At 40.7% G+C, this 288358-nt stretch overlaps 1 protein-coding gene and 1 non-coding gene across 2 annotated transcripts; one reads left to right on the top strand and one right to left on the bottom strand.

Moving 5' to 3' along the window:
* Positions 1-48595: 48595 nt before the first annotated feature.
* Positions 48596-222208, bottom strand: LOC126419162 (LIM domain kinase 1). The gene is made up of 14 exons (XM_050086287.1): positions 222163-222208; positions 207565-207682; positions 185584-185698; positions 150970-151100; positions 147660-147866; positions 142130-142222; positions 116520-116652; positions 93758-93972; positions 86865-87099; positions 85372-85629; positions 76149-76394; positions 68812-68966; positions 58466-58572; positions 48596-49043 (listed from the first exon to the last, which is right to left on the bottom strand). The coding sequence occupies exons 1-14, from the start codon at positions 222182-222184 to the stop codon at positions 48889-48891; spliced, it is 2190 nt and encodes a 729-aa protein (XP_049942244.1). The 5' UTR covers positions 222185-222208; the 3' UTR covers positions 48596-48888.
* A 3744-nt stretch (positions 222209-225952) lies between these two features.
* Positions 225953-226027, top strand: Trnap-cgg (transfer RNA proline (anticodon CGG)). The gene has a single exon. It is a non-coding gene; the product is annotated as a tRNA-Pro (tRNA).
* The last annotated feature ends 62331 nt before the right edge of the window (positions 226028-288358 follow it).

Raw genomic sequence — 288358 nt, 5'->3', positions numbered from 1 at the left:
TGATTCATAAGACCATCAAAGTTTGTAATCTAATTTACAAAAAATTGTTTTGATTGTGTCTTTTATAGCATATATCTCTTATTAGATTTTTTCATTCGTATTATACATTGTACATCATTCAGTAGCAATTTGTCTGAAATTTAAGCAGATTATAATTTGCACTTAGAGGCCAAATACATTATTTAGTTACTGATTAGAGATGGATGCAAAAGGGAGCAGCATACCTTCCTGCTCAATTGGGCAAGGAGATAGTGGAACAAAGTGCCATGTCACTTTCTTCGCCAAAGAAGCTGCTTTAAAATGGATTGAAGATTTTAGTGATGAGGAAAAAGAGTTGTAGGTCCGATGTTCTGAAGCAAAGCTGGACAATACCTCAAGTTTGCCTACATCATGAAGCCCTGGTATTGACACAATATGAGAGGTTAGAAAAAAAATGCTTCAATCCTTTTGGGAAGGTGAATCATAATGTTAAGGCAGGAATTCGCACTCTTGATACTGAAACAGCTAATAAGGCTTCTGATATGTTGAAGAAGCAGCTTGTTAATAACATAAAGCCAGGTCAGAAAATGTGTCCGGCTTGCAGGACTACCTTAAATAAACACTTGGACGAAGCTTTATCAGCCTCATAATCACATTCTGATGAGGACTTGACACCAAAAGAAGAATTAAATATAGGTTATTGTCTATCGGTATTTCACCCCTGAAGAGAACAGTAAGCTACAGAGATAAGCCCCAATATGTGAAGAAGAAAATTCAAAAGGCTCAAAATGTGATTAAAAACAGAATTGTAAATGCAATGGGAGTAAACCGACAAATTGAAGATGCTAGTGAAATTAAGGCTTGTGGAAACTGTGCCGACTATGCACATTTGCCGACTGAACTGAAAGCCAAGATGCAGAATGCAATTCATAAAGAACAGATGCAAATTTTAACCTTGGCACCTGTAAGTTGGGCAGTCAGACAAACAGCAGCTCAGTTCGGCGTATCCGAAAGAATGGGGAAGAATGCTCGGAAGCTTAAGGCAGAGAAGGGCATTCTGGCACTTCCCAAAAATAGGCAAAGCAGGAAATTACCAGCAGAAGTTGCTAGTCGAGTGCGAAATTTTTTTGAAGATGATGAGTATAGTAGGGTGTGCACTAGAAAGAAAGATAGTATTTCAGTTAGACTTTTAGATAGAAAGAGATAACATGCAGAAAAGATTGTTACTTTGCAATTTACGGGAAATGTATGTTATCTATAAGAACATAAATGGTCCAGAAATAGGGTTCTTAAAGTTTTGTGAACTTAGACCCAAATGGTGTTTAACAGTAGGATCAGATGGAATGCATGCAGTTTGCGTCTGTGCAATTCACCAAAATGTTAAAGCTTATGCTTAGCGGAGCTGGTATACGTGAAAATTATGAGGAGATTCACAGCAAGGCAGTTTGCAGTTTGAACTGTAAACAGTGCATGCTACATCACTGTGAAAGGTGTCCTGGGCCCAAAGCTATAGCATCTGAAATTGCCAGCTGATCATGAGCCACAGGAAGTTATTGTGTTTAAGCAATGAATACATACCGATCGGGCCACACTGGACACGAAGCAAATGGTAGTGGATGAATTTATTGAAGATGTAAAAAATAAAATATTGAGTCTGTCATACCATCATTACATTGCCACGCATCAAAGCTTGCGTCTTAAAGGCCTTAAATGTCATCTGAAAGACGAAGAGCTTGTTGTCCTAATGGATTTTGCAGAAAATTATTCTTTTATCATTCAGGGTGCTGTGCAAGGCTTCCACTGGGACAATAGTCAAGCAACAATTCATCCATTTGTTATCTACTTTCGTCAAAATGAGAAAGTAGAATCTTTAAGTTTTTGCATTATCAGTGATTGTTTGCGGCATGACACTATTACAGCTCACGTTTTTATCAAGGAGTTCATCAAATATATAAAAGCACAGTTTGCACAGATATCCCACATTCATTATTTCAGTGATGGCTCCAGTGCTCAATATAAAAATTTCAACAATTTCCTAAATTTGTGCTATTATAAGAGTGATTTTGGAATGACAGCCGAATGGAATTTTTTTGCTACTAGTCACGGGAAATCACCTTGTGATGGGATTGGAGGTACAACAAAGCGGTTAGCAGCAAGAGCAAGCTTGCAACGGCCACTTAATGGACAAATTCTTACTCCCCTAGATCTGTTTCACTTCTGTTCTGAAAACATTAATGGAATTAAATTTGTTTTCATCAGTAAAGATGAAACTGAAAAAAATATTGTGTCACAAGAAGAGAGGTTTAAACTTGGACAAACTGTAGCAGGCACTAGAGAAAATCATCACTTTTTACCTATTGATGAAACAACAATTCAGGTCAGCAGAGTTTCAAATGATTGTTCACCTTTTCTAGCTAAAATGGGTCACATTAATGAAGTAGGCACATTAATGTCTGCTCTCCAACCAGGACAATATGTTGCATGCATCTATGAAAACCTGTGGTGGATTGGGAATATCAGTGAGACCTCCACAGAGCAAAGGGATGCATTAATAAACTTTATACACCCACATGGTCCAGCAAATTCATTTTATTGGCCACCAAGAAGTGACAAGTGCTGTGTTCCGGAACATCACATTATTGCAGTTATTCCAGCTCCATCAGTAAATTCGTCTGGCCGGCAATACACCATTCCTCTTGATATTCATCAGAAAATTAATGTAGCATATCAAAAATTGAAATAGGTTAGAGGAAACAATCTAAGGAACCCAAGAGTGCCTTCTAATTTTACACAGGGCACTTAAATAATTTTACTATTAGGCTTGGGATCTTGTGGTAAAGAAACCCACCCGTGGCTGTTGTTGCTAAGCTATCGGGTGTGGCCCTATGGCAATGGGAATGCTGGTTTTCTCAGATGAAATGAAACTAGCAGTGGTTAAGCCACCATGGACCACAGCAACTCATTTATACACTTCTTTTCCATCAGTAAGCTGGTGTTGTTCATTAAACAGGCAACTAATAATTAGATGATTATGCAAATAAATTTTACGATTTACACTCATTCTTAATAATAATTGTGCGTGTGTGTGTGTGTGTGTGTGTGTGTGTGTGTGTGTGTGTGTGTGTGTGTGTGTGTGTGAGTGAGTGAGTGAGAGAGAGAGAGAGAGAGAGAAAGAGAGAGAGAGAGAGAGAGAGAGAGAGAGAGAGTGGGGGGGGGGGGTGACAATTAAGAAATAACATTGTTTCTATTTTTATTCTTTTGCTATTCGGACTTAAGCTAGGTCCTATTCATCAGGACTTCTTATTTTACTTATCCCAGACATTAATAAACATGTATAAGGCAAAATAAAAGATTTCAGGTATAATTTGAGTGCCAGAAAAATGTGTTCAAACTTCCAGTGCGCCTCTTCGATGATGCTACTTTTTAGGGCCTTATATGCTTGCATTGCAAAACCAAATCCACTTTTCTAGATAGTTTAGAATATGCTCTTTCCAATGACCATAGTTTAGAAGAGTTTGGATAAAACACTTTTTTGAAAAATTTGACTAAAAATACCCATTTTCAGCACTTTTTGAAAATTCGTCAACTTTATCCTAGATTTGTGAAATAATGGAAAGCAATAGGAGAATGAAACTTTATATTCTAAGACCTTGTGTTGGTGAGTTATGGTGTGCAAAGTTTCATGTACATCCCACAATTGCTTTTGGAGATATAAAAAACTAAAGCTCGCATTTTTTTTAAACAGCTATTTTTTCGCCCAACTTTGCTTCAAATTATCTATATGAAAATTGCTCAGAAATCCTTTTCTTAGTATTTTCTTTAAAGAGCTCTAAAAGTTGTATAAGATGGCCAAGTTTTGTTTCTTTCATGCAAATACTTACAGAGATATATCATCTCAAAGTTGCTGAAAATTCAAGGACGCACTATAGAAAGCTGTGCTATGGTCTTAAACAAGTGACTGTGTCTCAGAAAGTATTGAATTTCTGAAACTGAAACTTTACCAGTGTTTATTGAGAACATGTGTGAATGTTCATACAAAATTTCATCAGAATCCATAAGGGTCATGTGGGAGCCTCTAGACCACTTGGCATGGAATGACCCACCTTCTTTTCGATAAAAATATCTTTACCCTTTATCCATTCACCGTAGTGTTCCGACAATGCCTCCGCATGTGCTTTCACGGCGTTCTTAACCTGTTCTTCAATATTGATTGATTCTATCTACCTCGACAGATCCTCTACTACACTTTCAATGTCAGTTACCGCATTTCTAACTGAGTTTATTTCTTTGGTGTTTAATGTTCCACATACTTCAGCTATTTCACCTCTCACCAGTTTCTGCATTTTCTGCATTTGATCGTTGATCTTAGTTTGCGCCTCACCCACCCGGGTATTTAATTCAGCTGTAATTTCTTTTTGCAGATCTGTTTTGGTTGTGCCTAGCTGTGTTTTTACTGATTCGCTTACAGCATCTAATCGGGTGTTAACAGTCTCAATTTGTGTTTTTATAGTCTTATTTACTGCGTCAAACTGTTGTTTCAGCATTTCCATTAACTCACCGAAGTCATTTGTAGCTGCAGCGGGAAGAGTTTGGACTTTAGGGTCACTTTCCCCTTACAGACATAGTTCAGTTTCCACACGGGAACCTACCGCTCGCTATCGTAAAGGGTATGGATTACTGTTAACGTCTTCACTCCCTCTCCCGTTGTCACCTGTCTCTGTTTACTATCCGCCATTTTCGACAGTAAGTCACGTGCTACTGATCCACTACGGAAGGCTTTCGTCGTTTGTCAAAGACGTGGTGCACTGCTTGCTGGGAGCCCACTAAGAGCACTGCTCTCGCGTGAGCAAGAAATGAAATTCTGTCTGGCGAGAAGACAAGATGGAACCTAAACGTTTCAAACAAATGAATGAAGGTGCTCTTCACCGCATATTGCACACAATATCCACCATGTTGAAAATGTAATACAGATATTCCAACAATGGAGAAAAAATTTCTATTATCAGACTACGAAGAATTTTACTTTGAAAGATAAAATAAAGCAGGTTTTCTATAGCGGGAAGGAGATAGAAAGGATATGAATCGACTTGGAAAAGCAACGTCGCTACTGAAGCACTACGCTGCGTATGCAAAATTCTGACTTACCTTTTGAGGCTTGATTACCGCTATGTTGTCTCAGCAAATTCGCGTCACTTTTTCTTTTCCTTCCTCTCGGTAATTAAACTACGTTATCGACCAGCATATTTTCCGTCTTTCTCTCAGAGGGATGATGTGTACATGAAACGACAGAACATTTATTAACACAAGCATATAGAAAATTTCCCAAGTATTTGAACTAATTTTTGGTCAATTCCCTGTTCAGGCGCCAAGTGCGATGTAATAAAATTAAAGTGATGTTGTTATTCAATAGAAAAGTTGGAATCTGAGATTTCGTTTACTGTTTTATCAATCACAATTGATGCAAGAATCATGGATTGACCATTGTCATAAGATATTGCATTATGAAATGTGAGTACTCTTTACTTGCACTTTCGCGTGGCTTGAAGCAGTCACAGCTAGCGTGCTATTGATTAAGAAATTGCATTATCGTCTTTCAAACTACTTCATGATCGTAGATACGATCATACCCGGTTGTGCAGTTATTGTTATGACAAAACGATTTCGTAAGGGACCAGAAAGTTCTTAAGGACGCAAAAACAACTGTAACATCACACGAAAAGGGAATTCAATATTAAAGCTGATGCAAGAAGACAATAAAGGTTTTTTTTTTCAATGTAACACGCGCATTTGACTGCTGATCTTGGTGTCTGTAATGTTAGCAAAATGCATAATCAAAATGAAAATAATACTGAGAAGATGATAGGAATGAGCACTGCTAAATGATTCAGTATTTATTATAACTAAAACATATATCGTACCTTATGGTTAGTACAACAATGACGGTAGATTTTTATGTCCGTTTCAAGTCCATTGAGCGCTCTTTTATACACGATACGTTAAAACAGTTCTTTTTACGCTTCACTCAAACTTAGACGGAACACGTTTTTATACATTTAGTAACAATTAGATGAGACCGCCACAAATCTGCGTCCGTCTTACTTAAGAATTACAATACAAGGGTTTAGCGCTCAAGGCTTCATTTGTTCTCCAGCGAACAAAATAGTGAAGAATCGCATACCGATCCGTATTCTTCTCAGTTTATATTGCCGCTCAAAGACGATGAATTACATTATTTAGGAAATTCCAGCGTCGCTATGCCACGCCGTGTTATAAATTAATCATTCTGTGGATGTTGGAGAAAACAATTCCTTTATTCCCACATACATTTAACAATAACTGAACACTACACACATGAATGAATTGTGTAGACATGAACAGCACGGAATAACTAACAAAAGCTAAGTCAAAGAATAACTACATCACTGCTCATAAATTAACACTTCACGGAATGTTTATGAAGCACTGTACACTTGTAGGGATCGATTGTCAGAAATAGGTCACTACAATTCTTTATAAACAAATATTCGCCTTCTGGCTGAAAGTGTTAACTATTTGCTGTTTTAATGAAGCCAAAAATAGTGAATATTACAAGACTTATCAGGGGTTTCATATCACCCCAACTGCAGACGTCCTACACTATTACAGAGCCTCCATAAGCTTCAACAGTCCACTGATAACATGCAGGGTTCACGGATTCATGAAGTTGTCTCCATAGCCGTACACATACAACTGCTCGAAACAACTTGAAAAGAGACTCATCTGACCGGGCAACATATTTGCAGTCATCAACAGTCCACTGTTAGTGTCGACGGGTCCAGGCTTTGTGTCGTGCAGTCATCAAGGGTACACGATTGGGACTTGGGCTCCAAAAGCCCATATCGATGATGTTTCGTTGAATGGTTCGCACGCTGACACTTGTCGATCGCCGAGCACTGAAATCTGCAGCAATTTGCGGAAGGGTTGCACTTCTGTCACGTTGAACGATTCTCTTCAGTCATCGTTGGTCCCGTTCTTGCAGGATTTTTTTCCGGCTGTAGCGATGTCGGAGATTTGATATTTTACCGGATTCCTGATATTCACAGTACACTCGCGAAATGGTTGTATGGGAAAATCCCCACTTCATCAGTACCTCAGAGATGCTGTGTCCCATCGCCCTCGCGCCGACCACAACACCACATTCAAACTCACTTAAATCTCGATAACGTGCCATTGCATCAGCAGCAACCAATCCAGTAACTGTGCCAGACACTTGTCTTATATAGGCGTTGCCTACTGCAGCGCCGTATTCTACCTGTTTATATATCTGTGTATTTGAATAAGCATGCCTATAGCAGTTTCTTTGGCGCTTCAGTGTAGTTCAAGTAGTTGGATTCTGTTATTCAACATCTCGCCTTTTTCAGCCATAGCTATGACTTTCCAGTTCCAGTAATTGCCTTGATTTTCTTATCAGTATAGAGACATGTGTTCGACATTTTCACACCCTCAGGATGAGTGTATGACATATATACAAATTTGCCCATAGTCAACACTGTATTGAACAGTTACATGTTGGTACATTGCCTTTTAAGAAGAAACTCTAAGCTTTGTCTGTTTTGACCATCATTCAATTACCTCCTTTTATCTACAACCAGAAAACCATACTGAATCTGATTCCAGCAATTCCTGCATATGTTAACAAATTCATGTAGTGCCATTCAGTCCCTACATGCCCTTGGCAAATATGTTTCAAATTCTTATTGTCCTGTTTGAAAATGGTAATGAGGTTCCCATTATCACTCACCAACTGCTTTGGAATCTTGGAAAGTATGGCTCAAATAAAATGCATTGGCTTTCACGTGATAGCCAAAACAAAGATACTTGCATATCTGATCCTGATATTTCACAACATCGTCAAATATGAATAAACTGTTCAACATCTCAGGTAGCGAAATGTAGCTTGCTTTGCTGAATGTTTGTACATTACTTCATCAGTGCCATGAAAAAATCTCTTGCATTAACTGGCATTTGTGCTGAAATAGAGTTTTTGAAAACATATATACATGCTCGAAGCGGGTCGGCTCAGTGACACAACAAGATTAGTCTTTCTGCAATCTGATGGTCCAATTATCAAAACACGTATATTATCACAAAGTAGCAAACCATTCTTCTTCTTCAGGTTTCTGTTATCATTGCATGACCAACCGGTTACTATAAGATTAGTCAGTCACAGTGACAGCTGTGCATTTACATTAGCATACAGAGGCTTTATAGAAAAAAATGGAAAATGTGCATTACTCTTCTTTGTTTTATTTATTTATAAAATCCCACATTTAGCAGGGTACGTGCAGATACTTGAGTAAGACCATAGTTCTGTGCCTACATCTGGTTCATATGTTTCTATTTGTATTGTTGCACAGCATGAATTGTAAAATTGAGCAATGGTTTTTTCTGACACGTGAAGAGTATTGCGAACCATCTCCTACAGATTGCTCCACATTCTCTCATAGAATTAATAGAAATATGGTTGCCAGCTTTTTCAACAATCTACAGTGTGCCGGATTGCATAACTGAAATATATTAGATTTTTAAAAGTGTATTCCTTTAGATCTCTCGTTAAATAGTTTAACTGTTTGCAGAAAGTCCCCTATTGTGATCATATGATCGTCAAGAGTGAGTGTTTCCATGGAATAACGCAGAAATCTGCAGTGCAATGATACATCGACTCATCCAGAGATTATATTACTACAGTCTCACTAATCTGAGACTTTTTGAATACTGGCACAGGTTAGAACTCAAGATCCGATTCAATTGGATGCTGACGCATTTACAGGCAGTGTTGTTTAAACTGTATCTGACGCTGAATAGCATTATTTGCAAGTCAGGCAGCCGCTGCTGCCACCGCACTGAGTTCACCACATCTCTAAGAAAATAGAAGAAAATAATTATCACTTAAGTTTATGTTTTTTCCAACTACATTCCTATTTATGATCAGCAGCGCTAATACTTACATGGCAGGTGTCTTGTAGAGAGGTGCTTAGCTGTACAGGGTGTTTTCATAAGAGCATGCAAAAATTTAATATAGAGGATGCTCCACTGAACAATTTGAGGGAGGGAACCTGGGGTCGGAGAAGCCAGATTAAGGAGATCATAGGAATAAAATCACATCACTGTATACTTTTTTATTTACATTAGTTACAGTTAACTGCAAATACCAGTGGATGTACCATTTGTACTGCATCTTACAGAATGTGCTGAAATTGACAGCCATCAACCTCAGTGCAAGCATGACATTGGCGAACAAGATTCTGATGTACCCTGATACATATCCCTGGTGTGTTTCGAATCACACCACGGGACCATTCTATGAACTAATTCCATCTCCGTGTCTACTGGGGTCTCATACATAAGTGACTTTAGGTATCCCTGTAGAAAATAATCAAGGGGATTCAGGTCAGATGACCTCGCAGGCCATTGGAATAGGACCTCCCCTTCCAATCCAGTGTCCAGGAAACACCGTATGGTATTGCTCCATCGTATTGTACTGTACATCTCTGAATAGCACTGTGTAATGAATGAATGGGTCTGTCATTGATTCACGGCACGTTGTGTCATTGAGCAATGTAAATACAACACAACAGATCCACTTTATGGACAAGTAAAGTAAACAAAACCTGCATCATGACTTTATGGTAATCAGGCTCATCCATCTTGTTTCCTCGCAGGGAATAAAGAAGTTACATGTAAATAAACAGCACAGTACATGTATAAACTTGTACGCATAAATAAGTTGGAAAACAGTAGTGCTAGGTGAATTGGTAGACAACTTTACTTCCATATCTCCTTAAGCTGGCTTCTCTGAACCTAGGTTCCCCATCTCAAATTGTTCAATGGAACATTCTCTGCCTTCTGTTACATTTTTACACACTCTTACAAAAACACCCTGTGATTTCCGTTTGAGAGCTCCCACATGACTATGTGAATTATTTACCAAGAGCCATGAATAAAAACAATTTTTGGTAGCTGTGTATGCAACTTTTAAAAAACTAATTTATATCATTGTGGGTTTTTTGTATAAGAGAATAACTGCTCTGAGCTCTATAGTCAGTTCATCACTGCTACTCATAAAAAATGAACAAGATTATAATCCTTGACATGAAACTCAAAAAATGCAGTGTGACTTCTTGTTTACGAGCTTGGGTGAGGGTAGTAAAGTTGTGCCTACTGATGCATCTGTTCGTTCTTTGAATAGAGCCATTAACTCACTCTTAATAGAAAATAGTGACTGCACAACTTTATGTATTCAAAGAAACCTGTGTAGCCCAGACATTCTAGATATTCTGGAACTAATATCACTTCAGCTGGACAATAGTTCGATGAAAAGGAACATATTACTGCTTATTACATGTCTTGCTGAAATCAAAAAATGTGTGTTAAGTGCTTTTAGACATTTATAGGAAATTTACAGAAAGTTTACACCACTACTGGCTATCATACTTTTCCCTGTGCAACTTATATCTTTGTAATATTTTGCGCAGATTTAACAGGCTACCTTAGGAGTTTAAAAGTGGCGCATTTCTTTCTAAGCATGAGCACTGCTATAAATGTTATGATATGAATCCACAATGCCAGACTCAAGGTCCTCTCGTTGTTAACCTGGACTGAGCGGTTGCAAAAAAGGAGAATAAATAAATAAATGACTTATTCACAGCGCATTATTTCTTTCTTAGATATAATAATACGTGTGGCCATCGCAGCTTAGTATGTTCATTGCTGTTTAGGAACCAAACACATAACTCAGTAAGTCATGGCTGCATCATTTTCTTTACTCTATATTCGCACTTGAATACTGAAGATGCCGAGGGGGTGGAGAAATAAGAACAGTTTTGTAGAAAATATTTTGTTTTTTTACATGCTCGGTTGGTTCATAGTGTTCCTCCACAGTTTTAATAAACACAATACACACACATAACAGAGACTTTAGTCATTAATAATATATTCTCTTTCACTATTTACTACAGTCTGCCAATGCTGAGGCCAACTTTTCTATTCTGTGACTGTAGAAATCAAATCATGTTCAGATTGCATTTTCATCCAGAGAGTAAGTTCCTTGAAGGCTGTTTGATAGGGAACAGAAAAGGTGAACGTCTAAGGGCGCAAAATCACATGAATAAGCCCAACTTCTGTATAGAGTTTTTTGTCAGTATAGCAGAATGTGGGCAGGCATTATCATGGAGTAGCATCACTTCACTCAGCCTTGCTGGTCGTTGTTTATGGACTGTGTCTGCAAGACCTCTCAGTTGTTGACAATAAATGTCAGCAGTGCTGGTTACACCTCATAGAAGCATTTCATAGCACACCACATCGTCGCTGTTCCAGCAGACATACAACATTATCTCTTTTTTATGTGTGCAGGTCTGTATACGTGGAGTTGCTGCTTTTTGTTTGGACTTCACCATTCCTTTTTTTCCTTATGCCGGCATCAACACACCATTTCTCACCAACAGTAATAATACAGGATAGGAACAGCCAGCGAGCCAACTGATGATGAGCAAGTAGAAATGCACATATGGACTTACTGACTTGACTTAGTTCCTGTTGTTCCCTCTGAAACACAGTGCCATGACGAAATTCCTCCACCTGGTACAATTTCTAGCGAGTCTCTTCACTTCACTCCAGGTTTTTCCATCCTCTGCTGCTGCTTCTCTCTCAATCGTCCTTTTCCAGGTCTGTTTAGGACGACCACGTTTTCTGACTCCTTGAGGGTTCCAGTCCAACGCGATCCTTTCAACAGCTCCATCTTGTTTCCTTTATGTATGCCCAATCCAGTTCCATTTTCTTTCCTTGATTTGTATATTGATTAGTTGCTGATTCGTCTCCCTCCATAGATCTTCATTTGTCATTATATCTGGACATCTCACATTTAAAATACGCCGGAGACAATGGCTGATAAAAACTTGGAGCTGGTTTTTGATGTGGTTAGTCACCTTCCAAGTTTCAAAACCATACAACAGAACAGCCTTCAGACTGCTATTGAAAAGCTGGAGTTTGGTCTTCTTTGAGATGTTCTCATTTCTCGAAACAGGGTACCGTTGTACAAACGCACCATTTGCTTTGTGGATGCAACTACGGACATCCTGCTCAGCACCTCCTGTAGTCGTGACTATACTACCGAGATAGAGGAAATTTGGACCTGTTCTACGTCCTCTCCATTAATGGCCGACCTATTCGTGATGGTCGAATTTATCCGCACTTCTTTGGTTTTGAGAACATTTATCTTGAGGCCTGCAACTTTTGCCTCTCTCTGTAACCTGGCCAGTTTCTCTTCGATGTCTCGATATCGTTGTGCCATTAAGCAGATGTCGTCTCCGAAATGTAGTTCCTTGAACCTATCCCGCATCCCCCATTGCACCACCTCTCTTCTGTCCCCCCACCACTCTCATCATCACGTGGTTGGAGAAAAATACACCCATGTCATACTCCCAAGTTAACTTGGTAATGCCCTATTAGTTCTCCATTATGTAATACTTGGCATTCGTCGTCTTCATACATTTCCTTGATGATGTTGATAATCTTTGTTGGAATGCCATGTTTTTGCAAGTGTATCCCACATGACTCTTTGACTGACAGAGTCGAAAGCCTTTTCAAAGTCCATGAAGGTAAGGTAGATGGTGTGTTGCCACTCCACACATTGTTCCAGAAGAATTCTGAGAGTATTGATAAGATTCACGCAGCTTTGATGTTTTCTAAAGCCCGCCTGCTCTCTTCCCCCACCAGTTGTTGCAGTTCATAACATCTCACTATAACACCTCGTTTCCAATCTGTTGGCAGTTTTTCCTCTCTCCATATCTTCTCTAAGAGGATGCACAATAACTCGACAGTGGTGTCCAAGTCTGTTTCCAGCATTTAAGATGTTATATTATCTGGTCCTGGTGCCTACCCATTCTTGATCTGTTTAAGCACTATCCGAATTTCTGCTTTCGTGGGTGCATTTACACCAATGCTGGGACTACGATCATTGTATTCCATTTGTTCTTTTCTTCCACCTTACCACCAAGGTCTCTATTTAGAACTTTGTTAAAGTGTTCCTTACCTATGTGATTGTTCTTCATGTGTAGTTAGTATCTCCCCTTTCTTATTCCTTACTGTTTGGTTCCTCTGGAAGCTTTTCTTTGAGAGTATCTTAGTGATATCATATAGTACTTTCACTTCCCCCCTCCACACTGCCTGTTCTGCTCTATCAGCCTATTCATCTATCCATCTCCTGTGGCCTCTTCTCACACTACTTTTCACTTCCTTATCTGCTGCTCTATAATCAGCTTGTGGCTGCACTTTTTGTTGCCTGGTCCTGCTCTGGTTTACTCTCCCCTTGGCCTCCTTTCTATGGGTGATCTTCCTCCAGGTATGTTCAGGCATTCAGTCGCTCAGCAGGCGATTTTTAAATCCAGATTGTCTCTCATTCACTTGCACAAAAGTATTCTTAACTCCTGTCCACATTTCCTCCATTTCCTTATCCTCAGTTATCTCCAGTTCCAGCACTTGGAAGCTATTCCGGAGTTCTAGCTGGAACCCCTCAGCTATCTGTGGATCTTTCAGTTTACCTATGTCGAATCTTCTATTCCTTGGCTCAAATTTCTTTCTGGAAGCCACAATCTTCATTCGGTTGGTTGGTTGGTTGGTTTTTGGGGGAAGAGACCACACAGCGAGGTCATCGGTCTCATCGGATTAGGGAAGGAAGTTGGCCGTGCCCTTTCAGAGGAACCATCCCGGCATTTGCCTGGAGCGATTTAGGGAAATCACGGTAAACCTAAATCAGGATGGCCGGACGCGGGATTGAACCGTCGTCCTCCCAAATGCGAGTCCAGTGTGCTAATCTTCATTCGGAAACTGGCAGTGAAAAGATGGTGTCACTACTTTTGTCTGCTCCTTTTCTATTCCACACATCTTCCAGGCACCTCCTAAACTTCCTAGATACTGCGATGTGGTCAATTTGATTTTCTGTAATATGATCTGGGGATACCAATTTCATCTTATGGCATCTCCAATGAGGAACAAGGTCCCTCCTATTGCAAGGTCATGGCTTGCACAGAAGTCACTAAATCTTCCCCATTATCATTCATGTACCCCCATCATCTGTTCCAACCCATCATTGTTATCTCCCACCTTGGCATGTATGTCTTCCATAACAATGAGGATATCTTTCTTGCTCACTTCCTTTAGTCACTCGTAACAGGTAATAGCACTTCTGCTTCTTTCCAATCTCTGTTGTCTCTGTGGGGGCATAGCATTGGATGAGCATCACATTTTGGACCTTTGTCTTAAACCTGGCAGTCATAATCCTACTGGACACAGGTCTCCATTCTATAAAACTCTTCTTTGCTGGCTTGGTCAACAATAGCCCAACTCCATCCTAATGTTCCTCTTCCTCTTCACATCCTGAGTGTAAAAATGTAATTCCATCCGATGTCTGCATTTCACCAAACTCTCACCACCTCACTTCATTCAATCCCAGGATATCAAGCTTATAGTTATTCATTTCCCTAGTCACTTGTTTCAGCTTGCTATTCTCCCTCAATGTTCTTATATTCCAAAAGCCAATTTTCGTTTTCCTTTTCATGCCAAAGGTCGTCACCAGTTCATCCATCTGGTTTTGTATTCTCATCTCGGTTTCAGTAATCAGGTTATTTAAGAAGGGTGGGTGATTGGCCCACCGCTTCCGATTGCCTTGGTGGGGCTCTCACCCTGTTGCCCAGGCACTGACAATTTACCAGATGTTCGGCATATGGGCTTGGTATTTCCTCCGCACCCCTATGTGTGGTTTAACTGCCAGCATCGGTTAAGTGGGGGAAATAGAAAGGAAAAAGGATGGGATAGGAAAAGGATGGTAAACAGATTTTCAATAGACCATTATGGGACACACTTGGTCTGGCTTCTCCCCTTCGGCCTGTCTGGCATGGGTGACCCTGACGGTAGCTATGCTACCGCCGGTATAGCCCTTTGGATCCAGAGCACGCAAATCTCCTCTCCCGCACGGACAGTGCTACATTAAGGCAGTATCTCCTGAGGAGGGAACATATGGTCACGCACATATTTTTCTGATTTTGGCTTAGAGCATGCAGTGCCCATACACCCGATTTTTGAACCTTCTGCTGCTGGTTGTAATTAGTCTAAGCCTGTCTTCATGATCCCTATGGGAGCAATACATAGGAAACTACAGATTCCTCACCTGGAGATTGTTCTTGAATATTTGTAAGCAAGCTTTCATGGGATAATTTGTGTTTGCTCGTTTAGTTTTTTCAGAACCTCCGTGAAGCTCCCCCATGTCTACGGCAAACCTGACCATTTGTGCTGCTCTGCTTTATATGCATCCAATATCCCCTGAGCCCTATTTAGTATGGGTCTCGAACATTAGAGCAGTGTACTAGGATGGGCCACGCAAGTACTTCCTTTTGGCGTTTTCCAGATGTAAACCCAGCCCAGTGTTGGAAATAACAAAAACGTTGACTCATCGGATGATATGGCGTGTTTTCACTGATCAGCCGTCTAGGGTCTATGCTCCTGACACCACGTTTTACACTTGTGTTGGTTGTCGTCACTATTGGTTTCGGTATGACAGCTCGTCCATGAATATTCGCTTTATGGAGTTCTCGGTGGGCGGTGTTAATAGATACGGTATCTCGAAGATGGCTGTGCTCTGCTGTCACTTTAGCCGGCGTAGTTTTGTGTTGTTTTGACACAGTCAGCGTTAGCGTACGACGACCTCTTGTCATTTATCATTCCATGTAGGCTTTCACGGCCGGCGTCTTTATCAGTAAACTCTTCCGGGCTAAGTTGCCGTGGTCGATCTGTAGAACTTCTTCTCCCTGACGTTTCGTTCTCAACTGCGGAGAACATCTTCCGAGGTGAGTCGACGACTCATTCATTTAGTTTTGATTTGCGCCGATTATTAAGTTTACACGATATCTTACCATGTTCTGTGCAGCCTATCATGACTGTTGAAACAGTTGCCCTTGAAACTTTCAATAAGTTGGCTGTCTTGGTTACTGATGCTCCAGCTAGTCGGTCCCCCACAATCTGCCCTCTTTGAAACTGTCAGGTCTTTCATTTCACATTGACCTCGACTTCTGAATACAAATACGTGTGTGCACTGACGCCTAATCCGTACGGGACGTGCACAGTCCAATGTGACACGTGCATTACCTGAGTTGTTGACCGTCAGACACAACCATCCATTACAACGATTGTTCACATTATTTTGCCTACCCCCTGTATGTCTCATTGCGTGCTGTCATTTGCAAAAAAACCTGGTTTCGATATCTTGAAATGTTTATGAGATATGACGATTTTTATGACCACGATCCATGAATCCCAAGCACGTGAATTGCCACGTCGTGCGGGACAGTCCTTCAGATATGAAACCAAATAACTCGCGAACGAAATGAGGTATCGTTCTGCTCTACATTTTAAATACAGTTTCGATATCTTACCGACATTTTATTCCCTGCAATGTAAGAGGTGAAATTAACCATGAGCAAAGTTTACGAAATGCGTTTTTACCTCTGCAGACTCTCTAACGTTTCATTCAATGCTTAACTTGATGCAGCACAGTAAATATGACGGATAGCGAAAAGAAATTCAGTTTTTTATCGAGTGAAGATATCAGATTGTACGATGTGCAAATATCACATTTTTGTACCAAATATTTTTTCAAAAAATCGGATGATAATTATTTCCTTTAGGCAGGAATGCCGTCTCTCAGCATAGGTACCAGCATTTCGCGAGCGGTACAGCCACAACAAAAGTCGCGTCCGCACGGTATGCAGACAGCCCCTCTGTAGCAGCGAAAGGGTTAATATACAACACGAACATCAAGAATCCCAGCACAATTGCCTGGGGCACACATGCACAACTACATTCGTCGATGTAGTGTCCTCGCTACCAAGTAGAACTTCTATCTGGTCACAAATTTCACTTTATTCCCCATGCGATCCTACTTGCCATAATAACTGTGGTTATGGTAATGAGCAGGGGTGTAACTGGTCTAGAGCAACTGGGGAAATGCCATTGGGGCCCCTGAAGATAAGGTTCCCTGGCTCTCAAAAGAAATGGAAAAATTAAAGTGGAAAACAAGCAGAAACAAGTGAAAAATTAGTAAAATCGATCAGTCGCGTGAAGCCTTCCACGTCAAAATAATCGAAGTTGGTTTTTGAAAATCCTCCAGAGGTACTGACATGAAAATCATTTACTTCAGGTCAAAGATCAGTTTGCAATAGAACTCGAACATAAATTAATTATATCTGTAGAATGAATGGGGCTATACGCATTTGTCAGTCATATTTATGCGTGTAATACTTTGCAAAATATAGACCTTTGAAAACGAATTAATCATTTATATTAACTGTGCACTGTTTTTCTGTTTCAGCCTAGGCTATTATGGAATTTAAGACTTCAAGATGTATTTGTGATATGCATGCTGGGAAGATCTACACGACACATAGAACAATATCTACACTGAAACTTCCTAGCAGATTAAAACTGTGTGCCCGACCGAGACTCGAACTCGGGACCTTTGCCTTTCGCGGGCAAGTGCTCTACCAACTGAGCTACCGAAGCACGACTCACGCCCGGTACTCACAGCTTTACTTCTGCCAGTATCTCGTCTCCTACCTTCCAAACTTTACAGAAGCTCTTCTGCGAACCTTGCAGAACTAGCACTCCTGAAGAGCACTTGCCCGCGAAAGGCAAAGGTCCCGAGTTCGAGTCTCAGTCGGGCACACAGTTTTAATCTGCCAGGAAGTTTCATATCAGTGCACACTCCGCTGCAGAGTGAAAATCTCATTCTGGAAACATCCCCCAGGCTGTGGCTAAGCCATGTCTCCGCAGTATCCTTTCTTTCAGGAGTGCTAGTTCTGCAAGGTTCGCAGAAGAGCTTTGTAAAGTTTGGAAGGTAGGAGACGAGATACTGGCAGAAGTAAAGCTGTGATTACCGGGCGTGAGTCGTGCTTCGGTAGCTCAGTTGGTAGAGCACTTGCCCGCGAGAGGCAAAGGTCCCGAGTTCGAGTATCGGTCAGGCACACAGTTTTAATCTGCCAGGAAGTTTCATATCAGCGCACACTCCGCTGCAGAGTGAAAATCTCATTCTGGAATGTCTATACTTATCACCAAATTAACACTTCGAGTGCCAGTCGCTTATGTAAATCCGTTTACTATATTTCCTCCAGTGCCAACATGCTCGTCTCATCTCCTTTATCCACTGCTGAGGATTTTCTCTATAATTTGGCTGTCTAGGGCAAACCCAAAAAACAATGTGAAACTATTTTTCTTACTTTCAAGTAAAGCTTATTAATTGCTACTTAAATAAATGTTAATTCTTCAGCGCTACTGTAAATGTTTCACTCATTTTCATGGCTCTATAGTTTTCAAAGCATTACATGAACAAATGCGACTGATGCATGAACAGAACCGTAAAATCACCGAGTTTGCATTTTGCACACTACAAATGTTCTATGAGTGCCCCTCTTGTCACACGACATATTTCCAAGTTGTAGTCAAATTCGTTCCATATCATATGTAGCAGTATCCCGTCACTGATCATTATAGGAGCATTCAAGCGTTCTCCGAGATGTTCCAGTGTTCTTGGCAGTGGGGTACATAAACATGGCCCTTAATGTACCCCCCAAAGGAAAAAGTCACAAGGCGTTACGCCAGGCGGCATGGGAGGACAAGGGAACAGAGCCACGTCACGTTCACCGTCTTGCAGGAAGATGAAATTCTCGGGATCAAAGTCAGTTGTAGAAACAACATATCAAGGTAATATCACCGTCTTCTCACTGAAGAAAACCGGCTCAAACAGCTTCGTCTGCGAAACTGCACAGAAAACGTTAACATTCTGCGAATCTCATTCATGTGCCACAATTTCATGAGGATTTTCAGTACTTCACACTCTCGTGTTGCCGTGATTAACCTTTCTACATAAACAGAACGAGACTAAATGCTCATCCACAAGTGCTTCCCGCGTTGTGAAATTTGAACTGTAACCGCCGCCACAAAAAGTCCTGCACAGTTCGCTGCAGCATTCCAATTTTGTGGCTTGCTTTGACCGATGATTATTATGATGATAATAATGATAGTAATAAATAATAATAATATGTACTGCATACAAAACTTTCCCTCACCTTGTCTGCGGTTGCATTTGGCACACTTGTTCGACAGGTACTGTTCTGTTAACAGGACAGCCAGTGTCTCTAAAATGGGCTTAAATTGTCGACACCAATGCACAACGCTCTATTTACTTGGCAATTATTTTCCATAATCCCTTATGAATGCATGGTGCACTGTTGTAATACATAAACATCTCATATATTGCAACATTATTTGAGCAAAACCCGGGCCTATGGTATGCCTACCATAAACACTTTAACTGCTTTGTCGCCACTTTGTCAAGGCACTGCAATAACGCCAAGTGGCGGTTTACGGTTCTTTAAATGTGTCAATCATATTTGTACGTGTAATGCTTCCCAAGCTATAGAACTTCGAAAACAAATTTATCACTTATAGTAGCCGCGTTCTGTTAGACCTTTAATGATCACAGGGTGTGAAAGGCACTGCATTTTTCAGGTGAAAAAAAAGTTAACTACCACTTCTTTCGCAGCTTATGAGTAAGGAGTATGAGACTAAGTTTCTACGCACAACGAAAAAGAATAATATATTACGAGAATGATGTAAAATTTCAAATAGTTCCTTTGTGTGTGGTTGAACTGGGAACTGCAAAACCACTGCAATACATTTTTGAATATCGTCAAGGATAACTGTTTTTTTACCTGAATCAGATAAATCATTTGTAGGAGCTTCATCCGTGTCATCACCATCGAAATGATTGTTATTACCATATTCAGACTTTTCAAGAATATGAAGAAACTCTGCATCACTGAGTGGTTGGTTGCCAGCATTGGCGCACTGTGGAGGGGAGGGGCAGAGAAGGCAGCCCACGTAGGCGTCTGGTCCTTGGTGAGCTTACAGTCTCGAGTAACTCAAGATTTGGAGGCCCTCACACCAGACTATTTTTAATCAAATCCCAAATAAAGCCAAAGTATGTTCAGTAATTAAAGTTTGTAAACTGTTCTGATGCCATCATCGTTAAAGTATACCATGCATGGCAAAATGACACTATCCAAAACTGGTGCTGAGGCAATGTGGTGCACCACAGGCCATAGATGACAGGGCTGAATGACTGCTGCAGAGGTATGTAAGGGCTAATAGACGTGCAACTGCTGAACAACTGACCGCCCAGATGAACTAAGAGGGCTACCAACAGTGTCTTCTAAACGACTGCTCAGCAAACACTACCGGCTCTGAGCAGTATGGGACTTAACATCTAACGTCATCAGTCCCCTAGACTTAGAACTGCTTAAACCCAACTAACCTATGGACATCACACACATCCATGTCCGAGGCAGGATTAGAACCTGCGACCATAGCAGCAGCTCGGGTTCCGGACTGAACCGCCTAGAACTGCAAGCCACAACGGCCAGTAGCGAACACTAGTGCATATGGGCCTTCGCAGCAGATGCCTGGTTCATGCAACCATGCTGACTACTGTTCATCAGCAACAAAGTCTGGAATTTGCACACCAACACAAGTGGACTTCTACTGAGTGGCAACATCTGGCCTTTTCAGATGAATCACGTTTTATGTTCCATCAGACAGAGGGCCATTGGTGCATATGGCGCTGCAGCAATCATGGAAATGTTAAAGGATGGAGGAGGGAGCGTTATGGCCTGGGGAATGTCTTTATGGCATCCCCTTGGTGATCCCCCTATTTAGGAAAGCACAATGGTTCAACTGAAGTATGGATCTATCCTTGAGGATCGTGTCCATCCCCTGCACACTGTTTTTTCTTCATCATGGACAGCACTTACCAGTGGGACAATGCAACAAGTCACACAGCTGCAGTGTATGTGCATATTTCAAAGACAACCAGAATGAGTTTACCATATTCTACTGGCCACCAATCTCCCTGGATTTAAACCCAATCGAGACTCTGTGGGATCACCTCGAATACGCTGTTTGTACTGTGGATCCTCAACTGAGAAACCTAGTGTGGCTGACCACAGCACAAGTCAGCTGGTTCTGCATCCTTGTCCATACCTCCCAGGATCTCACTGACACACTTCCAGCACGTCTGCACTGCAGAAGGTGGTTGTTTACACTTTTGACACATGGTCACATTAATGTGACTGGGCCACGTATGAGCACAGTTACTCCATTATAGAAAACAACATTGTATAAGCTCGAAAATCCTTACACAATTTTATTTTGAAAATACTGCAGAGCAATTGTGGAAAGGTATTCAACAGCTGCTGGAGAAAGATGGCCTCGATAGTGCATTATGTAGGCCTCAATGCCATGTCAATATCAGATTTACATGGAGCAGTGCAACAAAAAACTTGAAAACTCAATCCACAAACTCTGTTCAGTAGATTTGCTGCTTATTTCTTAAATATTTGTGGAGCTCATGTATTCTCGTGTGTTCTTTCTAACATCACCTGATCTGGAACTGTGGAGAAGTTATATTCATTCTTCTCATCTTCTACATGTAGATGGGAAATACTTGTAGAGGGAGGGGGGAACTCCATATTGATTGTCTTATACACTCTGAAGAGCACTATTGAAGTCATGAAAGAAAGCATCAAAATAATAAGCGCTTTGGAAGACATGTAAGATCCATATAAGGCAAACCTCGATACTACGAGGGCATGCAGAAAAGTAATGTCTTTAGATCTATGTAAAAGCTCTTAAGCTTTTTTAAATAAACAGTTAGTATTAGCATTATACATCTTTATTCTTCAAGTTTACATATTTATTTCTCTACACATCACCCTTGCGATGAATGCATTTCTCCCAGTGAAAGACCAGTTTGTCGATACTATCATATCGAGTTTGTTGCTGGACCCTCTTCTTGCATCACCTCACTACTATCAAAGTGAAATACTCTTAAGTGTTTTTTTTTTTTTTTAAAGTTCTGGAAATAGTTGAAAATTGGATGGAGCCAAGTCGGAACTGCATGGAGGATGATTGATGACAGCATACCTGAGGTGTCGATTTATTGCAGATGTTGCAGCACTCACTCATGTGATCTGGTGCTGTCAAGCTGAAGGAGTGTGCTCGGACGAACTCTTTGAATTCGTAAGCACGAATTCAACTACAGCACACTGTTTCTCATGCAGCGACAATTATATTACACACCACCACGTTACATGCTACAATTCGCAGCCCTCTAGTGGCAGAGAACTAGAGATATAAATATGTAGACATATAGCATAAAGATGTAAATATGAATAACGTTTGTTTCACTTAAAAAACTTTAAGAGCTTTCATATAAAAATTTTGGAGGCATTACTTCTCAGCACGTCCTAGATGATCCGCAGTAAGCTTGCTCAATCCAGTTCCCATAAGCGAGTTTACCTTCCTGACCTACACCAGCTCTTAGCGCACAGTACTTGCAGAAGTAAATTTAGTCCAACAGTATCTATAGTCTCCAAAAATGATTTAGGATTAAAGACTTGTCAAATTAAAAATCCTGAATGAGTTTTTAGTGGTGGAATTAACTATAACTATAAGCAAGGCTGTTACTTTTGGCATTAAAAAAGTAATGATACGGACATTAACACTTAACGAGGAAGGATGAGGGTAAATAAGCAATGCAGGTGAACCAGCTAATGATGCTGGATGATGTTGTTGTTAGACGGACAACCAAAGGAATCCTTCAGTTTATAATTAAATGGGACTTCCATTAATCATTACTCTGTACATCACTCATAATCCAACACTTCTTGACCATTAGTGTCTCAGTCACATCAGGCAAGAGAAGTTTTTATAAACTGGAACTAATAAAAAAAATTGTTTCACTCTATGATGAATCAAGAAAGAGTAGCCACTTTACCCATTTTATCATCTGAAAGAAATAAGTAGATTTGAACGTTATTGAGAATTTCAGTAAAATCAAGGCAAGAAAACATGTACTGTAATAATATTACTAATAACCAATTTCTTGTACTAAGATTACAACACTAACTCATTGTACAAGCTTTGTTTCCCGGCATACACAATCTTATCCTGTTCATTATTTCTTTGCACTCTACCCAATGGTTACTGTGCCAAATGCTGATTTACATTCTAAGTTTCCCACCTACATCTTCAAGTATGAGGGTATGCTAAAAAGTAATGCCTCCAGATTTATGTGAAAACTCTTAAAGCTTTTTAAACAAAACAAATTCATTAATTTTCTACATCTTTATTCTTCACGTCTACATATCTGCAGTTCTCCAACACGAGAGGGCTCCAAATTATAGCAGGTAACATGGAGGTGTGTAATGTAACTGTGTCGGTGTATAAGAAACAGCATGCTGTAACCAAAAAAGCACGAATTCTAAGAGTTCATCCACACATGGAGCATCATTATCTCCTTCTGCATGTTAATGCCAGACTACGCAAGAGCATGTGACATCTGCAACAATCCAGTGTCTCAGGTTCACTGTCATCGGTTATCCTCCACACAGTCCCCACTTTGACCCACCTGATTTTCATGTATTTCAAAAATTTAAGTAGCATGTTCGAGAACTTCACTTTGATAGTGATGAAGTGGGGCAAGAAGAGGCTCCATCAACAAAGTCGAACATTCTGCACTGATGGCACCAAAAAATGGTCCCTCATTAGGAGAGATTTGTTCATTGGAGGTTGAGAAATTAATACATAAACGTGAAGAATAAAGATGTAGGATGTTAAAAGGTTTTTTTTATTATTTAAAAAGGTTTAAGAGTTTTCACACAAATTTGGAGGCATTACTTGTCAGCATGTTGTCATATGGATATTACAATTACTAGAGTGTAGAACACACACTTAATATATATTTGACTTTTTTGTCAGTCAGCAGCTCTTTCTAATTCTTTTTTAATGTACACTAAAAATACATCAGTTTCGAAGCAGACCGGGGCCCTCATTTAGTTTCACCACCCCAGTCTTCCTATTGCCTTAGTCTGTCACAATGGAGAAGTATTGCTTGCAGACTAATTTTGGTCAAATCTATGACAGAGCAACATTCATTTACAGTGAAATCATGGCCAAGAGTCTCCATAATGAATTCAATTTCATTACAATAACTGTATCACGTCCTTTGGAGATATATCCAGAAAAACAAGTATGGCAGTCATGATAAACACTCACTATTGTATTGCAAAGAAGATTTCACCCATTTAATCATGAAGCTAAAAGCTCACTCTGTTGCTATGACAAATTTAAATCACAAATAAGGTCACTTCCGAGTTTAGGTCATTGTATTCATGTTCACTCACTGTCACTTTCTCGTGGTGCACTTGTATTGGCAACTCTTCACTGCAACATACAGGTCTTATTTCAGATGTTATTATAGGATATTTTACAGCTTTCCTTGTTTTCACCATGATTCAATCTAATTCTATCAGACAAAAGTAAGTCTCTTGCGGGACTCGTTGATTCTGTCTAAATCATGGGAACAGCAAAGGACATGTGAAGTAATCCTTTTAACTTGCATTTCTTTACAAGAGGATTAAGCTTCCCCCTTTTTAATTTCAGAGTTAACTGCCGACATATAAATGAAAATGTTTGGTCCTATTTACACAAGTGTGTGGCATTTCTTCTTCTGGATTAACACAAAACAAAAGCGACAAATTTTCACAAACTTTGAAAAGCAAGCAATCATTTGCAACAAGTGTTACAACTCTAAATGCCAAGATGTAAGAGGCAAAAAAGACAATGTGATTCCATGTATTGAAAGATGACTCAGTGACAGTGCTGCCAAATCAACATTTCCTGGAATTAGATTTCTAAACTGAGGGACATCTGTCACAGTTCATTGTCAAGTATTTCAATAATTTTTGAACAATTAATCATGAAGAATATTTTATTAAAATCACAGAAGAATAACTGTTGTCCAGCATTTTCAAGTATTTTGATACATAAAGGGTGTGTCACCAAAAAACTTAGGCCAATAGTCATAAACTGGTTTTGTTTTTGAATTCAGCACCCATTCAAATTCTATGTAATACGCATGTTGTTCATCAGTGTTACCTACCTTCAAACTCTGAACTACTGATGCTACTATTGTGTCTACTGTCTGAAGACTGGTCAGATCCAGCTCTCCATAGTACTCTATACTGTGCAAGCCTTTTCCACCTCCAAACAACCACTTCAACGTACACCCTTCTGAATCTACTTACTGTATTCATCTCTTGGTCTCCCCCTACGATATTTACCACCCTCCACACTTCCCTCCAATACTAAATAGGTGATCCCTTGATGTCACGGAATGCACCCTATCAACTGATCCTTTCTTTTAGCCAAGTTGTGGCACAAATTTCTTTTTTCCCAAATTCTATTCAGTGCCTCTTCATTAGTTACGCAATCTACCCATCTAATCCTAAACATTATTCTGTAGCATTATATTTCAAAAGCCCCAATTCTCTTCTTGTCTAAACTATCATCCAAGTTTCACTTCCATGCAAGGCTACACTCCATACAAAAACTGTCGAAAGAGACTTGCTAATACTTAAGACTACATTCAATGTTTAGTCTACATTTTATTTCCACACTACTTCGGCCATAAATTATTTTGTGCCTGAATAGCAAGACTCCATCTGCTACTTTTACTGTTTTGTTTCCTATACTAATTCCCTCAGCATCATCTGATTTAATTCAGTTACATTCCATTATCTTTAATTTTTCTTTTGATGATGATCATATTACATCCTCCTTTCAAGACACTGTACATTCCAAATTCTTTACTGCCTCTTACAGAACTACAATGTTATCAGCAAACCTCAAAGTTTTTATTTCTACTCCTCAAACTTTAAATTCCCACTCAAAATTTGTCTTTGCTTTCCTTTACTGCTTCCTCAATTTACAGATTGAATAACACTGGAGATAGGTTACAATCCTCTCTCACTCCCTTCACAATCACTGACTCCCTTTCATGCCCCTCGACTCTTATAGCTGCTGTCTGGTTTCTGTACAAGTTGTACATAGCCTTCCAATCCCTGTGTTTTACCCTTCCTACCTTCAGTATTTCAAAGAGAGTATTCTAGTCAACACTGCCAAAAGCTTTCTCCCAAGTCTACAAATGCTACAAACGCAGGTTTGTCTTTCTTTAACATCTTCTAAGATAAGTTGTGCACTCAATACTGCCTCATGTATTCCTACATTTATTCAGAATCCATACTGATCTCCCCTGAGGTCAGCTTCTATCAGTTTTTCCGTTCTTCTGTAGAGAGTGTGTGTATTTTGCAGGTATGGTTTACTGAAATGATAGTTCAGTAATATTCACTGCTGTCAGCACCTGCTTTTTTTAAAACTGCAATTAGTACATTCTTCCTTCAGTCTGAGGATATTTTACCTGCCCTGTACATCTTTCACATCAGATATAATGGTTTTGTCACAGCTGGCTCTCCTAAGGGTATCAGTAGTTCTGACATCGCCTACTCCAGAAGTCTTGTTTTGACAGTATATCTCCCACCTTATCTTCACCTAAATGGTTTTTCCTTTCTACAATATGCCTTCAAGTTCATCTTCCTTGCATAGATCCCCCGTATCATCCTTCCACCTGTTAACTTTCCCTTCTATTTTTAGTCTGAGTTTTTCAAATTCATTTGCTCCTCCTTTCCCCAAAGGCCTTTTAATATTCCCGTAGATTAGATTAGATTTACTTTCATTCCAATTGATCCGTAGTGAGGTGGTCCTCCAGGATGTAGAACATGTCAGAAAAACAACAATACATGACAAAGATTTACAACTCAAACAAATAAGCTAATGTGCCATTCCACAGGTCCCAAGTGGCATGGACGTCATTTTTTAATGAACGCTATATGAAAGAATCATTTTACAATTTATTAGGTAATAAATGTGTAATACAACTACTAAATACTTATTTACAATGAACACATTACTGCACTGAACTGGTGCAGAAGTTAGATTGTACTTACACACACACACACACACACACACACACACACACACATCCATCCGCGCATAGATAGACACAAGCAGACACGTGTAAAGGTAAAGAGTTTGGGCAGAGATGTCAGTCAAGGTGGAAGTACAGAGGCAAAGATGTCGTTGAGTGACAAGTGATGTACGACGGGCGGCAACTTGTAAATAGGGGAGGTTGAGGCCAGATGGGTAACGGGAAGAGAGGATATATTGAAGGGCAAGTTCCCATCTCCGGAGTTCTGATAGGTTGGTGTCAGTGGGTGTAACACTGTACCAAGATGTGCTGGCCGTGCACCAAGGCATGTTTAGCCACAGGGTGATCCTCATTACCAACAAACACTGTCTGCCTGTGTCCGTTCATGCGAATGGACAGTTTTGTTGCTGGTCATTCCCACATAGAAGGCTTCACAGTGTATGCAGGTCAGTTGGTAAATCATGTGGGTGCTTTCACACGTGGCTCTGCTTTGATTGTGTACACCTTCTGGGTTACAGGACTGGAGTAGGTGGTGGTGGGACGGTGCCTGGGACGGGTCTTACACCAGGGGCGGTTACATGGGTAGGAGCCAGAGGGTAGGGAAGGTGGTTTGGGATATTTCATAGGGATGAACCAAGAGGTTACGAAGGTTAGGTGGACAGCGGAAAGACACTCTTGGTGGAGTGGGGAGGATTTCATGAAGGATGGATCTCATTTCAGGGCAGGATTTGAGGAAGTCGTATCCCTGCTGTAGTGCCACATTCAGAGTCTGATCCAGTCCCAGAAAGTCCCTGAGGGACTGCGTCAGCTTTCAGACAACACTACATACAAAGTTTGCCAAGGTAATCCCATTCCTGATGTCCAGGCGGAGCTTCAAGGAATCCTCAGAACCTTAGGCCCCCTACAAAACCTTTCACCTGACTCCATCAACCTCCTGACCCCACCGACACCCCGCAGCCCTACCTTCTACCTACTTCCTAAAATTCACAAACCCAAACATCCCAGCCGCTCCATTGTAGCTGGTTACGAAGCCCCCACAGAACGTATCTCTGCCTACACAGATTAACACCTTCAACCCATTACATGCAGTCTCCCATCCTTCATCAAAGACACCAACCACTTTCTCGAATGCCTGGAATCCTTACCCAATCTGTTACCCCCGGAAATCATCCTTGTAACCATTCATGCCACTTCCTTATGCACAATATCCCGCATGTCCAGGGCCTCACTGCAATGGAGCACTTCCTTTCACGCCAATCACCTGCTACCCTACCTAAAACCTCTTTCCTCATTACCTTAGCCAGCTTCATCCTAACCCACAACTTCTTCACTTTTGAAGGCCAGACATACCAACAATTAAAGGGAACAGCCATGGGTACCAGGATGGCCCCCTCGTATGCCAACCTATTTATGGGTCGCTTAGAGGAAGCCTTCTTGGTTACCCAGGCCTGCCAACCCAAAGTTTGGTACAGATTTATTGATGACATCTTCATGATCTGTACTCACAGTGAAGTAGAACTCCAGAATTTCCTCTCCAACCTCAACTCCTTTGGTTCCATCAGATTCACCTGGTCCTACTCCAAATCCCATGCCACTTTCCTCGACGTTGACCTCCATCTGTCCATGGCCAGCTTCACACATCTGTCCACATCAAACCCACTAACAAGCAACAGAACCTCCATTTTGACAGCTGCCACCCATTCCATATCAAACGCTCGGTTCCCCACAGCTTACGTCTTTGTGGTAAACGAATCTGCTCCAGTCCTGAATCCCTGAACCATTACACCAATAACCTGAAAACAGCTTTCGCATCCTACAACTACCTTCCTGACTTGGTACAGAAGCAAATAGCTAGAGCCCCTTCCTCATCCCCTCAAACCCAGAACCTCCCACAGAAGAACACCAAAAGTGCCCCACTTGTGACAGGATACTTTCCGGGACTGGATCGGACTCTGAATGTGGCTCTCCAGCAGGGATACGACTTCCTCAAATCCTGCCCTGAAATGAGATCCATCCTTCATGAAATCCTCCCCACTCCACCAAGAGTGCCTTTCCGCCGTCCACCTAACCTTTGTAACCGCTTGGGTCATCCCTATGAAATCCCCAAACCACCTTCCCTACCCTCTGGCTCCTACCCTTGTAACCGCCCCCAGTGTAAGACCTGTCCCAGGCACCGTCCCACCACCACCTACTCCAGTCCTGTAACCCGGAAGGTGTACACGATCAAAGGCAGAGCCACATGTGAAACCACCCACATGATACCAACTGACATGCCTACACTGTGAAGCCTTCTATGTGGGAATGACCAGCAACAAACTGTCCACTCTCATGAACGGACACAGGCAGACAGTGTTTGTTGGTAATTAGGATCACCCTGTGGCTAAACATGCCTTGGTGCACGGCCAGCACATCTTGGCACAGTGTTACACTGTCCGGGTTATCTGGATACTTCCCACTGACACCAACCTATCAGAACTCCGGAGATGGGAACTTGCCCTTCAATATATTCTCTCTTCCCGTTACCCACCAGGCCTCAACCTCCGCTAATTTCATGTTGCCGCTGCTCGTACCTCGCTTGTCATTCAACAACATCTTTGCCTCTGTGCTTACGCCTTGACTGACATCTCTGCCCAACCTCTTTGCATTTACACATGTCTGTCTGTGTCTGTATATGTGCGGATGTATGTATGTATGTGTGTGTGTGTGTGTGTGTGTGTGTGTGTGTTTTTTCGTCTTTCCGTCTCCTTCCCTCTTTCCTCATGAAGCAACCTTGGGTTGCAAAAGCTTGAAATTTGTGTGTGTGTTTTTATTGTCACTATCAACATACCAACGCTTTCGTTTGGTAAGTTACAGCATTTTTGTTTATTTACACACACACACACACACACACACACACACACACACACACACACACACACACACAAAAAAATCAGTTGGTTCTACTGAGAAATTCATCAATGGAGTAGGAGGAGATGGCCACCAATAAATCCTTTAGGCTTCTCGTAAACTGCATTTCATTGGTTGTTAAGCTTTTTATAACTGCTGGCGAGTTCTTGAAAATGTGTGTTCCTGAATAATGCACAGCTTTTTGTACAAAACTAAGTGACTTTTGTTTGAAAAAGTGATATATTTTTAATGACAAACTTCATTAAGGAATATATATATATATATATATATATATATATATATTGGGAAGCAGTAGTTAGTATCCCTAGTTCCCTGAACAGGCTTTTGCAGGATGTTCTTGAGTTCACACCACGTATAACTCTTACTGCACGTTTTTGTGCCTGGAAAACTTAAGCTTGGCTTGATGAATTGCCCCAAAAAATAATGCAGTATGACATTATGGAATGAAAGTAAGCACAGTGTGCCAGCTTTTTCATTTTTATATCCCCTACGTCTGACACAATTCGCATTGCAAATAGAGATTTGTTAAGACGCTTCAGCAGTTCTGAGGTGTGCTCCTCCCAGTTGAATTTATTATTAAGCTGTAATCCCAAGAATTTAACACTGTCCACTTCTTCTATCTGCTTGTCATCGTATGTTAGGCATATACTCGTTGGACACCCCTTACAAGTTCTGAACTGCATGTAGTGTGTTTTTTCAAAGTTTAGTGACAAATAATTGGCTAGGAACCAGTGATTAATGTCCACAACTATTTTATTAGCTGACCTTTCTAAGACTACACTTGATTTGCTATTTATTGCACTGTTTGTATCATCGGCAAACAAAATGAACTTGGCTTCTGGTAATGTTACTGATGAAAAATCACTGATATACACAAGACAACACCTATCTTTCCCATGGTCATACATGCTTCTAAAACTGTACATTTGCACTCTAGCCATTCCTGGTTGACCATTTTGCACCTTTCAATCTAATTCTTTTGCACTTCGTTTCAATCTAACTTTTTAGATGTTTGTATTCTTTTGCCTGTTCCATTTGCTACATGGTTATATTTTCTCCCTTCATCAATTAAATTCAGTATCTCCTGTGATATCCAAGGATTTCTAGTAGGTCTTCCCTTTTCACCTATTTGATCCTATGCTGCCTTTATTTCTCAAAGCTATTTATTTGCCTTCTACTGTGTTCCTTTTCTCTGTTCTAGTGAATTGTTGCCTATGCTCCCTCTGAAATTCTGAAGAAGCTCTCATTCTTTCAACTTATCCAGGTCCAGTTTCCTTCATTTCCTGCCTTTTTACCATTTCTTCAGACTTACTCTACAGTTCATAACCAACGAATTGCAGTCCAAATCTGCCACTGGAACTGCCTTACATTTTAAAATCTGTCAATCTGAAACCTTTTGGTGTCTCCAGGTCTCTTCCACAAATGCAGTCTTCTTACAGGATTCTTAAACCAAATGTTAGCAATGATTAATTTATGCTCTGCACAAAATTCTACCAGGCCACATCCTCTTTCATTCATTTCCCCAGTCCATGTTCACCTATTTTTCCTTCTCTTCATTTTCCTACTATCTAATTCCAGTCTACTATCATAAATTTTGTCTCCATTAACTATCTGAATAAATTGTTTTACCTCCGCATATATTTCTTCAATCTCTTCATCATATGGGAGCTAGTTGGCATACAAACTTGTACAGGGTAGCTAAAGAAGAATGCGTGGATTTCAAACTAGTACGATTGGCTCTATTTTGATCACATACAGAATGTACTCGCATCAATACATTTGGTAATGTATCCAATCTATGAAATGTCATGTTTTTCTCGTTTTCAAGAAAACGTCAGGTAAATAGAGGCCTTCTTCATGAATACACTTTAAAACTCTTTCTTCAAAGTTCGCCATCAGTTTCATCAACATTTAATGAAAAATAGCAGCAATTTCTTGACACATTGCAACTTTCAGATCATTGAGTTTGCGAGGTTTGTTGCAGTACCCTTTAATTTTTAGGCAAGCCCAAAAGAAGTCGCAAAGACAAATCTGGTGAGTGAGCTGCACAGTGGACATCACCGAAACCTAAGATCACATGCTGGGGAAACATTTCTCAAGCAACTGCCACTGAAGCATTAGCCATGTGAGCTGTGGCTCCATCTTGTTGGAAGCACATCTCTACGATGTTTATCCCTACAATGTTCAGTTGTGGCTGCACAAAATTGCGGAGCACTGCAACATAACGTGCAGCATTCACTCCTACACTAATACCGCCTCCTTAAAAAAATGTTAATGATTCCATACCACACTCGCTTTTGCACTGTGCAGTGGTTTTTTATGAACTTCTTGTGGGTTGCCTGCTGCCCAATAACGACAGTTTTGTTTGTTTATATAATCATGTGAGTGAACGTGTGCTTCATCGCCCATCATCAACACATCAGCAGCAGCAGCAGCAGCAACATGAACATCAAACATTCTCTCACAAAACTGTCTCCGTTTACCATAATCTGGATTGTGAATCTTCTGTGTGATCATAATTTTGTAAGAATGAAAATTCAATTCACCCTTCAGGAAGCGCTGCAGTGAGCGATGAGACAAGCCCAGAGTTGGATCACGCAACCTAGTGGAGAGGTGAGGACTTTAAAGAACAAATGCTCTTATTGTATCAACATTTTCCTGCATTCACACCATGCGAGAACGACCAGGCAATGTCTGCCTCATGACTGATCTAGTTGTACGAAGAGAGACAACCCAATGCAATACTGTGTTGCAGTCAGGCATCAAACCATTTCACGGAACTTTGAAGAGTGTACAGAAAAGCCATTGGACTGTGATCACAGGGTCATTATGTTTGAAGAAATTTCCAACAGCAAAACTGCAATGATGATGGTCCACTGTGCCACTGCGAGAAACTGGCATCCTACTCCCGCCACTGATATTATGCAAGTCAAATCCATGTGTTCTGTACTACTATTGTAGATGTGGGCTACAATAATGTGTTCACTATGCTGTTGATAGTAGCTTACCCACATACCTATTTTCTTATTCATTATTAAACCTGTTCCTACCTTACCCCTATTTGATTTTGTATTTATAACCCTATATTCACCTGACCACAAGTCCTTTTCCTCCTGCCACCAAACTTCACTAATTCCCACTAGATGTACCTTTAACCTACCACTTCCCTTTTTAAATTTTCTAACCTACCTGCCTGATTAGGTGACTAACCATTCCACACCCAATCTGTAGCATGCCAATTTTGTTTCTCCTGATGACATCATCCTCCCAAACAGTACCTGCATGGAGATCTGAATGGGGGCTATTTTACCTATGGAATATTTTACCCAAGAGCTGCATGTCCTTAGAAAAAATTTTGGCTGTAGTTTCCTCTTGCTTTCAGCCATTCACAGTACCAGCACAACTAGGTCGTTTTGGCTGATGTTACAAGGCCCGGTCAGTCAGTCAACTTGACTGTTACTCCTACACAACTACTGAAAAGATATCCACAAAATATCTTTGTATCACCGATACATGGCTGCAGGACAAGATCAATAGTGCAGGTACATACAGGCATCTAGTTATGTGGGTATCCAGAGAAATTTAGAATATGATATGATACAGATTTCTGCATTTATCACAGTCCTCAAATGCAGTCCTCCACAGATTCAACAGTTATTTGTATGCCAGGAAAAGAGCACACTCAACTTAATGTCACAAAATGTATTACCCTGATTGATATGAGGGAGGAGCTGAACAAATCCTCCATATTAATAGAAGATGATCAGAAAAGTTTAACATCTAACTCACAATCCTCCACACTCATCCCAAAATGGTATTCTGCCACTCACCCAGTCTATGGAACATTTTGTTCCATCCTAAGGTCACACCTACGCTTAACCCCATGCTATATGGATCTTATCACTATGAAAGGTCTGTCATCTACACCCTCAGAGCACACCATATTCCAGTCTCGTCACAGGCACAGGCATATCCTACTGCGTCCCATCAAAACCAGATCCACCTGTGAAAGCAGTCATATCATGCAGCAGCCCTACTGCAATTTTTCCACAGCCTTTTATGTGGGCATGACTAACAACCAGGTTTTCCACCAGAATAAATGATCAATCCAAATTATGAACAAAAGCCAGTGACAGCAAACAATGTCAAGTACAACACATTCAACTTCAATGCCTGCTTCACAACCTGTGTCGTATGGATGCTCCTCACTCGACACAAGCTTCTCGGAACTGTGTGGATGACAACTGTCTTTACAACACATCCTCTGATCCCACATTCCTCCTGTCCCACATCCACCTCAACCCCCCCCCCCCCCCTCTCTCTCTCTCTCTCTCTCTCTCTCTCTCTCTCTCTCTCTCTCTCTCTCTCTCTCACCCCCCCCCCACCTCCTTCCAAATACCACCCCCTCCGCTGCCTATTACAGAGAGCTCACTGACACCAGATTCCAATCCTGTTCACTTGCTGCCTATCCTTTAATAAGTCTCCGATTCATAAGAGAAATTGTGCAGTATAATTACTAGAAGAAGGGATCGGTTGGTAGGACATGTTTTGAGGCATCAAGGGATCTTAAATTTAGCATTGGAGGGCAGCGTGGAGGGTAAAAATCGTAGAGGGAGACCAAGAGATGAATACACTAAGCAGATTCAGAAGGATGTAGGTTGCAGTAGGTACTGGGAGATGAAGAAGCTTGCACAGGATAGAGTAGCATGGAGAGCTGCATCAAACCAGTCTCAGGACTGAAGACCACAACAACAACAACAATTACTTTATTGTCCCCTTTGCACTGATGTACTGGACTGCCACTTTTCCAGGTAAACACCTAATTCACTTACTTTAGAATACTAAATTGGCCATTTGACTATTTCATTCCCAAGTTAGCTACAGATTTTGCACTTAGCCTTGCACTACTAACAGGGTGAAAAGATATCTTTCAATAGCCTCAGAACTGATGAACTGTCTCACGACAAAAGGACTGATGGCCACAAAGTTGAGTACTAAGAAACTAATCGCCACCACACATCATATACGCATGGGGAATTCTAACTAGAGCATTATGAGTACCACTTTTAGACACTAGTCACATGACTCTGCAGGATCTCCAGACACTTGAGTTATCCCTTCATACTTGATAAGGATATCAACCACAATCACATCTGAAACGCCACAATGTGAAATAAGCAAGCCACTGTAAAAACGTATTGGTATATGGGTCATTCCACGTCAAATCAACAAATGAAACCATCGTTTTCAACCTTACCCTCTTGGATTTAAATGAAATTAAGTATGCCTATAGTACTCATAAATAGTACCACAAATTAATTTTTTCACATTTTTCTGATAAAAAGTTACCGAATAATGGACTTTCAAAAACTGAAAAAAAAAAATGACAATTTTTTGACTCGCGGAACAGTGTTGTTTTCTTTATAACTCGTGTTCTAATTAAGCTAGAACAATAAAATTTACCTCATTGGAAAGCTCTTTTAAAGAGCTTTTATATAATACCAAACATCATTAGTTTAATATATATATATATATATATATATATATATATATATATATATATATATATATATATACAGACACACACACACACACACACACACACACACACACACACACACACACACACACATTGTTTATAAAAACAACATTGTTGATTTTATCGAATTTTGAAAAATTGCATTTTTAAAATTCTAAGAAAAATATATGTGTGAAAGATACACTTTACATCTACATATTCTGAAAGTTTCAACTTGGGATGAGCATGAATCACTACCAAAAGTAATTTTATGTTTACCACAGTCAGATGGGTGAATTTCTATTATTTTGCTACATATGGAAATATTACAGTGTTAGATTTTGTTACATGGTCTACAAATTGTACTTTTGAAACGAATAACTGCTTATTAAACTTTAGTGCTAACTGTTTATATATACCGGAAAAAAAAGAAAAAAAAGGAAGCTATCTCTCATTTTAAAGATTATATATAAAATGATTCTTTGGTGTTACTACCTGCAATCTATTCAGTATTTTATCTCTAGTTAATATTGTCAGCAATTTTCACCCATTGTTGAAAGTGACTGACACATTCTTTTGTTGTGAGGCAGCTGTAATGAAATTATGTGATTAACTCTGAAATGTGTTTCAAATCTAGCTTAAGGTACTTTTGTACAAACCTCACAAGAGCCTGCAAGTTTGTATGCCTACAACCAGTTAATGTTTGCATACTATTAACATAATGAAATATTTTTTTTACAGGAAGTGAAAGAATAGAGAAGTAATATTGTGTAGCATTGAATAAAGAAATCTGGGAAATTCAACTTAAAAAAACTTTTTTAAATTAGTTTGTTCACTTGAGAAATATAAAATGCCTCAAATTTCAGCTTTGTGCTGTAATCCATTTAATGAAAAGGGCCACAATAACCACAAGAAAAACTTGCAGCCTGTTTCACAATGGATGATAGCAAGAAAACCTTTCTTAACTTTAAATCAAAAAGTGTGTGACAACTGCCGTAGCAAAACGTCTAGCACAGACAATGATGATGATCTACTGCATTCTGTGGTGAAACAAGAAAGTGAAAATGTTTTATGTGATAGTGACGTACAAGACATTGCAGCAAGTGAGGCCTTAGAAAGATTGAATGCTTCTTTGCAGTCCGTTGGTGAATTGCCAATTAAGAAGAAACAACTGTGTGAAGTAAAATATCCTAAGGAAAAACTAATTAAATTAACTTCAACAATTCAAACAAAGGTATTATTGCTTCCTTCCAAAAAAGAAGAAGAGGCACATGATCATGCAGCATCTGAGATGATCAGTCAGCTAAAAGATAAATTTCTTACATGTACATCTCAAAGATGGAAATTCTTAGCATTTTACCTAAAAGCTGGAGTGTTAAGAAACTTCAAGACGAATTTAACGTAACAAATTACATGGCTCGATGAGTAAAAGATTTGGTGAAGGTCAAGGGAATTTTGTCTTCACCAAACCCAAAACCTGGCAAGACTCTTGATCAAATAACTGCTGATTTTGTTAGAAACTTTTATTGTTCTGATGAGATAAGCAGGGAAATGCCTGGGAAAAAAGATTTTGTGCTTGTGAGAGATAACTGCAAGTACAAAAACAGCTTGTTTTAAGTAATTTGAAAGTAATTTACGCGAACTTTAAAGACAACCATCCAGAGCTCCACATTTGATTTTTGAAGTTTGCAGACCTACATCCAAAAAATTGTGTTTTAGCTGAAAGTAGTGGTACGCATAGAGTGAGTGTGTGTGTGTGTGTGTGTGTGTGTGTGTACTACCCATCAAAACTTCAAACTCATGCTGACTGGATGTAACATTCCTCAGCTGACAAAGGATGAAGATAATCCAATAACAACTTACAAAGACTGCATGGCAAGAGTTGTATGTAATCCGTCATTACCTGCTTGTCATTTTGGTGAACGTAAATTCTGCCCTGGCTCAGAAACATTTAAGACATATTTATTGAATACTAATGATTTTGATAATATAACTTATCAGCAATGGGTTTCTGTTGATCACACATCTCTAGAAACAATCATAAAATCATCTGAGAACTTTATTGTTTTTTGTTTGATAAATTAAAATTGCTTACACAGCATTCATTTGTTGCTAGTCAACAATCAATCTTCCAAAAAGAGACTGAGAAATGAACTTAAAGAAGGCGAGGTCTTAGCGATCTGTGACTTCTGAGAATTACTCCTTTGTCATCCAGGACGAAATTCAAGGCTATCACTGGACAAACACGCAAGCAACAATTCATCCCACTGTTGCTTGTTACAAGGATGGGAACAAACTCGAGCACACAAGTCTTGTAATCATATCAGAATGCCTAACACACGACACTGCTGCTGTGCATTCGTTCCAATCGTACTTGATGGACTTCCTAACTGTTAAATTCGGTAGAAAAACAATAAAAATATATTATTTCTCTGATGGAGCAGCAGCTCATTATAAAAATAGGAAGAACTTTATCAACCTGTGCCATCATGAAGCTGATTTCCAACCTGAAGCTGAATGGCATTTTTCAGCCATCTCGCATGGGAAGAGAGCAAGTCTGCAATGGCAATACAGTGATCAAATAAAGAAACCAAAACAACTTTATATGTTTGTCAAGGATAACATAGAAGGAATGAACTTAAAGTATGCTACTAAAGAAGATCACAAAAATGAAGAAATGAAACTTATGGAGAGATTTGAGAAATACTGGAAAATTGAAGGACACAAAAACTTCACACTTTTATTCCTTTTAGCAAGGACAAAATAATAGCAAAAGTGTATTCAAACTCTGATGACAGTAAAATTGAACTGGTGACAGTTTCTGACAGTGATACAATACCCTTCAAAGACATAAAAGGATAAGTTGCTTGTGATTATAATGGACACTGGTGGTTAACCTGTGTACTTGAAAAAAAAAATCAGGAGAAGGATGAAATCACAGTAAGTTTCTTACATCCACATGGACCGTCACCATCTTTTACATTTCCGAGTCATCCAGACATTCTTTCCATAAGCAGTAGGGAAGTAGTGGCAATCGTGAACCCTCAAACTGCTACAAGGCGAACATATAAGTTATTCAGTGCAGAAATGTTGATGTGCAACAGACTGATTAGTTCGAAGTATGAAGAAGTGCACTAATAGGACGCTTATTTGTAAATAATAGTAATTACTAACTGAATTTAGGTCTGATCTGAGGTATTCATCTTTCTGTGTTTATTTATTTATTTTAAGTTTTCATTTTGTATTTATTAATTACAAAAGCATAAAACATATTCTTTTGTCAATAAGTTATTTTTAATTTCCACATTTTACAACAACATACAGCTGCTAAGAAGTAGGCCTAATATCTAAAGTAAAGTAGTTTTTACAAACTTTTAAAGCACCACCCTTAACGTAAAATTGCTTTTGATAGTGATCCCACGCTCATCCCAAGTTGAAACTTTCAGAATATGTAGATGTAAAGTGACTATTTCACATATATTTTTTTGATAATTTTAAAAATAGTGTTTTTCAAAATTCGATAAATTCAACAATGTTTTTTTTTTTTAACAATTTGTGTATATATATTAAACTAATGATGTTTGGTATCATATAAAAGCTCTTTAAAAGAGCTTTCCAGTGAAGTAAATTTTATTGTTCTAGTTTAATTAGAACACGAGTTGCAAAGAAAACCAAATTGTTCCGCGAGTCAAAAATTTGTCATCTTATCAATTTTTGAAGGTCCATTACTCGGTAACTTTTTGTCAGAAAAATGTGAAAAAATTAATTTGTGTCATGATTTATGAGTAATATATGCATACTTAATTTCAAAAAAATCTGAGAGGGTCAGGTTGTAGTGCTTGTTGGTTTGACATGGAATTGCCCATATATTCAATTCACCAGCCTATGATACATCTTAATGAGGAAAGCTAACAATACCGATATACAATCCCCGACTAAACACACACATATAACAGACTTTAATATTATAATATAACCAATACCTCTGGTGACTACTTAACATGTTTCAGGGATGACAATCTCACTGCTTCAGACCTGCAGAAATTGTACAAGGTTTAAAACAACAATAACTGACTGGACACTCTACCACTTTTTTGTAACTTTTTCCCTTACGCTTTTTCAGTCACTTTATCTACTGTTTCCATGGGGGAACACTGAGTTGTCAACATTGCAGACCCATCTTCTGTGGTTCCAAGAATAGCTTACTAACTCTGTGCATTATTGGTTTAACACTACACCTGTGGACTGGTCACAATGCAGGTGTAGGAAACAAGATTTTTCACTCTAAAAAAAGAGAGACAATACCTTCAGTTCATGCCATAAATTCTATATATCTGACAGATATTAACTGTCAACAACACAACAGGCTACTGACACTTGTCAGCTAAAGTAATATCTTTTTCCTTCTCTCTAATCTTTACATTCACTGTACTATTGCAGTATCTACCAAGAAGTGAATGGAAAACAAATTCGAATACCAGCATAGTAAGGTGTGGAAAAGGGAAAGCATATTGGGCTCTGTTCGTACTGAGCACACACTGGGATATGTTAACATTAGAAATGAATGGTAATTCACTGAACAGTCATCAGCAAAAAAATTAATAATAATAATATCTGTACACATCTCACATTTACTTTGATTTCCCATGCAATTAAAGTGGCAAGTTCACACTGACTCCCCTCACTACATGAGAATTAATGAGAATTAATTTAAAAGCAGAGAAAATTATATGAAACCAAAATTTATTTCATATTATTATTCACAATTTTTAAACAAAGGTACTTAGATAGTATATATATATATGATGGTCAAATATTATGGAATGTATTTCAAATTCCTCCTTCAACTGACAAAAGCATATGATTGTAGTACTGTCTTCCAGCAAAGGAATATACAGAAAAATTAATTATAAAATATTAAATTGCACATTGTAAATTGCACTAAAACCTTGGCACAGCTGAATATATTAACATGTAGAACTATAGACTACATTGCCAATAAGCTGTTGTTGATGCCTATTTCACAACAGACAAGACTATAAATTCAATACATCATTTTATCTTAAAAATAACCTGTTTATTACCTGATTTAGAACATACTTCAGTAACTCCTCAAAATGATGAGAATTATAAAATATCTTTACCTTTGGTAATTTTTAATTAATATGAAAGAAAGAAATTAAAAAAAAATATTAACAAACTTTCTTCACAGCTTTCAGTTTGAGCATTTATAACACTCAGATTGTCAAAATATAATATAGTTTCTAGCCTGAATTTTTCTAAGTTTAAAGCAAGAGCTATGCTTTTTAAGGATTATGTGATACGCTAATGACGCCAAGAATCACTTTTACTTTTCAGTACATGTTCTCTTTTAAACAATATAAAATAAAGTACTGAAGCATGTACAAACATCAAAACTTACACATCATCCTTCCATTTAATGAGACTGAACTGAGATTCTACATGTGCACAGAATGAAAACAAAAATAATAATCAGATCAATATATGACAGTACTGAACACTACAGCAACATGCATATGACATGGCAGCTCAAAGACATGGCCTTTGTAATATAGAACAGACAATATATCATCAATCTCACTTATTTTAACAAAATAGTAGTACTCATTTTCAAGCACAATGCTTCTTACATTAAGGAACTGTAGTGAGTCACATTTCGTGATATTATCTAGGTCTTGGTTTATCAGTTTTACAGTTATACCATAACACGATTTTGGCTCTTGACTTTATGGTAATACTCATACTTTACAGACAGAAAGGATTATTTTGCACAAAATTTGCTTTGAATGGCTGTTTATTTACAACAACATCCAAGGAAGCAACATATTGCCTTCTATTTCTTTGATAACTGCATACTCCAAAACTGCAAGCAGGATATAACGGAGGGGACAGAGGGATGGTTGAATTTTCATCTACTCATTTATAAGTAAAATCTGAATTTTATAGTTTTTTAGGCAGTCAAAGACCTTTGTATAAAAGAAATGATTCCCTCTCCACCTTTAACATACATTTTGCATATCTCGTTTTCACGTATGACAAAACTAACATTTTCAGTGACGCAAATATATTTGGGATTGCTACTGCTATAATTATTATCTTCTTCAGAAAATGTGTGCATAATTTCAGTATCAGAACTACAATGCTTATTTATGTGTAAGGAACTCTTCAAATAATGTCACTCTGATTACTGTACTACTTAAAATGTCAGCTACCTTTCAGACACGAAAGTTTTTATTCAAATTTGCAGGCATGACAATTAATGAGCATCATCACTGCATGTACACACTACAATAACACAATAGCTTATTTTCTCTCTTACAATACAGAGCACTGTGGGTTATGGTACTGGCAAGAAAGGCATACATACACCGCACCACATATTACACTTTTCTAAAAATTCACAGCTATTACTTTTGCCTCTTTGTTAAGTACAGTATTTCAATCTTATCTCACTAGCACGAAAAAGAAATTAATTCATTTTGTTTGCAAATATTTTACATTTATAAGCAGGTGAAAATGTTAAAATTACAAGACAAAAGTCAGCAACATCCCAAAGACTATAGAGTAATGAAGTTGTCACCTTACAAGATAAGCAAATTTGGAACACTGCTAAGTCACAATGATCAATGACTGGGCCAATGGTGATGGAATCATTTCTTAACAAGTTAAAGGTATCTCACAATATAACCGTTATTAAGTGTTTCATTTTCTAGAATTTTGCAAACACGTGTACCATGCTTGCTGAAATATATTTACAATCTCACTAGACATAACAAAACACTATTTTCAAACAACATAATTTTCTCCTTTAGGAAAATTTGTTTTGTCTAGTATTACAGATAATATTGATGAGAGTATGTTAAAATTGTCATCACCAAACAACAAAATGCATCATAACTGCAATACCTTACATAGCACAAGTAAAACACACACACACACACACACACACACACACACACACACACACACACACACACGTCACATTATCTACAAATATATACAGTGAATATTCACAAAAAAAAAAACATCACAATATGTTCCACCTATCATTTTCTGAAAATAATAATGGCAAATTACCTGCTGGTACTAGAAAACACTGAGTATTCACAAAATTCTAGACCTGTAACTGGTTATAGGTCTTCACAGTCCCTAAATGAAAATTATGAAACAGGTCATGGCTACTGTCCACTGTAATGAATTGAAACTCACTGTAATGAATTGAAACTGTTACCGAAGTAAGCATATTATATAGAACACAAACATAGGAACTTATGTTACTTTCAAGGAAGTTGCACCAACTGTTATTAACAACACAGCATCAGAGTTTGATGTTCACACATTGAGATTCCTTACAGATGCAAAAGAGAGACATTTTCATTCCTCTGGAAAAAAAATACTGTGCTTGGCAGTGTATGTGATACAATTTATCATTACAGCCTACTTCCCTATTTCAAGTTTGTTGAATTTTTTTACCACCTATTCGCTGCTAAATGACCCAACAATTACGTTATAACAATATTTGGCTGTATTCATATATACCATCTAAAATATGAAAGTCACAATAGTTTTAAGCCTCATAAAATAGTTTTAGGCAACAGCAGACGAAGGAGAAAAGATAAACGTTATTCTAGACTTTCTGTTTGTAGATAGTATTCAACAGAGCTCATTACAAGTTTTCTGTTTCTATCAAAGACGCGCCAGCTGTTAAACACGTTTAATGGCAGAGCGGCAAAAGGTTAATGTTCTCTCACTACTAACTCTCAATAAAAGAAGCATTTCCAATAGCTTTACCAAGGCAGATATCCATACGGGAGTTCTGTCACAGAGAAACAGAACATATAGCATTCTAACAATTTCCACACACTGGTACTTTTCATGTTTATTGATTCCTACCATCAATTTCTTTTATTTAGTTTATACAAGATTCTAAACATATACCAAATAATATACCACACTAATATTTAAATGAAATTAATTTACGTAAGTTTTTGTAAATTTATTATGTATTATTCCAATTTTATATTCTTGACTTATCTTACCCTCAGTGAACAGAATGCCATCAGTGAGGAACTCAAAACATTTTACTGGCTGGCATGGAGTAGGTCACTAAGAGTGGGAGGAGGATTGTGTGTTCTAGGAGCACAAGAAGTTTTAAATAAGTTGAGTCAGTTATCTGAAGTCATTGTCAGAACAGACATGGTAGCTACTGTAGCGAAACGAGATATACACAGTGTCATCATATTTTGCACTTCTCAGAAGTGGAAATTTCCAGAGAACAAGTCAGAGATCCAGGTAAATAGTTACCTACAGCTAAGCCCATAATTCTCAATCAATGTAGCACAGTGCGTGCAATTATTGTCATGTGTAGCCAAGAGACAAATATCACTTGCTATCTAACGTATGATTCAAATATCCAATATACGTTAATGTTAGATTTTATGTTACTTTCCAAACTAAAATTAAAACAAGTGATAGAAGTAGCATTCAAAATACAGGACTTAGTGAATACTCTGATCTGATCAAAATTTATGGCATTAGTTATGGTGCCCCATAAACTGCCTCATGACATTTCCAGCACCACAAATCATTAAATTATCAAACGAGCCTAGTTTCAAATGACCAATGAAACTTATTGCCACCTCGTCCCATGTCACGTCATTTATTGATATCTGAATCTGATAACAGTGAGACCTAAGTGGAATGCAAATAACTTAAATCGTAAAAGTAATCACTAGCTTTATAGCTGAGGTGTTGAATGGTGTGGTATTACATATCACGCGGGAAAAGTAAAGTGCAATCCTACATCTACCTTGCTGACAAAAGTTTCTGATCCTATGTATATCTCTCAAAAAAACAATGAAGATAAAATGAGGGAGATTTGAGCTTACAAGGAGGCAATTGTTCTCATGAACCACACACAACTGAAACAGGAAAATGGAAAGCGACAGTGGTACAAAAAATACCGTCTGCCACACACCGGAACCATGGCTTGCTGAGTATAGACGTAGATACAGACATATACAACACAACAATTTTGGGGAAGGGATTGATTGCTATTCACCATAAAGATGACATGTTAAGTTGCAGACAGGCACAACAAAAAGCTCTCGGCAGTAAGTCGTTTTGTTCTGTCTGTTTACAACTCAAAGTTCCATCTTTACAGTGAGTAGCAATCTCTCCTTTTCCTAATATTGTTGACATTCCAAAATGAAACTTCCACTGGTGGATATAATAATTTGATATTTACGAGAGCACAACGTTTGTGCAGTTTCATTATGTATTTAGTACGCAGCGAGTATACCGAGGGACGCTGCAAGTCTTCAAGGTGGGGCAGCAATGCTGGAGATGAAGACCTGTGTGGGTGTTTATGCACACTCCATGCATCATTGTACCAGTTTTGAGTAGCGCACCAAATTTGGAGTACACGTTCCCAGAGTAACAACAATGGGAATGGTTTGTGGAGAAATGGCACAAGATCAAATTTGATTCAAGCTGGCCTCTTGTCAGATCTGGAGAAAATATGATAAGTGACATTCCTGTCTTAAGAAACACTCATACAGAAAAATTTACTATATTTTTATAAAACAGTCTATGGAGATCACTTGGAAATCTAAAGTATGAAAGTAGACACACTCAACAAAAGAATATTGAAATGCTCAACAAGAGTGAAAATTTTCCTAAACTTTTGGACACTCTTCTCCTCCTGAGCTAACTAATACTGATAAATAACACACACACACACACACACACACACACACGTTACATTACATTATTCTGGCCAACCGCATTTTACCAACACAGCCTGGTCGAGTCACAGCTCGGGTACAATCAAGTCGGCTGGGTAATAGCCAAAGTGAATGAATGATTGAATGAATGAATGAATGAATGAATGAAGTGTGAGTGTCGGTTCTGTATTTATTAGCTCTGAGAAAGGTTGCTGTCAAACAGTTTAGCAACATTTGTGATTTTTGTATGTATCTAATGACTACTCAACACTTCAACTGTAAGGCGAACTTCAATATTTTAAAATCTAGTTCTCTTGTGATGCTACATATTCACTTTCTGGTTCAAATATGTAATTTTAAAAAATAGAATTGCCTACAGAACACGTTAAAGGAAATTTTTTTGTTAATTTCATGGATGATCTCAGAAGTAGGAAATAAAATTCAGATTATGGACAACAGAAAGATACAACAGTTCTACATGAAATCGTACATGTGTACAAGGTACAACTTACATACAATTACATCACATTTTGAAATAAGTAATTTTCTGGTGTTTTAAGAAATAATGAGAGTCTTCAATACTCCCTTCGATTCTTCACTCACAGATTGGCTATCAGAAGCTTTGTTGGGATAGCATTTAACAGACACATCTTGTGCCACAGTGGCATGTAAATACTTATATAGCAATAGAAACAGGAAGAGGAAAACAATACACAGTTCCTATCAGAAATCAGTCTGAATACAGGAAACAGACTAATGAATGCCATTTTTTGATCATATAGCACAGATGAAAAAAAGCAATCTAGAACACAGGTGCACTTTCAGGATGTTGGAAATAAACAGGACGGGCACAGAAAGTTCGAAATGCTTTTGCAAACAGAATATTATGTAACTGGAAAATGGACGCTATTGTACCACAATACATTTACGTCTATTATATTACAAAGGTTGTAATTAATTTGACACTGAGGAGAATTTGAATGAAAATTGAGGAACATACTGGGTAAGACCAGTTCGGGTTAATAAAGGGCAAAGGAACAAGAGATGCCACATTTTGTCTGAGGATAATTGGAGAAAGAATGAGAGGGACATATTTGTTTTATCGACCAGGAGAAGGCGTCTGACGGAGTGAATTGTAGCATACTCCTGAGAACTTTAAAAGATGTTGGTGCAGACTGAAAAGATAGGTTAATAAAGGAGATGTGCTCAATGCAAGAAGTGAGAGTAAGGAGGGAGGAGACAGAATATTGATCACTGGGGGAGAGGGAGGAAAAGGGGGGAGAGGGGGAGGGGGATGGAGAGTGCTGACAGGTAAGGCCATATAGGACTGTGCTCCATAAGCATCTTAACACAACGTGTAAAGTAATAATTTGCAATGCATCAGTTTCCTACAACTACAGAAAGCTACTGCTCTATTGGAGACAATACACTACTCACATGCACAATACTCAAGCTAGTAAACCAGCTGTAGCCCTGAATGAAGCTTGCAATTTGTTTCAAGATATTTGAGAACCCTTTTCACATACTGCTGTTTACTGTAAGATAGGTACAAAGAAAGGGGAAAAAGGAGGGGAAGAAAACCTATTGTTACTCAGACAGCACAAATTTTTAAAATTCCATTACTGTTTTTATTAGCTCATAACAAAAAACCTCTAGAAATTGTAACCTTCTGTAAATAATGTCATGAAAATTGTCTTCCTGTCAATGAACACAGATGGTTTGAATGAACTCCCTGTGATTGTATGAGGTCTCATTTTCATATGATATTGTTTCTGAATAAAGAGGACCCAAAAGTCACCCAAAAAACGCATGGTTTGGAGAACTGTCAAAGAATCTGCTGCTATCTGGCAGACCCAATATGTGATTCGATTCTGGACAGTTGCTATTTAAATTTTATATACTACTTAGATTTATATACTACTTAATTTTTTAATCACTACAGACCATCAATAATACTCTCGTGTAAATGTAAATGAAGTATAAATGCCGTAAGATCTTCAAGGAGTTTCCTTAGAAATTTACGTGTCTAATTATATAGAAGCATTTAGTATAATAGTACTTCAAGTATAAATGATAATTAAATCTTGAGGTTGGATCATTACCTATTTCTTTTCAAAATGATCTGTTCTACCACACTTTCTTTTTTGTAATCACATACATATCCTTTTTTTATCCAGGATTAATTTATCTACACATCAGTTTCCTTTAATATACAAGTGTTATTGTACAAAGAAATAACCATCATCCCCTCCTCTGAACTATAGTTTCCAATTGAAGTATATAGCTGCTAGAGAAATACTGAAGTGTATGTAGGCATTTACTAAACTAGCAAAACCAAAATGACATTTCAAAGCAACAGTCTTCATCTGATAGTTGAAATCACCATCTTGCACCTTATACAGAAATTCAGAAGGACCACAATGGTTGCCTAACACAGGAGATTGAGCTATTATACAATGAAAGACAACATGAAATTATTTTTTGGACAAGAGCAGCAGACAGCTGGCTTCATGAAGTAGTGTAAAGTGATGTGTAAGTAGGAGACAAAATTCAAAATAATCCCCATACACATAATGATTAACCTGTCATTTTTAAAAAAACACCCACACACATCTGCAGGACACAAACATTTAGACACCATATAAGTTCTGAAAATAAAACTAATGTTGGCTAAGAATGAAGTGCAAAGAACTCAATGAAAATAAGTTAACTTGGGGCATGTCACATGACCTCCTTATAGAGCACAAAATAAAATTTGCATTGGTGCCTCAATGGCACAAGAAATTAAAGGATCAGTAAAAAGCTTTAAACAGCACAAGGAGTTATGTAATCTAATGCAGAAGACTAGTAAGAACAACAAACATATCAGAACAGTATAAACTACAAAAATATCTGCTGTACAATTACATTATAAAGAAAGAATTCTTCAGACTGACAAAAATGATCCAACTTTGGCTAACAGTTCATATCAGAGGCTGTTGTTGCATGTATTAATTCATCCATTATTTTATTAACTTTATCACAGAACCGAAACGATGAAATGTTTTAAAATGTACTCTAGCACAGACAAACATGCTAGCTATTATAGTTATAATCAGCTCACTTAAACATTCAAATGTTCCAGAAACAGGGATCATTTTTTAAACATCCTAAAAGTAGCCATGACCTGTTATGGATCAACACACAACATGTTATGTTGGAAGAAGGATATTACCCATGCTGGTAATAGTAGTAATAACAGTAGTAGAAAAGCCATAAAATTTTGTCTTCTAAAAAAAAAATTTTGGAATGATATATATAAAAATGCCATTCTACAATGAATTATGCCTACATAGAAAATTATTCCTCTCAACATTTTATATTGTTGTCAAAACCAGCTACAAAAAGACATAGCAAATGTCATTCTAAAACTGCTTGCAGGTAAAAATAGCAAATCAGTCTTATTGCTTTTCAGAATATTTCAAAAGGCAAGGAAATTATGGAAGTACCATCCAAAAAGAGGAATCTCTTACTTGTAAGGATAATACAAGTATGATTTAACAAGTACAGCCAAATGCCAGGCTGCAATTCTGAAACAGTTAACTAACAGTTTATAGATTCTCTATGAGATGCAACAAGAATCTACGTCATAAGAATTTAATATTATACTTTAAAGCTTTCATGACTTTGCTGAGAAACAGCAGCCACTTTACGGCAGGGAAAAAATGCACCACTTACACAAACACAGAGTGAGAATACTGTATCGGATTCAGGCAATAGAGAACTGCCCCTCACAATGCTGTACTCTCAACAGGTGAAGGTGAGCGCACTGGTGTTGGAAGCGGTATCTGGCAACGGCCCTCCTCTATAGGTTGAAGTGGAGGCTGATTTGCTGATGGGGTCAGTGCTTCCGGTGTTGTTGACTCAGATGAGCTAGGACTCCGACCTAATAAAAATTTAATTGGCAAAACTGTAGTGCTTACAGGTATGCTTGTTGTCATAAAATATAATTTACAAATTACATTAAAGGTATAATGGCACAGTACAAATACACAAGGCAACTCATCTTTGCAAATCACAGAATCAGGGTTGATTTTTCAGTGGAGTTGGAAATGAAATGAGCGCATGGAATTGTTGGCCAGGAGGCGTATCCAAGGAAGTTCGACCGCCAAGTGCAAGTCTTATTTCAGTCAATGCCACATTGGGCAATTTGCATGTTGGTGGTGATGAAATTATGATGAGGACAACACAACACCCAGTCCAAGAGCAGAGAAAATCTCAAACCCAGCTGGGAATCAAACCCGGGCCCGCTTGCACGTGAAGCAAGCACCCGCTTACGTACACAGATGTTCAGTGGGATTTAACACGAATATAAAGTAAGATGAATTATTGTGCTGGGAGATCACCTTTGAAACTCGAGTTGTTATAATAACAAGAAACTTAAGAATCACACAGTCCAATGCAATTTTTGTGAAAAGTCACCTCTGGCATCTTGCACTAGATATATGTAGTTTTTACGAGATAAAATGGCGTATTGGGTACCTTCGTGATCAACTTTTCCATCACAACTACAACTTTTCTGGCACATACATATTCATGAAAATACTGTATACAAACTTTAAAGACATGTGAAAAAGCAGTCAATACAACGTGTACCGAATGGTGCCAACTTTTACTGATCGGTACTTGGGTGCTGGCATCAAGCTTATAGTATATTATTATAGCTACCACCTCTATTGGTGCCTCACAACATGCTAATTTACATAGGTTACCAATTAATAATAATATTGGTATGGATGCAGCTCCACAGTGTCAGTATTGGCTCTCGAGGAAAAAAATTTGGCAACCACTTGTCCAGATATTCAAAGCCTGTGCTTCAGCTTCTTTCAAAGCTTATCACTGCCTCCTTCAAACTTGCAGGACTTTGTTTACATTTTCATAGTGGCATAATTCTGTATTAATGATTATGAATTTTCTGGGGAAACTAACTATTCACAATTAACAACAGAAGACTTTAAAATGTTATGTCCAAATCCTTTTGACATGCAATTATGTTTTCATCTTTTACCACCCATTGATTCTGTCGTGCTGTGGAACAAATGCTGAATCTCATGTACCCTTATGTCACTGACATGATCAGTTATCTTGCATGCTGCCAACTTTATTGTACAAAAACTTTGTCAAAACACTTTAGTGACACTGCATAGTGAAGCAGAGTCTACATCAACACAAAGAGAGCAAGATACTTCAAACTCCTTAATTTCTTCTCCTCAGAATAGAAGTAGTACACTAACTGAGACAATCTGAGAATTATAATGAAGAGTAATGGCTTCAGAAGTCTTTAAATGGCATGGGGACATAAGGAGTTCAATACACCATACTAAGTCCAGCCATTCCGTATCAATCTCATGGTCCTGCCACTATGGTTATTCACCATTTCTCACGTCCCACAGACCTCTCTCCATGGAAGCCATGTAATGCAACTAATTTAACATAAAACTAACTTATTCGGCTCATCCTCCGGGATTGTCTTAGATGCAAAATTTACCTAGGCACACTACCAACAACAACATAATTTAATCCATATTGAAAAAGTTAAACACTGAAAGGACAAGTCTCCTCCAACACCACTCCCACTGGACAAGTCTCCTACAACAGCACCTCCCCCCCCCCCCCCCCCCACCACCACCACCACTTCTATCACAAACAAATATTTTATATCATACTAAGTCTCCTACACTGAAATGACAACAACAAAACTTATTTTTGCTACTTCCTCTCAACATTAGTCTTCAGAATATTTTAGTTAGGAACTACTTATACATTATTCAAATTTTCTTGTGACATTTTTGATCCTAATCCATCTTAATCTCTTACTGCTTCCTGTCCTATGCACCTGTAACTTTATTTTTTTTCCCCCAGTTTTATTTCCCCTATGGTCTATTCTACTTGTGGAGAATACTTAGATGCAGAGATGATATGCACACTCTGCTGAAGTAGAAATTTAGACAAGGAGGATATCCTGTACAAAGGGGAAATGTTGAGAATTGGTTTAATAAATGTCAAAAGACTTTGACAGATGAACAATAACCGGCAAAAAGGGAAATATACTGAGCATATTACATACGTAGTTAAAGGTAGATGTCCAATAATTCTTACGTCAATGCAAATACTTAAAAATTCAATATGAATGTGAAGAGGAAAACGTGTGAGGTAATAGCCGATATCAAGTATGTTCAATTGCTGATTCTGTCATGAGGCTTTTATAAGTACTTTAGGTGTGGTTATGTCATTAGAATGAATACTGAACATGCTACAGTCAAGGAACCATCTCAGGATTTGCCTTAACCAATTAAGGTGAAGTATAGGAAGCTGGTATTCTGGGGGTCATACAGGAATACGAAGAAAGGTAGGAAATATAGTTTGGTTCCACATGGGGACAAGAAACAAACTGCATAGTGTCCGAGTAGTCAACATCAAATATTCGGCACAAATTGATAAATTTCCAAAGCATTGTATACCGTATTACACTTTAGACCAGTATGTGTTGGGCAAAGTTGTGAGGGTTGGAAAAGACCCACTGCAGCGCAATAGTCATGGTAGACAGTTGCTGTGAAAACAAAGAAAGCTGTATCATAGATTTAAAGAAAGTCAAAGTCTAGCTGACCAGCAACAGCTGCCTAAAGCCAAAATGGACATTAGATGAACTATGTGAGAGGCGTTCAATGAATTTTAAAGTAAAATTTTATCAATCAATCAGACAAAACACCCTAAGCAGTTTTGGTTCTATGTCGCAAGTAAGTGGCTCAAAATAATCTCTTTAGTCATTCAGTAACCATATTGGAACTCACTCAGAAAAAAGGGGGAGAGCAGCAAAATGTTGATTTTGATCTTTCAAAATTGTTTTATCACAGAAGATCACAATATGTATCTTCCTTTCAATTATCACATTATGTCAAACAGGAAGACATTGAGATAAGTGATTACTGAACAGAAACACAGTTAAAAATCACTTAAATGTGGATGGCATCTGAACTGGATGAGATACTTTTAAGAGTCTACATTGATTATCTGAAATAACTTGCTAATCTACTAGCAGCAGTTTACTGTAATTCATGGGAACAACAAAGAGTACCAAACAATCACGAATTAGTTCTGGCAATTCCGATTTTCAAGGAGGATTATGAAACAGAACCACAATTATAGAACTACACTGCAGTGACAAAAGTCGTCGGATACCTCCTAACAACATGTCAGACCACTTTTTGCCTGGTGCAGTGCAGCAACTCGACATGGCATGGACTCAACAAGTCGTCAGAAGTCCACTACAGCAATACTAAACCATGCTGCCTCTATTGCAAAAGTGTTGCTGGTGCAGGACTTTATGCACAAACCGACCACTTGATTATGTCCTGGGAATGTTCGACGAGATTCATGTCAGACGATCTGATTAGCCAAGTCATTCACTCAAATTGTCCAGAATGTTCTTCAAACCAATCACGAACAATTGTGGCCCTGTAACACTGTACACTGTCATCCATAATAATTCTGTCATTGTTTGGGAACAACAAATAGTCTCCGAGAAGCCAAACATAAGCATTTCCAGTCAATGATCGATGCAGTAGGACCAGAGGACCCAGTCCATTCCCTGTAAACATGGCCCACACCATTACGCAGCCACCACCAGCTTGTGCAGTGTCTTGTTGACAACTTGGGTCCATGGCTTCGTGGGGTCTGTGGCATACACTAATCCTACCATCAGCTCTCTCTCTCTCTCTCTCTCTCTCTCTCTCTCTCTCTCTCTCTCCCCCCCCCCCCCCCCCCTTTTTTGTGTTATCGGTCTTCTGGCTGGCTGGTTTACGGCGGCTCGCCACGAATTCCTCTCCTGTGTCTATCTCTTCAATGTAGAACTTGCAACCTACGTCCTCAATTATTTGGTGGATGTGTTTCAATCTCTGTCTTCCTCTACAATTTGTGTCCTCTACAGCTCCCTCTAGTACCATGGATGTCATTTCCTGATGTCTTAACAGATGCCTTATCATCCAGTCCCTTCTCCTGGTCAATGTTTTCCACATATTCCTTTCAGATTCTGCGCAGAACGTCCTCATTCCTTACCTTATCAGTCCACCTAATTTTCAACATTCATCTGTAGCACCACATCTAATGCTTTGATTCTCTTCTGTTCTGGTTTTCCCCCAGTCCATGTTTCTCCACCATAAAGTGCTGTGTTCCAGACATACAGTCTCAGAAATTTCTTGCTCAAATTAAGGCCTATGTCTGATACATGCAGACTTCTCTTGGCCAGGAATGTCCTTTTTCCCAGTGCTAGTCTTGCTTTTGATGTCCTCCTTGCTCCGCCCCTCATTGGTTATTTTGCTGCCTAGGTAGTAGAATTCCTTAACTTCATCTACTTTGTGACCATCAATCCTGATGTTAATTTTCTAACTGTTCTCATTTCTCATTCAGCAGATCATTTAAATCTTCTTCATTTTCACTCAGGATAGCAATGTCATCAGAAAATCTTATCATTGATATTCTTTAACCTTGCATTTTAATTCCACTCTTGAACCTTTCTTTTATTTCCATCATTGCTTCTTCGATGTACAGATTGAACAGTATGAGGCATCAGCTCTTACCAACTGAAATCAGGACTCCACTGACCTGGCCATCGTTTTCCAGTCGTCTATGGTCCAACCAATATGGTCAAAAGCCCAGGAGAGGCACTGCAGATGGTGTCATGCTGTTAACGAAGGCGCTCGGTCAGTCATCTGCTGCCATTGCTCGTAAGCACCAAATTTCATTGCAGTGTAGTAACGGATCTGTTCATCATACATCCCTCATTAATTTCTGCCGTTATTTCACAGTGTCACTTGTCTGTCAGCACTGACAACTCTATGCAAACACTGCTGCTCTCAGCTGTTAACTGCCTAACGATTTTCAAAATAAAATGTCCCATTCATCTAGCTCCAGCTATCATTCTGCATACAAAGTCTGTGAATTCCCATTGTTAGGGCATAATCACATCGGAAACCTGTTCACATGAGTACAAATGAAAGCTCTGCCGATTCACTGCCCTTTTATACCTTGCGTACACAAGACCAAATCATCTGTATATACGCATATCGCTGTCCCACGACTTGTCACCTCACTGCATGTCATGTGCGTCAATCTATTGTAGAAATATGGAACTTACTTTATTCTTTCTCACGTTTGGAGACTAAGGATCTCCTCTACAAATATCAACAGTGTTTGTGAAACTCTGAGCATTGTAGTCAAAGTGTCCAGGTTGGTGTCATGCTCCTTGATTTACGAAAGGCATTCAGTACAGTTCTGCACCACTGTATTGTGAACAAAATGTGACCTTATGAAGTATACAATAATATTTGTGACTGGATTCAGGTCGTCTTTGCAGACCGAACTGACTGACTGTAACAGGATGAAACCAACACAAGTAAAAGCAAATTTTGGGAGCAGCTCAAGAGTGTTTATTTTTATTCTGTTATTTTACATGTCTAGTTCTGTATGACCAAATTGAGGAGCAAATCTAAATGGCCATGGAATGTGTCAGTACGTGAAATTGCAACAAGAAAGTAATAACAGATAAAATAAAATGTTTCTGAATCCTAAAAAGACAATCTATAATGTTATATAAACACAAACAACAATGTGACATAGGAAGCAGCTTAATCAAGGAACTCCGATAGAATAGAAGGAGTGACTCATGATGAAACTCTTCATTTTACATTTGAAAGTGCATGGATTACCGGTAAGATTTTTGAATTCTTGTGCTAGCTTATTGAAAATGGATGCAGCAGAATATTGTATGTCTTTCTGTATGAGAGCCAGGGAGGTACAACCCTAATAAAGACTGGATTTCTACCTCTTATTAACTGAGTGAAAGCTGCTAATTTAGGTGTGTGTACATGTATGGGCCAATGTCAAAAGACCCAGATTAATGAACAGGAGTCAACAAGAGGCCCGAATTCACAGCACTTATTGCCCAAACCACCCGTTTCTGAGCCAAAAATATATTTTGGGAATGGGAATTTACCCCAAAATATAGTATCATACATCATAAGCAAACGAAAATAAGCAAAGTACAATTCTTTCCTTGTCAAACTACCACTTACTTCAGATAGCATTCTAATAGCAAAAATGGCAGCATAAAGTCTTTGAACAAGGTCCTGAATGTAGGCTTTCCATGATAGTTTACTATCTATCTGAACAAACAGAAATTTTAACTGTTCAGTTTCACTAATCATATGCCCATTCAGCAACACCAAAATGTCAGGTTTTGTTGAATTGTATGTTAGAAACTGTAAAAAATGAGATTTACTGTGATTTAGTGTGAGTTTATTTTCAACAAGACATGAACTTTTATCTTGAACTGAACTATTTTAAACAGTGCCAACATCGCACACAACACCCTTTACTACCAAGCTAGCGTCATCAGCAAACAGAAACATTTTAGAATAACCTGTAATACTATGAGGCTCATCATTTATATAAATAAAGAACAGGAGTGGCCCCTGCAACGACCCCTGAAGCACCCCCATTTAACCATGCACCACTCGGACCCCCACCCCATAGCCACTCTCAACACTGTGGAGAATGACCTTTTGCTGTCTGTCCTTAAAGTAAGAGGTGAACCAATTGTGAGCTACTCCCCATATTCCATAATGGTCCAACTTCTGAGCAATATTCTGTGTTTAACAAAATGAAACATCCTAATTACATAAAAAAAGGATGCCTAGTGTTTGAAATATTTTGTTTAATCCACCGAATGCCTCACTGAGAAAACAGAATATACGCAGCCATTTCTGAAAGGTTGTTCAGAGACGATGCTGCAGTCTATATAGAGGCTGCAATGCCTGAAGACTTTTGCAAAACGTAAGATGATTGGGGCAAGGACTGACAGTTGACCCTGAACATAAATACTGCACCAAAAAAGATGAAGATATTCAATACTGTTCAATTACTCAAGTTGTGATAACTCACAGGAAACAGCAACAACTATAAAATACCTTGAAGTAACCATCCAGATCAATCTAACTTTTTCTTTAGAAGAATTTTAGGGAAATTTAATTCATTCATGAAAGAAGTGGCTTACATAACACTTTTAAGACCAATAATTCAGCATTGTTCCTAAGGATGGGACATTTACCAGGTCGGATTAACACAGAGTTATCCGTAAGTAGCGCTGGGGTTACAGAAGATGGTGTGGAAACTACAAGACATACAGAAAATGAACACTACCAGTGGACAGAGATTCGTTCCAAGTTTTAGCGCTTTATGGGCACCATTTGTGACATGGTAAATGTCAATATGTGCAGGCAATTCACTGAAGTCACTGCTGCTGTGGCAGGAAGGTCCAACACCAGCAGTGCACTTTGAAAATTTGTTCACAGATGGTCCATCTACAGGCACTAACTAATCTGATGTAACAATACAGAGCGGATAATTTTTCAAAACGTTCCAATACGCCTGCCCCCTAGTGGCGCACTCTGCAACAAAGCCACGACATGTATTACGAATCAATACGTTATGATATGTTCTATCCATGGATCTGCTTCCATTTTTCTGTAAGTTATAGTTTTTGCACAGTCATCTTCTGAAGCCTGGGAGATACTTATGAATAGCCCCATAAAGAAGAGAAGATCAGGGCCACATTTTGTCATGGGATTGTTTAGCAAATGCAAGAGCATTACAGAGATTCTCTTTTACAGAGATTCTCAACAAACTTCAGCAAGAAACACTCTTGAGAGAGGTGATTTAAATCGCCACAATAAGAAGAGTCAAGCAACGTATTACTTCCTGCTTAATGTGCAATGCAAAATGGCCACAATGAGAAAATCAGTAATTAGAGGTCATATAGAGATTTATTATGTGTTGTTCTTCCATGCCCCATTCTAGAATGGAATTTCTGATTTATTCACTAGACCAGCAGCGGAGTGTGCTGATTTTTTGAAGGTATCATGTAAGTACGCCCACTAACCTATGATCACACGAGAAGAAACAAAAAATTGAGTTTGACAGGACAGAGAACTAACTGCAATACTTTACTGACATACAAATTATGATGTAGACTGTTTCAAATCGGTACGTAAAAACATAACTGTATTTCATATTACATCCACAGAAGTTGCCTTTAAAATTTGAAACATGTATGAAAACTAAATATTACAAATATTACAGTGCAGCAAGAAAAAGACAGTTTGAAATTAACAAAGAAATGAATGTTGGTGAGAGACAGTCTGAAAAAGTTTGTAAGACTGTTGCTGGATAGGTTGCACTGAAAAATAATTGTTAAGAAAAGAATTTTATACTCTGTGCCATTTCAGAGATAATTGGCATTGAAGATAGCCAATGAGGACATTGTGTGTGCAAATTCAAGTGTTCTTTGTCTGGCTTTCTAAAACAAAACAAGAGAGAGATACAAAATTTGGACAGATAAAGGTTGAGCAGTCTCGTGTGCAATCATCTACACCAAGATAACAACTGACTCAAACTGTACCTGGTGGGTCTCTTGAATTGGTGCACATAATTGTCCGATAGCTTAACTTTAATGCTAATTAACTCAGAAATGGCACAACATACTGAACTTTTTTCTGAACAATTATTTCTCAACACAACCTATCCTGCAACACCCTTACAAGTTTTCAGGTTGTTTATAGCTACTTTGCATAAATAATAATAATAGACTACTACTATACACAAACACATGTGCACTATAACCTCTTCCAATACAATATGTAATTAAAATAATATTTGTGTTTACCACCATGGTACTCCATATCAGTAGTATTTTTCTCTGTATTAAGATGCACATTCAATTAAGAATCAACTCATTATGTTATATGCACAATACTTAGGCTTTCATAAATTTACCTGATTAGTCAGCTACCTTTAATGAATGAACTATTAATAGTTATTTCAGCATCCACAGTTATTAGCTCTTGCCAGAAATAATAATTCATTTGTAACTTGGGAAAATTAATCACTATTCTCTGACGAGAAGAAGAGGCATTGAGGCCAGACAGGCACGTAGGAAGACCAAATGTTGGCTTAACTAAGTTTATGGACAATGCTGCAAAAATTTTGGTGAACTCAGATTAGTTAGTTAGTTTTTTGCCTGTTCTGCAATCACAACTGCAACCTCTCACTATGGTGTGGAATGAGTCAGTTCATATCGTCTCACACTCACATTCCAATAACATTCAGCAAAAGCTATTTCAAGGATGCCGATCACTGTTTACAACAAGAAATACTTTGTTTACTTCAGTCTAGCAGAGGAAAATAATGTTAAATGTTACTGTAATTGGCAAAACATTACAATACAACTTAGCACATAAATCATGAAACACTTACCCGTATAATTAAATATATCGAACTCAAGATCCTTTGGCAGTGGTTTATCTACTGAAAGGTGCATTGCTAGTCCTTCCAACCAAACCTCCATAACCTCAAATGGAGGCCTGTATAAAAAAAAGAAAAGTCAGTCTCATAATACATTCAAAACTCCAACTAATACTATCAGAGTATGAAGACATTAAGAAGCAATATTTCCATAGATGTTTCTACAACTATTTCCATCAAAGGAAGTTTGTTCCTTCAAGAAACATTACTGTGGGTAAATTTAGATACATGACTGCCACTTCACTTACAAGTCAGACAGGTAGAGTAGTGTTTTATTACAAAATATGTGCTGAATATACTTTGGATTTGCCAAAATTAAATATATCAAACACCTTGTTCAATATGAGATGAATTCTTAATTTCAGTCATGTTTTACAAAAACAGCAATGGGGAACGTATTTTTCCTTTTCATTAACAAGTTGTCTGATCATATTGGAAAAGTTTTCATCAAGTATGGGATTTAAATAATTTTGGAGCTACCAAGAAAATATGTGAATTCCTTGCAGCTGCAAAACATTTGCATGCAATATGGAGATCACTAAAGAAAATTTTGTGGAACTAATGTTTTAGCCTAGAGAATCATGAAAACATGTCTACAGCACCAATAGAAATTTATAACCACAATAATTGTAACAGGAAAGAAGGGGGAATTTAATAAAATAAAATATGGATTCCAACTTTGTAGCAATACAGTAATTCTGACGATTCGCTACTTGTAATTGAGAACTATGTTATTTGTCAGATATAATCAAATGCTTTTGTCATCACATGACAAATTGTGGTGCTCTGTAGCTCATACTACGACTATTAATTTGAGGGCCCCTCAGCTTTCAACACAGTTGCCAGTTAAAACAAACTAAAACTGGAAATACTGCCCACAGAAGAGAATAAAACGTAAGTAGATAGTGTCATATGTTACCATCGCAATGAAGTTTCTTGCAAAACAACAAAATCCTTATGATGAAGCTGTGACTTTAAAATTTAAATTGGGACTGTAAAAATACTGTATAGGTAGTAGGCCAAATTTACTATTACATGTTCCATATATTTCATTGTCTTGGTTTGGGAAGAATAGCCACAATAGCTAACACTAAATACACACATCAAAAAAAGTTTTGTATCACCTCATTTCTGAGAGTTCCAGAACCTGTACAGAAAACTGGAATAGAGATCAACATTAACATCATTTCTGCCCTTTTTACTGCTCATGAACACCATACATTGCGTGCTGTACCACCATACAGCGAGACCTTCAAAGGTGGTGGTCCAGTTTGCTGCACACATTGGTACCTCTGATGTCTAGTAGCACGTCCTCTTGCATTGATGCATGCCTGTATTCGCTGTGGCAGTGCATCCACAAGTTCATCAAGGCACTGTTGTTCCAGATTGTTCCACTTCTCAATGGTGATTCGGCATACATCCCTCAGAGAGACTGGTGGGTCATATCATCCATAAACAGCCCTTTTCAATCTATCACAGGCACATTCTATGGAGTTCATGTCTGGAGAACATGCTGGCCACTCTAGTCGAGCGATGGCGTTATCTTGGGAAGTCCTTCACAAGATGTGCATGATGGGGACACGAATTATTGCCCACGCAGACAAATTTCTTGCCAATATGCTGCTGATATGGTTGCACCATCAGTCGGAGTATGGCATTCACATATCGTACAGCCATTACGGCCCCTCCCATAACCACCAGCGGCATACATCGGCCCCACGTAATGCCACCCCAAAAAAGCAGGAAACCTCCATCTTGCTGCACTTGCTGGACAGTGTGTCTAAGGAGGTCAGCCTGACTGTGTTGCCTCCAAACACATCTCTGACGATTGTCTGGTTGAAGGCATGTGCGACACTCATCAGTGAAGAGAATGTGATGTCAATCCTCAGCAGTCCATCTGGCACGTTGTTGGATCTATCTGTACCACGTTGCATGGTCTCATGGTGCAAAGATGGACCTCGCCATGGCCGTTGGGAGTGAAGCTGCGCATCATGCAGCCTATTGCGCACAGCTTAAGTCTTAACATCCTGTGGCTGCACGAAAAGCATTATTCAACATAATGGCACTGCTGTCAGGATTCCTTCGAGCCATAATATGTCGGTAGTGGTCATCCACTGCAATAGCAGCCGTTGGGCGGCCTGAGCAAGGCATGTCATCGACAGTTCCTGTCCCTCTGTATCTCCTCCATGTCCGAACAACATCGCTTTGGTTCACTCCGAGATGCCTGGATGCTTCCCTTGTTGAGAGCCCTTCCTGGTGCCCAGTAACAATGCTGACAAGATCGAACCGCGGTACTGACCGTCTAAGCATGGTTGAACAACAGATAACACAAGTCGTGTACTTCCTTCCTGATGGAATGACTGGAACTGATCGACTGTCGGACCTCCTCTGTCTAAGACACTGCTCATGCATGGTTGTTTATATCTTTGGGCAGGTTTAGTGACATCTCTGAACAGTCAAAGGGACTGTGACTGTGATACAATATCGATAGTCAACTTCTATCTTAAGGAGTTCTGGGAATCGGGGCGATGTGAAACTTTTTTTGAATTGTGTAGTTTTATACACTGACCACAGCCTCTCAGCCTAGCTGTTTTAACAAAGGAATTGCATCTTGCATCCAGTACAGTAAATGTAGATACTGCAGAATCAGCACTAACACAAAAAGCATTTTTGTCAATATTAACTGTTAGTGGGCACTGAGCCCTACCACAGTCTCAACGACAATTTTTTTGACGTTCCATTTCATGACACCAATGTAGTCTCATGGCCTTGGGAGAAAGATCACTTCTAAACCTCGGATGAAATTGCTCAAGACACTAATTCTCATTCACTGATAGAATTCAAGTACCTCAAGCAGAGGATGATTTCAAAGAGCCTCTGATCACTTCCAACTGTTGCTATAATAAGTGTCTCTTGGGACTGTGATAACCATCAGAATACAATCATTCTCACGACTTTCACAATGAAACCTTTAGAGGCTGTTAAAGCTAATTCTTAACACATCTACAATTCCCACACACAGACTGCTACTCACTGTAAAGATGACATGCTGAGTTGTAGACAAGCAGAACAAAAAGACCACTACGCAATCACATTTCGGCCAAAACAACCCAAACTGCTGTCCACCAGGATGAACAGCCACCACCAAACAGGACCACCTGCTAGCACAACATGAAGCTGAACATAACAGGCTTTATTTCAGTGGCTGCATCAGACTTCCTCCTACTTCACATGCCCACATCCCCTCACTGTCATTGTGTGTTGCCCTCTGCCAATACACCTGCCCATAATTTCCCCTTTCCTGCTACTCACTCTCCCCCCCACCCCACCCCACCCCCACCCCCACCCCCACCCCCACCCCAACTGCACCTGGAAGCCTTCTCTGGCTGCCACTTAGTCCCAGAATGCTCTACTAGACAGCGCTATTCTATCCATCCTCACCCATACCCAGCTGTGTCTCCCCACCCCTCCCCGTCCCCTTTCACTGGCCTCCACTCCAGACTGCTGCTTTCTTTCAGTGCAACACTTACAATCCAGCATCAGATAGTGGTCATGTATGCGTGAGGTGTGCTTGCTTGCTTGCTCGTTCGTGTGTGTGTGTGTGTGTGTGTGTGTGTGTGTGTGTGTGTGTGTGTGTGTGTGTTTTTTTTTTTTCTTTTCTGAAGATAACTTTGGCTTGAAGCTAAATGTGCTACTGTCTTTGCATCATGCCCGCCCGCAACTCAACATGTCACCTTTACAGTGTATTTATCCTTTTCATAATACTGTGGATATTCCAACATCTAAAACTTCTTTATTCATAGATAAAATGCTAAAATCTGTCCTTTTAAGCGTCTTTTCAAACAATTTTTTAAATGTGTTTCACATACAAATTAAGTATTCAGCAGAAACACATCATAATTTAACCCAAACCTCACTGAGCATAGTTTGCTCCTAATTTAATGGACATGCTTTGCATGATCAGAGTGCTACTTTGGATTAATTTTGCCTTTTACTTCATACCAAAGATGATTATGTACATACTGTATACTTAATTATGATGATATATAACAATGTTTCATGTCATGAACAAGCCTCATTAAAATTCTCCCTTTGCTTCTGATTATGCATGTTCTTAGTAAGCTGAATGAAGATTTGTATATGAACATTAGGTGTTTTATGTCTCCAGTGGTTTTAGTGTTTGACAACGTATGAGTCAATGTTTAATTGCATAATGGGTAGCTTAAATGCTGTATACTGATTTGGCTTCACATCATACGTAATATGCTTTTTCTTTCCGGTTTCATATTCTTTATCATTCTTTATAATCATTACCATCCTAGGTTTGTTTGCAGGACCAGAGAAGTGTAGGAAGACAATCCAATCAACTGGACAAGTTTGGCCACAGAACAGGAGAAAAAAACATTTAAGGAAACCGACAGGAGAGTAACTACAGTGAAGGAAACATTAACAGGAACATAACTACAAGAATCTTTCATATACTTTTAACACCACTGATGTGTGTCAAACTGCCATGACACTTATTAATGACACCTAAGCCCTGCAAACTACTTTTAGTGTCTCCCATTCCAGACTGTGAATGGAAAATCTGTTATTAAGTTCTCTGTTATGTCTCTCTCTACACTATAATGCCTAAGTGTTTACCACCCAACCACATTCCTGATTACAGATGAAATGGTTCTTTTTTAATGTTCCTGTCTTGTCTCATAACTGCTCACTGCCCAAGCCCTAACTTGCTTACCACTTCTCCAGTGCCTTCATTCCCTGTCTGAGTCCATCTCTCCTCTTATGAGGCTCTTCAACAGTCCTTAAGCCATCATCTACTTCCTACACACTACTGTAAAACCACCCAACTGGCTGTCTTGGAATTTTTCATAATAACCTTCTCAGATTGGTCCACACATTCCCATCCTCTCTGCAAAACTTTAAGTTTACCATTCCTACGCCACACCCCCACCCCCCATAAACCCTGTTGTTGATGGGGAGGTTTGCGTGCTTCAGTGATACAGATAGCTGTACCGTAGGTGCAGCCACAACAGAGGGATATCTGTTGAGAGGCCAGACAAACATGTGGTTCCTGAAGAGGAGCAAGCAGCCTTTTCAGTAGATGCAGAGCAACAGTCTGTATGATCGACTGATCTGGCATTGTAACATTAACCAAAACGACCTTGCCGTGCTGGTACTGTGAACGGGTGAAAGCAAGGGGAAACTATAGCCATAATTCTTCCCAAGGGCGTGCAACTCTACTGTATGGTTAAATGATGATAGCACCATCTTGGGTGAAGGTAAAATAGTCCCCCACTCGGATCTCTGGGTGGGGTCTACTCAGAACGACGACGTTTTCAGGGGAAACAAAACTGGTGCTCTATAGATCTGTGCATGGAATGTCAGATCCCTTAATCGGGCAGACAGATTTTAGAAAATTTAAGAAAGGAAATGGATGGGTTGAAGTTAGAAATAGTGGGAATTAGTGAAGTTTGGTGGCAGGAGGAACAGGACTTCTAGCCAGATGAATGCAGGGTTTTAAACACAGGATCAAACAGGGGTAACGCAGGAGTGAGTTGAATAACGAGGGAAAAAAATAGGAATGCAGATAAACTACTATGAACAGCATAGTAAACACATTATTGTAGCCGAGATAGACAGAAAGTCCACAGCAGTACAAGTTTATATGCCAATAGCTCCGCAGATGAGGAGAAGACTGAAGAAATGTATGATGAGATAAAAGGACATAGATGAAGACGAAATGGGAGATACGATACTGCATGAAGAATTTGTCAGAGCACTGAAAGACCTAAGTTGAAACAAGGCTCCGGGAGTAGACTAAATTCCATTAGAACTACTGATAGCCTTGGGAGAGGCAGCCACGACAAAACTCTTACCATCTGATGAGCAAGATGTATGAGACACGCGAAATACTCGCGGACTTCAAGGAGAACATAATAATTCAAATTCCAAAGTAAGCACATGTTGACAGGTGTGAAAATTACTGAACTATCAGTTTAATAAGTCATGGTAGCAAAATACTAACACGAATTCTTTACAGACAAATGGAAATTTAGACTGGCTATGGCAAGGAAAGCGTTTCTGGAGAAGAGAAATTTGATAACATCGAGTATAGATGTAAGTGTTAGGAAGTCTTTTCTCAAAGTATTTGTACGGAGTGTAGCCATGTACGAAACTGAAACATCGAACGATAAATAGTTTAGACAGAAAGAGAATAGAAGCTTTCAAACTGTGGTGCTACAGAAGAATGCTGAAGATTAGATGGATAGATCACATAACTAATGAGGAGGTACTGAACAGAATTGGGCAGAAGAGGAATTTGTGACACAACTTGACTAGAAGGAGGGGTCAGTTGGCAAGACATTCTGAGTCATCAAGGTGTCATCAATTTAGTATTCAACGGAAGTGTGGCAGGTAACAATCATAGATGGAGACCACGAGAAGGATACACTAAGCAGATTCATAAGGATGTAGGTTGCAATAGTTTTTTGGAGATGAAGCTTGCAGAGGGCAGAGTACCATGGAGAGCTGCGTCAAAGCAGACTCTGGACTGAAAACAACAACAACACGCCATGCCATGCCGTATCTCCCCCCCCCCCCCCCCCCCTTTCTTTGCAGTGGTTGTAAAATTCACAACCTCCAGTATGTGTGTTATCCCAGCTACCTGTCATCATGTGAGAGCTCTTAGAACTTGCTAAGCTGCTACAAATAGCGAACTGCAACATCTGCACATCATCTTACTCAGCTTCAGAAATGGGAGTGCTACTTAATTTTTCTGTTGCTGTTCACTACCAGACATAAATTTTCCTAAGAACTTATGTTCATTTAAAAGGAATTATTGTTTCTTGAATCTCATTGTATGCAGCCGAAAACTTTAAGTTAATTGTTGCAATCCACATCAAAATCAGACCAACAGTTTGGGCCCTTATCAATTTTCAAACTAGTGAAGCAGTAACAATCAGAGACTCACATGGGAGCCATGTTTCCCATGCTTCAAAAGGGATGCAAGGAGGAACACACTGGTGAGCAAAGATGATGGCAGACTGAGTGGCATAAGTCACTGATTTGATCCTTAGAGGTTCCATGTGGAAATGCCACTGTGGCTCCTTGAATTTTCCAGAAGGCTGGCATACGTCCATACAGTTTAAAGAGAAGTAAAACACCATTAAGTGAAGGGTTGGGAGAAGTGGATTCATCAGTTTACTGAAGTGGGAAGGATATTAAACTGTACATCAAAAACTGCAATACAAGCTAGATAAGCAGACACAATAAAATTTTTGTAATTACTTATTAAAGTGGTAATAAGCATTTGTTACATTTTGTAATTTGAAGACTATTCAGATTGAACCTAAGAAAACTAATGAAAATGAAGTCACAGACAGTAGAAATTTTATTTGCAGCTGTAACAGTCTCTTGTTGTAGGTAAACTGTGACAGTGTTCGACAGACTAGGTGGTGTCAAGTAACTTGCGATACAGTTTGACTGCCTTTGTTAAGCAAAATGTCAAATTACGAACGCAGTGACCTGGTACTGTGAACACTTGTTTGACCTTTACAATGGCATAACTTCAGGCTTGAAACAGGATTAGACAATTATTAATACAGTTTAGAGTCAAGTCCCTGAGTCTTTTCTCATTTCCGTGATGATAATCTGGGCTATGCTCAATAGCCTGCCATGTGATTTTCTCAATGCTGTAAAGATATTCAGTGACAGCTGTCTGGTAGCAATTCATGTGTAAAAGGTGGGTGCTAAAGTACAACTATTTTAACAGCCACCTGTAGAAGCAAGTACCTAACTTTCACTTGTCCATTTAATTTTCCATGGGTTATGTGAATTCTTAGCGAAAACATTGGGAAGAAGATTACTTTTCATTAAATGAATTTGGGAAAGTTTCTGGGATCGTGGTGTGGGGCACAAGTTATCTCAAGCAATACATCAAAATTTTTGTATACTACTTTAATTGGAGGGACACAGCCTCAATATGTAGTCTGATTTTTCTAGTCTAGTAAGGTACTTATTTATGGGCTAACCAGCTTCTTCCATTGTGTATAATTTATGCTGAAAATAAACAGATGTGCTACCAGGAGCAGCACTGTGTCCGATGAACTTGGCACTGTGACTGGCACATGAGAATTATAGGTTGCTTTGTCACTGAGCTCTTAGACACTTCTAGCTAGCCAGGTGAGTGCAAGCCATATTCTTGGGCATGCCTGAAGCTATGATAGCCACCCCTACAGCAAGACCCCGTTTTGGAGAGAGACTGAAATTTTAATTTCCCACAGCTTGTAGAAACTGAAAGGTAATATTACAAGCTGCTACAACATCTACAAACACTTGCTACTGGCAGACGTGGTTATAAGCTTATCTGTGAACCCCTGTGAATAGACACAACTGTGACCACCTGCGGAAAAATGCATTTCGTTTTCTTGTCAACTCTGTGATGGCCTTGGTTGCAGATTTCTAGACCTGCATTATTATGTGGGGATTTGTAGGACTCCTCTTGATAGGTCAGTGGTGCACTACACAAAGGAAGCATCTACTCGGGTAGTAGAGTACTTGTAGGGTGCACATGAAGCTTTTTTAGGGCAGACGGTAGTTTGAGGTGCTCTGATGAACACTCGTCAACTGAATCCTCCACCGGAAAACACATCTGGTGTGTCATGTATTAGGAATCTCTTACCGACGCACCTAACTTGTACACCTGGTAAGAGAGTGAGCTATGCCTCTGCCCAGTTTAGATATTTGTATGAATGTGAACACAATTACTCCCACGGAAATGATGAAAACGTAATAGTTTGTCAGCTAAGATGCAACAAATGAACGCAACAGTTTCACCATCGCACACTTTCTCTGTGCTCTGTCAAAACATACATTTTTAACACCTGAAGTTGCATTCTGTTTTTGAGTCTTGAATTCCTTTGTTGTAATGGAGTTCACAACCGTTTGTTGTTTCCATTTCTGTGAGATGTCTATGTAGTATCTTATCTGCTCTCACTATTCATGCTTGCTTGTGACAGTAACGTATTCTTACCACGTGACTGATATTCCATAATCATTGTGTAGCATGCCAAGACTACAGAACGTGAATAAATATTTCAATAATCGGACAAACAGTTCATAATACTGTGAAGAAAAAAAAAAAATAAATAAATAAATAAATAAATAAATTTTATATATATATATATATATATATATATATATATATATATATATATATATATATATATATATATATATATATAAAAAAATGGCAAAAGGGAGTTTTGCTTTATAGTCCAACACTGTGACCACGTAACGATGACACCGCTGTGCTTTGATGTACCTCTGTGTTGCACTTCTCGTCCTTGGACCATTCACTGTTGCTATTTTGCTTTTTTTTCCACAGTTCAGTACACCTTCTTCCCGTTTTCATGCTTGATCTGTGTTCAGCTGTTGAGAAGCTATCCACTGGGCCATCTTAACATTAAGTCTGGTAACACCCTTACAAACTTTTCAGGCAGTTCCTGACCATATAAATGATTTTTTCTGTTAAGGAGCAACACCTTTTACACATCTTGGCATTATTTTTCTTTTCCCAACAGATTTGATGATTACAAAATCTAAAGATTACTGATTTAGGCTTCCTGTGGGCATTCACAGCTGTGCCATCCGTACCTGGAAATAACTTTTTGCAAGTTAGGAGAAGACTTTCTGGTTGCTGGAAATAAGGTAACAGATTTTGCTTTCCAGTCATGCTATAGTGCAGAGTGGGACATATAAAATGCCAGTCAACTACAAGTATAAACAAACTAGAACTGATGTTCACTAATTTGAGACATAAATTAAAATATGTATATTATCTCAAACTATATCTAATGAAATAGTTCATCTGAGTACAATTCAGAAATGGTTCAAATGGTTCTGAGCACTATGCGACTTAACTTCTGAGGTCATCAGTCGCCTAGAACTTAGAACTAATTAAACCTAACTAACCTAAGGACATCACACACATCCATGCCCGAGGCAGGATTCGAACCTGCGACCGTAGCGATCACGCGGTTCCAGACTGAAGCGCCTTTAACCGCACGGCCACACCGGCCGGCTGAGTACAATTCACTGTGAAATAGTATTTATTACAAAATTTCGCGTTTCTGCATTCTGAAGCAGAATTTTAATCTACATTTGCATTTATTGCAGTGACTTCATCCCCCCCCCCCCCTCTTCTCTCTCTCTCTCTCTCTCTCTCTAATATTTTATATTTATAACAAGCACATTGCCACTCTAACACCCAACATCATAAGAATGACAGGTACCTTTTATCTGGGTTGAGATCACAGCAAAGGAAGGCTACCCGATAGAAAGGCTCAGGGCAACTGCAGCAGAACTTCTCACGGAACACCTTTTGATTCAGGCCAAAGTCTGATGAGCGTGGCAAGTAGTCTGGATCAGCATGAACTCTACCAATTATCTGGAATAAAAACAAACAGGCTACTGAGTTCATAGAATGACACTCATTTAACACCTGAACAGAGCTTACACACTGAATGTGATTCTTACAATTTAACACTGAAGTCTACACAGGAAAATAGTTACATAGAGTACAACGCATTGAACATAATTCCTTGGTGACACACTAGACTGGTCCTATTTGAGATGGAATGTCCTTGCCTTCCACCGACCGAAGAAGTTTTTGACCCAGCCAATCCTCTCTTCAGATTAACATGGACTACAGATCACAGTATGACTTCATCTTCCCACATTCTTAAAGGCAAAAGTAACAGCCAGGAGAGTGGGGGGGGGGGGGGGGGGGGGGGGGGGGGGGGGGGGAAGAGAGATCAATTCTAGACTAACATTTGAAAGATGAACTAATGCCGACACAAACATTACAGAAATACCTAATCCTAACGTAAACATTACTAAACAAAGGCACTCTGAATTTACTCCAAAAAATGCCTGATGTCTCACAAGTTATTAGCAAGGAAACATTTTTACATCTTAAAATCTCAATAACAATGCAATTTATCTTCATATGTATGTTTTATTATTTGAGGAACCTAAGCATATATAAAGCAATGTATTAAGAAAAGGAATTTGCCTTGGCCAGATGAAAATAATACCATTTACTTTTCACGGAGCATGACATGAACATAAAAGAAAGCTTCTTCACTAAAACGTAGTCATGAGGACAGCCATGACCAGCATGTGCTAATAGGAGAGATGATCACAAATTTTCATGCTACCATTTCATATTTTAGTAATCAATGAAGGAAGAAAAAGTAAGTGAAAATGAAGTTACCATTCTGAAACATGTTAAACCATCCAAGTATGGTATAGCAACATGAGCATAATTTTCCAATCACAATTAGATATTTCCTTAAGGCACTCATTTCTTGTTGCCTCTCCACAAATGTGCTTGGCACTTTCATTTATGACAACATGACAATACTAAAAGCTCTTTTATGAATTTTAAAAGTTGGTGCAGCATGTGAAAAAGACGTGAAAAAATTACAATGCCTTTATAGTTAAAACTCAGTAGGATTAAAAAATGATCCTGTAATACTATACCAAGACAGTTATAAAAGCAAAACTTACAGCTTGTCACCACTGAGATGTACAGAAGGGCTGTCCACTTTCAATTCTCTGGACGATGCTTTAATTAAAGTGAAACAAAAGTCTTAAAATTAATGGCAAAAAATACACTGCCCATAATGTCTGCAGACAATATAGTAACCTGCACAGATTACTTCATAAATAAGAACAGGATGCTCTAGATCATCTCTTGAATCCTGTTGTGCACAAATGATGAATATGAATGTATGATAGGCTCTGAAGATGACAAGGTGTCAAGACAGACTTCAGGACTTATTTGAAAAGATCTTTCTTGGTAGTGTCATTTCAAAAGACCAAGCAACAGAGAAATTCCCTAGCAAGGAATGCTAGGTGAAGAGAAAAACCTATTTAGAAATAACCACATGAACGTCGACAAAAATCTTGTTGCTGGAACATTTATCTGGGGGCACACTATTATATGACAGTGAATGATGGACAGCAGTTTAAGTTAGGAAAATACAAACCAGTGGCAATGGCAGCATAGCGGTGGAGAAAAGTTACAACAACAATGTGGGCTACATAAACGGCGTGAAGCTGTAATGAATTAGTAAAGACTCATCTCTACCTAGAAAAAAGGACAAAAGAAATTTTCAAATTCTTTCACTTCCTTAACATAACAACATTCAGAAAAACCCAATGGAGGGGAATAGTGTTATGGTGGGAGGGATGAAGGAAGGAAGGAAAATTAGGGTTTAATAACCCATCACTATGGAGATCACCTGAGACAGGGCACAGACTCAGACTGATTCAAGTATGAGGAAGGAAACCTGCTGTGCCCTTTCAAAGGAACTATCCTATGGCTAGTGTGATTTAGTGAAATTATGGAAGACCTACATCTGGATGATTGGATGCGGATTTGAACCATCATCTTCCCAAATCCCAGTCCAGTGAGCTAATCACTGTATCACCTCACTTGGTGGTTAGACTGAGGGAATTAGATTAGGACTCGAGACACAGAAAGTAGTAGATGAGTTTTGCTACTTGGGCAGTAAAATAACTGAAGCTGGATAAAGCAGAGAGGATATAAAATGTAGACTGGCAACACCAAGGAAAGCATTTCTGAAAAAGAGGAATTTGTTGACATACAATGCAAATTTTAATGTTAGGAAGTATTTTTTGAAGCAGGGCTTCACAGCAAAGGCGCTCCAGGAGCAGACAGCAAGTGCAGGTCTGTGAGAGGCGAGTACTGTAGCCCCCTCTATCACCACAAAAAATAGGACAGGGAGCCACACTGACACAAATGTAAACGATAAAGTTGATCATGAATGAAATGCTTAGAAAAATCTAGATGCTTTTACATTCCTTGTCAATTTACACATTAATTACTTCAAGCAGCTGATCAGCACAAATTGAGTATGGAAAGCTTTTTTTTATTTTCCAATTCAGTTAACTGCAAATCCTAATTTCTTTCTCCTACATGACTGACGCCCATCTCTAGACATGGAAACTAATAAATTCCATGACAAACCTATATTTTCTACACTTCCTTCAAAGCTGTCAAGAATGCTACATCCAGACATGTGCTTGCAGCTTCTACAATTTCATAGTGTGTTACAGAACAGGCAACACACACTTTACGAGGATTATCCAAACTGGCTCTGAACATCGTCTATCATAACCGGTGGGGAATGCACAATTGTCATGTTTGATAACATCACAACGTGGAACTATTCTACCTGAAGTGGACAAATACCACATATTCTAGCGTACCTACGAAGCATATTTTTATTAAATCACCACCTGTGAAAGGGCAAACAGATTATGCTAAAAGCTGTGCAGTTTTGCAACTCATCAAAACAACACACTTAACTTGATTTTCCTTCCGGTTCTTCTACTTCTTCTTCTTCTTTTATTTTTCTTCCTCATCATCATCATTTTGTGTTTCTGTATACTCCAACACGGTAACACATGTACAGCCCTTGTAAATTGAACATCCTGAAAGTATTTGATGCAGGAGACATGGTCTTTACCAAGGGTTTTTGAGGACGGTGGTATCATTCTAAAAAAGATGTCAGCAAAGTTGACATCACATTCTGTAGAACCATGTCGAGCCGCAACGTGCCGACACCCATCACACTCTTGGTCATGAATGAATAGACAAGATGTGACCATCATTTGCAGATTAAGGCCACTAGTTCTACTTAAGTAATATATCTACTCCGTTGTAAACCCTATCACAGAGGTTTGAATGTATGTCACATCATGATCTCATTTGTATTTTTCTTTGGGCAGAGGGCGTGGCTGGGGGCCTCCTGATATGCCATGCTGGCAGGGGGCTCGCTCTCTTAATGTTCAGCTGTGTGGCAATGAAGTTTGCCAAGAAGCAGAGCTGGGAGTGGGGCCGCAATTTTGCTCAGTGTTGACTTAATGGTCTCATATGCTAAAATTTTTGCAAAGCAATCTTTTTGCGTAAAATGTTAAGATTTCTCACACTGCTGAGTGAAGTGTGAAGACACTGTCAGTGTTACAGAATACTGCTATTATCTGGCACCACTGTTGAAACTGACTATCCCCTATTTCACAGCTAGCACTTCTCCCGTGTTGTCAAGACCACATAATGCTTGCGCATTTCCTTCACTTTCCACTACGCTGCAGCTGCTCTGCTTGCTCACGAGTAGGTGCAAATGCTCATTCTCAACTTCAATGAGTTGTTATATTCTGTTCTGAAGGTATTTTTAAGGAGTGTAGCCTTGTACTGAAGTGAAACAGAGGTGATAACCAGTTCAGATAAGAAGGGAATAGAAGCTTTTCAAACATGATGTTATAGAAGAATGCTGAAGGTTAGAAGGGTAAATTGAGTAACTAAGGAGGAGATATTGAATCGAAATGGTGAGAAAAGAAATTTATCGTACAGTTTAACAAAAAGAAGGGATTAATGGACTGGACACATTTTGAGGCATCAAGGAAGAGTAAAATTGATAATGCAGAGAAGTATGAGGGTAAAAACTGTAGACCTAGACACAGATATAGTAAGCAGGTCAAATGAATGTAGGCTGTAGCAGTTATGCGGGGATAAAGAACCTTGTACCAGATCGACCAGTATGCAGAGCTGCATTAAACCAGTCTCGAGACTAAATGGTGACAGACACCAGTGGTTTGTAAAATGTTCTGTTTTCACGATGCACCAATTCAGTAAAAATTCTCTATTTGTCTCCACCTTAGCAGTCTCGAATAAAAGGTAATGACTGCTGGGATTGGTGTTTTCAAGCTTATATAGACACAGTAACAGCACTTGGAATCTTTCAGAAAGGAGGGAAAGTGACAAGTGAAACACTGTCTGCTCCAACGGCCAGTACTTTTTACTCATGTTAATGATTATGGGAAAGAGAGCTCTCAAAATCTCCAGGTTTTGTACAAAATAACATGACTTGACAACCAAGCATATTGTATTCACAAATGTCACTAAAAGAAGACTCCAAGGATTTTAATAGTTTGTGTCATACCAGCAGTGATGAATAACTCAACTTGCACAAATCTGGTCGTGCAGTTATTTGAAAAACTATGATATGCAACCTATTGTTATCAGAACCATTCTTAGAAAAATTTGCTAGTTTCTGACAAGGAATAAACCCGACCTTTTACTGTCTTGTAATCCATTCAATCAGTTTGTGCCAGCCCATGAAAATCAGCAATTATCAAAATGTAAGTTTGACAAAACTCATTGGAAAGGGGAAGTCCTCAGTAATTCAAGAAGATTACAAGTAGTTAGAAGCTTCTCTTTCAGTTCTTCAAATGTTCTTTCACAACTTTATATTTTGTTTTGTTGATTTCTATCCAGTTTCTAATACTGGAGTCTTGTTCTAGACTGTAGTATATCAGTTGAAATGTCTGGATCAACACTGAAGTACCACACATTTAAGCTATTCTCACTAGCTATATGTAGAAGATGCACACACTAGTAGTGGAGTGTTATTTGGTGTAGCATAAGAAAGGAACTTAAGTAAAACTGTTTAAAGAACTATGGCCTCATGCAGTACTTCTGGTCATTTGTAGCATGTACGAAGTGTGTGAGAAACGTAATGAGACTGACAACACTGAACAATCTGCCAACACTGTGTTGTTATAGTTGTGTAGACCAGGGTGTTCATCCCTTCAAGATGCTCAGTACAAGTTTCAGTTCCATACAGTCACACATGATTTGAGAGACCGCAATCAGTGAAGTTGTGTTTTTTGTTGTGTGTTACAAAAATAGAACAGTGCAATTTAGAGCAATGTTATGCCATCAAGTTTTGAGTTAAACTTTGAGAATCTGTGAGTGTGACCTTTGAAAAGTTGAAACAGGCCAATGAGAAACGTTCCTTATCAAGAGAACAAGTTCTTTTCTTGTGCAAATTACTTTTGGAAGGCCGAGAACAGGTTGAATATGAACCTCACTCAGGGAGATCAATTTCAAGAACCAACAAAAGTTTCGAATGTGTGCATGCTCTTGAGAGTTCAAACCAATGTTTAACAATACAGATGATGGAGAACCTGTTAAACATGTCTGACCGAAGATCTGCACATACGAAAAGTTTGTGCCAAAGATGGTGCTGAAAAACCTCACAACTGAGCAGGACAATTGAAGGAATGTGTGCTCTGATCATCTTGAGAGTATTTCCAAATTACCACAAATGGTTGAGTCATGTGATCACTGGTGACGAATCCTGTATTTCTGAGTATGATCCTGAGAGAGCAGCAAATTGAGGACTGGCCACTTTGACATCTCCTCAACCGAAAAAAGCTCGAACGAGCAAATCAAAGATCAAAACAATGCTGATTTGATTTTTTGACAGTAGGGGTATGGTGCACAAAGAATCTGTTCTTCCAGAACAAACAGCCAACCAAGTGTTATATGAAGATGTCTTTAAAAGGGTCAGGAAATGTGTGGATTAAGTGAGACCAAACACTGTAGACTAGTTGGTGCAACATCATTACAATGCCCCACGTCATATCGCCACTTTCATCATGGAATTTTGTTCCACAGCCCCCCCCCCCCTTTCACCTGATCTGTGTTCCTGTGACCTTTTCTTTTACCTAAATTGAAAAATGTGATAAAAGAATGTCATTTTGGGACTCTGGAGAACATGCAAAAGAACATGACTGACACGCTGAAGGCCCTACCATCTGAAGCCTTTCAGCACACTGGGAACAACGTCCCAGCCTTAGGGAACTACTCTGAAGGGAACAATATTGTTGTTTGAAAAAATAAAAACTTTGGTAGATAAAAAAAAAAAAAAAAAAAATCAGTCTCATTACTTTTCTCACACACCTTGTAGTCTCAGGTGAAAGCAGTTGGAATGCTTGTGGAATAAAATACCATTGCTGACTTAATTTCAACCAACAATATGGAAGCACACAGGGAATACATGGGTCATGGGACCTTGTTTATGTACAAGTCTCGCTCCAATAAGGTTAAGGTAACAGATTCACATGTCTATGAATCTATCAGAGCTTGTGTGAAACTGAGGCATTTATGATGCCAGTCTACATTTTCTCAATAAAATACTGCAATACTGAATTACTGCCCTACAGTGGTGACAAGTCAGCACAGGAAAATTCATATTGTGGTCCAACAGAGTTTGCTCTTGAGAAGGTGAGATTTACTGGAAATGAAATAGCTAGATGCGAAAAGCAGCAAGAAATGCAATAGGTACAGTATGATGGTGACTGGACAACTACTGTACTAGTTCCATGGTTCTGAGTGCTTCAATCATTCTACAGTGCACCAAAATTTTTACATCAACATTATAAACGTGATTACACTGTCAACACTAATCCTAACTTGTTTTTTACAAAGTGTACTTTATTTTTGACTACATGCAGCCATACATATGTAAATTCAAACAATTAGAATACTGATGGGGTCCCTATATTAAGCTATCCTATCTAAGGGGTACATCAACAAAGTCACAATACAGAATAAGTTATGTGTAAAGAGACGTAATAACTGCAGTCATTGATTTGTTAGCAAGTAACAACTTATATTCTGGATAATTTTAAAACAGTGGCTTTGCTGTAGTCTGGGATATGTATGCTAGATTATGGTAAACTGTTTCATTACCTCACATAGCACAATCCCAAAGGAAAATATATCAACTTTTTCATCATATTTGTTGCCCTTCATCATTTCTGGTGCCATCCAGTAAGGGTTTCCTACAACTGTGTAACGTTTTTTCCTTTCACAGCGTCTGCTTCCTGGACCAGTTCCTCGTTTTCCATAACGCCTTCGATCTGCAGCACTCACACCCACAGGATTCTGGGAGATTATACGTGCTAGCCCAAAATCAGCCACAACAACCGTCTTGTCCTAAAACAAAATGCAACAACTACCATTTCACAATTTCAAAAATTCCCACTGAGTTACAATCTACAAAATTACATGCAGAACTGCAAATGTGCTAGTACACAAAAAATTTACACTTTCCTGGGGTAATTCCACTTTTCCACCTATTATTTAAAAATTTAGAAATAATCATCATTCCTTTCTCACACATTTTCAAACTTCAATGTTCTTATACAATAAAATGTGAAAATTGCATGTTATGTACAATTACAGCAGTTCCATGGAACAAATTTTGAACTTCTACACACTGTCGAAGTATTTATACTTAAACACTGCTTTATACAGGGCTAAAATTTTATTATGTGCTCTATTACATTTACCACTGATCTTGAGTCTCTGAAATGGCTGCAGTATAAAACATTCTAGGGAATATGCTACTCTATCAAGAAAGTCATGGAGGGCAATGTTAAAAAGTTAAAAAAGAACAATTGCTTATTTATCAGTATGCAGGTAGATAGTTTCTTGTTCCATGGATCTTTTGTATGATTTATTGCAATGATGTGGAATGAGTCATTTTACATTCACATTACCCATTCGTATGTAAATATGGCTACATGCTAATCTACAATTTTTAAGTACTATTTCGATTCTTAAAATCACCTTTGACACATTACAAAATTAAAAATTTTGCTGTGGAATAGAAGTTGTCAAGGAGAAACTTTTTCAGTTTATTCTCAAATTTTACTTTTCTGTGCTCCAGGGATTTTACATCATGGGGTAAGTGATCAAATGTATTGGTTGTAGCATTGTGGAACCTTTTTTGTGATAAATACAACAACATTAATGTGGAGTAACTTATGTCATTTTGTGTCCTCTTGTACTGTAGTAATGTACATCATTGTTCCTTTTGAACTGCAGTAAATTAATTACAATGATCTTCGTGAGGGAATAAACCATAACAGATGTCTACACCATTAATGTAGGTGAGCACCATATATTATTTCTACAGCACATTTTTAAGCATTGAACATTAATTTTCTGAAAACTGCACTACCCTAGAACATTATTGCAGTATTGAATAAAAATACGCAAAATATGTTAGCTTACTCATTTGTCTCTCCCAAGATTTACAAGGATTTGCAGTGAAAAATTGAGTTAAGTGAAATGCTTTAGGAGTTTCATAATGTATTTTTCGAGTTTAAATTTTATCAATATTGACACCTACAAATTTTCCATTTTCTACTCTAGTTATTATTTCCTCACCATGTGTTACATTTATTATTGGTGCAATACCTCTAGATGTGCGGAAATAAACCTCTTGAAACAGAGACCATTCACAGAAAACCATAAAGTAATACTTTTAAGAACATTATTAACCATTTCTTCTGTTGTTGTATGTCTGTTTGGACTGATTACATACTAGTGTCATCAGCAAAAAGAACTATTTCTCTTGTCAAATGTGCATTCTCGATAGGGTGCAGCCATCAACAAGTACACAAGATGTATCCCATTCCACTGATATCCCCTAGCCATCTGTCTGGTGCATTGCACATGACAAGGGACTGCATGTGTTTCATTACCAATGCATCCTGGCATTGCAACCTGCAGACAACAACAAGCACATGGGACCTGCACAATGCTTTCAGCAGGAATCCATTGCAGACCAAAGCTTCACAGTGTTCTCTTCGCCAATAAAGCTGCGTTCTCCCTCGAGGGTGTGATGAATGTTCAAAACCTGCATACATGAGCACATGTGAAACCACATGCTACATATACGCTTGCCTCAGAAAACAAATTTACCCTTAACATGTGGGCTGGTATCACTGGAGATCCCTTCAAGACATGCTGAAGGATGTTCCCATGGCTATTCGTCACCACATTCAATGTCAGCATTATGGAGCTTCCGCATGTTTCAGCAGACAAATGATTTCCCAGCCACTGGACTGGTCGCAGTCAGCCAGTCACATGGCCACCACAATCACCCAATCTGTCTCCAATTGATTGTTTCCTGTTAGGGTTATCTGAAGGGCCTTGTGTATGAAACATCTCTTACATCGTCAGAGGGCCTAGCGTGTATCATTGTTGCACTAGCAGGATGCCTTCGAGAAACCCAGGTATGTTTGACAAGGCACTTTGTTCAACGCAGAACATGATGTCAGGCTTCTCTCGATGCATCTAGACAAAAACTCTCCCACTTGTAGTGGGTGCCCATTTATAGAATGCGACTAAATAACTGCAATGCCAGTTAGTAGCACCAGAAGCCATTTGCGACCCCCAGTTCCTATGGGATTAATGATTCTTCTCGAACGCCCAACATGCCATGGCAGTTTGTAACCTCTTTTTGAATCACTCTGTATTATCCATTGGTTTGCCATACGATCAGTTCCATAAATCCTCAGTTTATCCAAGAGAATATGTGATTAACAGTCAAATGCCTCAGATAGGTCACAGAAAATATCACCTAGAACTACACTGAAGTGCCAAAGAAACTGGTATAGGCACACACATTCAAATACAGAGATATGTAAACGAGCAGAAAATGGCACTGAGGTCGGCATGCCTATATACAAGACAACAAGCGTCTGGCACAGTTATTAGATCGTTTAATCCTTCTACAACGGCAGGTTATCAAGATTTAAGTGTGTTTGAATCTAGTGTTACAGTGGGTGCACAAGCGATGGGACACATCATCTCTGAGGTAGCGATGAAGTGGGGATTTTCCCGTACGACCATTTCACGAGTGTACTGTGAATATCAGGAATCCGGTAAAACATCAAATATCAGATATCGCTGCAGCCGGAAAAAGATCCTGCAAGAACGGGACCAATGGTGGCCGAAGAGAACACTCAACATGCAACCATTCTGCAAATTCCTGCAGATTTCAATGCTGGGCCATCAGCAAATGTCAGCATGCAAACCATTCAATGAAACATAATTGATATGGGCTTTTGGAGCCAAAGGCCCTCTCGTGTACCCTTGATGACTGCACGACACAAAGCTTTACGCCTTGCCTGTGCCAATCTACACAGACAATGGACTGTTGATGACTGCAAACATGTTGCCTGGTCGAATGAGTCTTGTTTCAAATTGTATCGAGCGGATGTATGTGTATGGGTGTGGAGTCAACCTCATGAATCCATGGATCCTGCATGTCAGCAGGGGACTGTTCAAGCTGGTGGAAGCTCTGTAATGGTGTGGGGCGTGTGCAGTTGGAATGATATGGGACCCCTGAAAGGTGTAGATATAACTCGGACAGGTGACACATACATTAAGCATCCTGTCTGATTACCTATATTCATTCATGTACATTGTGCATTTCGACAGTCTTGGGCGATTTCAGCAGGCAATGCAACACCCCACATGTCCAGAACTGCTACAGAGTGGCTCCAGGAACACTCTTCTAAGTTTAAACACTTCCTCCCACAACTGCATCCACTTCTTGTGGAGTGCAGAAATGACAGACTGCAAGGGAATAGGACACTGTGCCACATCCTGCCCTTAGCAGCCCAATCGGCCCGTTCATTGCCCCACATTCAGACATGACCTAGCACCCACCAGAATGGCAGCTGCTTACCCCGTCATTGGAGCTAGTACAGTTGGTCATATATCAGCTGGATCAATTCCTCAGCTGGGTACAGATCCTGATTCTGCAGCATTTGTAAGGCACTAAGGGAATCGGAGCAGATGAGAAACTGAGTGCTCCGAATATGATTCATCTTCTCCAGTGCTTTCAGGATTGCATGGAGCTCCGCTGTGAAAATGGTATATTCATCAGGCAGGTGAATCCTGATGACATGATCAGGGAAAACTGCGGAACAGCCAAGGAAATTCCCTTGTTTGGAACCATCAGTGTAAACGACGGTAAAACTGTGATGCACATCTAAAATGTTAAAAAAAAGAGATTGGAATGTAAAATCTGGCATATTATCTTTCTTAAAATCAGTCAAATCTAAAATAAGTCTGGGTCTCTGGAGGAGCCAAGGTGGAAATCTGCTCCAACCTCAACGTAAAACATTAAGACCAGCCATATCAATCTCAGAAAGGTAATCCTGTGTGCGAATCCCATAGCGCCTCGTTGCTCATTGCCAGTTATGAAAAAGCCATGCCAGAGGAAGCTGAGCAACGGTACGGTATGCAGGTGTGGACATAGTTTTATATGCCTGGCATATGAAGTGGCAGTTCACCAGCCTCTGCACGGAGGCTCTGTATGGGGCTAGTTCTGAATGTCCCAGCAGCCAACCTAATCCCTTAATGGTGCACAACATCCAACATCTTTAAATAAGGTGGTCTTGCAGACAAATACAACATGCACCCATAATCGAGCCGAGATAGCACAAATGCCCTGTAAAATAGGAGCAGACAAGTCCTGTCTGCTCCCCACGTACTGTGGCTAAGACATTTTAAAATACTTAAAGCCTTAAGTGACCATTGTTTCAGGTCTTTAAGATGAGTTAACAACGAAAGCTTCGAGTAAAAAATGAGCCCCAGAAATCTCACCGCATTTTTAAAAGTAAGGACAGTGTCCCCCATCCTCTATTCAGGAAAGGTTAAAAATCGAACGAGAATAGTGAAAAAGAACATACACGGACGTCTTGGTGGAAAACAAAGTCACTGTTCTGCGCCCATTCATCCAAACGTCTAAGAGCAAGTTGCAACTGACGCGTTGTTGTTGCGAGACTTTTAGAAGAGCAAAACAGAGAAATCATTCACAAACATGGAACACTGGACAGGACTTTTCACTATGGACGTAATGTTATTAATAGCTATGGCAAAGACAGTCACACTTAAAACGCTACCTTGAGGGACACCATTCTCCTGCTCAAAGTGATCAGACAGGACGTCACCACCTTGGTATCTAAAATATCGTGGCGCAAGGAAAGACAGAATAAAAATGGGAAGACAACCACGAAAAACCCATTCATGAAGTTGCTTCAGGTAGAGACGCCTCTAAGTACTATCGTAGGCCTTCTCGCTGTCAAAAAATACACCTAGAAGATGGCGACGGCCTAGGAAAGCTTGTTGTATAGCCACCTCCAGAAGGGCAAGGTTATCAAAGGAGGAACAAAACCACCTGAACCCACACAGAAAACGACTAAGATGTTGCCAGGATTCTACGATCCAGACAAGGTGGCAGCTGACCATCCACTCCAAGGTCTTTCCCATGCAATTAGTGAGGGCAAATTACAGTAACTACTTGGTCATGTGCGGTCTTTCCCAGGTTTTTAAAGAGTAATTAAAACTGCCTCCCGCCACGAGTCAGGAAAGCGACCTGATGCCCAAATATCATTGAAAAGTGTGAGGAGGGAATCTTTGTTGCGCCTTGTGAGGTGCCATAGCATACTGTAAAGGATCCTGTCATGACCAGGGGATGTGTCACAAGCCGCAGACAATGCAGAATCCAGATCCCATATGGAGAATGGGCATTTTTAAACTGCATTAGAGGTGGACTGTAAGTCAAAACTATACCTCTCAGCAACCGCTCTATGGCACTGGAAACCCGGATCCTGACTGGCTGTTGCAGTAACTGTGGCAAAATACACCGCCATAGTCTGGGCAATGTCTCACAGATCTGTGTGGAGAGTGCAGTTATTCATTACAGCAGTCATGGGGCACCTCCCTCCTCTCCCAGAAATTCTCCTGATTGTCTCCCACGCAATGAAACTTTTGGTGGAAAGATTAATGGTATTCAAGAACTGTTGCCACAACCTCTTCTTGCTCTCTCGAATAATTCGGTGACGTTTACCCTCACCACCCGAAAGTCTGCAACATTCTCAGCAGTTGGCTGACAGAACCTACACAGAGCCGCATGACTGGTCCTGATTGCAGAGTGGCATTTGGCACTCCACCAAGGGAGAGGATGCCTCTTTTGGTGGCTTGTGGACTGTGGAATGGATGCTGCAGTTGCAAGGAGGGTAATATGATCCACCCATGCCTTGACATTTGCACAGTGTTCGAACTGGGCCAACTGGTTCTAGAGTCTCCATTCGGCTCTACTGAGCACCCATCACGGCAGTTTTCTTTCGGGGCCCACGCCATCTGGCAGGAGAATCCGGATCGGGAAGTGATCACTTCTGTGGAAGTCATCGACCACTTCCCTTTGAGCACTGTGGGCAAGAGCTGGAGAGCAAAGCGAGAGATCAATGGCAGAGAATGACCCAGTCGCTGTGGAGAAGCCTCTCAATTGCTCTACCCCTGGGACAAGTAATTGCAGAGCCCCAAAGCACATTGTGGGCATTAAAATCACCACAGATGATGAACGGCTGAGGGCACTGTGTAACAAAGTCGGTGAGGCCTCTTCATCAAGTGCATCATGTGTGGACAAGTAAAGGGAACATATAGTGAATGGATGATGCACGTGCACGGACACAGCATGGTTTCTGAAGTTGTCTTAAGTGAGAGGGGTGAGGAATGGTAGTCTGTCCTGACGAAAATGCTTACGCTTCCTCTAGCTCTCTCTCCACCCAGGTCGTCTGTTTTGTGGAGTGTATAGCCTCATAGCCCAGGGGAGTGTGACGGGTGGAAGTAAGTCTCCTGGACAGACAGACACAGCAGTCTACCCTGAGAGAGTAGACGAAGTTCCTCCACATGCATTCTGCTGCCCTGCAAGTTCCATTGAAATCTGGGAGCCATCTATGGCGGGGGTAGCACCTTCATCCTGTCTTTCCGACAGGGTGGAGGGACTGCAGCAAGTGGAGGGGCAGTTGTGGGACGAGATCATTCCCCCACACATATGTCATACTCCATCAGCTCTGGGGATGAGTCACATGAAGCATCATGTAAAATGAAATCAACACAGTCAGACGGTTTACCACATGATTTGAGCTGCTGTTGCTGCTTTATAGGAGCTTTTTGCGGTTTGGTGGGCTTTGGTGGAGCCGACGTGGGAGTGGTAATGGCTGTACTGGGCTTCTGAACAGCATCAGCTGTTGGAGGCGCCAGGGGCTGGTCCAAGTCGGCCACTGTACCTTTCTTCTGTCATTGGAGTAGAGGCTACATGCTCTGAAACACTTGCTGCCTTGCAAGTGCACTGACATCTGCAGGTGTTAGGGCCAACACTTGCCACCTCCGTCAGCATCTGCTTTTGGAGTAGGCTTCTGAACCATTGACGCAAAAGATGTAGCAAATGTGGGAGGTTGAACCGACTTGTAGATCTTTTTTGCCTCACCATAGGGGATACATTTGGTTGTTTTTATTTCCTGGATTTTGCCTTCCTCTAAAAAGATTCAGCAGTCCCTACTCCAAACAGGTTGGTTTCCAGAGTAATTGATACAATTGATTTGGTTGGAGACGAGCAACCAGCTCCTTCATGAACGGCCTTGTCGCAGTTGCCTCAAGTCGCTTCACCTGTACACCCTAATGTGGTATGCCCAAAACGCTGGCATTTGAAACAGCACATTGGAGTCGGGAAATAAGGCCTCACACTAAGGTGAAGGAAGCCAGCCTTAACGTGCTCAGGAAGTTTCATGCTACTGAAGGTCAGAATAAAGTAGTCGGATTTGGTAAGATTGCCATCAACCCCCTTCATGATATGTTGCACGTTGACTATACCTTCCGGAGCCCACTCACGTTGCAGTTCCTCCTTGGGAATTTCGACTAGATCCTGGCATGTCACAACACCTTTACAAAAATTCAAGGTGCTGTGCAGTTGAGTGTCTATGGCATTTTCCCAAGGGCATTTAGCAGTTTGGAGGTTAGCTGCCTGTTGGGAATTGGAAGTTTCCACCATTGCACAAGCACTTCACCGATTTTAAGGAGCCACAGATTCCCTCCAAATCCTTTTGTATGTAGAAGGATGAAACCCTTTCAAAACTACCCTTCTTCCATTTCACTATGAGAAACACATTCTGAGGACCAGAATGCAAGACTGGACTTGTCATAGAGGTGCCAGAGTCAGGGGGACTGACTACACGAGCCCTCTTGATAGACTGGGTGTTACAACCTTCCAGTGGTCCACCCTCTCTGCTGGAAGGAGGAAAAGAGGATTTCGGAGGATCCATTTCGGTCCCACGAGCAGCTAGGGAAGTAAGGGTCCACTCAGACAGAGCCCCGCATGCCTGAGTAAGCTATATACAACTGAGGTACGGCAAGTTCCCCAGAGGTTGCCAGCTAATAACTGTTCTACCTCAACAGCCATGCATCTCATCAGCGAACAACACACCTTGAGATTGAGGTTTTTTTTGTACAGGTTTATTCCATCCTCGCGATCCGGGCAGTTAAGCCAAGATCCCTATTTCCTGAGACACACAATGTTCCACCCCGACGCCGCTCGGTGGCGCTAAAGCATGCCCAGTGCTTATGGTGACGGGGGACTGGCAGCGCTTACCAGTTCCCAGCTCAGGAACCCTGGGGTCGCCAAGCCCATACCCAGGAAATGAATGCCGAGCCCCTGGAGGCTCTAGTGATCCAGTTTTTACAAGACTGTTCAATGTCCTTTCTGAATAATGGTATGAATTTATCAAAGAACAGATTGAATTTTATGTCAGTATTGGGTTCGTTACAGATTTAATCCCAGGGCTTCTCTTGCAAGTATTCTTAGAAATGTTTATCCTGGAATCATTAATTAATTGGTTTCCACTGAGGAGTATCTGTACCATAAGGCACTATCTGATTTACCTAACTAGGCAGCATTATCAGTGTTACTGGGTATACAGTTGATTTTCTTGTTCTGATCATCAAAGAAAACATTATCAATTAGGGTCCTACTGCCTTTATCCACTTCTATTGGAAAGTTAATTGAAAACTAACTGTATGATCCAAATAAGGTTTCCAGATCATTTTTCCTATAATTTATACTATAACTTATATTGCAGTAATGTGTGTAGAATAACAAAAACTCTCTCTCTCTCTCTCTCTCTCTCTCTCTCTCTCTCTCTCTCTTTCTCTCACACACACACACACACACACACACACACACACACACACACAGTTCCCAGGCATGGTTATATGAAATAACAGCATTGTAATTTATTTCCTCACTAAATGTATGATGTATGTAACTAACCTCTCTAACAAGGCAGTTGTGAGAGTTTAAATCACGGTGGATGATGTTCATGGAATGCAAGTACGCCATGCCAGCAGCAATGTCCTTTGCAAATGATGCTCTCTGTTCCCATGGTAATGGTTCAGATATGTCATGCAATAGCTCTCGTAGCGTGCCCCCCGAGATGAATTCAGTGACCAGGTGCAAACGCTTGTCTTTGTACAACACTCCAATGAAGCGCAGCACATTATGATGATGCAGACTACGAAGTACCGCCACCTGAAGCAAAAATATAACAATATCAATGCTAACCCATAGATGTGTTTCTTACCCTTACATAAAAATGAAAGATGTAATATGAAAGCCTCTCACGGAAGAGTGTAACATTAAGAAACGGGAGGGGGAAATGCCATGGTAATTTCCTTCCGTCCATGTCATAAGACTGAAGGCTCTTTGGGTACACACATATGGAGTACTGAGATGAAGCTGCAGCCATCTTAAAATGCCACTAAAGGAAAGAGAAGCAACAATAAAGTTAAATATATCCTTCAGAATTATGTATTTGACAGCAGGTATAAACTACAATTTGTAAATTTTAGTTGTAAGAAAGATTAGTGACATAATGAAGCAGTTGTTGATCTCTTCACAATCTGCAACATAAAATAAAGTTAAATTGCTTCAATTTATTAAGCTATGGCAGGTTGACAAAATTATAACTGCCAGATAACTTGTAGTAGCACCAATTTCTTTGGTTAGAACAGAGGAAAGTGTTGAAAAAACAGAAGTAGTCAAATATCGTAACGGTCTGTGTTTAAGAAGAGGTAACATGAAATAAACGTAATCATATATTTCAAAATAATGTCACTCAGATGTGCACACAAGCACAAGAAAATTTTTATCAACTTTTGCATACAAGGCTAATTCTGCCAATTAACTTATTACTGAAACTGCTGATATGGACCACGAATCAACTACCTTTTCAAAACTGGATTTTAAAACAGCATTTGCTAGTACATTTAAATCTGAAACTGAACAATTATGGTGAACATTTCATATGGAATTGTTATCTTCAAATACTATCACCATCAATATTGTTTATAGTAAAATTGTGTACATTTGTAATTCAGAATGAGTCAATAATTGTCTCTGCTCCATTTGTTTTGCAAACTCTAACAATATAAAACCCACGATTGATTCGCAACAATATGAAAAGGATGATTACTTACTATTCACCACATTGAGGTGCCGAGTGGCACACAAGTGCAGTAAGAAGAAGACTGCAACATATTATTAGCTATCAGACTAGCCTGAATGCCACTCACTGACTCCTTGAGGTGATGAGTAGTAATCTATCCTTTTCATATTGTTATTATACCATTGGTTACTCTTTTGTTTTGAAATTATCAGGGGCATTTTGCAAGAAAAATACTAAACTAGTATCCCTCTGTACACATTATTGCCATGCAGAGCTAAACTTATCCAAAGTATTTCTTACAAATGAATATTCAGTTTACCTCTTTGAGAAAATTCTTCTGTGCATCTTCATCCACTCTGTATAATTCTTTCAGTACCATAACTTCATTTGTTGCGCGGTGGGTAACTTTGTACACTTGGCCAAAGAATCCTTTCCCCAATAATTCACCCTTCACTAAGTCAGAGGCACGGAAAATGCGCTGACTTTTGGGTTCCACACGAAATGATCGAGTTCGTGACAGATCACAGCTTTCACGGCCAGATGGTGGTGAACTGCTGAAAATGTAAAAACAGTATACAATGAAAAATATGTAAGCCATTTTGAGATACAGAGCTTAAATCATAAGACTTATTCTATTTTAGGAACTGGAAACCTGATTAGAGAATGTAAAGCTACTGTATGATTTATAAAAAGAAATGACAATACTGTCCACTCAGTAGTCCATGTTGTTTTTCTGATCAATCACAAGGTTGAACTGATTCAGTTCACTCTTGCAGCTTGCCATTTACCACCTTTCCTACCTATAGCATCCAACACAATCTACAAGGGTAATCCAAAAAGTAAGGTCACCTATTTTTTATATGTACATAGACCTGTTTATTTCTACAATGGTTTACATCAGTTTACAGCTTGAACATTCAGCTATTTTTCGACATAATCACCATTTCTGTCAATGTATTTTTGTAAACGCTGTGGCAGTTTTTGCATGCCCATGCCATACCAGGTCGCCGCCAAGCTGTTCAGAAAGTTATGAACCTCTCCTTTCACCTCGTCGTCAGAGTTGAATCGCTGGGATCACAATTAACGCTGACAGATACTGTGAGACACTCAAAAAACTCAAACGGCAATTCAGAACCGGAGAAGAGGAATATTGAGCAAGGTCGTACACATTCTCCATGACAACGCTCGCCCACACATCGCTCGGCAAACCGTTGCTCTCCTGCAACAGTTTCAGTGGAAGTCAGAGAGAAGTCCCTGAAGACAGTGCAGGAACAGAACCTGAGACTATTCTTGGGGTTCTCGCAGGTTGCCGTCAGGGTAATCAAAGACACCAGAAGCGACAATGGTGGCAAGATGGAGACTGAATATGTTGCAGATAAATATGCAACACAGTAAAAGGGCCACTGCTGCCCTGAGTCGTCTTCTGGGAAGACGAGAAGTGGATGTGGCCGATTCAAGAACCCTATTTATATAAAGCGAGTGTATCGGGCCTTGGCGACACTGGAGGTAAGCTGGCTTATGCTAGAAATATAAGAAACTCCACAATGTGCATTTATGAAAAAAATGGAATCCCCTTCATGTCGATGGCGGACTTTTGTTCTAGGGACTTAATGACCATCAGGATGCAACAACGTGACGAAGGTATCATGAGGGAGTTTGTAATGGCTTCAGCATACCTTCCTTATGAAGACAGTGCTCCTCCTCAGGAGGTGAGGAGACTGATGGAAAACTGTGCACAGCAGTGTGACGAACTGTTGGTTGGATGTGATGCTAATGCCCACAACTTGATGTGGGGCAGTGACAACACTGACAGTAGAAGTGAGAAACTCCTAGAATTTCTTCTAGCTAATAACTTAGAGATCCTCAACAGGGGCAAGGAACCTACTTTTAGAAATGTAAGAGGGGGAAGAGGTAATTGACATAACCTATGGTTCCACTTTGATGGTTAGTTATGTCAAACAATGGCATGAGGCTTCAGAGCCATCCTCATTAGGCCACATGTATATTAAGTTCGAGGTTGAAATGGGCCTTAGATAGACCATATCCTATAGGAATCCCAGGAAAACTGACTGGGAGGCATATAGGGGGACCTCCACTCAAGCCTATCGGAAGTCAGTACTTCGATAAGGAAACCAGTAGAGTTTGAGGAGGTAGCAGAGGTACTGCCATGGTGATCTCATACCATGACAACTGCTCTATCACCAAGAAGTGCTCGAATAGAAATTTATCTTGGTGGAACAACAACCTGGAATCACAGAGGAAACAGATACAAAGACTGTTTAACCTTGCAAGAAGGAAAGGACAATGGGCAGAATATCGGGAGGCCCTTGTCGAATACAATCTTATAATTAAGCAAGAAAAGCAGGCGCTCTGGAAGGTATTCTGTGAAAAGGTAGAGGGTACCGCTGTTCAGGCCAGACTTCACAAAATCCTCACTAGGGTACCAACTAATTCTGGAGGAACTTTAAGGAAAGAGGATGGGAATATACAAGGACAGCACATGAAACACTGGAACTACTCCTTAAGACATTTTCCTCAATGTACTCAGAGACAACATAGGCCAGGATGAGATCCCTGTGCGATATCTGTTTTCAGGTATTTGAAGGGAGAACTGGAAATCTGCCAGAGAATGTGTTGGCCACAATAAAATCCAATGGGCGGGAACATTCCAACTGTTCAAGTCACCTGGTCCAGACGGAACTTTCCCAGTGCTCCTGCAACCAGCAGGAGCAAACTTAATAAGATTCCTATGCAGGTTACTTAGGGTTAACCTAGCAGCAGGGATCATTCTTAATGTCTGGAGGGCAGTGAAGGTTGTCTTCATTCCAAAGCCAGGGAGAATTGATCATACCAAGACCACAGATGTGAGACCAGCCAGTCTGTCCTCCTTTGTTCTTAAAACATTAGAAAAACTGATCAATGTGCATGTTAGGGAGAGGAGGTTAACTAGGGTCCCTCTACACATAAACCAAAATGCATACCAACCAGGAAAATCATGTGAAACTGCATTCCACCAACTTGTTGGGAAGGTGGAGAAAGCACACTTTCAGGAAATAGCCCTCTGCATCTTCTTGGACCTTCAAATCCATGGTTAAGGCAGCAAAGGTGCATGGCTTTGAGACCACCATTTGCAGGTGGATTAGAGCCATAGAGCCATGGGTTAGTGGTAGAAATGTAAGAGCCACCATGATGCAAGAAAAAACAGTAATCAACACCTCCAGAGGCTGTCCACAAGAATGGGTCCTGTCCCCTCTACTCTGGAACCTTGTGGTGAATGAACTCACTGTTGAATAAAACTCTAGACAGTAGACAGTCCACGGATATGCAGATGATCTTATCATAGTAATACTTGACAAATTTTCAACAAAAGTCAGAGCTATAGCACAAGGAGAATTGAACATTATGCAAAATTTGTGCAGGAAACAGGATCTAAGGGTCAGTTCTAAGAAGACTGTTGCAGTAACAGTTACAAGGAAGCAGATCCAACACACATATTGCAATCCCAAGCTTCTCGGTGAAACTCTATCCGTGAAGGGGATAGTGAAATATCTAGGGGTAACCCTGGATGAGAAACTATCATGGACCTCTCAGATAAGGAGCACCTGTTCCATGGAGAAAGGAGAACTGTTTTTATTGGTTAAAAGGAAAGATTGAAGCTTTGGCAAAGATTTCACTTTCTTGCATTGAAAGGGGCTTAAAGAGGATTGCAGGTACATTAAAATCCGTTAAGTAGTTGCAAAATGGGACACTGTTGGTGGAACTCTCAAGTTCCCAACAAGTGACAAACTGCAGAAAGCCAAAAGCCATGGGGAATGAGCTATTGAGACTGCTCCGTACCACATTAAACAACAATAAGGGTGTTGTGACATTCAGGAACCTGGTGGACAGAACTGAAAGTTGAGTGGGCCCAAGAAGGCATTGTAGATGTGCAAAATGTTATGCAATGGGTGGAAGGCAGTTTGATTAAATCTGACATGCTCAACTTCACTTTTAATACCACAGAACTCCCAGAACATATAAAGGCAAGTTTTCTTCGCTTTATCATGTGGTATCAAGCAAGGTGGTGCAATGGTTAGCACACTGGACTCTCATACAGGACGACGATGGTTTAAACCCACATCAGGCCATCCTGATTTAAGATTTCCGTGATTTTCCTAAATCGCTTCAGGCAAATGCCAGGATGGTTCCTTTGAAAGGGCATGGCCGACTTCCTCGACTTCCTTCCCTGTCCTTCCCTAATCCAATGGGAGTGATGACCTCGCTGTTCCGTCCCTTCCCCCAAATCAACAAACCTTACCATGTGGACCTATGTCCCCAACCCAATGTGCTGTTTTAAATGCCAGTGCTTTGGCCACACCACTCTTGCATGTAAGGGAGAAGCCACCTGTGGCAATTGTGGTAAGGCTGCCCATGAAGGAGTCATATGTTCATCTCCTACAAAATGTGTGAATTGCTCTAAGGCTCACCCTCTCTAGAGAATGGACTGCTGTGTCTTCCTTGAATGGTTGATAATCCCCAAGAGTATGTACTGGATCTACACCACGGTAGTAAGACCTATGATCACTTATTAGACTATAATATGCTGGAAAAATGAAAAACAGCGGGTAGCTGCTAAGGAGCTTGCTAAGGTGCGAAGATTGGCCTGCTTAGCCATTACAGGCGGAATTAGCAGCACACCCACTGCTGGGATAAATAAATGTCGTGTGACAAGGGCCTCCAGTCGGGTAGACCGTTCGCCGGGTGCAAGTCTTTCGATTTGATGCCACTTGGGCGACTTGCGTGTCGATGGGGATGAAATGATGATGATTAGGACAACACAACAACCAGTCCCTGAGGGGAGAAAATCTCCAACCCGGCAGGGAATCGAACCCGGGCCCTTAGGATTGAAATTCTGTCACGCTGACCACTCAGCTACCGAGGGCGGACACTGCTGGGATGGGAACCATGCTGGACATGTCCCCATTACACCTGTGGGTGAAGATGGTGGCAGCAGCTGAAGCAGACAGGTTAAAGATTGGCAAAACCTGGAACTCACTGGGGTATTCCTGATCTCACACTAAAATACTGAGTTAGGCATAGGTATGGTTGGGGAAATGCCAGCCGACTATATAACAACTTCCAGCAGCTACAACAAGTCTTTCAATGTAGTAATTACAAGTAGAGAGTTCTGGGAGAACAAATTTTGACATCGTACTGGGGACGCAGTTTGGGTCACTGATGGTTGGAAAACAGACCAAGGTGCTGGGGTCGGGGTATACAGAGTGCAGCCAAGACTGGAGAGTGAAATCTCTGTAGAGGAGATGGCCATTGTGTTTCAAGCAGAAATATCTGCTACCAGGGTGTGCGTGGAGGAGAATTTGCGGAAGTCTTACAGAGGTCGCAGAATTTTCATTTATTCAGACAACCAAGCAGACCTGAAAGCACTGGTGGCCTCTGCAACAAGATCAAAGATCATAACAGAATGCCACAAAGTCCTTGAGGAGCTAGGGGAAAGCAATAGGGTAAACCTATTGTGGGTCCCCGGTCACACAGGGATTAGTGGTAATGAGCAAGCTGATACGTTGGCCAGGATAGGGGCGATGACCCCATTTATTGGACCGTAACCTGACCTGACAATCACCAAGGCGATAATCAAAATAAAACTATGAGACTGGAAAAGGAGACAGCATGTAGAATATTGTGCTAAGGTCCAAAAGCAAAAACATGGCAAGGTATTGACGCCAAAGCCATGTTTTAAGAGAAGTCTCTCAATCCTGGGCTTGAACAGGAGAGAAATGAAACTCATGGTTGGACTATTGACAGGCCATGGGAATTTCAAAGAACACCTACATACAATGGGGATAATAGGAGAAGACCCCATGTAGGATGTGATGTGTGGTGTTGCCGAGCTGCATTTTTATACTTAACCTAGATTACAATGTGACAGTGCAACAATATCAAATAGTCAGTATATGTCATCACTATATAATAAGGGGATCTCAGCTATTAGGAACCAGTTTGCAGGTATGCGTCTTCAATTAGAGACACGGCCATGCCTGTGTCCACCTGAGAATCCACTGTTGCTCTTCTACTATCTAGTTGTAACATGAGACACTGTATCACATCTGCTTCTGCTGCCAAGGTCACTGGCAAGTTAGTTTGCAGTGAGCTAGCAGCCAATGCTGCTGCCACATGCCAGCCTTGACAGGCACTCGCTAGATGCCCCAGTTTGCAGCGTGCAAAGCAGACGATGTCACAAAAAGGGCAGTGACACTGTTGATGCCACAAGCTGCAATCTACTTTTGTGCTGTTTTGTACGGTTTATTACGAGAAGACAGTAAGAGTTCGCACTGACGTTTTGGGTTTGTTACTTGACTTGCCTTGCCATGTTGCAATGGGGAACAAAACAATGTAAACAGACCTCCCAACTTTCATTTGACTCATCAAAGCAAGTAAATAACAGAGGGCGAGATGAGGATAGTGCAGCTGCCGAATGTTGCTAATTTTTGCAGCAGTTTTTAACAACAATTACTCTTATAGCTCCTGGGTTCCCAATGCTGTTCATGCTGCTGCAGTTCCCCCCCTCCAAGCTGTTGCTGCAGCTCCTGTTGATATTGCTGTTGCAACTGCTGCTGCCACAACTTTAGAAACTCTGGATCCATGTTGCACTGGAACAGTGAGAAACTTTGAATCCCCACTTTTCTATCCTACTCTGCACAGGTAGAATACAGTTTATCATCACTCGCACTGGAGTAACAAGGAGAACAATGGAACAAAAGGGGGTCCCGAGGTTGACGACAATGGAGTTCACAAAGTGGATGGCTAACCAAATGCCACTCCAGAGTGCAGCAAAGTCATCATAAGCAAATACCAACAGCCGAGGGAGCAATCTTAATCAACAAAATACAGTCGAGGTCGATAGTCTACTGATCAATAGTGCATATTTAATGCTGAAGCAACAAGACTACTGACCAGTGCCAGTCCATAGCATTTACAGGTCGTATCACACCAGGGGGTGGCTCCAAGTGACAGGCTTGCAGCTGTGCACAATGTTTCAATAATGTAACAAAGTAGTGCATTTTATAAACATCCTGCATATTTTATGCTTTTTGTGCTTTAAGTGTTATTTTTCAGATTCAGGTACTCCTCCTTCCTCATGAAAAATGACGGCCTGAACATTTATCCTCTATCTAAAATGCAAATTCAAAGTGTAAAAGTACTTCTTTTGCTTACCCTTCAAGCAGTCTTGACATTGATGAGGATCGTTCCTTGCTACTGCTACTACCACTCCCCCGGCTACGCCGCAGTGCACGAGATCTGGATCCACTCATGTAACCCTCATCTTTACGTCTGTAAAGGCGTCCATCTGGAGGCCGCGAAGAAGGTGGTGAGGCAGCTACACTTGGACGGCGTCGGCAAGAAGCATCTGGGTCATGTTCTATTGTCAGCTGTATGGACAGTAATGTTAACTTTCAATTAAATGCCTAGTTTTCAAGTAAATAACACACCTCAAAATATAATGCAATTATTGCTTCATCGAATGCTGCTTGATTTTTCCTGTGTAAGTTATATCTCTACCAAAGCCAAAAGCTCCTTTACCATCTGAGTACCAGATCAGTTCTATTAACTGTGCTGCAGAAACAGGAAAATCCTAGCAATATGCAGGTAAATGCTGCTGTGTCGTTTGTTGACATATTTTGACAAATTAGCCACTATTTTACAACTTCTTTCTGCTACTTTTTATTCTGTTGAAATCTTAATAAAATTCAGTAAATATGAAGTTGGTTCAAATATACACAAGATTGTGCTTTGAGCACGTGTTGTTGAAAAGAGTAGGCATGTGTTGTTGAAAGAGTAGGCAGCGACAGATGAGGATGTCAACAGTGTGGATGGCGGGCAGAAGTATTTATAGTCCCTTACAGTATTATTCATGAATGGCAGCTTCATTTATGATACAGCAACACTTCATCAAATTTCTTACTCATGAAGATATGAATATGGCACAAATTTTGCAGAGTGTGAAAGCACAGTTTAACACTTTCAAGACATTGTATGTACGCTTCGAAGAAAGCCATAAATCGGTTGAAAATTAGAGGCAAGAAGCCTATGTTGAAAATTAGAGGCAAGAAGCCTATGTTGAAAATTAGAGGCAAGAAGCCTATGCAGAAACGTTTACAGATGAGAAACTCAGTGCATTTTATCATCTCATAAAAGGCACCCAACATTTGATGGTATCCAAAAGTGATGGGGGCTATTACAACACATCCACTGCAATGTGCACTCCTGGCAAGTCCCCCAATTTTTCCCTTAAAAATATAAACTGAAATGTTGGTAAGTTAGTGAAAGCCACTCAACAATATTTGTAGATCAACGGAGTGCATTCTTGAATTGCATTTTCACTTGTGATGAAACATGCGTACAGCACTACATGGCCAGGTCAGAAAATGCCAGTAAGGAGTGGAAAAGCAAAGGTGAAAATACTCCAGTTAAAGCCAATACTTTTCTGTCACCTGGCAAGATGATTGTGACCTTTGTTACTATTGGGGTATTTGACATGTCTATTACCGACAAGTCTCATACCAATCTAGCATACTGTAGTGAACTTTTGAGTAAGGTTACACTAGCTTACCACACCACACAAATCAACCAATCAACACATCATCATACTGCTGCTGTTAGCAGAAAGTGGGCGAAATTAGACAGATACGCTACAACCAGCCTGCTAACAGCCCAAATCCATCACCTTGCAATTTTCAGCTCCTAACAAAGCTGTGGAAGACTTTGTGCACAACTGGCTGTTGAAAGAGTCTTACAGTTTTCACAGGTGAGGGCAACATGATGCTGTCATGGGATGTGTGGATTTTAAGAGCAGGAGAGTGCATAAAAAAGTGATGTACACCTTCTATGTTTTAACAGAAAAGGAAAAATATTAAAAGTGAAAGTCTTTATGATTTATCAACTCTCATATTTTGGGAATACTGAAATAATCCACAATACCGTTTCTAGTGACCTGAAAATTTAAATTATGGGACAAAATTACAGGTAGTATACTTTCAACACATTTTTTGTTATTTCTACACACCTAAGTGTGTTTTATCAGTTCTACCACTGAATTACTTTTTTTTAATTTTTGTGATGAATTTTGAATTTCACACACAACGTTAACATCACATACCTCACCTTGACACCATGACATTTTTCAGTATCAAGTTGTCCTCAGCTTATTTCCCACAACATCAGATATTTGTCAGTGAAGTCAACTACAGCCTTGTCCAAATTGATGTAAATTTAACTTGTTCTTTCATGATACTGCCAACATCTTTCTGATCTTCTTGTATAGATACAATTTCTGCATTCTGCAATCTAGTGGTATGTAAATCCTTAGGCACTGAACATAATTATTTGTTCACACTTAACACTAGCACCAGTTTCTTCCTGAACCAACTGCACAAAGAAACAGGATGGAACAAAAATCAATCGAAGGAAACAGTATGGTCTTTGTTCAGCCGATAACTGTTTGACAGCAGCATCATGCCAACTGTGAAGAAGAGTTGTTGAGAGCCTGCTTTCCAGCATAAATCTTAAAATTTACTACACAGTGCACAATTTCAAGTCACATTTCTATTGTTTATTCTACATAGTGACCCAGAATTAACAATTTTCATACTTTTAAAGTTTTTCAGATGGTCATTTCATAAACTAGAGTCAGGCCAACAGTATGTCATGCACTAATGGTAAGTGTGAAAATATCTTTTCGAAAATTCACAATATGAGGCCTTTTTTATGCTAACTGTGAACATGCACTTTAACTAACACTGCAGGAAGCTAATATAGTTGCCCCAAGATTACTAAAAACATGGGGGAAGTAATACTTGAAGCCAAATGCTTCAAATTGTATTTTCTACAGGTTTGGTTTGGTGCAGAGAGCGTTAAAATTCTGGAACAATCTGTCTGTCAACTGACTTCTCATTCTCAGGGATAGAATGACTAAACCGATCAGTAAACACAATTCTTCCCATATTACTGTGTCCTGTGTGTGATGTACACTCCATGTCATATGCACTGTCTTACAGTTTTCTGATGTGTCTAATCTCATTGCAGAAAATTTATTTCCTCTAGGAAATGGAATTATTCGACAAACACAGTGGCGAGTTCCAACTGATGTGCTGGGCCCCCAACTCACCAGATCTGAACCCAATCAAATACATCTGGCATGTGATTGAACATAGTGTCAGAGCTCATAACCTCACTCCCCAGAAGTTATGGGAATTAGGTGTCTTGTGTGTGCAGATCTAATGCCAACTAACTCCAGTGACCAATCAAGGCCTCATTGCTTCCATGCCATGGTGTATCGCCACTGTTATCCATGCCAAAGGTGGACATAGCGGCTATTAGGTAGGTGGTCATAATGTTCTGGCTGATCAGTGTGTGTGTGTGTATGTATGTATGTATGTACCACATCTCCTCCTAAACCAATGGACCAATTTCAATGAAATTCTGTACTCACATCCTTTACCGTTAGGTAACCACCTACCAATCACAGTTCAAGAGATGTGATGTCATAAACAATGAGATGCATGAAAACTGCTACATTGTGCATTAAGTTTTAATACATATGTCCTTTACTACCAACAAACTTCTACAGTCGAGTCAACTTAAGGAAATCCCTGACACCTGCCAGCACTTTTGACAGTTTTCGACTGTGAAGTATGAACGGCTGTAAGCAAAAACATAGCTATCACATCACCTTTTACTGAAAATGGAATCATCAATTACTTTACTACAAAACATAAATTCACCAAAATTTTGCAATACCACAAGGCTGCGCGTTAGAGAGGTTTTGGGTAACGTACTTGAGGCTATCATCTTAATAGAAAAGGGTGAGAATTAAATTGTGTACAACCCAGTGATACCCCTTACTACAACAGATATCCCCTCTCACTTCACGAGACTAAAGTTTCCAGTGAGGCTTGCATTTGCCATTACAGTTAACACTTAGGCGCTGATGCCCGTAAAAATACGGGCGTGCGCGGCCTGCCCGAAAGTCCGGCGCCCGTAATTTTACGGGCGCGGTTTCTCGTTCTTCCCCTTCCTTCCTTTGTGTGTTCTTACGGCTCCCGCTTGTCTGGGAGGCACTGCATGGACTGTAGTTCGAGTATTGGTCACTAGATGGTGCGGGCATGCTGTGGAAGGGTGTGTTTCCCTTTTCATTTGTAGTGTTTTGTGAGTGGCGTTTTTTTCCCGCACGGTCTCAGTAGCGTCGACATGGCGAAGCATGGCTTGATGGACGAAGAAATTGCTTGCGAGTTACATCATGATTTAGAAGAAAGTGACGTTGATTTGTCAGAGGAAGATATTGTAGATGACTCTGATGATGATGTGGACTATGTTCAAGAAGAAGTTTCTGGCAGTTCAGGTAAAGAATTCTGACAACAAAACATGTATAATTTTTGTTCAGATTTTCACTGAATAAGCTCTCAGTACATAATTATGATTTTATTTGCAAATACTACTCTTCTGATAGATTCAGAAGAGGAGAGCAGGTGTTCAAGCACTTCAGCAGCAAGTAATCCCGTCGATATTGTGTCTGAAGAACGAGCGAGACTGACGGCGAGGGGGAAGCCGAGACCTGCGCGCCGTACCGATTCTGGGGAAGGTTGGACGACTACTGATCGTGCACCAGATATTGATCTATTCTCAGGACAATCCGGAATATGTAATGTTGTCAGTTTAGACCAGAACAGTGCACCTCTAGAATGTTACTCATATTTCCTGACAGACAGTATGATGACACATATAAAGGAACAAACTAATCTGTATGCTCAACAATGCATCAGGAAATTACAAAGCACAAATTCCCTTTCACCCACCTGCTCATTATAAAAGTGGAAAGGAGTTACACTTATGGAAATAAGGAAGTTTCTGGCAATTGTTGTCCATATGTGTGTAAATGTGAGGCCACGTATACGAGAACACTGGTCGAAGAATCCTGTTGTGTCGTGTAATTTCTGTCCAAACATCTTGAGCCGTTACAGATTTCTTTCTATTTTGAGAAACTTCCACATTAGTGATAATTCCTTAGCTAAGAGGAAAGGAGAAACGGGCTATGACCCACTGCACAAGGTGAGACCCCTCCTAGATAATGTGTGTGCTAATTTCCAGTGTGCATATACACCATCTCAAAAAATTACAATAGATGAAGGCATGTGTAAATTTCGAGGTCGTGTGTATTTCAAACAGTACATGCCACAAAAACCAAATAAATACGGTATCAAACTGTACATGTTATCTGAATCTGACACAGGTTACATCTGGAATTTCTCTGTTTACGCGGGTGAAAGGTCTGACACAGTGACTCTGGTAAAGACATTGCTTGCAAATCTGTCAGGAAAATGCTACACTTTGTTTACGGACAGAGTCTACACAAGTCCAATACTTGCTTCAGAACTGGAAGCTGCAAAAACTGCTCTTGTGGGAACAACAAGAAAATCTCGGCAGGGATTGCCTCGTGCTATAAAAGATCCGAACCTTCAGCGAGGTGAACTTATTTTCAGGCGTAAAGGAAATATGTTAGCACTGTGTTGGAAGGACAAAAGAAATGTGCATATGATAAGTACAAGGCACACTGCTGAGATGGTCACTTTCACTGATCAGAGAGGAAGAGAGAAGTCAAAGCCAGCCTGTGTAGTGGACTACAATAAAAACAAGTTTGGTGTTGACTTATCAGATCAGCGATTGTCATATGGCGCATTTGAACATCGAACTGTGAAGTGGTGGAGAAAATTGGCATTCCATGTTATACTAATGTTGATTGTAAATTCTTGCATATTATATAATAAGGTTACTGGAAAACACCTCACAACATCTCACTTCATGACAGTTATCTGTGCAGATCTCGCACAAAGCAAAGATCTTGAACCCCGACTTGGTCCATCTGGACTCTCAAGACTATCTACTGGAAATCATTTCCTGGAAAAGATTGAGACAGAAGTAGGTAACAAACAGAAACAAAAACAGTGTGTAGTCTGTTCTCTGAGAGGAAAAAACTGACTGGAAAAGTGTGGCGAAAAGACACAAGCTACCAGTGTAGTGAATGTAAAGTAGCATTGTGCAAAATGCCGTGCTTCAAAATTTACCACACAAAGAGCAAAATCGCATCCTAAAATAGTTACAGGAAGTTACTGTAGATAAGACATACTGTATCCATCATAATCACCATTTTTGTGTAAAATAAAACAAATTCCTTCTAGAAAATACAGTGAATAAACCTTTGAACAATTTTTCCTTGTTTCAAAAACAATGTTATAATAATAACGCTTGTCAAAAGTATGTATTAATTCAAGAGAAAGGTATTATATATGGTTTTAAACAAGAAAGTCTAGGTCTTTCAATAAGAGTAATTTTATTGATATAACTGAAACCTTTCATGAGTTGTAGTAGTTTAAAATACGTTAAAATCAGCCAGGCTTTATGGTAGACACCCGCGCACAATGGCTCAGGACCCAAAGTGTTAACAAGTCACAGGGACAATCTATTAAATACTGCAGAGTGGGTTTCACATCTCCATGTTTTTCTCACAGACAACTTCTTAACGCTTGCTCAAAGGTGGAGTCACCCAAGAATTTATTCGTCATAGTTCCTGGCCATGTAACTAGTAATGCTGATTATATACAAGTTCAGAGTGAAATAAACATTACAGAGAATTTGTATTTTGCATACTATGTCTCTTAATATGCAATTATACATATGTGCATTATCCACTTTTCTTTGTACAACTGTTTCATAATTTCAAAAAAGGGTCTTCACAAATACATGGAAATGTAATTTTTTTTATATTACACTACAAACATGGTTCATTTTCTGTTTTTGTTTCTAATAGAAAATCGCAAATTCAGTACCTGTGCAACGCTGTGTTAGTAAGTCATTTATACAAAGAACTGGGCTGTCTTCGAGTAGTCTTTTCCATTGGTTTCAATATTGGTGGAGCAAATGATTTTGCAAGTGTGAAGCATAGATTGTACCTGTTTCTGAACAGTGCAGCAAACTCTGGACTTTTACACTGACATACATGGAATATGTGTTGAGCAAATTTTTTTTTATCTTTTGGACGTGGGACATTCAGCAGCACTGTCATCACCACCCTTATGAAGGGCCAGCATGTAATTCACTTGGGAGAGGGGGGCCGAAGGCTGCCCCAAGAGGCAGAGTAGCTTATAATGCCTGGAAGCCAACCATTAATTATAAAAGAATCATCATTAAGATGCACTAAACTGTAACACAGAAAACAGGGCATTAAAAATGTCAATCTGCCTGGACAAGCTATCCATTCAGAGCACATTAACCTCCCTACCCAGCCATTTAGGGATGAGACTGACAATTCACCAAATTTCAAAACCCATGTTACATTGGTGTCTGCATCAGCGAGAATGGTGGGCAGATCTCCAGCCAAATCTATAATTTTCCAACAAATTGCCTATAAAACTTCAGGAGGCATACCCTGCAAGTTCCTCCCATATCTTTCTGCTTAGACATTTCAAAATATTCCATGATTTGATGCTCTCTGTTCACAGGTCTGGGAACCAGGGTAAGTTGGTTGGTTGGTTTAAAAAAGGGGCGGGGGGAGCACATGACCATGGCTCATGGCTGGCCGACCACGAGAAAAAAAGGAAAAAGAGGAAAATCCAGCAAATCTGTGAAACATTAAAATATCCACAACTAAAAGCATTAGAGTGGAGAACACAGAGGAACAAAGGACATGCACTAAAACTTAGATCAAATGATAAAACCCACCATCACGTATAAAACGTAAAACTAAATTAGCCGATGAGGCATCAGTTAAAATTAATGGCAACAAGTCTGGTAACTGAAGAGTCTGTTGCAGGGCAGCCAAAGAAGGACAGCTAACCAAGATATGGGCCACTGTCAGACAGGCGCCACACCAACACTGAGGTGGGTCATCACAGCATAGGAGTAGGCCATGTGTCACCCAAGCATGGCCAATGCGGAGCCAGCAAGAGAACCACGCAGTCCGTGCGAGAGGCCTGCATGGAGGACTCCCACACATTCAGTCTCCTTAATGGCACATAGTTTGTTGTGCATGCTGAGGTTGTGCCATTTCATCTCCCAAAGCCACAAAACCTTGCGGCATAGTACTGAACAGAGGTCAGTTGCAGAGAAGCTGATCTCCGGAGTGTTTTCCGCTTAGCCTGTTGGGCCAACCTGTCTGCAAGTTTGTTGCCTTGGATTCTGACGTGACCTGGGGTCCAGACAAACACCACTGAATGACCAGGCCCTTCGAGGGCATAGATGGACTCCTGGACCCCACTCGTATAATGTGGCAAGGATAAGATGTCGCCAGGTCATGTCATGAGCTTTTCGTAAATCAAAAAGATGGCAACAAGGTGTTGGTGTCTGGAAAAGGCTGTTCGGATGGCAGACTCAAGGGCACAAAATTATCAGTGGTAGAGTGACCCTGGCAGAAGCCAGTAGGCCACGTGACTCCAGGACCCGACCTAACCCAACTTCCGACATATCACAGTTCCAGCAGCTTACTAAGAACATTGGTGAGGCTGATGGGCCAACAGCTATCAATATCAAGCAGGTTTTTACCAGGTTTGAGCACTGGAATGATGGTGCTCTCCCGTCATTGCGATGGAAAGATGCCATTGCACCAGATCTGGTTGTAGATAATGAGGAGATATCACTTGTAGCCAGATGAGAGATGTTTAATCATCTGACAGTGGATCTGATCTGGCCCAGGAGCTGTGTCAGGGCAATGTGCAAGGCCACTGAGGAGCTCCCACTCTGTAAATGGGGCATTATGGGATTCACTGTGGCATGTAGCGAACGATAGGATTTTCCCTTCCAGCTGCCGTTTGAGAGTGCAAAAGGCTGTGACGTAATTCTCCGACGCAGAGGCTCAACCAGTGCTCACCAAAGTGCTCGGCAATCACATTTGCGTCAGTAGATAACATGCCATTTATGTTAACACCAGAAACACCTGTTTGGGTCTGGTACCCGAAAACACATTTTATCTTTGCTCAGACTTGGGAAGGTAACGTATGACACCCAATGGTCAAGACGTATCTCTCCCAACACTCCTGTTTCCGTCGTTTGGTAAGTTGGCGAACGCGGGCACGGAGCCATTTAAAGACTATGAGGTGCTCCAGGGAAAAGTGCCGCTTATGCCGCTGTTGGGCTCGCCGATACTCCTTAATTGCTTTAGCAACTTCCAGCAACCACCAAGGGACTGCCTTTCGCCGGGGCACCCTAGAGAGTGAGAGATCATGTTTTCTGCCACAGAAACGACTCTTGTAGTCACCTGCTCAACCATCACATCGATGTTACCATGTGGGGGAGATTCAACGGTAACAGCAGAGGTGAAAGTTTCTCAGTCCTCCTTGTTTAAAGCCCATCTGGGCAGGTGTCCATGGGCCTGATGCCGGGGCAGTGACAGGAAGATGGGGAAGTGGTCACTACCACACAGGTCATCATGTGCTCTCCAGTGAATAGATGGGAGAAGTCCTGGGCTGCAAACTGATAAATCAATGGCCGAGTAACTACCATGAGCCACACCGAAATGTGTGGCGGCCCCAGTATTTTAAGAGGCAGAGGTCAAACTGCGACAATAAATTTTCGACATCTCTGCCTCGGCCAGTAAGCACGATGCCACCCCACAAGGGGTTATGGGCATTAAAATCTCCCAGAAGTAGGAAAGGTTTAGAGAGCTGGTCAATCAGTGCAGTTAATACATTCAGGGATACTGCACCATCTGGAGGAAGATATACATTGCAGACAGTTATTTCCTGTGTCGTTCTTATTCTGACAGCCACAGCTTCAAGGGGGGTTTGAAGGGGCTGAGTTTAGGACATAAACACAAACTCCACCTGACACTCTATTATAGTCACTACAGTTCCTGTAGTATCCCTTATAGCCGCGGAGGGCAGGGGTCCGCATTGCCGGGAACCGGGTTTCCTGGAGGGCAATTCAGAAAGCACGTGTAAAGCTTAACAGTTGCCGTAGCTCAGCCAGGAAGTGGAAAAAACTGCCGCAATTCCACTGAAGGATGACTTCATCATGACACTGGGAACGCATGGAACATTCAATGAGGCAGCTTACGCCTCAGGGTCACCTGCTGCCACCGACTTTTTGCCTCAACAGTCTATAGCCATTGTGTCTGAGGGTCCAGCGAGGTCTAGATCCTCAGCAGACGCTAGAATCTCCACCTCATCCACAGACACAGAGCTTGTAGGTAGCAGTGGTGTGGGTGCCACTGCAATTCACTTGGTCTTGGGGACATTCTTTTTGGATTTCTCTCGCTGCTCCTTGGGTTTCCCTGGCTGGGAGGACTTCACTGATTCAGTCTCCACGACTGAGGATGAGCGTGAAGCCCTACAACGAGCTGCTTTTGGGCTCTTCAGCCACTGGTGGTTGTCATCTTTCCCACTAGCAGGAATCTGGGAAGGGAGTAAGTAACCCAAGGGACCTCTTCCTAGCGAGAGGAGCCAAAGAAGACTTACGCTTCTCCGGCTCAGAAGTGGGGACTGATATCCCCGATGGTTGGGGGGAGGGGGGGGGGGGGGGGTGTTGCTCCAAAGTAGATGGTGCGGGAGCAACAGGGAGGGAAGTGCCCCCACCATCAAGTGGGCAGGTGTAGTCTTCTGGTTCTGAGAGGTGACAGGAATGCAAGGAACTGATTGGCGAGACAACTGTTCTCGTAGCAGCGGTGCAAGAGGAGGTCATAGCCGCAGGATGTAGGCACTCAAATTTCCTCTTAGCCTCAGTGTAGGTCAGTCGGTCCAGGGTTTTATATTCCACGATTTTCCGCTCTTTCTGTAAAATCCTGCAGTCTGGCAAGCAATGTAAATGATGCTGTCCACAGATGACATGGATGGGAGGTGAGGCACATGGAGTATTGGGATGTGATAGACGTCCACAATCTCGACATGTGACGCTGGAAGTACAGCGGGAAGACATATAGCCAAACTTCCAGCACTTAAAGCACCGCAATGGGGGAGGGATATATGGCTTGACGTCACAATGGTAGACCATCACCTTGACCTTCTCGAGCAAAGTGTCACCCTCAAAGGCCAAGATGAAGGCACCGGTGGCAACCTGATTATCCCCCTAACCCCGATGGACGCGCCAGACGAAATGAACATCTCGCTGGTCTAAATTGACATGCAGCTCGTCGTCAGACTGCAAAGGAAGGTCCCTGTGGAATATAATACCCTGGACCATATTTACGCTCTTATGGGGCATGATGGTAACATAAATCCTCCAACTTGTCACAAGCGAGTAATGCCTGTGAATGGACAGTGCATGCTGTTTTTATCAAGACTGACCCAGAGCGCATTTTGGACAAGCCCTCCACCTCCCCAAGCTTGTCCTCCAAATGGTCCACAAAAATCTGAGGCTTCATGGACATGGAAGATTCCCCATCTAGTCTTGTACATACAAGGTACCAGGGCGAATAAGCTTCACTGCCATCCTTAGCCTGGCATGCCTCCCATGGTGTGGCCAGGGAGGGGAACGATTTGGGGTCGTATTTCTTAGCACTGTAGCTAGGCTTCGCCTGCTTAGAGACTGCTGGCGGCAGACCACCAGCAAATGATGACGTACTACGCTTCATGGTGCGTCATCCGCCCTGATGCCACCCACTCCGACCAGGGCACCACCCAGCCTCAGCAAGGGCCACCTGGCAGGATGGCCATTGCCGGGAGTCCCGATGCCCCAGGGAGATGGGCATCTACTCCATGGCATACGTGGGGAGTTAACGGCACATGCATTCCCTGTGTTGTCTGGGGGCTACAACCAACAGGGTACATGGGGGCCCCACCATAATGGACTGGTTACCGTACTGGATAGGAGGTGCTAAGAAGTCCATGGTCATCGTCAGCGCAGAAAGTGACACTGCATAGTGCATGGTGGAAAACGCACCCAGGAAGGTGTCCTTGCCCAAGAGATGGAGATTGAGCGGGACTGCAATGCAACAATGAGAAAGTTGGCTAAAGATCTAAATGCACAATGGACACGATGCACCATGTAAGGCACCCTTCCCCAATTGGCTCGCTCTTCGGGAAAATTTAAAAAGATGTAGGCCAAACCCGACAGGCAACCAACACAAAGGCCGAAACATGTGAGACTCCTTTTAGTCACCTCTGTGACAGGCAGGAATACCTTTCAGGCCTATTTTAATCCCCAGACCCGCAGGGGGTGAACCAGGATAACTTTATGTCAAATTTTAAAGCCAAAAAGTGCAGTTTGTCCAGAAAATTTAAAATATTGTTCCCCATCATCAGCTCTGATTGGTTAAAGCTTTGACGAGCATGGTTAAAATTAACAAGTAATCCACTCTGGTGAGAGCCTAAAACCAGTTTTATTGGCCTAAATTTCCAGCCTCCTAATGGTCAACTGTACCTGCTACATCAGTGTAAAATCCAAGTAATAGGAGAAGATTGTGAAGTCATAAAAAAAAAAAAAACTTGACAGTGCTCCTGCATAGGGGGAGGGGGGGGGGGAGGGGGGGATTCCACTGATAGTAAGTGAAAATGGCATCACACAAAGTATAGTGCACTAGGGACCTCATTCTCTTGAACACAGCAGTCAGACATCAAAAGCACCAGTCCCCATGTAAGGATTGGATAAGAAGCAGCTGACATCCACAGTCCCCATTCAATCTTTTTACCTCCAAGTGGTGTTTTACACCTCTTCAAGTTCAAAAAACACACTGACCAAAAGTTATAGTGTAAGGAGAACTCCTGTATCACCATCTCAAATAGAAGTAATATGTCAAGGGTGGAACAGTACCATCTGAAACCACACTGGAAGCAGCTATGGCGAACTCGTGATTTGAGGAGCCAGAGGAGGAGGAGGAGGAGGAGGAGGAGGTGGTGGTGGTGGTGGTGGTGGTGGTGGTGGTGGTTGACAATATGCTCTTCAGTTTTACCCATGGAACTGGTAACAGCTACACTCCAGTAACTGTTAGGTTTGGCATGATCCTTGCCTGGTTTCGTAATGAAATTGATACTTCCTCCTTCCAAGTGGCAGGGTACTTTCCATCAAATCAAATTTGACAAACAAAAGATAAAATCTTGTCTTTGGCTGTAGAAACAGATAACGGAGCATGGCATAATGAATCTGATCTGGTCCTGAACCACAGTCTCTGGCTGTGGACAGAGCTGATGCCCACATGGTGCACAGATGATTATAGATCACTTCATTACATGGAGCCTCCAAAGTCTTATGGACCATCTGGAACTAAGGAATTTGTCTGGATGATGCAGTGTCAGTAAAGGAGTGTTCAGCTAAGACCAGAATCATGTCTTTAAACATGCCAGCAAGACCATTTCCCAACAAGGCCATAAGGGGAGGTGTACCGCCTTTGCCTGTAATATGCCTCGTTGTTTCCAAAATTTCCTGGAGTTCAATTCGTTTACCACTTGCCTTGCTTGGATTCTCACAAACCTGAAGGTACGAAGATTTCCCATAGTCTGACATGTTTGAATTTCCACAAAGCAGCACATCCAGCTGACTGCCAAGCAACATTCATCATTCCACCAGGGACAGGGCTTAGTATGAAGTGGCTGCTAGAATGGGCAATGGAATCAGCAGCAGCTCAGTGGATCACACGAGTGATGGGTCCACCACCTCCTGGGCATATTCCTGTTGTTCAATTACACCCTGTTGACTGTATCTAAAAGCATCCATCTATTACTGCCCAAGTCAGCCGATGGATTCACACCAGAGTGTGGTCACTGTGTCTGCAAGAGCTGTAGAGCAAAAGCAAAGGTCAATCAAGGAAGATGATGTAGTAGTTTTAGAAAAGTGTGTCATCTGACCAGAGTTCAAAAGGCACATACACTTTAAATGGATGAGGCACTCAACAATACGACACATGGGAAATACGGTAACTAAGGCCCACAGCACACTGTGTGCATTAATGTCACCCACATGAGGAATGGGTGGGAGAGTGTACAGAAGAGATCTGTCAGCGCATCTGCACCCAACAGTTTGTGAGGTAGAAGATACAAAGAACACACAGTGATCTTTATGTGGGAACTTCCACGGCAACTGCTTGTGTGGCCATGGAAAGAGGGGCAGGAGAAGAGTTGAATATGTCATCTATGAAAACAGCCACGCCACCCTTAGCTCCATCTCCAACAGGACTGTTATTCCTGTAGGAGTGGTAGTCCTTTAATGCAAGTGTGTCAGTAACTTTACATGAATTTTTTGTAAGCAGATGCAGAATGGTTTTCCCGTGCCAGGACCTGCAATTCTTCCAAATGTGATCAGTATCCATTTACATTCCACTGCAATGTAGACTTTCCTGTGAGAGCCATTGATTAGCAAAATTGACCGCCTCCTCCTCCTCCTCCTCCTCCCCCTATCCCCTGATGCAGTGACTTGACTCACCTGAGACGTCAGGGTGAACATTAGACAATATCCAGGTCCCCAGTTCCTCCATGTGGATATCAATATCCTTGACAACACACCAGAAAGGGAGAGTGTTCATCAATCAGGTAGCTAAGCAGCCACTGTCTTCAATTTCAAATGACTTTTTGTGTAACTTTTCCTTACTTATGGGAGGTGATGGTTGCACGGGGGTAGAGGGACTGGCACTCTGATGATGTGCAGCAGTGTGTGACAGAGATTTCAAGTCCACTGTTGACAATCTCCAAAAGGTATCATGATCAAGTTAAGCTTTTCCCCCACAGGTACACTGAAAAGTGCACGTACTCTTACTTGAATCTGTTGTCTGTGTTTGTGTGGAGGCATCACTCCTAGCTCCTTAAGGGCCAATGCAAAAGAGATGGCGAACACTGGAGGTTGCACAACTCTGAAAGCTTTTTTAGTTTCACTTTTCAGTATGTGTGTCTTAACTTTCAGCTCCATGTCAGTAATCCACACTTCCTGTTCAACAATCAGTGTTCCCTGGAGCAATTTATACATTTCAGAGGTAGTGTACAAGAATCACAAAATTTATGCGCTGGGCCTCCAGAATTTCCACTTGTAACCCTCCTGTTACATGCCATAGCAGTATGACAATCTTTGGCTTTTAAAACATTACATTGGGCTGGAACAAACAGAAGAACCTTAAGCCAGATATAGCCTGCAAGAATACATCCAGGTAATTCCAGAATGTTGAATATTAAAATAAATGATGTTTTTCCTCATGTGCCACTGACCCTCATATAGTTCTGCACTTCCGTGACACCCATTCACCATGTAATTCCTCAGGTATATCTCCATTACAACAGAGCAGGTAACCACACCTTTCCAAAGTTAATGGCATTATGCAATTTAGCCAGAACAGGATGGCCACCTAAGATCTTGCATCCCGGAAGCTTAAGTTTCAACTGGAAGTGTTTCATTACAAAATTTGTTAAGCACTGTTTGCGGACTCAGGAATACCCTCCAACCCAATGTGGAAATAGGAAAGGGAGATCTTTGCAAGTGTTCCCTCTGCTCTCTTGTTTATGATGAAAGTGTTACGACAGATTAGTATGCAGTTACAGTAATTCTGCGAGTTCTTTTCAAGTGAACAGACCACCCAAGCTCTCTCTATTGGATGGGTGTAGGTACTGCCTGACAGTACACCAGTCCCATCAGGAATAGATTTGAGTTAAGCTGCTCCATAGAGATCCCACGAGCCACTACAGAAACAAATGTAGACCCTGAGAAAGCCTTATACGATTGGATGGCAATAGGCACCCCAGAAGTTTCCCACGAGAGACTGTTTTACCTTACCAGCCATTTTCTCCATCAGCAAGCAGTGTATCTTTCTTTCTTTTGAGGTGTTTACCTCCCTCATGATGCAGGCAGTGAAGCCAAGGCCCACATTCTCCAAAAATTACTACATTCCACTGCCACACCTAATGATGGTCCCTGAAGTATGCCCAGAGTGTATGGGGGAAAAGATCTGGTGGTGCTGCATGTCTCCAGCTCAGGAAACCTGGGCTCACCATGCCCGTAACCATCCACTGCTGGCAGAGTTCCCTGGTGATAGGAAACAACCCTGCCTTGCCAAATTTGTGGGACACACTCTGTCAGGCCCCTCTGCTGAGGCCTGTCCGGATGGGGTGGCCCTGTCAGTAGCTATGCTACCATCAGCATAGTCCTCACCATCACTGAGGCACGCAAACCCTTCCGCCCAGCATCCAGTACCGAAGGCACCTACAACAAGGCAGTACACCCCCCACCCCCACCCACCAACACCCATACCGAGATGGTCAACAGACGGGCACCAGAACAAAATGCCACAGCCCACCTCCACTTGATCTACAGGAAGCACCATTCTGTTCCAGTTCCTCAAGCTGCATGCTATCATACTGTGGTGTCACTACGTACCCGAACTGAAAACATGTACTGCAAACAAATACAAAACTAATTATGTAACTTTTTTCTCACCATTCTAATTCAAACTTTATGACTACGGATACGCAAGTTTTCTTTGTAAACAGACTGCAGCTGTTCTGGAAACTTTATCAAACATTAATAGGTTTAGAAAATGAAAAGATGTCACTAATGTTACGTGGCCTATGTAAAGTACTGACTGAATACCTTTTGACATCTTATTAAAATCTTTAATATAAACAAATCCACATGAGACATACTTTCTTCTTCTTTACGTAGGAGATAACAATTTGCCTGTAAGAAATATACTATCCATTAGTAGAAATTAGTACATATATTCCACTCTTCTTCTTTACGTAGGAGATAACAATTTGCCTGTAAGAAATATACTATCCATTAGTAGAAATTAGTACATATATTCCACAGGACTTTATCCTTGGTCCCTTTTCTTTAAATCCACCATATTGAACCTCAGAGACTTACTCGTTATGCTGATGACAACTTTGCTTAGCTCACAACGCATCTTAGTTCTACACAATTAATGCCGGAATCACATGACTCAGCGTTGAACTTCTGCTGACTTTTTTTAATCCACATGAAATGTAGCAGTTTGTGCTAGGTTTGAATAAGGATAAATAAATCATATCCAACTAGGAAACAACTAGTGGCCCATCAGTTAATACATCCACAGAGCTTTATCAAGAATGGGGTTGACTGCCATCAAAACTTTTGAATCTGCTTACACTGAGGTGACCAAATTCATGGAATAGCGGCATGCACATAAACGGATGGCGGAAGTATCGCGCACACAAGGTATAAAAGGGGGCAGTCCACTGGCAGAGCCATCATTTATACTTAAGTGATTCACGTGAAAAGGTTTCCGATGGGATTATGGCTACCTTACTGGTACTAACCGACTTTGAATGTGGAATGGTAGTTGGAGCTAGATGCATGGGACATACCATTTCGGAAATCGTTAGGGAAATCAATATACCAAGATCCAAAGTGCCAAGAGTGTGCTGAGAATATCAAATTCAGGCATTACCTCACACCATGGACAACACAGTGGCCGATAGCCTTCATTTAACCACCGAGGTCAGTGACATTAGCACCGAGTTGTGCACACTAACAGCCAAGCAGTGCTGCAGTAAATAACAACAGAAATCACTGTGTGGTGAAATTTGGCATTAATTAACTATGGTAGCAGAAGTGTGATGTGAATGCCTTCACTAACAGCATGACATCACATGCAGCACCTCTCCTAGGCTTGTGACCATATCTGTTGGAACACAGAGGCCTGGAAAAACGTTGCCTTGTCAGATGAGTCGCCAATTCCAGTTGGTAAGAGCTGACGCTAGGGTTTGAGTGTGGTGTGGACCCAATTAAGCCATGGACCTAAGTTGTCAACAAGGCACTGGGCAAACTGGCGGTGGCTCCATAATGGTGTGTAGATTGGGTCCTCTGGTCCAAATGAACAGATCATTGACTGGAAAAGTTTGTTGGCTTGCTGAGTACATGCCACGTCAAGTTGCTGCAATGCATGAGGCAAAAGGATGTCTAACACAATACCTCAGTGTAGAACATGCACTGATGCCACTATGAAACATGTGGCAACCAGATAGAACCATTTCCCCTATTAAGTGATGCTTTGTTGTGGGAGAAATATTACATTTCATTGTTACATTTTAAAAATATGTATCTTCAGTTTCAGAACTGTTCTAATCACAAGCTTTTTAACATTGTTTTACTTTTTCACTTCTTTCTGAAATTTTGTTGTAGTTTCTTGGTTATGCTTAAATTTTGTACACTACAGCATTAAGGCTTTCAGCAGACTACGGACTACACAAACAAAAATTATTGTTATTCATTTTATGATAACTATTATTATTTTGTTAGTTTATTCAATCTTTTCAAACCACTGTGATCAGAAACCCATTACAACATTTGCCAACTTTTTGCCTTCTTTGGAGCTTCTCTCATGGATATCATTGACTAGACTTGGTCCTCTCCTGTAAATTTCTGAAGTCAACTGCTGCAATAAATTACTTGATAAATTATAACTCTTTCCAATTCTTCCTTTTTTACCAGTCTCTGGACAAAGAACTGCAGGTTACTGTGAACATGAAGTGTCATTACTAGATGGCCTTTAGCTAAATTTTTAAGGATAGATAACAATTTTCAACCATTCAAACTAAATGGTAATTTCTCTTTCTCCTTCTGTTCATCACTGCTAACCCTTTCGTGTATCTTGCCTCTCAGTGTGTTACCTTATACATCTTTATTTAAAGATATCCATACACAAGAGGACCCTCTCGAAAGAATGATATACGCTTAAATCATATCAGATAAAGGAAATCTCATACAACAATAAAGAAGATAAATTCTATCTAATAAAAACAATGAATTAATCAATGGAAAATCCAGGATGGAATGTCACAACATTATGAGAAGGAAAGTTGCTACTCACCATATAGCGCAGATAGGCACAACAGAAAGACTCTTACAATTATAGCTTTCGGCCGCTAAGGGCTTCGTCAACAACTCACACACGCACGCACGCACGCACGCAATGACCGCAATCTCAGGCAACTGAAACCATACTGTGAGCAGCTGCACCAGTGTAGGATGAGATTGGTGACTGGGTGGGGGTAAGGAGAAAGCTGGAGTGGGGAGGGGGAGGGATAGTATGGTGGGGTTGGCAGACAGTGAAGTGCTGCAGGTTAGACTGAGCGTAGGGGAGATGTGGGGAGAGGGTGGTGGAGTAGTGGAAAAGGAGAAAAATAAAAAGACTGGGTGTGATGGTGGAATGACGGCTGTGTAGTGCTGGAATGGGAACAGGGAAGGGGCTGGATGGGTGAGGGCAGTGACTAACAAAGATTGAGGCCAGGAGGGTTATGGAAATGTACGATATATTGCAGAGAAAGTTCCCACCTGCGCAAGTCAGTAAAGCTGGTATTGGTGGGAAGGATCCATGTGGCACAGGCTGTGAAGCAGTAATTGAAATGAAAGGTATCATGTTGGGCAGCGTGTTCAGCAACAGGGTGGTCAATTTGTTTCTTGGCCACAGTTTGTCGGTGGCCATTCATGTGGACAGACAGCTTGTTTGTTATCATGCCTACATTAATGCACCACAGTGGTTGCAAATTAGCTTGTAGACCACATAACAGGTTTCACAGGTATCCCTGCTTTTGATGGAACAGGTGATGTTAGTGACCAGACCGGAGTAGGTGGTGGTGGGACGATGTATGGGACAGGTCTTGCATCTAAGTCTATTACAGGAGTATGAGCCATGAGGTAAGGGATTGGGAGCAAGGCTTGTGTATGAATGGACGAGTATGCTGTATAGGTTCAGGGGACGGTGGAAAACCACTGTGGGAGGGGTGAGAAGGGTGGAAAGCATAGGGGGCAGGGCATTTCTAATTGCAGAGCACGACGAGAGGTAATCTAAACCCTGGCGGAGAATGTAATTCAGTTGCTCCAGTCCTGGGTGGTACTGAGTTACGAGATGAATGTTCCTCTGTGGTTAGATGGTGGGACTTTGTGAAGTGGTGGGAGACTGGAAAGATACGGCACAGGAGATTTGTTTTAGTAAACTGTTGGGAGGATAATTACGGTCAGTGAAGGCTTCAGCGAGATCCTCGTATTTCGAGGAGGAATGCTCGTCACTGGAGATTCGATGACCGCAGGTGGCTAGTCTGTACGGAAGGGACTAATTGGTATGGAACTGGTGACAGCTGTCAAAGTGGAGGTATTGGTGGTGGTTAGTACGTTTGATATGAACAGAGGTATTGATGTAGCCATCTTTGAGATGGAGGTCAACATCTGGGAAGTTGGCTTGTTGGGTTGAGTAGGACCAGGTAAAGCAAATGGAGGAGAAGTTGAGGTTTCTGGAGGAATGTGGAAAGTGTGTCTTCACCTTTGATCCAGATAGCAAAGATGTCATTAATGAATCTGAACCAGGTGAGGGGTTTAGGATTTTGGGTTGGAAGGATTCCTCTAGATGGCCCATGAATAGGTTGGTATAGGATGGTGCCATGTGAGTGCCCATAGCTCTACCCCGGATTTGTGTGTATGTAATGCCTTCAAAGGAGAAGTGATTGTGGGTGAGGATATAGTTGGTCATGGCGACTAGGAATGAGGTTGTTGGTTTGAAATCCGTTGGGCGTTGAAACAGGTAATGTTAAGGCCATGGGCATTAGGGATGTTAGTGTACAGGGAGGTGCCATCAATAGTGACGAGCAAGGCACCATGTGGTAAAGGTACAGGAACTGTTGAGTCGGTGGAGGAAGTGGTTGGTATCTTTTATATAGGAGGGTAGGCTCTGGGTAAGAGGTTCAAGGTGTTGGTTTACGAGAGCAGAGATTTTCTCAGAGGGGGCACAGTAACCGGCCACAATGGTGTGTACTAGGTGATTAGTTTTATGGGCTTTAAGAAGCATGTAGAAGGTAGGAGTGCAGGTAGTGATAGGGGTGAGCAGAGATATGGACTCCAGGGAGAGGTTCTGGAATAGACCTAAGGATTTGAGTAGTGACTGGATATTCTATTGGATTACTGGAAAGGGCCATCTGGAGGAATCCTTCCTAAAAACCCAGAATCCCAAACACCTCATCTGGTTCAGATTCATTGATGACATTTTGCTATATGGATCAAAAGTGAGAAGTGAGGGCACCTTATCCACATTCCTCCAGAAACTAAACAACTTCTCCCCCATTTGCGTCACCTAGTCCTACTCAACCCAACAAGCCACCTTCCTAGATGTTGAACTCCACCTCAAAGATTGCTACATCATTACCTCCATGCACATCGAACCTACAAACCATCAGCAATACCTCCACTTTGACAGCTGCCACCCATTCCATACCAAGAAGTCCGTTCCACACTGCCACGCACCCGCAGTCATGCACTCTGCGGTGATGAGTGGTCCCTCTCTAAACATACCGAGGGTCTCACTGAAGCCTTCACCAACTGTAATTATCCTCCCAACCTAGTACAAAAACAATTCTCCCATGCATTATCTTTCCAGTCTCCCACCACCTCCCAAAGTTCCACTGTCCGACCACAGAGGAGCATTCCCTTCAAAACTTAGTACCACCCACGACTGGAGCAACTGAATCACGTTCTCCACCAGGTTTTCGATTACCTCTCATCGTGCCCTGAAATGAGAAATGCCCACTATTCTTCCCACCCCTCCCACAGTGTTTTCCACCGTCCATTGAACCTATACAACATACTCTTCCATTCTTACACAACCCCCACTCCCAATCACTTACCTCATGGCTCATACCTCTGTAACAGCCCTAGATGCAAGACCTGTCCCATACATCCTCCCACCACCACCTACTCCGTTCCGGTCATTAACATCACCTGTACCATCAAAAGCAGGACTACTTGAGAAACCAGTTATGTGGTCTACAAGCTAAGTTGCAACCACTGTGGTGCATTGTGTGTAGGTATGATAACCAACAAGCTGTCTGTCTGCATGAATGGCCACCGACAAACTGTGGCCAAGAAACAAATTGACCACCCTGTTGCTGAACATGCTGTCAAACATGATATCCTTCATTTCAATAACTGCTTCACAGCCTGTGCCATATGGATCCTTCCCACCAACACCAGCTTTTCTCAACTGCACAGTTGGGAACTTTCCTTGTTCCCATTTCAGCATTACACAGCCGTCATTCCACCACCACACCCAGTCGTTTTATTTCTCTTCTTTTGCACTACTTTCCCACCCCCTCCCCACCTCTCCCCTGCCCTCAGTCTAACCTGCAACACTTCGCTGTCTGCCACCCCTACCATACTACCCCTCCCACTCACTGCTCCCACCTCCTAGTTACCCCACCCAGTCACCACTCCCATCATGCACTGGTGCAGCTGCTCGCAGTGTGGTTTCAGTTGCCTGAGACTGCAGTCGTGTGTTTGAGTTGCAGTTCGCGTGTACGTGCGTGTTGTTGACGAAGCCCTTAATGGCCAAAAGCTATAATTGTGAGAGTCTTTTTGTCATGCCTATCTGCGACTCAGCATCTCCGCTATATAGTGAGTAGCAACTTTCCTTCTCGTAATATAAAAACAATGAATTCTCTGAAACTAAATGTTTCAGAATGGTATAATATGAATGGATTTTCCGGCCACTGTTTAGTAGAACAATTTCATACTTACTAACCAGAAGGCTGTCAATGACCTATAAATGTTTACTGTATCTTACATGTACTGCAGAAGATTAGCAGTCCATTCATGATTGTGAACGTAATGTTAACATATCTTGTTGCAGCTTGAAAATGAATAGAAATGTCAATATCTCACAGTAAGAAAAGTATTAACACGTAGCTGTAAAAACAGAATAATTTATGTCACACTAAATGCTTCTCCCCATTCACATTAAGCAACCAATATTTGTTTTATTTTTTTATTTATTTTTTAGATGAATGGTAAGAATCGACCCCCCCCCCAACCACACACACACACACACACACACACACACACACACAGAGAGAGAGAGAGAGAGAGAGAGAGAGAGAGAGAGAGAGAGAGAGAGAGAGAAAAATAATTAGCACAGTTTAATCTTCACCACTTCATAGTATGTAGAATTATTTTAAAAAAAAATAATGATAATGAAATCAGCAAATATTCTTCATATTACCTGGAGCACAGTGTCTGAATAACGAATCAGGTTTTCTATATTTTCAATTGGCTGGTCCTTCACTGGAGTTCCATTTACTTCCAATATTCTATCTCCAATGTGAAGGGACATCAAATCACTGCTCATGTCCAGCCTGCAATAATGATTTTGATTGTTTATTATGAAAGATTTGGGGAAACAGTGCTGAAGTAGTTACAGTTCTATTTCACACATGAAACAGGATAGCTTACAGGTAACACACACTGTTCAGTACGTCATGAGGAATGACGTTTCAAATGTGACATTTAATAAAACATGATAAATCATTGCAGCTTGCATTCATCAAGGTTTGAGGACATCACAGCACAAATTTTCCACTTGTTAATGTATGTTGACGTTAGTAAGGAACTAAATTTGTTATCTATTATAGACTAATCATAGAGCTGAACACTCCTTAAAAGAAAGGAGCACCTCAGTTCAGGTATCATTCTCAGTAAACCAGTTCTACCCTGCCATTAAGGTTAATGTGAACTTTACTGATGAAGTATTCAATTCATTCAGAAATAAACCTCAGGCTTTGTTCAACCCACCAAACAGTTTCCTGTAAAGTTGCCAGTGCTGCAGATTATAGAGGAAGAGAACAGTATGGTGTTTGGAACAGCAGAAAAAGAGGTTTCTAAAACAAACTGACGAACAAATTTTCTCAAAGGCAGGAGTCAAAGTCCTTCAACAGCACACAGTTGTATGTGCTCTTTAACATCTACAACCATTCTAACAGTCAAAAAATTTCAAAGCATACCTTGTGATGTGGCCCACATATGGATAATACAACACACAATTCAATCATTTTGGATATATGAACAAATGACATACATCAGGTATTAGACTATCCCCTCCATCACCTTTACTTACTTCACACAGCTGCCACCAACACTATTTGAATATAAACATTTGCACCAACCTAATAAGTCTGCTTATCTAATTCTGGGAACAACCAACCGGGCACCTCGCTTGACAATATATCATGGATCCTTTAGCCAGAAAAATTTACAAACAACAGAAATACGATTCACAAACTTCCCTACATAGCTAAAAAAGTGGAAAGATGAGCTGCATTTGGAAAAGCAATCACTTAGTATCCAAAAAAACAAATATATAAAGGACATTATTGTAAAAAAAAAAGGAACTACGAATGATCACACAAGACATTGCTCATACTCTCCTCTTATCTATACTTCTCAAAGTGCTAGTAAATACCCTTACGAGTTAGTCTGCACAATCTGAGAAAATCTATGATGCAGAAAAGGCCAGATTTTTGAAAGAATGTTGATGAATTATGTGATGGATGTGAAACTCTGATGCTCTCCTATATGGAACCTACTCACACCCAAAATAACACCAGAACAGAGTATACCCCTTTTTGTCATATTCCTGTAATTGTATAGGTTACTGTCTTCACTTCAGGTGATTGTGCAATTATAATAATTCTGCAATATTGAAGCAAGGTTTGTCTATGAAAACTACATCCCTCCATTCACTTACAGTATGGCCCCAATGTTGTCAAGTCATAAGAAACATGTCCATCTTTGCACTACTGCGAGTGGGACACACACTGCTAGCCATTCGGTCTGTATACCACTGTTGTCTTGCACACAGTGTATGATTTGATCTTGTATTTCAGGCCAGAAACTAGTCCTGCTCGAAGTGCTCTTTCTTGTCAACTTTGTGTTAGTCTATGATGAGCATTTGTTATGTCTAATAATCACCATTATAGCCTAAAAATGACACACTGTAGCACATTCTATGTTGAAAATATGGAGTATCTCTGAGCTGCATAAAGGTGTCACATTTCTACTCAGCAAGACAGCGTCTCTAGCATGTGTGCGTCATATTATGTAGTAAACCTTGTCCACAGACTACATTTCCCTTACAATTAAAATGGAAATGTGCCTATCCACAGCAAAAAGCATGCCTTCCCTACAAAGCATTGTTTCCACAAAACCCCAGGGGAGTTCACCAAATATTTCAAGGGGTTCACCAAATTTTTTTTTTTTTTTTTTTTTCATAATGGTGGATTTTGAGGATCGGATATTATTGTTTCCTTATTTTTGTTGCATTATCACAACATAAATTAATATTTACTGCAAATGCCTGATTTACAGTTATGTAACGAAGTTAGAAATGCATTTAAATTCACTAGAACAAAAATTTAGTCTGCCAGCTTTTTGAGTATTCTAACAATACTAACAACTGTACCATGACCCCATTAAGGAATGGTTATATGGCAGTCAGGCCTTCGATTTTCAACAATAGCCTACTACTTCTTTCCTTGCGGCACATGCAATAAGTTGTCAGTTATGTATCAGAATCTTTTCTGTTTACATCAAAGTGGATAACTGGTTGTAAAGAGAAACAGGGTTCAACAAAATTACAAGTTAGTGTTGTATCAATAGGTCATTAGCTTCTAGTGATGTATGTCAATCTGAAAAAGTGAAGCATGTATAAAGAAAAGAAAGTATAACAACAATTACATCAGGTTTGTATTTTCATATATAGGCGACGGACCATCCAAGATCGAAGTGTGTTGTTTGTGGTGAGACTCTTGCTAACAGTAGTCTAACACCTTCCCTACCTAAATACCATTTAGGAACTAAACACATCACCCACATCAACAAATGTGCCTGTGGTGTCGATAGTTCCCATGCCACAGCGTAGGTGCACGCTCGTACAGTGGATGAACTACACCGACTACAGTGCCCTCTCGTCGATGCTGCTTTCAACCCCAACTTGGCTTCTACTTCATAGAGAGGATAGCCATTACAGACTTTGCCTTTGTTAATTCAATGATAGTTTGTCCAACTACTAGTAACTGTTAGCTTTGATACACGGACAACGGCTTCACAACTACGTGCTCATCTTTACCAGAAGTTACGTATATGTCACTGACTAATATTCTCTATTAAATGTGCTTTTACTTTACATGCAGTACTTAAGTGCTTTAACTCTCCTGCTCCTACTCGCTTCCTTCATTCGGCCTATTTTGCAGATCACAGGAGCAGACCCCCATGCTGCCTTCCAGGTGTGATACATAAGTGCCATTCTTTTTTTACATGAAAAGCTAATGAGTGGAAAAACCATTTAACTACTTTTGTATCAGCTGCAAAAAGTGACAATCAGAATGCTCTTCAAACGTCTTATCGCTTTAGCAACAGGATGCCTAAAACTGCAAAACCTCATTCAATAGCTGAAGATCTAGTGCAATTATGTATACATTATTTAGTACAGTGCATGCTTGGAGAATCTTGCACAAAAAAGTCAATATAGTACCACTGTGAAACAATATAGTCAACCACCGAATTAAAGTTGTGCCAAATTATATCAAAAATTTGGAAAAAGTTTGGAAAGAGTATGTGCCAGCCCTTTAGTGATTCAATTTGACAAATCAACTGACGTTGCCAATTCAGCCATTTTGTTACTTTTCATTTGTTATATGAAAGGGGAGCCTGTAAAAAGACGAGTTACAACTGCATACCATTAAGAGAGAGAACTAGGAGGAGGAGATATATTTCAGTTAACTAATTAATACTTTGCGAGAATTCAGTTGACTGGACTCACTGTGTAGCCATTTGCTCAGATAGTGTGAATCTATGACAGGATGGGTTTGTTGCCAAAGAGATATCAGTAGTGCTGAATGCTTCTTGGGCACACTTCTGCATTCACAGACAGGCTCTTGCTCCTAAACACATGCCTGATGGATTGAAATCCATGCTGGTGGATGCAGTGAAAATAATTTAGGCTTGCCCTATAAACTCCGGCATCTCTGCAGAGTTTTGAGAGGAAATGGGAAGCATTTACAAGCTTTTATTGTCTCACACTGAAGTTAGGTGGCTATCTCATGGCAAAACTATTTCCACACTACTTGAGCTTAAAGAAGTAGTCAACGTTTTTCTCACCAGCTGTGCCTTTCACAAAGCAAATTGCATGGAAGACGAAGTCTGGCTTCAGGTTTGAGATTATTTGGTAGAAATTTTCTCAAAAATTAACAGCTTAATCTTGTCTCGCCATGGGTCTAATATAAATGATTGTATTGTGCAAAATCATATCAGATCACTCATTGAAAAACTTAATTTTTGGGAAATGTGTTGCAATAGGAATCTAACAGGGTGCTTTGACACCCATCACAACTTCCTAGTGGAAAATCAATGTCAAGAACACGGTTGCAGAGTATTTGCAGAGATTTGGAAAAAATCTTACAGAATGTTTCCCTGCTATACCCAATAATAACAACTGAGTCCAAATCACTTTGAAGAGTCAACAATTTTAGAATCCACATTAAGCATAAATGAAAAAGAGCAGCTTCTTCAAATTTTCATTAATTTTCAATTACAAAAAAGTTATAAATCATTGTCATTAATTGAAGAATGGAAAATCAATGCTGGAATGTAACAATATTGTGAAAAGGAAAGTTGCCACTCACCATATAGGAGAGATGCTGAGTCGCAGATAGGCACAACAAAAAGACTATCACAAATATATCTTTCTGCCAATAAGGCCTTCGTCAAAATTAGAACCCCCCCCCCACACACACGCACACGCACACGCACACAAGTGCAACCCGCACATGCACGACTGCAGTCTCAGCCAACTGAGGCCACGTTGCGAGCAGCAGCACCAGTGGCAACTTGGTGGGGGTAGGAGGAGGCTGGGGCGGGGAAGGTGAGGGATAGCAGGGCAGGGGTGGCAGACAGTGACATGCTGTGGACAGCACGAGGTGGAAAGACGATAGGGCAGCTATGCACAGTCGGGAGGTCAGATGGAGGACAATGGAGAGGTATGAAGGGGGGGAGGGGGGGTAGGAGCAATAAAGGAAAAGGAGAGAAGTAAAAAGAATGGGTGCGATGGAGGACTGAGGGCTGTATAATGCTGGAATGGGAGAGGACAATGACTAAAAAAGGTTGAGGCCAAGAGCATTATTAAGTTCCCACCTGCGCAGTTCAGAAAATCTGGTGCTGGTGGGAAGGATCCACATGGTACAGACTGTGAAGCAGTGATTGAAAGTGAAGGATGTCATGTTTGGCTCAGCAACAGTGGGGTCCACTTGCTTCTTGGCCAAGACAGTTTGTTGGTTGTATTGCCTACATAGAATGCAGCACAGTGGTTGCAGCTTAGCTTGTACATCACATGACTGGTTTCACAGGTAGCCCTGCCTTTGATGGGTTTGGTGATGTTTGTGACGAGATTGAAGTAGGTTGTGGTGGAAGGATGTAAAGGACAGGTCTTGCATGTACGTGTATTACAGTGGTATGAGCCATGAGGTAAGGGGTTGGGAGCAGGTGTTGTGTAGCGATCAACAATAATTGCGTAGGTTCAGTAGATGGTGGAATACCACTGTGGGAGGGGTGGGAAGGATAGGGGCAGAACATTTCCCATTTCATTTCAGGACACAAAAAGAGGTAGTTGAAACCCTGGTGGAGAATGTAATTCAGTTGCTCCAGTCCTGGGTGATACTAAGTTATGAGGGAAATGCTCCTTTGTGGCCAGACGGCGGGTCTTTCTGGAGCGGTGGTCAGTCACTCCTCAAATCCTTAGGCCCATCACAGAACCCCTCCCTGGAGTCCATCTCGCTGCTCACCTCTACCACTCCCTGCACTCTTCACCTTCTACATGCTTCCGAAAGTTCATAAACCAAACCGCCCAGGACGCCCCACTGTGGCCCCCACTGAAAGAGTCTCTGCTTTCATAAGCAACACCTTCAACCTATTACCCGGAATCTAACCTCCTATATTAAAGATACCAACTATTTCCTCCATCACTCTCCACAGTTCCTGTCCTTTTACCAAATGGTGCCCTCCTCATCACTATTGATGCCACCTCCCTTTACACTAATACCCACTACCTGTGAAACCAGTCATGTGACCTACACGCTAAGCTGCAACCACTGTGCTGCATTCTACGTGGGCATGACACAACCAACAAGCTGTCTGTCCGCATGAATGGCCAGCGACAAACTGTGGCCAAGAAACAAATTGACCACACTGTTGCTGAATACACTGCGAAACATGATATCTTTACTGCTTCATGGCCTGAGCCGTATGGTCCTTCCCATTAACACCACCTTTTCGGAATTGCCCAGGTGGGAACTTTTCGTGCAATATATCCCCCGTTCCCGTAACCCTCCTGGTCTCAACCTTCGTCAGTCACTGCCCTCACCCATCCAGCCCCTTCCCTATTCCCATTCTAGCACTACACAGCCCTCATTCCTCCATCACACCCCATCTTTTTACTTTTATTCTTTTCTGCTATTGCCGCCCCCACCCCTCACCACCTATCTGCTACCCTCCTCCTAACCTCCCGACTGGGCATGGCTGCCCTACCCTCTTTCCACCTCATCCCTGCTGACTCCCCAACAGCATGTCACTATCTGCCACCCTTACCCTGCTGTCCCTCCCACTCCCCACTCCAGCCTCCTCCTCCCCCACCCAGCTGCCACTCCAATCATGCACTGGTGCTGCTGCTCGCAGTGTGATCTCAGATGCCTGAGACTGCACTCGTGTGTGCGAGTTGCATTTGTGTGTGTATACGTGTGTGTTTTGTCGAATTTTGATGAAGGCCTTATTGGCCAAAAGCTATATTTGCGACAGTCTTTTCGTTGTGGTATCTGCGACTCAGCATCTCTGCTACATGGTTTGTCATTAATTGGTTTTTGGTTAACTTTAAGAGAGTTCACAATGTTAGTGAATACAGCCATAATGGCTTTATTACCCTTTTTATCCACCCATTTGTGCAAAAAGTCATTTTCTTCCTATGCCTGTTTAAAAGGTAAATACAGATACAGGCTTTGTACTGAAAGTAATTTCAGACTTTATTTATCTTCAGTGATTCGTGACTTCAAAACTCTGTGCCATAGAAAGCAGGTGCAACCTTCTCACTGAATTTCAAGGAAGAGATGAGTAATTACAACAGAAACATGTATTTATTATTGCAACTAGGCCTACACATTGTGTAACTTTTAAGCAGTAACGGTCAATTACCACCTGTTGAGGAATCTTTATGACTAATCACGGCACTATTCTCATTTCTGCTACTTTTGATCACTAGTGTATCTGACAAAGTTCTGACAGCTTCTCTGTGTGGTGTTGGTTGGTTGGTTGTTTGAGGTTAAAGGGACCAAACAGCAAGGTCATCAGTCCCTTGTTTCAAATAGACTCCATTCTGCTAACGGGACATCTCAGTATAGTCAGAAAAATAAAACGGATAAAGGGGAAACGTAAAAGCGCAGTCACATTGTCATTAGTAAAAACAAATGAGGGAAGTTGGCAAGAGAACGAACCCAACACTATGCTGAAACAGCATAGGCAAGACCACCTGTGACTTAAAAGGTACAACTGCTATAATGCAGAAAGTACGTATGGGAATAGAAAAACTAACCAAGCCTTAAAAAGAAGGGGTGAAAACAGAGTAAAAGGGAAAGAAAAGAGGATTCCGGTCAGGGAGGTGAATCGGGAATCTCTGAACACTGCCTACAGTGGGAGACACCCAAACACTCACCGCCCTGCCCCAACACCAGAGGGAGATTAAAAACTTTAAAACTGAGAATAAAAACCACTCTCCCGGAGGAAACCTAGAACCAGAGAGACCATCCGGCAATCGTCAGCCAACATCAAAGGTAAAGTGTGGGGGAGTCTGTACTTAGCACGCAGAGCCAAAAGAAGGGGGCATTCAACCAAAATGTGGGCCACTGACTGGAAGGCTCCACAACCACATAGCGGGGGTGGCTCATCACGCAAAAGGAAACCATGGGTCAGCCTGGTATGGCCAATGCGGAGACGACACAGTGTGGTCGAGTCCTTGCGGGAGAGGCTAAAGGAAGAACGCCATGGGCCTGTATTCACCTTAATGGCACGAAGTTTATTAGACAGTGGAGTAGCCTCCCAAGAATTGGCCCATGACTGTGCAAAGTGGGATTTGATGTGAAGCCGTAAATCCGCTGCAGGAGGGGTTACAGAAAACGGGGGGTAAGTAACTGCTCCCCCAGCCAAACGATCAGCGAGCTCATTACCCGAGATACCCACATGGCCCGGGACCCATAGGAAGTCAATGGAACAAGCAGCACGGTGAAGATCAGCGAGATGGTCATGGATGGCAGAGACCAAGGGATGGCGCGAAAAACACCGGTCAATAGCAAGAAGGCCACTCATCGAGTCCGTACATAACAAAACGCGGTTGTGTTGGGATTGTTTAATAAAGGTAAGGGCCCGGGAAATTGCCATCAATTCCACAGTAAACACCCCACATGAGGGTGGCAGTAGATGATTTTCCGTTCCAACAAAGGACGTGAAGGCATACCCAACATGATCAGCAGATTTAGAACTATCAGTGTAAAAAACAACAGCATCCCGAAACTCCCATAAAATTTGGCGGAAAAAGGAACGGAACACCACCGGGGGGATGGAAGCTTTCGGACCGCGGCGGAGATCCATCCGAATTCGAGGCCGAGGAACTAACCAAGGAGGGGTGGAGGGGAGGGAGCGAGGAAGACAGGACAAAGAAGGAAGCCGAAAATCACGGGTAAGAGACGCAAGGCGCAGCCCAACCGGTAAACCCGCCCGAGGGCGGGAGTCAGGCGGGCGACGCCCATGGTCTGGGAATAGGATAGAATAGGAAGGATGAGCGGGAGAAGAACGGATAGTAAGGGCATAAGACACCAGAAGCTGGGACCGCCGAACAGAAAGGGGGGGGATCCCAACTTCAACCAGGAGACTATCAACAGGGCTAGTAGGGAAGGCACCGGTGGCCAAACGGATACCACGATGGTGGACTGGATCCAGCACGTGCAGCGTGGAAGGAGCAGCTGAACCATAAACTTGACAACCATAGTCCAAACGTGACAGAACTAGAGCACGATAAAGACGGAGGAGGAGGGAACGGTCCGCACCCCAGGAGGAGTGGGCAAGAAAGCGAAGGACATTGAGTTTACGGAAACATCCTACCTTCAGGAGTCTGATATGGGGCAGCCAAGTGAGCTTGTTGTCGAAAAGAAGACCTAGGAAACGAAACTGTGGAACCACAGGCAATCTTTGTGCAGCGAGATAGAGCTCTGGATCAGGGTGGACCGTAGTACGGCGACAGAAGTGGACCACCCGCGATTTTAAAGGAGAGAATTGAAACCCGTGGGAGAGGGTCCATGCAGAGGCACGCCGTATAGCCACCTGGAGCTGCCGTTCTGCAGATGGCATCGAGGAGGAACTAACCCAAATGCAGAAATCATCCACATACAGGGCAGGGGCGACCAAGGGACCGACAGAGGCCACAAGTCCATCGATAGCAATGAGGAAAAGAAGGACACTCAAGACAGAACCCTGTGGGTCTGTGTGGTGTCTTATAGGCATTAGTAGTGTAGAAGATTAAGACTAATGCAAGTGTAGTCTGGTGACTTACTACATCATCACTGTTATTATTTTATTACATTATCACACACATTACAGGCCTTTTATCAGACCACGAGAAACACTCTTGACTACTTGTTCTTCCTGTTCTTCCAGTACTCCTTCAACCGTTCACTAAAACGCTTTCTTCCTTTCACTTCGGCCTTTGGGCTTTAGGTGCTGTTTTCTCTGACATCACTTCCCACTTGTGCACCTTGTGTCCATAGACGTCTAGGTCCATGACGTCCGCTGAAGCTATCTGAGCTCTTTCCAGATTAATTCTGACTTGTGTCATCCAGGGTGTAGTGGTCTTGAGTGTCTGTATGTACTGAGGATTCTGTTGGTGAGTCTGGTCTGTGGGAGTCTGTTTGTGTGTCCATAAAATTTTAGTCGCCTCTTTCTAATGTCCGCTGCAATGTTGGAGAACTTCTCTGAGGTGCCCCTCGAGTGAAGCCTGTATCCATTGTCCACGAGTTTTGGCCCAATAATTTTTCTAATGATTTTTCTTTCCTGTGTGAGAATGTTCTCAAGGTCGACCTTTGTGTGTAACATCAGTCTCTCACTGGTGTATTCTCACTGGTGTATAGCACCTCAGGTTTGATTACAATGTTGTAGTGACAAGTTTTGGTGCAGATGGGCAGACATTTCTGGTTGTAAATACCCTGTGTTTTGTATAAGGCTCTCTTCATTTTCAATAACCTAGTGTTCTGGGCAATTTTCACCTTTCCTGTCGGTTCGAACTCTTCACCTAGGTACTTAAGGTGTGTGACCCTGCTGATCATGCCATACTTTGTATTCAAATTTGGAATGTTTAATTTCATGCAGAAGAACTCCATTTTCTGAAAGGAAATCTGTAGCTCTACCTTTTTCTGCACACACTGAGTGCTTCTACCTGTCTGATTGCTGTAGTTTCGTTATCCGTGAGTAGTGCCAGATGGTCTGCGAAGGCTAGACAGCTGACCTCCAGCTTGTCCTTGGGTCTTCCAAGTCGCACAGGCTTCCAATGGCCTTGTATTTGCAACTCTTTCTCCCATTCCTTGATGACTTTATCCAGCACTAAGTTGAAGAGGACCGGTAAGAGTCTGTCACCTTGGCGAATGCCTGTCTTGATCTCAAAGGGTTTGGAGATTTCCCCCTTGAACTTCACCTTAGATGTCGTGTCTGTCAGTGTCTGTCTGATCCGTCGCAGTGTCTTGCTGTCCAAACCCTGTTCATGTAGAATGTTTAACAATGACTGGTGGTTGATGGAGTCCTATGCCTTCTTGAAGTCAATGAAGGTGCATGTGACTTGACTATTCCTGAGGGCTTTGATTTTCAGAGTAGTCTTCAGAGTGAAGATTTGTTCTGTGCAGGAGTGATCAGGGAAGAAGCCTGCTTGGTACTTGCCGATCTTATGTTCCAGTTGGTTCCATGTTCTTTGGAGTAGGCAAGCTGAAGTACCTTGTATGTGACTTGTATTAGTGAGGTGCTCCTGTAATTGTTCACATCTGTAGGCTCACCCTTTTTGGGCAGAGGATGGATCAGTGTGCATTTCCAGTCGTCTGGCAACCTTTGTGATGTCCATATGTCTCTGATGATCTGTGCGAGTTCTCTGAGAGTTTGGTCCGAGGCTTTTCAGTAGTTCGGCCACTATACCATCTTCACCAGATGTCCTGTTGTTTTTTAGGCTGAGGATGTGCCTGTGGACTTCCTCTTGTGTCGGGGGTAGTGAGCCTGTGTGTCTGTCTGTAGGTTCTTCATCTGGGAATCTCTCTCTGAGTTCTGGGCAGAAGAGAAGTACTGCGCCAGTACCTTACAATTCTCTTTATCCGTCAGTGACAATTTTCTGCCACTATTTCTAAAGCAGAGGTTCGGTGGCGTGTATCCTCAGATGTGCCCTGCGAACATCCTATAGAAGTCCCTTGTGTTGTAGTTGCGGAAGTTGTCCTCTACAAAGTCTAGCTGTTCCTTCAGGTATTTCCTCTTTGATTGTCTAATAATTTTTACTGTTGTCTTTCATGTTTCGTTGAACACCTGTAAATTTTCTGGGGACTTGTTACTGTTGTATTTCTGGTATGGCAATTTCCTGGTGACGAGTGCATTCTCACAATCAGTGTCCCACCAAGGGTGCTTTGTATTCTTCTTCAGAGGAATGAGGGCTTGTGCTGAGGCCTTACTGTGTAGTGTTTTTCCTTAAGTTTAATCAACACAATACATACACAACAGACTTTAGTCACCAATAATATATTCTCCTTCACTATTTAAAACAGCTTGCCAATGCTGTGGTAACTTCTCAATTCCACAACTGTAGAAATTATGTGGTTCTGAGGTGAAGAACTCATTGAGCCATGTTCAGAATGCATTTTCAGCCAGAAAGGAAGGTCCTTGAAGGTTGTTCAACACAGTGAAAATGGTGAAAACCTAAGATTGCAAGATCAGGTGAATAAAGTGGGTGCAGAATGACTTCCTAACCCAACTCCTTTATAGTGTTTTTTGTCAGTCTAGCAGAATATGGGAAGGGATTACTGTTGAGTAGCATCACTTTACGCAGTCTTCCTGGTCGCTGTTCTTGCATTGCATCCACAAGGCATCTCAGTTGCTGACAATAAATGTCAGGGGAGGTGCTTCTTCGTTTGAGCTCAACTATGCCTTTCTTTTCCTGATGTTAGCATAAAAACACCATTTCTCATCATCAGTAATAATACAGGATAGAAATGTCGGTGTTGTTCACGAGACAACTGATGACGAGCAAGCAGGTGCACATATGTCCACCTGCTAATATTTGTGATTTTGGCTCAGAGCATGCAGTACCCATACACCCGACATTTGAATCTTCCCCAATGCATACAAATGTCGCATGGTGGTGGAATGATCAGAGTTGATAACACTTGCCAATTTGCCGGTTTTCGAGTAAACTGACTTGGATCATTGTTGGTTAACGCATTTAAATGATCTCTTTCAAAGCCAGAATGTCAAAACAATCCTCCCTAAAATAAGAAAACAATTTTCTTGCCAGGCTTTGTGCAATGGAATTATCCTCATACACGGCGTAAATGTTTCTGACCATCTTTGCTGCTGTCACCTATCTATGGAACTCAAACAGAAGAATGTGTCAGAAATGTTATGATTTCTCCAATTTGCACACCATTTTCCACAGCTCCACTCACCCTCTCCAAATGATAAAATGACAATATGCAAGCTTAAGGCAACAGTGAACTACAAATAAAAAATTACAATTAAAAAAAAACACACAGTAATATGAATTCTACATGCAGAACAAACACAGTAACTTATGCATCAATCTATCATCATCATCATCATCATCATCATCATCAATACTATTATGACACAGTAATTGTTTCAAAAGGTAGTAGAACAGTAAAAATACATATTTATGTAACAACCTTCCTTACCAAGCTCAGCTAACTGAATGAGCTGTTAAATGAGAGAAACCATTTGCTTTTAATATGTAATAAGCAAAATAGCTGATAAATTATTTGTTTTATAATTATTCAAAGCACTATATGTGAAAGACAAAGCATTAGCACCTGTTCTCCATCGACTATCAAATTTTCTGTCCTTTCTTTTCAAATCAGTGTAATGCTTCACAAATGATGACTTATTAGTATACTGTTGGTCATTTTAAGTCTGGCTCCTAGCTTCACTGTGCTGCTTGTGCACTCTTATTCTTAATTAATCACGTAAACCCCCTCAGACCATTATTAAATCCTTGTCCTGCCTGTGCCCAATCATAGTCTTCCTCATTAGATGTGGTCTGATCTCAAAATGGATTCCTTTAAACTGATAGTTCACTCTTGGGATCAAATAGGGAATTAACTTTACAGACTAAATGTTCGCCAGCCGAATAATTCCTTCGGATTCTGAAGGATAAAATAGTAATGATATGAAAAAGACTAAGTTAATTATTGAAAAAGAAGGTAAGTATTAGCTTTTAGGAGCACATGTAGCTCCTTCTCTGACAGACAAGGATTTTCATTCATTGTGTACCATGTGATTACTTTTTTCAAATAAAAACACTGATTCAACCTTATGTAAAACTTGAGAAAGTCAGTGTTTCTACTTGATAACATTTTATAGAGCAGTTACATGGTGACAGTAATAATTATGATAGGACGACATTGTTATCAGGAGAAACGAAACTGGTGTTCTACGGATCGGAGCACGGAATGTCAAATCCCTTAATAGGGCAGGTAGGTTAGAAAATTAAAAGAGGGAAATGGATAGGTTAAAGTTAGATATAGTGGGGATTAGGGAAGTTCGGTGGTAGGAGGAACAGGACTTCTGGTCAGGTGAACACACAGTTATAAATACAAAATCAAATAAGGATAATGCAGGAGTAGTTTTAATAATAATAATAATAATAATAATAATAATAAAATAGGAAGCGGACAAGCTACTATGAACAGCATAGTGAACGCATTACTGTAGCCAAGATAGATATGAAGCCCACATCTACCACAGTGGTAGAAGTTTATATGCCAACTGGGGAGGCAGATGATGATAAGATTGAAGAGATGTATGATGTGATCAAAGAAATTACTCAGATAAGGGAGATAAAAATTTAATAGTCATGGGGGATGGAATTCAATAGCAGGAAAAGGAAGAGAAGGAAAAGTATTAAGTGAATATGTACTGAAGGTAAGGAATGAAAGAGGAAGCTGCATGGTAGAATTTTGCACAGAGTACAACTTTATCATAGCTAACACTTGATTTAAGGATCATGAAAGAAGGTTGTATACATGGAAGAGGCCTGGAGAAACTGGAAGGTTTAAGACTGAATTATATAATGGCAAGAAAGAGATTGAGGAACCAGGTTTTAAATTATAAGACATTTCCAGGGGCAGATGTGGACACTCACCACAATTTATTGGTTATGAACTGTAGATTAAAACTGAAGGAACTGCAAAAAGGAAGGAATTTATGGAGATGAGACCTGGATAGACTGAAAGAACTGGAGGTTGTGGAGAGAGCATTTGGGAACAACTGACAAGAACAGGGGAAAGAAATACAATAGAAGAAGAATGGGTAGCTTTGAGAGATGAAATAGTGAAGGCAACAGAGGACCAAGTAGGTAAAAAGACGAGGGCTAGTAGAAATCCTTGGGTAACAGAAGAAATATTGAATTTAATTGATGAAAGGAGAAAATATAAAAATGCAGTAAATGAAGAAGGTAAAAAGGAACACAAACGTCTCAAAAATGAGATAGCCAGGAAGTGCAAAATGGCTAAGCAGGGACAACTAGAGGACGAATTTAACAATGTAGAAGCATATATCCCTAGGGATAAGGTACATACTGCCTACGGGAAAATTAAACAGACCTTTGGAGAACAGGGAATCCAAATATCAGGAGCTCGGATAGAAAACCAGTCATAAGCCAAGAAGGGAAAGCAGAAAGGTGGAAGGAGTACATAGAGGGTCTGTAGATAGGCAATGTACTTGAGAGCAATATTGTGGAAATGGAAGAATACTTAGATGAAGATGAAATGGGAGATGTGATACTGCGTGAAGAATTTGGCAGAGCACTGAAAGACCTTAAGTCAAAACAAGACCCCAGGAGTAGGCAAGAGTATGCCATGACAAAACTCTTCCATCGGCACCAGCTGGATGCACAATGCCGGTGCTGCAGTTCAGCAGGTGGACTAGGTTGAGGTAGGGGTTATGTTGGGTGGAGTAGGAAAGGGGGGGGGGGGGCAGAGGAGGCAGAAAGAGGGTTGGGTTTGGTAGTTAGCAGCACACACAAAGTGATGAGGATGTTAACTAGGAGGGGTGACAGGAAGGAGGAAAGGTAAACAGTTAGGTGGGGTGTGTAGGGACAATGTGTTACCAGCCATTGAAGCCAGAACTATTACCAGAGCGAAGCTGTATTGCAAGGATAGCTCCCATCTGTATAGTTTGCAGAAGGTGATGATGGGATAAGGATATAGATGTCCCGAGTTTTGAAGCAATCATGAAAATTGAGCAATGCTATGCTGAGCTGCATGTTGTGTCACTAGTTGGTCAATTTTATTCTTGGCAACAGTTTGACAGTTATCATTCATCCTGGTAGACAACTGATTGGTAGTCATACCAATATACAAAGCTGTGCACAGTGTTAGCAGCAGAGATGGTTTACGAATGGCTACTTTCACTTATGGCCCTGCCTCTGATGGGTTAGGGTAAGCCTGTGACAAGACAAGCATGAAGTGTTGAGTGGGTGGATTAGGCAGGTTTTGCAACTCACTTTTCCACATGGATATGATACCTGTGGCAAGATGTTTGGAATGGAAGAATATGAAAACTTATGTTGAGGAGATGGTACAGTAACAACAGTCCGAGTATTTTTGTAAACGTTGTATAATTAAAGAAATTAATTAGAAACAGACAGTAAGTAAAGAAAATAATGACATTCCTGCAGTAACAAGATGAACCATATAACGAAATTCCAGGTACTGTATGAGGAGGAGAAGTATGTCAAAGATTATAACATTTCAACTTCAACATACACTATATGGTCAAAACCATGGAGAAATAAAGGGATCTAGAACAAAAATTACAGTGTCTTCGAGAGAAGAAAGTTCTCCAATACTAGAATATTTCTGTAATTTTTCTGCTTCTAAAAAACAAAAAGGGGAGAAAGAAAGAAACGCTGTAGACCTATAGACCTAACAGCCATCTCCCCTTTCTACAATGTATATAATTTTCACTACAATTACAGCCAACTTCAATGAAATATCATTGAATTTCAAACATGCCAAGGAACAAGCTGGTTTTAAAAGTGGATACAGCAAAATCATGTAGTTATTAGAAAAGCTTTTGACAGAGTTTCAATAAATTTTATACTAGCAGACTACAGGAAAAACAGCACTGATACAGTGTAGAATATATACATCAGTGTTACAGCTTCTATAACATTTCATCAGGGCTGTAGGAAATTCAGAATCTAAAGAGTTTGGCAAGGATTTCTTTCCCTCCAATACTATTCTCAGCACTCCTTCAGGAATTCATACATTCCCAAACTTGGTATCTAAAATATTACCTGGTAGTGGAACATGTATGAACCACCATCTTTTTGCTGCTTTCATTGTACCACATGCCTTTATTGCAAGTGAACTTTGACAATAAACATTAAAACTTAATATACCTGCTTTTGAAGTAGGTCTGAAAAATTATTACAGAACTAAAATAACACACACAAAATAAAATAGTAGAAATTAATGAGTAGGTAACAGAATCAGTTTAATGAGATTCTGTACTAAGGGTAGTTGGAACTGACTGCATGGAGAGAAAAAAAAAATAATTAAAAGAAATACAGACAAAATGGCCTGGCATACTTCATAAACTAAAACAATGTTCCATAACAAGTTTTCCAAGGTGTCTGATACAAAATTTGCAATAATTGTGGGCTACTAGTTTTGACTTATGATAGTGAGTCAATCGATTCATGGACTTTGAATTCAACTATTTAAAACAGCGGGTTGCTCAGCAAACAATAGAGACATGTACTGGCATTACTAGCAGAGGAAAAAAATGTATTGCTGAACACAATGGAATGTAAACAGGGAGGGAAAGGAAATGGAGGTGTGCACAAAATGTACCCAGATGAACGATAGTATATACACAAGATTTTGGCTTGATTCAACAAGATAAGAAAAAACCAAGTTAAAGACCTAAAGAAGATGGATAAATGCATTTGAAAACATACAGGAGCAATATGGATGAGAGACACTAAAGACAACCATAGGCATCTTTGCTTAGCAAATACAAAGCATGATCACAAAACTGTTACATTACTTGTTGCGAACTCTGAATTTCTTCTGATTGTGGTTTCATGTTTCTTTATACTGCTTATCATTAATGTCATAACTATCATTCTCTCAGTTCAATCTCTTGCACTCTACAATAAATCAATGTCTGTCATTCCACAAGCTACTTAGGCAAGTTAGAACAATGGCTACAAACATGATTTTATAAAAATGAAATGTGGTGCATAACTGGCTACAAGTTAATTTTATTTCAGCCTCTTATTTTTGGTCTAACCAAAAAGCAAAATAAAATCACCTGCAAAAAAAATTAATGATCTCAAAGCATTGCAAATTATCTTCTTATAGAACATATCAGTTACTCATGGAACTATTGATTATAAATTACCACAATGATGTAATCTTGAATGTTCCCCCAGATGTGGTGAAATAGATTGCAGGCTAAATTGCCTTTAAGTGCCAAAACATTGATAAGTTGTTAGGGTTTTTGCAGTAGCAAGTAGTAGGAGAGCCTAATGCAGACTGAATATTTTTTATACCTTGAGGTGGTATTTTCCCTCAGACATGAACAAAGTCAAACTAAGTGTTAGAGCCTGAAGAAGAATTTGCTGCTTTTCATGGAAATGGAGTGCCCAAACAAAAATTGTCTTACAGTCTCTGTGCTCTATTTTCAAACAAATGTTTCCCCGAGGTAAGGACAAGAACATTTGTAAGGATTAGGTATCTGAATCAAGAAGCAAAACGAAGCAATGAAGGAAAGTGCCACAAGGAATAAGCAGCAATGAGTTGTATCTACATCTGGTCAAAGGGAACAGAAATCTGGAACAGGATACATTAACATCTGCTTCTTCATCAAATGAGTGCGTTATTTTTCATCTTAAACATCATTTATTTAGTCCTAAAGTGTGATAGATCTGTCATGTCACTTGATTTGAAATGTCCACCTGTGTACTGAACCAAACCGGATGTATAATGAAAGAGTAACACACCATAGCATCTGTGGTGCAGCGTATTTGTCATATAATTACACTCCTGTGCTACGCTCCACTATTCTGAGCAGCCTCACAGTAACACCACGGGGCTCCACCTAATAGCAAGTGTTTCTGCCCAGAATGGCCCCCTAGGTTCTCCTTAAATGAGGGTTTCACCAGAGTGCATGGAAGGAGTGACCCAGAATCATAGTTCAAGCATGTTTAGGTGATATAAGCATATTCAATTACAAAACTACTGTCAATACCTGTGCTACAAATTTAAATACAGTAAATGTATAATTATTACACTTTCCACAAACAGGTTATTTTTTAAAAATCAAGTTTTTTTTTGCCCTTAAAGCAAATTGTAGTGAAAGTTGTGTACTGTGATTGAAGTAGTTAATCACAGAATACAGCTTATAAAAGGTAATAGTTTCATCAGCTTTGAAAATGTACCTGGCACATAAAACCTTTATCAATCATGGCAATGTATTGTTCTTCCAATAGTTTATACTTTCTATGACCGGAGCCTCACTTTCTCATTTAAACTTTGAAATAATTGATTATGATGTTTTTAAAACAATTCAATGCACTGAAATTTTCAATACCAATCTTCAAGAGTTATTTTATGAGTCCTCTCTTGCAGTATGATTCAGCTTATAGGAATGTTTCCACTCCTCAGTCCTTGAAGCTAATTTAGAAGAATATTTCCCACATCAGTGAATGCAGAAATATGAATGTTCTTCCTTTTTGGATCCACATGCACCATTATATACCCTGAGCATTTAAGGGGAGTTGGAATGCCGGAAAATGGAAAAAATTCACATTTTCAGTTTTTAACCTTATAACTTAATTTGAAATTTTCTGCTTAAAATGGTGCAAAATTTGTTAAGAAATTCCAATTGGAAGTATTTTTATTTAATTTTTCAAAATTACATGTGCGCCCAGCAAAGTTACCCATCTTGTGATTTGTACACATTTAAATCTTCGCATTTCCGAAAACATTACATATAGAAGGCTGTGGATTTCACTCTTCAGTTGTAGAATCTTTGATCCTTCCATAGGTACCATTGTTTTTACGACTAGCTGTGTTTATTGTTCAGTTTTTGATCTGTGAGTGTTTGTTTTGAGCCTCGAGTTTAGTTTGTCGCTCATTTGGAGTTTGTTATCTGTCTTGTTTTGACTTTCAGTGGTGAGTGCGTAGTTTCTACGATGCCTAGGAGTGCATCATTATTTAAAAAGCGAAAGTTTCGCGGTAATAGATTTACAAATAACGTTTGTTCAAGTGATTCTGCTTCAGCACCTGTTGATGCTGGTGAAAGTTCTGACGTTTGTACAGCTGAGATGTGTGAAGGAGACACGCCCACCAGTGCATCAAAAAAAGAAGTTATCAAACTGTGCAAGTGAAATTACAGATGAAGCTTCTAATGAACAATATGTTTTAGTCGACTTTCCTGTTTTTACTGAGTTTATGAAGAAATGTTTGTGTTGTAATCTTTGTGGAGGTTCTTTTGATATGAACATAACAAAATCTATAGGACTTTCCTGCAAAATTGCTATAGTTTGTGCCAGTTGTGAAAATGAGACCTGTTTTTGGAGCTCTAAAACATGCAGTAGCAATTTGTTTGAGAGTAATATCAGGCTAATGTATGCAATGAGAGCAATTGGTAAAGGACATACTGCTGCTCAAACATTTTGTGCCATAATGAATCTTCCACCTCCACCTGCTAAAATTGACAATTACACTGAAGTGATAGGAGATGCTGTTCAGTCTGTAGCAGATTTATCAATGAAAGCTGCTGCCAGTGAAGCAAAATATATAAATGAAGGAAACCCAGATATCCCTGTTGCTTTTGATGGAACCTGGCAGAAAAGGGGTCACACATCCAAAAATGCTGTTGCTACTGTTACTAGTGTGGACAGCGGTAAAGTTTTGGACTATGAAGTGCTCACTAAACATTGTTACCATTGTGCATCTGGTAAGATAGAAGCAGCTCACATATGTAGCAAGAATTATGAAGGTACGAGTGGAGGCATGGAGGCTGCCGCTGCTGTGAAAATGTTTAGCAGATCAGAAAAAGAACGGGGAGTATTTTACACAAAATTCCTTGGAGATGGGGACTCCAAGGCATACAAAAGTGTTACAGAATCCATGCCATATGTCAATAAGACAATAACTAAACTAGAATGTGTCGGTCATGTTCAGAAACGAATGGGCACTCGTCTAAGGAAACTGAAACAGAATCTGAAGGACAAAATTTTGTCAGATGGTAAAACCATTAGAGGTCGCCTGTCAGATAAAATTATAAATGAATTACAACAATACTATGGTATGGCAATAAGAAATAATGCAAATAATTTGCAGGAAATGAGACAAGCTGTATGGGCCACATATTTACATCGATCATCAACTGATGATAATCCTCAACATTTTGCTTGTCCAGATGGTCCTCAGTCATGGTGCAATTATAGAAAATCTCAAGCTACTGGGGATCCTTATCACCATAAAAATTATATTCCATTGGCTGTTATGGAAGTAATTAAACCAATATATAGAGACTTGGGGCATCCTGATCTTCTGCGAAAATGTCTTCATGGTTGTACCCAGAATCAAAACGAGTCGTTCAACAACCTCATTTGGACTCGTGTACCTAAGAATGTATTTGTTGGGATAAAAACATTGAAATGGGGAGTCAGTGATGCTGTTATTTCATTCAATGATGGTCATATGGGTAGGCTAAAGGTCATGGCAAGGCTCGGCATTGCTCCTGGTATCAACACCATCAGAGGTCTTCAGCTTCTGGACAGCGTGCGAGTAAGGAAGGCTCAGTATGCAGCTGAATTTAATACAAAAAAAGCAAGGGCAGCAAGGAGAAGAAAGCTTCTAGGTGAAGAAGAAGAACTAGAAGATGACCCTGATTACTCTGCTGGACACTTTTGATAATAGAATAAAAGGTATTTGTGAATTTTCATAATAAATTACTTTAATCGCATTTTCTGGCATTTGACATTTTTAGTGTTACATGTACCTTTATCTCATAAACCACTCAACCAACAACATTCAAATTTTCAGAAATGCTGCAAAACAGTTCAAAGAGGCCACTGAACTAGAATCATGACAAGAACTGGCTTATTCTCTGAACTAGGGAAGTTTATGTTATACTTTTTCCAATAAAAAATGGCTTAATGGTAAAAAATTCATAAATACTATACCAACAAAAAGAAAACATTGGTTCTAGTTCAGTGGGCTCACAATATATGCTGAAAACCTCTGCCAGAATTTCAAAGTTCTGAAGATAATAGTTCCAAAGAAAAAGGTACACAAAGTTAGCAAATTTAACATTGGCGAGATAGGGCATTCCAACTCCCCTTAAGAACATTTCCTAATTTTGTAACAGGTGGCACTAAACCATATTTCTTCGCCATGTCAGAGGGATTTTTGTTAAGAGTGTCATCGACATTGCAGATGAGCAGCAAGCTTTCTTTATTTTTAGGCCATAACTCTACAAAAGTAAAATTCACAATTTCGACACTTCGTTAACCAAACAACTACATATTTTACACTTTGGAGACTCAGTGACGGTGACATCAGATCACATGACCTAAGCCAATGGAAATATATTTCAGATTCTTTCAACGCGTCTGCCAGTACCGTTACAAGGAAAGTAGAGTTATTGAGTACAGTTGAAAGCCGATTAGTTAATTTGGGGTTTTACTGAAACTAACTAAATAACTTACAGAGTGTGTTGCATTTCATAGAAGAGAAATGACCTACTGATAACAGGAGGATCCTTCGTTTATATCCAAACTGTGAACAGGTCTTATGGATGAAACTTCCTGGCAGATTAAAACTGTGTGCCAGACCGAGACTCGAACTCGGGACCTTTGCCTTTCGCGGGCAAGTGCTCTACCAACTGAGCTACCCAAGCACGACTCACACCCCGTCCTCGCAGCTTTACTTCTGCCAGTACCTCGTCTCCTACCTTCCAACCTTTACAGAAGCTCTCCTGCGAACCTTATGGATGCTTAGAGTTCATGTATTTTGAAGCAGTCTGAGATGAGGTGGTGAGATGTGAACATGAGGGAGCTATAAACACATATGGCCATACCTGTTGATAGATGGATGCTGTCTCTTGTTGAGATGATTTATCTGTGGCAGTATTGGACATCCATCATTTATGCCTTAAGATGAAGCCTTGTGACTTTGAAATTGATTGGAATTGAAGTGAATAGGAAAAAATGCAGCTATTGAACGCAAAAATATGAAAGTAATAACGTATCCTTATTTACCACTGAGGAGAGTTTGTAAGTCGGACAACTGACTTTATTTCAGCAAAACTACTCCCCGCAACAATGGGAAATTTTTTCCTTTATCATGAGACTCATGAAAGAGTATATATAACCTATTTTTTCCTACAGCACATTAAATTTGTGGTTGAGATCTGTTTTGTTCTCCTCAAATGAACTAGTGTAATAAAGAATGATTGAAGTAGCTGGAGTACGTGCGAGAGTTGTACTGAAAACGCACTGTAGTAACACAATAATGATACACAGTAGTGTACAAGGAAGACCATAATGAGTAGTAATGAGAATTGCTGAATGAGCTGACAGTATTACAGAACTAAAATTTTTGTCGAGTTCATTTAGGGAAATTCAGTGTCATATTTAAAAATAAATTTCCAACATATCTTGAATGGATGGTTTATGGCTAGATTGTATTAGCAGTTTGAGACATATAGCATTTGGAAGAGGTATTTATCCAACAGTGAATCAGAAACACCCGATATACACCCTTCCTTTGTAAAACCTACAGAAGGAAGGAAGGAAGGAAGGAAGATTAGAATTTATACACTTTTGACAGTGAGGTCACAAGGAGCAGAAAAATTTGCTCAGTTGGATAGTTAAGGAGGAGAAAAACATTACTTTTACTGGATGAACCTTTGCAGTATTAAATATGCAGTTAATATGAAGCACTTTTCCAACTCGAGCCATAACTGTCCTAATTCCTGAATTGTTTTGATTATGTTTGGTTTTGAAGTGTTAAATTTTGTATCTACTTCATCTCCTAACTACTGCATCCACTAATTTTAGCTACACTAATTACCTACCTCTAACTTACTCACAACAGCAAATTCCACCTATGTTGTGCAGCTTCATTTAATTAATATTAATAGTGGATGCACAAAAGGAACATTTTATTTTGAAAACTGAATGTGTAAAGAGTCAAAACGAAACTCAAGAAAATAAGAACAGTATACTAAACATTCACAGAACACTACAGGCAACGGGCATGTAATGCTTATCAGTCTCAAACAGTAAGAAAAAGATTCACGCGTTAGACTGCACTTAACCCTTGAGGTTTAAAGAAGTTCCTAAAGTAAAGTAAAAGGAAAGAAGTAGGGTTTTCTAATAATGAAAGACAAATTTAAAATCAAATGTGATGTTTAACTAATCCTGTTTTTCAATGCAAATTATCATTTTACTGATTTTTATCTAACTTTGAAGCTCATACATTATCTGTGGTAAATCTGAGTTGAATTCAAATAAGAGACAGTTTTTAACCATTAGAACAGTCTTACTTTACAAACTGCATTTTGTGCATCAGACATTCACATGTTTGCAAGTCTGGCTTATAACATGGAACTTTAAAGACATAAAATTGAATTTACATAATAAAATTATTTAATTGGTTGGATAAAAAATCTAACCAAGTGGCGGCAGAACACACACAAGACACTGTTGTGACTGGCAAACTTTCGGAGCTCCGATAGCTTGCTAATCACAACAGTCTTTTATGTGTGTGTTCTGCCACTGCTTCATGAGTAGATTTTTTTATCTACCCAATTGAGTACTACTATCAATAACTGATTGTCGCCATTGTTAATTTACATAACAAGGAACACAAATCAGCACCTAAAGTTTCTCCACTGACTTATCTGCAGTATGCATACAGTGTGATTCTGGAAACTTAATACTTTGACAACATAACTGTGTCTACTACCTCATAAAATCTGACTATAAGAAATTGATCAAACTTAGAGAAAAGATGTTTGACACTAACTTCACTCAAACTTCTGAACACAAATTACCGATTATAATTATTGTCACAAGAATTATTTAGTTCAACTTCTATTTCCTTCAACAACTTTAACATTGAGAGACATGGGCTTCAATGGGCTTCTACCTTGATATTTTATTGATAATTTCTTCACTAGTGAAAAGAAGACCTGGATTTTTCAGTTAACAAGTGGAACCCATTAGTTTTTTTATCTCATTACTAACAAATTTCAGCAAAATAACAAACTCATCTTATGTTCTTGCTGACAACATGGAAAGTTACAATGAAATTTAAAGAAAAAGAGAAATTTCTGTTAAATACTGTTAAAACAATTTTTGTCTTTTGCAGTTTTCATCTTATAAAAATCATAGAAATATCCTATTCTGTTCTTGCTATCAATCTGAGCTACACAACTTCAACGGTTACTGTAATTCCCCAGGGGTCATTCACACATCAGTTTTACAAATACTGTGCATAAGACAAGAAAGGAAACTCTTAAGTATATAACTTTCATAACATGCAGTCTGTAGTTTACAAATTTCATTAAATGTACATCATAAGGTGTCATTAGAAGCAGGACACATTATTTTACAACATGTGTTTGGTTTTCCCACCAATATATGTGCTTATGGATAATATCAATAATTTAAAGAATTAAATAAGATAAACATCTTAGTAAAGGACAAATCATCAGACCCCAAACACATGCAAAGGCATGCACAAAAGGGTAAAATACATTATTGTGCAAACACTAAGAAGTAAATACTTGCTCAATATGCCACCAAAGTGCAACGATATCAGAATAATGAACATGCAAATTTTCTGGTGCAATGAACAATTGAACTCTTGTGCAGCCATTTGTTCTCTGAGAGAAGGATATGAGAAAAACTGTTCACAGTAAACTATATTCTTTAGTCAGAATATTTGTATCATCATTTGCTGAGCATGACCCTCCAAAGCAGACAAAGGACCTGTTCTAAAATGGCAGCCTATCTAATCTTTAAAAATTATCATTAAATCACTTAAAAAGTTTTCTTTATTATTAAACATGCAATATGTCCAGTCCATTTAGTCATTTGTTCATAATCCTTTTCATGCTGTTACTGATTCAGCATTTTATTTCATTTTTTAACAAAATCTTTAAAGTCTATTATTGCTGTTGGTAATTTGTCTATTTTTAAGGTTTTTCCTGTGATAAAGCTGCTGCTATATGACACACATACCACAAGCAATGGCTTAAAGATATTATGCTCCCAATTATTCCTTGTATCATGAGATACTTAACTTCAATATAGAATTAACTAACTGTACCTTCAAGAGCAGTATTACTATGCAATTTGTGACAACTAAATTCCCAATGCAAAGACATGACACTATTGGCATTCAACTAGATCAAAGCAGGAACATGCATCACACATTTGTATATGAACAACAGTACCTATAACGTGATAGATGGCAGCATAATCTAAAGGCTGCCTCAAGAAGTGATACAGCCAACTTGCCAACTTTGCCATGAACTATACTCAGTATCCTGCAAAACACAAGTTCACACTGCTGTACACTGAATGACCACAAGATAGTCCTTATCTGAGAACATGAGTCATACTGTTCTGACCTCTGGTCATCACCTTTCACTCATACCTTCAAAAAACAAACAAATCCTTATCTCAGACAACACCTTTATCAAAGCAGGCGCTACTGTTGTTGCTGTCAGTCTTCAACAGCAGACCTTGAGAATGCCTTCTTCCATTTGTAGACACACAGTTACTACGATAAATATTAATGTAAGAGAAGCCATAGTAAGGTAATGTTCTAAGAGTGACTCAGTTCTATATTTACTACCTTATATTTTGAAACATATTTAAACTAATATAAAGGGGATATTTATGAAACTGAACACTAAAACATGGGTAAATTCTTACCATAGTATTTACACTAATTATACAAATATTATACATCTGATCTCAATAGTACAAAAAGCTATTTCAACATACTTTTAATAAGAACAGCAGACAACAACCAATGTTGTAAAATTCACTAAAATAACAATAATAATAATAATAATAATAACAACAACAACAATGATAAAATAATACAGACTCATATTCATATAATGTTGCAGCATGTCTGATTTTTTACTGAAAAATTTTGCTATAAAATCATTATTGCTAAAGTTATTCCTGAGTTTAAAAAAAAGGGGGGGGGGGACATAAGGTATTAACAATTATGAACCCATCTCCTTTCTGTCTGTCGTATCAAAGATTCTAAAAAAAGTAATGTATTGTAGCGTAATTTCATTCCTTGATAAGTACTGTCTGCTCACAAATATCAGTTTAGTTTTTGCAAAAAGAGGTTTCTTAAATAAAGCTTTATTTTCTTTTACTGAAAAAGTTCTGCATGCTTTTAATGATAAATATTGTGTCCGATCATTTCGTACAACTGACTAAAGCATTTGACTTCATCACTTTTGGCTGCTTGAAAAACTGGAGCACTTGCAATATGTGGTTTCAGTCATACCTCACTAATAGCAGGCGGGTGGTTGATTCTCCAACAAACAATGTACAAAGTTATATACAACGAAATTATCATCAGTTTTGGTGCCCCTCAACGTTCAGTTCTTGGGCCCTTACTTTTCCTCTTATTTATCAATGACCTGTCTTACCTGTATTGTTTGTAGATGACACAAATCTCCTCCAAAATCCATCTCTTCAGATCGTAAAGGAAGTAATATCAGGATCTATCAACAGGCTAATTTTCTGGATGCACAAGCCAAAATAATATTTTAAAAAATCAAAACTGCTCATATGCTTTTCAGTGCCTCCAAATATCGTCCTACCTACGTGAAGCCCATACTAATTGATGATGAAACAACAGAGCAAGTTAATGAGATCAAATGTCTTCGGTCTTTGATACACAATAACTTACAATGCAATAATCACAGAGAAATGCTAGTAAAGAAATAGTGCTCACTCAGTCCTAACAACAGTTTATTTTGCTTTACTTTACTCAGGGTTTTCTCCATACGGGATCCTATTTGTGAGAGCTGGTTGGTAAAATTTTTGTGATAGAAAGAAAGCTCTCAAGGATGAAGCATATGTCTCCACGTACCTCCACTAACCCAATTTTCAGGGAACTGAAAATTTCGCCTGTTCCCTGCATTTACGTCTTAGAAACTGTGACTTTTGTTAATAAGAATATGCATTTGCTGGAAATCAATAAGTCTATTCTGATCATAATACTCATTCTAGTTTAGACATTCACCTGAATAGTAAAAGATCCACCAAAAGTTTACTCAATGCAAGAAATAAAGGAAGTGTGCTTTTACAATTAATTACCCCTAACAGTTTTGGAAAGTAGAAATGCATTTAGGAATAAAGAAAAAAAAAATGTCATTCTTGCACACACTTTTCTGTTGTTGACTGCTTAGAACCCAATTTTTTCAAACATTTCTTGTACTTTTAGTTTTCAGTGTGACTGCACTACAGTATGTCTGAATGTAAGTATAATGGAACGGTACATAACTGGTCCGAGTTATGCTATTATGATTGTGTGTTTCAAATTTTTAACTGCAAATCTCGTCTTACGCACAGTGCAGTGTTCAGTTATTAGTGTGTTATCGCACATAAGCCAAGAAATTTAACAATACTGTACAACTCACAGTTTCAAATTTGTATCTCACATTGTTGTACAGGGTCTGTCCCAAAAGTTCATGGTAAGATTTTTGATAGGTGACAACACTGTGTGGCCAGCTAGAGCTTCTGGGGAGAAGTTGGTGGGGATCGAAGCTTCGAAACGAGAGAAGTGTCAGTCACCTGTGGGCAGTTGTTGAGGTCGGGTCATGCTACACTCATAAATATCTACTGCACTCTTGTCGAGCAAAAAATGGACCAGATTTTGGAGCACCTTTATGCAATCAAGTCCTGTGTGAAACTGGGGAAAAAATGGGGCAGAGATGCTTGAAATGCTTCGGAAAGCCTACAGTGATGAGGCACTGAAACAAAACCAAACTTTCATGTGGCACAAAAGGTTCCGGGAAGGCTGGGTGTCCATAAACAATGACCACTCAGTATGCCAGGCAACATCACTAGAAGGGTGACCCTGTCCAAAACTTGCAAGTTGTGGACAAGGACCAACTATTAATGGTTCAGATGATTGCAGAGGAGTGTGGAATACCCAAATCAATCTTTCACCACATCTTAACTAGAATCTTCAAACAAGGAAACTCTACATGAAAACGGAACCAAAATCCTGATGAGTGAGAGGTGCAGCATTTATTGAAGTGCCAGGAATTTCTCAAGTCCTATGAAACAGACTCCTAATATTTGGATACTGTAACCACAGGGGATGAGATGTGGATTTTTCAGTACAATCCCGAAACAAAGCATTATAGTATCAAGTGGCACACCAAGGAGTCTCCTTACCTGAAAAATACAAGGATGAGCAAATCACAAAACAAGGCAATGCTCACTGTGTTTTTTGACAGAAAATGTGAGATTCACTGTGAAATCATGTCGCAAGGACAAACAGTCAACAAGGAGTTTTACTGTGAAGCGCTCTAACTATTGCACAACAAGGATCGAAGTGGCTGAAAAGAAATTCTTGACAACTGGATCTACACCATGACAACACATCCAGTCACAGCATGCTCACTGCCTCCGAGCTACTGGCCAAAATGTGTGTGGCAGCACTGCTCCAGCCTCCGTAAAGCCCCGATCTGGCATCAGCAGACTTTTTTATTCCCAAAGGTCAAAAGAATCCTGGAGATTGTAAAAGCAGCTTCAACAATTGCACTGAAGGAGGTTCTCATTGACAACTTTCAGGACGACTTCAAAGAATGGGTGAAGCACTGGCAACAGTGCATCACAGTACGGGGAGAATACTCTGGAAAGACTGAACCAATACTGAATAAATGATTTTTAAAAATTCATTCCAGGAACTTTTGGGACAGACTCTGTATATCTCGGACATGTAGGATAAATAAATAAATAATAATAATTTGGTGTAAAACTTCTGCCAGAGCAGGATACACAAGATGAACTATTTACATTTATTCAAAAGAAAAATACACAAGCCACAATGTACCTTCTCCTGGTCTTGCAAGCAACACGGCAACCAAATCCCATATTGACACTAGAACTTTGACCCATTGAGAACACAGTGCTGTCTGCAGTATTCCTCCAACTGCACCATTTATTTATAACTGAAGATCTTTACAGCAATGTCATGTCAGTACTGTTTAACTTTGCTACCTGTGTTCCAGTACAACAAATCTTTCAAGGTGGCACAGTTTGCTCACGGATAATGGTAGACACTTGTATTTGAAAACGACATTCAATAGTACTGAGGCCTCAAATGGCAATAAACTTCCCATTTTCAACAAAAATAATTAGTACTTTTTTTTAAAAAAAAAAAAAAAAAAAATCAGCTTTATTGATATTTACAGCAAATCATTTTGTCACGAGCATGCAATGAACATTATTGCATCTAATATTTCACAAAAAGAAATAAATTCAATGCCAATATTCTACTTTCAAACTAGGAGACAGTAGCACCATGGTAAAGTTCAATTAACCGAAGTGCTAAAAATGATTTCATTAAGAGCTGCAAGTTTCACCTCTGTTTAATCAGTACAGAAATGTAACACCACAGCTCATTACGGTGTAGGTAAGATATAACAACAAAGGAGTTGTACATTGTGAGTGCTGTACACAGTATGGCAGTTTGCAGAGTGCCGATGCAGATGAAGATGCTATACATAAATTACCGTAACAAAGAGAGATAATGCAAATAAAAGGTGCATGGCCAGCATTAGGAATCTGAGTCTCATGTAGATGGCAGCATGTTGTGAACAATACCCCACAGCTTCAGAGGAAAACGTACTATCGATGACTAGGTCAACAGCAATGGGGCACACGCTATGAATGGCTAAGGAAAGTCTGCTGTCATTTTTCTAAGAAACCATCTCAGTATTTGCCTTACATTATTTAAGAAAACCATCAAAAATTAAAGTCTGCGTGGGCAGACAGGGTTTTAACCTGCCATCCTCCAAACTGACGTTTCTACCACCTTAACTACTATCCCACATCAATTTGTCTACTTGGTTGGAGTCTGAATGTTACACACATCAGACACCGACAGCAATAGCTGATTACCAAACCAGTTACCTAAATATTATGCCGACAAATGGCATTAATAATTTAACTGGAATCACGACTATCTTCTATCAACAGCACCACAAAATTTCAGTGAACTTTCTTTTGAATTCAGACATCTGACAAAATATAAATGTAAAAATGTACAAAATCAAATTAAAGTGTTCAAAACCAACTAAGAATTACATTACATTCTGGTAAAGAAAGAAACTTTGTTTCGAAAATTGTTCTAAAAAATTTGATCACATTAAAGGACCTTTCAACATTTAAGAGCAACAGCTTTTTGTCCCTTATTACTGTATTTGATCCTTACTGCATAGCTTCAATAAAAATAAACACTTAGCCACAGTTTCCCTGCAAAGCTATGACTCGATCACAAATCAAAGTGTCACATGTCACCACATATTGCAACTGTATAATTTCCCATGGGAAACATGGTCGTAACAGCAAGTAATAGCCACTATACAAACAACCTACAGGAATGCAGCCAGGTGCAAATCCACTGATTTTCTCACAAGTTATTTTAACATTTTATTCATTGAAAGAAATTCAATTTTCACAACCTCTAAACATATTTACAACATTGAATTCTGCTCCAAATATAAATGGCATCAAGGCACTTCACGAAACAGCATATTAAGAAACAATGATTACCACGAATCTTAGCATGCACAAGCTGGACTAAACTTTTAATGTTAGCTTATAATTCATTCATTTTTATTTGCAATCACAAAAGAGATGGAAATATTGAAATGTGTGGTACATATTTACATACATGAACACTACTAAACAAAGACAAAGTTAAAAGATTCTTACTCTGAGATCCGTAATCCACGGCATCCATATGGTTCAGAATGAACAACTGGAATACCACGACCTCCTTCAGCACTAAGTTTAATACTTCGCTGTCCATCATTCAAAGGTGGTATCTCTACCAGGCGTATCGAATGCGGTTTTCGTGTATTTGACATACCACCAACAGTCTTTGTAAGAGGTTGCATCTGGCGTTTGTAGCACTGACCACTGAAAATAGAAATATAAAAATGGAAACCACAATTCAAGCAAAAACGAAAAGTTAATGATGTGTCCTGACAAATTTATACTATACACCACACGCTCTCACCCCATAATTAGCTTAATTTGTTTTTGATCTGGTTTATTGTTTTTTATTAGGCAATGATGGCTCTGAGCACTATGGGACTTAACATCTGAGGTCATCAGTCCCCTAGAACTTAGAACTACTTAAACCTAACTAACCTAAGGACATCACACACAGCCATGCCCGAGGCAGGATTCGAACCTGCGACCGTAGCGGTCGCGCAGCTCCAGACACTAGCGCCTAGAACCGCTCAGCCACTTCGGCCGGCAATTAGGCAATGATGAAAGCATATTAATGACTTACCTAACACAGATTTTACCATTATTTTATGAAATAGGTCACTTATTAATTATGCAGGACAGTCACAGAGGTAAACAGAACATCCTATATGGTTTGAAAAAACCGTGGTAAATCAAAATGGCTTGTTTAGAAATGTTGTTGTTGTTGTGGTCTTCAGTCCTGAGACTGGTTTGATGCAGCTCTCCATGCCAATCTATCCTGTGCAAGCTTCTTCATCTCCCAGTACCTACTGCAACCTACATCCTTCTGAATCTGCTTAGTGTATTCATCTCTTGGTCTCCCTCTACGATTTTTACCCTCCACGCTGCCCTCCAATACTAAATTGGTGATCCCTTGATGCTTCAGGACATGTCCTACCAACTGATCCCTTCTTCTAGTCAAGTTGTGCCACAAACTTCTCTTCTCCCCAATCCTATTCAATACCTCCTCATTAGTTACGTGATCAACCCACCTAATCTTAAACATTCTTCTGTAGCACCACATTTTGAAAGCTTCTATTCTCTTCTTGTCCAAACTATTTATTCTCCATGTTTCACTTCCATACATGGCTACACTCCATACAAATACTTTCAAAAATGACTTCCTGACACTTAAATCTATACTCGATGTTAACAAATTTCTCTTCTTCAGAAACACTTTCCTTGCCATTGCCAGTCTACATTTTATATCCTCTCTACTTCGACCATCATCAGTTATTTTGCTCCCCAAATAGCAAAACTCCTTTACTACTTTAAGTGTCTCATTTCCTAATCTAATTCCCTCAGCATCACCCGACTTAATTAGACTACATTCCATTATCCTCGTTTTGCTTTTGTTGATGTTCATCTTATACCCTCCTTTCAAGACACTGTCCATTCCGTTCAACTGCTGTTCCAAGCCCTTTGCTGTCTCTGACAGAATTACAATGTCATCGGCGAACCTCAAAGTTTTTATTTCTTCTCCCTGGATTTTAATACCTACTCCAAATTTTTCTTTTGTTTCCTTTACTGCTTGCTCAATATACAGATTGAATAACATCGGGGATAGGCTACAACCCTGTCTCACTCCCTTCCCAACCACTGCTTCCCTATCATGCCCCTCGACTCTTATAACTGCCACTTTGTTTCTGTACAAATTGTAAATAGCCTTTCGATCCCTGTATTTTACCCCTGCCACCTTTAGAATTTGAAAGAGAGTATTCCAGTCAACATTGTCAAAAGCTTTCTCTAAGTCTGCAAATGCTAGAAACGTAGGTTTGCCTTTCCTTAATCTTTCTTCTAAGATAAGTCGTAAGGTCAGTATTGCCTCACGTCTTCCAACATTTCTACGGAATCCAAACTGATCTTCCCCGAGGTCGGTTTCTACCAGTTTTTTCATTCGTCTGTAAAGAATTCACGTTAGTATTTTCCAGCCGTGACTTATTAAACTGATAGTTCGGTAATTTTCACATCTGTCAATACCTGCTTTCTTTGGGATTGGAAATATTATATTCTTCTTAAAGTCTGAGGGTATTTCGCCGGTCTCTTACATCTTGCTCACCAGATGGTGGAGTTTTGTCAGGACTGGCTCTCCCAAGGCCGTCAGTAGTTCCAATGGAATGTTGTTTACTCCCGGGGCCTTGTTTCGACTCAGGTCTTTCAGCGCTCTGTCAAACTCTTCACGCAGTAACGTATCTCCCATTTCATCTTCATCTACATCCTCTTCCATTTCCATAATATTGTCCTGAAGTACTTCGCCCTTGTATAGACCCTCTATATACTCCTTCCATATTTCTGCTTTCCCCTCTTTGCTTAGAACTGGGTTTCCATCTGAGCTCTTGATATTCATACAAGTGGCTCTCTTTTCTCCAAAGGTCTCTTTAATTTTCCTGTAGGCGATATCTATCTTACCCCTAGTGAGATAAGCCTCTACATCCTTACATTTGTCCTCGAGCCATCCCTGCTTAGCCATTTTGCACTTCCTGTCGATCTCATTTTTGAGACGTTTGTATTCCTTTTTGCCTGCTTCAAGGATTTCTAATAGCCCTTGTCTTTTTACCTACTTGATCCTCTGCTGCCTTCACTACTTCATCCCTGAGAGCTACCCATTCGTCTTCTACTGTATTTCTTTCCCCCATTCCTGTCAATTGTTCCCTTATGCTATCCCTGAAACTCTGTTCAACCTCTGGTTTAGTCAGTTTATCCAGGTCCCATCTCCTTAAATTCCCACCTTTTTGCAGTTTCTTCAGTTTTAATCTACAGGTCATAACCAACAGATTGTGATCAGAGTCCACATCTGCCCCTGGAAATGTCTTACAATTTAAAACCTGGTTCCTAAATCTCTGTCTTACTATTATATAATCTATCTGATACCTTTTAGTATCTCCTGGGTTCTTCCATGTATACAACCTTCTATCATTATTCTTAAACCAAGTGTTAGCTATGATTAAGTTGTGCTCTGTGCAAAGCTCTACCAGGCGGCTTCCTCTTTCATTTTTAGTGGGAATGTTAGCCCAAGAGCAAACTGACTAGCAAAATGAGCTTTCATGACTACACTAATTAATCCATAAATAGTATACTTTTGTCAAACTGATACGGGGTGTGTGTGTGTGTGTGTGTGTGTGTGTGTGTGTGTGTGTGTGTGTGTGTGTGTGAGAGAGAGAGAGAGAGAGAGAGAGAGAGAGAGAGAGAAAGGGGGGGGGGGGGGGGAGGATGTCGCAAGTGTCCATTGTATTAGCTATAATAAAGTCTAGCTCACAGAACGACTCACCAATAGAGCTTGGAGCGCTCCACAAGTGCATATGACTCTCCATCGCCAATGAAACTTCCACATGATGTACAGCAAAAGCATTCTGGGTGAAATTTGTGATCACCAGCAACCATTACAGGTCCAGTAATCACCTAAAACATACAATAAAATAGAAAACACAATTATTGCCACAAATATAACTAGGCCTAAATCTGAGTGGCAGCATATTCTTATTAGATACAGGGATGATCAGCAAGAAAAAGCAATTAACTTTTTTTCCAATGGCTTTTTGGCCACTAAAGTAAATAAGTTGCATACAATGAAGACAAAAGAGATTTAAAAAATGCGAAAGAAGAAATGAAAGACAGAAGGATGCAGCAATACAGAATGAAAAAGGGACAACAAACTAACAAAGGGAAGACAGGGAAGTAGATGTTAACAGAAAAATTCAGTCTCCGCAATTAGTTGTCTTGAATTACACCAAGTTTAATAATACCTGTTCTCAACATGAATATCTTTCTAGTACTACCATTTATCACTCTAGTTTTAACATAGCCCTGAGGAACTGTAGGCAGTGTTATTGTTTTGTATGGTGATTATCTGCGAAAACTTGGAATATACAGTCACTCTACAAGAAAGATATACGTTACTTCGAAACATATATGCCATTTTACGTGTAAAAAATATTATTAGATTGCAATCCACTGTAAATTTCAAGGTAGAATCTTGCCATATAACCTCACTGTCACAAACAATAATACAATATCTTACACTTGCTGCATATGCACAAACCTTACGAGATAATGTACAATAGTCGTAATCTGGTGATCCCATCATGCTGCTGAAAAGCATCTTGTTGAAACAAATTTTGCTATTATGCATAACTGAAGCAGCAAATTCTGTTATTTCTAAAATTCATAAGGCAATTACAGATTTCACCCTTATCCATATACAACTGATCCATTTTAGTAAAGGTAACAGTTATGATATAACTGAGGCATGCACACGTCATCCATTCCATATTGCAGAAACTTCAAGAAAAATGAGGGCACAATATAAAGTGCACACACAATGTAGTTGCTACAAAATGACCCATATTTTAGGGTGGCAACAAAAAGACAGACAAGTTACACTGCAAACAAAACATTTCACTTCAACATTTACTCTAATTATTTACTTTGCTACAAATTCCGATTAATTACTTTAAATATTCAAGCCAGACGTGGCACTGATTTGATGAGAATATCTGCAGCTTGCTTATTCCCTCATACATTCTCAATAGCTAGCTGGCCCTCTTGAATTTTCCCACAGATGTAGTGCATGCTTGTTAAATTCAGGATTTTTGCCCAGTGTAATTACACTTGCATTATTAACAAGACGACAGGAACACTTTCCAGTAATGAAATTTCTTCATGGAGCTTAGATAGCCATCTCCCTCCTCTTGCCCTTCCCTGGCAGCCATATGTTGCTGGCAGTAATATGCACTGTTGCACTTACTAGCCCAGCTAACCACTTCCCCATACAATATTGCAGTCACTTCATTAATCAAGCGTAAAGTTGCTGGATCACAGGCATAATCAGCATCAATACATATATCCAGTATTCTGCTTGCATGGCTAACCCTACGACACTAAATCTTTTATATACTTTAGAACCCTTTTTACCAAAGACCAGTGATTTTCTTGAGGATTCTCTAAAAAATCTTACACACAGCTCACTACAAATGCTACATCAGACCATGTATCAATACCTAAATGTATAAGACAGCTAACTGCTTCTTAATATGGAGCATTAGTTGATTTATTACTGACCAACTCATCTGGTAGCAGATATTGCTCAAAACTTCAATCACCAACTTTCTCTTCCGAATGTGAAAATATTTTGTTGACAGCCACCTATGTACGGAGAAATGACCATCATAATAAAATAAGAGAAATCGGAGCTCGAACGGTAAGACTTAGGTGTTCCTTTTTCCCACGCACCATTCAAGTTTGGAATGGTAGAGAAGTAGTGTGATAATGGTTCGATGAACCCTGTACCAGGCACTTAAGTGTGAATTGCAGAGTAACCATGTAGATGCAGATGTAGTTATTATTATTTAAGAAGTATCACATTGCCCCAACAGTAATCTTAAATTCCTCATCAATTTCCCTTAGGGAAACGTCAATGTCCATCTCCTTACTTGCAGATATAGATCCATCAACAATTTACATAACTACCGCCAACTTCTTGTTGTAATAATCTCCATAGAACAGGCATGAATCAGCCTTACTTTCCCCAAGCCCGTGATTTGTTAGGACGTCTCTGAACTGTTGGTTCCAGCACCTTTGAGATCGTTTTAGCCCACAAACTTTTCTGAATCCTGTACACCCAATCAGCCATATCACTAAATCCCTCGAGGTGCTCCACGTTTATTTTATTTCATTTACATGTCAAATTTTGTGGGACTAAATTGAGGAGCAAATCTCCAAGGTCATGGAATGTGTCACTACATGAAATTACAACATAAAAGTAATAACATATAAAAATAAAAGGTTTATGAACCCAAAAAAAGTCAATCAATGAGTTTAAGTAAAACCAATCAACAATACAACAAGAATCAGCTTACTTTTTCAAGGAACTCCTCGACAGAATAGAAGGAGTGACCCATGAGGAAACTATTCAGTTTCGATTTGAAAGCACATTACTGCTAACATTTCTGAATTCGAGAGGTAGCTTACTGAAAATGGATGCAGCAGTATACTGCAGACCTTTCTGCACAAGAGTTAAGAAATTCTGATCCCAGTGCAGGTTTGATTTCTGTCAATTATTAACAGAGTGAAAGCTGCCTATTCTTGGGAATAAGCTAATATTGTTAACAAGAAATGTCAGTAAGGAATATATGTATTGAGAGGCCAATGTCAAAATACCCAGACTCGTGAACAGGGGCCGACAAGAGGTTCATGGAATTGCACCACTTACTGCCCGAACCACCCATTTCCGAGCCAAAAATATCCTTCTAGAATGGGAAGATTTACCCCAGAATATAATACCATACGACATAAGCGAATGAAAATAAGCAAAGTAGACTCACTCCAGATACCGTTCAAATAACAAAAATGGCAGCATTAAGTCTTTGAAGAAGATCCTAAACATGGGCTTCCCACAACAGTTTACCATCTATCTGAACACCTAGAAATTTGAACTGTTCCATTTCACTAATCTTATGCCCATTCTGTGAAATTAAAATGTCAGGTTTTGTTGAATTGCGTTAAAAACTGTAAAAACTGAGTCTTACTGTGATTTAGCATTAGTTTATTTTCTACAAGCCATGAACTTATGTCAGGGACTGCACTATTTGAAACTGAGCCAACATTGCATACAACATGCTTTAGGGGAGAGTGGGGCACATCGAACCATAAAAAATATTTCTCCGTGTTACTCATCCAATAATTTTATTACAGAGTTGTGATTTACAGATGTTACAGTTTAATCATTCAAGTATCAAATGGCCTTATATGATTACATTGTCATTAATTGTTTTTTAGCTGCATGCCTTTGAAGAAAATTTGGTAAATGGTTCATTGTGCCCCACATGTGGGGTACAGTGAACCACTTTAAACACGTTCACTGAAAAAACCTATTTAGCATACAAAGTAAGTGTAAATGTACTTTAAACATAATGTTTACATATATTCCATGTGTGAATCATATAATTAAATCTGTAGGCACACAATAATGTAACTTATTTTGGAATTACCAAACATCAATGAACTCGAAGCTGATTCCAAATTTGAAATATGATTTTTGTCACACCATCATTAGCAGGTATGTTGCTAGCTGGAACGAAAGCTTCATCCTTTACCTGAGGAAAATAAAACTTCCCTCCCAGTTTTTCCCTTTTTCTCAAAAATGATACCTGATATTCTGCTGCATCATCCTTCAGTTTTAAAATCTTCCCCACATAGTAAACCGGTGTTTTGGTCAAAACGAAATCATCTGTTTCTGATAATTTGTCCAAGTCTTCAAAGTTGTACTCAGACACACCAGACACATCCACATTGGCATCGCTCTCTTCATAATGCACCTCACTAATGTCGTCATCTGATTCCTGCTCATAAAGCTTCTGGTTGACCTTTTCATTGGGATGTTTCGTGGTTTGCAACAAATCTTTCTCCAGTGTATCAGTTGCAATTAAACTTCATCCTTCATAAGAGAACGAAGCCAATGAACCATGGCTCATTGTGCCCCGGGAGCACTTGGTTCAATGTGCCCCAACAGTACATGTTTCAAACGAAGCTCATGTGAGGTTATGTATTAACATTGTTAATATTTGAAGATCTATATCATTAAAATACAGTACTGATATTGTTATAACGACTTACTTTCTCTAAAATTTGGTGACAAAGGATTGAATAAAATTCAGTCTATGTCTCAAAAAATTACTTCACTACAGCGAAACTAACATATCGCCAATATAAGACTGATGGTGGAAACTAGATCCTGCAGGAAACAAATGGCAGTCAATAGAGCAGTACTGACAACATATGCACAGAGGAAAAAATAATTTACCACTTTATACTGAAATTATGCTACCTGATTCATTGTGCCCCGTGGTTCAGAGTGCCCCACTCTCCCCTACTACCAAGCTAGTGTCATCAGCAAACAGAAATATTATAGAGTTACCCGTAATACTAGAGGGTATATCATTTATATAAATAAGGAACAGGAGTTGCCCCAACATTGATCCCTGAGGCACCCCCCCCACATGACCATACCCCACTCAGACCCCACATCACAGCCATTCTCAACATTGTGAATAAAGACCTTTTGTTGCCTGTTGCTAAAGTAAGAGATGAATCAATAGTGAGCTACTCCCTGTATTCTATAATGGTCCAGCTTCTGGAGCAATATTTTGTGATCAACACAATCAAACACCTTAGTAAAATCAAAAAATATGCCCAGCATTTGAAACCTTTCATTTAACCTATCCAGTACCTCACAGAGAAAAGAGAATATAGCATTCTCAGTCGTTAAATGACTTATAAAGCCGAACTGTACATTAGGTAGCAAATTGTGTGATATAAAGTGATCAATTATCCTTACATAAACAGCCTTTTCAATAACTTTATCAAACACTGAGGGCATAGAAATAGGTCTACATTATCCCTTTCTCTCTTTTTATAAAGCATTTTAGTGCTGAGTACTTAAATCGTTCAGGGAAGTGACCAAGACTTAAGAAAAAAATTACAAATATGGCCAAGAACAGGGCTAAAATGTGCAGCACAGTATTTTAATATTCTGCTACATACTCCCATCATGCCTTCAGTGATTTAGTTATTGACTCAATTTCGCCCTTGTAAGTATCACAGAGGAGTATTTCGGAAATCAGTCTTGGAAAGACATTTTCAAAGAGAGTTATATGATTCCCTGTAGAAACTAAGTTTTTATTTAATTCACCAGCAACAATCAGAAAGTGACTGTTAAATACTATACATACATCCGATTTATCAGTAACAAAAATATTTTTACTGAAAACTGACTTTAAATCATCAGCCTTGTGATGCTGACTAGACACTTCCTTCATAACTGACCATATGGTTTTAATGTTATCCTGTGAATTAGCTTTCTATTTGCATACCACATACTCTTTGCCTTCCTAACAACATTTTTAAGCACCTTACAATACTGTTTGTAATGAGCTACTGTAGCTTGATTGTGACAACTTCTAACATTTTGATATAATACATGCTTTGTTCTACATGATAACCTTATCCCACTAGTCAGCCACCCAGGCAGCCTATTACTGCTAGTACCCCGTTCAGAATGTTCTAAAGGAAAGCAACTCTCAAAGAGCATGAGAAACGTGTTAAGAAAAGCATTATATTTATCATCTATGTTATCGGCACTATAAACATCCTGCCACTCTTGTTCCTTGACAAAGTTTGAAAAACTCTCTACTGCTGTTGGATTAACTTTCCTATGTAGTTTGTAATTACATGTGACATTTGTTTGAGTACAAATGCCTTTTAGTGTTAAAATTTGTGCATCATGGTCTGAAAGGCCATTCACACTTTTACTAACGGAATGCCTATCTAGTAATGAAGAACAAATAAAAATATTGTCTATGGCTGTGCTAATGTTCCCCTGACCCTAGTTGGAAAAAATGCAGTCTGCATCAGATCATATGAGTTTAGGAGTTTTTCCAGCATCCTTTATCTTGCACCATCATACACAAAATTTATATTAAAGTCACCAGATTTCTGGTACTTCCTACAAAGTGAATCAAGAATCCACTCTAGCTTGAGCAGAAACGCCCTGAAGTCAGAGTTAGGGGATGTATGAACAGCAACAATTAGAAGTTTAGTTTCACTAAATTCAACTGCCCCTGCACAGCATTCAAATGTATGTTCAGTGCAGTGCCATGATAGGTCTGTGGACTCAAATGGAATACTATTTTTTATGTACATAGCCATCCCCCCCCCCCCCCCCCACACACACACACACACACACACACACAAGGAACTCCTTGAAAAGCAGCCAGCCAATCTGAGTCCTGGTAAAAGAAACCTCTGAACTGTCAAATTATTTATATATCTCTTCTTTTAACAAGCCTTTCAGAGAAGCAGATTTTACATCGAACTGTGCTGCAACACTCAGAATTGCTCTAATTGTATTGTATCAACAGGAATAAATGTTTTATTATAGTCAATACCTACTTGTTGACAAATCCACAAACAATTAGCCTTGCTTTACAGTGATCAATTTTACTATCAGCTTTGCACTAAATTCTATAAACCCAACAGTTTGTAACAAGCTTACGATCTGGTGGCATAGGTTCCAGAGTCCATACAGCACTTTCCTCTAATGCTGTCACTTCTTCCTCCGTTTCTCTTCTCCAGTGTTCATGGTCTACAGAATGTTCACGCTCTGTATAACTCTTAGGTTAATTTATTTCAGCCAGCATCATTTCAATAAGACGCTCTGGTTGTTGCCTATTGCCTAATCCTTATCCACTGGAACTTGCTTCTGCAGGTTCTTTAAACACACTTGCAGCCTCTTCGAAGTTGACATTTGAACTGAATAATTGTTCACAGCCTATTTCATGTTGGATTAATACCATAGTCATTCCAGTTTTCTCAGGTTCAAAAACAACATTATTAATCTGAATAATCATTTTTCTGAGTCAGTCTACAATCTAAATTCATCAGTGCCAACAGAATAACAAAAAAAGATTCCTCACTTTCCTTTTGAGTCCCACAGATTTCGCTTTTCCTTTGGAATATGAACAAAACACTTTGCCCTGAAAATATGTAGTTTATTTAGCTAAGCATCTTTCCAGTGAATGGCTCACAAGGTGTTCTGCCATTCACATGATTTGTACCAGTGTTTATCACTTCTGCCCACAAAAGCTTAAGCACACCAGGGCTAGCAGCATGGTTGAAGCTAGTTCCTCAACAGTTACTTTGCTATGCTCAGCACATCTGTTCTGGAATCTAAGGATTTGTGATGAGTCGTATTCCCTTTAATTTCATCAAATCTTTAACTTCGACTTTATTACATTTTTGTCCACCTTCAAACTGAAATGCTTTTGGTAGATGACCACAAAAATTCTTCACAATGCCCACCATTTCTGCAATATTTTCTATAGATGCAGGCTTCTGCTTGAGAAAATATACTGTATTTACCTGACTGTAAGATGAAGATGAGGTGACTTACCGAACAAAAGCGCTGGCAGGTCGATAGACACACAAACAAACACAAACATACACACAAAATTCAAGCTTTCGCAACAAGCTGTTGCCTCATCAGGAAAGAGGGAAGGAGAGGGGAAGACGAAAGGAAGTGGGTTTTAAGGGAGAGGGTAAGGAGTCATTCCAATCCCGGGAGCGGAAAGACTTACCTTAGGGGGAAAAAAGGACAGGTATACACTCGCACACACGCACATATCCATCCACACAAGCAGACATATTTAAAGACTTTAAATATGTCTTTAAATATGTCTGCTTGTGTGGATGGATATGTGCGTGTGTGCGAGTGTATACCTGTCCTTTTTTCCCCCTAAGGTAAGTCTTTCCGCTCCCGGGATTGGAATGACTCCTTACCCTCTCCCTTAAAACCCACTTCCTTTCGTCTTCCCCTCTCCTTCCCTCTTTCCTGATGAGGCAACAGCTTGTTGCGAAAGCTTGAATTTTGTGTGTATGTTTGTGTTTGTTTGTGTGTCTATCGACCTGCCAGCGCTTTTGTTCGGTAAGTCACCTCATCTTTGTTTTTATATATAATTTTTCCCACGTGGAATGTTTCCTTCCATTATATTGACTGTAAGATGAGGTTTTTTTCCCAGATTTGTCATTCTAAAAATACAGGCTCGTCTTCTATTCGCAGATTACGAAGTTGCTACTGAGGTCAAAATTTTTACATTGCTTACTAGTTTAATATAGGATTGTCTTGCGTTTACAGGTGTTTTATTTTGAACAATCCCAAAGGGTAGGGCATAGCAAACAATGCTGAAGTTCAAATAGGCTCAAGATTTCCCAATACGCCGAAGTGCACGATACAGTATCGACCTTCCTCGACCAATCACGTAACATTTGACTTGCGGCACTAGCACAAGGGACATGTGAGAAACTATGTACTTGTGACTACAAAAATCTAATGCTCTGCTTAAAAATTGACAGTTTTGTGAAACACCACAGGAAGTAACATTAAATTCTATCAATTTACAAACTTTAACAGGTTTGTAATAAAAGTTCTCATACATATGGATATTGTATACACACATTAATGCTGCTTTTCAGGTAAAGGCAACATTCAAAGGCCAAATACATCTCCTTCAAAAGCCATTACTTGATTCAGAACACAAGTAAATATTTTATTTGTTTATGAGCAACTGTACTGATTTTCCACCTGGGTTGCAAATGAGGAACTCTGTCACTGTTCACGTGTTAGAATACCACAGAAAAAAGTTACAAGCTTTTCATCACCTTTGGAGAAAGCTGATGACATTCAGACAAACTGAGAAAATTAATGCACAATTAAATGACTTGTTTCTTATTATTTTCTTTGGCAATGATCCTGGCAAATAATTTGTCTCGTTTCACCCTCCAATAAGCACAACAGATATTAGCACATCCATTATATGTTTTAGGGTCTCTTAATCTTCAGATCTTGCTCATCACAACTGTCTTAGACTTTCTTAACTGCCAGGCAGTGTGGTAAGTAGTCGCACTACTAATAATGATTCATATACATCTACATCATACTCCACAGGCCACCAAATAGTGTGTGGAGGGAGGGGGTACTTCTGGTACCACTAACTGATCCCCCACACCCTGTCCCATTAGTGAATGGCATGTGTGAAGAAAGATTGTTAGTAAGCCTCTGTATTGGCTCTAATTTCTCGAATTTTCTCTTGACATCCTTAAAAGCGATGTATGTGGGAGGAAGTAATGCATTGTTTGACTCTTCGAGTTGCCATTTCCCATTTAGCGGAGATGCTGCGTTGCAGATAACCATGACAAAAAGACTGTCACAAATAAAGTTTTCGGCCAGCAAGGCCTTCGTCAAAAATAGACCACACACACACACACACACACACACACAAATAAACACACACGACTGCAATCTCAGACAAATGTAGCCACAGTTGACAGACTGCAGTCTGTGTTTATGAGTTGAGAGAGAGAGAGAGAGAGAGAGAGAGAGAGAGAGAGAGAGAGAGAGAGAGAGAGAGTGAGTGTGTGTGTGTGTGTGTGTGTTCTCTGCTATATGGTGGGTGGCAACTTTTGTTTTCATAATATTGTTACAATAGTACCCTCTCTGAGATGCAGAATGCCTCTTGTAATGACTTCCAATGGAGTTTGTCTAGTGTCTTGGTACAGCTCTCACCCCAACTAAATGATCTGATGACTAAACACACTCATCTTTGTTGGGTCTTCTCTCTATCTTCTATCAGTCCTACCTGGTAACGATCCCTTAGCAATTAACAACACTCCAGAATTGGTCAAACAAGTGCCCCTGCAGGTCATTCTGCAAAGTGTCACCTATTCTGACATTACTATTTTATTACAGACAACAGCATCATCTGCAAACAGTCTTAAAGAGCACCAGATGCTTTCTACTAGATCATTCATATAAATTGTGAACAATAAAAGCACTACCACACTTCCTTGGAATACTCCAGAAATTACCTTTACACAAGTTGATTTTGTTTTGTTGAGAGCGACGTGCTGAATTCTGTCTGTAAGGGAGTCTTGAACCCAGTCAAAAATCTGGTCCGATGCTTGATGAGTTTTTTTTAACTAAACAGCAGTGCTGGACAGTGTCAAAAGCCTTCCTGAAGTCATGGAACATGGCATCAACCTGACTGCCATTGTCTACAGTGCTATGGATCTCTCTGTCTGCTGAATCCATCTGGATTTTTACAGAGAAGATTACTCGTTCTCCAAAAATGTCATAATTATTGAGCATGAAACGTGCTCCAGAATGCTACAACATATTTACATCAACAATATAGATCTGTAATTGTGTGCATCTGTCCTGGTGTCCTTCTTGAAAGCAGGAATGACCTTTGTTTTTTTCCTTAGTTATCAGGTACCCTTTGTTGCTCCAGCGACCTACAATAAACTGATACTAGAAAGTGACAGAGTTCCTTCACATAATCTTATCAGAATCTTACAGGTATATCATCTGGTCCTGATGCCTTTCCACTACTAAGAGACCGTAGCTGCTTTCTATTCCGTATTTGGTTGTCTCAATATCTGCCATTTCAATGATTATACAATGACAAAGTAGGGACTGTGTTCCCATCTTCCATGGTGAAACAATTTCAGAAGACCAAATTCAGTATTTTAGCGTTCTCTCTTATCTTTAGTTTTAGTCCCAGTATGGTCATTGAGTGAAGAAATAATAAATGTCGAACAGCTTACTGATTTTACGTAAGACCAAAAATCCTCTTAGGGTTTTTACTCACAGCGGTTGACAAAATTTTACTTTCAAAATCACTGAACACTTGTCTCATTGCTCTCCTTATGTTCATTTTCACTTCATTCAGATTTTGTTTGTCAGCTAGGTTTTGACTCCTCTTGAATCTGAGATGAAGATCTCTTTGTTTACGAAACAGTTTTCTAGCATGGCTATTAAACTGCTGTGAGTCTTTCCCATCCCTTACGACCCTGCTCACAACATACTTGTATAAGGGATACTGAAGACTGCTATCGAATTTTTTTCCATTTGTGCTCGACATCTTCGTCCTCATCACTAAGTATTTGGCACTAACTACTTGGTTATTCTGCTATTTGTACCCTGACACTGTTCCTAAGAAAAAATATCTTCCTCCCTTTCTTAATATTCCTTATAAATCCCACAGTCATGGTTGCTACTACAGCCATAAGATCACCAATTTGTTAAGTTCAGGTCTGTTTGTTGCTAGGTGGTCTAAGATCTTACCTTCATGAGTTGGTTCATTAACTATCTGCTGAAAGGATTTTTTGGGGAAGACATTCAGAATAATGTCACATAAATCCCTGTCTCTGGTGACAGTTTTGACAGCAAGATTCTCCCAACCTATACATGGCCAGTTCAACTCACCCCCCACCCCCGTTACAACACCATGATCAGGAAAATGATCAACAATATTCTATAAGTTCTCTACGAGGCATTCTATCACTGCAGCTCCTGATCAACATGGTCTATAAACCATCAGACTACCAGTTTCGACCAACCTTTGATGCTTAACTTCACCCAGATTAATTCACATTTGAGATTCGTGACAACCTCCTAGATATTTTTGAGTTCTTTCTTGTAATAAATATGCTGCCACAATTGGTGACAAACCTATCCATATGGCAAATACAGGGTTATTACAAATGATTGAAGCGATTTCATAGCTCTACAATAACTTTATTATTTGAGATATTTTCACAATGCTTTGCACACACATACAAAAACTCAAAAAGTTTTTTTAGGCATTCACAAATGTTCGATATGTGCCCCTTTAGTGATTCGGCAGACATCAAGCCAATAATCAAGTTCCTCCCACACTCGGCGCAGCATGTCCCCATCAATGAGTTCGAAAGCATCGTTGATGCGAGCTCGCAGTTCTGGCACGTTTCTTGGTAGAGGAGGTTTAAACACTGAATCTTTCACATAACCCCACAGAAAGAAATCGCATGGAGTTAAGTCGGGAGAGCATGGAGGCCATGACATGAATTGCTGATCATGATCTGCACCACGACCGATCCATCGGTTTTCCAATCTCCTGTTTAAGAAATGCCGAACATCATAACGGAAGTGCGGTGGAGCACCATCCTGTTGAAAGATGAAGTCGGCGCTGTCGGTCTCCAGTTGTGGCATGAGCCAATTTTCCAGCATGTCCAGATACATGTGTCCTGTAACGTTTTTTTCGCAGAAGAAAAAGGGGCCGTAAACTTTAAACCGTGAGATTGCACAAAACACGTTAACTTTTGGTGAATTGCGAATTTGCTGTACGAATGCTTGAGGATTCTCTGCCGCCCAGATTCGCACATTGTGTCTGGTCACTTCACCATTAAGAAAAAATGTTGCTTCATCACTGAAAACAAGTTTCACACTGAACGCATCCTCTTCCATGAGCTGTTGCAACCGCGCCGAAAATTCAAAGCGTTTGACTTTGTCATCGGGTGTCAGGGCTTGTAGCAATTGTGAACTGTAAGGCTTCTGCTTTAACCTTTTCCGTAAGATTTTCCAAACCGTCGGCTGTGGTACGTTTAGCTCCCTGCTTGCTTTATTCGTTGACTTCTGCGGGCTACGCGTGAAACTTGCCCGCATGCGTTCAACCGTTTCTTCGCTCACTGCAGGCCGACCCGTTGATTTCCCCTTACAGAGGCATCCAGAAGCTTTAAACTGCGCATACTATCGCCGAATGGAGTTAGCAGTTGGTGGATCTTTGTTGAACTTCGTCCTGAAGTGTCGTTGCACTGTTATGACTGACTGATGTGAATGCATTTCAAGCATGACATACGTTTTCTCAGCTCCTGTCGCCATTTTGTCTCACTGCGCTCTCGAGCGCTCTGGCGGCAGAAACCTGAAGTGCGGCTTCAGCCGAACAAAACTTTATGAGTTTTTCTACATATCTGTAGTGTGTCGTGACCATATGTCAATGAATGGAGCTACAATGAATTTATGAAATCGCTTCAATCATTTGTAATAGCCCTGTACTCCGCTTCACATTCGAAGAACTTAGTTTTCAAAATGTGCGCATGTGTCACCAAGCCATTGCATGAACTTGTGTGAAAACTGAAGAATTCTGACTGAACAGAATGTGCAGCTTGCTTTGTTTTCTGTTCAAACATGGCATGTAGCTTGCCCCACAAATCACTTGCATACTCGCCTGCCAGTCATGGAAATCCAGTGCATCCCCATAAAATAGACCAGACTTACAGATCCAAAAATTCCAGTAACAAACGTGCTGTAATTTTTCACATATACACACAATACTAACCACAAGTATTGCACAACAAATGCTAACGCATTTCTGGTATTACGAAATGCAAAATTACAGTAGTTAATTTCTTTCTTGAACTACAGACAGGACCCAGAACCTACTGCAGACACTTCAAGAAATAGATGGCATAAAACAAAGCAAATGCACAACAACACACATTTTAGGACAGCAACAAAAGACAGATAAGCTACTGCAGAGAGTAACATAAATATTTCACTTTACCATATTCAACACTTCAACAAAATGGTGGGTGCTTATTCATAGCCACAGTGCCTTTCTCTCTCTAACATTATTAAATTTTAAATAACTATGGGTCACCAAATAAAGCAAAGGTTGCCATGGCTAGAAACAGGTCACAAAACAATATTTGTCAACAACTTCTAGAAGAAAAGTCTTTGCAATAATTGCAAAGGACCTCAATGGTTACATATGGTAATCAAAAAGTTGCTCTAGGGATAGTTGAGCAACAGCATAGTACTCAAGGCTTGTGATAGAATGTATCACACCATGAAGAGTTACTGTCTTATATAAAGTGACATTTTCCCTGGCTCAGGACAAAGGTTTCATATGGTATTGGTCCTTAACGCCACTTTAGTCAGCATTATTCATGTGTGGAACACCAAATCCAGGGTCTCTTCAGGTGCAGTCATTGAGCAGATCTGCACACTGTACAATCATAACAGAGCTAGGATTGCAGGAAACCACTATAAAATTGGAACAGGGTCGTTTGTAATGCAGCAAATTATTACTAGTTGTCATCTTGCACTGAAAGCATGTCGTGGAGCTAGGAGGGAGCACATTTTGGTTCTCTCACTGGTACAGCTGAGGCTGCCAATTGGGCCAAGTAAACTGTGTACTAGCTTAATGCTGCATGCAATACATTACACATGATGATGATGATGTCCCATACTCACATATACACTATAAATTTGAAGAAGTACTATTAAATATTAATTGATTTCTTTCATACCTACATACCAAATTTTGTGGATAACTAACCATATTGTTAAAATTTCAAACAAATAATTTCAGTACTTTTAGAGACATAAATTTTTCCCTAAAACACACAATAACTGTGCTGGCATTGTGAAACTGAATTAGGGGCTGTAATTATTAATCTATAGTATCAATTGAAACTACAACCAAGAGAACAGATTCACATAATCTAATTTTCTGGAATTTCTTCTTTACCACAGATTTCTGAAGCAATTCGAAGTACTTAGGAAAATTATTATTTCATCGTGTTTCGGTTGTGTGAGTGTTTTGGAGAGACAGAGTGAATGGATCGCATATGTTAAGTGAGTATGTTCTATTTTATTGAAACTATGGATATGTACGCGAGAGAGAGTTGCTGCGCAATAGGGGAATTTCCGAGCAAGCTTGTTTTTGCAGAAGGAGCACCGAGTATTAAATTTATTAGTAAATTGTTTTGTGGAAAAGAATCTTACTTTGTTTTCATTAAATTTTACTTAGTTACAGAATTACAAGACGTCTAATCCAAATTACTTGTGGTAATTGATTGGCTGACATTAGAAATACCGTGGGTACATAAGTGCTCGAGATTATTTGATTAGCTGCTTAACATACTAGCCAACAGGAATTCAGCATTTCCCATGCTTTTGAGCAGGGCTTTGTGCCTATCTCTAGTCGAGACGTCTTCTGGTAAACACCTATGTTAATCCGTGCTGAACAAATTTGTACCAAAATGAAGAAATTTGCACGTTTGATCAGTTCTCATGTTGTCGATGAAAAATGACTATAGAGTAATGAGACTTTGTGAAAGTTTGAGCTTTGTGAGTGGTTTATTTTAGGAGACATTTGCGTGTGAACATTTCATGTTGTACATGAACTCCACAGGGCAAGTTTCGCGCATGTTACAAGACGTTATGGAAAGCACTTCTTTACAAGAAGCCTACTGAACAACTGAATGTGTTAACCTGCAAGCAGTCGTGGGTCAGTGACTGTTTAGGACATTCAAATTAACAGGTTGGACTAAGTATCTTCTGGATGCCTTTGAGTGTGAACTTTTGACAATCAGTCAGTAACACTGCATAATTGATGTCGGGATATTAAATATGGACTTGATGGCCATTTTCTGTGTTTTAAAGACAGTAAACAACTTAAAGAAAATTTTAGACATTTTTTCAAACAAGTCATGTATGAATACCTAATACTCGATAGTTTGAGCTATAGCCCATGACCTGAAGTTGTGGCCTTTCCACGGCAGGGACTTCATCGAATTTTTGTCAACGCTGCTGTTATCAGCTAAACCAGTATCTACCATCGCAGAATGCAGGGGCAGACAATCTGAAACCTATCCAGGTGGTGGACAGATTGTTTAAAGGATAGTGAGAGAGCAACTGACCCCACCGCAAGTTCTGTCCATCCCCATGTCTTATGCCTGCTCCTCCACTTCCAAATTTGTCTGTGATGTTAATAAATTTCACTTTTTCAGAAAAGGTTTTCCTGCTGCTGCCAATCTGTATTTTATATCCTCTCCACTTCAGCCATCCATCATAGCTATTTTGCTGTTCAAATAGCAAACCTCAATTACCACTTCTTAGTATCTCATTTTCAAACCAAATTCCCTGGGCACCACCTCAGTTAATTCCATGGTGGTTGGCTCTATAGTATAATTATCTACAGTATTGAGATACACAAGCTACCTCACCTCGAGAAAGGCCACAGCTCAAGGGGAGAGGGGCATCTTTCAGCTTACGAATTTTAAAATACTGAACTCTTGACATATGAGCCTTTCAGACCATTCACATTAAGACAACCAGGTAACATTTTCGTAACATGTGAAATGCAGGAAACTCACTGAAAGTTAAAAATTTTAAATGGTGGCTGAAGAGTTGTCTGGATTGTAATATCCACACAACATGGTGGTTGATGAACTCCAAGGTCTTTCCCACACTGCTAGTGAGAGTAATACTATGTCAGCTACTTCAGGATGTACAATCCTCCCCAAGTTTGAGGAAAAGAATTTCAAAATCTTCCTGTTTCACTCTCAAAATTGAACTTATTTAGGAGGATTCCATTAGTATTTCCACTGATGTGCTGCAACATGCTTAAATAGATTTTATAATGACCTCATGATGTACAAAATGTCACATCCAATAACAACTGCAGCTCCTGCAATTGAGAAAGGACAGGTGTAAACTTCAACACTGGCAGAACAGTAGTCAAAACTGGCCCTCTGAGCAATCATTCAATGTTGATGGAAAGTTCAATTCTGGCAAACAGTAAAAGTTAATTGGGCAAAAAGCTTCATCATAGTTTGAGCAATGTCTGTTGGTCTGGCGAATAACATTCCTCATTACAGAAGTAATGAAATGATCCTGATATCTCAAATACAACAATTTATGGAGTTCAAGACTGTTTCCACAACAACCACTACATCTTTCTCATAAAACAATGACTTTCTGCCATAGGAAGCAAAAAGTCTGCAAGATTCTTAACTGATGGTACACATTTGAACAACTGCAGTGTAATGTGCCTCTCCTCAATTGTCAAGTACCTCTCTTCACTCTGCCGAGTAACAACAGTCTTGTAAGTTGTCCTGAAGACTGGCATTCCGACTGCCGTGTATGAGAATCAAGCCTTGAGACTCTACTAGGCCTGCTACAGGAATAACATGTACACCATATCATCTTCAAGAAAACAACAGAAATTTATTTCATTGTAGAATGCGGAACACAGAACTCACAAGGATGAACGGTAAATATCTGGCTCACGAGACCAAGAATGGGAGAACGGATCAACTGTGCTTGAGTGAGCTCTTTGTTTGCTTGCATTTACTAGGTGCATTCTACATAGGAACCCATAAAACACTAAATGTAAAAGACACAGAATAAACTACACACAAAAAGAACCAAAACAAGGAATAAAAGCTCAACGCATCGTGAGAACAAAACACAGTGCCCCCAGTGGAATGCGCAGAATTACAAAGCACACGCGCAAAAACTGACAACTGCACTCAGGCTGACACTCGCACACTACCACAACACACACCAGATGATAGCTGCAGTTGCAACAACAGCCTTTTGGCAGGGGCAGAGCACCATCTAGAAAGCACACTAGGAGTGCACATGACAGCCAGATCTCATGGTGTAGTGTGGTCAAAAGCTGCTGGCAAAGGCGGTGCAGTTGTCCGGGTCGCTTCTGGAGCACAGGTGCACACTGGACAAGACGGCGGAGGGGGCAGTGGTTATGAAGATAATGTTGATAGTGTGGTCTCCCCTGCTGACAAACTGGTGTGGACCAGTGTCGGGCAACTGGAAAGCCATTCTGATGCCTTCACTATGTAGCATCACACATGAGCATGAGCTGAGGTCCTTGTGTGCAAACATTGGAATGCTACTGTGTCTCTATGGCTGTGGGGTGCTTATCTTCTCCATGTGCTCTCTGGGCTACCCAAAGAGCATGATGGGTTGATCTCATTGCAGGATGGGTTCTACAAAATTGCAGGATAGTCTCAGTGTTTCCTCCTACTAGCTCTGCTGAGGAACCACCCAGGTCTGGTCTGTAGGTGTTGTGAAGCCAGAGGACGACTACTGGCAGAGCCTAAGTCCATCTGGCTGTAGTGCACATCAGGCCACATTTAGGGGGTGGTGCTATCTTCAACATTCCTTTGCTGACCGGGTGGTAGTTGCTCATCCAATGGTGCTCAAATTGCTAAGAGCTGCCAGTTCTGTGAACAACTGACTCAAATTGTCTGCCTGTATCGGTTGTGACATGAAGAGGATAACCAAACCGAGATATCTGATGCGTTACAAGACCTGTGCCAAGGTTTCAGCTGAGATATTGCCAACTGGAATTGCTTCAGGCCAACAAGGGAATCTGCTGACAATAATGAGGTGGTAACACTGACCGTTCGAGGGTGGCAGTGGCTCGAAGACATCAACATGGACAGTGTAAAGCGCACCGTGATGTCTGGGAAATTACTTACTGGCAAATGAATGTGCCTGCTAACCTTGCTGCACTGGCACTGTAGACAGCACTTAATTCACTCTCTGCTATCCTCCTCCTCCCGTCGCCGTATGAAGTTAGCTAGAACTACACTGAGTGTAGACCTCTTACCTGGGTGACTCAGGTTGTGCACGGATTCAAACGCTTCCCAACAGAAGTTCAATGGCAGGTACAGATGTGACTTGGCTGTGCACACATCGCAATACAGTTTTTCACCAGTGCCAGAAATGTTCATAAGTTGTTGTTGTAATGATGACCCCATGTCTCAGCAAGTCTTGAAGCTCTTGATCCAACCTCTATGCTTCTGTGAGTGCCGTGTAGTCCATTTTTGAGATGGTTCCAATGCAAGAGAGGCAGTCCATCATGATGTTGTCCATACCCGAGATGTGTTGGATGTCCGTGGTAAATTGGGCTGCTACAGCAGCTGACTTTGTTGTCTCGGCAAACAGCTCAGGTTATTTTGCTGGAAGGCAAATGTCTGTGGCTTGTGGTCAGTAAATATTGTGAAGGCAGAAGCTTGGACATGAGAGTGGAATTAACTGATGGCTCTGTACATCACCAATAATTCTCTGTGATACATGCTCATTTCTTCTGTGAGGTGGTCAGCTTTTTAGAAAGAAAGCTAGCGGCTGCCAGATCTTGTTAAGATATTGTTGAAGCACACCGCCTATTGCCATCTAACTTGCATATACTGCTACAGCCAACAGTGCATTCGGCTCAGGGTGTGCCAAAAATGCCGTATTCGCTATCGCTTGTTTAGACTTCTCAAAAGTCACGTTCATATAATCAGTCCAGGTAATAACTAAGTTGCCTTTAGCCTTTGGGCTCACCAGAGCAGCTGTCAGCAGCTCTTTAACTTCATCTGCATGCAGCAGGTACCACTGATAAAAGTTTAACAAGCCTAATAGTGCCTAAATAGTGTCTCAATTCTTTGTATGTGGCTGGCCCTGGCAGCTGGCAGATAGCGTCAACCTTGTCCAGCAATGGTAGCAAGCCTGAGAGGGGTAATGCAGTTGTCTAGAAAGGGGATCTGCAGCTGTCCGAAGACCCATGTTGCTACGTTCAGCACAATTCCATGTTCGCTGTGTCGTTGGAAAAGCTGAATGAGACGCTGGCAGTGTTCTTTTGGTGAAGTGGAGAATTTTAAGCTGTTGTCCAGGCATGCAAAACAAAATGACAGACCACGCAGCACTGAATCGCCCAACCTTCGTCCCGTCTGTGCAGCATTCTGGAGGCCGAAAGTCATGAACTTGCCGTCAAAAAAGCCGAATGGCTCAATAATGGCTGGCTTCAAGATGTCCGAGTGTGCCAGTGGAAACTGTGTGTAGGCCCTGGTGCAATCTAATTCACTGTATACAGCACCGCTCAATACATAGTTGTAGTCATGGAGCAGAGGTACCAAGTATCTGTCTGGAATCGTGTGGGTGTTCAAAGCCCTGTAGTCTCCACAAGGTCGCTACATACCACACTTCTTAGAAATGCGGTGCATGGGTGGAGACCAGGGGCTATCAGACAAATGCACAATGCCGTATTTGATCATACACTCCTGGAAATTGAAATAAGAACACCGTGAATTCATTGTCCCAGGAAGGGGAAACTTTATTGACACATTCCTGGGGTCAGATACATCACATGATCACACTGACAGAACCACAGGCACATAGACACAGGCAACAGAGCATGCACAATGTCGGCACTAGTACAGTGTATATCCACCTTTCGCAGCAATGCAGGCTGCTATTCTCCCGTGGAGACGATCGTAGAGATGCTGGATGTAGTCCTGTGGAACGGCTTGCCATGCCATTTCCACCTGGCGCCTCAGTTGGACCAGCGTTCGTGCTGGACGTGCAGACCGCGTGAGACGACGCTTCATCCAGTCCCAAACATGCTCAATGGGGGACAGATCCGGAGATCTTGCTGACCAGGGTAGTTGACTTACACCTTCTAGAGCACGTTGGGTGGCACGGGATACATGCGGACGTGCATTGTCCTGTTGGAACAGCAAGTTCCCTTGCCGGTCTAGGAATGGTAGAACGATGGGTTCGATGACGGTTTGGATGTACCGTGCACTATTCAGTGTCCCCTCGACGATCACCAGTGGTGTACGGCCAGTGTAGGAGATCGCTCCCCACACCATGATGCCGGGTGTTGGCCCTGTGTGCCTCAGTCGTATGCAGTCCTGATTGTGGCGCTCACCTGCACGGCGCCAAACACGCATACGACCATCATTGGCACCAAGGCAGAAGCGACTCATCGCTGAAGACGACACGTCTGCATTCGTCCCTCCATTCACGCCTGTCGCGACACCACTGGAGGCGGGCTGCACGATGTTGGGGCGTGAGCGGAAGACGGCCTAACGGTGTGCGGGACCGTAGCCCAGCTTCATGGAGACGGTTGCGAATGGTCCTCGCCGATACCCCAGGAGCAACCGTGTCCCTAATTTGCTGGGAAGTGGCGGTGCGGTCCCCTACGGCACTGCGTAGGATCCTATGGTCTTGGCGTGCATCCGTGCGTCGCTGCGGTCCGGTCCCAGGTCGACGGGCACGTGCACCTTCCGCCGACCACTGGCGACAACATCGATGTACTGTGGAGACGTCACACCCCACGTGTTGAGCAATTCGGCGGTACGTCCACCCGGCCTCCCGCATGCCCACTATACGCCCTCGCTCAAAGTCCGTCAACTGCACATACGGTTCACGTCCACGCTGTCGCGGCATGCTACCAGTGTTAAAGACTGCGATGGAGCTCCGTATGCCACGGCAAACTGGCTGACACTGACGGCGGCGGTGCACAAATGCTGCGCAGCTAGCGCCATTCGACGGCCAACACCGCGGTTCCTGGTGTGTCCGCTGTGCCGTGCGTGTGATCATCGCTTGTACCGCCCTCTCGCAGTGTCCGGAGCAAGTATGGTGGGTCTGACACACCGGTGTCAATGTGTTCTTTTTTCCATTTCCAGGAGTGTATTATTGAACTCAGCTTTCACTATCTTCAACTGATGCACCACTAGTCTTCAATGTCGACAGGAGATTGGTGGTCCCACCATTGTCTTGATGTGATGAACAGTATTGTGTCGGTTGTCTTTCAGTATGCCTGGTAGCTTCATCAACACCAGAAAGTCTTCTCAGTAACACAACATGTTCGTCAACCACTGTTGTTATTGGCCGGGCAAATTGGATGGGTTTCTTACTGGAAGCCTGCAGCCATCAGCCCACTCGTCTGGTCTACAATGCAGGCATTGGATACGTCTCACAAAAGATTATATTACACCAAGAAATCCACACCTATAAACAGTTCACCCACATCTGCCACAGGGAAATTCCATAGGAAGATGTGGCAGAGACCAAAATCCAGTCTATTCTGTGCAGACCATACGTGGAAATAGGCAAGTTATTTGTGGCCACCAGGCAAAATGTTGTATGCGATCAGCACTGATGTAGCAACTTGCATGGGTGGATGCATAAATCAGAGCCAGTGTCTATCAGACATTTACAGCCAGTGCATCGGTCACTGATGAATAGCTGCTGTGTCATTGGACAGGAATCTAAAAGAGCACCTACAGTCGATTGCCTCTGGCATTTAGATATATGCACGGCTTGGTGCAGCAACACATACATTCGCCAAAAAGCCACTGGTATCAGATGTCCTTCTGCACCTCAGGTGTCAGTGCAGGTGAACTAAATGTGGCTTTGCTGCAAGAGCACATTCTATCCCTCTGCCAGCTGCAATAGCCGACGCTGCAACATGATACCAGCTGCATTAACTCTTACGTCAGCTGATAGACTCACCCCACTAATGCCTCGTACTTGGCACGTGCTACAATGGTGGTTGTATTCACGCACTGCACAGTTGATACCATAATGTCCACAGGCGATATGGCATCCAGTACTTTGTTGGCCAATTCTACCATGACATCTAGTGACATCTGTGACTGCATCACAATAATTGCCTTGATAGAGGGAGGCAAGTGACCACCAGATCGTACACAACAGCTGATCGTATGCGGTACCAGCGTAGATTTTTCTTCTAAGATGCTGCAGGTACTGTGATGCTCTTCAGTCGCAGATATCCTCTGGGGTCCATACCAGTCTAACACACTCCACTTGATATCCGGAAACACTGTGGACCAGTTCCGACTTCAACATGTTGTATGCATTCCTTTAAGGTGGTGGAACAGTGATGTCCTAAACTTCTGCCATGTATTGGTTCACCACCAATGCAAATTTAGAAGCATCTACACTCACATCAGAATAGAAAAAAATTGCCTCTACCTGGGCAAACCACACGGCGGGGTTGTTCAGCCAGAACAGCGGTAGCCACAAGGCTAGTCTGGACACAATCATGTTCACAGTCTCAAGACTTTCATCCATTGTGTTGTTTACTTGTGTTATAAACATGCAGGCACCATATCATGTTGGGGTCACTGGTTTGGCAGCTGTGTATTAACATCAGGCCTTGAGACTCCACTATGCCTGCTATAGGAATTACACACAGAATGCTAAACACAGAGCTCATGAGGATGACAGCTGTATATCAGGCTCATGATATCAGAAACACAAGAATACATCTACTGCGTCTGAGCGAGCTCACTGCTTGATTTACTAGGTGCATTCTACATAGGAACCTGTATAAGACTGAAGGTAAAAACGCAGAATAAACAAACTACAAAAAGCTCTGCAAATCGCAAGAACAAAGTACAGCGCCCCTAGCGGAATCGGCCAGATTGTGGCTGTGGTCGCTATAGCACGAATCCATCAGCAATGTATTGAACTGTCCTGGTGACATGATTCATCAATTCCTGAACACTATCCACTTTGAAACACAGTCAGCTGACAGCACAGTCTCTCACTTTACCTTGCTGAGCACCCATAGTGGTAACTTTCTTTAAGACGTTGGTGATCACTGGAGAGGAAATAATCAACTGTTTCCCACAGAGCAGTGTGTGAGTAGGATGGAGGACATAGAAGTCATTGGCAGAGAGAGGCTATGTAGCAATGCTGAAAAGTTTGCTCTGACCCACCAGAAGAAGAACTAAATTCTCTGTTACAAAGGATTCAACAACTCGACCCAGGAATAGTAGAGAGCAGGATGTCGCCACGAAGAGGCGAGGAGTGGTGTACCTCGTCTACAAAGATAGTTACTAATACCATATTTTTCTTTTTGGTGAAGTATTTTCTCTGTATGCTACTATCCCTTGGAAAGGAGACACTAGATAATTTAAAATATGTTTTTAGTAAATACAAGCCCAAAGATCTGCCCTACAGTACCATTTGCCTTTTCTTTAGATGTAGCCACAACCCATACATGCTCCAATATGAAATGAGAGTGATCTTATAAGTGAGGTTTGAATTTTCTTTACACCTATCATTCTGCAAAAGAAGTTACATTGGGACAAAGCTGTTGGAGGAGATTGCTGGTCGTGTCTGGCAGATTTCAATCTCATATCATCTTTACTATCATCTTCAAAGCAATATTGAAATTACTGCATCGAACAACATGTAAAATAAGAGAAATGCAACCACTTACCTATAGCAGTCTGGTGTGTAGAGTACAAGCACACTGAACAGCAAACACTATTCACACTAGCTTTCAAGCTCTTGCTCTCTTTCTACTGTGAAGTACACACATTTGCACACACAACTACACAGACACCCAAATGTATATTCCTGTGACCACAATGAGTTGCAAGTTTAATGGTTTCTGAGCTACAATTTTTTTTTTTTTTTTTCCTTCTCTGCCCGATATAGGATATTCTACTTGTGACATATCTCCTGAATTTTCTTTATCTCAATAAATACTTGACATTCATGGAACCAAGCAGCATGGTTGCCTTTCTAGTTTCCTCAAATTAGAGGAACTGACACCTTTTCAAAACTCCAATCCTACCTGTTAACAATCAAGACCACATTCTTAAACACCTTAAAGGTCAATCCAAATGAAGTGGTCCAATAAAAACTAAGTTGGTTGCTTAACCATTTTTAAATGTTTTAATTTTTTGTGTGATTACCCTATAATTGAGAAGTTCAAAACAGTTTTTTTTTTTAATTTTACCTTTCACCTTTACTGAATGGCAGCCATTTTTGTTTGTAAGTGCGCCACAATGTTTCAGTTTAGAGACGTTAGCAAAAATATGAATCTCTCTGCACTGGGTTAAGTTACAACATTGCAATTGACATGACTGTTTTTTCTAAGTGTCCTCTACAACAATATCTATTACATAAAATACCCTAAATTCAAAAATAACCAGTCAAAACTACCTCCAAAGTTTGGTATCCAAATTTCCAAAAATCCACTTTTTAGGCCCAAAAATAACAAACAAGGAGTGATTTATGAGAGTACTTTTTTCCTATAGTTAGATCTCTGAGCACTATGGCACTTAACATCTGAGGTCATCAGTCCCCTAGAACTTGGAACTGCTTAAACCTAACTAACCTAAAAACATCACACACATCCATGCCCGAGGCAGGATTCGAACCTGTGACTGTAGCAGTCGCGCGGTTCCAGACTATAGCGCTTAGAACCGCTTGGCCACCCCGGCCGGTCAATACTGATATCTGACTGTGAACAAAGATACAAATTTTTGAAAATGAGGATATAATTCACATTACTCTACAACTAATCTTATGGATGTTGCCTATTCATGTGTGATATTGGCAGGATATAATCAATTATTATTGAAGTACGGTACTGAATTATATACAAGGAGTGGAAAAACTGACATTAACATTTATATTATTTTGACATACTTAAAATAAATATTTTCAATCATCATCCTTAGAGATGTGACTGTTCCTAAACCTGGTGGTGAATGTTAAGGACACTTATTTCTTCAAATAGCTTCTGTGATATAAAATAAGACCTCCCAGTTACTGTGGTACGTTCAAGCACAAAGCTTCCTTAAAACATTTTTCACTGGTATCCAAACTTTGTCACTAGTAGATTTCTTGAATGATGTTCTTGGCAAGCAGGGTGGTAAAAATGCACAAAAACATCATTTTTTCCAAACTTATTCTTTCAACCTCTGCAAGCCACCACTGTCCATCATACACACATACCACTATGTCATTCAACATTAAAGACAGAGATGTAATTTTACTGACACAATGATCCTCATAAATTTCAGTTTCTGGTGTTACAAAGCATCAAACTAAGTGTTCTACAATGCCAAGGAATTTGTGGAAATGCCTTGTTCCTTTTATTGCTATACAGTCTTCAAATCTGGTTGTTGTTTTCATATGCAGAACCACTTCTTTCTTGATCATAAAATAGGTATGCCTTTAATATTATCCTTGCAAAATACATACATGTCATGTACTGTGAGAATTTGGTCTGTGGTTGGTCTTTGTAGGCCGGCTTTACTTACTTCACATTTTGTTGTACCTCCTACTCCATCACATGCATTTTTACCGTGGCAAGATACAAAAAAGTGCTATTCAGCCTCCAACCCAAGTCTACTTTGTGGTTGCACAAATTTCAAAAATTCTTTTTGTTTTATACTGACTACCATTTCCATCTGAAAATTATATCATCTTCTCAACCTTGGGAAAATTTTCTTTTATGTAATTTATTACATACTTTTGAAACACAGGTACCGCCAAAGTGTTGTGCACCAAGTAGTCGCATGGAGTGCAAATTGAAGAACTGCAAACTTCGTCTTTCTCATTTTTAAAGTAGAGAATAAATGGATGCACTGTTGCCTGGTCATTGGCCCAGTGGTACCCTTGTATTGCATCCTGAATCACAAATGTAAAATTTTCTGCAAAATCAGCCAGCACTATGCATTTAGTTTCATGAAGTTATGCTTTTTTGTCCTTCAAAAACTTACTTTGGATTTTAGAAACGTAGTGGTGACTTGAGTTTTTGTAAGTTATCAACTGAAGATTCCAAGTACTCTTCCCGAGATTTAACCACTGATGTTATTTCTGCCCTGTCAGTTGTGAACCACTGTTGTGAAGGTAATACTGTCTGTAATTTCCTCGTCATATTCATGAAACAATTCAATAACGGTCTCCTTACCATTTATTGCACAAACTCATCATGCAGTCATAACTGTTAGTGTCACAGACTATTAAATCTAGTAAATCTTTGTAGTTAAGATCACCGAGTTTTGCACCCACAATCATCAGTTTGACATCTTGATGATATAGACAAACACATACAAAGTGTGTCCCTGAGGATCCAGGAAAAATTCACCATACAGAGCAGAAGTCACAACCTTCGAACTCCGCATTCAAGATGAGAATTTTTGAAAGCTACATAAAGTTCATTTAAATTTGACAGCACTAGTCATTCCTGCTTTGTTACTTCAACTCCAGTGATAACAACTCTTTTGCTATCTTTGCATCCTGGGCACATTCTACTGTTTTCAATCATCTTCAAAAAACTGCTGGATCTTTTTAATTGTTTCTTCACTTATACCGACTCCTTTCTTCTTTCCTAAAACTAGAAGAAAGCCTTGCTCTTTCACTAATTTTCGGGTTACTTTTAATCACATGATGAGAAACATTGAATTCATGAACTATTTTTCCTCTTAACCACGAGTCAGGGAGCAAACTTAAAATTTTAACTTTTTCCTCTTTAGATGTCACTGAACATTTAATTTTTAATTTCTCGATTAAGCTCAAATATTCAGTGTCAGATGATGCAGATGGTAGATTTTCTTCTTCTTTAGAAATAATGTTGGTATCTGTATTATTAAAGCATGATTCCAAGTCTTTTAATTTTAGAAGGAGATTTTCACTCTGCAGCGGAGTGTGCACTGATATGAAACTTCCTGGCAGATTAAAACTGTGCGCTGGACCAAGACTCGAGCTCGGGACCTTTGCCACTCGCAGGCAAGTGCGCTACCAACTGAGCTACCCAAGCACAACTCACACCCCCGTCCTCACAGCTTTACTTTTGCCAGTACCTCGTCTCCGAGTTCGAGTCTCGGTCTGGCACACAGTTTTAATCTGCCAGAAAGTTTCATATCAGCGCACACTCCGCTGCAGAGTGAAAATCTCATTCTGGAAACATCCCCCAGGCTGTGGCTAAGCCATGTCTCCACAATATCCTTTCTTTCAGGAGTGCTAGTTCTGCAAGGTTCGCACGAGAGCTTCTGTAAAGTTTGGAAGGTAGGAGATGAGGTACTGGCAGAAGTAAAGCTTTGAGGATGGGGCATGAGTTGTGCTTGGGTAGCTCAGTTGGTAGAGCACTTGCCCGCGAAAGGCAAATGTCCCAAGTTCGAGTCTCGTCAGGCACACAGTTTTAATCTGCCAGGAAGTTTCTTTTAATTGTGTCTGAAATTTGTTGTACCTTATTTTCAATAGTTGATTTTCTTTTTCTGCTACTTAATTTTATTATTTTCAAAGCAAGAGACACATCTAACTTAGAACAAGCAAAATCCAATATGTTAACAGCTTCCTCACTAGGAATATAAATATCATTAACAAGGTTACATGATTCTGGTTCTGGATTGAGTAACAATTTGGGCACAGGGAATTTCCAGGAATCACATTACGTATCACTTTGGAAGCTGTTTCACTCTCACATAACAAGGACAAATGATCAAGTTTTATTTCCCTCAAACCTTTAGTAATAGGCTTTTTAGGAACTTTAAGTGAATCACAGCACTTTCTTCCAAAAATGTGGTTGTACTTCAGAATATATTTCTTCTGATGATACTCACACTGATGTTACAGAAGAACTTGCTCGGAATGTAAACAAAGTTGTCTAACTTCATCAAAATCATTGACATTTTTCAAGTTTCTTGAAACCAAACTGTAAATTGTTTTGTGACACTTCACTTGCTATCTGTCCAACAGAGCACTGTTCGCCCATGTTATTGCATCCAGTTAATCTCTCAAAATTAATAACAAATTACACACAGAACAAAGCACATAACACATTCTACACTCTCTAAGTATGTACTTCCACACAGAGGTCAAGAACGGAGTGCCTGCAACAATGCCTACGGACTGGCTACAACAATGCCACACCCAGCAATACTGTACTCATTTATTGACAATAAACCTAAACTTAAATGGGCACTCTTACTATCATAGAACAAAAGCTAACAATAAAACTAAACTTAAATGGGCACTTTTATTACCATAGAACAATAGCTAAAGCTCCTATTGTTTAATATTGCATTATTAAAAATTTTTAAACTAAATTAATATTGGGTGATAGTGTTAACTAAATATATGTCAATTAAATTTAATTACAATGAAGCAATAAACCATTTAAATAGGCAACAGGCATAAGATCAGTTGTAGACTAATGTCAATGATTTCCTCATTTTCAAAAATTTGTATCTTTGTTCACAGTCAGATATCAATGTTGAAATTTTCCAGTACGTTGTTATCATATAGGTGTACAAACTGTGCAAAAATCATATTTTTATATTCAGTCCCACCTAAGATAACTAATCCCAAACTTAACAAAAAATGAAAATTTTCAAATTTCAAAAATTCATAAAAAATTAAGGAAACATTTGTAATAGTTCTTGCTCCATATGAGGCTAGTAGTGTATGATATCTAACTAAAGCAAAAAAAAAAAAAAAAAAAAAAAAAAAAAAAAAAAAAAAAAAAAAAATATATATAGACTCTCATAAATCACTCCTTGTTTGTTATTTTCGGGCCTAAAAAGTGGATTTTTGAAAATTTGGATACCAAACTTTGGAGGCAATTTTGACTGGTTATTTTTGAATTTAGGATATTTTGTGTAATAGACAATATTGTAGAGGACACTTCTCTAAAAAACAATCATGTCAATTGCAATGTTGTAACTTAAACCAGTGCAGAAACATTCAAATTTTCGCTAATGTCTCCAGACTGAAAAATCATTGTGTGCCTACAAATAAAAATGACCACCATTCAGTAAAGGTGCAAGATAAATTATTTTAAAAAACTGTTTTGAACTTCTCAAATATATGGCAATCACAAAAAAAATATTTAATATATTAAAAATGGTCAAGCAACCATCACTGGACCACTTCATATGGATTGACCCTTAAGTATCCTATTAATCTTTTGTACATATAGGATCTACATGAGTGTTCAGCTAATTTATAAACAATTACATGAATAATTTATTATGAAAAGGATAGATTACCACTCACCATAGAGCAATGTTGAGTCACAGACAGGCACAACAGAAAGACTATCAAACATGTAAGCTTTCGGCCAGAAGGCCTTCTTCCAGAATAGGAAACATACTCCCACACATACGACCACTATCTCTTTGTGTGTGTGTGTGTGTGTGTGTGTGTGTGTGTGTGTGAGCTGCATTTGTGTGAATGTATTTCAGAAGAGGACTTTCTGGCCGTAATCTTACACATTTGGTAGTATTTTTATTGTTCCTGTCTGCGACTTAACATCGCTATACGGTGAGTAGCAATCTATCCTTTTCATAACATAGCCATGCCCGCCTCAATAGCTGAATGGTCAGCACGGAAGACTGCCAGGCAAAAGGGGCACGGGTTCAATTCCTGGCTAGGTTGGAGATTTTCTCCACTCAGGGTCTGGTTGTTGTGTTGTCTTCATCATCATATCATCCCATCAACACGTCAGTCGCCGAAGTGGCGTCACATAAAAAGACTTGCACCAAGTGGCTGGTCTACCTGACAAGAGGACCTAGCAGCACGACATTTCATAATATAGCCATTATTCCTACCTGAATTTTTCATTGTTACATTAAAGAATTTATACTCCTAAAAAAATGGAAACTCCAGTTTGGGGTTCAAGTTCGAGCTGCAGGAGATGCTGGTCACGTGTGAATGACAGAGAGAGAGAGAGAGAGAGAGAGAGAGAGAGAGTGTGTGTCCGTGTCCTTCTGAAGCAGGCTTTGGCCAAAAGCTAATGTGTTTGTTTTCATTGTGCCTGTCTACAACTTAACATGTCATCCCTACGATGAGTAGCAATCTATGTTTTCCTTGTATCATCAAATTATTGATGTCTTTGAATCAAATTGGTTACTTTAATTTCCTTCACTACTATAAGCTTGAATTCAGAGTTAACCCTAAAGCTAAGTCAAATACAACACCAACAAATAAAGTGATTTGTCTTATGGTGGTGGTGGTGGAGGTGGTGGTGGTTGTGGCGGCAGCACCACCCTTACATTTTCTTCTAACTGAGCTGATAAATTGTCTAATACCCCGCTTGTTCAATTGCAGACCAGGAAAAGTCCAAGGTCTGATAAGGAAATGAAATGGGACTACTCATCCAATGACAAAGGAGAGCTGTACTAATATGTTAATTACAGAAATAATATCTAAAGGGCAAGTTTTTTTTTCCCTTGTATGTCACCATCATTATTGATGCCAGTATTATCACTGAGTTACTTCACACCTGACTGAACCCTTACCTATCTAGGGCCAAAACTTTCTTAGAACTTTTGGGCAGATCTGTCAGCAGTACTTTACTTTTGAATTCACAGAATGTTTCCAACATCATTCTCCCTATGTTGCTTTTGGTTTCACTTAGGTTTTGTTTGTAGACAAGGCATTATCATTCTGTTTTTGTAGAAACAATGGAAAATACAGGATGGAGTAACATCAATATTATGAAAGGGATAGTTACTCACCATATAGACGAGACATTGAATCACAGACAGTCGAGACACTTCGTCACAGTCACAACACACACACACACACACACACACACACACACACACACACACTAAAAGCACAACTCATAACACGACCACCCAAGTGGCCACAGAGTGTGTTCATGTGTGTGTGTGTGTGTTGGGGGGGGGGGGGGGGGGGCACATTTATTTTCTACTTTAGAAGCAATCTGTCCTTTTAATAATACTGTTGTTAATTTCGAGAAACTTTTGACATGGCTACTGAACCATGGTGGGTTTGTCACATTACCTACCACATTCCTTGCCGTGTCTAAAGAGAACTGTACAAAACTATTGTGAATTTAATCCATTGATACCTCTTTATAACGTTCCTCCATATAACGTTTTCCTCTATGCTACGTCAGGGTTCCCCCAGTCCCGACTAAAAGCCCATACAAACAATGTTAAATTTTCCTCTTTACTGTGTTTCCTCTATATTACAATTTCCTCCATGTAATGCTCATATTTTTGGAACCCTGGTCAATTATTTACCTCTTTATAACGTTTAAGTGACTGGATGTAGACGCATCGTTTTCCATTCTGTGGATTCACATTTCGCACCGGTTCGGAAAGGCCGCACTTAGCATGTTTCATATGTCAGCGGCAGAACCCAGTCACATGACATGTGATGCCCATTCTGCTTGCGATCTTTTTGATGCCATTTCAGTCAATGCTTTGTATTCTTAGTGTGTTGTGTGAGCTGAGCAGCAAACAGTTCGTATGTCTAGTGAGAGTGTGTTTTCGATATAACGTTGTTTTAAGCTGTCATCAGTGGACATGAGTGAAAAGCGGAAGAACATTTCTCTGGAAGAGAAGGTTTCTGTTATTAAAAAAGTGGAGGCATCCCCTGGTGTGAGTCGCGTTTAGCTAGTGAAGCAATTTGAACTGGCCCCCTCAACACTATTATGAAAAACAGATAGTCGATAATGGAAGGGTTTGAGAATTGTGGAAATGCGAAACCATCGACTTATGACAAAATGGAGGAAATTTTATTAACTTTGTTACAGCAAGCACTTGCTGCAAACATTCCTATAAATGGAACTATTTTGAAGGAGAAGGTGCTTCAAATATCACTGCAGTTAGGAATGGAAAATTTTAAGGCGTCCAATTGATGGAGTGATAAATTTCGACAGTGTCATGGTTTTGTATACAAAGTGGAATGTGGAGAAAGTAAAAGTGTGGACGAACCAACTGTAGCTCAGTGGATGCAGACACTCCCTAATCTTGATACATGGCTACAAATTGCGTGACATTTATAACGCTGACGAAACTGGTATGTTTTTCAATTTAATGCTGGATAAGACATTTACTTTTTGTGGGGAAAATTGCCATGGCGGTAAGAAGAGCAAGGAACGTATTACCGTTTTGTTGTGTACAAATGCCGATGGCAGTGAAAAACAAACTTTTGGTTATCAGGAAGCCAAAAAATCCAAGGTGCTTCAAAAACATTTCCACGTTTCCGTGCAAATATACAAACAATGCCAAGGCATGGATGATGAGTGATATATTTTAACGTTTTCTCAGAGAATTTTATGCCAAAATGGGGAGTGCTGCAAGAAAAGTGCTGCTGTTTGTGGATAGATGTACGGCACATCCACCAGACAAACCCTTTCTGAGAAATGTGAAAGTGATTTTCCTGCCACCCAACTGCACCAGCCATCTGCAACCTTTGGACATGGGACTAATACACGCCCTTAAGGTTAAATATAGGACACCCCTTGAAAAAAAAAAAAAAAAAAAAAAAAAAAAAAAAAAAAAAAAAAAAAAAAAAAAAAAAACCCTTGAATTTGATGGACCAAAGAAAACCGGGAAGCCAGCAGAGGATCGCAACTGAAGGTGAATATTTTACGGGCAATGAATTTAATTATGTTCTCGCGGAGGGAAGTCAGTGCTGAAACTCTTAAAAACTGTTTCACAAAAGCAGGATTCTGTGAGAATGAGAGCTCCTGTGGAAGATGTTGCAAGTGATTTGCAAGAATTTCAGGAATTAATAGGCAGTGATTCTGTCACTTTTGAGGACTTTGCGGCTGTGAATGACAATGTGGCAACCACAGGAGTACAAAGTACTGAGGAGCTGACTGCAGAGAGAAGCTTGGAGAATAATAGCAGTCGTGAAAGTGACAGTGACAAAGAAGATGACCCTGTGCCCTCATATACTAACACAGCTGAAGCCTTTGAAACATTCAGGACATACATGATGGCCCATAGACGTGAGGACAGAACAGTAGTTCAACTTGCTCATTTGGAGCAAGAAATGATTGCCATAGAGTCTAGGAGAAATAGAAAACAAACATGCTTGCTTGAATATTTTAAAAACTCATAGGTATGTGATTTTCAGATTGCATAGGTTCCTAGAGTTTTGTGCAAATTTAAGTTCTATTTCATAATTTAATTATTAAAGTAATTTTTTGCAACTAATTCTTTTTTAATCTGTACCATTTACTGTGTTTTTATGTAATATGTTCAGTATATCATAAACAAAATTTGGCTCATATTCTATAACTGGGTCAACTGAAGAACGGGATACCACCTGTCAGCTTTGGACAATGATGTCATATCTTAAGAATCTGTTATAACTTTTTACAGTACAAACTGATCCATTTACTTTCACCCATCCACCCACTGGGCCCCATGTTTTTATTACAAAAAACTAATAATTTGATACATTGATCATTTGCAATGAATATCATATTACAGTGTTGTGAAAATTTAAAATGTCATCTATGGCACCATTTGTCAAAGCTGATTAGTGGTATCCCAATCTTCAGTAATGCCCTATAGTTATTATTAGGAAGCCTTCCTCTTTATAGCGTTTTCCTCTACACAGTGTTCAGAATTTGTGGTCCCTTGAAAAACGTTATATAGAGGTTTCACTGTAATGTTGTTAAGTGCTCAGTTAGCTCAGCTGCAATGAACAACAAGATTATTACAAACGTTTTGCCATCTATGTACAAGATAAAATTAAAATCTGATGATGCAAGTTTGCCTACTTATACATATATTCAATTCGTGGTTGCAATCTTCCAAATAGGCAGAATACATATAAGACCATTCAAGTCTGTGTGTGTTATTGCCAACAACACGTATTTACTGTGTAAAGCTGCACAGGAGCTCTGCTGTTTTTGACTTCCAGTGGAGCATATTACGTATACAGCATAAATGCCAAGACTGAGAAACAGATGTACACTAATACACCACATCAGTAGTTTTTCTCTGTAATGAGAGTAGTCTTTTTGTCCAACCCCATCTGCCCATGGCATTATATATTTAGGAGCCCATTCAGTTGTATGTTTACCTACTTCACAGTATAATTAGTCCAAGAGTGGTTATGGTGCTACCCACAAAACCTATATTTGTACAGTTAGATCGGATCCAATTTTGACATGGACACAACTAAAAACACACCTTCATTAAATCTAACTTCAAATTTGATGTTTAAATCTGCAGTTTCTTTTGATAGAGGATATACTGAAAAGTACAGTGTGCCTGGCATTTTATTTATCTAAAGTCTCTAGTGAAAAAACAGGCACAATTGGTACAATGAGTGAATTTCATAGTTAAAATATAGCTAACTGCACTCCTTATATCACTCACTCACCTGTCCACAATCCTGACATGACTCCACATATTTTGCATAGTAGTCATCCTTGCAAAATAGCAGCCCATCTTTCTCAAAATACCAACTGGAGAGTGCTGCATCACATGCTGAACAGCTGTTGATAAAATGAAAAACAATTCAGCAATACATATTGGATATGAATCACAGAATTGTATTATGTTGAAGTCAGGTGATACTAGAGTGAGATATGTTAATTCTCTTCCCCCCCCCCCCCCCCCCCCCCCAAGGGGAGAGGGGAGACTTTTAAATATTATGCAAAGTATTATATGACCTGAGATGGTTATGCAAAAGCCAAGTATAGATACACTGCATCAATGCAGTTGCCTATATGTTACAGTAGTCAGAAAATTCTCAAACACTGTGACAACAGCTAATATTGTCATTTCTATACTTTCATATACACAACAGACTTCAGTTATTCACATCCTTACTATTCCATTCTCTTACATCATTCACATACCTTCCATTGCGTCACCTTGCTACATATCCTACCAACTTGCATTTTATACAGTCAGAATGATATCTACTGCTACAATTTGTCCACTGATTCATTGTGTCTTTCCCTGTATCTTCTAGGAATAGGAATTCCCAAGATATTGAGCAACTCTCATACTTGAAAGGCGAAAATGTCGAAAATACATGTCCCACTTCTATAAATAAACACTAATAATGTGTATATCTTTGTTTCCTTTTTAGCAATTTGATTCTACAGTACTTTAATCTTACCACTGTTTTCAGGTCTACTTTCACACTTCCTCTATTAAATGCTTCCATCAGGTGCAGTATATCTGCACTAAATGTAAACCATGTAATGTACCAAAGCAGATGGTGATTCAGCTGTGTTCCATCATCATCCTCATCATCCTCATCCAATCTTTGTACTACCTGTTTACATACCAGAAAAACATTTCAGGTACCTAAGAATAACTTCATTAACATGGAAACTAATCCACACATCCTCTTTGAATTTTTATTTTTCTTGTATCCTGCTGAAGTGTAACAGAATCTGTAGCATTGATGTTTATATTCTTCAGTATGCTTCCACAGATGGAATCAACAGGTTTTTTCTCAATGGATATTGAGATTTATTTGGCTGAAATTGAGGAAAGATCTTTTCCACAATCTATGAATCAGAGACGAAGTAGAAATTCATATCTATTGCTCCATTCTATAATTCTGTACACAGCTTGTAACTGGATCACAGTTCTCCAAACAATTATAAAGGCAGATTTTTCCTTTGTCTGATAGAAATCTATTGCTTCGCTCACTTTTGTGAAGCTGATAATTTAAGTAAATATCTTACACACTGTAAAGAGGAGCCTAACACATTTTCTTGTGAAGTAGAGTAACTGAAAAATGTCTCCAGGTTGTTAGTCCCCACCGCCCCCCTCTCGTTCAGAAATTCTGTAAACAATTTTGAATGTCTTGGCTTTATTACCCACTCCAGTTTTAACCATTTTTATTGTATATCATTATCTACTAGAGCCTTTCCTTGCTTTGCTCTTAGAATGGCTTAGGACAACTCATCTGGAGTGGTTCCTGGCTGTCATCACTGCCATTTTTAACAATCTGTGATCCTACTCCATCTCTCTGACTAAATGAACACATAAGGAAATCTTTGAACACTCGTACAATTTTCTTGCAGTTAGCATGCCACCTGTAATTTGGTGTTCATTCAACATTCATGACTGTTTCTTCATAGTCTTTCTGTTTTGACTAGTTTGTCTTACTTTTACCAACTATTGATTGTATGTTCTCACGTGCTCTCAAAGACATTTACAAACAGTTTTGTTTCATGTAGAACAATGAATTAGGTTTCCATTACTGCTGCTTGACACTTTCATGTTCTCTTTAATAGCTGCCATGTTTCATTTTAATTTTACTTCCTTTCCTTGTAATAACCGCAACAATTTCCTTCTGTGTGTGTAAGAATTTTTTTTTTTTTTTTTACATAATTGCCCCTTTTGTCATTGTCGGCACATACCCCACAAACCAAGACACTCAAAATTTTGTATAATTCATCTGGTTACATCTCCTCATTCTGGATAATTCCTGTCATCAAAATTTCTTACTTTCTGCCTGGAGAGTGCTTTGGTTGATGCATCTCTATTTACTCTTCAACTAGAGAGCCTATGAACATTCTATTTCTTAAATTTGTTTAGGACTATAAAATCAAGCAAAATCTAAGAGCAATCTGTAGCAAATCGGAGTTTGTGATTTATCTACAGTAGCAAATTTTTAACCCTGTATATTATCTGCATTTATCGTAAATTAACTGTTTTTGAATTTACTAACAACTGTAATCAACATCAAAACATTTTATGAAACTAGTAGTTTCTACCACAGGTTCTTGTGTTGCCTTGATAGAAATCTCATTGTGTGTATCTGCTTCAATTCTCATACGGAATAAGCAACTTTTAGCTCAACAGATTAAAAGATAATCAACAGGCTTAATTTAAAGTTATTTGTTCACTGCCTTGTAATACACTGAAGCACACAAAAACTGGTATAGGCATGCATATTCCAGAGATATATAAACAGGCAGAAGACGATACTGCAGTCGACAACACCTATATAAGACAACAAATGTCTGGTGCAGTTGTTAAATCGATTACTGCTGCTACAATGGCAGGTTATCAAGATTTAAGTGAGTTTGAATGTGGTGTTATAGTCGGTGCACAAGCGATGGGACACACCACCTCCGAGGTAGCAATGAAGTGGGGATTTTCCCGTACGACCATTTCAACACGAGTGTCAGGAATACGGTAAAATATCAAATCTTCACCATCACTGTGGCCGGAAAATGATCCTGCAAGAACGGGACCGACGACAACTGAAAAGAATTGTTCAATGTGACAGAAGTGCAACTCTTTCACAAACTGCTGCAGATTTCAATGCTGGGCCATCAACAAGTGTCAGCATGTGAACCATTCAACGTAACATCATCGATATGGGCTATCGGAGCCGAAGGTCCACTCGCATATCCTTGATGACTGCATGACAATGCTTTATGCCTCACCTGAGCCTGTCAACACTGACATTGGACTGTTGATGACTGGAAACTTGTTGCCTGGTTGGATGAGTCTCGCTACAAATTGTACTGAGCAGGTGGATGTGTACAGGTATGGAGACTACCTCATGAGCCCATGGACGCTGCATGTCAGCAGGGGACTCTTCAAGCTGGTGAAGGCTCTGTAATGGTAGGGGGCGTGTGCAGTTGGAGTGATATGGGACACCTGATATGTCTAGACACGACTGTGATGGGTGACAAGTACATAAGCATCCTGTCTGATCACCTGCAGCCATTCATGTCCACTGTGTATTGTCTAACTTCAGCAATTCCAGCAGGACAATGCGACAACCCACACTTCCAGAATTGCTAGACTGGCTCCAAGAACACTTTTCCGAATTTAAACACTTCTGTTGGCCACCGAACTCCCCAGAAATGAACATTATTGCCTTGCAATGTGCTGTTCAGAAGAGATCCACCCCCCATACCCCTACGAATTTATAGGCAGCCCTGCAGGATTCATGGTATCAATTCCCTTCAGCACTACTTCAGACATTAGTCGAGTCCATGCCACGTCGTGTTGCGACACTTCTGCGTGCTCGCAGGGGCCATACACGATATTAGGCAGGTGTACTATTTTCTTTGGCTCTTCAGTGTACATTAGATCTAACGGCAACAAACAGACCTGATCTCTTTGAGGATATCCACATCGAAACTGGTATCAGTGACCACGACAAAGTTGTGGCAACAGGAATTATCAAAGAACAAAGGACAACGGAAACAAGTAAAAAGATATATATGTCCAGTAAACTAGATAAAAAAAATCATTAGTGTCATATCCCAATAAGGAACTTTAAACGTTCAGCACAGGGTAGGAGCATGTAGAAGAACTCTGGCTTAAATTTAAAAGAATAATTGACCATGCACTGATTAGACATATACCGAGTCCAACATTTCAAAATGGGAGGGGACCTCCATGGTATACAGTCACTCCAAAGAAGCTCCTAAAGAAACAGAGATTACTGCATCATAGGTGTAAAACAAAGCATAGGGCTATAGACAGGGAGATGCTGAATGATACACATTTAGCTGTGATGCCTTCAATGGCTGCTTTATCAATTGATCTTTCACAGAACCCAAAGAAATGCTACTTATATGTGAAAGCTGTTAGTGGGACCAAAGTTAGTGTCCAGTCCCTAGGATCTGAAATTGAAGGTAGCAGAGCAAAAGCTGATATGATTCACTCCATGTTCATATATTCCTTTGCAAAGGAAAACCCAGGGGAACTGCCCTAATTTAATCCTCATACCACTAAAAAGATGAATGAAATAAGTACAAGTGTTAGAGGTGTTGAGAAACAGCTGAAATCCTTAAAATTGAACAAAGCTCCAGGGACCGATGGAATCCCTGTTACGTTTCACACTGAATTTGCAGCCGAGTTACCCCCTCTTGAAACTATAATCTATCATAGATGCCTTAAACATAAAACCATGGCTAGTTTTTGGAAAAAGGCACAGGTCACACCCACCTACAAGAAGGGTAGTAGAAGTGATCCACAAAACTACTGTCCAATATCCTTGACATGAATTTGTTGTACACTCTTGGAAGATATTCTGAGCTCAAACATAATGAGGTTTTGGAACAGAATGACCCCCTCAGTGCCAACCAGCATGGATTTTGAAAACATAAATTATGTGAAAGCCAACTTGGAATTTTCTCATGACATACTGAAAGCTTTGGATCAAGGGAATCGGGTAGATGCTGTATTTCTTGATTTCCAAAAAGCATTTGATGCAATATCATGCCAAGGGTACAATCATGTGGGTTATCGAGAGAAATTTATACCTGGATTGAGGACTTTTAAGTAGGGAGGACACAGCATGTTAACTTGGATGGAACGTCATCATCACATGTGCACTATGTGATCAAAAGTATCCGGATACCCGGTTGAAAATGAATTACAAGTTCATGTCATTCTCCATCGGAAATGCTGGAATTCAGTACGATGTTAGCCCACCCTTAGCCTTGGTGACAGCTTCCACTCTTGCAAGCATATGTTCAATCAGGTGCTGGAAGGTTTCTTGGGGAATGGCAGCCCATTCTTCACAGAGTGCTGCACTGAGAAGAGGTAGCGATGTCAATCAGTGAGGCCTGGCACGAAGTCGGTGTTCCAAAACATTTTCAAAGGTGTTCTATAGGATACAGATCAGGACTCTCTGCAGGCCAGTCCATTACAGGGATGTTATTGTCTTGTAACCACTCTGCTACAAGCCATGCTTTATGAACAGGTGCTCAGTTGTGTTGAAAGATGCAATTGCCATCCCCGAATTGCTCTTCAGCGGTGGGAAGCAAGAAGGTGATTAAAACATCAATGTAGGCCTGTGCTGTGATAGTACCACACAAAACAACAATGGGTGCAAGAACCCTCCATGAAATAAACAACCACACCACAGCAGCACCACCTCCAAATTTTACTATTGGCACTAAACAGGCTGGCAGATGACGTTCACCGGGCATTCGCCATACCCACACCCTGCCATCTGATCACCACATTGTTTATCATGATTTGTCATTCCACACAACGTTTCTCCACTGTTCAATCATCCAATTTTTATGCTCCTTACACCAAGTGAGGCATCATTTGGTATTTACCGGTGTGATGTGTGGCTTATGAGCAGCCGCTCGACCATGAAATCAAAGTTTTCTCACATCTCACCTAACTGCCATATTACTAGTAGTGGATCCTTATGCAGATTGGAATTCCTGTTTGATGGTCTGGATAGGTGTCTGCATATTACACATTACGACCCTCTTCAACTGTCAGCGGTCTATCAGTCAACAGACAAGGTCGGCCTGCACACGCTTCTGTGCTGTACATGTCCCTTCATCTTTCCACTTCACTACCACATCGCAAACAGTGGACCTAGGGATGTTTAGAAGTACGGAAATCTCGGATACAGACGTATGACACACGTGACACCTAATTACCTGACTACGTTCGAAGTCTGGGAGTTCCACGGAGTGCTCCATTCTGCTCTCTCACAATGTCTAATGATTACTGAGGTTGCTGATATGGAGTACCTGGCAGCACAATGCACATAATATGAGATGCATGTGTTTTTGGGTGTGTCCAGATACTTTTGACCACATAATGTAGAAAAAACTTGAGTGTGCCACGGGGAAGTCTATTGCTGTTCATGTTGTATATTAAAGACCTAGCAGACAATATTAACAGTAAAATCAGGCTCTTTGCAGATTATGCAGTTATCTATATTGAAGTACTATCTGAAAGAAGCTGCATAAGTATACAGTAAGATCTTGATAAGTGGTGCTGAGATTGGCAACTTGCTTTAAATGTTCAGAAATGGAAATTTTTCTACTTTACCAAAAAAAAGGAGGGGGGAGGGGAAAAAAGAAGGGGGGAAAGGATGGGGGGGAAGGAGAGGGGGGGAAAAAAGGAGAGAGGGGGGGAAAAGGAGAGAGGGGGGGGGGGAAAGGGAGAGAGGGGGGAAAGGAGAGAGGGGGGGAAAAGGAGAGAGGGGGGGAAAAGGAGAGAGGGGGGGGGGGGAAAAGGAGAGAGGGGGGGAAAGGAGAGAGGGGGGGGAAAGGAGAGAGGGGGGAAAAGGAGAGAGGGGGGGAAAAAGGAGAGAGGGGGGGGAAAAGGAGAGAGGGGGGGAAAAAGGAGAGAGGGGGGGAAAAGGAGAGAGGGGGGGAAAAGGAGAGAGGGGGGAAAAGGAGAGAGGGGGGGGAAAAGGAGAGAGGGGGGGAAAAGGAGAGAGGGGGGGGAAAGGAGAGAGGGGGGGAAAGGAGAGAGGGGGGGAAAAAGGAGAGAGGGGGGGGAATAAAGGAGAGAGGGGGGGGAATAAAGGAGAGAGGGGGGGAATAAAGGAGAGAGGGGGGGGAATAAAGGAGAGAGGGGGGGGAATAAAGGAGAGAGGGGGGGGAATAAAGGAGAGAGGGGGGGGAATAAAGGAGAGAGGGGGGGGAATAAAGGAGAGAGGGGGGAAAGGAGAGAGGGGGGGGAAAGGAGAGAGGGGGGGAAAAGGAGAGAGGGGGGGAAAAGGAGAGAGGGGGGGAAAAAGGAGAGAGGGGGGGGAATAAAGGAGAGAGGGGGGGGAATAAAGGAGAGAGGGGGGGGAATAAAGGAGAGAGGGGGGGGGGAAAGGAGAGAGGGGGGGAAAGGAGAGGGGGGGGAAAAGGAGAGAGGGGGGGGGGGAAAGGAGAGAGGGGGGGGAAAAAGGAGAGAGGGGCGGGAAAAAGGAGAGAGGGGCGGGAAAAAGGAGAGAGGGGGGGGGAAGGAGAGGGGGGGAAAAAGGAGAGGGGGGGAAAAAGGAGAGGGGGGGGAAGGAGAGGGGGGAAAGGGAGGGGGGAAAAGGGAGGGGGGAAAAGGGAGGGGGGAAAAGGGAGGGGGGAAAAGGGAGGGGGGAAAAGGGAGGGGGGAAAAGGGAGGGGGGAAAAGGGAGGGGGGAAAAGGGAGGGGGGGAAAAGGAGGGGGGGAAAAGGAGGGGGGGAAAAGGAGGGGGGGAAAAGGAGGGGGGAAAAGGAGGGGGGGAAAAGGAGGGGGGAAAAGGAGGGGGGAAAAGGAGGGGGGAAAAGGAGGGGGGGAAAAGGAGGGGGGAAAAGGAGGGGGGAAAAGGAGGGGGGAAAAGGAGGGGGGAAAAGGAGGGGGGAAAAGGAGGGGGGAAAAGGAGGGGGGAAAAGGAGGGGGGAAAAGGAGGGGGGAAAAGGAGGGGGGGAAAAGGAGGGGGGGAAAGGAGGGGGGAAGAGGAGGGGGGGAGAGGAGGGGGGGAGAGGAGGGGGGAGAGGAGGGGGGAGAGGAGGGGGGAGAGGAGGGGGGAGAGGAGGGGGGAGAGGAGGGGGGAGAGGAGGGGGGAGAGGAGGGGGGGAGAGGAGGGGGGAAGAGGAGGGGGGGAGAGGAGGGGGGGAGAGGAGGGGGGGAGAGGAGGGGGGAAGAGGAGGGGGGAAGAGGAGGGGGGAAGAGGAGGGGGGAAGAGGAGGGGGGAAGAGGAGGGGGGAAGAGGAGGGGGGAAGAGGAGGGGGGAAGAGGAGGGGGGAAGAGGAGGGGGGAAGAGGAGGGGGGAAGAGGAGGGGGGAAAAGGAGGGGGGAAAAGGAGGGGGAAAAGGAGGGGGAAAAGGAGGGGGAAAAGGAGGGGGAAAAGGAGGGGGAAAAAGGAGGGGGAAAAAGGAGGGGGAAAAAGGAGGGGGGAAAGGAGGGGGAAAAAGGAGGGGGAAAAAGGAGGGGGAAAAAAGGAGGGGGAAAAAAGGAGGGGGAAAAAAGGAGGGGGAAAAAAGGAGGGGGAAAAAAGGAGGGGGGAAAAAGGAGGGGGGGAAAAAGGAGGGGGGAAAAAGGAGGGGGGAAAAAGGAGGGGGGAAAAAGGAGGGGGGAAAAAAGGAGGGGGAAAAAAGGAGGGGGAAAAAAGGAGGGGGAAAAAAGGAGGGGGAAAAAAGGAGGGGGAAAAAAGGAGGGGGAAAAAAGGAGGGGGAAAAAAGGAGGGGGAAAAAAGGAGGGGGAAAAAAGGAGGGGGGGAAAAAGGATCCCATGACTATAATATCAGGAAGCCACTGTTGGAGCCAGCCAACTCATACAAACACCTGGGTTTGACATATTGCAGGGATATAAAATGGATTGATCACCTAGGTTCAGTCGTGGGTAAGACAGGTGGTACACTTCAATTTATTGGTAGAATACTGGGGAAGCGCAATCAATCTACAAAGGAGATTGCTTACAAAACACTCTTGTGACCAGTTCTACAATATTGCTCAAGTGTGTGGGAGCCATGCCAGATAGGACTAACAGGGGATACCGAACGTAATTAGAAGAGGGCAGCATGAAGGGTCACAGGTTTGTTTAATGCATCTGAGAGTGTCACAGAGATATTGAAGGAACTGAACTGGATGACGCTTGAAGAGAGATCGTAACTATACCCGACAAAGTCTATTAAAAAAGTTTCAAGAGCCGGCTTTAAATGATTACTCCAGGAATATACTACAAACCCCTATGTATCACTCACAAAGGGGTCGTGAGCATAAGATCAGAGTAATTACTGCATGCACAGGGGCATTCAAACAATCATTCTTCCTGCACTCCATATATGAATGGAACAGGAAGAAACCCTAATAACTGGTACCATGGGACGTACCCTCTGCCATGCACCTCACAGTGGCTTGCAGAGTATAATGTAGGTGTGGGTAAGTTCATAGTGGTCTCAGTCTAGTCCCGAGTACTTCTTAATAACAGAATTTCTTAATAACAGTATCTCAACACAAGAAGTTCACATGCACATCAGGTGCCAGCTGTTACCTTATATCAATACTGTCATTCAGTCCTTGTGTGGATGGATGGATGAATTTAAAATTATTTGGCACTAAACAGAATGATCATTTGTGCCCTTTCTCAAGATCATGGTACTGGTGTACTAGTGGTTCCTCTTGTTAAAACAAAAAGTGAAGGCCATATAACTACAGCCATAAGTCATAAAGAAATTTCACATACAATCTCCAGTATACATGGTGACTCAAAAACACTTTTACATACAAACATGGCACATCGGGCATACAACAAGGATCAGTAATCAAGAGGAACTGGGGGTTGCAAAGGCCATCCGGGACACTAATGGCAATGCAGTTATTTAGTCACGTGCTACAAATGTACGGCCAGTACAAGAGACGCTCAAAGTATTGTCCCACGGCCAACATCAACGCCGTATTGAATGAAGCACCCTCTCAAACATATCTGGTGTATTTCGAAGACATTCTACTGCAACAACAATCCTGCCCACTAGATCCTCTGGCAATGTAGCAACTGTTTCTTACACAAGGACCTTCAGATATCCCCCACAGGAAAAAATCGAGTGAGAACAGATGGGGTAATCATGGTGGCCATGTGAATGGCCCACCATGACAAATCCAGTGTTCGGGCAAAGTTACCTGTAGATGTGCCCCCATTTGTCTGCTGAAACGCATGGGGGCTCCGAAATCAAATGCAGTGATGAATAGGCATGGGAACGTTATTCAGCATGTCTGGCAAAACCTCTCGCAGGAATACAAAATACGTGTGACCACCAAGTCCATCTGGGAGAATGTATAGCCCAATTAAACAGTCTCCAACAATGCCAGCCTACACATTAAGGGCAAATTTGTGTTATGAGGCATGTGTACGTGTAGCATGTGGGTTGACATCTGCCCAAATATGCAGTTGTGAAAGTTCATCACATCCTCAAATGAGAATGCAGCCCCATCAGTGAAGAGGACACTTGCTGTGATGCTTTGATCTGCAGCAGGTTCCTGCAGAAACAGCAGTGCAAACCATACGCACTTGCTGTAGTCCCTGCCAGACGCAATGCATGGACATGCTCGACATAAGATTGGGGGATATCAGTGGGCATGGGATACATCTCGTGTACTTGTTCACAGCATATGTTGCATCCCCTTCCAAGAACTCTTTCTTCCACCACAACTGTCCGAGTTGTTTGTTGGTGGCCAGCATTTAGCTTATGTACATGGAATGAGCCAGATTCGCACAATCTGCATTGCAGGATGGCAAATAATGTGCGGCATGGCATCTTCCTATCAGGATTTTTCACATAACACAATCGCATGGCTTCCGTCTATTGCAGTTGGCTGCACCATAAATCAAATGCATCTCAGCCATTTAGCGTAACAAGTAGCTAGGCATCTTACTCCCAGTGGTTAAATGGTACGAACTGTGACGGTCCCGATGTGCTCCGGCCATGTTTGTACAGCAATGCCCTCTCGTGACTGCAGCACCCTCTCATAGTGTTTGCGAGCCCCGACTCCTATGCGATTAGTTATCTTTGTTGCACGCCTGATATGTAAACTACTTCTGAATCACCCTGCACTCAACAAACAGTGGATGGCATTAAGATGGCTGATTGATTGCAGGAATAAGATGAGCCAACCACTGAAATAGGCATTACAATTTTCCTCCAATTAAATTAGGCAGGATCCTTATGCCAAATCAAAAGTCGACAATTTCCTCAATATTGTTTTTTCATCACTTAAAATCAAGGAAAAGTCCCTTGGTAGACCAAATGCTTCTCTAAGTATACAAAACAACATCAAAATATGTGGCCCATAATATATCGAATCCAGTGGATGGTAATAAACTCAAAGTACTGAAACAAAGATACAGAAAGGAAGAAGTCTGTGGGGTAAAAGCTTTCATACATTGAAACCAGGTGAAGAATGCTGTACACATGAATGCAACGACAAAGCTCTTAAATTAATAACTGACAAGAAAATAGACTCATCTGTCTATGTATCAAAATCAATATTCACTTGATAAAACTTTAAAGTTATGAGGCACAATTGCTGACCAATACATACCTTTAGGAGGTAAAACATCACTAATACCAGTAAGTACATATAAAAATACACGGCACTGTCCTAGTTTTTGCAAATAATAGTTCCTTACTCATGGAAGGGGGGGTGGATAGGTTGGGTCACTCAGATCCCGAGATGTGAGGGATCCACCTGTTATGCGGGGACACAAGATGTCCTCATACGCAAAATAGATAGGTCCCTCTCATCTTTTGGCCACCTGAGTGAGCTGTTCTTCCTTTACAACCTTCCCCAACCTGTCCCTCTATCCTCTATAGTGATTTAACTATTAGTTCCTAAAGCTAGAATAATACTTTAACATAACATTTCATCTAAAGACAATGACTGTTGTGTGTGCGCAATGTCATGTTGCCAGAACCAGAATTTTACTATCTTGGTGAAAAATGCTACCACTTTTCCAGATACAGATTGCCTACTGTTGTCTGCTTAACATTTACAAGAAGGAGACAATTCAAAGGAAATAGTTCTCTGTATTCTGTAAAAGAAATTGAGGCCTATTTACATTAAGCAATCTTAATCCATTTTTCAAGTTTACCTAAATACATAGATCTCTTAGGAGGTGTGTGTGTGTGTGTGTGTGTGTGTGTGCGCGCGCGCGCGCGCGCGCGCGCGCTTCTGAATGATTCCATTTAGTCCACAGCATTTACATTTCCCCAACAGTATTTTACGGGTGTCTCAATCAATGGTTTACCCAAGGTTATAAAAAAACCAAAAGTATAATATCTGCTTACTTTTATAAAAATTTTGTTTGTGGAGTTATTCCACAAAGAATCTTTTTGTAAAAGAGCTGGTCTTATTCTGGTGTAGCCTACATTTGATTGAATTCAGAGAAAACTTAACAGACAGTAATGTGCTGAAAGAAAGGCTTAAATACCTTATAAATCGTAATTTAATATGTTGATATCGAACCAAATAGTACCATTTTTCAATATAATCCCTCCCATGTTTAATCTATGTTCTCCAGGAGCTACTAGTGCAAGAATTTCAATTCAAAAAATTGTTTATTTTCTGTTTACTTGCTTCCGCAGTCCTGTAGTAGTAAGATAGCGTGTGTTCCATATACATTGTTGTTGCAATTATTTATTCACCACCAAAGATTTTGTGGCTATTTTGCCTTTTAGTAACGGCTGTAACTACATACACTTTTTAAACAAGTTTTGCCACTTGCTACCTAATTATGACATAGGTCCAAGGATATTCTTTCCTGTAGTTTGTTATTACTTGGGAATGGCACAACAGGATTGTTGTTAAAAATTAATATTAACAACAGTCCAAACATAACAAATCATTTTTTAAAGTTTATTTTCACAGAGATTCTTAGCCACTGAACGCATATTTTCATAAAAAAAGTTAAATTTTTCATTTCAGTCACTTTTTGTGTGGCTTTAACAAAACAAGCGCTGTCACACAAGAAAACTGTCACTTCACTGTATTGTTAAATAGCACCCTAAGAAACTAACTGAGCATGTCGGTGCAATTGTAAAGGCACTAAACTCTCAATCCAAAAGGAGCAGGCTTTAAATGGTTATTGAAAACCATCCAGATTTAGGTTTTTCAGTTACTGTAAAACTGGTGAAGATAAATGTTGTAATGTTTCCTTTGAAAATGACACAGAAAATTTCATTATCCATCCATCTTGAAACTGAGTTTGTAATTTCTCTCTAAACAATCTGTCATCAGTAAAATGGCACCAACCTTCCCTCTTTTCCTTAGACAATAGGCCTACATATTGTTCCAAGTGTGCTGCAGGCCTAGGATTTTTCTCCTGGGTACTAAATGACATCATTGATCCAAATTATGCACTAAAAATTGATGATAGTGCAAACAGAAATTACAAAATAATTTACAGTTTGAATAAAATTACTTGATAGTTGAAACTTCACACATTGTAGCTGGTTTCCTCCAACCAGAGCACTCAACTTTACACCTGAACTGTTTGCTGTTGCCTAACTGTCACAACAATTAGTTCACTTCCAATTCCTTGTCCGCCTTTTGTTTTAACGTGGCTGGATACTCCTTGGGTGTGGCCCTTTTATTTCGTACTTTAGCTCTCTCTCTCTCTCTCTCTCTCTCTCTCTCTCACACACACACACACACACACACACACACACACACACACACAGACAGACAGAACAATGCAAAAGAAATATGCAAGAACCATACACAGCACTAATCAAATACTACTGGATCCTTCCACACAACATGCAATTCAGCATCACTTATGCAGGTATTACAATCATACAGATCTGGTTACATGAGACAAGCTTCGAATGACATCATATGAAGCCAAATCTCTGAAGCCTGTCAATTAATTGTTGCAACTGGTCAAATAAACAACCCCTTGGGCATCCTTTGCCACCCCCTGATGATACTAAATTTATTTTATGCTTAATTGTTTAATGTACACTGCTACAATGCACCTATACCAGTAATTAGTCTGAATAAATTACGTAAAATCTAAGTTTGCTATTGTATTCTGCACTCACAAGGAAGCTCCCCATCACACACCCCCTCAGCTTTAGTGGTAAGAGGGCCCAGTGGATAGTCCGCCAAAAATGAACACAGATGAAGCATGAAAGCACGAAGAAGATATACTGAACTATGAAGGTAAAAAAAAAAGGAAAAAAAGGGGGGGGGGGGGCACAAAATAGAAACAAGTCAAGGTCCAAGGACAAGAAGTTCAATATAGAGCAGCTCGAAATAGCAATGGCATCGTGATTAAGTGGTCACGATGTTGGACTGCCACGTGGGTGAATAGTGTTCAAACTTCACATGTGCCAATTTTCTTTTTCTCTGCTGTTCGTTGTGTTCAAATTTGAGTCTGTGTTGTGGTGTAATGTCAATTTGCAAGAGGGGGTGGAAGGACAGTTGACTCTGCGCAACTGCTCTATTAGCAGCCAAGAGGAATTGGCTTTCTAATGGGAACCACAAACATAGCATTAGTGACAGTACGTGTTTTGCATGATAGGAATCTCTTACCAACTCAGTTAATTTGTATGTCTGGGTAAGTGAGTGAGATGTTCCTTGCCCGATTTAGGTGTCTGAATGAATGTGATGTGACCACTCCCAAGAAAATGATAAAAACATAATAGTTTGTCACATAAGCTGCAAGAAATAAATTCAAGACTTTCAAAGTCACGTAGTTTCTCTGTGCTGTGTTAAAACATATGTTTTTGATGTTGCATTCCGTTTTGGAAGTTTTGACACTCTAATTCCTTTCTTGTAACATAGTTCACACCCATTTATTTCTTGTTTTCATTTCTTTAAGACATCTATGTGGCATCTCACCTGCTCTAACTGTTCACCGCATTTACTTGCGACAGTAGTGTATTCTTACCACATGACTCACATTCTATAACCAATGTATAGTTTGACAACTGCCAAGACTACAGAAAGAAAATGAAAATAAATGGCATGAGCGAGCTTTGAACAAGACTCATCCACTTGACACTGCAACACCATGACCACTTAATCACGACGACGCGGTTCTTAGCCCTCGATCTATATTGCACTTAGTCAAAATATCCACGGGTGTGCTGCCGGTCTATAGTGTCCAACGGGCACAATATTTCGGCAGTCATACATGTCGCCATCATCAGGTGAACTGACGGACTGAGCTCCTGTGAACGTGCCGGAACAGAGATCTGTACGCTATGGCTGCTCAGAGGGAACTGGGTTCGGTCACGGCGGCAGCCGATTTAAATACCCTCCGCCCGCGGCGGGCTCCCTCCGCCGTCCGCACCCCGCGCCGCGGTCGCGCGGTGGAACAGATTGCGACGGCGTCTGAGATGACGTCGGTGTGATGGCTCTGTCCGCCGTGGTCGTCACAACTATACATTTGCTCAATTTACTTTTGATTAACCCAATCGCTGGTTCCCAAGCCTTGCTAAGATTATAGCCACAGTCACGGTTTATGAGGTGCCGTGCCGGCACGTTCACAGGAGCTCAGTCCGTCAGTTCACCTGATGATGGCGACATGTATGATCGCCGAAATATTGTGCCCGTTGGACACTATAGACCGGCAGCACACCCGTGGATATTTTGACTATCAAATACGCCGGGAGAAACTCAAGAATTATAGCTTTTTTTTCATAGTTCAATACAATTTCTCCCTGCTTTCATGCTTGATCTGTGTTCAGTTTTTCACGGACTACACACTGAGCCATCCTACCAGTAAATCTGAGGGGGGTGTGATGAGGTGTTTCCCTTGCCACTAACAAGTTTGTGAACATATTAGGAATATTTTGTTTTCAATAATTACTAAATGATTGGCCTAAACTTGCTACACAATGAATAAAAAGTGTATTTTGCAGCTTACAAATTTATTTTCACCAAATCGGCTAGCTCTTTAGGATAAACATATTATTCTGAAGTTATAAACAAGCAGGAATACTCTTTAGTCATTTCTGTTCACTGTAATTAACTAAAATATAATGTTGTTGTTGTTGTTGTTGTCTTCAGTCCAGAGACTGGTTTGATGCAGCTCTCCATGCTACTCTATCCTGTGCAAGGTTCTTCATCTCCCAGTACCTACTGCAACCTACATCCTTCTGAATCTGTTTAGTGTATTGATCTCTTGGTCTCCCTCTACGATTTTTACCCTCCAACACTAAACTGGTGATCCCATGATGCCTCAGAATATGCCCTACCAACCGATCCCTTCTTCTAGTCAAGTTGTGCCACAAACTCCTCCTCTCCCCAATCCTATTCAATACCTCCTCATTAGTTATGTGATCTACCCATCTAATCTTCAGCATTCTTCTCTAACACCACATTTCGAAAGCTTCTATTCTCTTCTTGTCTAAACTATTTATCGTCCACGTTTCACTTCCATACATGGCTACACTCCATACAAATACTTTCAGAAACGACTTCCTGGCACTTAAATCTATACTTGATGTTAACAAATTTGCCAGTCTACATTTTATATCCTCTCTACTTCAACCATCATCAGTTATTTTGCTCCCAAAAAAGCAAAACTCGTTTACTACTTTGTCTCATTTCCTAATATAATTCCTGCAGCATCACCCGATTTAATTCGACTACATTCCATTATCCTCGTTTTGCTTTTGTTGATGTTCATCTTATATCTTCCTTTCAAGACACTGTCCATTCCGTTCAGCTGTTCTTCCAGGTCCTTTGCTGTCTCTGACAGAATTACAATGTCATCGGCGAACCTCAAAGTTTTTATTTCTTCTCCGTGGATTCTAATTCCAACTCCAAATTTTTCTTTTGTTTCCATTACTGCCTGCTCAATGTACAGATTGAATAACATCAAGGATAGGCTACAACCCCGTCTCACTCCCTTCCCAACCACTGCTTCCCTTACATGCCCCTCAACTGTTATAACTGCCATCTGGTTTCTGTACAAATTGTAAATAGCCTTTTGCTCCCTGTATTTTACCCCTGGCACCTTTAGAATTTGAAAGAGAGTATTCCAGTCAACATTGTCAAAAGCTTTCTCTAAGTCTACAAATGCTAGAAACGTAGGTTTGCTTTTCCTTAAGCTTTCTTCTAAGATAAGTCGTAAGGTCAGTATTGCCTCACGTGTTCCAATATTTCTACGGAATCCAAACTGATCTTCCCCGAGGTCGGCTTCTATCAGTTTTTCCATTCGTCTGTAAAGAATCCGTGTTAGTATTTTGCAGCCGTGACTTATTAAACTGATAGTTCAATAATTTTCACATCTGTCAACATCTGCTTTCTTTGGGATTGGAATTATTATACTCTTCTTGAAGTCTGAGGGTATTTCGCCTGTCTCATACATCTTTCTCACCAGACGGTAGAGTTTTACTAGGCCTGCATCTCCCAAGGCTGTCAGTAGTTCTAATGGAATGTTGTCTTCTCCCGGGGCCTTGTCTCGACTTAGGTCTTTCAGTGCACTATCAAACTCTTCACGCAGTATCGTATCTCCTATTTCATCTTCATCTATATTCTCTTCCATTTCTATAATATTGTCCTCAAGAACATCACCCTTGTATAGACCCTCTATATACTCCATCCACCTTTCTGCTTTCCCTTCTTTGCTTAGAACTGGGATTCCATCAGAGCTCTTGATATTCATGCAAGTGGTTCTCTTTGCTCCAAAGGTCTAATTTTCCTGTAGGCAGTATCTATCTTAACCCTAGTGAGATAAGCCTCTACATCCTTACATTTGTCCTCTAGCCATCCCTGCTTAGCCACTTTGCACTTCCTGTTGATCTAATTTTTGATACTTTCGTATCCCTTTTGCCTGCTTCGTTTACAGCATTTTTATATTTTCTCCTTTCATCAATTAAATTCAGTATCTCTTCTGTTACCAAAGGATATCTACTAGTCTTCATCTTTTTACCTACTTGATTGCCTTCACTATTTCACCTCTCAAAGCTACCCATTCTTCTACTATTGTATTTCTTTCCCCCATTCTTGTCAATCGTTCCCTAATGCTCTCCCTGATGCTCTCTACAACTTCTGGTTCTTTCAGTTTATCCAGGTCCCATCTTAAATTCCCACCTTTTCGCAGTTTCTTCAGTTTTAATCTACAGTTCATAACCAATAGATTGTGGTCAGAGTCCACATTTACCCCTGGAAATGTCTTACAATTTAAAACCTGGTTCCTAAATCTCTGGCTTACCATTATATAATCTATCTGATACCTCCTAGTATCTCCAGGCTTCTTCCATGTATACAACTTTCTTTCGTGATTCTTGAACCAAGTGTTAGCTATGATTAAGTTATGCTCTGTGCAAAATTCTAACACGCGGCTTCTTCTTTCATTCCTTCCCCCCAATCCATATTAACCTACTATGTTTCCTTCTCTCCCATTTCCTACTATCAAATTCCAGTCACCCATGACTATTAATTTTCGTCTCATTCACTATCTGAATAATTTCTTTTATCTCGTCATACATTTCATCAATCTCTTCGTCATCTGCAGAGCTAGTTGGCATATAAACTTGTACTACTGTGGTAGGCATGGGCTTTGTGTCTATCTTGGCCACAATAATGCGTTCACTATGCTGTTTGTAGTAGCTTACCCGCGTTTCTATTTTCCTATTCATTATTAAATCTACTCCTGCATTACCCCTATATAATTTTGCATTTATAACCCTATATTTACCTGACCAGAAGTCATGTTCCTCCTGCCACCGGACTTCACTAATTCCCACTATATCTAACTTTAACCTATCCATTTCCGTTTTTAAATTTTCTAATGTACCTGCCCAATTAAGGGATCTGACATTCCACGCTCCAATCCGTAGAACGCCAGTTTTCTTTCTCCTCATAACATCGTGTTCTTGAGTAGTCCCCGCCTGGAGATCCAAATGGGGGACTATTTTACCTCCATAATATTTTATCCAAGAGGACGCCATCACCATTTAACCATACAGTAAAGCTGTATGCCCTCGGGAAAAATAATGGCTCTAATTTCACCTTGCTTTCAGCTGTTCGCATCACCAGCACAGCAAGGCTGTTTTGATTAGTGTTACAAGGCAGGTCAGTCAATCATCCAGATTGTTGCCCCTGCAACTACTGAAAAGGTTGCTGCCCATCTTCAGGAACCACATGTTTGTCTGGGCTCTCAACAGATACCCCTCCGTTGTGGTTGCACCTACGGTACGGCTATAGGAATCGCTGAGGCACGCAAGCCTCCCCACAAATGATAAGGTCCATGGTTCATGGGATGGCTAAAATATAATATGTATTGTTATTTTCTGGAAACTTCTAAATTACCTCAGAATACTTAGTGAAATTATGTCCACGTCCACACAAAGCTGCAAAGAATTATTTTCATTATTTTTCTATGTATGAGAATTAATTTTTTCACACACTATTAACTTTGGAAGTTCTGATTGTCAATTGTTATTGCAAATCATTGAAATACCACAGGTTTTTATAAGCATGAAGGGCAGTTTGTTACCAACCACCAACAGCACAGCATGTAGAGCTTTGTTTACATATTTTTCACCACCGAACATCTTGTGTGCGAATAAAGCAATTTCGGGAAATAATCTGTACCTCGAATTTATTGGAAACAACATTTCATCTCCAACTAATGAACAATTCTGAATTTTTTTCAGTTCAAACTACACTCCTGGAAATTGAAATAAGAACACCGTGAATTCATTGTCCCAGGAAGGGGAAACTTTATTGACACATTCCTGGGGTCAGATACATCACATGATCACACTGACAGAACCACAGGCACATAGACACAGGCAACAGAGCATGCACAATGTCGGCACTAGTACAATGTATATCCACCTTTCGCAGCAATGCAGGCTGCTATTCTCCCATGGAGACGATCGTAGAGATGCTGGATGTAGTCCTGTGGAACGGCTTGCCGTGCCATTTCCACCTGGCGCCTCTGTTGGACCAGCGTTCGTGCTGGACGTGCAGACCGCGTGAGACGACGCTTCATCCAGTCCCAAACATGCTCAATGGGGGACAGATCCGGAGATCTTGCTGACCAGGGTAGTTGACTTACACCTTCTAGAGCACGTTGGGTGGCACAGGATACATGCGGACGTGCATTGTCCTGTTGGAACAGCAAGTTCCCTTGCCGGTCTAGGAATGGTAGAACGATGGGTTCGATGACGGTTTGGATGTACCGTGCACTATTCAGTGTCCCCTCGACGATCACCAGTGGTGTACGGCCAGTGTAGGAGATCGCTCCCCACACCATGATGCCGGGTGTTGGCCCTGTGTGCCTCGGTCGTATGCAGTCCTGATTGTGGCGCTCACCTGCACGGCGCCAAACACGCATACGACCATCATTGGCACCAAGGCAGAAGCGACTCTCATCGCTGAAGACGACACGTCTCCATTCGTCCCTCCATTCACGCCTGTCGCGACACCACTGGAGGCGGGCTGCACGATGTTGGGGCGTGAGCGGAAGACGGCCGAACGGTGGGCGGGACCGTAGCCCAGCTTCATGGAGACGGTTGCGAATGGTCCTCGCCGATACCCCAGGAGCAACAGTGTCCCTCATTTGCTGGGAAGTGGCGGTGCGGTCCCCTACGGCACTGCGTAGGATCCTACGGTCTTGGTGTGCATCCGTGCGTCGCTGCGGTCCGGTCCCAGGTCGACGGGCACGTGCACCTTCCGCCGACCACTGGCGACAACATCGATGTACTGTGGAGACCTCACGCCCCACGTGTTGAGCAATTCGGGGGTACGTCCACCCGGCCTCCCGCATGCCCACTATACGCCCTCGCTCAAAGTCCGTCAACTGCACATACGGTTCACGTCCACGCTGTCGCGGCATGCTACCAGTGTTAAAGACTGCGATGGAGCTCCGTATGCCACGGCAAACTGGCTGACACTGACGGCGGCGGTGCACAAATGCTGCGCAGCTAGCGCCATTCGACGGCCAACACTGCGGTTCCTGGTTTGTCCGCTGTGCCGTGCGTGTGATCATTGCTTGTACAGTCCTCTCGCAGTGTCCAGAGCAAGTATGGTGGGTCTGACACACCGGTGTCAATGTGTTCTTTTTTCCATTTCCAGGAGTGTATTTGCTTAGATAGCAGCATCTCGGTGGAGGCCCATTTTTCAAGTTCTTGCTATTCACGTTGTTATTGTGGCCACAAAACTTTTAAACTTTGTCAATCCACAAATCCATATTATACACATCCCACATCATGCTGGCTTCTTTACTATTCACCAGAATTGTGACACACATGCACTTTTACTGGGACGCTAGAGTCATAATTACAACAGTGTTTTGCAGTGTAATGGCATATCATACTGGTTAGCCTATAAACCCGACATCAAGAAGGTTGATGGTTTGGATTTTGTCAACTGCATCGACATTTTTTTATTATATATAATCAAAAGACCAATTATTAGTTTTATTCAATTAATTGGTTTTAATGTAATTTTATATTCCTAATACTTTGTCACACCATTTTCGTCATTGTATTGATTTTTTTATTTGATCTTATTTTTATTCCCATCCCCTCCCTCTCCCATTTAAAGTCTACTTGTGTCGCCTATTATCTGCAACCAAGTGCTAACAAGAGCTGCTCACTGGTTGGTGCCATGGCATTCCATGTAGCCTGTGTGTGGGTAGTTTCAGGTAACCGATGACAGCAAGAAACTATAGTTCCCTTTTACCGCTAAAACTGAAATTTTGCTGCAGAAGATGGCTACGCAAAGAAACATATTATAAAAATTTTCTTTCTTGAGTTTGCTTGTAGAAGTTAGCCTTAAATGCCATGAACAAAGCGATCCTGATTTTACTTCTGCCGCAGATTGTTGATCGCCATTTTCTCAGAGACATTGTGCACATGAGGTTGGGGTTAGGTTAGGATACAAGTTTAAATTCAGGGCTACAAAACCCATCATCTGCCGCAGTTCAGTCATTGCTCGCTTTAAATCAGCCATCGAGAGAACATCTCCCAGTTCTGTCATACCTCATGGCGGCTACTTCCAAGATTGCCCTGCATTACATACTAACAGCATATGTTAAGTGACCCGCCATGTGTCACCTACGACCGAGCACTAGCAAGCAGTGGATGTGGCAACATTGTAGCAGTAAGTGACAGACATCAATTATCAAGTAATTTCAATCAGACTATAGTTAATATATGCGACACATTTTTACATACCGAAAGCATTCAACATGCCACTCTTGGTTTAATGCCTGAATAACTTCATCTTCATCAAGAACATTTAGGCACCCGGCACAAATGGAATTTTCTGTATTTGCTGGGTCACCAGCATCATCTGAAACAAATAAAATTATGATTTATCTCTTCTACTGAAGCAATATGCTTTCATGTCTACTTAAATAAAGAAGTACCTGAAACCTAAACTGTAGAAATACCTGATCCAGTAATGTCAGCAACACATGGAATAGTATTCGGAGGCTCACTCTAAGAAATTATACCACAAAAGGTTTGTCAGTTAGTAATGTCAGTAAGCCCACACAAACTAATTTATTGCTCAGAGTGGAACAACACATCAAATTTCTTCCAAAGGCCCATCTGTGTCAATACATTTTTTCAACAAACTTTCCAAGGATTGCAGGCATCCTGAAGGCCTCGGTTAGAAAATCCTTTAGGGCATACTTGACAGCCACTTTCATTTTGTCTGTGGTCTTGAAACAGTGTCCTTTGAAGGTATCATGCACTGGGGAAAAAAGTCTGCTGGAATGACGTTGGGGTTTTACAAGGGATGGGGACGAGTTACCACATCATTTTGCGCAGATAAATTCTGACTACGAAAGCAGTGTGGCTGGGCACTCTTGATGGAGCTCTCAAGAACAAGCAATGTGTGGTCTGACATACACAGCACTTTCCATCAACCTTTTCAGTACATCCACAAAAAAGGCACCATTGATAGCCTATCTGACAAGTGCAAACTCATATTGGATGATGTCACTACCTTCATAAAGGACTGTGAGGTGTGCTTTCCATTTGGACCTACCCTCATCTGTGCCTTTTTTGGGTGTGGTGTCTATGATGTGGCCACTCTGAGCAATATCTCCATCTCAGGATTGTATATGAAAACCCACAACTTGCTTCCTGCTGTAACACAGTCCAACAAAAGTAGCATCATTTCTACACAATTCTGCAAGTTCTTCACAAATAACCATTCTGTTGGAATTGCATTCATCCATCAAAATTGTTGGGATGTGTTTTGCACAGATTTTCTTCATCTGCCATTGTTCAGTCACAATTTCACTGCCAACTGTTCTAGCTATATCCAGAATAGGGGCTATCAGATAAACACCTGTTCTACAGTCTGCATTCAATAGTTCATGCATACGAGACCCTCTTCACATTTTGTCACTGAGAAGCGTCTAGAGCAAGTTCGTTATCGTCATCCTAGCCTTTCAGAAACGCCTTGTGCCACTGAAACACGTGCCATTTTAACGGAAACGCCTGCTCCATCACTGGAAATATTTTGGCAGCAGATTTCCTGAGTATTCACAGAATTTGAATAGGTACTATTGTTGCTATGAGTGCTGCACTGTGGATGTAACTGTCCCATCACTATGAATAATAGTAGTATCGGAGCAGAACCAGTGACGTTACTTTCTCGACAAATCTCGTAGTTCACTATCTCAACTAATGACATCTCAACTAATGACAATCACATTAAAAATGAGTACAGATACTAATCTGAACTGCTAATGCATAATATAATACTGAGATTGACTTTTGTGATACACAAAATATCTGTGGAAATAACAATATGAAAAGCACAAACTGATTATATAGCATTCCAGCTACAATGACATGCATACTGGAAGATCAACATTGTTAAAATGTTTCACACACTGTTCAGAAATTTCACACAAAATAATTTGTTGCAACAGAAGTACATAGCCCCTCACAACTAGGGCTCCTGGAACGGCATAATAGACAGCACACTAGAACACGAATAATAGAGAATTGTGAATTGTGACACACATGCACTTAACACATGCTCACAGAACATGCCCTAAACAAGAGACACCAAATACGGGTTCTCATTCACATGCTTTGCAATGTAAGAAGGTAACATTGTCGGGACTTTGTATACATTTTATGACCTCAGATCAAATGAAGCTCTATGATGATGTTGTTGTGGTCTTCAGTCCTGAGACCGGTTTGATGCAGCTCTCCATGCTACTCTATCCTGTGCACGCTTCTTCATCTCCCAGTACCTACTGCAACCTACATCCTTCTGAATCTGCTTAGTGTATTCATCTCTTGGTCTCCCCCTATGATTTTTTCCCTCCACGCTGCCCTCCAATACTAAATTGGTGATCCCTTGATGCCTCAGAATATGTCTATGTCTTGGTCAAGTTGTGCCACGAACTCCTCTTCTCCCCAATCCTATTCAGTACCTCCTCATTAGTTATGTGATCTACCCATCTAATCTTCAGCATTCTTCTGTAGCACCACATTTCGAAAGCTTCTATTCCCTTCTTGTCCAAACTATTTATCGTCCATGTTTCACTTCCATACATAGCTACACTCCATACAAATAATTTCAGAAATGACTTCCTGACACTTAAATCTATATTCGATGTTAACAAATTTCTCTTCTTCAGAAACGCTTTCCTTGCCATTGCCAGTCTACATTTTATATCCTCTCTACTTCGACCATCATCAGTTATTTTGCTCCCCAAATAGCAAAACTCCTTTACTAATTTAAGTGTCTCATTTCCTAATCTAATTCCCTCAGCATCACCCGACTTAATTCGACTACATTCCATTATCCTCGTTTTGCTTTTGTTGATGTTCATCTTATATCCTCCCTTCAAGACACCATCCATTCCGTTCAACTGCTCTTCCAAGTCCTTTGCTGTCTCCGACAGAATTACAATGTCATCGGCGAACCTCAAAGTTTTTATTTCTTCGCCATGGATTTTAATACCTACTCCGAATTTATCTTTTGTTTCCTTTACTGCTTGCTCAATATACAGATTGAATAACATCGGGGAGAGGCTACAACCCTGGCTTACTCCCTTCCCAACCACTGCTTCCCTTTCATGTCCCTCGACTCTTATAACTGCCATCTGGTTTCGTACAAATTGTAAATAGCCTTTCGCTCCCTGTATTTTACCCCTGCCACCTTCAGAATTTGAAAGGGAGTATTCCAGTCAACATTTTCAAAAGCTTTCTCTAAGTCTACAAATGCTAGAAACGTAGGTTTGCCTTTCCTTAATCTTTCTTCTAAGATAAGTCGTAAGGTCAGTATTGCCTCACGTGTTCCAGTATTTCTACGGAATCCAAACTGATCTTCCCCGAGGTCGGCTTCTACTAGTTTTTCCATTCGTCTGTAAAGAATTCGTGTTAGTATTTTGAAGCTGTGGCTTATTAAACTGATTGTTCGGTAATTCTCACATCTGTCAACACCTGCTTTCTTTGGGATTGGAATTATTATATTCTTCTTGAAGTCTGAGGGTATTTCGCCTGTTTCATACATCTTGCTCACCAGATGTTAGAGTTTTGTCAGGACTGGGTCTCCCAAGGCCGTCAGTGGTTCCAATGGAATGTTGTCTACTCCGGGGGCCTTGTTTCGACTCAGGTCTTTCAGTGCTCTGTCAAACTCTTCACGCAGTATCGCATCTCCCATTTCATCTTCCTCTACATCCTCTTCCATTTTCCATAATATTGTCCTGAAGTACATCGCCCTTGTATAGACCCTCTATATACTCCTTCCACCTTTCTGCTTTCCCTTCTTTGCTTAGAACTGGGTTTCCATCTGAGCTCTTGATGTTCATGCAAGTGGTTCTCTTTTCTCCAAAGGTGTCTTTAATTTTCCTGTAGGCGGTATCTATCTTACCCCTAGTGAGATAAGCCTCTACATCCTTACATTTGTCCTCTAGCCATCCCTGCTTAGCCATTTTGCACTTCCTGTCGATCTCATTTTTGAGACGTTTGTATTCCTTTTTGCCTGCTTCATTTACTGCATTTTTATATTTTCTCCTTTCATCAATTAAATTCAATATTTCTTCTGTTACCCAAGGATTTCTACTAGCCCTCTTCTTTTTACCTACTTGGTCCTCTGCTGCCTTCACTACTTCATCCCTCAAAGCTACCCATTCTTCTTCTACTGTGTTTCTTTCCCCCATTCCTGTCAATTGTTCCCTGATGCTCTCCCTGAAACTCTGTACAACCTCTGGTTCTTTCAGTTTATCCAGGTCCCATCTCCTTAAATTCCCACCTTTTTGCAGTTTCTTCAGTTTTAATCTACAGGTCATAACCAACAGATTGTGATCAGAGTCCACATCTGCCCCTGGAAATGTCTTACAATTTAAAACCTGGTTCCTAAATCTCTGTCTTACTATTATATAATCTATCTGATACCTTTTAGTATCTCCTGGGTTCTTCCATGTATACAACCTTCTATCATTATTCCTAAACCAAGTGTTAGCTATGATTAAGTTGTGCTCTGTGCAAAACTCTACCAGGCGGCTTCCTCTTTCATTTCTTAGCCCTAATCCATATTCACCTACTACGTTTTCTTCTCTCCCTTTTCCTACACTCGAATTCCAGTCACCCATGACTATTAAATTTTCGTCTCCCTTCACTATCTGAATAATTTCTTTTATTTCATCATACATTTCTTCAATTTCTTCGTCATCTGCAGAGCTAGTTGGTATATAAACTTGTACTACTGTAGTAGGTGTGGGCTTCGTATCTATCTTGGCCACAATAATGCGTTCACTATGCTGTTTGTAGTAGCTTACCCGCGTTCCTATTTTCCTATTCATTATTAAACCTACTCCTGCATTACCCCTATTTGACTGTGTTTATAACCCTGTAGTCACCTGACCAGAAGTCTTGTTCCTCCTGCCACCGAACATCACTAATTCCCACTATATCTTACTTTAACCTATCCATTTCCCTTTTCAAATTTTCTAACCTACCTGCCCGATTAAGGGATCTGACATTCCACGCTCCGATCCGTAGAACGTCAGTTTTCTTTCTCCTGATAACGACATCCTCTTGAGTAGTCCCCGCCCGGAGATCCGAATGGGGGACTATTTTACCTCCGGAATATTTTACCCAAGAGGACGCCATCATCATTTAATCATACAGTAAAGCTGCATGCCCTCGGGAAAAATTACAGCCGTAGTTTCCCCTTGCTTTCAGCCGTTCGCAGTACCAGCACAGCAAGGCCGTTTTGGTTATTGTTACAAGGCCAGATCAGTCAATCATCCAGACTGTTGCCCTTGCAACTACTGAAAAGGCTGCTGCCCCTCTTCAGGAACCACACGTTTGTCTGGCCTCTCAACAGATACCCCTCTGTTGTGGTTGTACCTACAGTACGGCTATCTGTATCGCTGAGGCACGCAAGCCTCCCCACCAACGGCAAGGTCCATGGGGGGGGTCTATGATCTTATCTGTTCTTAATGTTACAAGGATATTACTTGAACAAATAACTGAATTTGGGAACAAACAAAATGAGAAAAGAACCACTTACCGGCAGGCAAAACAGCACAGAGAAGCTGCAAAACTCACAGCTACCTCTCTCTCGAATTTAAGTATACGCTCTCACATAACCACAAAAACCACATACACTTCCCTCCAGTACTAAATTGGTGATCCCTTGATGCCTCAGAATGTGTCCTACCAACTAATTCCTTCTGCAAGTCCAGTTGTGCCACAAATTCCTCTTCTCCCCAATTCTATTCAGTGCCTCCTCATTAGTTATGTGATCTACCCATCTAATTCTTAATATTCTTCTGTAGCATCACATTTCAAAAGCTTCTATTCTCTTCTTGTCTACACAGTTTATCGTCCATGTTTCACTTCCATACATGGCTACAATCCATACAAATACTTTCAGAAAAAAATTTACACTTAAATCTATACTAGATGTTAACAAATTTCTCTTCTTCAGAAATACTTTCCTTCCCATAGCCAGTCTACATTTTATATACCCTCTCTAATTCAACCATAATCAGTAATTTTTCTTCCCAAATAACAAAACTCATCTACTACCTTACTTGTCTCATTTCCTAATCTAATTCCCTCAGCACCACATGATTTAATTGGACTACATTCCATTATCTTCACTTTGCTTTTGTTGATGTTCATCTTCTATCCTCCTTTCAAGACATTGTCCATTCTGTTCAGCTGCTCTTCCAGGTGATTTGCTGTCTGACAGCATTACAATGTCATCGGCAAACCTCAAAGTTTTTATATCTTCTCCATGGATTTTAATCACACTCCAAATTTTTCTTTTATTTCCTTTACTACTTGCTCAGTACATAGATTGAATAACATCGGGGATAGGCTACAACCTTGTCTCACTCCCTTCCCCACTATTACTTCCCTTTTGTGCCCCTTCACTCTTTTCAACTGCCATATTGTTTCTGTACAAATTGTAAACAGCCTTTTGCTCTATGTATTTTACACCTGCCACCTTCAGAATTTGAAAGAGTATTCCAGTCAACAGTGTCAAATACTTTTTCTAAGCCTACAAATGCTAGAAACGTAGGTTTGCCTTTCCTTAAACTATCATCTAAGGTAAGTCGTAGGGTCAGTATGGCCTTGTGTGTTCCAACATTTTTACGGTATCCAAACTGATCCTCCCAGAGGTCAGCTTCTATCTGTCTTTCCACTCGTTTGTAAAGAATTTGTGTTACTATTTTTGCCATCATGACTTATTAAAATGATAGTTTGGTAATTTTCACACCTATCAACACCTGTTGTCTTTGGGATTGGAATTATTACAATCTTCTTGAAGTGCAAAGGTATTTTTCCTGTCTCAACATCTTGCTCACCAGAGGGAAGAGTTTTGTCATCGCTGGCTCTCCTAAGACTACCAATAGTTCTAATGGAATGTTGTCCACACCCGGGGCCTTGTACCGACTTACGTCTTTCAGTGCTCTGTCAAATTCTTCATGCACTATCACATCTCCCATTTCGTCTTCCGTTTCCATAATATTGCCCTCAAATAAATGAAACTAGTATAGATCCTCTATATACTCCTCCTGCCTTTCTCCTTTCCCTTCTTTGTTTAGGACTGGTTTTCCATCTGAGATCGATATTCATACAGGTGGCTCTCTTTTCTCCAAAGGTCTCTCTAATTTTCCTGTAGGCAGTAACTATCTTACCCCAACTGATACATGCCTCCACATCCTTACATTTGTCCTCTAGCCATCCCTGCTTAGCCATATTGCACTTCCCATCAATCTCATTTTTTAGTCGTTTGTCTTCCTTTTCGCCTGCTTTATTTACTGCATTTTTTATATTTTCTTCTTTCATCAATTAAATTCAATAGCTCTTCTGTTACCCAAGAATTCCTATTAGCCTTCATCTTTTTACCTTATTGATCCTCTGCTGCCTTTGCTATTCCATCTCTCAAAGCTACCCGTTCCCCTTCTACTGTAATTCTTTCCTCTGTTCTTTTTAACGATTCCCTAATGCTCTCTCTGACACTCTCTACAACCTCTGGTTCTTTCAGTTTACCCAGGCCCATCTCCTTAAATTCCTACCTTATTGAAGTTTCAGTTCATAACCAATAAATTGTGGTCAGAGTCCACATCTGCCCCTGGATATGTCTTACAATTTAAAACCTGGTTCCTAAGTCTCTGTCTTACCATTATATAAATCAGTCTTAAGCCTTCCAGTTTCTCCAGGCCTCTTCCACATATACAACCTTCTTTCACAATTCTTAAACCAAGTGTTAGCTATGATTAAGTTACACTCTGTGCAAAATTCTACCAGGAGGCTTCCTCTTTCATTTTTAACCCCTAGTCCATATTCAACTACTACTTTTCCTACTCTTCCTTTTCCTACAATCAAATTCCAGTCCCTCATGACTATTAAATTTTCGTCTCCCTTAACTATCTGAATAACTTCTTTGATCGCATCATACATTTCTTCAATCTCTTCATGTGCGAAGCTAGTTGGCATACAAACTTGTATGACTGTGATGGGTGCGGGCTTCGTGTCTACCTTGGCTAGGCTACAATAATGTGTTCACCATGCTGTTCGTAGTAGCTTATCAGCATTCCTATTTTTTTATTCATTATTAAAACTACTCCTGCATTACCATTATTTGATTTTGTATTTATAGCCCTTATTCACCTAGGCAGAAGCACTACTGCCAACAAATTTCATTAATTCCCACTATAACTTTGATCTATCCCTTTCACATTTTAAATTTTCTAACCTACCTGCCCGATTAAGGGATCTGACATTCCATGCTCCGATCTGCAGAATGTCAGTTTTGTTTCTCCTGATAACAACGTCCTCCCGAGTAGTCCCCACCAGGAGATCCAAATAGGGGACTATTTTACCAATAGAATATTTTACCTAAGATGACGCCATCATCATTTAACCATACAGTAAAGCTGCATGCCCTCTGGAAAAATTACAGCTTTAGTTTCCCTTGCTTTCAGCCGTTCACAATACCAGCACAGCAAGGCCGTTTTGGTTTAAGTTACAAGGCCAGATCAGTCGATCATCCAGACTGTTGCCCCTGCAACTACTGAAAATGCTGCTGCCCCTCTTCAGGAACCACATGTTTGTCTGGCCTCTCAACAGATACCCCTCCGTTGTAGTTGCACCTATGGTACGGCTAATTGTATCGCTGAGGCATGCAAGCCTCGCCACCAACAGCAAGGTCCATGGTTCTATTCTACATGACACTATTGCAAAGTTTGAAAGCAGATATTTATCACAAATGTGTAGTATGCCCAATCTCTCTATTGTCACAAACAGGCTTATAAATAACAGCAGTCAGTCCTTTGAGCCCAAAGCTAGGAATCTGTCACCATGGCCTCAACTAGGAACCAACTGAAAGCACTAAGTTACAAACAGCACCACCAACTATAGTGATTACATAAACATTACTTATACGCGTTTTAATGGACTTTAAGTATCCATCCTACTGGCTACCGTGACCTGCAAATAAAAAAACTTTAGTAGCACCACAGGAATGTGCCAATTGCAGAGGAAATTATATATATGAATTAAGTATGGAGTACCACACTGTAATTGGGAACATAATTGGTCTGAAGGCATCTGTTCTCTATCTTTGCACACATACGACGTGCCATGCTACATCCTCACTATGCTATGAGACAATAGCTTCAGGTGCCACAATGCTTTGCTTGCTTGCATGCATTGTCTTTTGGGAGGGACATGGGTAAATATATTTCTTCTTCTAATTTTAACATAGAAACTTCTGCTTTGGCTAGGGACAGCAGCCGACACAGTAATGTCTCTATTGCTCATGTTAGTTTCACGCAATCAATCGGATGATACTTTCAAGTAACCAGTGAGAGGTAAGAAAATTATTTTCTAGTGCCAAAATAGAAACCAGTCTTCTTCATTCTTGGCATAAATATTTTTTTCCCTCCGAATATGTCACAAATTATGAGGTTGTGATAGGTTGGAACCCAATAACACACATTAAATTGCTGCTGATTTCACTTGCAGCAATGAAATTTGTAATCTTTGACAGCATAAGTATTTGACCTTTTTCGAATATGTCATGAATTATAAGGCTGCTATGCGATAGTTTGGTTGTGAGTTAGCACAGCCAATAAATGTTAAAGTTAAAAAACCTGGCTTTGGTGACAGACTGATCTGTAACTTAGCATGAGGCCTAGGTTAACTAAAGCAGTTTGACTTTCAAAATTTACATTAATAATCTGTGTTATCAAAAATTTATTTATTTTGAATATTTCATGAATTACAAAATTATGGTTAGTTTGGGACCCCATAGCACAGCTTAAATTAAATTAATAAACTTTGTCAAAACAATTTCCCATTTCTTCTGAATGTGTTACAAATTCAGAGGTAGTGATATACTGACATGATAATGCGACAATATTCCTTCAGGAAACACTGTCTGTCCACAGCTCTCTCATGAGCAGTGTAGCCATTGCAGCTGACCTCTCTCCTTCCCATCATACCTAACAGCTAGTGCTGACAACTTTGTTGCACAAAACACGTATACCAATGACGTATGCGGTGATTTAGACTTTCACCGACAATTTTCTCGTAGTTCTATTCTGAGAAGCCACCGACCAGTCTGTAATGACAAGCTCTTACATTTTTAAAGTTGGTTTCTTTTAGATGGAATTATATTTTTGAGCACACAGTTTACCTTGTCTCTCAATATTTTCCATATCATTAGAATTGGCTTGTCACATATTTACAGACTAAAAAAAATGAAAAACAGTTTGTTGATGATCAGATCAAAGTCAAAATTCACAAATTAATGATTTTAAGATGACAGTCTGAGAAAGAAACAAGGCTTCACACTGAAATGTTAAATTTCATCAATGCCCGAAACAAACAGGGCAGCTAGCCAGGAACAGCTAAGAAGCAGAAAAACATCCCAAAACATCAAAATCAATCATAACAAACATTTTAAATCAAAATTACATAAAGAAAACAAATTTGCAGACAGTAAGTCACAACTGTAAAAGTCTAAAAATAATGTTTTGTGTTTACAGGGAGTCTCACAAATAAGTAGCGTACTTGATGATTGTGCAGCATAACTTACAAATGTGTTAAAATTGTGTATCTACTAAAAAGTGCTCATAGAAGTATAACTTCAACTGATGAGGGTCAACTGGAGCATCTGATTCCATCCCTCTGCTTTGACCCGTGACATAACAGTGTTGTGGTTTGTGACATCACTAGGGAGTGAAGTTTTTGAGTTGGTTGTGTCTATAGATGCCTTCTTGTATTTGGTGGTGCCCTTGCGCAGTGGCTGTGCTGAGATTAACATGTAGTGTTGGGTTCATTTGAGTATTGGTTGCCATCATGCTAACATAGTTTTGAATTGAGGTAGTTGCTGTGGTAACGAAGGCTGTGGAAGTGTTTTAAGTGAGTTACTATGGTTTTTCTTGTTTTGTTTGTGTGTTCGTGGTTTTTGTTAGGTCTGTTTAGCTTGGTGTTTGTTGTGCGGAAAGAAGCCTAATTGCTTTTATAGCTTTTTTGTTAGGTATGGAGACGACAGTGAAGTGCAGGAGTGGGTGTTTCAGTAGTTCAGGTGAGGGGTGGGGGGAGGGGGGGCAGCGATCGACCTAGGTGGTGCTGCCAGAGGCTTCTGTTGGTAAGTAATTTTTGTTTTTGTTTTATTCTATAGTGACTGATTTTTTTGTCTGTTTTATATTTATGGTGTGTCAGCTGTGTTTTAGTTCATGTAGTGAATGTGGAGTATTTGTGTTTATGAGCTGTTGGGGTTTTGGTTCCACTTTTCAGAGTTGTGGGTGTTGGTTTCAACAGTTTCAGTTGAGCTACACAGGTCAAGGGAAATGACCAATTCCTGTGGTTTTGTTGGTCTAACGGAATGTTGTAATTTAAATTTTTTTAAATATTATTTGATTTAGGATGGTGCAGTGTTTTCTTAGTGTTGCATATTCAGCTTGTCCTCGCCCTGAACTGCCAATTTTCTGTGGTTGTTCCATTAGTTTCATTTCATTTTTGGAGTGAAACATTTCTGTTTGCGTTTGCTGATAGGTGTACTTAGTAATGTCATTGTCTCCACACTGTACATGCTAGTAGTAGACATTTCTGCCATACTGATGACGTCATGGGTCAAAGCAGACGGGTGAATCTGAAATTTCTGTAATGCCAATTAGTCAGTGTCACAAAATGACCTTTTACATTTAACAGAAAGGATAACAACAATGCACAGTGAGTCATGATTCTGTATGAGGAAGTGGAAAAGAAAGGTACCCCAAAATCCTGCCCAACTATCTCAGAATGCTATAATGTTGTCAATTTTGTTCTTATATATGGCATTCAACTTTTATTTTTACTACACCCATAAAACTGGATTCCTTGGACCATTAAACAACTGGACACTTTGATCACCTCAACTAACCATTACACGTATCTTATTGTTACTCCTTACTTACAGATAAATCTGAAATTGTTAAGCTGGTCTATATTGCACAATTCTCTTGCAGTAAACATTCAGAATTAGTACTAGTCCTCCAATTTTCATTCTAATGTGCAACGTTCCACAGATTCTAAACTACATTTCTCACTCACCTAGGTTTTATGGCGATGCTATGATTCCATTGGCTATATATTTCATATCCCATCCCCTCCACGTGTCTCCCCAAAAATTACCAAACACGACTAGGGTGTATCAGTAATAAAACACCACATTTGCATTCAGGACAGGTCACACGTGTTAATGGCCACACAATAATCAACTTCAAGATGAAAATGTTCTTACACACTAGATGTACTGTTCATTCCAAAAGATCCAAAGAGAGGAGATCACACAGGATGGAGAACATGTTGGAAAACAATACCTACACAAAACATAAATATGCTAATGCGTCTTCCACAGATCACAATTGAAATGGTCCTCATGGACACGAATAGCTGAGTCAAAAAATCTTAAACACACTTTCATTTACAATGGAGTAGCAAACTTGCAACTCATCATGTATATGTCCCATTACATTCTGGTGCATAAAATAATTCTTTGGCTGTCAAAACACGCACCATCAAATAGAAACATTTTACAACACTCATTTTCAATGATTGCATTATTGTACTGAATTTGTACGAAAGTCAGATTCTATGTAATAGGCCTACCCACAGCATCCGATATTAACATATGCACATCTACGACTTCCAGTAACACATTTATCAATGGAGCAGGAATTTACCACCAATAGGTCCTTTAGGCTCCTCTTAAATTTAACTTTATCAGTAGTTTAACTCTTTATGGCTGCTGGCAAGTTACGGAAACAAGTGTTCCTGCATAATGGACACCTTTCTGAACCAATGTTTACTGACTTTAAATCTATGAAGATTATTCTTGTTTCTAGTGTTGATTCTGTGAACTGAACTGTTGGTTTTAAAAAGATTTTCATGACACATTCCATTACGGAATAATTATACTGGAAAGCAATAGTATCACTGGTTCCCTAAATAGGCCTCTGCAGAATGTTCAAGTCTTACAACATAAGGTACCCCAAAGAAATACATAATCCCACATGACATTGTGGAATAAAAGCAAGCACTGTATGCTTTTTTTTTTTTATTATTATTTATATACCACCTATGTCCCATAACATACACAATGTAACAAGATTTTTTTAGGAACTTCAGTACATCTTTGGTATTCTCTTCTGGGTGAATATACTATCAGGCTGTCATCCCAAGATTTTAACATTTTCAACTTCTTCTATCTGCTTATCAATAGGGCATATATTGGCAGGAAACCTCTTAAAATTTCTAAACTTCTTCATAGTGTGTGTTAAAAAAGGTCAGTGACAAAGAACTGGCAATACACCACTTATTAACGTCCACAAAAATTCCACTAACTGATCTTCATTTGGTATTTATTGCAACGTTTGTGTTCTTTGCAAACAAAACAAACTTGGCATCTGATAATGTTAAAGTTTAGATATAATTGTTATGCACAAGAAAAAGTACAGGCCCTCAGATGCAACACCACATCTCGTTAGCCCAGCTGGATGATGCCCGATGGCTTAACACACCTCTTCCCTATTGACACCTGTCATTTCCCGTAAGAAATATATGATCTGAATGGTTTTACAGCATTTACTGTCACAATATACTATTTTAATTTGCTCTAAATGATACAGTGTTGTGATTTATGCATTCAAATGCCTGTGACATAACAGAAAATACGTCAGTAGCCAGTAATTTGATGAACTACGTATATTCTCACTGTATTTGAAGATAGCCTTTTCAACATGCGAACCCTTTAGAAATCTGAACTGTAGCTCTGGCACTTTATTTGCAGTCGGATGATTACAAAGACAATTGTGTAGTTAGTTTTTCTAAAATTTTTGAGACTGCTGACAAAAATGAAACTTGACGGTATTTCTTTTTCTCTTTTCATAAACAATGGCTTAATTCAACTATTCGGGAAATTTTCACAGATAAACGACTGGCTACACATATGTTACTAAACACAAAACACACACTTTGATTTACTAGTCGAAATTTTGTCATAATCACCGATATTTTTAGACTTTAAAGGTTTTATGGTGGGCATTATTCCTATATTACTAAGTCTCTTTACAGGTCATCACATGTAATGTGTCAGATACATTCAGACTGAAAAGTATGCAATACACGCCCTGATCTCTGTCTAGGCCTACTATTTTGTATTCACTATCTCCTAGAATACAATTTCTCACGTAACTAAATCAAAATTTAACTATTCAAACATCTTATACGCATGTGATATACGATTTCAGTCCTGGAATACATAGGCTTGAAACTCAAAATGCAGCTAAACAAGTCTGTGTTTTGTTACACAACACGTAACAACAAATCCGACTGTGCCAATACACCCATATCTGCTGACTATCTCAATGTTTACTTAAAACACAATGTGACCAAAATTTCTTTCAATTAAAAGTGTGAAAGCAACATACACTAAACAATTCTAACAAACGCAGTTACGATTTGTCAACACAGATGACAGGGGCAACAACTGAGGGGCCTTGAATTTGGTATGGAACTACCACAACTTCTACTTGGCTTAATCATTAATCCGCATCGTGCAGAGATAAATCAATTTGTTATTTAGCTGAAGCTGTTAACTGTTTTCTGAGTAATATGGCATCCTAAGCACTGACGCCCACTCGTGAATACGCAAACAGCCATTATTTCCATAGCGAAAGAAATTAAATGTGGAAACTAAAATTAATTAGGTTTCGCTCGTACATTTTCACTAACTAGTCAACATATTAAGAATGTTAACAAAAGCATTTGGTCTGTTTGCGTACGAACCATTATTTGCACCGTCCTCCATTCTCCTCCATACTCAGAAAACAACCATACTGCTCAGTTTGACCACATTTGACAGGCGTGCCACCTGTTCCATTGTAGATACATTATCGCTGATAAATGTCAAAATGGTTCATTTGCGCAATTTGTTACATGCAGTGGGTGAAATAGTGCGGTCAGAGAGGACAAAGTTTTCAGGTGCCTACTTGTGCAACAGAACAAAATAGATTGGTCATCTGACAATTTCAATTTTTCGCATACACTGAAAGCCGCTTTGTGTACACATTTAACCTCATTTAACCCATGTGATAAGCATGTATTTTGTTTTTTAACAAACTACATCAAAGTTCATATCTGAACTGTGTTGTGGACTGTCGTAGTGAACTGAAATGCAAACAGATACTATTTTATAACTTTTCTTTTATTATTATTGCATCAACCGGTTTCGGTCACTGTCCCTTGTCCCAGTAGACCACTAGTTCGCTAGAGTGAAGAGACCTATTCTTACCTCCATGGAAGAGAACCTAGCTATATGGAAATTAGGACAGGTGGTCGACATGGGTCATGATGTACTTAGTTAGAACTAGTGTATTCACTCGACAGATCATTTTACAAGCTTGTTCAACAGTTAGTAGGTTCTTAACTAAAGAGTAGCATATCCATTAGAAACATCTCGTTAGCTACTCTTACTACTAATTATGGTACCTCAGCAACTAGATTCAGCAGTTAAAACGTTATGTTAGCTATGTTGCAGGTACTAGCTTTTTATTAAGCTGTATGACAAGTAATAATGGACAATAATAACTGATAATAATAGGACTCAGTATTTACAGATCAAAATGTTTTTTTTTATAAAATATCGTTCTAATCAAAATATTTTGCCCCTAAAAGCAAACAAACAACAGCTATATAATAAAAATGGAGAGGCAGCAACTTTTCTCAAAATAGCAGCTGTCTTGCTAATTCATTTTCAGCTATGTAATAAAACAGAGGAGGCAGCAGCTTTTTTCAAAATAGCTGCTTTCTTACTAATTGCTTTTATTAATCTTCCATCGTCGCGGCATTCAAACTGATACACGTAAAGAGTTGCTGTAAATTATTTATGAACAATTGGCAACCTTGGCACCACTCGCTAATAGCTTCCTTTCTCCTGCGTCTTTTGATTGTTGTGTACTTCAGTATTCGTTGTTGAGATGTGTTAAGTCGCTGACTTTTATATATTGCACCTGTTCGCGTTTCGTTTCAACATTTCATTTCTATGGTTGTCAACTTAACTTAGTTAGTAGTACAAAGTTAATTTAAAAAGGAAACTGCACTTATTTTCTTTTTGGACCGTTTAATCGTCTGTTAGGGCTGCTTGACTATCGAGTATCAAACTAGTACACTGCGCCTGAATCCGTTATTTTACAGGAATTTGGTGATTTAATATAGGACTTACCTGATCATGGCAAGCTAAGTAAGCTGTAGAACCTCCTCCACTCAAATCATGTTGAAGGAATCCAAAAGATGTTGTTCGAAGAGGATAACAATGAAATTCAGGAAGATTTTGAAAATGAAGGGAATACAGATTGTAATGACGTACCGTAGTCGAAGTTCAGCTAGAATATTCAGAAACAGAGGAAGATGACGACGGAGAAAAACGACCATTACTGTATTGGAAGGAACAAAGAGACAAAGTGGAATTAGGTTCCACTAACACAGAGAGTACATTTCAGGCCCCACAATATTATTTGAAAATTGCCTGGGCCTGTAGGTGCAGCGAAAGCAGCAAGAGTGCATTTGGAATGCTGCAACTACTTTACAGATGACGACATTTTGTCTGTTATGGTTTTGTATACAAATCAGCATATTGAGAGTGTGATGGATAGAAGTGACACTCCAATGCAGTGCAAGATGTGTGGTTTCCGCGCATAATTTTGTAACACTGTCAAAGTGCTTCGACCTAAGCCGCCAGAGGCGCTGTATTTTATGACACTTGGGAGCTCTTAGAATGGTTGTTAATTTGTTGTGGAGTTTGTTTTAACTTCTGAGTTTCTAGTTGTGGAGTCTGTACTACTTTCATGTAAAACGCCTCAACCTAGTATTCATCTTTAACTAACGCCCTGTGTAGTTGCGTAAAGTGCTACATTGGCGCTAGTGGTACCGGTACGCTTGCAATAATTTGTTCGGACGGTCACAGACTTCGACTTTGGTGACCCCAACATGCCGGAATTATGGCGGACGCAATCTTATTCGCAATCGTAGTGATCCAGCTGGAACAGAAATACGCAGCGGAAATCAAAGATGTGATCACCACTCCTACGACGGAAGTTAAAAACGGTACTGATATGATGGCTGTTCACTTAATAGGAAGAATGCATCAGACAAGTTCCGACCCAAGAACACATTGGCGACAGAAGACCCTAACAATATTTGCAACACCTGTGAAGTAACATGGATATGGGAACCGTGCCTGATAGTCTTTTGTGCACGCAGTGGATTAATTGCTTGCCACCCCATGTGAAAGCTATTATTGTTTCACAAAAACCGGCATGCCATTAGACACTTTAGCAGACTTAGCGAAATATTTGATGCTATAATGCCTCCACCAGTGAGGACATTGGTGGCTGCATGCAACAGTTTGTCGTTGCACTTGGTAATGGGCCGGTTACATGTTGCCAGAGTGGATTTGCTGACCAAAAAGGTGGAAGAATTATTTGTGTGGCATGGCCGCACTAGCGACAGGGGTCATTATCACAAGCAATCAAGAAACCGCTCGTCTACCATTTCCTCAACATCAGGTAGTGACAAGCCCACCATTTTCTGGTATCACAGGAGATTTTGGGACTGGAAAAGGAAGTGTACAATACCCTGCTCACATCCTAATGCAATTGGATGTAGGCCAGGCATCATCTCAGCCTTCGTCAGTGACTGTATGTCCTTGCAGGAATATCTCACAGATTCTGGTTCTGACTTAAACATGTGTTCTGATGCACTGGATTAACAGCTGCAGGTTTTTGGCGAGATGCGGCAGTGCACATGGCTAATCTCATACAACACGCTAGCAACAAGTACATCGACTTATTGCAGGGGCTCTCCCAGAATTTACAAGACCTCCAGGAGCACTGAAGGAGATCCCCTTTATACGATGCATCACGTACAGATTACAGAAGTTCGACAAGTCTCCTGCTGACCTTGACGATTGGCACTACATTGATTTGCCATAGAGAAATTGGAATTTGACTAATTTGAGAAGGCATGATATGACCATAAATTAATCTGTGGTCGTCACCACTACACTTGATAACCAAAAGGAATGGAACATGGTGCCATTGTAGTGATGATCAGGCTCTAAATGCTCGAACTGACCCGAATCATTACCCCATACCATTACTTCGGACCTACAATTATGCATTGTGTGGTACAACTGTGGTACAACTGCTTCTGTAAAGTTTGGAAGGTAGGAGACGAGGTACTGGCAGAAGTAAAGCTGTGAGTACGGGGCGTGAGTCGTGCTTCGGTAGCTCAGTTGGTAGAGCACTTGCCCGCGAAAGGCAAAGGTCCCGAGTTCGAGTCTCGGTCGGGCACACAGTTTTAATCTGCCAGGAAGTTTCATATCAGCGCACACTCCGCTGCAGAGTGAAAATCTCATTCTGGAAACATCCCCCAGGCTGTGGCTAAGCCATGTCTCCGCAATATCCTTTCTTTCAGGAGTGCTAGTTCTGCAAGGTTCGCAGGAGAGCTTCTGTAAAGTTTGGAAGGTAGGAGACGAGGTACTGGCAGAAGTAAAGCTGTGAGTACCGGGCGTGAGTCGTGCTTCGGTAGCTCAGTTGGTAGAGCACTTGCCCGCGGAAGGCAAAGGTCCCGAGTTCGAGTCTCGGTCGGGCACACAGTTTTAATCTGCCAGGAAGTTTCATATCAGCGCACACTCCGCTGCAGAGTGAAAATCTCATTCTGGAAACATCCCCCAGGCTGTGGCTAAGCCATGTCTCCGCAATATCCTTTCTTTCAGGAGTGCTAGTTCTGCAAGGTTCGCAGGAGAGCTTCTGTAAAGTTTGGAAGGTAGGAGACGAGGTACTGGCAGAAGTAAAGCTGTGAGTACCGGGCGTGAGTCGTGCTTCGGTAGCTCAGTTGGTAGAGCACTTGCCCGCGAAAGGCAAAGGTCCCGAGTTCGAGTCTCGGTCGGGCACACAGTTTTAATCTGCCAGGAAGTTTCAACTGTATTCAGTGTTTTAGACTGTGCAAAGTATATATGGAGATTCCCATGTCAGAAGAAGATATACAAAAGACAGCCATTGTCACTCCTTTTGGCCTTTTGGAGAGTCAGCCCATGACGTTTGCCCTATGAAATGCAGTGCAAATGTAGGAAAGGGTCATTGATTCCGCACTACAAGGGCTAAGCTTTTTCTTCGCTTATCTTAGTGACATTCTAGTCTTCCCTTCCTCTCTGGAGCTACATCAGAAGCAACTTACTGAAGTGTTCAGAGGATTGGAATGGCATGGCATCATTCTAAACACTACCAAGTACATCTTTGGCCAACCACAAGTTGATTTTTGGGGCCAAAGGATCACGTTGTCAGGCTAACTATCCTTGACAGAGAAAGCTGAAGCCACCCTGCAGATGACCCAGCCATAAACCTGCAAGGAACTGTGTTGTTTCATCGGTGTCCTCAATTTTTACCACTGACATTTACCTCAAACAGCCAAGCTGCAAGTGCCATTAACAGCAGCACTCACCAGCCTGAAGAGCAAGGGGATAATTCACCAGTTTCATGGACAGATGAAGTGATTTTGGCTTTCTAAGCATCCATGTGGAGTATAGATGATGTGGCATTACTTGCACACCCGGAACTGAACATACCATTAGGATTAATGCAAACAACATAAGGGTATTTAATAGTATGCTAAAAAGGGTGCAGTGGGGCATAGAACAAACTGATGATGTAGATAGTTTTCTCGCTGATTATAAATATTGCTATGATGTAGTGTTCCCGTTAAAAAGAATTAAAGTCAGTGAAAAGACAAACATGGGTAACACAAGGTATTACAAAATCAGCAACCACCTTTAGAAACATAAGCAAACATGCTAAAATAAATACAACAATAAAACCATACTATAGGAAATATAGAAGGGTCTATAGGAAAGTTTTACAGGCAGCAAAGAGGCTAAGCAGTGATTCATACATTAATAAGGGAAGCAATAAATCAAAATAGATTTGGAAGGTTATAAACAATAGTGTAGGAAAATGTAAAACCAAGACCAATAATTTCAAAATTAGAAGTGGAGGTAAAGTGATAGAAGATGCTCAGCAGGTAGCCAATATATTCAATGAACATTATGTGAAGCTAGCAACAAACCTAATTAAAAGTCTGTGCAGTTCAAACAACAAAAACATAAAAGTACCTACTTGTGAAAAGACAATGTTTCTGTACCCAGAAACAGAATGTGAAGTTACAAATGCTATTAATAAACTAAAAAATGAAATGCCTTGTGGTATTGATGGAACTCCAGACAAGGTAATCAAACATAGTTCTACCAGTATAGATACTCACCTAACTGACATTATTAATACTTCTTTCAGGACAGGAGTGTTCCCATCAAAGCTAAAACTCTCCATAATAAAACCACTTCACAAAAAGGATAGTACAGCTGACATAAATAATTATAGGCCAGTGTCATTATTGTCAGGTTTCTCTAAAGTAATTGAAAGAGTAATGTATGAAAGGCTAGCTGACTTCCTGAATAAAAATAAAATATTGACTAATGCTCAAAATGGGTTTAGAAAGAACAGATCCACAGAAATGGCAGTCTTCCAATTCATGAAAATTGTTCTAAATGTGTTGGACAAGAACAAATTAAGCTGTGGGATATTCTTAGATTAATCTAAAGCATTTGATCTAATCATCCAGACTTATTGCTTATGAAACTAGAATTTTATGGGGTCCGGGGACTTCCCTTGAAATGGTTCAAGTCTTATCTCTCTGATAGACAACACAAAGTAAAAATATGTCATGAAGGCCAAGAGTATCTTTCAGATTAAAAAAAAAAACTAGCTATGGAGTGCCCCAGGGTTCTCTGTTGTTCCCTGGTGTACATAAATGATCTGCCCCACCATCTGACAGTTGCAGAAACAGTGATGTTCGCTGATGACACTAGCATTTTTATAAAAGGATAATCGGCATCAGAGTGTTTCTAGGACAATAAACAAGACAGGAAAATGGCTTAGCGATAATGCTTTGGTCATAAATAAGGATAAAACAGTATTGACGAATTTCAGTAATATTAAAAGTGAAGCTAGAAGAAGAGTAAAAGCTGAGTTAGGGAACTATGTAATTGCACAAGCTCCATACACAAAATTCCTAAGTATGTGGGTGGATGAGCACTTGAGATGGGATAAACATCTAGAAGTTTTGAATAAAAAATTACGGTAAGTAAATGTTGCTATGTGCTAAGATTGCTTCAGGTTTGCATAATGAAAGGGGTTCCCTGCAGAGTGTCATGCAGGGAAATATTTCAAGAATTTAAAATAATGACCTTCCTAGCTTATACATCTATGCTTTCTGAAAACTCACCAGGAATTTTCAACATTAAATAGTCAGGTTCATAACCATGAAACAAGGAACAAGGATGATTTTCACAGAGACACCCACAAAGGAGCACTCTACCAAAAAAGTGTAAACTACCAGCGCAAAATACTTTTTAGTTGGTTGGTTGTTTTTGGGGAAGGAGACCAGACAGCGAGGTCATCGTCCTCATCGGATTATGGAAGGATGGGGAAGGAAGTCGGCCGTGCCCTTTCAGAGGAACCATCCCGGCATTTGCCTGGAGTGATTTAGGGAAATCACGGAAAACCTAAATCAGGATGGCCGGACGCGGGATTCAACCGTCGTTCTCCCGAATGCGAGTCCAGTGTTACTTTTTAGTGCATTGCCTTCTACAATAAAGAAAATTAAAGAATTTCATAAATTCAAGGTAGATCTTAATCAATTTTTACTAACACAAAGGTTTTATAACATTGAAGAATATCTGAATATGGAAAAGTAATATTCTGATCTCAAAATTGGTAATAACTACATCTATGGAGTAAAAGAATTTAAATATTTAGGTGAATGGATTGCAGAAAATTGTAATGAAAAGAAATCTGTCAGATCAAGAGTCCAGAAAATGGAGATGGCGTTTCAGTTAACAAAAAAACATTTACAACAAAAAGAGTCTCTCGTGGAACTGCAAAATACGACGCTACACAACAGTAATTAAGCCCGAAGCTCTCTATGCATCTGAGACACTAAATCTTCAACACAGAACACTAAAAGAGGAATTAGAAGTGAAAGAACATATAATAATGAGGAAATTCCTAGCACCAAGAACTAAAGGTGGTGTGCATTATCCAAAACCCATTGCAGAAATATATAAAAAATATCTCCAAAATAACAGACACAATGTGCATGAGAAGAATCCAATTCATGGGGCATTTAAAAAGAATGGACTCAAACAGGTTAATGCACAAAATCCATGCATTTTTAAAGAATACACCTACAAGAATGAACTGGTACAAACAGAGGAAAAAGACCTGAGAGAGTTAGGGTCTCCAAATCTACATGACAGAAATGAAATCAGAAGAATCACAAACACATGGGGTTTTGAGGAAGAAGCGATTAAAAAAACTAACCAACATACATGGTCTGTGCAACAAAAACGAGCCTATTCATTGCATATGAAGGAATACTGGGCAAAAAGGAAGGCCAACAAATGTTGATTATGTGTGGTCCTAAGTGATCCATCGTCAAAGAAGAAGTAGAAGAAGAACATAACATTTACCATCCAGGAGTTTGTGTGACAAAATGACTAATCTCTAATTGTTTTGTATGGCCAAGAGTCAAGACTGGGCAGAGACACATATTAAATGCCAATGCAGCAAAGTCAGTAGACATGTTCACATGACAGTGGGCAACTTTACTGGTACAACTGCTCGATTTGCACACATTCATACTGATGTGATCAGCCCCATACCTCTATGAAACGGTCAACATTATTTATTAACAATGATGGGTCGTTTCACTTGCTAGCTGGAAGCCACACCAGTAGACTACAACTTGGGAGAGACCTTAGCTTCCACCTTTGTTCCTACTTGGGTGTCACTTTTTGGTTGCCCTTTTCATGCCACGATGGATCACACACACCAGTTTGAGTCCAACCTGTTCACATAGCTGTCTAAATTTTTGGGCACTGTGGAGCGTAGAAAGATGAGCCATCATCCTGCCAGCAGTGGGATGATAGAATACTGGCACTGATTACTCAAAGCAGCCTTGATGTTGGGTTGGGTTGTTTGGGGAAGGAGACCAGACAGCAAGGTCATCAGTCTCATCGGATTAGGGAAGGACGGGGAAGGAAGTCGGCCATGCCCTTTGAAAGGAACCATCCCAGCATTTGCCTGGAGCAATTTAGGGAAATCACGGAAAACCTAAATCATGATGGCCAGATGCGGGATTGGACCGTCGGCCTCCAGAATGCGAGAGCCTTGATGTTCCATGATGCAAGTTGGATCATAGCCCTATCAATGGTTTTGCTCAGTCTGAGAAACACTAAGAGCTGGGTTTGGATGCTTCAGCTGCCAAACTTATGTTCAGTGCAATGTTATGCCTGTCAGGGGAATTTGTGGATCCAGAGCCCTTGCAGCTATCCAACTTGAGAGATGCTGATTTTTAATTATATGTCAGCTGAGAGAACACATCTCCTGCATCCAGCCCCAGCAAGCATCCAGACATGGAACCAGTCCTATTTACACCAAGGCCTTCAGAAGTGCACATACACAATGCTATGTTCTGACAAAGTCAAATCCCCATTACAACCACCTTTCTCAGGCTCGCATAAAGTAGCTTGACGAGGAGGCCACACGCTCAGCATTATAGTTAATTGTAGAATCACAACTGTCTCACTGGGTCACATGAAACCAACACACCTCTTTGAAGAAGAAATCCCAATGAGGTCAACACAGCACAATCCCGACCCATTTCCAACTGCTTTGTCACCACTGGTTCCACCAACCGTTGATGCAAAGAAGCCCTCAGGATGCACAACACAATTGGATCGATGAGTCCGTGTCCCTACAAGGTTTTTGGACACTGCTTCACTGTCCCGGCAGGGGCTGATGTACCAGGCAGAAGTGACACTACAGCACAACACTGTTTGTGTGGTTTGCATGCACAGTTTTGTAATGCTGTCAAAGTGCTTCTGCTCCAGCTGCTAGAGGTGCTGTATTTTATGATGCTTATGCACTTGCTGTCAGACTAGCTTTCCATTCTGTTTTTAATTAGTTGCTGAATTACTTTGAACTATTGAATGTCATAGTTGTCAGGTCTGTTCTACTTTCATGTAGAACACCTCCATCTAGTATTTGTCATTAATTAACTCCCTGTGCAACTGAATAAAGTGTTTATTGCTTCTCACATGAAGAGTCTCTTTCGATACATCAGCGGCTAATAGTACACATCCAGTAATTTGTTTGGACAGCTGCAGACACAAGGCCAGTCCGACAAGAGTGTCAAAGCTTCAATTTAAGTGTTAGAGAGACATACAACCAGTAGATGTTTTTGAATTGAAAGCCTTTTTTGGTTTCGTATTTTTAACTGGTGTTAACAAAAGTAAAAGGAAAGCTTAAAGGATCTGTGGGGAACTGAAAACTTTCACCTTGTAATGAACATAAAACATTTCAAATTCATTATGCATTTCCTTAGACTTGACAGTCATGTGACTCATGATGATAAGAGACATTTCGACAAAATAACAGCCTCAGTCCAAGTGAAGTGATCCAATAAAAATTAAGTTGGTTGCTTGACCATTTTCAAGTATTTGGTTTTTTTATATATGATTACCCTATAATTGAGAATTACCTTGCACCTTTACTGAATGGTGACCATTTTTATTTTTAAGTGCACATCGGTTTTTCAGTTTGGAGATGTTAGTGTTAACTTGAATATCTCTGTGCTGGATGATTAAGTTACAACATTGCAATTGACATGATTGTTTTTAGAAGAGCCTCATCTAAAACATTGTTTGTTACCCTAAATTCAAAAATAACCAGTCAAAATGACCTCCAAAGTTTGGTACTGAAAATTTAGAAAATCCACTTTTTAGACCAAAAAATAACAACCATGAAGTGATTTATCAGAGTGTATTTTTTTCTCTAGTTAGATATCATAAACTATCAGTCTTATATAGAGCAAGAGCCCTGACAAATGGTTGCTTGATTTTTTAAATAGATTTTTGACATTTAAAAATCTTTATTTTTTGTAGATTTTGGGGCCAGTTATCTCTGGTGGGATTGAATATAAAAATTTGATTATTGCACATTTTGCACACCAATATGATAGAAAAGTACTGTAAAAAATTTCAAAATTGATGTTTGACTGTGAACAAGGATGTGGATTTTTGAAACAGGAAATAATTCACATTACACAACAAATGATCTTATGGCTGTTGCATACTTCATGTGTGTTATTGGCTAGATGAGATCAATTATTATTGAAGTTAAGGAACCAAATTATATGTAAAAACTCAAAAAATTACTGAACTAAACATTTATATTATCTTAACAAATTTAAAATAAATGTTTTCAGTTAACATACTTTAAGAGGTTCTGTGCTTCCTAATCTTAGTTGTGATTGTTAAGAACACGTATTTCTTCAGACCACTTTTGTGATATAGAGTAAGACCTCCCAGTTGCTGAGGTAAGTTCAAGCACTGAAAGCTTCCTTAATACATTTTTCATTGGTATCCAAACTTCGTCACTAGTACATTTCTCGAATGGTGTTCTTGAGCCAGCAGGGTGGTAAAAATGCACAAAAACATCATTGTTTTCCAAACTGATTCTTTCAACAGCGACCATGGTCCATCATACACAAATGCCATTATGTCATTCAGTGTTAAGACAGAGATGTAATTTCACTGGCACAATGATCCTTGTAAATTTCGGTTTTTGACGTTACACAGCATCGCATTAAGTTTTCTGAAAAGCCAAGGAATTTGTGGAATTACCATGTTCCTTTTATTGCTATACAGCTTTCAAATCTGGTTTGAAGTGTTGTTTTGATATGAAGAACTACTTGTTCTTTCTTGGTGGAAAAAAAACCAGGTTGATGCCTTTATTGGTATCCTTGCAAAAGGCATACATGTCCTCTGCTGTAAGAATTCACTGTCTGTGGCCGCTTGTCTCTCACTCATCTAATACTTTCCCCGCTTTGAGGAAGTGTGTGGGGGGAGTTTGTAGCCTTACTCCACTTTGTACTTGTGTGTGTGTTTATTTCAGTGATTTTTTTTTTATTGTCTGTGTGATGTGATGATTGTTCTGTGTGTGTCTGGTACTTGCCAGGGGTTGGCGTGATGATTGGTATTTTTGGGGGAGGGAGGAGAATTAGGAATTGGGTATATGGATGTTCTCTTCATCTTAGTCGTCGAAGATCGTCATTGGGCATTTGTGCTTGTCATGGGACATGTCATACCGACCTAAGGAGTGGATGAGGTTATTTCCAGATCTGGAAGAGCTCTCGTAGAAAGATCTTGCCAGACCTTGGAATCTTTCTTTGAGGAGTGGGATTTCAGCAGTGGTGTGCAGATCATCGGTGGGGAAACATATGGGTAGGTGCAGAGCCGTTCTGAGGATGTGGTTCCGCAGCCTCTGGAGTTTGTTCAGGTGCTGCTTTGCCATGTATCCCCAGACAGGGCATGCATACTCCATTACTGGCCGTATGAGGGTCTGATAAATGTTCACTCCTACAGAGCAGGGAAGGGAGCTGGATGTGTTGAGGACAGGGTATAGGATGGACATTCTGGCACAGACCTTCCTGTGGACCTCGTCTATGTGGGGTTTCCACATAAGACGAGAGTCCAGGGTTACACCAAGGTACTTGGCGGTTCTGCCCCAGGGGAGTTGGGTTCTGTTTAGGTGAAGGTGGAAGGGGGGGGGGGCCTTCCGAGCCTACGTGTGATCATCATAGCTTGCATCTTTTCAGAGTTGACGGTGATGCACCAGCGACAAGCCCAAGTTTCTGTGTCATCTAAAACCCTTTCTAGCCTACAGATGACCAGGTCCTTGTTCGCATTTCGAGTGTAGAAGGCTGTGTCATCTGCGTACTGTGAGGTGTGCACCAAGGGGGCCGTTGGTGTATCCTCAGTGTACAGACTGTACAACACGAGTCCCAGGACCGATCCCTGTGGCACCCCAGCGCGAATACATCTTTTGGTGGAGGTGGAGGTTTCTACTTTGACAGAGAAATTTCTGTCCATGAGATAGCTTTTGACCTGCTTGACTATGCTCCTGGGGAACCATTGTGTGTACAACTTGTAGAGTAGCCCTCTATGCCATACTGAGTCGAATGCTTTGGCTACGTCTAGTAGCACTATCCCGCAGCAGCCTCTGTGGTTGAAGCCCTCTATGGCTGCTTCAACCACTCTCATGATTTGTTGTGGGGCAGAGTGGTTCTGCCGGAATCCGAATTGGAAATCCGGTAGAAGTTGCTCTCTGGTAATGTGGTCCTGTATGGGTATTAGCACGAGGCACTCGTAGATCTTGCTGAGAGTTGGCAAGAGGCTAATCAGCCTGGAGTGCTGTGGGAATAGAGGGTCTTTTCCTGGTTTGTGTATCACACTCGCCATGCAGTGGCAGCATCCTAGCATGTCTTTTTGTGAATTGTTTGGTTGCTTGCCATAGTGTGCGATCGTCTACTTTGAGAGCTGTGAGGTGGTTTTGCCATTGCTGGTTTCTGTGCTCACTGAGCGCTACCTTCATCTCTCTCTGCAGACGATTGAGCAGCCTCCTGGTGGCTTGATTTCTGGTGATCTTCCACTCTTTCGCCACTCTGTTCTTGTGACGGATTTGGGCCAGTAAGTGTTCTGGGAGTTGTACTTGCAAGGGCGGGCCATCCCTTTGTGGGGGAGTGGCATCTTCCGCTGCCTGCAAAGTGGTTCCTGTTGGGTCTTGTAGCACTTGTTCTACTGTTTCGGCAGTAGGTGGCTGAGTGTGAGCGATATCGGAGGCAACAGTTTCTCGGTATCACTCCCAGTCTGAGCGCTTGTGAGATGACTGGTACCGTGGGAGTGCTACCCATTTTCCCACATTGACCTCTAGAATCACTGGGTTGTGGTCGGAGGACATTTTGTTGATTGTCCTTGCGGCCACAAACCCCGTGATCCTCCTAGTGAAGGCTATGTCTAACACGTCGGGCCTACCTCCATTTTTTGGAAAATGTGTGGGCTCAACTGGACCCCATGGTTCGAAGTGGTGGTTGCATGCTAGTCTTTGCAATTTGGCTCCTGCTCTGGAGGTTACTTTAAAGTTCCAATCGGGGTGTTTGGCATTGAAGTCACCTCCTACTATGAATTTGCCTTCAATTTGCCCTAGAGCAGCTATATCTCCCTCGTCTATCTTGTCTTGTGGGGGTCAGCAGATTGCAACAATTGTTAGGGGTCCGGTGGCAGTGGTTACTTCCACAGCCACTGCTTTGATTTTATTGGTAGCTGGTAAGAATACCTGGTGGTGCGGGATCCCTCTTTTTATGTATATGGCCACCCCTCCACCTTGGGTTGGCCTGTCTTTATGGCAGCTAACGTAGTTGGGGCTGTCACTTTTATTCCTGGTTTTAGGTGGGTTTTCACCAGCAGGCATATGTTGATGGAGAACTCCTTCATCTGTTCTCTGAACTTGACCCCTTAATTAACAATGTCGTCTGCATTTAAGACACACATTGTCAGGCCTTGGATATTTGATCGTCTAACCATGATGGGGTGTTGAAACTACTGAGGAAGTCATAGCGGAGGCGACTGCTGCCTGAAGGGCAATGAGGATCTGAGTGTTCTGCTTGTGGTCCTCCCTGAATTCCTTCATCAATTCCATGATGAGGTTCATGGTCTGCACCATAATGCCTAACATCTGATCCAAGGGGGCGGACTGAGTGTGGAGTTCTGTAGAGCTTCCTCTGTCTGGGTGGACCTAGTCATTGTTGTTGTGTGTTTCCCGGTGTTGTTCTTGTGACTGTGTTTGGTGTTGTGATGATAGGGCTACATTTTCATGGTTTATTGAGGGAGAAACCACTTCCGCATATGTTTTCCTTGGTTTTACCCAAGCTCTGTCTGTGTGTGTTGACGTGTTTTGTTTCTTTGTGTGAATGGCTGGGGTGGTTCTGTCTGGTTTTTGTTTGTGGGGGGTGCTTTTGCACCCTTTGCCTGCTGTGAGTGTCTTTTGTGGACCTCACAACCTTGGTAACCCACTGTGTGGTTTTTGCCACACAGTGCGCACCTTATTTGTGGGTCTGAAGGTTTTAGTGTGCATGACCTCGTGTCATGGGCCTCAGCACACTTTCTGCACTTTTATCGCCATGGTGCAGTGTGCGGCGATGTAATTTAAGCCCTGACACCTGAAGCACTGCACCGTCTTGTTTTTGCGGTGGAGTGGTTCGGTGGTGACAGGCACAGCCAGGACTATCTTAAGCTCCCTTTTGTTCCGTGGGATGTCTGGCAGTGTGACCTGGAAAAGTGGCCACTTGCTCTCCACTTTGCTCATCTGCTGCACGGCCTTGACGACGTACCACTGGGCAGTCAAGTCTGTTTTGACTGCCTGGGGGGACAGTCATCTTGGGAGGTCTCTGATGACAATATACTTTGTTTCGTGTTTTTGTTGTGGGGAACATTTAGTGGGGTATGCTTTTTTTGTTAGTGAAAAGTGTTTTGACTGTATTGTAGTCTTCTAGTGAGTGTAGTGATATTTTTATTTTGTCACCACCGGCAGGTTTCACCTTGAAACTGCCTCCCCCAATTTCTGTTTTTAGCAAGTCAAAGAGTTCCTCGTAATTCTGGGGAAACTCTGCGACAATCGGAGGGAGTTAGTGGGTGACTTGTTTCTGTGTTTGTGTTTGTGTTTCTGTTGTGTTGTTTTGTGTTGTGTTGTGTCTGGCTCTTCAGCCACCACCTGAAATCTGTTCGGGGTGGGTTCCACTCCCCTGCCACCCAGAAGCCTCAACTGGCAGAAAGTTTTCTTCACCAACACGAAACCATCCAAATCCTGCCCAGTTACGTGGTTCCCTTCCAGGGCGATGGTTTCCTGGTTCCCTCCCAGGGCAACTACAGGTGCTGTGGGGGGCACAGGCTCCTCAGATGGCGAGGGAGTGGTTGTGGTAGTGGTGGTTGAGTGTTGATTCTAAGTCTTTTCTAATTTTGTCGGAAATTCATTGGATCTTTCTTTCAACTGTAGCTTTTCTTTTTCCGCTACAAAATTTTCTTATTTTTGAAGCAAGATATACCTTTAAATTAGAACAAGTAATATCCAGTTCACTAATAGCTTCCTCATTAGGAATATAAATGTCATTTACAAGGTGATGTTATTCTGGTAGATTTTTTTTCCCCTGTCATGATACTCACAAACTGAGATACAGAAGAATTTGCTCACTATGTGAACAGGGTTTGTCTGTCTTCATCAAGGTTATTAACATTTTTTTTAAGTTTTTGGAAACTGAACCATAAACTTTTTTGTGACACACTTCGCCTACTACCTCTCCAATAGAACACTGTTCATCTATTTTATTGTAATCCAATTAGTCTCCTAGATTTATTATTGTTAAATTTTAATATTACTATAGTTAATTAAAATCACACTTACAACAAAATCACATAAAATATTCTACAATCTCAATGAAGTATGTTAATCCACTCTAACAGAGGTTTCTGAACAGACTGACTACAAGAATGCCACATCCAGCAAATGTAGTGGGGGTACACAGTTCATGCACAGACTTGTCACTGACTGCTGAGCTCCTGTGCAGACTTGCTACTCTGCCCACTGACCTCCTGTACACACTTGTCTTGAGGACTAAACTCATGCACAAAACTGAAGCCTTCTCAACAGTAGAGAAATTTCACATGTTTATTATTTTACTTTTATCATTTTGAACTTGTGATAATGTGCTACTTAATTGAGAATAAACCTAGATGTAAAAGGGGAATTTTTTAACATATAAATTAAGCAAAATCTCCAATTGTTTAATATTTTGTTATTAAAATAAATTATTTGCACAGAGCATAACTTAATCATAGCTAACACTTGGTTCAGGAATCATGAAAGAAGGTTGTATACATGGAAGAATTCTGGAGATACTAGAAGGTATCAGTTAGATTATATAATCGTAAGACAGAGATTTAGGAACCAGGTTTTAAATTGTAAGACATTTCCAGGGGCAGATGTGGACTCTGGCCACAATCTATTGGTTATGAACTGTAGATTAAAACTGAAGAAACTGCAAAAAGGTGGGAATTTAAGGAGATGGAACCTGGGTAAATTGACTAAACCAGAGGTTGTACAGAGTTTCAGGGAGAGCATAAGGGAACAATTGTCAGGAATGGGGGAAAGAAATACAGTAGAAGCAGAATGGGTAGCAGCAGAGGATCAAGTAGGTAAAAACACGAGGGTTAGTAGAAATCCTTGGGTAACAGAAGATATATTGAATTTAATTGATGAAAAGAGAAAATATAAAAATGCATTAAATGAAGCAGGCAAAAAGGAATACAAACGTCTCAAAAATGAGATCGACAGGAAGTGCAAAATGGCTAAGCAGGGATGGCTAGAGGACAAATGTGAGGATGTAGAGGCTTATCGCACTAGCGGCAAGATAGATACTGCCTACATGAAAATTAAAGGTACCTTTGGAGAGAAGAGAGCCACTTGTATGAATATCAAGAGCTCAGATGGAAACCCAGCTCTAAGCAAATAAGGGAAAGCAGAAAGGTGGATGGAGTATATAGAGGGTCTATACAAGAGCGATGTACTTGAGGACAATATTATGGAAATGGAAGAGGATGAAAATGAAATGGGAGATATGATGCTGCGTGAAGAGTTTGACAGAGCACTGGAAGACCTGAGTCAAAACAAGGCCCCGGGTGTAGACAACATTCCATTAGAACTACTGACGGCCTTGGGAGAGCCAGTCCTGACAAAACTCTACCATCTCGTGAGCAAGATGGATGAGAAAGGTGAAATACCCTCAGACTTCAAGAAGAACATAGTAATTCCAATCCCAAAGAAAGCAGGTGTTGACAGATGTGGAAAGTACCTAACTATCAGTTTAATAAATCACAGCTGCAAAATACTAACGTGAATTCTTTACAGACGAATGGAAAAACTGATAGTAGCCGACCTCGGGGAAGATCAGTTTGGATTCCGTAGAAATATTGGAACACGTGAGGCAATACTGACCTTACGACTTATCTTAGAAGAAAGATTAAGGAAAGGCAAACCTACATTTCTAGCATTTGTAGACCTAGAGAAAGCTTTTGATAATGTTGACTGGAATACTCTCTTTCAAATTCTAAAGGTGCCGGGAGTAAAATACAGGCAGCAAAAGGCTATTTACAATTTGTACAGAAACCAGATGGCAGTTATAACAGTTGAGGGGCATGAAAGGGAAGCAGTGGTTGGGAAGGGAGTAAGCCAGGGTTGTAGCCTCTCCCCAATGTTATTCAATCTGTGTATTGAGCAAGCAGTAAAGGAAACAAAAGAAAAATTTGGAGTAGGTTTTAAAATCCATGGAGAAGAAATAAAAACTTTGAGGTTCGCCGATGACATTGTAATTCTGTCAGAGACAGCAAAGGACTTGGAAGAGCAGTTGAACGGAATGGACTGTGTCTTGAAAGGCAGATGTAAGATGAACATCAACAAAAGCAAAACAAGGATAATGGAATGTAGTCAAATTAAGTTGGGCGATTCTGAGGGAATTAAATTAGGAAATGAGACACTAAAAGTAGTAAAGGAGTTTTGCTATTTGGGGAGCAAAGTAACTGATGATGGTCGAAGTAGAGAGGATATAAAATGTAGACTGGCAATGGCAAGGAAAGCGTTTCTGAAGAAGAGAAATTTGTTAACATTGAGTATAGATTTAAGTGTCAGGAAGTCGTTTCTGAAAGTATCTGTATGGAGTGTAGCCATGTATGGAAGTGAAACATGGACGATAAATAGTTTGGACAAGAAGAGAATAGAAGCTTTTGAAAAGTGGTGCTACAGAAGAATGCTGAAGATTAGATGGGTAGATCACATAACTAATGAGGAGGTACTGAATAGAATTGGGGAGAAGAGGAGTTTGTGGTACAACTTGACAAGAAGAAAGGACCGGTTGGCATCAGGGGATCACAAATTTAGCATTGGAGGGCAGCGTGGAGGGTAAAAATCGTAAAAGGAGACCAAGAGATGAATACACTAAGCAGATTCAGAAGGATGTAGGCTGTAGTAAGTACTGGGAGATGAAGAAGCTTGCACAGGATAGAGTAGCATGGAGAGCTGCATCAAACCAGCCTCAGGACTGAAGACCACAACAACAACAACAACCAAATATTGGGTGATAGTGTTAATTAAATGAAGGTTACAACTAAATTTTATTACAATGAAACAATAAACCATTTAAACAGGGAACAACTATAAGATCAGTTGTAGTATAATGTTAATTATTTCCTCATTTTTAAAAATTCTTGTCTTTGTTCATAGTCAGATATCACTGTTCAAGTTTTTGCAGTGCTTTGCTATCATATGGATGTACAAAAGTCCAAAAATCAAATTTTTATATTCGTTCCCACCAGAGATAACTATCCCCATACTTCACAAAAAACAAAGATTTTCAAATTTCAAAAATTTATAAAAAAAATAAGGAAACATTTGTCAGTGTTCTTGCTCTATATGAGGCTACTAGATTATGATATCTAACTAAAATAAAAAAATACACTCTGGTAAATAACTCCTTGGTTGTTAATTTTGGGTCTAAAAAGTGGATTTATAACTTAACCCAGTGCAGAGATATTCAAGTTAACACTAATGACTCCAAATAGAAAAACTGTTGTGCACTTACAACTAAAAATGGCCACCATTGTGTGATGGTGCAAGATAACTTTTTTAAAAAACAATGAACTTCTCAATTACAGGGTAATCACACACAGAACTGCCAAAAATCCAACACCCTCAGACAAATGTTAAAGTAGATGGGAAACTGAAAGGATACTGTTCACAAAACCAAACAAATATTGAATTAAGATGTGTGGTCTTATCGATTCCGAAGTATGTTACCTGAATAATTTGGAAATATAAACTGGCTTGGAACCACATAAACAATAAGCCTTCTGATGTTTTATTCTGACTGTGTGAACATACTTATCAGTCAGGTCGAAATGTGACAGCAGACAAATGGTGTACTGATATTAGCTTTGTAGAAAAAGTAGGAAGGAAAAATCTTTTCTTTTTTGGGGGGAAGGGGGGGGGGCAGTGGAGAAAAACAAGCATGAGATTCCTTTGGAGTTTGCTACCAGTAATGGAAGAGCTGTCCACAGTTCACTTTTTGGCTTCAAGGAAGGCCTTACCCTAGTTTCGTATGATCCTACAAGGTGTACAACTTTGCTTCCACCATTTTTTCCCCAAAATTTGAGGCTTCAGTGAAACAAATTGGTTTCACATGTATCATTCAAAGTATTTTCCATCGCTGGCCACTACTTTCTCCCATCTTTTGGACAGTGTACGAATCCCGCGTCAAAAAAATTGTTCATCTTTTGATGCGATCCATAAATCGATCCAATTTGTGACTTCTTCATGAGATCGGAAGTGTTGGTCACCCAGGCCATGTGCCATTGACCTAAACAGGTGGTAGTCAGGGGGAACAACATTTCCAAGTGCGTTTTGACCTCTTTTACAATATGGAGTTGAGCATTGTCATGTTGCAAAATTACTTTATTGTGCCTCTCGCTGTATTGTGGCCATTTGTCTTTTAATGCTCTGCTCAAACACATTAATTGCATTTGATAACGAGCACTTGTGATTGTTTCACTTGGTTTTAACACCTCGTAGTTCACGACACCGAGCTGGTCCCACCAAATGCAGAGCATGATCTTGGAGCCGTGAATATTCAGTTTGGCCGTCGGCATGGAAGCATGGTTGGGATATCCCCATGATTTTTTGCGTTTGGGGTTATTGTAACGAAGCCATTTTTTGTCCCTGGTCACAATGCGGTGCAGAAATCCCTTCCATTTTTGCCTCTGAAGCAACTGTTCACAAACACACAAATGCCATTCAACGTCTCCTGGTTTCAGCTCACACAGGACCCAAGTTCCTTCTTTCTGAATAATGCCCATAGCCTTGAGATGTTTTGAAATGGCTTGCTGTGTCACTCCCACTAATCGTACCAATTCTTCTTGAGTTTGACGTGAGTCTTCATTCAGCAGTGTCTCCAATTCTACATCTTCAAAAACATTCTCTCTTCCACTACTATGCCAGTCTACGATGTTAAAATCACTGTTCTTGAAGCATTGAAACCACTCACGACATGTTCTTTCACTAATACCATACATACTTGAGAACATTCAATGAGGCTCAGTTGCTATTTTCTTCATGTTGAAACAAAACAGTAACACCTCCCGGAAATGATGAGAATTAGGCTCGTAAACTGACATTTTCAATCAAGAACAATTTTATGATGCTGACACAAATTGACTAATGTTTGAGTGGGGTTATGTTGACCGAGGTCCAAGCTAACTGCCTAACGTCTGCGACCTGTTTCTTTCGACCGCTACTTACTGTTGTTGCCACCTATTGGCAAATGGTGGAAACAAAGTTGTACACCTTGTAAAAACGGGAAGCCTGTGATCCTGGCATCAAGCTTGTATGAAGACAATTCAGTAGATGCTGACACTGGAAATAAACAGAAGCGATTCATCAAAACATTTTACAATAGCACCAAAGGTGGAGTCGACACTAGTAATAGGTTGACCACTGCATAGTGTTGCAAGAAATGTGTGCTATTGGCCGATAGTTACAATTATAGCAAGTTAAAAATTTCTATAAAAATATTAATTCTTCTAGACATTCCTGTTCATGTAACTGCTCCCACCCTTTGCTTTAAAAATGTACCAATGTTACTTCTGTGGCATTTGTGCACCCTCTGTTGACATACTCCACTACTTCTCACTTGTCCCATTGCAGTGCATTGCCCCACATCAGTTTTCCTCAACACTCAGCCACGTCTATACCTTGCTGCAGCCATAGCCAGTGTTATTACATGTAGCTTCTTGCTGTTTTCACTGGGGTTGCAGCACTGGTTAGCCATCATTTGTTTACATTACCAGAAGTTAGTGTGCCCATAGTTTGTTGAGTTTCTTACGCTATGTCCTTTTTTAGGTCTAAAAATGCAACTTGTTGCAGTGTTCAATTACGTGGCCTACAATCACTTATTTTTGGTAGTCATTTTCTGGATCACTTAAATTACATTTTAACTGGTAATGCTAATAACAAGTGCCATCCAAACATTGGGAGAGCAAACTGTTTCAGTGGCCTAAAGTTAAGTTAGTTATGTATTTCACTCCCTCTTTTTTCTGTTTTAGGTCCCTCACATTTTTGGTATAATTAATTTGCTCTTAATCCAAATTTTGTATTTTTGTAGGTTTTATCACCTGAAGATATGATTACAATATTGCGAAGCCAGTCATGTATAATCTGGTAATAAAGGATTATCAACAGCTAATGCAATTTCCAGATTTTTTTTAGAAGATTTTAACAAAAAAAATTGACAGAAATTTTTAACATGTGTCAACTAAGCCCACAGTGTAAAGTCATACATTTTCTGCTGTTATGAATATGAGTGGGATCAGCACACAAGTAATTTATTGTGGAAACAACAGGAATTTTATTAGAAGAAAAAGATACCTGAAACAACAGTCTCATGCATTAGTTATAGCTCACTTGGACTGAAGGATCTTGGACACCACAGAAATTCATAGGTATCTTCAACGGAGACTACAACATTATAGGCTAACGTGAGGAAGAAATAGAAGATGAAATCAAAATGGAGAAGAAGGAATGTGGAACAAGAGGAAAAGATGTAATACGTGCACAGTAAAGAAGCGATTGACAAAATTATGTTGCAAAATGTGTCAAAAGCTAATCTGTTTGATGCACATTGAAACTTTTAGCTCTGACTGCAGTAAAATTCCTGATGTATTACCGTAGCCCAAAAGTGACAATGAGACAGATTAGTGTGTAATATTGTCATTGTTGTTGTACTCTAATGTCATCTTTCCATTTCTGTAAAGATATTTGTCATTTATAATAAGTTTCACTAGTGAAATTTATTAAAGAAGCAAGTGAAAATGCAGTGTTGTGATCATTTGTTACCACAGTTCAACACTGACAACAAGAAATCTGAATGATTACCTTTCTTTTGTTGTTGTGCTCTTTGTCTTTCTTTAAAGATATTCCATGTACAGAGTTAGTTAGTTAGTTGGTTGGTTACGTGTTCCGTGGATCTTTTACTTGATAGATTGTAGTGATGTGGAGCAAGCCATTTTATATTTACATTGCAAATTGATGTGTACATATGGTTACAGTCTAAACATTTCTAAGGCTTTTTTTTAATGTGATTTAATAAAAAACCATGTGAATAAGCAGTGTGATCAATGTGATACATTATGCCCCATCTCACTGTGAAAAGCACCGTGACTGACAAAAGGATAACGAGTGCAGTATTATGTGTCATGTAATGCTACATGCAACTGATAACTATTCTTAATGATTATCTTTGGTGCAGTCATTGACTTATGTTTCCTTGTGGTTTTAAATCTTTTATTCTTTTGTTGAATGTACTATGTAATGAGTCATATGAGATATGGTTTAGTGTTTATGTTGCAATAAAGCTAATTATCTAACCCCACAGCAGTTGGTGACTCTGACTTGATTTCTGATGGTCACGTATGTGAAATTCAATGGTCATTAACACTTTGTATCATGTCGCACTGCGCTAAGTATGAACATCTGTGTCAACTGCGTCATACGCCTTCTTCCATGTTCTAGTTCAGCAAAACTTAACAATGTCAGACCCACAACCGACTGTAGACATGTCCACTAATGCAGTAATTAATCACATGACAGTACAGCTGCCAATGTTTTGGCAACATAATCCTGTGCTGTGGTTTGTGCAACTAGAAAGTAAGTTTGTGCTAGTACAAGTAACTGTAGATGACATGTAGTACAATTATGTAGTGGCTGTACTCAATGCAGATACGGTCACAGAAGCGCAAAACATTCTGGTGTCACAACCAAGCACTGATCATTACTTAACCATCAAGGATGCCCTGATTACCTAGCTCTCACAGTCCGACGTGAAGAGAATGGAGAAACTATTCTGCAGTGAAGAGCTGGCAACCACATCCCATTGGAGCTACTTTACCAACATTATACATTAGTGAGCAATGTAGTCAGTGACAAGATTCTGTGGAATATTTGGTTGTCGCGTGTCCCACCCAATGTGCAGAAGATATTGACAGTGTGTGCCAGTGATCTAGATGCACTCATGCAAAAGTGATGGATCACGTAGTGGAAATGTGTCCATCCACATGCATTGCAACAGTTTGCTCACAGCATCAGGCAGATAACACCCTCACTGTGCAACAAGCACAGGTTGCTGAGCTCACTGCGCAAGTTGCTGCATTAAGGACCCCGACTACCAGTCGCTGATCTCATTGACACCACTCACCAGGAAAGTGCAGCCATTCAAATTTCTCAGCAAGAGTTTGCTGGTATCACCAATGGTATGGTTCTGAGGCACGAAAGTGTAGCCTACTGCACAGATAGGGAAACTCAGTGATAATGGCCACTGACTCTCTAGAAAACAGGCATTGACTATTTGTAACAGAACAAGGCACAAAATTACAGTTTTTGGTAGACACAGGTGCTCACGTGTCAATCTACCCATCAGCCTGTCTGCTGCGTCACAACTGTGATGACTGCCACCTTTTTGCCACCAATGGTTCTACAGTTGAAACATATGGTCATGTCTCATTAGTGTTGAACTTACACCCATGGCACAAATTTCATTGGCAGTTCATCGTAGTGGACGTGATGCACTCCGTATGTGGAGCAGACTTTTTATTGTTTTCTGGACGCCTGCCTGACCTCCATCACCGAAGCCTTCTTGACAGTACTACCATCATAGCAAGCCAAGGTAGAGTATGTCATGTAGAAGACACAGTATTACAGATGATTACCAGTGATTCTCCATTCATAGAGCTCCTCAGACAGTTCACAGATATCACATGCAAAATTCCCCACACTAGCACCTGTGCAGCATTCAACAGTAGATTATATTTGGACTACATCTGGACCACCATTTCATGCTCAACTGTGCTGCTTGACACCCCAGAAAATGAAGATAGTTAAGCAGGAATTCTCATCAATGCTTGCACAAGGAATCTGCCACCCATTGAGCAGTAGTTGGTCATCTCCACTACACATGGTCCCAAAAAAGAATAATGGATGGCATCTATGTGGCTATTAAAGACAGCTAAATGCCAGAACTATTCCTGATTGATAAGCAGTACTGCGTATTGAAGGTTTTACATTCAGTGTCCACGGTAAGCACATCTTTTCTATGTTGGACTTAATTCATGGATTTTACCAGATACCTGTGGCACAGGAAGACATTGCTAAGACCACAGTAAGCACACTGTTTGGATTATTTGATGAATGCCTTTTGGACTTTGTATAGCTGCCCAAACATTTCAGTGGTTCATGAGTGAAGTCACACATGATTTAGGCTTTTGTTACATGTATATCGACGACATCCTGGTCATGTCAAACTCAGATCTAGAACACTTGTCATGCTTATGACAGACCTTCACTTGTCTATGTGCACATCAACCTGCCGAAGTGTGTTCATAGCAGCTGAAGTACACTTCCTAGGCTGTATTATCAACATGTAATGCATATGGCCACTGCAAGAGAAAGTTCAAGCTATACTTAATTTTCCACAGCCTATGACAATTAAAGAATTATTTGGATTTCTTGGTGTAACCAATTTTACTGTCGGTTTATTTGCAATCATTCCCTCATAGTTGCATGACTGAATAAATTCATGCAACTACAGTTGAATAGTGAGGCCGAATTGGCATTTACCAAGCTGAAGACTGCCATTGCAGAAGCTACACTGTTAGTGCACACAGTTCAGCAGGAGGCACCTCTCACCCTGAATGTTGAAACATCTGGCACTGCAATTGGTGCTGCACTGCTACAGCAAATAGATGAGCACTGTCAGCCTTTAATCATTTTTGGTAAAAAGTTATCGCCATCACAACAGAATTGATCAACCTGTGAACCTGCCCATGCTACTATCAAGGAATTTCGTCACATCTTGGAGGGACAACAGTTCACTCTCATCGTAGATCACAAGCTACTAACAGATGCATTCCATTAGCACACTGAGAAACCATCACCTAATCAGCTGTGACACCTCAACTATATCAGACAGTTCACTACCAATATTGGTCACATTGATAGAGAACTGAACTTACCAGCTGGTGGTCTCTCTCGGATAGAAGTAGTCACTGATGCAGTTGACTTTGAAGCTTTCACCTCAGTGCAACAATCAGTTGTAAGCTACAAGATTTGTTGGCACACCGATCAGGACTACAACTCCGCCATATTATGCTGCCACCATCAACTGCACTGCTGCTTTGTAATATAGCTACTAACAAACAGTGACCACTTGTAACTACCGACTTTTGCCAACAGGCAATCGCCTCTTTACACAACATGTTGCACCCTGGAGTATGAGCCACTGCCAACATGGTGAAGTGAGCTTTTATCTAGCTACATGGAGACAAAGATTGCAACCGATATGTGGGACAATGTGTGGCTTGTAAGTGAAATAAAAGATAATTTGAGTCATATCTGTTCAAAGTACTTACCATCCTACTGCGTACAAAGCGGATTAAAACTACAGCTTACCACCCGGCAGCAAATAATGTAGTTGAACGCGTGCACCACCAACTGAAAGTGTCACTTCGATGTCACGACTTACTGTGATGGACAGAGATGTTGCCCATCATCATCCTGGGTCTCCATGTGTTGCATAAAGAAGACCTGAAAGCAATAACTGCTGAACTTGTTTATTGCAGCCAATACGACTACCTGGCAAGTTCTCTGACAGTGTGCCAGATGACTACACTGACCCATCAGATTTTGTACAAAGGCTGTGTACACAAATCCGGCAAATATGCCCCATTGCTCTAAGCTGTTAGCTGACCCAATGTCCTTTTGTTTTTGAAGAGCTAAGGGAGTGCCATCATGTCTTCATACAGCATGGTGCAGTATGCAAGCAACTTCATCCACCCTGTGATGGACCATACCATGTCTTCTGAAGGGATGACAAGATATTCAAAGTTGTGATGGGTACCCCAATCGCCATCACTGTTGACAGGCTTAAACCTGCTTCCCATTCACACTAAGTTGGTATGGGCTCATCTACACACACGACAGACTTGACAAATGCGCCAGCTGCTCCACCGCCCATTACAGATCTGCCACAATGGATGTTGGAGGCAACCTCTAATGTACCATTAGCAGCCTGTGCATGACCCATTGTTATTTGGTCCAGACAACATGTCCGACTCAAAAGAAAATATCGCTGATACAAGGGGCGGAGAGGTGAAATGCAATGTTATGTGCTGTGTAATGCTGAGCACAAATGATAACTATTTTTATTGATTATCTTTAGTGCTGTCATGGACTTGTGTTTCTTCTTTGTTTTTATGTACATTTTATTCTGTTGTCGAATGTGCTAATTTAACAGAGTCATATGAGTAACAGTTTAGTTTCTGTGTTCCAATGAAGCTAATTATCTAGCACACCAACAGTTATATTTAAATGTCATAAGTGTGAATAGCATTAAGCAGACCAGTATGGTGATATTGTACTGTTGATACAATATACATATTAAGTTTCTATCATGTCCTCATCTCATGTCTATATTGACTTATTCCACATCCCTGAAGATTCTCCTTGATAGGCTCTATAGAACACATTGCATGAAGAAATAAGATATCAAAAGGTTCCCAAGGATTTATAGATTGTTCATCATTCTTTATTGGCCCATTTTGATCAGTTAGATACTTAATTAGTACTGGTATTTCAGATACAAGTCAATTGTTAGAAAGAAAGAGAGGGAGAGGGACAACACATCATACAAATTTCAGGTTACAACTATTGCTACTCCACCCCCCACCCCTGCACCCCTGCAATAGAGGGCTGTAAATGCAACAGTTACATTTCAAATATAGCAAAACACTTGATTACCAAACATTATAACAACAGACCAATGTCAAGTCAGAAATTCATGTTTCCTACAACACCCAAGGAATTATCAATGATCATCTAGTAAATATTCATTGTTGGTGAATTACCAGATATTATCATAAAACATGTGTGGTATTTACTGCAGAACTAGTAACAGGTATTTACAGTTCAGCATTCATCAGTGGTATAGTCCCCATAAAAACTTAAAATTACAAAAGTGACACCACTACACAAGACAAAAGTCAAATTTGAAACTATGAACAACTGGCCTATGACAGTTTCATTGGGCTTTTATAAAATTATTGAGAAACAGTTATTTAGGACACTAACAGCCTTCCTGAATAAATAAATGGTAATAAATGTTTCACAACATAAGATATCAAAAGGTTCCCAAGGATTTATAGATTGTTCATCATTCTTTATTAGCCCATTTTGATCAGTTAGATACTTAATTAGTAGTGATATTTCAGATACATTCCTAAGTGAAATATTGACTGCAGCAAATAACAAACAACACATTTCTAGCATATTCCTTGACCTTAGAATTTATTTTCATGTAACTGATTATGATATTCTGTTGAAAATGATAAATAATTATGGAATTTGAGACCTACCACTGAGATGGATCTTACCCCCATGATCAGCAACGAATCACTCAAACAAAATACAAAGGTATAGAAACACACAAATCAGATATGGAGTCCCTCAAAGTCAGTTCTGTGACCATTCTGTTGATTCTTTGTGTTAATGACCTAACAGAAAAAAAATAATGGATGAGACCACATAATTTTTTTGCAGATGACACAAATATCCTAATAAGAATCTTGTAATTAAGATAATAGGAAACAGTTGGATCTGTAATATAAAATTTAGCACAGTGGTTCAGAACTAACAGGTTCACAATAAATTCTGAAAAAAAGACAATCAGTTTCCACACCACACAGAAACTCCACCTGAAAAAAAAGTTTCTCATCAATAATTTATGTAAAGTGACGGAATGGCAACCACTTACCTATAGCAGACTGGTGCGTGGCACACAGAAACATGTAATAGAAAAGAGTTAACACTAGCTTTAGAGCTCTTATTCTTTTACTGATAAGAGTACACTTATTTACACATACAACCTTACAGGCACTCAAACGTACAAGCCTGCAGTAGTAGCAGTACTGATAACTGAATACCAGTTATTGAAAGCACCTGTCTGGGTGGATGGAGCTGAGGAAGGAGTAGGGAAGGACTGCTGAGGCAAGGTGGGATATAGCAGGGTAGAGTGAGGCAGGTCTTTCAACAGATGACTCAGTATCTACACAAAAAGATGAAAGGAGCTCAGAGGGTAGGGTGTGTAGGGGCTAGAGAGATGCACATGGTATCCCACCCAATGGACTTACCATTAAAATGGGCATCTTGGGCTGTCACACATCCTATCTTCATCTTTTACAATTCTGTCAGTCCCTCACCCTTAGACGCCCAGTTCTTCATAATAGCACAATCCATGCTCAAAGTATACTTGACAACCTCTTCTCCTTTTGTAAAATCTGTTTACTCTGTGACTGCAACTTTCGTAATTCCATTACTGTGATTGACATTCAACAGCTGGAACAGCATTCCCAGTGCCATCTGAAGAATATGTCCTAGCTCCTCCTGTCCTATGCTATCACAGGATTGCCTATAGCCAACAAAGAGCCTATCACTCTGATCCAACCCCATACCTCCCCTTCCGTCAACTCCTCAGAGCTGTCTGACCATACTTTACTGACTTGTTCCAACTTCCATATCTCAAAGACTTCCTCCACCTTCCATGAAATTCACTACTCCTGAACACCTTCTCGGTAAAAATGTTGTCAACATTTCTGCCAAAACTCTGAACCCTACAGAAGTCCCAGTACTTTCTAAAGGCCTCAACTTTAATCCAATTCCTAAATTCAGGCACACTGGATTTGTAAAGACCTTCTTCCCTTCACCTAATCTATGCAGTGGAAACATTTCTTCACCATGCATCCCACTGACAAGAGCAACCAAAACCCCACATTTAATCTTGTTTAAAACAGTTCCAACATCCCTCCAACTATGATCCTCCTCCCCTTCCACCCAATCATCCTCTGGTTATCTTTAAGGAATTCCTCTCTTCTAACCTGGCCTCAACTTTCTTTCCTAAATCTCTCCCCAATGAGTCCAAAATCACTCCTATGGAACACACAGCTGTCTGCAACCTGAAAGCCAATTGAGACCTTATTAGCCTTCCTACAAACAAAGGCTCCACTACAGTGGTCATGAATCTCAGTGACTCCATGGCTGAGGGTCTCCACCAACTTTCCAATGCGTATAAGTCTCATGACCATGATCCCATCCCAGAAGTCCAACGAAGCCTCCAGCAGTTCCTTAAGGCTGTAGGTAAATCTTTACCTACTCCACAAACTCAACCCCACAGGTTTCCCTAGTGGTCATCTCATTGTGGCTATGTACAATGCTCCCATGAAATGAACTTCTGCCTTTGTTTACCATCACCTCCAAAGTACTTTCTGTAACCTCCCAACCTACTTTCAAGACATCACTCACTTCCTACACTGCCTCTCCACAGTTCCTGTCCTGTTGCCATCAGACTCCTTGTTGGTAACTGCGGATCTGACATCCTTATACACAAACATGTCTCATGCCCATGGCACCCTTTCCCAAGATCATCCTGATAGCAAACACACCATCTCTTTTCTAATCTCCTAATCCTCCTAGCCAACCTCATCCTGAGCCACAACTATTTCTCTTTGAAGACCAAATCTATAAGCAAATCCATGGCACTGCCATGTGTACTTGCATGGCACCATCCTATGCCAATTTATTCATGGCCCATCCTTCCAAACCGGTCAACACCTAAAACCCTTTGTCTGGCTCATATTCATTGATGATGTTTTCATGATCTGGTCTCATGGCAGAGACAACCTTTGCTTCCTCCTCCATAACATTAACACCTACTCGCAAATCCACTTCACCTGGGTCTTCTCAACTTAACAAGCCACCTTCCTAGATTCTGATCTCCATCTATCAGATGGCTCCATTAGTATATCTGTCCACATCAAGTGCACCAGCCACCAACAATACTTTCACTTTGACAGCCATCACTCACTCGCTGTCAAAACTTCTCTTCCCTACAGCCTCTTCACCCATGGACACCACATATGTAGTGGAAAACTGGCATTGTCAAGATATACTGATAACGTTAGCAGAGCCATTATTAACAGACAATATCTTATCCAGCTCATCCATAAACAGATCTCCCATGCCATTTCTTCCTCTGACACCAGTAACCTTGTACTAACCATTGTACAGCATTCCTCTGATCACCCAGTATCACCCCGGCTTTGGAAAGGTCAATCACATCCTTCAACAGGGCCTTAACTACCTCTTATCATGCCCTAAGAGGAGGGCTATCTTACCCAAAATCCTACCCACAACGCCCGGAATAGTGTTTCCGGTGTTGGACACCACAGAGGTTGAATGTCCACCTGAGGAAATGGACTTAAATAACCATTAGAGAGCATTGTGGCCACTCTGCACTGTGCCCGCATGGTGAGAGCGCTACTGTCTTGCCACATGAGTGTAGCAGCCATTATCGTTCCATGTGGCCAGTATATAGGCAGCTGCTCAGTGCACAGCTGGTCAGTTCAGTGCTCGAAACTGATACCTTTGAATCAGTCTTTGCTGTACTAGGACTATTTGATAACTAACAAGCTAAGTAAATTCATATATACTGTAAAAGCCATGCATCAATGGTCACAGTACCAAGACAGTATCCAATCACTACTGGCTGATGTAGGGAATTATCTGCTGTGGAACTGCATATGTACAAAAAAGCATTCAGCCTACAGAAATACAAAATAATGAAATAAGGTAAATGTGGATACCCTCAAACTAAGAGACATGTACTGCCCCTCACTCACCTGCATAGCCAAGCGTGTTAAGGTGCCTGCTTTGGGCACACAGGGAGAAACACCCACTCTAGGTCCAATCTGCTTTGTGGTTTAATTATGAGGACTGGTGTGCCAGCTAGCTTGGATATGCAGTTCTAAGGCAGTTTTCCACGTCCAGTTAGGCGAGTACTAGGCTAGTTCCCATGTCCCACCTCAGATACATGATGCACAAACTCTTTGAAAAATGATATCCCATTTGACTAAGTGATATTCACTAGACACAGACAGAGGAGGGCATGGGTTCCTTCCCAGAGTGGAAGCAGGGGATGGGAAGAGTCTGACAGCACTATCAAAATGTCTTTGGGAGTGGCAACCCCACTGTAATAATAGCCTATATATAGGTACGCTTGGTTCTCCCCAGAACTGGGATACTACTATGCTAGTCCCAGTTCAGCATTTACTGGATAAAGTGCACCAGAAGAGAGAGAGAATATACTGCCCCTGCCTTGTTCATTAATACAAAAGTGATACCAGTAGAACATTTATACAGATTTTACTTAAATGGACCAACCATCTACAGCCACCAGATTCACAAACACAATGTTTCTAAGACCAAATATTAATAAAGCAATAAATTATTAATAAAGACTCATATTAAATAAAATTTAAATGAATTTAGCATTATAATTAAGACCACATTAAATCCATTTGCTACAACCAGCAGTTTCATATAGAATGTTTACAAAATAAAACATTAACAACAGCAACAAATTATAAATAACAGACTCAATTAAATAAAATTTAAGGGAATTTACACCATAATTAAAACAACAACAGCATCCAAAAATGAGCTGGTGCCAGGCAACTTCAGAAATACATTGAATAAAAAAGGTCAAATGTTTATCATAAATACTATAAAAGTTAACAACATTAGCTTTCCTTATAAAGAACCATGGGTGTTTGCCATTTGAAAGGTACCATAAACATGAACCTTACCTTGGTACATGAACCTCAGTCCACATCTGCACATACCAAGTACATCACGGAAACCAATGTGAAACAGTGGAGTATTAGAAATGGAAGATAACCATGTCTCATTCTATCAAAAACATAAGCTACTCATGGTACATATGACTAGCAGAATAGCATCACTAAACATAACATATAAAAATATATAACAAACTGATTGACCCTCTGATAACATACAATTGGTACCAAAATCTGTATCCTATATGGCAAATATAATATGCCGTAAGCTGTCACCTCACATCACCAGTTGTTATCATAGGCTAGTAATGCACTATCCATGGACTGTTGTTAGATAATGCCAGTTTTATCAAACACCAGATTGCATTACGTGTTAACTATATAATGTCGCAATCGGGAGGACGACGGTTCAATCCCGCGTCCGGCCATCCTGATTTAGGTTTTCCGTGATTTCCCTAAATCATTCCAGGCAAATGCCGGGATGGTTCCTCTGAAAGGGCACGGCCGACTTCCTTCCCTAATCCGATGAGACCGATGACCACGCTGTCTGGTCTCCTTCCCCAAAACAACCAAGCAACCAACCAACTATATAATGCTGCTTGGCACAATTAGCTATATACACATCATGGACATAGTATAACTCCATATGTCTGACATGCAATGAACACTAGCATGCTACACCCAATATCAATTAGTCACAGGTTCCAGCACTTCAGATCTTCTCAGCTCAGCAGACCTACAATAACAGCCATACATGCAGGTGACCTCAAAGAAACATGCCTGCTCTCAACTTGCAGCCGAACTTCTACTGTTGGCTGACCAGCACTGTCAACACTTACGAGTCCACTCACAGTCCTGTCTTTCAAATCTCTATGCCTGCAGATAATCACTTCCTTCCCTAGTCAGTGGCAAAACACAGGAAGTAGTGCCAACCTCTGAAACCTAGGCAAAATAGTGCCACATTTGACAAATACTCCCCCCTTAATTAGGAAATCTGCTGGGAAGAACTAGTTCATTCCTGAAAACCCAGCTTAATCTGAGAAAAATGAGCCCTTATTTCATTGCCTGTAAGTAGATCGCTTAACAAAGCAGTAATGGGAGTGAGAAATTTAATTAAACGTAGGCAACAACTTCTTGGTCACTGTTTCAGAGGCCATACTAACCCCCTGGAAACTTCTAATAAAGACCTTCTCATCAACTCAGTAAGTATTTGGCTGACACTGCACATTTAGCTTATCTCAATTGTGTAACCACCTGCTGAGCATTTCTGTTTTCAGGCAAGAGGTAATCAGTTGATCAGGAATTACACAGTAGAGTTGATACATGGTAGCCCATGAGCAAACTAGCAGATGTTGAGCAGTGACCACTTTGGTGTGTCATCACCAAACGAAATACATAAACATAACAAAGCAAACAAAACTATACCAGTTTCCTACCCTCAAGCTAGGTACAGACCTACAAAATCTGCCTACTCTGAAAGGCCCTCTCTACTTGGGTGCAAAATATCCTGTCTTTCTACTCTGGACCAGTTTACAAATGGCACACACACATTACAATTGGATGCTATTTTATGACTTTCCCTATCCACTCCTGAGTATATAAACTACTGCCAGATGTTCTCATGCTTCTTACACACTCTTAGATGCTCTCCCCCTCTCCTTACAGCTGATTCACGGACATATTAGAACAGCAATGGAACCAATTCCTTGGGAACCACTATCTTAAATTCATTACCCACATGTGACTTAAACACACTACTTTATCTCTTAAAACATAGGGTTTTATTGTTTCATGTTTCTGAAGCCTCTGCTTAATTTCATAAATTCATTCATACTGATCTTGGAGTTCTCTAACATCACGAAATAAATTAGGAATGTGAATCAGAATCAAAGTCATAATCAGACCCAAACCACAGTCCTCCACAAGCTGACTATCTCCTTTGTTGTTCTCACTCCAATCAAACTCACTGCTCACACCATCTGCGGCCACATTCTCTGAGACCCTTATGATATGTACCTTGAATTTAAATGTTAGAATTCTTGCTGCCCACCAGAAAATATTACCAGTTTTTCATGGTTTGGCTAGCACTCAGATGAGCACTTGATTGTTGGTCTATTTCAATTTCCTACATAGTACCTAAACTTCTCTGTACCATATGAAATTGCATAGGCTCCCAATTCATAATTGGAGTATCTTTTTTTCTAGTTCATTTAATCCACTCAAGGCACAGGCAACTGCCTTCTTACCCCCCCCCCCCCCCCCCCCCGCCCCTCCTTGTCCTGCAATGAAACTCTCCTATTCCTAGAGCTGATGCATCAGTCTGAAGAATGAATTCCACGTTTAAGTCTGGTGGATCTAACACTGCTGTTGACTTAAATGCTTGCTTCAACACCAAAAACGATGCTTCCTGTGAAGGCTCACATAAAACATGACACTCTTTTCTACATAATTCATTAAGCACAGATGTCTCCTGTGCAAAATCGCTACACTAATGACCTTCCTAAGAAATTGGCTATCCCTGCAAACCTGGCAACTTGTTTGGCATTCTATGGGAGTGGATATTCATTAATGGCTTCCACCCTCTCCAGGTCAATCTGCATCACTTTACATGAAACCATATGCCCTAGAAACTTAATAGAGGAACTGAAAAAATAGACTTCTATAGATTAACCATTAGGTCTGCCTTTCTTAAACACTCAAAACCCTCTCACAGATGCTGTATATGTTCCTGAATTGACTTACTATACACCACTAAATCTTCAAGATAATGGTAAACACATCTAAATTTTATGTCAGAAAGCACAGCATCCATTATCTGTGAATGGACAGTGGCACATGTAGCCAGTCCAAATGGGGCACACTTAAACTGAAATATGTTCCACTCCATTTCAGATGCAGACGTCAGCTTTGAACCTTCCTCCAAGGATATCTGATTATTTGCCTGATCAAGATTTAAGGTAGTAAAATCTGCACTCCTTTAAACCATCCAAAAGACAAATGCAAATCTGGCAGGAGCACTGATCTCATACTATCATTTTACTTAATTCATGGCAGTCCACTGCAGGGCCCTGCTCACCATCAGATTTAGGAATGAAGAACATTAGAGTAGCATAAGGAGACAGGTGGTAAACTCACTCCTTGTTCTAGCATCTTTGCCACATTTTCTGTTAATATCATCATCCTCATTGGTGATAAACTAAAAGGTGGTTTCTTAACTGGAGATAATTCAGTACAATATTCAGTACTCTAAACTTTTATATAATACTCTAATGAACAGTTGGATGGATATAGGATGAATGTTGCTACAGAATATCAATAAACAAGGCTCAAGGTCAGAGAGAGGGGAGAGTAGGAGATGGACAGGGGGTGGGAGGAACTTGACATAGAAAGCAGAAAGAAGGAGAAGGACAGAGAGAGTGGGCAGGAGAAAATTGTGAGAAAGGGGGAGGAGAATATAGGCAGAGAAAGGGGGGGGGGGGGGCAGGAGATGATGGGCATAGAGAGAGGGGAGGAGGAGATGGAGAGATAGGAGGGAGGAGAAGAAGATTAACAGAGAAAGGGGAGGAGGTGATGGATAAAGAGAGGGAGCAAGTGGAGATGGAGAGAGAGGAGTGAGGAGGAAATGGACAAAGAGAGAGGATGATGAAGTGATGGACAGAATAGGGGGAAGGAGGAGGAGGAGATGGACGAAGTGAGGGAGAGGAGGAGATAGACCAAGACAGGAGGAGCTGGAGATTAGGACATACATCCAATTCGTATACATGTTAGAAACATGTGCTTTCTCTTTTTTTTTCCTTTTGCAACTAACCAGACTGAGCCAGAGCAGTGTGTTGCTGGGAACACCCAGTCAGCAATAAAAATCTTTACCCATCATGACAAACATGGTCAGAAAATAAAATCTGTCATTCATATAAGAAATGTAGGTTATTTGCCACACACACACAAGGTACTGTTCTGAAGAGTAAAATTCTTTACTTTTCATCCCCAGTGTTAATTTGAAACTTGCTTACTGCCACTGTGTAGGCAGTTTCAGGTAATTTGCTGAAGCAGACAAGACCAAGATATTTGTATTTGCTATGGGTCTTTGCCAGTCTGGTATATGACACATTAATTGTATGCCCATGTCTTGTTTATAGTCACAGATTGTACTCCTAAGGTCATCCTCACTTAAATTTCCTTTAAGAAAGAAGAAGAAAGTATATTATATACAGGCTAGATACTGTAATTATACTTTTGTTTCTAGTAATCTCTACATGAGTCACATGAGATAATTCTTGTTATGTACCTGACAACTTTGTTCTGCCTTTTAAAACTAATTTTGAGCCTACAGAAGTACCTTGTAGTAGTATTCCATAGCTGAAGTGGGAATGGGAGAATGTAAAATATGCTTTAATAGTCTGCCACATAATTTCTCCCTGTGGGTCTTTTGGTCTATATGAAATTGTAATAGTTTTGATGGTTTTGTTACCATGATTGGAGCATTCAAACTAAATACAATGTCTTCAGTTTTATTGTCATTTTTCTACAGTAGAGGTGCCTCAAACAGAGTGGTACATCTCTCCATAGCTACCACCATTTTCAAGATTAGTATCATGTCACAAGTGTTGTGTCATCTGCATATGGCACTGCATCATATAGCACAACTGTGGGTAAGCCACTTGCATAAATAATAAAAGGGAAAGGCCCAAGAACAGATCCCAGAGGCACACCCTTTACAACTGGAAGACATTCTGATTTATCTGCTCACACATGTAATATTCTATTTTTCTGAGCAAGTGGTCAGTGATAGAAAACTTTCTCATTTATCTGAGTGTAGCTTCCTCTAAGTTTGGCTTTTGTAAAATATTCTCTACAGACAAAATCGAATAAGATATCACAAGTAAAGTCCTAGAAGAGTTAAATAAGAAGAATTATGCTGATATATCTTGTGACCTGTTTGCTTGTGTGGAACTTCAACTTCATAACAGAAGCCAAACTGACAGTCTGTCTCACAGGAATGAATCTGACCTTAGAATGGGGAATAGAGCACATGGGCCCCCATGAAGATCAGTACTGCATCCATTCTAGTTCTTAACCTACATCAGTGAATTACTGCAACATGATGACTCTCCTGTGGCCACCAGTGATCACAACATAAAGCTTTGCTATGGTTTCCAGTGACCTTGTATCAGTCAGATAGGTCAAAGACTGTAAGATTTCAAAATGACACAAGTATACTAATCAAGAGTCCTACCACAGACTTACCAGGCATAGCTCAGACAATAGCTGAACAAGTCTACAAATGGTTCACTGTAGACAATTCCAATCTTAATATCACAAAGGGCCATAAAATGTAAATTCAAACAAGTAACTATGACCAGACTGCACCAATGGCTGAAGCAACAAGAAACATAAAAGATACAAAAACATCTAATTCTAATCAATGTACTGTAATAATTGGGGGTGCCAATGACATGTATAAAAATTATTTAATTAAAGCCACAGATAACTTGAAAGAAACCCTCAGTTGCAACAAGAAAGCATCAGTAGTTGTCATTGGAATTCCACACAGACATGACCTGGTAAAAAGATCTTGTGTGAATGTAGAAATTGCTAAGGCAAACAGACAGTGCAAAAAAATATGTAAAGAGCATTCCTCAACACACATTTCTTCACTGTTGATTTGTTGCAGAGAGAAGACTTTACTAAATGTGGTTTGCATTTGCATGCAAGTGGAAAGTCACTCCTTGGACAAAAAATTGTACAATTGCTAGACAAAAAAGAATAAAGAGACCATTGCTATAGTGGGTATTCCAACATCAGCAGCAGTAACCAGTCCAGTAACAGCGCAAACAGCAGAAGCCCAACCAACACTACAAACAGCTTCATCTACAACACCACCATCAGTGTCAGCAATGAGTAATCCAGGAACTACCACAACAATCTTAGCAACAACAGGAGAAGCCCAACCAACACCGCAACCAATTTCGGTAACCACTTCATCAGAACCAACAGCAGCAGCAATAATTTCTGGGCTACCAATTAGAAGAAGTGTGAGGCAGCCGAATCACCTCAGGGATTTTTTAGTGTCAAAGAGCCTCAAGAAAGCAGCATTAAGATAATTAATAATTTATTTATCTTTGTGTCTCATAATCAGTTTTCAGTCTTATATCAAAATGTACAAGTTTTATGCAATAAGTTGGATGAACTTGAAGTCTTGTTAAGTGACGGTTTTAACCAAATATCTGTTGTAAGTGTCAGTGAACACTGGTTACAAAACTCTCAAATATGTACAGCAGCCCTTCCCAAATTTAAAATCATACATAGTTTTTGCAGAGAAAACTACAGATGTGGAGGTGTTTGTATTTATGTTAGAGGCAATCTTAATTCTAAAGAAGTAAAGTTAATCAATGTAAAGTGTATAGAAAAAGAATTTTAATACTGTGTCTGTGAACTGACAGACCGTGGTTTGGTAATTGTCTGTATATGTAGGTCACCTTCTGGGAACATTCCAGAATCTTGAGGATCTAATGAATGAATTGAGGCGTAGGTCAAAATCAACAGTTGTACTGGGTGATTTCAACATCAATTCTAGAAGAAATAATAATGCACACAAGGATCAATTGCTAAATCTCTTCACCTCATATAATTTAGAAGACATAGTAACTGATATCACTAGGTATGGAGATGGGTGTGAGACAACAATTGATCAGGTGTTTATTAACAAAAAGACCTGTAGTTATGAGATTAAAGTAACAGATACTGGTTTCTCTGACCACATGGCAATCAAGCTCTTACTAAAAAATATGGTTAGGAAAAAACATGGCAGTGGAAACTATAAAGAAACAAGATACATTAATGAAAGTAGCCTTTGGAATTTTCATAGCATGTTGCATAGTGTTGAATGGGATAGAGATCCAAACAAAGCTGTAGACTCTAAATATGAGTCATTTTGCTCTGATTATAAATACTGTTTTGATGTCACTTTTCCCCTTAGATAAGTAAAACTCTCTCAAATCTAATTCATGGTTAACTGCGAGGATTTAGAAATCTGCAGGTACTCTTAGAAATCTGGGTTGGCATTCAATGCATAATGCAGCATTAAAGCCATATCTTAGATGCTACAGAAAAGTCTACAGAAAAGTTATTCATGTGGCAAAAAAATTGAACAATGATTTAATTATCAGAAAAGGCAGCAATAAAACCAAATCAGTTTGGAAGGCCATAAATCATAACATTGGTAAATCCAAAGTGACATGTAATAATCTTATCATAAAAAAAGGGAGGAAAAGTTGTTGAAGACCCTCTACATGTTGCCAAGATGTTCAATGACTACTACATTAACAGTGCTCAAAATCTTATCAAGAACCTGGGGAACTCAAAAGGTAGTACGTCAAAAATTCCCACAAATGAAAAGACAATGTTTTTGTACCCAGTTACACATTCAGAAGTAAGAAAAGCAATTAATAAGCTGAAAAATAAAATGTCCTGTGGATGTGATGGTATTCCTGATAAGGTCATAAAATGTAGTGCAAACAAATTATAACTGAACTAGTTGATATTATTTATACATAATTTAAAACTGGTGAATTCCCTCCTGCACTTAAAAAATCAATAATAAAGCCACTTTATAAAAAAGACTGTCCATATACCATACAAAATTATACACCATTGTCACAACTGTCAGGTTTTTCTGAAGTAGTTGAGAGTAGTATGTAAGAGAGACTGTTGAGTTTCCTAAACAAATGCAAAGTTCTAACCAATGCACAGAATGCGTTCAGGAAAAACAGGTCTACAGAAATAGCTGTATATCACTTCTTGGAACAGGTTTTAACTGCAATGGATAATGAGGACTTCAACTGTGGAATATTTTTAGATCTACGCAAGGCATTTGACCTCATGAGCCAAGATATTTTGCTAGAGGAACTGTATTACTATTGAGTACATGGAAAAGCATATAGCTGGTTTCAATCGTTTCTGTGCAACATATATCAAAGTGTTGAAGTAATACATAATGGCACAAAAGATTACTCAACATATCTGAACGTCAATTGTGGTGTACCCCAGGGTTCCGTTCTAGGCCTCTGCTCTTCTTAATTTTTATTAATGATTTTCCTAACAATCTAACAAGAGCAGAATCAGTACTTTTTGCAGATGATACGAGCCTTTTTATCAAGGGAGTTAGTGAAGCTGACCTACAAGAAAAAATACCTTCAACAGTGAATGAGGCAGCTGAATGGTTCAAGGAGAATTACTTAGTTATAAATGACAAGAAAAAAAAACCACTTGGATGGATTTTAGGCACATACGGAACAAAGTAAAAAATAATACAAGACTAGAGATTGGGAAACGTCTGTTGTGCTGTAGCCACCAGAAAGATCGTGGGAGGCGCACATTGGCACGGCGCGTCACAGACGGTAGTTGCTGCAAGTAGAGTCCCGTCCACCAGAGGGCACGTGAGAATTCGGACGCGACCTCTGCCGGCATAACAACAACAACAACAACTCCGGCAGCACGGGCCGGGCCCAGTCAGTTCACATCGGGTAGGTCTAGCAGACAGTTCCCGGTCTACACTAGGTGAAGTGCGACGGAAACGTGAATCGTGTTACTACACAATTGGCGACGAGTAGGGTCGTTCTTTCGCGTGTTGCGTCGTTGTTCCGGTTTCGCAGCTTCTCCACGGCATGGAGGATTTGGTGCGGGTTTTGGTTGCGCAGCAGACGGAGCTCATGGCCACCATGAAACAAGTGCTTCCGGCGTTGCTCTCCACACCGTCTGCTCCGGCGCAGTTCCCTCCTCCCTTTCCCCCGTATGACGAGACGGCGGAGGATTGGGACGCATTTCCAGGCGTTTCATGTTGCCGATGCGGAGGTATGTCGTGCTCTCTTCTTGTCTTGGATATTTCCCTCACTGTATCACGTTTTGCGGCAGCTAGCGCCATTGCAGGAACCCTCGTCCTTGTCTTTTGACGCATTGTGTTCCTTGCTGTCTTCATATTATCGCCGCTACACGCATGTTGTGGCGGCTAGGGTCGAGTTCTATCAATGCAAGAAACAGCCCCATCAGTCTTACCGGGCGTGGGCAGCTACCCTGCACGGTCTTAGTCGCAAGTGTCATTTTGTCACGGAGCAGTCGCGAGAGTCGTATGCCCACGTTATGGTACGCGACGTCATTGTTCGTTCGGCCCCTGATAGGGAGGTCTGGCAACGGGCCCTGCAGTTAGAAGACCCTTCCCTCGAGGAAGTCCTGTCCATTGCTCAATCGTATGAAGTCTCTCATGCAGCAGGTCAACAGCTGGAAGCATGGTGCAACGTCGTGGAGGTTCAGGGAGGCGCGGCCGCGTCCACTGTGTCCAGGGTCGACGGCGTGCGAGCGGTACAGTCCGGCCGTTACGTCCGCTCCCGCACGGCGCGTAAACAAAATTCCGGCCGCCGGCCCCTGTTGCCGTCCTGTGCGTCGTGCTATATACATAATGATCGGTCAGAGTGCCCCCAGCGTTGGGCCGTTTGTCGCAAATGTAATAAAAAAGGTCACATGGCTAAAGTTTGCCACTCAGCCTCAAAAGAATCGAAGGAAGCAGATACAGCGGACATGGACGTTGACATTCAGGAAGTTTCATCGGGCCAGGGTCCCGACGCATCGGCACGCAAACTCTTTATCAGGTGTCGGTTCGGTCGCGCCGGTTACAACTGCAAGTAGATACGGGCGCGGCAGTTTCGTTGTTGAATGCACAAACTTATTCCGACCTTGGATCGCCCCCGTTGGCGCCAGTTTACCGGCGTCTACGTGGTTATGGTAAACAGTTAATTCCCCTGTTGGGTCAATTCACTACCGACGTGACTTACAAATCAGTCACTCAGCCTATTACTTTTATTGTTGTCAGTGATGCGAGCTCCGCTAACCTTCTTGGCCTGGATGCCTTTCAAGCTTTCGGTTTTTCTATCGCTGACACCATACAGTTGGTCTCCGAAGACGTTCCCTATCAATCATTGGAATCTTTGGTCTCAGACTTTCCAGATATTTTTGAGGAGGGCCTGGGACATGTTTCAGATTTTGAAGCTCATTTAACGTTGAAGGCGTCGGCTCGCCCGCGTTTTTTACGCGCGAGGCAGATCCCCTTGGCTCTCCGCCCTCAAGTAAAGGAAGAGCTAGACCGGCTGACAGCCCTAGGGGTCATTCTTCCCATTTCTTCCAGTGAGTGGGCTTCGCCCCTCGTTATTGTAAGGAAGCCCTCGGGAAAATTACGTCTTTCTGGCGATTTCAAGGCCACCATTAATTCACAATTGGTGGTGGACACCTATCCTTTGCCTCGTGCTGATGAATTGTTCTCCGCTGTGGCGGGAGGCCAATATTTTTCGAAAATCGATCTGTCAGAGGCTTATCATCAGATACCACTTGATGAGGACTCCAAACGGCTGGCGGTCGTCAACACTCCGTTTGGCCTTTACCAATACCAGTGGTTGGCCTTTGGAATATCTAGTGCCCCGGCGATATTCCAGCGTTATCTTGAGCATGTCACGTCGACAATCCCTCATTGTATTAATTGCCTGGATGACATAATTGTCACAGGCCGCAGCACGAAGGAACACTTGCACAACCTTCGCACCCTCTTTCTCAAATTCAGGTCTGTGGGCTTGCGTTGCAACCTGCATAAGTCAAACTTCTTCCAACCGTACATTGAGTATGTGGGCTACACAATCTCTCAGCACGGCATCCAGCCACTAGGAAGTTTGGTCCAAGGTATCGTCAACCTTCCTCCGCCCGCTTCGCTGAAAGAGTTACAAGCTTTTTTAGGCAAGATAGCCTATTACCACCGGTTAATTCCCAGGGCTTCCACTATAGCCCACCCCCTGTACTGCCTTCTGCACAAGGGTGTTCCTTTTGATTGGTCGCCTGCATGCGAGCGAGCGTTCACCTTGTTGAAGGGCCTCCTCACATCAGCCCCTTGTTTGGCTACTTTTGATCCCCATAAGCCATTGGTCCTGGCTACAGACGCTTCGCAGTATGGGGTGGGGGCAGTCCTGGCCCATCGCCATGCAGATGGTTCCAAGCAACCACTGGCGTTTGTGTCTAAAACGCTTAGTCCCGTGCAGGCCCATTACTCCCAGGTGGAAAAGGAGGCTTTGGCCATTGTTTACGCTGTTACCAAGTTTCACCCTTTCTTGTATGGCACGAAGTTTCAGTTAATCACTGACCATAAGCCGTTAATATCGTTATTTGGCCCCGCCTCTCAGATTCCGGATAGGGCGGCCCACAGACTACAGCGCTGGGCCTTGTTCCTCTCTAAGTACCATTATGACATTCATTTTCGCCCTACAGGACAGCATGCCAACGCCGACGCTCTTTCCCGTCTTCCGGTGGTCCCAGATCCTACGTTCGATCGATTGGAGATTATGTGTTTTCATTTGGATGTGGCGTCCCGCCACGCGGTTGATGGCTTCCCGATCACTAGTTCTCGAGTCGCCAGGGAAACGGCGGCTGACCCGGTTCTCCGGCAAGTAGTTCGCCTCATTCAGCAGGGGTGGTCTTCCCGCCCTCCGGGCCGGGCCTCGGACCCTCTTCGCAATTATTTTCTTCTACGAGACCGCCTCTCGGTCTTGGAAGGAGTTCTCCTTCTGGCTACCGATGATACAGCTCCTCGCGTGGTTGTTCCTGCAGGTTTACGAATGGAGGTCCTCACGTTATTACATGCAGGGCACTGGGGTGTTTCCCGTACTAAGACCTTGGCTCGCAGACATGTGTACTGGCCCGGTATTGACAGAGATATTGAGCACTTGGTGGCCGCCTTTTCCCAGTGTGCGAGCCAACAAGCATCTCCCAGGGCAGCGTTCTCTTCATGGCTGCCGGCAACCCAAGCATGGGAACGTGTTCACATTGATTTTGCGGGCCCGTTTCTCAATGGCTTTTGGCTCATTGTCATTGATGCTTATTCCCGATTCCCATATGTGGTTCACTGCTCCTCAACCACTTCAGAAGTTGCAATCCAGGCACTAGCAAAAATCTTTTCTGTGGAAGGTCTGCCAATCACCCTGGTCTCGGACAATGGACCGCAGTTTATTTCGCAGACCTTCCAGGATTTTTGTAGGCGCTTCGGTATTCGGCACGTTTGCTCTCCCCCCTTCCATCCACAATCAAATGGGGAAGCCAAGCGCATGGTGTGCACATTTAAGACGCAGATGAAAAAGTATGTGCACGAATTTCCTGCGGAGGAAGCATTGATGTTTTTCTTGACAGCATACCGGACCACACCAATGAGAGAACGCAGCCCCGCAGAGCTCCTCCATGGGCGTCAACCTCAGACTCTGCTGCACCTCCTCCAGCCTGGTCCTCACCAGTCTTCACAAAACGGAGTGCCTGGCTTTCCACTGGGTACGTCAGTCTGCGCCCGTGGGTTTGGTCGCAATCCACGCTGGATACCTGCGGTGGTCCTGTGCCGACATGACCGCCGGCTCTATACCTTGCAGGTGGGGGACCGGGTGGTACGTTGTCACCAAATTCAGCTACGTCCATGTTCGGGAACCCACCCTCCGACCTCTCGGACACCGGCTTCCCCATTGCCGGCACCTGTGTTGGTTTCACAGGGGACGTTACCTCCTCTCCCCGCTGTGACTCTGCTGCACTGCGATGGTTCTCAGCCTTGGCAGCCTCCAGTAGCTCCAGCATCGGCATCACCATCGTTCGAGATGCCACAGCGAGAGCCGGCCCCCCTAGCAGGCCCGGTTTCTCAGGAGGCTGGTTCACCTGGGGTCGTCCCTTCCCCTTCGTCCCCGCCACTGGGTCTTGACCCTCCCGAGGTGGAACAGGATCCAGCGTTCGAAAGCTTGTCGCCCGTTCTGTCCCGGGCTCCGGTTGTGGGACGACGGGTGCCTCTTCGTGAGGGTCACTTCCAGCCGTATTCGAAGGTTCCGGCTCGAGGGTTGACAGATCCCCTCGACTCCGGCCATCCAATGGATGTGGAGGTCATCGCTCCGGGCCGACGCTCCACCTTCCAATGCAGTGGATCACAGTGGCTGCACCCTCCGCAGGAGGAGGAGTGCTGTAGCCACCAGAAAGATCGCGGGAGGTGCACATTGGCACGGCGCGTCACGGACGGTAGTTGCTGCAAGTAGAGTTCCGTCCACCAGAGGGCACGCGAGAATTCGGATGCGACCTCTGCCGGCATAACAACAACAACAACAACAACAACTACTACTACAACAACTCCGGCAGCATGGGCTGGGCCCAGTCAGTTCACATCGGGCAGGTCTAGCAGACAGTTCCCGGTCTACACTAGGTGAAGTGCGACGGAAACGTGAATTGTGTTACTACATGTTGGAACAAACTTCTTTTACAAAATTTTTAGGTGTATGGCTGGACAATAACTTAAGATGGGAAAAACATGTTGAACTATTGAATAAAAAACTTAGTAAATACTGTTACATATTAAGAAAACTTAAAGAAAACTGCAATTTTGAAACAGTACTATGTTCCTACTACTCTTACATACATAGTAATATAAGATATGGTATTATATTTTAGGGGAATACAGGTTTCACAAAAAGTTGTTTTAAGCTCCAAAAGAGAGGTATTCATATTCTGAAGGGTGTTGCTTACTGAGATCCACGCAGAGGACTCCTTAAGGAGTTGAAAATTTTGACCCTTCCTAGTTTATTCATCTATGAATCAGTATGTTTTCTGAAGTCAAATCAAGAATTCTCTTTTCTAAACAGTGAAGTACATGACTATCAAACCAGAAACAGGCATGATTTCCATAGAAACATATATTCAAAAGCCCTGTACCAAAATAGTGTGATGTATCTACCCAAGATAGTATTCAATGTCTTACCAAAAGAAATAAAAAGCACACAAAACTTATATATATTTAAAAAAGAATTAAAGAGGCTACTATTATGTCAAAGTTTTTATAATGTTGATGAATTTCTTTGCTATCTAAACAGATAGTGCTCATCTTTTGATTTTTCTGCATAAACCTTCATTTTTTTCAACTTGCATGTAAAAAGAAGACAAAGTATGTAAAGTGTAACTAAGAAAATGTTGAAGTGTAATTGATAAAATGTTATTTCCCTTAATGGATTTTTTGTATAAAACTTGTAATTTTTTTCATATTGCATATAAAAGAAAGATAAAATACATAAAGTGTAATTAAGCAAATGTTAATGTGTAATTAAGAAAATGTTATTTCCCTTAATAGTTAAAAATATAAATCATGCTCTCTCTCTCTCTCTCTCTCTCTCCCTCTTTCTCTTTGACAATTCCTATATCATGTATATGATAAAATGGATGATAATAAATTGAATTGAACTGAATTAATGCTCATACAATAGAACTCTTCTTGGCCCAGCTTGATAACAATATAAAATGTACACAATGCATAGATAAACTAACCAAGGTCAATTCCATAATATGTTATGATCTAACAAATGCTTCTCATTCTTTTGATCTACTAAATATGGTGATGGATTATTTTGTGTATTTTCATGCCATGCCGAATTATTTTCTGCATCTACATCCATAGTTGACAAACCACTCTTTGGCTGAATCTGTGGTGTAGGCCATATCAGAGGAAATTTTGTGGTAGCTCACCTGACAAAATAGCATTCTGGAGCAATTTTTCATTAAAGGCCCAGAATACAGTATGTAGGGTTTATTATTCAACTGTATAAAATTTTGATATATAATTTATGATTTAATGAACTGATGAGATTAAAGAGTTGAAACAATTTATATCATTAAGGTAATCAACACAATTTATTAACATTGCTATGTCCAGTTTTAACAAGTAGCACTTAAGATACTATTATAAAAATGTGTAGATCTGTAAGGTGGGATATAGTGCAGATGACATACAACACGACACGCCACAGAATAATATTATGTTATGGCTCAAATGCACACAACAAGAAAGCACATGTGATTGATCCGAGGCCATGGAGCATATTAACTATACACAGTAAACACCAAAGATAATCCATTGTGGAGCAAGATTGATTGTCAGCAGGGTTACTCAATGTGGTGTCCCTCAGTGGTCCCCTCCACCCTTAGTACAAAGCACTGGAAAAAGGTGACCACAGTGAGCTGATGAGGGTTTAATAAGGTGGCATCCATGTGATGGTGTGGTGGTGGGCAATGTTTCATGGGCATTGAGCAGGACAACATCTGAGCTATACATGTTGGAGGAGCAGTGATCTGGATCTACGAGGGTGGTTTGAAAAGTTATTGGAATCACAATGAGAGGTCAGTGCTAGCACAGCATGTTGTTCAAGTGATGTTCATTGGACTGTTGTCTGTAAACATGTGACATGTCGTTGCTCTTGGAAGAGATCTGTGGCGGTGACATGGCTCTGTTGTTGTTCCCGCATAATGATTTGTGAAGACAGCAAAAATCGAGATTTGCGCAGTGATTAAGTACTTCGTAAAGAAAGGTATGAAAGCAAAGTACATTCATGCCGATTTCCAGAATACACTGGGGGACTCCGCTCCTTCATATTCAACTGTTGCCAAATGCACAAATTAATTTAAATTTGGTCGGGAGAGCTTAGATGATGGACCACATAGTACTTGACCAAGATGTGTCACTACTCCAGAAATCATTGCAAAAGAGCACAAAATGGTCATGGAAGATCACCGATGGAAAGTGCGTGAAATTGCTCATGCTTTCCAGATGTCATCTGAAAGGGTATATAACATTTTAATTAAAGAATTAGACATGAAAAAATTATCTGCAGGATGGGTGCCACAACTCTTGACGCTGGATCAAAAACGCTTGAGAATGGACATATCGGAACAATGTTTGACCCGTTTTAGGAGAAACGACCAAGATTTTTTGTGACCACAGATGAAATTTGGGTGCACTACAATACCCCAGAGACAAAACAACAGTCAACGTAGTGGAAACATGATTCTCCACCACCAAAGAAAGCAAAGACAATTCCTTTGGTGGGAAAGGTTGTGGCATCAGTGTTCTGGGATGCGAAGGGGATTCTGTTCGTAGATTATCTCCCCACTGTGCAAACAATTACTGGAGAATACTATGCTAAGCCCCTGGACAAACTGCAACAAAAGATACGTGAAAAAGGGCCAGGTTTAGCAAGAAAGAAAGTCATCTTCCATCAAGACATTTCGTGCCCACATACATGTGCTGTCGCCATGGCAAAATTACATGAACTAAGATACGAATTGTTGCCACACCCACCTTATTCACCTGATATGACTTTGTCACACTTCCATCTCTTCCAAAAACTGAAAATTTTTCTTGGTGGATGAAGATTCACTTCAAATGAAGAATTAATAGCCAGAGTTGACAACTATTTTGCAGGCCTGGAGGAATCTCATTTTTGAGATTAGATCGATGCACTGGAACATCATTGGACCAAGTGAATTAATCTACAAGGAGACTATACTGAAAAATAAAAAAGTTTCAGTGATGTAAGTACTTTTTTTTCTATTCCATTCCGAGAACTTTTCAAACCACCCTCATAGTTGCACCGCATCAACATGATAATACTGCAGGTATGCACGTGGGCACCAAGTCTGGCTGAAATTCAGGGATGTTCTTATGGGGTCAGCTTGTGGAGCATTGTCCTCGTAGTCCTTGAATGCAGTGAAAGAGGGTGTGATGTTCTGGGGACTGTAACTGTTAGGCAACCATCAGATGACAGCTGTGATGCAATGGCTGATGCATCCATACTGTTGGGCAGTTCATAGGAATGTTTGAAATGCACGCTAATGAAACTGTTCCAGCATTGTATTTGGGATGTTGACCTTCAACAAGCAGATTTGTTGAGCAATTTGACACAAAGGATGTTGGGTCAGATGTTTTTGATGTCAAGTTTTACTATGAAGTCATAAGAGCCATGGTGTATCTGGTTGAGTCACAGTGTTGGGTGGTGGAGGTTAATGTTTTGTCTGTGGATGGATTGTCTTAAGGCATCCACTTGGGTTTTAGTCGGCTTATAGATACTGTGCAGGCCCTTCCATTCAGTAGTATTTCTGATGTCTGTGTGCCATGTTTTAGAACCGTGTGGAGCACTGTATAAAGAAGCTGCAAAGTGTGCCAAATCATATTATTGTGAAGCACGACATTTGCAGTCTGTGAGTGCCTTATGGTGAAAACTTTAGGGATGCTGTGAGGTTGTGGAGGTGGTATCTTGAGCCATGTAGCTTGTTCTTTGATCCTAGTGATGAGGGCAGGGAGCATGGTGGTTTTGCTGGTGGCACTTGTGGCACAAACTCAATGGGAAATGCGAGTGGCTTGCCATACAGAAATTCAGAGGGAGGCATGTGGGTCATTTTTGTGGGTGGTGCATATGCCTAATAGCAGCCATGGTAAAGTTTCTGTCCAGCAATCACCATGGCACATACGTGTAGCTTTTAGTGTGTGATGCCATTGTTTCACAAGGTTATTGCTCTGAGTGTGATAAACAGTAGCTTGATAACAATGAGTGCCACATAGGTTACGTTAGTCGGTGGTCATGTACACCAGACACCCATACTGGGAAATCCAAGTGTCAATGAAGGCTCTGGCTGTTAATTCTACTGACATGTCTCAGAGAGGGATGGCTTCTACACACTGCGTTACACAGTAGATGATTTGAAGGACATATTGGTAGCTGTCAGATTAAGGGAAAAGTCCAACCAGGTCAAGGTGCATGTGTTGGAACCACCCTTCTGGTATTGTAAAGTGTCCAATGGGTGGATGTGCATGGCATCCCACTTTGATTTTTTGATGAGGTCTGCACATGTGTCCACTAGTTTCAATCTTTCATGATGTTCAGCCATACAAATTGATCTTTAATGAGATATGCCATCAGTCAAATGCCAGAATGCAATGAGTTGTGCAGCTGATTGAACATGATCTTTCAAAATGGTTGAGGATGAAGGGACAGATTTGGCTCCATGACACGTCACACAGGGTCTGTCTTGTTGTGCCCTGTATCAGACAATATTTGAGTTTACAATTAGTCATCATATCTTTGAGGAGGTCTTGGAGCTGTTTGGCCAGGTAGTTGAAATGTCTGCGACACAAGTTTTTCAGCAGGTTACAAATTGAGTCCATTAGTGGTAGGTGATATGTACAGATGAGTGTCTTCTACACTGCCAGAAAAAAAAAGAAAAGAAAGAAAAAAAACCATTTTAGAGGTTTCCAATTCATTTAAGATTTATTGTTGCAACAGTGCATTTGGAGTACATGAAATGGTTACATTTACAGATCACTAGCACAAGTAATTCTGAGATACCAGGTATCAGCCCATGCTGAGATACCCTTAGTAGTACAGGATGTAGCCTCCATGGGTGGTAAAGCAGGTGCTGCCTCTGGCATCCAATCAATCATACAGACGGCAAATACTGTCTTGGGATATGTTATGCCATGGTTCACATAGTTCTGTAAGAGTTGTGGGTTGATGAGTCACTTATCGTCCTTAGAGACAAATCCAGAGATTGTGCTGACCAGAGAATTTGCTGCACAAGTTGAAAAGCACATTGAGTCTCACACGCAGTGTGTGGGCGACCATTATCCTGTCGAAACAACACATCACCTTCCTGTTGGAAGAACAGGTCTAACAACATTCTGCATATACAAAGCACTGATTAGCAACCCCTTACAGAAACACCAAAGGCAAATGAGAATTGTAGCTTATCACACTCCAGACCATAAGGTCTGGGTTGAGGCCAGTGTCTCTTGGATGAATGCACTCTACAAGACAGCCCTCACCAGATGTATGATGTATGTACAAACATTCATCACTTGCATGCAGGCAGAAACTGCTTTCATCACTGAAGACGATGGCATGCCATTCTTTCTTTCAGGTGATCTTCTGAAGGCACCAATCAAGTCATGCAAGTCGACGCTGTGGTGTGAGTGGAAGACAGGGTAGAGATGTGGATGCCCATAGTCCCACTGCTAATAACCGGTTCACAACAGTTTGTATTGACACATCTGGGCTCATAAGCTCTCTTATCTGTGCTGTGGTAGCTGTACAATCTGCCACTGCTGCCCTTACAATACAACAATTCTGATGAGCGTCTGTGCTGTGTGGACATCCAGAACCTCATCTGTGAGTGTCAGAATGTTCACGTGACTGTTGATACCAGCATCAATGCATAACTGAGACAGCATGTCCAACTTCTGGCAGTTTTTGAAAAGGGCCATCCCACCACTCAATAGGTCACAGTGTGACTCCTTTCAAGATTGCTCAGTTGGCTGTAGAAAGCACGACTGGGTATACATGCTACGATTGCCCATTTGCTACGCATGTTTGCATCACACTGTGCCTTCTGGCTATAGGCATTCCCTATTAAAGAATAGGCACGTATGGTACTCTGGTAGCTATGGCACTATGCTTTTTTTTGGCAGATGGTGTTGAATCCATTACCAGTACATCTACTATCTGCCAGGTGGCAGATGCCATTATTAGATCAAAATCAATGTTGCCTTTCCGGATGTACTAATCCTCTCTCCCCCCCCCTCCCCTCCCCTCCCCCCAACAGTGTATGTCATTCTTGAACTGATGGAGAAGTTCACTGTCATAAGTGAACCATTTGCTTTGAGAACAAGTCAATTTTCACCAAAATAAACCAAGGGTTGTTGTAAACCTGCCACTTGCTGTCAGAGGACCACACCTATTGCAAAATCACTCACAACCAACGTTATGGCTAACTGTGCATGAGGACATGGGTGTGACTATATTGTTGCCTGAGTGAGACAGTCTTTGAGCTGGTAGAAGGCTTTCTGCATGTTGGTATTAACATCATCTTCTGTTTGCTGTTAGTGTTTTATTCTTTGAGGACCTCTGCGAGTGAGGCCTGATAAGGGGCGGCCTGTGGGAGGTGGTGCCAGTAGAAGTTGATAATCCCTAGAAATTGAGGTATTTTCTGACAGTCTTTTGGAGGTGGTAGCTGTTGGTTGAGTTCCATTCATTGTGGTATAGTGCGAATCCCATGGCATAGACAACATGACCAAGAAAAGTAATCTCAGTTGTCGGAGTTGTTTTTTTCTTTATTAATTATTGCTCCTTTTGCAGTAAGAAAATTGAAAATTTCTGTGAGGTGAGGGTTGTACATGTCATTATCCTAGGAAAAAATGAGGATGTCATCAAGATAAGAATAGCAGAAGTTGTAGCTTAAATAGGATACCTCCCAAAACTATCCCCATGTTTGGGCTGCATTTCTGAGGCCATATGGCATAAAGATGTACTCCAATAGGCTGAAAGATGTGATGATTGTTGTCTTTTTTGTCTTTTGCAGATCTTCCTCATTCATTAGTATTTGATGATAAGCTTATTTGCAGTCAAGGATGCTGAAGACAGATGCACCTGCAAGGTAGTGAGTAAAGTTCTGGATATTTGGTATCAGGTAACTGTCAGTTGTGGTATGTGCATTAAGAGTTCTGTAGTCACCACATAAATGTCATGTACCATATTTATTTGGCACTAGTTTAATAGATGAAGCTCATGAAATATCTGAAGGTCTAACTATCATGGCTTTTAAAATTTTGTTGACTGCTGGATTGGCCACATGTATTTGCCTGGCTGCCTGTGTAAGACCAGGAATCTTGTGTACCATTCCATTTGTGATGGCACACTGGGAGAACAACACTCGAGGGGAATTCATAGGTTGTTGAATGTACGGGGTAAGAGCTATCTTTTCGCTACATGAAGGCTGTGTAGCTGATGATGCTTCATCTGAGGTTGCTGAGTTCATCAGACGTTTTTTGGATTGCCAGTCATATTTTTTAATTCTACTGTTGTAGGCACAGAGACTGCAGGTGGGTTTGCTAGTAAGGAAACTGGTTTTGTTGAGTTAGCGAGTGAGTTGATAAGTCAAGTAGAGGGCAATAATGGTGATCCATTGAGGTGCACTGCAGCTTGTCAGTTGGAGAAGATGTAATAAGGATGGCATTGCTGATCATACCAACGACTTCACGACTTGTGTCACATTGAATCAGTGTGCCGTGGGACAAATCCAGTACAAGCTGGGAGTGGCAGAGAAAACTGGTACTGAGTAATGGTTCACTGATGTCTGTGATTAGAAAGTCCCATGTGACCATCATTCCAAACCCCAGGTCCAATGTGTGAGTTGTGGAACTGAAAACAGTGATTACCAAGTTGCTCAGTGCATGGAATTGTATAACTGTGTTGTCACATGCTGTGGCAGGGAAGGTAAGTGTGTCACAATAGTGTCAGAGCCAGAATCAACCAAATAATATTGTCACATAGAGGAAGGTGTAAGTAGATGAATGACAAACACTAACTTCATTTAATGAAGGTTTATTCAGCACTTCCACATACAAGAGTGCAGAGCAAACTGCCTCCGGCCAGAACACATACAGTATATACACAGCTACAGAACATTCAATTACAATGATTCTTACCATTTGTGGATACTTCTAGATTATACTCAAACCGAGTATAGAAATTAAAATTTTTCAGTTCAGGTGAGTTTTGAACTTACAACCCTCCATGCGACAATCAAGTATGATAACCACTACACTACGGCAGCTGTGCTACTCAGTTTCTTCTGCGACATTGCTCCCTCCTTAAGAGAACAGCGTCACAGTGTTATATCCTCCTAGTCCAGGAACGAGTCATTGGTCCTGCATACTCTGACTCCCAATGATTGATGTTCGCCCTGGCGGTGATCTTCTTAGAACTTCCCTTGCCACTACATTCTTTGTTACCTTTCCACTTGTTGCCTGTCACTGGAGCTTCAAATTTACCCTGGGTTGCAGGATCCTTATAGGGCTTCATTCGAAGGACGTGGACCGTATCTCTGATCTTTCGTCGTCTTCTGTCGGGGTTGAAATCTTCAACTTCATAAGTAACATCAGACAATTGTCTTACAACCTTATAAGGTCCAAAGTAGCACCTGAGGAGCTTCTCAGAGAGACCAACCTTCCGAACAGGAGTGAACATCCAGACGAGGTCACCAGGCTGGAAGACAACAGGGCGGTGGCTTGCGTGATACCTTCGGCGATCATTTTCTTGAGTCTGCAGCATGTGGAATTAAGCTAACAGCCGAGCTTCCTCAGCTCTGGTTAACACCTGGCCGATGTAGTCATTGTCCACATCATCAGGATGTAATGGAAACACAGTGTCCATCATCGTCGTTGCCTCGCCCACGCACTAGGAAAAATGGCGTAAATCCTGTGGTGTTTTGTTTGGCAGTGTTGTAGGCAAACGTCATGAAAGGTAGCACCTCATCCCAATTGCTCTGCTCAACATTGACGAACGTTGATAGCATGTTGGCCAAGGTCTTATTTAGGCGTTCAGTAAGCCTGGTAGATTGCGCATAGTAGGCAGTCGTCATATGATGAGTAATGTTGCACCAATGGTTTATCTCTGTCACAAGATTCTATTGAAAAACTTTCCCTCAATCCATAATTAACGATCTTGGGGCAACATGTTTTAATACAATGTCTTCTACGATGAATCTGGCTACCTTGAATGCTTCAGCTGTTTTCACGGCTTTTGTAATGGCATAGCACATCAGATAATCAGTGCAAACAATAATCTATCTATTGCCACTAGCAGATGTTGGAAATCATCCGAGGAGGTCAATCCCAACATGCTGAAAAGGCATTTCAGCTGGTGGAATTGGTAGAGTTGGTCAGGTGGTTTCTGAGGAACTGCCTTTCTCCTCTGGCACTCTCGACAGTTCGACACGTAGTGATGGACATTCCTAAATAAACCTGGCCAGAAATATCTCTTGCAGATCCTATCGTATGTCTTAATCAATCCTAAATGTCTGGCCTCAGGTGTGTCATGGAATTTCTGTAGAATATCTAAGCACATGTGTTTAGGAATCACTGGTAGCCACCTCTTTCCAAACAGATCAAAGATTTTCTTGCAAAGTAATCCATTAACTACCTCAAATTGTCCTTTCACATCCGCTGACTGATTTAAGGAAAGCATAATTTGAGATAGCTTGGTGTCCTTCTGCTCAGCAGAGAGATCCTGGAGTGCAGTGAGACAATCTTCATCGAAGTCTTGATGGTATTGTACAGGGTTTCTTGAGAGACAGTCAGCATCTTGGTGTTTTCTTCCACATTTGTACACTATGGTAATGTCATACTCTTGAAGACGTAGTGCCCACCTGGTGAGTCGTCCTGTTGGATCCTTAAGACCTGTCAACCAACAAAGTGAATGGTGGCCTGTAACAACTGTGAATGGCCTTCCATAGAAATACTGTCGAAATTTGCATGTGGCCCAGATCACAGCAAGATGTTCTCTTTCTGTAGTTGGGTAGTTTCTATCGGTTTTTGTAAGTGTCCTAGAAGCATAGGCTATAACCTTCTCTTTTCCATCCGAAATTTGCCCCAGAACAGCACTGATCCCATACCCGCTGGCAACTGTGTGTAGTTCTGTAGGTGCTCTCTCATCACACAGAGCAAGTACAGAGTCAATCGACAGAGCTTTTCGCAGCACTTTGCAAAAAATTTGTTGAGCACCATCCCAGGTAAATTTAGCATCAGCTTTTAACAACTCTTGAAATGGCCTGGCTTTGATAAAACACCGGTAATAAGAACACGGTCCGAGGAAGCTTCTCACATCTCTAACACTTTTAGGAATAGGAAATTCCGTTATAGCTCTCATCTTTTCTGAGTCTGGGCGCACACTTTCGTTTGACACAAGGTGTCCAAGTATTTTGATTTCTTTTGGTCCAAAGAGACACTTTCTTGGATTAAGTTCCAGTCTGCGTTGTTGAAGACACTTAAGAACAGCCGTCAGTCTTTTTATGTGTTCATCAAATGTCTCTGAGAACACTATAATGTCATCTAAATAACAAAGACACATTGCCTACTTCAGGTGACATGGAAGATTATCCATCATCTGTTCAAAAGCTGCTGGTACATTACACAAACCCAACGGCATTACCTTAAACTCATGCAGGCCCTCATGGGTGATGAATGCAGTTTTCTCATGATCAGTCTCATCTATTTCAATTTGCCAGTATCCCGAGTACATGTCCATGGTTGCAAAAAACTTAGCCCCCTTCAGACAATCTAGTGTATTGTCAATTTGTGGAAAGGGGTAAACGTCCTTTTTAGTTATCTCATTAAGCTTTCTATAATCAACACAACAGTGCCAACTGCCATCCTTCTTCCTGATGAAAACCACTGGTGATGACCATGGGCTCTGGGAAGGCTGAATGATGTCATTCTTCATTATTTTCTCTACCTCATCGTGAATTATTTGATGTTCTGTTGCTGACACAGGGTATGCTCTCTGGCTTATTGGTTGATGGTCTCCAGTGCTAATCTGGTGCTTCACAATCAATTTGTCTAATTTGCTCTTCACCTGTGGATTGAAGCATTCAGAGAACTCTTGAAGAATGGCAAGTAGCTTCTGCTGTTGTTCCTTAGTGAGATCTGGTGAGAGTTGAGCTAGGAGATCTTGTCTCATAGTGGTAGCGCTAATTTCACCCACAGACTCACCATGGGAGGTTTCTATTACACTCAGGCGTTCTGCAATTAATGGCTCAGCATTTGCTATGCTCATGCGTCTTGGAAGGATGTGCGATTCTCGGCAACAGTTAACTATCCACAATGCACCAAATCTGTTCTTAAATGAGACGACAGAGGCTGGGATGACCAAGTTATTCTTCAGTGGTATGCTTCTCTTACATTCCACTACAAGATCCATGGGTTGATGCATGGCATGACACATGACAGCTACCTTTCTAGCGCTGACTGCAGGAATGATCACTTCATCCAGTACACATAGTCTCCACACACTTGGATGTGCATCTTCCTGTCCACAGTATCTCATCTCGTCTAGCATAATCTTCGAGCTACCACAATCTATAATTGCTTGAGAAGCTTTCAGAAAGTCCCATCTGAGAATGATGTCATGACTACACTCTAGTAAGATGATGAATTCTAAGGGCTGTTTATGGCCACCTATACCCACACGAATAACACATCTTCCTGTACGTTTTACATATTTACCATTAGCCACCTTCAGCAGAGATGTTTTGTTGTTGATGAATACAGTTTTCTGCAACTGGCAATGGTACTTCTCTGAAATGACTGAATATTATGCTCCAGAGTCCAAAAGAGCTTGGGCTGGTCAGCCATCCATGAGGATATCAACGTAGCTTCCTATCATTTTTGTAGTGATCAATGGTGGAGGATTTTTCTCTTTGGAGGCCTCACCTCCAAGGAAGGTCGCACCCTTTAGTTTTCCAGGTTGTGGTGGCTAGGTGATCGGCTGGAGCTTTAAACAGCGATGGAGACCTTGATCGGCATGTTGTGGAGCATCCTCTCCAGCGGCTAGCTTGTGGAGGTGGAGACCTATGTCGTCCTGCACCCACATCTTCTTGTTCATCTTCATTGTCGCAGAGTTGGCGTCAGCTGAGATCAGTCTGCTGTCTTCTGGCATGGGCGTTGTCAAATATCCGCTGGCTTTCTCGACAATAGCGCACCACTTGTCCCGGTCATCCACAGTGGAAACATACTGGTTGGTTATCTTGGGTCCTCCAGACATCAGTCTTCCTTGGTGCCCAAACAGGTTCCTCATGCGGCATTGTAGGAACATAACTTTGCCTGGATCTCGACTTTTTTACCTGTTTAAAGGGAAATGAAGGACGAGAGATTGGGTTAAATGTCTATCCCTTATGTCCTCTTGAAGCATCTCAGGTTTTTGCTCGCCATGCAATCCAGTTGCCTTCTGAACTTCCTCTCTCACTGTCTGATAAAGAACACTTGTGAAATCAGCTTCTTTCTCCTTCTTTCTCCATCACAGACATCGATACAATGTTTGGAAGCCTTTCAAACTTCTTGCGTGTAATTCTTTTTTGATGCATTGTCTTGATATACTGGCACCATTTTATGAAGTTATCTGCTGTCAAAACCTCCTTCAGGAGTAGGGCTTGATAAATGTCCTCAGCAACACCCTTCATGAGATATGCAAACTTATCTTCCTCCTTCATTCGAGGATTCACTATTTTACACAACTCCAAGACATCTTGAATGTGGGATGCTGTCATTTCTCCTGGACACTGTGCCCTGCACCTTAATTTATCTTCAGCTTTGCACTTCTGTTGTTGTGTGTCACCGAAATACTTGCACAGTTCCGCCTGGAATACTTCCCAGCGTGTGAACTTCTCCTCGTTGTTCTCATACCATTGCTTGGCAGTGCCCTCCAAGCAGAAAAATACGTTAGCCAAACACATAGTGTCATCCAATTTGCTAAATTTGGCTATACGCTCATATACCTTCAGCCATGTGTTTGGACCTTGGCCATCATCACCAGAGAACCCGGAAGGATGTCTCATGTGGTGGCACACAGTTGTTGTCATCGTGACGTCCTGTTCTTCTTCTGTCTCCGATGGATTGTGATCTGCTGAATATGGTTTCTCGCCACGTAAATGGCGGCTCTGTCATGGCCTGATGGGAGCCACTGTGTCATCAATAATGTGCAGTATCACAAGTTCCAATACCCAGCGCCTCCACCAGAATAATGTAATGTAGAGGAAGGTGTGAGAGATGAATGACGAACACTAACTTCACTTAACAAAGGTTTATTCAGCAGTTCCACATACAAGAGCACGGAGCAAACTGCCTCTGGCCAGAACACATATGGTATATATACAGCTACAGAACATTCCAGTACAATGATTCTTGCTATTTGTGGATACTTCTAGAATGTACTCAAACCGAATATAGAAATTAAAATTTTTAGTTAAGGTGAGTTTTGAACTCACAACCCTCCATGTAACAATCAAGTATCATAACCACTACACTACAGTGTCCAATGGTCCAGGATATAGAGCTTACCATAGTTCCACATCATGGGCGGCACATGTTTTTTGTGTGTTCACAAGATGAACAGCAGTTGCACACAGTGTCATAAACTGTACAAGGTACCAGCAGACACCGGGTGGCGACTTCGTGGGTGTGTTGACTTAGCTGCATGAAGGTCATTGTCCCAGTCAGAGGCTGCAACATAACAGTCAGTGACCATCGGGTACCATCAAGCCAATTCAGTTGTCACAGGAAGCAGAGCATGCTGGGACTGGTGCTGCTGGCCATATATGGTGGCATTGTTGTCAACTAAATTTATACATTGCCGGTATTGAATTACGAAAAAAAATTCTCTCTGCTAATTTAAGTCTGTAGTCCAATGGTTCCCACTTGGTGATCGTGGCAAGCTTGCACTTGAGCTGGGAGCTGGGCTACCACAGTGTGTGATCGGGCATCAGTTTAAAGATAATTAATGTTCAAACTGACAGCATAGTTGTAATGGTGTTCTGTTTGTTAATTATTCATTATAGATTACTTGTTGCACTTGCTCTTCCATTGTCCTAGAGAGATGTTACAGAAGTGCTGATTTGTTCATCCAAGTGGCCGAGTAGCATGACGAACTTTGCAGCGTCACTGGTGACATCACGGGTGGTGAGGATGTTGTCCACTATGGCAAACCATACAGAGAGCCGATCCAAACAAAAACAGTAACAGCTTGGGGTGCATACTAAATCAATTAGAAGTGACATATGTGAGAGGTGGTGTTGGTTGCTGCAGAAGAACTGGTAGTGGTGACGTAGGTGAATCTTTTATTTCGGCACATAGTGCCTGGTAGTATGGGCAGACTGTGCATCTGCATAGCTGGCTGCTTCAGCACCTTATCAAAAATTAGTTCACATGGTGTGCAAGAGACATAATTGACAGCAGATGGTCACAGGTACCGTCAGTCAGATGCTAGTGGTTCAGTGTGGGCCACTTGTGAAGCAGGAATGGCAATGAAGTCCCATGATAAATCAGCAGTACGGTGTCACAGAGTGATGTACTTCGGGCAAGTGAGAGACTGTTTGTTTACTCTTAGGACAGTGTATCTTTGACTTGTTGTATTGTACATTCTGTGACTATATAATAAAGTGTTGTTAGAATGCTAATCGCTGCGCTACTGTGATTCACGACATAAGAATTTGGTGTCAAAACCCAGGAGACAGTTTCTACGATTGCCGTTGTGAAACATGAATTCTGGACACACGTCACGCGGCAATACTATGAGGGGGCTTACTGCAGCGATTTGTCACACCATGCAACAAGCTCTTCAATGACAACCGCCTGCATACACAGTTAAGTTCAATTGAATTATCACCCAACATGTTTTGTAGTGCCATTTGTAAAGGCAACTGATTACATTATTAGTGCTGTCATCTAGCGACAATCAATTGAACTACTTCGACTAGCGATCCAAAGATAACGCCTTACTAGGACCAGCTGATCACTAGTCGACACTGCTTTAAACTTTGGAGTAATTGGACGGAATGGACATGCCAGACCACAAACCAGAAGCACAGTTACACTCTGTAAAGAGAAAATGTATGAGAGAAAGAGCAAACATTATGTGACTCGTAGCGGAAGTTGCAAGGTTGTCAGACACATCGGAAATTGCAGATTATAAATATTACAATGACAGATTGGGAAGCGTTCTGAACTGCTTCGTTAAATTACATGAGGATATTCACGAGTTGTTAGATGATGACGAGTACAAAGAAGATGTTCTTAAATGTGAAGATTATACAGACGCCGCGAAACTCACAATTTCTCGATTGTCTCACGAAATGCAGAAACAGCTTGCCAAATTGGTAGCAGACATAAATATTCCCGACAATCCACTGTTACAATCTGTAACAATGAGTGTTCCCACAGCTTCAGTAAAACTTACACCAATCATGCTTGAGCCATTTTCAGGCGATCTCGAGACATGGGCACGATTCTGGGAGCAGTTTGAGCAGTCGGTTGACAATGATCCGACGGTAACTACAATTAATAAACACATCTTTCTTTGCGGCTATCTCTCGGAAGAATCAAAGCATTTAGTGGATGGTATAGTGGTGATGGCCGAGACGTACGCAGAAACGAATAGGATTCTACAAGCACATTATGGCAACAAGGATCGAATAATTCAAGCCCACTTAGATTATCTTGAAGCCATAAAACCAATTCAACTGTCCACTCCAGAGGAACTTAATTCAACATTCATTGAATGCCAGTGACGTATTCAAGCTCTCCGGGCACTTGAGGAAGACGTGAACGGATTCGGCCGAGTCCTCATGCCGAAAATTTTACACGTTTTCCAGATGACATATGCTGCCGCTGGATAATTCACGCCAAGAATACGGGAATATCCAAAGGGGACATTTTGCAACTGATGGAGCTTCTGAACGAGGAAGTCGACGGGGCGCTTACCATGCAGAAGATACATGGTGAATTTTCCAGCACTTCTAGTAACCTTCCCACAGCGTCCATACTTCACGTACACGTGAAATCTAAAAGATCGACTCCAAAGGATACCAGCGTAAAGGAACCATTCTGCATATTTTGCGAATCTTGCGGTCATTGGGCGCAAGTCTGTAAGAAGATCGTACGCGTTAATGATCGAATAGATAAATTGAAACTAGCAAACAGATGCTTTCTTTGTCTTCAATGTGGGCAAAAAGTGTCAAATTGCAAAAATAAAGAAAAGGCTCAGTGTGTTAACTATAAAAGACTGCATCATAAGTCCATTTGTGAGGAACGAAAGGGTATTAGGAGTCCTGCGGGTCAGACATAAGAATTTGGTGCCGAAACCCGGGATGAACTTAGGGGCACAATGGCGCACTTGGATATCTAGCTTACCTTCTTTGTCACATATATGTGTCCCCAGATGGATAGCTACAGCTCATGGAAGAGACTCTCAGCTGCACGTATTCTGTGACACCTCGGAAAAGGCATATGGAGCAGCTTTGTACATTCGTACTGTCTTAGATGATGATGTCGTAACCCATTTAGTCTGTAGCAAGAACAGACTTGCTCCTATTAAGAAGGTGACATTGCCTCGACTCGAACTTTTAGTGGCAGTAGTTGGGACCAGACTATTGTGTTACTTTTGCTGCACAACAGACTTTAACATTGCCCATGCGATATTGTGGATGGATTCTACAATAACACTAAGTTGGGTTCGCTGTGATCCTAACAGATGGAAGACCTTCATTTGTAATCATGTAACTGAGATACAAACACACATGACTCCCACGCAATGGAAACACTGCTCAGGACCAGACAATCCTGCTGACCACCTCTCACGTGAACTGCTCGGCTACCAAATGAATTCTCTGGATATTTGGTGGCATGGGCCACCTTGGCTTACACGCCCTCCTGAATGCTGGCCGAATGATACTCCAACGATGGTACAACTTCCTCCCGAAGAAAAGAGGAAGAAAACCCAGAGCCAAGTCTTGTCGATATCTATGCCAACCAGCCTTCTGGATTTATTTAAATTCAGCTCATACTGGAAGCTCATTCATATCACAGCATGGACTCTCCGCTTCCTACACAACATTCGTCAGAAGAATAAATCTTCAGGAGAACTTACAGCCACCAAATTATCAGCTGCCAAAATGTATTGGATTCGAGTGGGCCAGAGAGATTCCTTCCCCAGCGAATTAAATGCGCTTCAGAATAACTTTCCACTGCCAAAAGAGTCAAAAATCGCATGGTACAATCCTTTCTTAGAAGATGGACTGATACGTCTAGTAGGTCGACTGCAGTGCACTAGCCTAAATAGGGGACAAAAACATCCTGTAGTCCTTGATGGTTCCCACCACTTCACACAATTGGTTATTTGAGACACATATCTGCCTCCATCACTTTGGCATTCGTTCTGTACTATCCGAACTGTGAACCGAATTTTGGATCCTTAGAGCTCGTCAGGCCATCAAAAGAATCCTACACTCATGCCTCACATGCAAGATCTTGAAGAATCCACGAGGGCAACAGATCGAAGCACCGCTGCCACCTGAACGAGTTTCGCCTGCCAAACCATTTGCTGTAACCGGAATAGACTTTGCTGGTCCACTATTCATCAAAGTGGTGAAGGAAACGCACAAGTCATATATCACTCTTTTCACATGTGCTACCACACCAGCTGCACACCTCAAACTCTGTACAGACTTGTCAATGGACAAGTTTCTTATGGCACTTCAGCGATTCGCCGGAAGACGCGGACTACCCCACACGATATATACAGATAACGCGAAAACATTCCATGCCACGAATATGGAACTAGCCCAACTTTGGAAGGTATTAACCACCACAAAATCTTATCAGTTCCTTACCCACCATGGTATTACTTGGAAATTCATTGTCTCCCGGGTGGCTTGGTGGGGAGGATGGTGGGAAGGAATGGTGGGCACTATAAAGCGTTGCCTACGGAAGGTATTGGGACTCGCAAAGCTCACTGAGGAACAACTGAACACCACCTTGATCAGTAATGAAGTCACAGTGAACCCCAGGTCCATCACACCAGGAGATGATTGTGATGCACTCACACCTTCCCATTTTTTGACAGGAGAAAAACCTACGACTATTCCGACGGGACCAGAGCCTTCAGCGAACACGAATTTAACAAAGGAATTCCGTCTGAGACAGCAACTCTGTGACAGTTTTTGGAACCGTTGGGTTAAAGAATACCTATTGGAGCTCCGGAACTACCATGAAGTTAAATGCCCATCAGGACGAGTCATCCCTTTTCGCCCTGGCGACGTCGTGCTGATCCGAGAGGACCTTCATCCGCGATATATGTGGAAGAAGGCCAGGATAGAAAAGGTACTACCAGGAAGAGACGGCAGGGTAAGGACGATAACACTCTGGACACCAGAAGGTCACATCATTAGTCGTCCTGTGCAGATGGCCATACCTTTGGAGGTCGACCAGGGTGGGGAAGATGTCACAGAGTGATGTACTTCGGGCAAGTGAGAGACTGTTTGTTTACTCTTAGAACAGTGTATCTTTGACATGTTGCAGTGTATGTTCTGTGACTACGTAATAAAGTGTGTATTATCTTTAATTTGCAGTTGTTGGGGGTCACCAATGTAGAGCCACACCATGGGATATGGTGTAGATGACATACAACACAACACAGTACAGAATAATTGCTCAAATGGTATACAGCAAGAAAGGATTTTTACTCAGTCTGAAACCACAGAGAGTACTATCTATTATAGTCAACACCAAAGATAGTCTGTTGTGGAGCAAGATTCATTGTCAGTGAAATTACATGATGTGGTGTCACCACAAATGCTTATTGCCAATAGTGTACTACAATATAGTATACAAAAGTATTACTATTAAACAATGGAAAATCCAGGATGGAATGTAACAATACCAGAGAAAGAAAGTTGCCACTCACCATATGATGGAGATGCTGAGTCGCCATAGGCACAACAAAAAGTTTTACACAATTATAGCTTCCGGCCATTAAGGCCTTTGTCAGCAGTTGTGTGAATCTTTTTGTTGTGCCTATCGTGACTCAGTATCTCCACTATATGGTGAGTGGTGACTTTCCTTCTCTGGTATTGTTAAATTATTACTATTGATAGTGGTATTCTGAGATCTTTGAGTGAGTGTAAACATCTATTAATTAACAAATGTTTCAACTTTCCCTTAAAAAGATTTGCATGTCAGTACTGTATGTTATTTGATGATGTGTTATAGAATTGTCTTGCAACTGCAAGTGGACTGTGATCTGTAGCTCTTGAGTTATCCTGTTTCCTATGATAATCACATTTGGTTCATTAATTGTAATTATGAATTTCTGTATCATTAAGCTTAGTTCTTCATTCTGTTTCACAAACATAATTGTTGTAGATTAGATTCAGTTTTTGTTCCATAGACCCAAAAATGAGATGATTCCTGTGGGTGTGGAACATCTCAGAAAGTATACTATAAAAAACATAGAACAACTGAATACAAGACTCTTTCCCTGACCATTTGTCAGGAGCTGCTAATATTTGCCACTGTCAGAATGAAACATTGTTATGCACTTTTAATAAATTTATCATACACAAAATACCTAATCTTGACTGTTGTGACCAAGTGCTGTCAAAACTGAAATTCAATAGACATTATTATTTCAGCTGATCTAACAGTTCCTATTAAGATATTCGTCTATAGAGTATAAAGAGTTGCCTGTCAAAAAGTCTTTCAAACTCAGTTTAAACTGTGCTTTATCAGAAACCAAATGTTTAATGGTTGCTGGCAATTTATAGAAAATGAGTGTTCCTGAATAACGGACACCCTTTTTACCATGGTAAGTGATTTTAACTCTTTATGTGCAGTGTTGTTATCCCTAGTACTGAGATTATGTATTGAACTGTTAGGTGGAAATAGAGCCATATTATTTCCAACAAATTTCATTAAGGAATAAATATGCTGAGAAGCTGTGGTTAGAATACCCAGTTCCTTGAACACATTTCTGCTTGATATTCTTGAGTTTACATCACAAATGAGTCTTATTGCACACTTTTGCACTCTAAAAACATTTGCTCGGTTTGACGAGTTAACCCAGAATATGTTCCGATATGCCAATATAGAATGAAAGTAAGGAAAGTAAGCAATTTTTTTATATCTCCTACATCTGTATAGCAAATACAGACTTGTTTGGGTGCTTCAGCAATTCCTCCCAACTGAATTTATCATCAAGTTGCAATCCCAGAAATTTAACACTGTCAACCTCTTTTATCTGCATGTCTTCATATGTTATACGCATGCTGGAAGGAAATCTCTTACAGGTTCTGAAGTGCATGTAATGAGTCTTTTCAAAGTTTAATGACAGTGAATTAGCTTTAAAACCATTTATTAATGCCAGTAAAAATTTGATTAACAGCCATTTGTAAATCTGTACTTGTTATTTATTGCAATGTTTGTGTCATCTGCAAACAAAGCAAACTTTGCATCTGCCAATGTAACAGACGAAAGTCATTGAAGTAAACAACATACACTAATGGACCAAAGATGGAACTTTGAGGTATACCAGAAGTAAATAATTCCCAGTCAGATGAAGATTGGTGGCTTACTCCACAGGTATTGCACAGCAACACCTTTTGTTTGCTGTTAGTTAAGTAAGACTCAAACCATTTTGCACCACTGCAAGTAACACCATAATATTCTAATTTACATTAAGAGAATGCTGTGATTCACACAGTCAAAGGCTTTTGACAGTTCACAGAAAATGCCAGTAGGACACTCAATGAGTGCGTAGCCACTAAATTATACCTGATGAAATGGTTTCTACAGGACTAACATTCACTTATATTAGCAATTATGCTAACTGTTTCTTCTGTACCCTGAGTATTCATATGGACTGTGGGTGCCCCACCCCAAATTTCAGTCCTGTATTGCAAAGGCAAGTTGATTATTCCATATTAAATTAGTTGCACGAAAGGAGGAGTTAC

The sequence above is a fragment of the Schistocerca serialis genome, chromosome 9 (assembly GCF_023864345.2).
Source record: "Schistocerca serialis cubense isolate TAMUIC-IGC-003099 chromosome 9, iqSchSeri2.2, whole genome shotgun sequence".
In the NCBI taxonomy this organism is placed as follows: domain Eukaryota; kingdom Metazoa; phylum Arthropoda; class Insecta; order Orthoptera; family Acrididae; genus Schistocerca; species Schistocerca serialis.
Note: the sequence above shows the minus strand (reverse complement) of the source record. Positions and strands in the feature narration are given on the sequence as shown.

Coding starts and splice junctions, on each gene's coding strand:
- LOC126419162 (XM_050086287.1), bottom strand. CDS start 222,184: ATGGAGGACGGTGCAAATAATG. Junction 87,100..93,757: donor ATGTCAAGACTGCTTGAAGG/GTAAGCAAAAGA, acceptor TTACATTTTCAG/CAGTTCACCACCATCTGGCC. Junction 49,044..58,465: donor CGATATATTTAATTATACGG/GTAAGTGTTTCA, acceptor AATTTTTATTAG/GTCGGAGTCCTAGCTCATCT.